Source organism: Ricinus communis, chromosome 2 (assembly GCF_019578655.1).
Source record: "Ricinus communis isolate WT05 ecotype wild-type chromosome 2, ASM1957865v1, whole genome shotgun sequence".
In the NCBI taxonomy this organism is placed as follows: Eukaryota; Viridiplantae; Streptophyta; class Magnoliopsida; order Malpighiales; family Euphorbiaceae; genus Ricinus; species Ricinus communis.
Window position 1 is genome coordinate 1,198,068 of NC_063257.1, and position 273,871 is coordinate 1,471,938.

Sequence of the window (273,871 nt, forward strand, 5' to 3'; positions counted from 1 at the left end):
AAGAACATCCAATAACATTCTGCCACGTATAAATCAACACCAGAGGATCGTTTGATCCTCCATCCTGGCAACTTTAAGCCAATCAGGACGGTCAACTTGACTCGGGTTTTAAGTCGCCGGTGGGGCCGTCCAGAACTCTTACTTTCTCCACGTAAACTACCGAAACTGTCACCAATAATATACCGCCACGTATTGCTTAAGAAATAGCAAGCCGTTCGATCATCCACGTAATCAATACCTAGCCAATCCAAACAATTTTAGCTCACTACTGGGAGATCTAAAACCCCTTTCGCTTAAAACCATCCTATATAGTCACAGATAACCATTACTAAGCCAAATCGAAACAATTCTCAACTGATAGAAGCTACTAGAAACTGCAATTACGATGAGGAAGTGGACGATCCCTTCCGCTTTGCTTCTGTTATGCCTTCTATCTCTCATTTCAGATCAAGGTAATTTTTCATTTATTTTCAATGAATCTTACGTGCAGCTTCTATTGTTTTTTAATTTATGCGAACACAATGTACGTATTCGCTTTATTTATGTAAATTTGTCATTTGGGATTGAGAAGTTTCTCAGTGTTATATGTGACATTTGAATCTATTTAGCATTTTGAGAACTCTTATAGATTTGATCCTCTTCTCTTATTTTAATTGTTTTATTCACTGAGGGATCTATGATTTTATTTCTAGGCCGGAACTTACACGCAAATGCCGAGGCCGATTCACAGAATCCTGTAGATCCTCCAAAGGTTGAAGAGAAACTCGGTGCTGTTCCTAATGGTTTATCTACTGATTCTGATGTTGTAAAGAGGTCCGTGTTTCTCTTTCTTCAGAAGTTAGTCAGTGTCTAGTGTTTGGATTTCTTAAAAATTTGTTTTGATTATTGATTTAGGGAGTCTGAGTCGATTTCGAAGAGATCACTCCGTAGTGATGCAGAGAAGTTTCAGTTCCAAGCTGAGGTGTCTCGGCTTATGGACATCATTATCAACTCTCTTTACAGCAACAAAGACATTTTCCTTAGGGAGTTGATTTCCAATGCATCTGATGTAAGCTTATGGACTCTTTTTTTAACATATACACACACACAAACAGTATTTACAAGAACATTTTGCCCCGTGCGTTAATTCATTTTGCAAACAAAAAAATGTTTTTCGAAATTTCAGGCACTTGATAAGATTAGGTTCCTTGCCCTCACCGATAAAGAGGTTCTCGGCGAAGGCGAGAACACCAAGCTTGACATTCAGGTAAAATACGTCGTACATATATATAGGAGTATCGATGTTTTGCTTTATTGTGGTTGATATTTTAGGAGTTATGTAATTTACGATATATTATTTCTTCATGTGGTAAATTCAGATTAAGCTGGACAAAGAAAAGAAAATTCTTTCAATTCGTGATAAAGGTATCGGTATGACAAAGGAAGATTTGATAAAGAACTTGGGAACAATAGCAAAGTCTGGAACTTCAGGTATATATACTGTGTATAGTTTTTATGGTGCAAAGTGAGACCAATTCGGATGACAACTGTGCCTTTTGTGGTCCAGCATTTGTGGAGAAAATGCAGACAAGTGGAGACCTCAATCTAATTGGACAGTTTGGTGTTGGATTCTACTCTGTATATCTGGTTGCTGACTATGTTGAAGTCATCAGCAAACACAACGATGACAAACAGTAAATATTTATTAAATAAAGCTTGTACAAGTAAACACTGCAAAATAAGCATTTTTAAGATAATTAATTTGGCTCACCATTGGTCCATTTAGGCATGTTTGGGAATCGAAGGCTGATGGGGCATTTGCAATTTCCGAGGATACTTGGAATGAACCATTGGGACGCGGAACAGAGATTAGGCTTCATCTTAGAGATGAAGCAGGAGAATATTTGGAGGAGAGCAAATTAAAAGTAAGTATCTTTAACATAATTGCATTTTTCTCTTTTCTTCTTTCTCTCTTAGACAGGTCTCGGTGAATTGTATGTTTTAGATCAGGTTAGATCGGCATGTCATAATAATGATTCTTTGCAGGAGCTGGTGAAAAAATATTCTGAATTCATCAATTTCCCCATATATTTATGGGCAAGTAAAGAAATTGATGTGGAAGTTCCTGCAGATGAAGATGAGTCAAGTGATGAAGAGGAAAAAGGTAGGTATCATTGCGGTGAATTGCTTACCATTGATTACGCCATTGCTATGTTGAATTTTATAATGTCTAATATCTTTTGGTTCCTTTTGTTAATCCTATTGTCACTAACAGCTGAGAGCAGCTCCAGTGATGAAGAAGAGGAAACTGAGAAAGGTGAAGATGAGGATACAGAGGAAAAACCAAAGACTAAAAAGGTGAAGGAAACTATCAATGAGTGGGAACTTTTGAATGATGTTAAAGCTATATGGCTGCGAAATCCAAAGGATGTGACAGATGAAGAGTACACAAAATTCTATCATTCTCTAGCAAAGGTAATTCTGCCATGTTCTGGTGGCTCTACCACAATCAGGAATGTCATTGAAAGAAAATTTGCTAAAATTGTAATGTACGGTCGTCAACATTAATACTTCTGGTTTTGCAATGCAGGATTTCGGTGATGAAAAGCCTCTGGCTTGGAGTCACTTTACAGCAGAAGGCGATGTTGAATTTAAGGCTGTTTTGTTTGTGCCTCCAAAGGCTCCTCACGATCTTTATGAGAGTTATTACAACGCTAATAAATCCAACTTGAAGTTGTATGTCAGACGTGTATTTATCTCGGATGAATTTGATGAGCTTTTGCCCAAATATCTGAACTTTTTGAAGGTAAATATGCTTAAATATTATTTTAATTAGCTTGTTAAACCACTAATACTGATTCTCATAATGGTGGCATTCTGAGCAGGGTCTTGTTGATTCCGACACTTTACCGCTCAATGTTTCACGAGAAATGCTTCAACAGCACAGCAGCTTGAAAACAATTAAAAAGAAATTAATCCGGAAGGCCCTTGATATGATCCGAAAAATTGCCGATGAAGATCCTGATGAGATGAAGGAGGACAAGAAAGGTATCACTGTGATATGTGACAACTTTACTGCAGCCTGGACGTGCTGTTTTTGTTATTTTTATTTGATCAACACTATATTGATGTTGAGCCTGGAGTGACTGACAAGAGTATCTTACTGCTTGCAGATGTTGAGGATTCAGGCGATGATGAAAAGAAAGGTCAATATGCAAAATTCTGGAATGAGTTTGGCAAGTCTATCAAACTTGGTATCATTGAAGATGCAACTAACAGAAATCGCTTGGCAAAACTTCTCAGATTTGAGAGGTAACATTCTTATTTTGTACGTGCTTTGTCATATCCTTATATGTCTTATGGTTCCATGGTAGTAACTTCTGGTACTTGAATTCCCTCGTACAGTACAAAATCCGATGGCAAATTGACTTCACTCGATCAGTACATCTCAAGAATGAAGTCGGGGCAAAAGGATATTTTCTACATTACTGGACCAAACAAGGAACAATTGGAAAAATCTCCATTCCTAGAAAGGCTTAAGAAGAAAGGCTATGAGGTACGATTGGTGTATGTTCTTAAGGAGCTATTTGTTCCACCTTTTGTTTCTTATTTCTTGCTTCCTGAAACCAGATATCCTCTCTCTGTTACTGATTAACCTTTTTTTTCTGGTTTGATGTTGCCGCAGGTCATTTTCTTCACAGATCCAGTTGATGAATACCTGATGCAATATTTAATGGATTATGAAAGCAAAAAATTCCAGAATGTGTCCAAGGAGGGCTTAAAACTCGGGAAAGACTCAAAGGACAAGGAACTTAAGGAATCATTCAAGGAACTTACCAAGTGGTGGAAGGGTGCCCTTGCCAGTGAGAATGTGGATGATGTGAAAATCAGCAATCGTTTGGATAATACTCCTTGTGTGGTTGTTACATCTAAGTACGGATGGAGTGCAAACATGGAGAGAATAATGTCATCTCAGACTTTGTCAGATGCCAGCAAGCAAGCATACATGCGTGGCAAGAGGGTACTGGAGATCAACCCCAGACACCCCATTATCAAGGAGCTCCGAGAGAGAGTGGTCAAGGACCCTGAGGTACAGTTTGTAGGATTTTGCTTCACCATGTGTTGCTGTATCCTGTCATGTTTTTTTCTATTTGTGGATTTATCATCTTAATAGAACTTAGATTCATCTATATTTTAATAGTATATTTCCATTTTAATATCATTATTGCTTTTGATGGGTGTGATTTTTTACCTCCTAAACACCATTGATTGGATTGTGTTTAGCCTATAGGTCAGCCACTTAATTGCTAGGTTCTAGCTGTAAGGTTATTAGAAGTGCTATGGATTTGACAATTGGAGGCTGGGCTGGTGGACTTGAGGAAAATTGAGTTGTTAGTCTTGACTGGAATTAGCGGAGTAATAGTTCTGCATATTAGAAAACCCACCTATATTGTGTTGTTTTGATATGCAAGTAGTCTGATACATTTTAGATTGCTACTCTGATACATGTTTGCAATGATGAGCTTTATCTGCATTTCTGCAAGCTATCTACGCCTGCATGAAATTAAGGTTTTTGAGAGTTGTTAATTTGTATTGTGTCTTCTTCTTCAGGACGATAGTGTAAAGGAAACAGCACAGCTCATTTACCAAACAGCACTTATGGAGAGTGGCTTCATGCTGAATGATCCTAAGGATTTTGCCTCCCGTATCTATAACTCGGTGAAATCTAGCCTAGACATCAGTCCAGAAGCAACTGTTGAGGAGGAAGATGATGTTGAAGAAACTGAAGCTGAAACCGAAACTGAAAACAAGGGCGACACTGAAGCGTCCAAACCTGATGCAGATACAGATGCCAAGGACGAGTTATAGATTGCCCCTGTCATGGGCTAGACTTCCATCCTTTGAATCAGTCCTTTTTTTTTCCTGTAGTCCACTCGCTTGAGAAAAGTTGAAAACCGTGCAATGTGCATTTTTCAATTTGTCATACTTGGAAAACTCTAGCTCGTAGTTCTAATGTAATCATACAATCAGGAATTTTGCTTTTTAGCATCTAGTTGACGACGAATGTATTTTCCCCCACGCAAGTGTTAATTTTCTTTTTGTTTCTCCCATTTCTTCATCCATGTCAATGGTAGGTTCGAAGCATTTGCAGATGCTTTGCCGTTGGCACACATCTCCATATCCACTTAAACTTGCTTTAATTTTCTCACTGCATGTAAAGCTGGTTTAAATACCGTCAACCCCGTCTTTATGTTCTTTATGTCTAACATTCTAATTGCCTCTTCTGTTCTTTTATATTACACTAAATCCTATTTATATTTTGATAAAACCAATCACTATTCTTCTTTATCTAAATCAATACAATCAAAAGGCTAAATTAGTAAAAATAATAAAATTGAGACTATTATCAAATCTTAAAAAAAAAATCATCATAAAATTTTAGTTCTAGCGTAAATTAATTTTAATATTCAACAAAAATTATTAATTAATTTTTTTATTTACTTTAATTTTTGGCACAATTTGATATAAAGAGATTTAAACATACTATTTGAAAAAATTAATTTAGCAATCTATATAATATATATATATATATATATATATTAATTTCTAAGATCTAAATTTTTTTGACATATATGCTTAATTTTGACACGTAAAATTTTTATTTTGACATGTGTACTATTTTTGACACATAAGATTTAAATTTATATGTAATTTTGTAATTTTTTCTATTAATTTATTGATTAATAAGTTACATTCCTAATTAAACACTCACTGTAATTCTAAGAAATAACATATTACTAGTAAATTAGTTTTTAATTAGATAATGATTAATTTTCTAATTAGATAATGATTATTCTAAGAGATAGCATATTAATTATATTTTAATATTTATTAACTAACAAATTAGTTTCTAATTAGATAATGATTCTAATTATAAAAAATAATTTTTAAACATATTATATTCACTAATAAATATATTTCTAATTGTTTAATAATTTATAATTTTAAAAAATAGTAATATCAATTATATTGATAGTATTAATTTATATAATATTAGAGTTAATAAATAAATATTTTAAAATTAATTTACAGATGGTATTAATTTAAAGATAATATTAATAAATAAATATTATATTAATGCAATAATATACATAAGATTTTAGAAAAATTAAATACATTTAAAAATAGTTAGTTTAAGATATAAAAAATTAATATAATAATAAATATATGACCAATTTATGTATTAAAATAAAAATTAGTGGATAAATAGTTTAGTTCTATAAAGAATCATTCAAATATATTGAGATCAATGAATATTACCTGATCAAACTTCAAGCCAGACCGAGCTTAGTCTGTTCAAAATCTTCAAGTTTAGATTCGGTCCTAACTTGGTCCAGCTATACAAATTTAAATTTTTTATTAAGTTTAACTCGTCATATAAAATTTAAGTCATTTTATTTCATAACTTTTAAGTCTAGCCGAATTTATAGGACATCCTTTGAAAAATGATATTTCTAATTTTGTTCAAAAATAATAAAATTTTCATAAGTTTGAACTTGACGGCCTAAAGTTAAATTATGTGTTTAAGTTTGGAAATTTTGGGACAAGCTTGGAGGATCCAAACCCATGTTCAAAGTCTAATTGTCACCTACAATTGCCAAAGTGATGGAATTTCCGATACTTTCTATTTTCTATCTTAATAAAGTGGGGCTTATATGCACATATCAACAAAAATTAATGATCGTTTGGGTTGGGCTTCTTGTAGCTCAAGGTCTTGGACATTTAGTTATTTAATTTTGTTATTTATGTTATGAGATTGCTAAAATGGGAAAAAGAAACTCTAAAAGTTGTAATATCTATTGAGTTTAATACAATTTAATAATATTTGAGAATCGTAGTATGAAAACCACACTAGTAAGGACCCTCTGGTCTCTAGTATCCAAGCATTGGGAGGTCATATTGAAGATATTTACGGAGAAGCGAACTCAGCAACGGACCGGTTGGCTTCATTTGCTGGAAATTTTCCATTTGGGTATCATGAGTTGACATCAGTTCCTGATGATCTGGGTAACTTGGTTCAGCAGGATGTGTTGGATGGTTCCTATTAGTGATTGAGGTTTTGTTCCTCCCTTTGTCTTCAAAAGCAAAAACAAAAAAACAAATAAATTAAAGTTGATATTCTTTGTATGATGAGATCTTTTTCTTCACGGACTGAAAATTGTAGGAATAAATAATAGAACCACTTTTAATTGTGACTTCTGAGCAAAGTGGCATATTTGATTCCTCTAATATATTTCAATTTAGTTACCGTTGACACTTGTTAGATTAATTATAATTTTGTTTTCTTTCTGCAAACTTATGACTTTTGTATATTTTCAATTAGTTACTATCGATTATTAATTTATTTTTTTGTTTATGTATTCGATACACTACGTATGGAAAATTACAAATTCAAGGATTCAACGTGAATTTAAATAATTTGCAGCTCAACATAAGGAAGTTTAATTTCTAAATTTGATTGATATTTCTTGCTAAAAACCTACTCTCTGTTGGCGGTGGACAACTCAATTGGACCATAAAAACATGCATCTTTATGGCCAATTTGTATTCATTGTCATCAGGGACCCAATTCTAATTCTTCTTTCTTGCCCCTGAAACTTGGATTTGGGACCATCCAACTTTCCTTATACATGATAAAAGCTGTACATTCCATTGAAATGGTACCATCCTGTTAAATCTTGAAGTTGAAGGAATTGGTTCGAGTTATGCGATTAATCTTCTTTCATAAATTATGTGGTTGGAAAATCCAAAAACTATAGAGTTCGAAATGAAAATATTTTCATCAAATATTATATTTTAATAGCAAAAAAGAAGAAGAATATAATTGTTAAAATGCAAGCTTTTTGAGCTTGGAAATAAATAATATTTTAGAAAAAAAAAATTAAAACAATACGATACAAGAAGTACATTAATAAAATAAATTAAAAGATTATTTCAATAGAACTAAAATGAATTCTAGAACAAGAAGCCTTAAACATCCAGCATTTCACATGGAATTGCACAAAGTTTGTCATTCCGACCCCCTGTTTGATAATTGATACGTTACCTATAAGCTGATTAATTAAAGTTAAAAGTTGGAAATAAAATTCTCTTTCTCACGTAACCACTTCTTGACAATTGTGTTCCATGATGCCAACTTGTTCCATTTTATTTATGAAAGGACTCAATTTTCGTATTGGTTATAGTTAATTGCTTGCCTGGTGTATGAGTCCTTTGAGAAGAAAATTGATGAGAAGAGATGCACCAATGACACAGAATGAAACCTAAGGTATGAAAAGAAATGATGGGCACCTCGCATGCCTAAATCTCATAGACAACATCCTAATCTTCATCATAACACTTCTTCTTGCAGCCAACATCGGTCATGCCTTATGATAACTCTACCAATCTTGCAATTCCAGCAAAGTTGGGTTCTTTTAGCACCCATCCACCAACCACATTTACTTAAGATTCACAATAAAGCCACTACCTTTTTCTTTTTTCTTTCTTCTTTCTGGGAAAAAATTGTATTAAATCAGTTATAATAATGATTTTTCCAATCTTGAAGAATATATCTCTCGCTTTCTATTTCATTTTGGGTTGAGATTACAACAAATCCTTGAAACTCTAAAAGCAAATTTGAAAAGAAAAAAAAAAGTCAGAAGGTACACAGATTTTTTTATGCTTCCTGAAATATAAACTCTTTTTCAATTTCCTATATACATGCGTGCGGCCTGGAAAATTGGCTTTACAATCTGGAATTTTAATAAGCTACTGCTGCCAGCCTTTCCTCCGAGTGCAAAACAACTCCAAAGTCTACCCTTAAGTTGAATGTTCATTTTGAGGAAGAGCTTCCTATGAATGTAGGAAATATAGGAATAGAAAGGAAACTGTAGAAGCCATCAATGTAAAATGCCAAGCATAAGAAGATGAAGCAATAGTTTTGGGTGAGCGTCCGGTGAAAAAGTTTGGCAACCATGAAATGTTATCTCCAGTTTGGTCATCTCCTGATCCATTTCCAGACCCATTTTCTGTGCTTGTACTTGTAACAGTAGTAGTCTGAGATGGGTCTCTAGGAGTTGCAGATTTTTGACTGCACAGATAAACAAAATGTTTTAGCAATTTCAATTAAATATGTTAGACCATGCAAATGCAAAGAATAAACTGTTGTACTCGAGCATTTTAACTAAAAGTAGCACTGTGTCATACTCTTCCTTTTAACTTTAAATGTTCCAATTTATTATCTAACTATGTGCACCAACCTAACAAAGCTAGCATTTTGTTTCTGTATGCCAAATTATTCTTTAGCTTGACGCATACAAAAGTAAAACAGGGTCGGGGAATATTAAAAAAGAAGCGAACATTTACAGGTTCACACACGACTCCCATGGCAGTAACTGGTAACAATAATACAGTACCATATGACATTATTTTTAGATCAAAATAAAATGGGCGGTCGAATAAAGGGAATAATAAATATACGGAAGATGCATATAATTCTTACCTTGCTAATGAAGGGCAGAATGTTATCACATAATCAGCTCCTGTGCATGTAAATGTGCTAGTAGGATCATCATAGGCATAGCTATATGATCTCGGACAAGCGGCTTTAAACATTTGTGAATAAATAGACGGCTTGCATGTGTCCGGTGTAGCGTACGCGCCGCTGCAACAGTATTCTGGCGTCCCAAAAGCCTCACAAGCACTCTTGCAGGCCTCACCCGACCCGACCCGTAGCTCATTCGGGCATTGCTGATTCAAATCTGTAACGCACCCGGTTGACAAGCAAGTACCCGACCCACCGTTGGGTTCAACAATCATTGGTAAGTTGTACCCATCAACTAAACTAACATCATAAAAATCCTGGGTGCCCGACCTGATTGTAAATTCTGCTAAAGTGGCTGGTGGCTTGGCATTTTGACCATTGCATGCAATTAAATTAGAGCCACAATCACCGGTTAGGCAAGTTCCCTGACCTGTAACTGGGTCAAACGTGCAACCGGTTCTACCCCAGAACCGACCCGACCAATTCGGGGGTGATTGAAAGGATTGAGAGCCACCTGATGGAAGCTCAAACCCGGTGCTTTCTAATGCAGGGCTGCCTGCATTGGCAAGAATACCAGGCCATACTGTGTAGCCACATCTGTTTATTAGTGTAAATGTAGCACCCGATACTCCTGCAATAACAAGATACACTTATGTAAGCCACTTTAATTATACATATATTACCTTTTACCAAATCTACAAAATGCAATGAAAGGAAATATATAAACTACCTCTGCAGAATGCAATCAAAGTGATCAGGGTGATATAGAGAGCAGAAGTGGAGAAGAAAGAATCCATTTTTTTAAAAAGAAATTAAAGTAAAACAAAAATGATTATCAATATGGGTTCTGTGCGATGAAAGATTTGGAGCTGAAGTCTTCCGCTAATGAAAGAAAGAGTGCATTGGCTTTAAAGACGGATTCTTGGATTGACAGATAGCGGTGAGAAAAAAGAGATGAAAGAAAGATAATGATGCTGTGTCCATAAAAGTAGAGATATTAATAATATTTGGAGGGATAAGAAAGCGGAAATAGTGAGAGGGAAATTGATGGGAAAGAAACTTGTGTTTCCTGGTCTGTACCTCTATATATATAGAGTATCTAATGGTGGTCTGGTGTGGGGGTGGAAGTTGGAGAGAAACAACTAATCTTGTACTAAAGAACAGACAGAGAAGTCAGGGTGCCACGTCGCCTGTAGTGGTCAAATTAGGGAAGGAGGTGTTACCACTACCCAATATAAATTTTATTCAACAATTCGTCAATCTTTCCAAGAATTGTTAATTAAACTGAACGTGTATCGGCCACTTCAAAATTTGTAGTTCGGGAACGAACTTCTTTTCAAGGTTAAGAGAAGATTTTGGATATAGACAAGCAATCATATGATTTTAACCAAAGATAAAAGCGATAGAACTTGAACATAATGAGAACTGAATTAACTTTGCTTAAACAAATTTAAAAAAAAAAAAAGAATTAATTTGACCTATTTGCATAGGAATAGTTGATGTCTTGACATTAAAATTTAAACAACACAAATAAATTTAATATGCTTTTTTTTTTTTGTATGATCTTACTTTATGAACGTGTTAAAGTTGTGTGGGCTACATCCTATATAATTGTTTTCCTATTTTATTTTTTCATGCACTCATCAATTGTTTATCTACTAATTAGATTGTATTTTTTTTTATGTTAATGTTGAATATGACTTGTAAATTTTATTATTTACTTTATTTTAATAAAATTAAATGGTTAGAATTTCTAATATAAATACATTTCAAGTAGTAATTTATTAAATAGTAAAATCTCATAATCTTGCTTTTGAATTTAATAATTAAAACTATAATAACATGATATATCTTATTATCTAAATCACAAGAAGATCTCAATTAATTCCCATCATGTAATTTACTAGATGTATTTTGAGTTGCAAGAGGTAATGCAACGACATGGGCAACTTAATTCGATGATCGGCTAATGAAAGCAAACTTAAAACTCTACAGCTCAATAGACAACCTCAATAACAATTTCCATGTAACGAAATATAAATTAAAAAAAAAAAAAAAAAGAATTTGATTTAGTTATATTCGAATGTGGCAAATACATACATTCATAATTATGTATTTTTGCTGGTTTTCTTTCTCCCCCTTGGAAATGATTCAAATGTAAACGTCAAGAAACCAGAAATCCATATATTCTTAGAACATTCTCCGTCAATAATGTGATTTTGTATGTTTATTTTGAAATCTAAAATCTTATATATGAGAGAGATATCAGAAGACTTATATGCCCATTATTGCAATTTAATAATAATGATTGATTAATGTGTTTATATAAACTGCTTTCTTGACAGACCAAAAGAAGCATTAAGATTCCTTACAAAAACAATAGCCTTTAATTGAGAAACTGATCGAATTCATATATTGAGAAGGACTTTGCAATGCCTTGTCAAAAGCATCTTAAAATCTGATTTGCAGCAAATTTATTCCACCTACCTAACGTGTTTGAAGAAATAAAAGTTCAGGAATCTCTCATCAATCTTTCTTTTGTTTGTTTGTTATAATAATGAATGTGGCCATCCTCCACCATTTCCAATTCATTGGTCTTTACATTTATTTTTTCTCTAGTGGAATTGGATTCCTTATACAAATCTCATTTATGAATGAAATTATTTTCAGGATTCAAAGTACACATGGTTCACATGACAAATTTTGTATGTCTCTCCATTCAACGATCATAACATTTTCAATGATTTCGTTGCACTTAGATTTTGCATGTGTTTCAAAAAGAAGAAGAAGAAAGTCTTTACCTTTTAAATTGGATTATACCGTAAAAGAATTTTGCAGGAAGGTTTAATATTTACGATTGATGAGATTTTATTATGGTATCCACTGACAAAACTTTACAATATTCTGTCTAGTTATGTGGATAGCATACACAAGAATTCCACCCAATTATCTTAGAAAAGATTTGCATAATAATAGTTAGTAGAGTTTTGTTAGGTATGGCTTATATACCAGTTTAAGGAACAGATGTTGGAGCGGAGCGGAGTGAGCAAGTGGAGAGCAACGCAACGAGCGAACAAAGCAAATACAGCCGCTCATCGCTTCCAAGTACATGATATTTTTATTATTATACCAAGAGTTATATATTATATATTTTATATTTATAATCTAAAAGTGTGTATAATTATCTAATAATAATAGATACAGCCGCTCATCGCTCTTGAGGACGTAGGCACATTGTCGAATCTCGTTAAATTCTTGTGTTCTTAATTTTTTTACTTATTTGTTCATATTTTTGTAATTATTAGTATTATTTCTCAACAAGTTTCATGCTTAGGGATAAAAAGATAATGGTCCGCTATTATTTTTCCCCTTTTATTTTGGATGAGTAAAAAATAAAGATAGATTTTGCCTTTTGTTTTCATCCTTTTCTTTAAACGTCTTCTTTTCATTTTTCTCCCAGAATGGAAAAAAAGTTCTGTAATCTCTCTTTATTTTCCTTTCCTTTCAAAAGACACAATTACTTTTCCATTCCTGTTTTTCTGTTTCTTCTTATTTTCTCTTACTCCAAATACAACATTTTAACACATGAGCTGAAAGTAAAAATTGGGATGTTTATGAATGATGAGCAAATGTTGGCAAGAACATATGGCTCCAAGATCTATGGAAAACATACGAGAGTCCAATAGTTAATGATTAGGATGCTTAGACATGTCATGTGGGTTATTGGCGATTTGGGTTGGTCAGTCTTTTTATCGAATGGAAGAATGCATGGAAAATTGACACTTGCATGGATCATTGAGACTTGGATCGTGGGGCGGTGGGGGCATATAATATTGCTTCCATATGCTAGGCTTTCCACGTGTTTGCCCAACGACGTATCACCGACCATCAGACACGGGCTCCGTTGGCAGCGCCGGCAGCTACCGCTAGCAGCGAAGATGCCACTAAATGAATGTGCAGACTAGAGACGTGGCCTTTGCCGACGATACTTCAACAACTGATCATCATGAATCTGAATATTCTTAAATTTCCATTATTTTCGTCCCTTTCTGAAATAATAATGCTTAATAGCTAATTAATTATTTATCTCGGTGCACATCATATTGATTACAATTCAAACAAAAAGCGAGTTCCTTTGATACAAATGTGAGAAATTAACTCAAAATATTTTTATTAATTTAAAATTTTATTGTAATTGATAGAGTGAAATTATTTTTAAAAATAATCCGAAACATCAAAATTCACAAAGCATCATAATTAGGATGCTGATTTTGAACATCCTAAAAGGTATAATAAAAGTGGAATATATTGTTACACTTAAGTTAGCTCAGTGTTCCAAATTTGATAGATCAACTGTTGCTGTATCTTTTCTTATATAAAAAAGAAAGAGTAACTGTTGGTGAATTGGGTACATGAATGAATAATAATAATAATAATAATAATAATAAAGACATGTTAAAGAGAATGGGAGTAATATTATCGAAAAAGAAAAAGAAAAAGAAAAAGAAAAAAGTATGTGAGCAGCTAAATATAGAGCGGTGAAAACACTATAAATTCAGAAAGGTTATTGGGCCGAGATCGGCCGCCCAAACATGGGGCCATTTTGGAGCTTTTCTAATTTTTGGAAAAGAAAAATAAAAGAGAAAAGTAAATATAGTGTCCAGATTGGGAATCGTCTTTGCTTTTGAAATTAGTAAAAGGAAGAAAGATGCGATGCTTTTGATGCTCATCCACCTCACTCTGTACGTGCTGCCGTGGAAGGCACTTGATTGTGGGACCACCATTCTCTCTTCATCTCGTTTGTTTATTAAGATTTTAAACCTACACAGCAAAGTCAGGATGGCCGAGTGGTCTAAGGCGCCAGACTCAAGTTCTGGTCCTCGTGAGAGGGCGTGGGTTCAAATCCCACTTCTGACAAACGATTGTTTTTCTACTTTTTTTCTTTATTTTAACATTTTCTTTATCTAGATTTCTCTCTCTCTCTCTCTCTCTCTCTCTCTCTCTCTCTCTCTCTCTCTATTTTTTTTTTCCCAAACAACTTCAATTCTTCTGAATAACAACTTCTGAAAATTACTCTCCCCTACCATTTGGACTTATGTAAACTCTTTTATTTTCTTATATATATACCTACTTTTTGGAAATAAATAATTTGGAATATTAAAAAAGCTACAAATTCTCCAAAACAAACCAATTTAATCAATAAGAATTGAAAATATATACTATATTTGTTTTGAAACAATAAAAAAAATCATTTTTTCAATAATTAATTAACAAGATTAATAAATGCGTTAAAAAACTTAAACTTTGTTTGACATTGAGGTTTTAAAAGTGCTCTTTCAACTTTAATTTTTTATTTTATATTATTTTTAAATTTTAAAAATTATTTTTATAAAAGATAAATGAATTGATGTTTTTCTAAAATAAATGTTTGAGAAAAACAGTTTATAAGAAAATAAAAAAAAGTTGAAATCTGTTTTTTGAATTGAACACCGATCAGAAATCCTAAATACAGCCATAATAAATTGCTAAAATAAAACTTGATAAATTGGAGAATTAATATATAAAGAAATATTCAATTCAAAATAAATTTAATCCAAACCCAATATTCCATCGGTTCAATTTTAATACAATAAATTATTGAAAATAATTTATTAATATTAAGATTTTTATTTATATTTAGTGTATATTCCTACCTATACACTGAACCGACATATGATTAATACATATTTACTAGTTTAAAACATGAAATATCTGTTAATTATCTAATATTAATATATATAAAATATTTATACATATATACATTATATTTTTTATTAGTTTTGATACATGCATGAATCTCTCTCATTCATATGCGAAACTTAGGCACTACTTTGCAAAGACAATAATATGATTAGTCAAACATTATAGTAAAAGCAAGAAGGAAAAAGACTAGTCAATCAATATAATAATAACATGTGGTCGTGGATTGTTAATATATTAGCACAATTTTTGAAGGTGCTCAAATAAATGTTAGTTGGTAAGAGGATAAGATTGCAAGAGAATATTACATTGTCTGCGGCTGGTGGTTATTGAAAATTTTAGTGATTGACCATGCAATGCTACACGTATATCAGTAGATGATGACATGCAAAAGTGCAACATCTACGTTGCATACCTTCAAAAAGGAATGTCCATCAAATCTTCAGGTTTTGGTCATGTGTGTTTTTAAAAAGAAAAAAAGAATTTCCATCTGAAAGCATTATTTTCAGGATCATTTCTCCTGTACATGTTTAAAACGGCAGTACATTTTCTACAAAATCAGCCTTTACACAGTCAAATAGAATACTGATCATACATCCCAAGAAAGAAAGGAAAGAAAATTCTGATCAATGTATATCTGAGTAAACATGACTAGGTGAGGTGGAGGCCATTTCATTCCCCACCACATGCAATTAGCTCTTAATTTATTAATTAACCTTCAGCAGTGGCAGTGACCACTGTAGCCTTTTAACTTTGTGTGTCGACATTGGAAGAATAATCAGGACAATTTGCACATAACTTCTAGGCTCTTGATTTTCGTCAAGGATATGAGCCCACTAGATTTTTCCCACTTTAGCTTTTAACTAGTAGCAGTTGGGACAAAATAGATTAGATCATGTAGATAACGTTGATCAAATTGATCGAAAACTTTATCTACATTTCTACAGATTGCTAGCTAGCACATGGGCTCGCGATAAACCAAATTGGTTATCAAAAAGATGATGCACTTTGACGCAATATTTGTATCAATCTAGATAATGCCGCTAACAACGTGCAAGAATTCTTGAAAGCAAGAAATAATTTATGGGGTCAACATTTACCCAGAACAAATTGACAATCCCTAGTTCCATCCACTTTATCTTTATAGGTAATGGTCGTTTTTTGTTTCAAACACTTGAGTATGGCTGATTGCTCTTTGACATGTTATCTGCCGTGTAAAGTATACCATATGGATAACTGCTACTGTAATTTATGTTTTCTTTTCAACATGCTTTTTCCCTTTGTAATTAACTTTGCTTAATTTCTTTACAAAAGATTTGCGTCACATATATATATATATATCCATTTCAAGACTTCCTAAAAGTATTCTCCTTTGGCTAAAAAGGTTTCCTCCACTTGTATACATTTTCAGTTATCCGAAAGATCATCACAGCTTTCCTTCTTCCCCCTTGTTCATCTTCATCTTCACTGCTCTGCGCTTTGCTTTATCAAAATTCATGTACATGCATGTGTCTTACAAATTGGAAGCAAAGAAACACAACTTTCAGTGTTAATTCAACATCTGAGAGCTTCCCATGCATGGTATATACAAATTGAAGTGGACGATAGGGACAACCGACATGCTTTAGCTCAGATGCTAACTTTATATTCCATAAAGATATATTGACTTAATTAAATTAACCATGCATGGAGGTCGAAAAGGAGAATTTATCAAATAGGTGTAAATATGACATCAAAAGTGAAGTTGGAAGGGTTTTTTTTTATTTTACGTTTATACATTTCATTCTATCCTTTTCATTATCCCTCACAATACTAAAACAGGCATTACTAACTTCCAAGCTAAGTTTTTGCCCCTCTGTATATATAAAATTGAGAAAAAAGATTGGGTCACTAAAGTGAAGGCAGTAGCACCAGCATGCATGGACTTCTTTGAACCGTCAGGGAAAATTTGCTCACATGCTTGCTATTTTTACCTGTCGCCTGTTTCTAATTAACTAAAATAACCTCTTATGATTTTTCTAAGCGGTGGAAACTTATTTTTCTATCATCAGAATTAAAATTAATATAATATAATGATTTCATTAATGTACTTAATTTTGAAAATCGAATAAGAAAATCAAAAGCAAAACAAAAGAAAATTGATATCAATTGAGAATCAGCCATATATCCCTAAACATCTCCCTGAATGAAATTAAAAATAAAAGAGCTGTGGTAGCATTAATTAAGCCCACGATACAGAATTATCATTAAATATCTATTTTTAGAATATTTTATTTTAATCCTTAAATACTAATTAAACATATGTTTATTACTTCGAGTTAATTCCTTTTGAAAGAAATGAATTATCTACTAAAACCCATTAAAGGGGCATACTGTAGTAATTATAGTAATAAGATAGATTTTTTTAAACTAGGATCAGGATTTTAAAAAATTTGCAGTTGATAAATAATGATATTATTATTATGTTTTTGTCAGCAATGTTATTATTTGTCTTATTATATTATATTTTAAAATGTTAAATTATATATTATAAATTTCTTAAAGAAAAAGAGAAGAATAATTACTCCAGTTTAAGCTACAGCCATTTTTGACTTAATCAAATTGAAGCTATTTTTATCTTATCAAAGCGATCCAAGCGGAAAGAGAAAGAAAGGCCCCCAAGCAAAATATAGTGGCAAGTTGCCTATTGTCTAAAAGAGTGTCAGGACCCAACAGTAAGGGCCTGCCCCATATTTCCTAAATCACGAACCAGAATCCTGGTGATATTTCTTTTGCCTCCTTAAAAGGTACCACAATGCACATGCATTCGCAAAAATAAACTTATAATTAAGGCATCAAAGAATATAATAAATCCAGTTCTTATAAGGATAATATCATTGCTGAATTCATATACAAACCAAAACAATGCAATAAGGTAATTAACTTTTCCGACGAGTCGGATTTCAAATCTTGACTTTCTTGTGAAAGTGTTGATATTCTCTTCACTATTGCAGATTGATTGAAATAATACAAATATTATATTTCTTCTTTGTTTAGGGGAATTGTGATATTATAAAATTTGGCATTGTAGTTAAGGTTTATTACTACTTACCCTAACGCATTTAAATTTTGTGTTGTTGGTCTAACTACAAAGCCCATATAAAAGTAGTCTAATATATTCTTTTACAATAAAAGTTGCGATTTTTTGAAATATAAAACATATTTCTGTGCACTGTTGAAGAATAAGCTACTTATAATTTCTTTTATTATTTATTTTTCTATATAATTCTTCTTCTTCTTTCTTTTTATTTTTTCCGTATGATATTGATAAGACTCCACTAATTGATGCTTTCCAAACTAAATAGTCAGGATAAATGGATAATTAAGTTTGACAAAGGTCTGATACAATTTGCGTAAAGTGTTGCATTATTTGAAGAAGTGAAGTCGTAAAAGCTGAAGGTTCATGCAATAACCACACACACACACAAAAAAAAAAGGTGTTTGATATAAAAAGGGTGGGGTGAGTCAAAAATGGAGGGATGAGTCATAAGTCTCGTGGTTACTCAGTTTGAGCCTGTGAAAAACGACATGTCTAGTCAAGCCTTTATTTATGTACATTATTCTGTCTTATTTGTCATGTGAATTGAAACAAAAATGTTATTCCCTTTTTTACATATGCATCCACATAAGCACATGGTTCTCTCCTCAAGGTTTGACAATAGTATTTAATTTCTCTTCATAATTGGCATTTCTACTCTGCGAGATTTGAATTTGAATGACTAGGGCAATTCATCTGGAACAGGTGAAGTAGTGAAGCAAGGAAAAAACTTGAAATAGTAGATTGCATGGTGCCCTTTCACCTGGGGACCATATATATACACATATTAGTTATATATTCTCACTGCAAAATTGGGTGTTGAGGTAGTGGCCATGCTTCTCAAGCTTGCAGCATTGCACGTTCCTCTTGTTTCAAGGACAAATGCGCAGAGAAACTCCAAATGGGCGTCAATTGAAAGTTTCCATGTGCGGCTGAGGTGGATAATAATCTTGGCTGATGTTTACGTGTTATGGGTATTATTTCCATCTTATAGCTACGCAAAAATCAATTATTACCGGCAACAGAGATATGATATCTATCTAAAAATTATGCGGGAAAAAACAGCGTAATATGTGGCTAAGCTGATGGTATTGTGTCCTTATCACAGAACAGTAATGTGCATGTGCAGTAGCTAGCATCAGCTAACATGGGATGTTCCTAACAAAATGTCAATTAAAAGAAGAAAAGAAATTTGGGGATCTTGATATGGTTTTGAAGCATGCCTTGATTAATTTCTTCTTTTGATCGAAGGCTGTAGGTATGAGATGTAATACGTATATATTATCAAATAAAATATATGCTAAATTTGTCAACTATAAACATCTCAATCGATACCAAACTCCTGTTGGATTTTCATACTCACGGGGTTAGGTTTTTGTTAGTGTAGCTGCCTTTCTTGTGGGGACTCTTTGAAGGGATAAGTCTTCAAGACCAAAATGGGTATGCGTATGCCCAGCAATGCCACTAGGATTTGTCATTTAAGTAGAATCTACAATTTGCCGCCTTTCGGGTTGAAAAACAAGTTCCCTTTCATTCAAGGAAAACCCCTTTCATCACAACCATCGGGGCAACAGGTTATGAGAAATGAGTAATTTTTCTAAAATGATTCTGCCGTTTAAATTTCAAGTTGTAATAAAGAAATTCTGATAAAGTCAATTTTAGAGAGAGAATGATAAACTATATGAGGGGATCGGAATATGCCATGGAACAAGAGTGAGAAATGAGATGTGGATTGCACCTGTATATGTTTAATCATACACTTATAATTGCTATATGTTGGGAGATAACAAGTCATTAGGAGCATCACTGTCCACACCCCCATAATACTCTTAGAATTGTTTTTATTATCCAACACATCAATCTTTTAATATTTTATTTTAAGAATTAATTATTTTACATATTTGCTCCTTTATTTTATATGAATATGCAGAATGCCGAGTGGCAGTATGACATCAAACACATGCAAAGAGACAAAACATTAAGAGATTGAAAATAAGTAGAGAACTTCATTTTATTGGCACCAAATGCGGTGGTTACATAATATAAATTCGAAACCAACAAATGAATCCCCATCCCCTCCCTTTTTACTAACACTAATTAAAAAGAATTAGTATCTAATCTCTATAACATTTATATATCGAAATAAAAATATTATAAAATTCGTAGCTTAGTAGGCTGTCTTCATGCATTTTGCACCACGATCCCCGCTACTACCACTCTTTTGTATGTTTTCGGTATATATCCGTAAAGCAAAAAAAGAAAAACGGAAAGAAAATTTAATTGGAAAAAGCAGTTGGTGTGGTGGCTTGCAACTGACTGGTGAGCTTTTTCTATCATGACTCACTACCACGTAACTGGGGCCCGACGTCTTGGGTCACATGGCCCATCCATGAAACAAAGAGCATACTAACAAAATAGACTTGTAGGGTCTACCGGCGAAACGACACTCCCCCTTTGGGCCAAATATTAGATGGACGTTTTCCCATTTAACGTTTGCCAGGCCTACCGTTCCCCAACCCGTTACACCGTATCTAATGTTTCTAGCTACAAAGGAAATAGTGGCTCAGAAGAAGTGCCTCAACTGCCAAATAGCTACTGTAATGCTGACTATACCGGTAATGCTACGTGATTCGAACACGTGGGCAATGGACGGTGATGACCCACTTTGATCCAATGCACCTTCATACACCATAGCGCTGTTGATCAGAGAATTGCCTGTGCCTGTATTTGATGCTTCTGTGTTCTTCCCTTGTGATGCCTTTTGGCTGCAAAACCAATACCTAGCCGTTAGCTTCTGTAATACATTAAAAGCATTGTCTATTACCAAAAATACAATAAACGTGTCTCATAGTGATTGGCTTTAAAATAAGCTGCCGGAAGCTTCAAAAGATGTGCATTTATATAGGGATTCGGGAATGGTGAATAGGCTTCTGTGCCTTTGTCTCAGATACAATCCCCCTGCTTTGCCGACCGCATGTGCCGTAAACTCTGTAGCCTATGTGCCATCGTTATTATTATAATATTAAACCAACTGGCATTCTGAAATGACTGTAATGGCCCTGTGGGAATAGTTTCAGAAACGGTGACGCTAGCACCAGGCCAAGTCCCTACTAAAGAATTGGCTAAAACGATGTCGGCGTAGTGAAGAAGTGACTTTGTGATCACGAATCACGCCACATTTTACTACGCCTCGTAAACGTAAGCATCAGGCTCTGACACCAACTAATCAGATATATTATGCTTTGTCTGGCAGCAACGGTAAAAACTTTATTTGGTCCTATTATTATTATCAATATTATGGAACAAAATTAACCCAACGTTCATTTCTACCGGCTTTCTCTTTTGGTCATTTTCTAACGGACAAAATTATCCATTAACGTTAAAAAGTAAAAAAGTAAAAAAAAGAAAAAGATATTACCTGGTGTTTGGGGTTGGGCAGAAGGTGATAGTGTAGTCCGCGGATGCACAAGTGAAAGTACTCGTCTTATCATCATAAGCGTAGCTGTAAGCACGTGGACACGCGTTCTTAAAGATCTCAGAGTAAGACGACGGTTTACAAGTATCAGGTGTGGCAAACGCGCCATTGCAACAGTATTGCGGTTGCCTGAAAGCTTCACAGGCGCTTTTGCAGGCAACACCCGCACCCTCAGTACTAGTAACCTTAAGTTCTGAAGGACACGCGCCGTTCAAATCCACAACACAGCCAGTGCTTGAGCAGTTCTGACCAGAACCGCCTTGAGGCACTACAAGCAAAGGAAGGTTATAACCGTCCACAAGACTAACATCAAAGTAATCCATGCCACCATAACCGTCGAGCTTGAATTCCGCCAGCGTGGCAGGAGGAGCAGCGCCACTTCCAGAACATTCTAGCTTACCGGAGCCGCAATCACCTGTTAAGCAAGAGAATTTTCCGGCGGCGTCTTGCGTGCAATATGTGCGGCCCCACATACGGCCTCCCCATGATGCAGGTGCTGTAATGGTCTTTGTTTCGCCTTTTTGAAGGGCGAAACCGGTAGTTGAAAGCGCCGGGGCGTCAGCGTTTGAGAGAATGCCGGGCCATACTGTGTAGTCACATTTATTTGTTATCGTAAAGGACGTTGAAACAACTCCTATAACAAAAAAAGAAGAGATAAGCAGTTAGTTAAGTTAATTTGGCGCTCAACAATATATACAATTATAGTGCACAGTTAATTGCAGGATTAATTGTCAGTAGTACCTGAAATGAAAGAAGAAGCAATAAAGAGAGAGCATAGAGGGATCAATAATGTTAATTGAGTCATTGAAGAAGAAGAAGAAGAAGAAGAAGAAGAAGAAGAATAGTGTTGAGGATTGTTGAAGCTAATTAACAAAGCTCAAGCTTTTGTTATTTATCTTCTTTTACTTGGTATCGTGCAAGTGAAAATGGGGAGGGAGGGTGTGAGATTTTGGAAAGCAGGGGACGGAGTGGTATTTATAGAGGGCAAAGTGAGAAGGCGCTATTCGCTTGTTAAGGGGCCCACAGAAATATTGCTCATTGCCATTTACTTCCCTTTTTTTGGTTAATATTTAGTGAAAGAAAAACTGCCGTTTAGGATCAGAGTTAATTTCCTATGTTTTGAGAAGTAGTAATAAATTGGAAGTGTGTCGACCTTTCTTGTATAGTTGTTCAAATCAAAACATATAACTGATTAATTTTCCTAATTTCTTTGCGCAATTAGATCTTTTAAAAGAGTTATACTTAATTAGTGATTTTTTGCATTGAGGTGCACGAATTTCATATTTAATTTAAGAATAAATCAAATATATGGAAACCTTTTGGTGCAAAATGAAGATTTCTATCATTCTGGGGAAAGTTTGACCACCCAAGTAATATTACAAAATCCTCTATCCAGCTGGCCACTATTCATCCTTTTTAGATATATGATAGTTGCTTTATTATTTGTAATATCTTTTAAGAAATTGATTTATATTATGTAATTTAATACGAATATTGACCCTTTTTTTATTATTATTAATGTAAACACATGAATCTTTATATAATCCCAACTCACTATTATTTTATGAAAAAAGAAAGGTATTCGGATAATGGTTGAATAGTACCAAATAAATCATTTTCATATTGCTAAAGAGGAAGCAAGGAATTTTATATAACGAACTCTTCCAAATTATAAATGAAATTTCTAAAGTGTAAGTAGCTATTCGAATGGATGCTTAAATGCCGAGTTGATGTCGTGGCTGAGGTTCTCAATTAATAACATGAAATGTTGCTCGCGGACCCCTCAGCAGATCTCATAGATTCAGTTGGTATAAATCATAAATTGGGTAACAATGATAGCAACATAACATAAAGCTTGAATACCTCCTCATCAACAGCAGAGGTTTTCCTCCATAGCCATTCCTCGACAATCCTTTTTCGTAATGCTGTTATTAGTGGCATTTTAACTAACAGCCTTCCCCATTGAGCTACAGCCTATTGGAATGACGATTCAAATTGTTTCTGATTTGACTTTCGTCAGTAATAAAAGGTTATTCAGTGACTCATCTAATTATTCTTGTCTTACTTATTACGGGTACGATTTTGAACGATTTTATGTATATTGAAGACAAAAATAGGATACAGATAAACCCATACATATTTGTTAGTGCAAATGCTCAAAGAAGCTATCTTTCTTTGTGTTCGGGACTTGATGTTTATCATGAAATCTTAATCAAGATTCCTTAATAATACTCTATGAAGATTAATTATGATGAGCATTTGTATATGGAAAATGATTAGCATGTGTCGTAATGTATAATCCGTTTGTAATTATAAATAAAATAAAAAAAAAAAAAGAACTACAGCAATGTGAATGAAAGATGAATGACTGCAAAACAAAATGAAAAATGAAAAATAATGATAATGGAATGTTCAAAGAACCCCTTCTGTCTGCCATTAATTATAGAAAGATAAAAGGAAATTCTAGTGGGAGCAATAACTTTCCCAATTGACCACAAAATAAAAAATGTTTATAACAATATAAACATTCACAATGAACATAGAAATTTGTAATAATTTAGTGCATTTTTCTAGTACAAATTATAAAATAAAGTTGATTCTCTAATGAAGATTAGATAAAACAAATAATATTTTTAACTTGAGAGTTTGAAATTGCTCAAACAAGAAGCTTGTTCGGGACCGGACCTACAGAACCTCAAATGGGGACAAAAACAAGGTCAGGTCAAGTGCGGCTTGCAGTTTTTGCTTAATATTTTTCACTTAAATATTTATGTAATGGAAGAGTCATCTTTGGTTAACTTTTGCGTATATAGCCCACGTTTTTCTTTCAAATCCTACAAGGTCAAAACCTTGTAATGAAAATTCTTCGAGTCAGATGACCAATCCATAAATTTTTAGTAACTCATTAATTGGCCTGACAAATGCAATTTTCTGTATATTAATTCCTTCAAGGCTGGACAGTTTAAAAGTTGTCTTCAACTTCCAACTGTTTCAACATTCTCATGTTTTTGTTGAACCGCCTGTAGTTTGGTATCTATCGCTGCATCTTTCTTTCAAAGGGTTAGGAGTAATTAACTGTTGTTCCCAGAATTTGGTCTTACCAAAAAGCAACTGCTCGTTCATTAATTCTTGAAAATATCTTATAGAATCCATTCGATGTTGAAAATATCTCCAGCATGTTTACACATCCACAAGTTTCATACTAAACCATGCTAAAAAAGTACAAGTTGGTTTTGAAGATTTTATTTCATGTTAGAAATTAAGCCACCAGCTTAGACCAGACAGACCGGTTTAATTGGTGTACATGTTAGCAACCTTAGCACGCTAACTCTAAACAGATTCATACATGGTGGTGGTCAGCTAGGTAAGGCTGCACTCAATTGGCCTAGTAAAATTGATATTTAAAGCTACTGAATGGCGGCAGTTAGACCCGTCAAACCGAAAGGTAAAATCAGTCCAATTAAAGATGATTCGAGTCTGACTAGGTTAGTTGTTTTTTGTAAAATCTCAGTTGATTAATTGGGTGGGTCAGATAACAAGTTTAAGAACTTATTACGTTTGTTATAGACAGCCAATTAAGTGACTGAGATGTACAAGGGAGATAGAGATATATATACATTTATTTAGTAATTTTTCCAATACTCTCTACATCCAAATCCAAAAGGGTGTTTCTCTTTTCTTGACAAAGTAGTTTCTTCCCGTAATCGATTAACATTAGCTTCTACCCATGAGCAAAAGTTCCTGTAAGCGCATGAATCTATTACTCTGTTTAAATTAAGGCTGTTCTTCTGTCATTTTCACTTCCAGATTTTCGAAGACATGAATATCTTATGGAAAGCAAAGACTAGAAGGCGTCTGTCAATTGTCACTCACTTTCAAACTAGCCCTTAGGAAGAGACCAGGAATCAGTAAAATCCTACCAGGAGACAGGAAATGGCATTCAATATAAAACTAAAGGAGTCTGTTGAACACCAACTGTGCAGTCGGCTGCAAACTCAGTAGTCAAAAATTGCAGGGGTTTATCCTCCAACAGAAATTAAGACGTCAATGTACTAAAACAAACCACTGAGATTTGAAAGCCTCCGGTGTTAATTATGAGTTTGATGTTTAAACACTTCATTCAATGAACCCAAACAAATAAAACGCGTATAGAAGAAAGTCTATTTATGTGATATTACTGGTAGTTAAGTGCCAGCCGCTATTGTAGTAGCATTTACAATTTGTACTGTTGATAGTTCATCAGGAAAAGGAAATGGATAAAAGGAGATAAAAGATTTTAAATTTAAGAAGTACCAGAAACCTGAAATAATTGAAACCGTTCTGAAGTTTGGTGAAAAAGGAAAAGCTGAAGCTAAAAAAAGAAATGAAAATCCTTTAGGATAAGGCAAGCAAACAAGTAAATACGCAGTGGGTAGCACAGTTAATTCAATCCTACCATCTTAATTTCTCAGCTTATGACTTTGTCCCCACCAAAGAAGCAGCGATTAAATGTGTAGTTGTATTACTACCAAAATTCTATTCTTCTTTCTAATTCTATCTAATTAAACGTTACCAATTCTCCCGTGTTTGAATTGGAAACAGTTAGGAGGCAAGAAATATCCGCAAAGCTCTAAATATTAATAGCTCTGACTCAGTTTTGGGACCAGAATACGATATTGCCTTGAGCAATGGCGCTTTTATTCATAATCAAGAAAAAGTATTCACAGCTGGCAGACTAAAATACAGTCTTACTTTGGGTGAATCATTGATGAGCAAATTGTGATTCAGCTTCAATAAGTAAAGCTATTTTGTTCGATCGCCAAATGAATGAGTGGAAGGCCTAAATTCCCAGCTTATGGGAGGGAATGATTGGAAGCAAAATTTTCTTTGTGAACAAACAAGTTGATCGCTGAAAATGTTGAAATTTAGATGCTAAAATTCAAGAGACGAGTTTCAAACTTAGAAGCAAGGCAATAATGCGATTGTTTGCATTTAAGAGTGACAGGAAGGGAAGGAAGCTGCTGATGCGTTAAGCAACAAAGAATGGTGCCGCCCGGGACATGCCAAAACAAATATCAGCTACCTATTCTTTCTTTCTTTCTCTTTTTAAATAAGATTTGATTCACACCATAAATTATGTCTGGAAGCATCAATCAGGAGCAACTATTGTGAAATCATATTTATCACTACATGTCTAAACGCAATCAAAAGAGATGCCCATCATTAACTTTATAGCATTCCGTCAAGGGAAGTGATAACAATATTTAAGCAATCTTGATTAATTGACATCAGCTGATGCAAAAAGGAAGCCTAATTGGGAGACTTGAAACATCATTATTGAGAAGCAAGATGCATTATTCAGCAGCCTGTTTTGTAAGCATCTGTCATGACAAATATGTTACTATCTTACACCTTCTATTTGCCTCATCTAAACAATCTCCAATATCACAACTTGCATCATAAAAAAATAAATAAATTAAGATAACTAAACAAACAAAAGGTTCTGAGCCACAAGCATCCATAAGAAATGAGGATATTATACGTAACAATCTCTATAAAGAACCTATGAAGCTGAACCATCTTACTCAAAGACATTAATGGTTACTGCCTGAAGCATAACCAGAAAGGCTCCTGCAAGCCACTGATCTGCCGATGTATGCCCTCTTTCAATATTTCAATAGTTAACCATCAGAATTGATCTTAACCCTCCCATATAACATTCACCAATGCAAAGAAAAGCCTAAACCTAAAAGACTTTCAGATTTGTCATCAAGCCTCGATATGGAAAATTGGATAGCGCCTTAACCGTGCTCTTTTGTAGACCTATTTCTACTCGTTTGACAAGCACCGATAGTACTGGATCAATGACCCAAAAGGAGCTGACAGAAAAGAAATATGTCATCCCGCTCCATGGTGCTGGTCATAGCCCTAAAGACAAACAATGTTCGCCACGGTACAAATTGGCAAAGCCCGAGCCTAAACTGAAGCTACTACATAACCTGACATACTTTTCTTATCTCGTATCACCATCAAGGATGGACCATCTAAGAAATTTATTCCATATATTTATAATTTTAAATAAAAATTAATAATGTTACAAAGTGTTCTAAATAGATTCAGTTGGCATCTGCTTGGCAAGGGCATGAAGAAAGCGTAAGAGGGGTTTTGTGGCAGCCATTACGGCTGTGTCTGCCTCTTGTTTATTTTCCTCGATGACATTCTTGCCTTCTTGAACTGCATGCACTCTTCGCACAAGTTTGCGTAGTTCCTATTCAAAAAATGCCATGCATACAATTACATGCAATGTTTAAGCTAGTCATGAAAATGAGTTCTATCTTGCAAAAGAAGCAGAGGCAACTGAAGTGCAGATTCAACAGTGCTACCTGTTTCCTTTTCCTCTTTCCTTTATTTAATTTTCACTTTCATGTCTTTAATTTTGTTGAACAAAGAGTTCTACTTAATCACCTAGAAATTAAAGTCTTCCACGAAATTAAGGAATTCTTTAGACTCTTAACTTGTAATGACACAAGGGAATTCTACTTCTTTTCTTTTATCTTTTGCACTCCAAACAATATATTTCATCAAATGGTTTTCATTGGTATAAACTTCAAAGGTAAAAGATAAAAATTTACTGACCTGACGATCAAAATCAATAGAGCTAATGGCATAAACTTCATTTGTAATCTGTATATCCTTGTTAATCAGGCCATCAAGCCATCTCGTTGCTAAATCGGCATACTCGCATGAACCCTGAACTTAATGCTCAAAAAGTAAGATGTGATGTGTCACCATGGTCAATAATATCTCATTTTAATTGTGCGAACTAAATTTAAGAGTTCTCAATCAAATCCTTTCTACATGTCAATAACATTAAGTTCTAATTGAAGAATCTGTCCTACACTCTCTAGTCTGTCCATATAGAAAGAAAGTGAACGCAGTAATCAGAGCAAGAGCATATAGTGAAATAATATGTTTTGGCAAATGCAAGGGCTGCAAACAAGGTCAATGCTAATTCTGCAGCCTAAGTATAAGGGGAAAGAATTAAATTGCATAGGGAACTGAGAAGGAAGACTAGACTATGCAGTATGTTCTAGCCAGATGGAAAAATTCGATTATAAAAACCTAAGCCACAGAAAGTAACTACAAGCTATCAAACAAGTCTTCACTAAGAAAAAGATAATAAAAATTATTAATCACTAACATACCTCCTCTTCCTCATCATAATCAGTTTCTTCAGAATCTTCATCTGCTTCCTCAATAATCGCTGTCTCTAAATCAGAGACAGCCTGCACCCTACTCCAGTCTCCATCTTTTGTTGAATGAATCAAAGCATCCATTAGTTCCGGTTTTACCTCACGCAATAGTTTCCCTATTAACACATTAGCAAGAATATCAGAAAAATACACACGAGAAACGTTACAATGAACCCTCAGATGAAACTCAAACAATTAACAATATGCAAGCTATACAATTAGTAAAAAGAAATCTATCTTGTTAAAATTTACGAATAAGAAGTCTAAAAGCAAGATCAAATAGAAGAAAACGACTTGAATTGAATACCGATATAATTAAATTGCCTCCGCTTTCCCTCTCGAACATCAGGTCCTAGTCTCTGCGACATAAAGGCAAACACCTTAACCTCAAATTTCTAACAAACCAAGCAGCAGAAATAACCGAAAAAGAAAACTACAATATAAAATCGTATTACAATGAAAGCACCTTAACTAGTATTAAAGCATCGTACACTTCTCGCTCAAGTGAAGCCATTCTAAAATCACATGCAAACACGCAACAAGAAAACAGATTTAGAAAAAAATGATATGAAACCTAAAGCAAACCGATATTGAAGGTATATCAGTTCCTAATTCGCTAAAAAAAATGTAGTGTTGTTGTTACCTGAGAATGCGTTTGATTTGCGGGCCGGAGAAGGAAGCCAGCTCCATGCCCCAACGAACAGCGCGCCTAGCTTCTCGCTTCTTCTGGTTGCGGCTCCTCTTTTCATCGGAATCCGAATCGCTATTGCTGTTTGAGCCTCCTTCTTTGCGATCGGACGGTGTTGTTGCATCGGGTAATCTCAAACCACGTGATCGAAAATGAACGCTACGATTGGAGGAGCGTGGAGTGTTAAAAACAAGAGAATGATAAGTAGTACTAGTGGTGGTAGATAATAGTAAGGATGGAGAAAGGAGATGAAGAAATGTAGTAGTGCGAGAACAGCAGTGGTGCTGCAACAGCGGCCACTGTCTTAATGGCCGTATTAGTCTAGCCATTGCCAAATTTGCCGCCCTCGTTCGATGCAGGAAACCAAAATCCAGTAATTTGAGATAAGCTGGTCTGGGCCATTATCAGCTTGTTATAGAGCCCAGTTTAAGAAGGTCCCGAAAGCCAGGCCCATGAAAAGTCAAGCCCCAATAGGATCGCTGCGGTGAATTCTTTTAATTGACAAAGAAAAAAACAAAATGGAAAACTTGTTTTAGCAAAATGCTCAGTACTCTTTCATCTGATATTGTAGTACGGCATGACAACATGAATTAAGAAACAGATTTTGAGTCCAAATCTCGTTAAAGCTAATTATAACAAAACGTGTTGCAAATACTCTTGACAAAGAGTGTGATTTTGTTTTGGTAGTTAATGCACCAGTGACGAGTCGTGATTTCTGTTTACAGGAGACACTTGCATTTGCTCCATGGCGAGAAAGAAAGGAAATGGTAAAAAAGAATTATAAAAGTACAAGAAAAAAATGCAAAACGTTTACAATTTTACATATCTACGTTGTCCAGAAGGAAATCAGTAAGTAATAGAATGTTCATTCCTCAGCAGCTGATGCATAATGGCTGCTGAAAGAAAAAAAATTAATAGACTTCAACGTTCCATTGCTCACTCTTCTTCAGTTGTCTCTTGTATTCAATCCAATCGATACCTGGGAAAGGAGAGAGTAATTAATTAGGGGAGTGATAATTTTTTTCATTATTTAATTCTAGGATTTAATTTAATTTTTATTTCAAAAGAAATTATATGATTCTTCTTCATACATGATATGAAAATTGAGTTGTTGTAATATGTATCTTACCATCTCTAGCTGCTAGATTCACCATAATATCATCAATACCCTTCTCCATTCCCTTTAGCCCACACATGTAGACGTAAGTGTTATCCTTTTTGAGTAATTCCCATAACTCTTCTGCATATTGTGCCATTCTTGTCTGGATGTACATTTTATCACCCTTATCATTTGTTTGCTCTCTGCTCACAGCGTAATCAACCCTGAAGTTCTCTGGGGCCTTTTCCTTCATCTTCTGAAACTCATCTGGGTAGAGCAGTGAGCTACTGGTCGGGACACCCAGGAAGAGCCAAGCCAACCCATTAAACTGCATTGAATTAACGTTGAATCAATTATCGCATCTGTCTTGATTAATTTTGCGATATGTTGGTACTTCAATTTGTAACTAACCTTGTAGTCTTCGTGCTTTTCAAAGAACATCTTCCACAAGAATGAGCGGAATGGAGCAATTCCAGTTCCAGTTGCAAGCTGAATTAAGGAAATGATCAGATAAGGTGGGAAAAGGATTAGAAGTTTGGTTGTGTCATAAGATGATCCTTTCCTACCATAATGATTGTGGCATTTGGATCCTTTGGCATAAGCATTTCTTTTCCTACAGGTCCTGTCATCGTAACTGCAGCACCAGGTTTTAAGTCGCCTGAAATGCAGAAGTATTCCAGTGGTCAAATGATTTTTTTTTTTTTTTTTTAAATCTGTCCTGTTTACTAAATTCTGCAACTACAAGTTTGTAATTGCTCTCTGTCTGCATAGGTTCTATGGAACTCCTAATTTTCAACATGTCTATTTTTCTTTTATTTAGAAAGCAGACTATTGGAACTATCTGGCTGAAGTAAAGTAAATGGCGAACTGTGAAATTATTTATTACTTCCTAGATGGTTTCAAATTTCAACAACAATAACTGATTCAAGAACTATACAGTAACAGTAACCATAGATAATATGTATTTTAGGTCCTTACACAAGAAATTTGAGCAGACTCCTTTCACTATTTCTCCTTGCTCATTAGTGTAGACAAGCCTTTTGACACACAATGAAACCTACAAGAGTAGATACCCAATCCATTTAGCCGCCAGAATATAAATAAAGAAAGACACCAGAAGAACAGATTGGCTAATTTACCACAGCGATAGTTCCTAAAAAATAAAAAGTGAAACAGAAACAGTGAACGATTAATTACAGTTTTAGAGTCCCCAAAATCTCCAAGAGCACTACTGGCAATAGAATATAATCTGAGCTTGTAGGGCTTCCCATTCTTGTCAATACCATCAGGAATGATACCAACGGATTGCCCCTCTCTGTATGGTATTTCCCCTGCCATATTCAAATTCCAGATGATCAATGCCCATATCAAATAAAATCCATCAAGAAATTACTAAATGGCAAAGAGGTTTCACCCTCAGTGCTGAAAACCATGTGCCAGGTCTCTCCAGGAGCATGATCGCCAGTAATTTTGGTGTTAAGAAGACATGTTCCAACATATGGATTCTTGGGCTTGAACTTGTTGACAGTTACACCTTCGTCATTTTTCTTTGACTCCTTTACCACTTTAGCAGGTGCTTCTGTAGTCACTTGAGCTTTGACAGTTAATGTTCTCCCACTAAAAGAGACATTTCTGGAGTACAAAAAACCCTAGAGAGAACACAACTCATGGCTTATAGAGTTATAGGGATCATGACATAAACGAAATAGATACTTAGCAATAAAACATAGCATTGTAACTTGATGTTGAAACTAGTCAAACCTTGTTAAAGCTGATTCTTTCTGGGGTAGTTGAGATTCTGGCGGGAAGGGATGACGATGATTTGGTGGTTGGAAGCGAAACTGCGGCATTTACAGTGGCAGCCATCGTCAAGTTTCAGAAAGAAGAGAGAGAGGTGAAAGTAGGAAAGAGAATCAAGGACCGAGGGATGAAAGGAGAGGGGAAAAGAAAATAAGAGGACAAAATGTGCGAGAGCCTGAGAGGATTACAGAGCGAGTGGATGAGAATTGGAGGGAAAAATTCTGTGGCAGTTTGGTGGTTTTAGAGAGTTTATTTAGATTCTATGAAGATAATTCTATATGTATCCCAAATCAATTTCCTTGCTTTCCACTCATTAACACTGTCTATCTATTCTTATTTTTATTTTTTTTGTTCTGAATTAATTTCTTATTTCTTTCCCCTTCTTATATTCTCTTTTCTTTGGCAAAGAGAGAATGTAAGAAAAGTTAGGCCTACAAAGAGCATAGGCCCAGAACAAGTACAAAGAAGCCCAATTAAACCAGCTCCTGTAGGCCAGAAATGGGCCTAATAAATACATCCTCCCAATTACGACTTGGGTCTCCAATCCATATGAAATAAATAACAGACTGAGAAAAGAAAATATTTGGTTGTAAAATGAATCTTGTGGTTTTCCATATCAGCTCTGTACTGTACTGCACTTCCTCTCACCTCATAAAAGCCCTTTCGCATTCCTGAGGTCTGAGGCTATCAAATTTTTGAATTTCTTGTGGAGAGGAGACCATTCTTTTCAGATATTATTTGCTGATTAAATGTGCCGATCTGATTACAGGTCCAAATCTATGTATTTCTGCTTATCCACGTTGCATGTGTCATTAATTGTCACATTGAAATCTGCTTCACTTATAGAGAACATTTAGGATAAGAACAAATTCTCACATCCAAAGAAATCTGATAGTACAATTATTAGAAAAGCTCTATCCACGTTTATCAGAAAAGGAGTACTCATTCCATCAATAGAAGAAAACGACTACACCGAACACACAGAGGCCTTAATAAGCTTTGGAACAGAAAATTGATCTTATGAAGAATTGAATTAGGGAATTTAGAACTAATATAATTAAAAACAGGCTTTTAAAAATACGCCTGTTTTCATAATACAAAAGTTAGATAACCAATCTTGTCTATTTACAAGAATGCAGTAATTCTCCCCCAATTTATCAGATTTTGGGGCACTCGATACTTGTATCCTACCATGTCTTCTTCTAAAACCCCATTCAATTAATTAATCCTAAAGATCTTTAGCTCCTAATAATAATAATTAACTATCAATTCCAATAGCTTTCTTTTACCAGCATTGATCAGTTTCCCATCTCCGCCTAGGAAACCCAGAGAATCCAGAACCCGAAGCAGAAGCCGCCATTGCCGACGTTATAAACGCCGAACTCAATTGCCTCCCTCGCCAGAATAAACTCCGGTCATAATCAGCTCGTTTCTCTGGATCGGACAAAGTTTCATAAGCTTCGTGTACTTTTATAAACTCATTCGCCTTATTCTCCTTTTGTCCATTATCAGTCGCAGCATCAGGATGCAGAACCCTCGCTAATCTCCTATAAGCAGCCTTTATTTCTTGACACGTGGCTCCCATCTGAATCCCAAGGACTTCGTAGAGTGACCCCGCCGATGAAATGTGCGGTGCCGCTGCTGTTCTATCAGCTGTTGTGGCGCAATTTGCGGATACACGGAGCTGCCGAAAACTCACACGAGAGGGCGGAGAACGGTGGCTATCGGTCGGAAACTTTGGTCCTATGAAAGGAGAGGCGGAGGAGGAACTTAGAGATGCAAGAGACAACGTGGTGGCCATTGTTAATTTGTTGTAGATTCGTGTAGCTGTGTCGTGGCGTGTTTTGTTAGATGGGTTGGGCGTTGGGTGAGTTGTTTATTTATAGGAAAAATATAGGGAGGTGGACGCGAGACTTCTTAACTATGGTTAGTTAGGATTGGTTAACGAGTCTTATTATTATAGTCTTATCCGTTTGGATTGGGTAGTGGCCTCGTAGGGGATGAATCACATGCTGACTCAGCGTGTATCAGACATCAGGGTGTATATAGAATCTCTTAACCTGACAACTAAGCAATAACTGACTTCTTTTAATTTGATAAACAAGGAATCTTTTTGGATGTTTGTTTATCGGCCACAAGCGTTGTCTACGTGTGTCGACGGTGCATGTAACGCAAGAATTTGTTTCTTTAATCTATTTATAAATTAAAGTCCTCTAATCTCTTTTTTGTAAATTAATAACTGTTAATAGGGTGAGTAAAATCTTGAAAATAACCAAACCCATTATTCAGTTTGGTTGGTATGTCCTTCTTTAAATTTGAAATTATGCAGTTTAATTTTTTAAAAATTTGATATTAGTTTGATTTGGTTTAATTTTAAGTTAAAATAAATTTTACTTGGCTGGGACAGCTTTTCTATTTCAAATGATATTAATGTATTATATTTATCTTTTCAGAGCAGATTTTATATAATTTGAGTTGTTTAATCGATATTTTCAATTAAACATCTTTGTTAGTTTAGTTCAGTTTAATCTCATTATAATCTGATTTCATAATTAGAAGATTTTCTATTGCTTTAATATATCTGATTCTTAATCAAGTGGATTGAATGTTTTCCCCCAAATTTAAGACCATGTTTGATTAGAAAGATGAAAAAAATTGAATTTAAAAATAGTTTGATTTAAAATAAGAAGAAAATGTTCCTAGATTATAAAAGTTTAAATTCTCCTTGTTATACTCTTATAGCCTAAAATTTTCACATGTCTAGTATAGTTTTTTAAAATTTATAAATCGATAATTTTGAGATTTTGACAAACAAAATATACATCCTAATGTCATGGATTACGAAAGCTTTCTATTTTAATTTTTTTTTTGTTGGTTCAACTTTCAAACAGTCAAACTACATTGACTATTAACTTGAATTAAATTTTCCTCCATCCATTATAAAAGAGTATATTTAAAAATAGAAAATGTTGATCTCAATAATGATAGAATATAAATCAGGAAAAAGTAATAAATTCTTTAAACTATTTATATTAATTTTTGAAAGCAGTTATTATTTAATACGATAAGCTAATATTCCTTTTAGATGTAAAAAAAGAAGAAGAGAAATTCAAAGTAATATGATGTTTGAGCACAATTCTCTTTGGAGTATCATGTACTCTTGCTTTGTTATTTTCTTAATTCCAAAAAGGAAAAAAAAGAACCTATGGTTTAGGAGTTTTAAGTTATGAATTACTTTATTAGATTCCAATGAAGAAAAATTAAATCAAATCTTACTAAGAAATTAAAAATTAGGAGAAGAATGGCAAAAGGCATGCCACCTCAAGCTGATTGTACTCTCTTAATGGGCCATGTTCAGATTTGATATTAGTAAATGTGAAAGCGTAGAGGTTTAAAATGGCGAAGAAGCATGCAATCAGAATTTAGAATGTGAGAAGCTGTAGAATTTGTGGGAAAGAGAAAGACGCCAATTGAAGGAAGAAGATTCTAAGCTCTAAATCACTGCTCAATTCATAAAAATCGATAAATAAATAAGTAAAGGATATGCATATACCTTTTTTTTAATTGAATAAACTAAATAATAAGCTTTTTTCACTCAATTAATGCTGAGTTTTGAAAAATGGTTTAGAGGATGGCAACGGCATTCTTCTTTTCCGTTTTCCTTTATTTTTTTATTTTATAAATACTCATAAATGTTTGAATGTAACGGTGGAGAAAGATTTTTTTTTTTTTTTTTTTTGAGCAATTATATGATAAAATGAGATAATTTTGATACTCAATGTGGAAGGGATGATTGTGGACCCAAAAATAAGTATTTTAGAATTGAAAGGAGTAGACTGAAGGGCAGCTAGCTGTATACAAACGTGTGGCCCTCAAATTTAATTGACGACTTTTTTAGGTCTCATTTAGATTCGATTTAGGACGAGGAGGATCATGATGTTGTCAAATTTTTGTAACCTCATCCCTGTGGAATGCGATAAGCTCGGTTTCTGATCTATATAATAGATTCATAAACATAAATTATCTCTTTTTATATTTTGTATATATAATTCAAGTTAATACATAATTTTGTAATTGTTTTATATTAATATATTAATGAATTATTTTTAATTACAATGTCGATTTAATATTTTAATTATATAAAAATGCTAACTCATATACAAAAAATCTATAGCATATTATATTTTAATATATATTTATTTTCGAATATAAATTTTATATTTAATATATAATACATAATTAATTATTATTATTTATATATATATAAAATCGTAGACAAAAGAATTTGGGGCTTTTTTATTTTATAGGCCCCATATTTCGTTGGCCAACTCTATATAGCAAAGACAAACCGCATAATGAGATTCTAAATTTGTTGATATTTTGAATGATTAAAAAAATGACGAAATACTTGGACCTTTTCTGTTACCGACACCGTCACCGTCGCCCTGCATCCATTCTATTTATTTATTTATTTTAGTGAACGCGTCCTTTTTATTTTTAGTTGTCACTCGTTACATTGTTATTTACTGCTTTCTTTATTACTTATAACAATAAAACCCATGCGATTAAGTTTCCTTTTCTTTCTTTTTTATTAAAGAAAAAACTTCTAAAAAGACGTTTTATATTTCTGTTAACCTCTTTTATAGCTGCACACAAAAGGAAAATATAATCTGCAATTTGCCGTTTGTTAATTATATTTTCTGAAAATCTAAATAGAACACTTCAAGCACACTTTTAAATTGATGAATCTTTCATAGAAGATTCTGCAAACTCTATAGATTTTAGTTAAATTTATCATATAATAAGTTAATTATGAACTTTAACAAATTTCTAAAATTATGTATTTTTAAAATACTAACTTTTATTAGAAAATGGAAAAACTTAAAATCCACTATTTTTAGTGAATAGTGGAATGCATAATGGTTTCTTATTCAGATTTACTTTAATGAATTTATAAACTTTATTTGCAATTTAATGTATTAAAATATATAAAATTTACTGATTTTACACTGCCTATTAAAGTCCAAAATGAAGCGACCATGTGAGCGTTACAACTTGCGACTGATTTCACGGTTTTCCGCGAGGACCAACGACGGGTCTTTCCATCTGTTAAGATGACACGTGTGGATCTCTGGTGAAATGGACGGTGGGGTTCTTTAATGAAAGTTAGCAACGAAACAAACCGTCAACCATTTTCTTTTTCTTTTTTTCATTTTTTCTTTGCAGGTGAATAATCCACCGTATTTTTATCTGACATTTACTCTTTAGCCACCAATAGTGGCCAGTAAATGTTGGACTCAATTAGGGGTCTTATTGAGGTAAATATCAATTCAAGGTCATTGAGAATCATCCGAAAATTACTCATAGATTTAGTCTATGAAATGTATATATCAAGTTTAAAACAATTCCAAGTTAGACTCATCTTTTCCTTATTTATAATTCAAAAAAGAAAAACCATTTGAAACAAATATATACTTTAACTTGATATTAATTCAAGTTTGAGTTTTAGTTAATATTATGTTCAAATAAGGCTGCGTTGAATTTATATCATTTTAAGAAAATAAAATTATTTTATAAAAAGTAAAATTTAAATTTGTAATTTCATTAGAATATATATAAACTCTATCTATTAAATTAAATATAGAAATGTACGTTAATTTAATTTTTTATAAATAATAAAACCTTTTAGTTTTAACATAAATTTGTAATTAATATTAATATTAATATTTATAATTTGATTATTTTTTTATTATATGAATTTGATTTCAAATAATTATAAAACTATTTGATTAATTTAGATATAAGAAATAGAAATAAATTTATTATTTAAACCCAATTAAGATTTAACTCAACTGGAATAAGCTGGAGTTCATTAAGTTGGTTCGAGAGTGGCTTAAGTTCCAATTCTTCAAAGCTTCCCATATCGGGGCTTCAATTTTATTTATTTTCAAGATCCTACTCGGAATTTGCAATCGTGGCACCTTGATGGCTACCACTTTCTTGTTGTTGGGTGAGTATCCTTATTCTCAATCCTGTTATCATTTGTAGCTTATTAGACTGGTTGCCTTTGATTCATGATCTCCTTCTGTAACATAATTAGTCAATGTTAAGAAACTAACATAAACATGGTTGATGCCGTTTCTCATTTTACGTTTGAGGTATGCTTTTCCTTTTGCTGTAGCTCTATGTGAAAATGCTAATATCCGAAGACTATTATTCAATTTCTTTTTCTTTAAGTGTTTGATGAGGAATAGTTAAGGTGAAGAAACGACAACGTTTACAGACAAGGTAAATTAGAACGGGAGGGATATTGGATGAGGATAAGCAAAGTCCCACATTGGAAGTAAGCAAAAAGAGAAGGACGACGTGCTTGCTATAAAACAGACGAAGAAATGGGGTTAAAGGTATGATCCTTCATGGCAGTATAACGGGATATGATGAGTGGTCAATGCTCGCTAATTGCTATGCGAGATGGGTGTCCGCCCCTTGCCAGTTACGACAATATGGGCACTCTCATCTGTACCATCTGATCCCCGTTCTGAAGGAATCCTTTATTAATCTAGTGCCAAATTTTCCACATTTATATGCTAACCTAATTCTCTACTTCGCTTTTATTTGTTACCTCTATATTTTTAGAACTTTAAAGTTTGAAATTAGTATAATTTACTCTTTTGTTTGAAATAATTATTCTTTTTATACAAAAGTTTTAAATTATAATTTATGAGTTAGAAGATATTCATATATTTAATACATCTAACTAAGGAAAATCTCTATTAGCATTAATATTATAATTTCCGTTTCATCTCTGCTATCCGAACAAAATTGAAATTATTTTGCTTCCATAAACAAAATAAGTTAAAAGAGATTTCCTCCCCTCCTCTTCCCTTCCATTACACAATTATATTGCCACGCATAGCAATTAAATAGCTAATTTGAGCAAATTTCACCACTAATAAGAAAGTGAGTTGAAAGCTCAATGTAGAATAACTTGACCTTGAAGCAATAGAAGGGAAATGGAAAACTGAGATTGGTGCTGCATATAAACATATATCTCACTATATCACTGATGTAATACAAAAAAATATCAAAATACACATGGGTCAGTCAATAATAGGGAATTTAACGAATGAATATACATGAAAAAATAATTCAGAAGAGAAACCCAAACTCCTACAACTTAAAATGGGATTAGATCAAAGATTGAGATTATGTGAAATTCAAGCCATCCATAACATCTAACATGTTTTGAGGTTCCACGTTTTGTCTTGTACCAATCCCCCTAACTGGAGAGCTTCCGGTGCTCTTGCTGAATGCCCAAATTTTCTCTCTTTTCCTTGCTATGGAAAATTCTTGACTCTTGCTTATCCCTGGAACCAATCTTCTCCTACACACCTTGTTTAATAAATCTCTATCTTCTTGAGAAAGTTGAATGCTGTAGGCTGCAGTGTCGTGATTGAGGGAGAATAGCCGCTGCATCTTGGCGTGGAAAATCTTCCCCTTTCGAGTTGGAGATCGGAAAGGCATAGTTTTCAGACCATGATCTCTATGTCTAACTAAGTTTATCAACCGGTGAAGCCATGTTACCAATTCAAGGATGTAATTGTCAGTTTTCTGCTTATCGGCATGATAAAGTGTCTGAAGGCGGATCAGGTTATTCTGTGTGGTTGAATTCTTGCCAAATTCATTTCTATCAGGAAGAACAAAAACCATAAGATTCATTGCCCCAGTAAGATGCACAATATGCAACAAATGCGTCAACACACATTTAAAGAAAAAGAGACTTTAACTGACCCAGTATTTGCCCACTCTCCGACCCATCCAAAACCTTGATGTGCTCTGTAGTCGGTTCCATCAAAAATCAAAGAAGATATTAGGAATGAAAAGACAATATTGGCATACTTTTCAAAGGAGAAAATGGGAAGAAACTACAGAGCTGTGAGAAAGAAAAATTTAACCAAAGCACTGATTGAACTTACTTGGTCGTGTTAGTGGCAACTGGTACCAGCCAATGCAGAGTCTTTTCCATTTCAGCTTTCACCTGAACTACTGTGAGCTGCAGAGAAACATAGTAGGAAGCAATAAATAAACATATGCGCAGCATAAGAAAGAAGAAACAATTATCATTGAGCTCCTTGGCAAAGAAAGCAAGGAAGGAGCTTATGTTTATCATAACCAGCAGCATGATGCCCTTTCAGACACACCTCTTCTTTGTTGTCAACCATCTGTAGTTGGGAACGCAGAGCTTTCTTAACATAGGTTGGTAAGCCACGATATAGATTGTCCCTTGTATTAGGAGGAAGAGAGGTGGGCCGAGACGCCTAATAACATAAATTTTCAGTTAAAAGTATCCCATGGACAAACCATTCCAACTAGTATACATGTGACTTCTGCGGAGGAAAATAAAACAGCAAACTCACAATGTTATCGATTTGGTGTATAACATTAGCATAGTGCAGTGCAAGACCAGCTGCACCTAGCCTCTGAGAATTCTTGCCAGGCCTCTCATTAGCCAAGCCAACACCTGCCATTAGTTGACAACCCTGTAAGTATATATCATGTGGATCACATTTAACCAACTAGAAGAATGCTGTATACCTTCTGATACATAACCAAATTCCAAACATCAGGGTATAATAGACAAGCAAATCCCAAAGATGTATAAACATGCATTTAAGTATCATGTTCACTAGAAGTACATCATAAGAGACTGAAATCATACCACTGTTTCCAAATGCGTCTACTATAATTTGGTGCAAGTAGGTAACAATATCGACAAACTTCTCCATGACCTGTAGTGCACAAGGTGAAGTTAAAAATTTAATTTGATTGTTTGACTTGCAGCAGTGGAGTCTACTGTCTTCAATGGAATTCAAGAGCAATTAATGTTAACTGTTACTCCATGATCGACATTAGTTTCCATCTTAAACTGTAAACCAGTGAAGGCAGTGACATCCATGGCATGTGAAAGAAGTAAGAAAACTAGCAATAAAATTCATGACTAGACACATCAAACAAATCTAGAAAAATTGATGCAAGTGAATTGACAATGCATCGCCACAATGAAGTATCAAGAAATCAAAGTGTAAATTTTCAGCTGACAGAACTTGTGACATAGATCATAATCATGTACCTCCGCCGAACTTTTAGACCATAGTGATTTCTTTTTCAAGCTCCTTACAAGCTTTCTTTGTTGTCTTAGCTCACTTTGTAAAATCGAGAGACTCTCTCCTACAATTATGAAGAAAATGACTGATTAATAACAAATATATAAATGTATATAATTGACATGAGTGTCTTAGAAATGAAGGGAAGAAAAAAGGTTGGTCCATGCCTAACCTTTTCTCGGGAGCTGTAAGGACTCCACTTCTTCTAGCTTTTGCTGATAATCTTGTTCAAATCTGTCCAGAGCATTCAACTCATGATATAGTTCCTGCACAAGAACAAAGGTTCTTATAGTAGAACACAAAATGTAAAAGTAAAAACATTTTAAGAAGCAAAATATCGTTCAACATACTTCAACTATAGAATGAATGCGATCAAAATGTCTTAGCTTCGAAGATTAGAAAAACAACATATTCTTAGAAAGATGATGAACATGAGTTGAAGGGTCTCGCAACACTCAATGAAGCTTCTTCTTAGAGTTAGATACTTAAAAAATCTTTATAGATAATTTTCAACAGTTTTATGCAGCATTCCTAGAATGTGACAATTTTCAATCACCAGTTCAATATGTGGCAGCATCCTTCAAGAGAAATGCAGCACAAACACTGCTAAAATTGCAAACTTCTGGTGGAATATGGAAATAAACTTACAGAAGTATGCTGGGCTAAAGTAGTCAGCTCCTGCATTATCATTTCTGACTCTTCTCTAGGTTGTTTATCAGTAGAATATTCTGAATCTAATCTGAAGTAACACAACCATGCCAAGAGACATGATTTCTTTGTTAGGAAAATTAAACACATAGCCAGGAAATATTGCATTAAAGTTGTACCTTACTTTGAAAAATATCGACCAAGATTGTGCCACTGTGGGTCTTTGCATAGATCTCCAAATCGAATTACTTCTCGTGCAAATACGTCTAATTCCTCTCTACAAGAAGATTAAAGATCATAACATATGTTATATCAAATTCCAATTATGCTAGACATAAAAGACAAGAAAACTAATTCTAACAAGCAAAGGTGAACTAATTTGAGTGGCAGCAACCTTTTGTCAGAAGCTGCAATACATAGCAACTCTGTCATATCTGTGGAAACCAACTGTTGTACCCCTTCTGAATGCAATATCTCCTTTCTCAAGAACTGGACATTTTCTTCCGAAAGTGATTGAAACAAGTTTGCACCTTTGGCTATTGTATTTGCCACTTCAAATGCCAATATGGATATTCTGTTCCCTCTAGAAGCCATGCCAGAGACAAAGCCACTTCGGGCATTCAGATTCGACATGCTGCTTCCAAGAGTGTCTAAAACTTCAACTGCTTTCTCCAGACTCACTGCACCAGCTTTTCCTATAAAAGAACTCTTTTGGCTATCCTACAAAAGGAAAAAGACAAGGTAAATCAACAAATGCCAGAGCCAGTTTAGGAAAAGAATTAAAAATCCATATATCACATGCTAGTAGAGTTTCTTCCAGTATCCAGTTTGAGCTCATAGGTTCTAACACTAAAGCTGCCCATGTACTCTCAAGAGACTGTCAAATTATCCCAACCAAAAATCGATGGACATAATTATCAAAATCATAAATTCTAGTGTGGGTTCTGACATGAAAACTTTTCTCTCAAGTTTTCAGCTGTAGAATTCAGTGTTGGTAAAACAAAAGCAGTTCTTTACTTTTTTAGTCTTACAGAATATGTTTTCAAACATTATAAAGTCCAGTGATATATTTTACAGGCCTCATTGCAAGCCGTAGATAAAGAGAGAACCAATTCTTGCCCTTCCATATCCCTACCAAAATGGCACAAGGTATCATATATTTTTAAATTATACTGAGGAACAGCTTGGCAACACACCCAATCCGTGCACCTGCTATCCAATCATGCTGAGCCTCTCATGCAGTAAAGCTTAGCACAAGCTGCATCTACTCATTATTAGTGAAATGAAATGTAATTACTTTGCATGGTCCCCAGAGTAACGATGACCGCAAAGAAAACAGAACTCAAGATAATAATCCACTATGTGCTGGTTAGCGGGCTGTTTGGTAGAAGAGATTTCACGCAGCAGCTTCAACACCGATCAGGAACATAATAAATTCAATGAACCATCAGACACTTTTTCTATTATGTCCCAGCAACAACTCGCATGTGCAAACATGATTTGTTTCATTATTCTGCTATACAGCACTGTTGCCTTTTCTTCCCTTCCCACCTCTTCCCCTCCCACAAAAATTAAAACGCAACACGTAGTATTAGGCAAATCCACGAATTCAGTTTCTCTAAAAATCCAAATTTTTTTTTCCTGAACTGAATAATAGAGAGCTAATCCGGGCAAGTCAGAGTCAATCTTTTTGTCTGCTCTCCTAATGTAAAGTCTAAGCATTTGAACAATCATAACCAGCAAAGAATCATACAATCGAAAAAAGAAAGAAAGAAGCCAAACGTACCTTAACAGCCCCTACCCTAGCAGGCGTTGATGGCTTAAGTTCTCTTGAGAAGTTCAATAGTAGCTCGCCAGAATTATACCTGCTCCGGGTTGTCCTTTTGCCAAAGTCGTCATCTTTATTGGTATTATATAAATGAGAATTTTTCTCTTTCAGCTTGCTAAAACTTTTCACTGACTTCAGTTTCCCAGAAAATCCTGATTTATTATTCTCTCCATCTCCAACTTTAGCATGTCTTGGTTTTGTTCCTCCAGAACAAACCCCTCCCATCTTTCTTGCAAATATGCCTTTTTTATTTTAATCTTCAAAGAATTTCCTAAATCAAGATAGCAGCTATACAAAATGATAAACTTGCGTCCAACATCAAGAACCCAAAATACAAAAAGAAAAGATAAATAAGAATGATTGGATGCTTACCTGATTACAGAAAATTAAGAAAACAAGAAACCCAACAAAAAGATTCAAAGGTCAGAGTAGTTACAGTGAGCAGAAAAATGCAGAGAGAATATGATAAAATTTTATTTTACTGTGTTTCTTGATTGCCTGTGAACGAGGAAGTGTACGCGCTTGTATTTGGCAGCAATGTAAATCTCGTGGAGAATGGAATTTTTGACCAAGAAAATATTTAATTGATTGATTGAATATGGAGAAATGCCAAACGAAGAAGGCAACCGAAAGGATTGACTTTTCTAATTATTTTAAATGAAGAAGACGAAAACCTTTTTTATGCAAGTGTAAAGAAATGAATGGAGGGACACATCTACAATTAGTCACCTCATCATCCCGCCCACTTTGTCTGAGTTTGGTGGTTATGTCCGACTCTAGTCTTACTATTCTCCCCTGACTCTCTTCAATATAGAATTTCCATTTTACCCTTTTGCCCTCCGTTTTAGTTTTCTCTTTTAATTTATATTATTTTAAAATAATGTTTGTCCAGTCATATTCTATATAGAAATAGTTTCCATTATAGTAATAAAAATTATAATTTTAATTTAAATTAATTATAAATAAAAATAAATTTTTATTATAATAAATTATAAATTTTTAAATTTTATTCTAAAAATATTTCTTTATATAATATATATATATATATATAATTTTAAAAAATATATTTTTTTTAGGTTGTACTTTATCTTATTACACTATTGTTTTATAATATAATAAAATGTTATAAATTTTATTTTAAATTTTTATTATTTAATTAATAAAATTAAATATTAAGTTTAAAAAAAACTAGTGTCAAAATCTTTATTAGTTTATAATTTTAATTGATCCTAAAAAATTTATATTTTATATTAAATGTATCAAATTCTGAATAGATCTTTTCAAAATAAAATTATTGACTTATAAGAACTTACAATTTTTCATACACGCATTTAGTTGTTTGACTTTAATTTGGAGAAGCTACGGATTACATTAGCTCATATATTCAATATATAAAAAGAATATTGAAAAAGAGGTGCTATGGTCATTATTTTGTGACGTGGATAATGTAAAATGAAATCATTTCTAGTGTGTATTTATATCTGGAATATAATATATAATTTGAAATTATTAAACCGTTTGTGGGTTATACTTTAATATTAAAACAAAAATGAGAAATGAACTGCTACGTAATATATTTGCATATAAAAATAAAGATAGCACATTTAGATAGGAATATTACATCTCATTCCTAATAAGAGACCATTTCAGAGTCTTATTGCGTTACTATCAACTTGACTGAGTTGTACAGTATTATAGAAAATAATAATGAATTCCATATGAAATTGTTAATTATATTATTAAATTTAATTTAAAAAAATAAAAAAAATAAAATTCAATTTTATGAATTTAAAAATATTTTTATAATGAAAGTAATAAGGCAACTCCTTACAGCTATACAAGACGCCAACAGTTTAGACAGGATTGGTTCAGAAATGCTCATATCATTCGTAATTATAAGAGACCATTTCAAAGTTATATTGTGTTGCGATCAACTTAGAATTGAGAGTTTCACAGGCATTAATTAATAATATCAGTAACTTTCGTGGGTTTCTCTTTCCCTTTCTTTGAGTTTTGAATACTATTCTTTCTGTAAACAACTTATACTCACTAATTAATAGTTTCTTCTTCGAATCAGTCGACACTTGCCCGGAGGATCAACAATTACCATTTTGTGATCTCACGACTTGAATGACAGTCTACCTCTCTCTTTTGATGACTGAAATATTTATTTAAAATAAAATAAAAAACTAATTTATAAATTTATCTAATTATATTTATGTATAATTAATTATGATTAAATTAAATTTTAACTAAATAAATAAATTTTTAAATGTCTGTTAATATATTTTATTATACTAAGATATTTTTTCAATTTTATTGTCTTTTTTATTTTTTTAAATGAAATAAATCTTTTAATAGATTTTAACTAAATCCAGCGTAAGTATTTTTTATCAACCGAAAATTATATTGTAATTGAAATAAAGTATATCATCTTTTATTAATTTGTTTAATTATATTCTAATAATCGTATAAAATATAGTATTATAAAAGTATCTCTAATAGTATATTTTATTTTAAAAAGTATAATTTTAATAGTAAAAAGCATTTTAAAAAAATATTTATATATATAGGGTAAAACATTTTACTTGATCCAATAGATTTTTTATATTTTATTCTATATCTTATTTTTATTTATACAAGTATTAATAGTTTTAATTAATTTTTAATTTTTTAAACTTTTATTAATAAAAAAATAAAAATCATAAATATCAATTAAATCAAAGGTATAAATATTTATAATGTTTTTACTAAATATAGAGTAGATGGTGAAGTTTGATTTTTTATATATTATTTATGATATGGCTCTTTAAAATAAAAAATTTAACATATATAAAAGAGTATTAAAATAAATTATTGTGTCAAAAATAAATATATATATCAAAATAAAAATTTTATGTGTCAGAAATTAAGCACACATATCAAACAGATTTTAAAGTATTATATATTAGTTACTAAAAAATTACTTATATAATTTACTACAACCATTTCTTCATTAAATATCGTTAAATAATATAGACTGCAAATTCAATGATCAAGATGGTTTTCTACCACGAATTGATAAATCAAATAAAGACTAAGTAACAATCTATATCTATATATATATAAGCCAGAAAGTACATGTCTTTTCTTTTAATCTTTTCCATTCTGCCCAATAAACACATTTAGCTGTGCCACAAAAGAAAGACACGGCTGTCCAATTAGTCTTTTTAAAATCGTATGTTTGTAATTATAATTGGCATGTCTCTTCTTTTCTCGGAAGATAAATTTCATTAAAAATGGGCTAAGTTTGTGAGAGGTGAAAGATAATAGTCTAGAAAAGGCTATGCAAGCGTGCATTTGAACTTGGCTCAGTAATTGAAAACTTCCCTAATCAGAAAAAAGTTGCAGAGACATTTAAGCTTTTTGCTCCACCTCCACCGGTTGAAGTGTGTGGCTGCGACGCTCCGCTACGAACAGGGACCCCAAGTACGGCTGGAGGAAACTAGATAAAATGCTTCCAAAAGTAACTCACTAATATTGTGCCAAAAAGAAGGCTGCACTCTTGAAGCTTTACCAACCGTGAATGAACCTCATCGCCTTCAGCAACTGAGATTTGGACTGACTAAAAGGCGGACCAGCTTTGAGCCAAATCGAAGTATGACGAACTGAGAAACTCCTCTTGAAGTCTCGATCAAAACCCTCCATAAAAGCTCAAACTCTTCCACTAAAAGCACCTTACAATAGGAGGAAGACCAGCAGACATCAGCCGCACAAACAAGGGACAAACCCCGTCTGCAAAAACAAAGCATCCACCAACACAACACAAAAATTGTAGAAGAGCTTCTGATATACTTACTATGTTTTATTTTGATTTATTTGTTTAGCTTGTTTTTCATTTTTTTAAAAGTATTTTAAGGAGAATATTTGTCCAATGAGTAGAAGAAAATCGAATACGCACACAAGCATGAGAAGAGAAATCACACCCCCGTGTCAATTTAGGATTTGGGTTTGAAAGAAGACATAAAGTTGTCAAACTCACATGGGGAGGCACACCACCGTATGAGTCATATTGGAAGAGGCTTTACAGTAGTAGTAGCTTGGCAGATCCACACGGTCAGGATACCCCACCGTATGGCCGCCGTGTAGATCCTTTCCTAAGATGCAGAATATGACAGAAACTTGGAGAAGTCACACAGCTAAGTGATATCATCGTGTGATCCAAAAGCAAATTGAAGTTATGAAAAGTTGGCCCTCGTCTCACGTTGTGTGGGTGTCCGTTTGGTCCCTATGTGGCACTAGTTTTACTTTAGTATTTAAGAATTTTGTAATTTATTTTTAAGGGATTCCGACTTTTATGTTACTCTTAGATAGAGAATACTTTAGCAATTTATTTTCTATCAAGTTTTAAAATTTTTATTTATTTTTTTCTTCCGTGTGATTATGGACTTAAACAAAATGTTAGATGATCTATTATCCTTTCTTACATTTGAAAACACTTGAAGCCTTTAGTGCTGAATTTTTACAGATGCCTTAGAGACTTAAAACCAAACAAAGAAGTAGAAAAAGATAGAAACTGGCTGGAGTCATATTTTCATTACTGCAACTTAGGTTTATATTTATACTGTCACAAATAAGATAATTAATCAATTTATTTTTGTTATGGTGAAATTTCTTATACATAAATAGACAGATTTCATCAACCAGAAATTATAATCCATATAAAAGAAAGATAATATCACTTGTTAATAGATATTTTTACAAATCAATGATGGGACAACAAAGTCTTTTTCTCTTTTTTGCTTTGATTTTAAGAGATAAATTTAAGTACTATAAGTTGACATGTAAGCGAATATTATGTTCTGATGCTTATTATGTCTAATTATCTAAGCGAGTCGTATAATTAAGTTATTAAACCTAAATTAAACTTGAGAGAATAATGAAGTTTATACTCTTAAATGATAAATTTCTTGTCTTGAATTTGTATGAAAATTTTATTAGATTCTTGGGTTCCTTCGTTGCCGAATTTAAGATTTCTTCCTTAAAGTTTCGGGAAATTTTTTTTTTTTAATATGTATGTTTAATTTTTAACACATAGGATTTTTATTTTAATATGTATACTTATTTTGACACATAAAATTCAAATTTATACATAATTTTGTGACTTTTTCTATTAATTTATGATTAATAAGTTACATTCCTAATTAAACATTAATTCTAATTATAAGAAATAACATATTAATAATTAATTAGATTCCTAATTAGATAATAATTAATTTTATAATTAAATAATAATTATTCTAATAAATATATTAATTATATTTTAATAATATATTAACTAATAAATTAATTTTTCAATTAATTAATGATTGAATTGCTGCTATTTTAATAATATATTTTAATTTCAACAAGGGACTCCACTCTACACTTTAACTATCTCTTCACTGATATTGAATAGCTGCTATTTGTAAATTTCCTATCGGTCCTTATTTCCCAACTCAGACAGAATGGTCTGGCAGATTTCTGTTATGGGATAATCATTACCTGTTATCAGCTTGATGATAACCACCGGAATAAGGTCCTTGCCTAGCACTCCCAAAGGCATATGAAAAGCTGCCTGGAAGAAGAATTCCATCTAAAAATCAAAATCCTCCTCTGAAAAAGCATCCGAAACGGACTTCCTACTAGCTAGGTACTTTTCTCTAAACATATCAAGGACAACCCGTTACTTGTGGGTGTTCTTTTCAGCCGCGCCAGAGCATATGAGCAATACTAGCCCATTCTGTGTTTGTTGCAAAAGTATTTTTTTCTTCTAATCTTTCAGTTTTTTTTCTTTAGATTTTGTTTTTACCATTCTTGAAAATGCAACTATTTTAATAGTAAAGAGTTCTGATCCTATTTTCTCTGTTCATACAGCGCAGGTATATTTTGTAGGAGTGTCTAAAGGCGTTAAAAGAAGAAAAACTGTCTGTCAGTATAAAGTCTCTAGTCTCTTTAACTTTGGCTTATGCTGTAAACTTTGTACATAAATCCTCTAATAGAGTGAAAGATCCTAATTTTTTCTCTAATTTATGCTGTAACCCTCTAATTTTTTCTTTGTATATAAATCCTCCAATAGAGTCAAAGATCGAATAGCAAAAACCTTTATTTTGAATTGCTCGCAATCTCAGTACAAGTAATTATTGCAATCAAAATCATTTCTGGATTTTGACAGAGCCTTTTACAACCAAAGGCTGTTACAAAACCTTGATTTTTCCAATTTTGTAGATAGAGAATCTTTGATATTTAGACAAAAAGAGTTGTTCAAAGTAAATTTGAGAATTAATTATATCAAACCATAACTGGAAATAGGAAAATACCCATCCAAAAACCCATCCACATAGTAGCAACAACATTACTAAATTTTATTTATAATATTTCTCTGCTTGCATCAGTAAAAACATACTGAAAGAAAAACAGGAGAAATTCATAAAAGCAAATCCAAAGCAGTCCAGACCAAAGTAAATCTTAAAAACTCAAGAAAGCTGGCCACAATCAGCAATCTGAACAGGCTTGGAGGTCCTTCCAGAAGAAGATCCAACTTTCTCAATAGCTTTCACAATATCCATCCCTTCCACGACTCTCCCGAACACAACATGCTTTCCATCAAGCCACTCCGTCTTAGCCGTACATATAAAAAACTGCGATCCATTAGTCCCTGGCCCCGCATTAGCCATCGACAAAATCCCTGGCCCTGTGTGCTTCTTAATAAAATTCTCATCTGCGAACTTAGCTCCATAGATCGACTCTCCACCTGTTCCGTTCCCGGCGGTGAAATCACCACCCTGGCACATGAATCCAGGTATCACTCTATGAAAACTCGATCCCTTGTAGTGTAAAGGCTTCCCGCTGCGTCCGACTCCTTTTTCTCCGGTGCACAGAGCTCTGAAATTCTCCGCCGTTCGCGGTGTTGTGTCTGCGAACAGCTCCATCACGATGCGGCCCGCCGGAGCACCGCCGACAGTCATGTCAAAGAAGACCTTAGGGTTTGCTGCCATTTTAAAAATTTGTGTGACGAGGAGAAGAGACTTTAGGTTTCGTTTTATAGCACCGCGGCTTGTGGATATCTTTAGGGTTATGATCGTGGCCGTTGATACTAGACGCGTGTCAGGATCTTAGATGGTGCAGAAAGAGAGTTGATTTTGTCCGCGTATGGTTGACGCTAGTATCTTTGGGATTCCACGTGGCCAGAGGAGACAAGTAACAAGTGAAGAGGTACCGATTTATATCCATCTTCGTACGTGGCCATTAAACATCACAAGCAGAAAATGGGCTCTTACTGGGGCTGTAGTTGTTTTGGGCTATGGTATGGCTGGGCTGGACTGGATATTCCCGCCAAAAGACATAAGAGTACATATGGTGGGATTGGAAAAAGTACAAAGATTGGGCCGAAAGACAATGTATTAGTCTATGCAAATAAATCGTGAGTGATTACTAATATTAAAAGTAGGTAAAAGGTCAGATAACCGTTTAAATTACAATTAAATTCCTAAATTTTAAAATAGCTTACATCTTTAAAATTAGCTCTATTTATTATTTTCACACGTTAAAAGAAATTTGTTTTCTTTATATAGAAAAAGTCTTAATATCTTTTTAATAAATAAAAAAATAAAATGGTAATTCTTTTCTCTACTTTGATAATAGAAAATTACACATCCTTATTTGTTAAAGATAATTAACTCTAAAAATATAATTGTTGTATTCTTTATATTTTAAGAATGTAATTAATTTTATTTAAAATTTAATATCTCGACCTTTTGGTATATTCTACGGTTTGCTTTGATCATCACAGAGCAACATTTGAAGCCGGCAGCATCTAACAGCTACTTAATAGTTAATTAAATAGTCAAAAAAGAAAAAAAAAAAAAAAAAAAACTAACCAACAGCTACGTCCTACTTGTATCTAATGGCCGGCTCTGTTTTCCTCTCCGCTGTGAATGTCAAAGTAATCAACATACCTACGGAATAGCCGTGAACAAAATCTCTCCTCCGTAATCTATGGAAACTTTTCGACGTTGTTCTCCTTATTCAGTAAGAAACCTGTCTCCGCATATACTATCTTTCTGTGTTTTTAGTGTTTTTCCTTTGACTACTGCATGTAGTCAGTTCTTGTATGCCTTAAAACCCAGAAGGTGTATTGTTTAATGCCAAGACCTTGGCAAAATGACTGCACATTTCTTGTTTTGTCAAAACTTCGTACTCTGAAATGTAACCGAACCGAAGGATAAATATATGACTGGTGATACAAGCTTTATCAAAATATTCTGCTATAAAGAATGATGAGGTGAATTATATCAGTGTCAAGACAATACATTTCCTTCTAAGTTTTGCTGTTTGTGTCTTCTGATTCAGTTTCAATTTCAAGACTCGAGTTAAGTGAGGATGAAATATTTTTATTTGTTCGTTGTTTCGAAAGGTAAACATATGATAATTGGCAAACCTTTGTGACTAAATTGATAGAGTCTTATCTGGTTAAAGCTTTCTCAACTGATAACTTTCCAAGTAGCTGTCCAGGTTTACATTGATTGACCTAAACAAAGAAAGGAAAGATAAATAAATAAGTTTGATAATCTCGTGCTTTCCGTAGATATCATTTTGATGCAACTCAACTGATCAGATAATTGAATGGACTTCTTCGATTTTTCATTTTTAACTTATCTCTTTTTAATTTCTCATTTTAATCACTAATTTCTTTCTGTTCCTGCTGTCATATTGGACAGGAAATGTTTCAGATGATGGTTAGTTGCTATTTGAGTTGATTGGAAATTTTAGATCATCACAGAGCGACTTAAACATGGCAGGAGACTACAGGTTTGGGATGGATCAAAAGGATATTATAAAGTTCTTGATCACCACTGTGGATAGTTTTATACAGGATCGGTTAATTAATAGAGAACAAAGGATCCAGCACAAAGAACAGTGTGCTGAGAGATTAGTAGCTGAAGATGGGAGCTGTGGCAAGGACATGGAGATTCGATACTCAGATCAAGCAGTATTAGCAAATTTAGATTGGGGTATTGAAGCCCTTGAAGAAGCTATTAACACTGCCAATATGGAAACGAAGCTGGCACGGCTAGATTATGCGGAGAAGATGCTGCAAGTGTGTGCCATGCTGAACTCTGACCAGAGGACAGCAGGAGTCCCCAATTTCTACCTCTCTGCCTGGGCTCACCTTAACCTTTCATATCTGTGGAAATTGCGTAACAATGTCCATAATTCAGTTTCTCATGTTCTTGAGATGTTTGTTATTGATCCATTCTTCTCAAGGATTGATTTTGCACCCGAACTGTGGAAAGATCTATTTCTGCCGCATATGAGCTCAATTGTTGGCTGGTATTCTGAAGCAAGGCACAGGCTGATGGTGGAAGTGATTCCAGATTCTTATGATTTTTCATTTACGGCTGACATGGATCAATTCTTCAATGAGTCTCTGGTATTCTCTATGAAGCCAGAGCAAGTGGAAAAGTTGCAAAAGCTGGAGCAGCTTTATGGAGAATCACTGGGTGAGAACACACGGCTCTTTGCTAAATACTATGAGGATTGCATGAATTCTGATTCTATCACAAGCAAGAAGATAGCTCCAATGTTGCCAATAGCAGAGCCACCGATGACTCCTCTGCATGAAGTTAGCCGCTCAATTCCTGATTATGTGAAATTTGGTCCCATCCTGCCTAAGAGTGCTGGTTTTTCTCCAGTCGTCCGATCTAAATATGGTGCAAGAGAAGCGGGCAGGTTAGTCTACTTCCTGCACTAAATTTAGAAGTGGTATTATTTTGAGTGGGAAATGTATATACATCGTGTTGTTATCTGGTATCATTGTCGATATTTAATCTTTTTTTTTTCAAGCGATCTAACATATGTTCGTTATTCTGGATCTGGCTTTTAGCAGATTAAGCGCGAGTCCAAGTCTTTCACATAATCTGGAAGAGTCTACTGTTTGGGATACTCAGGTAAAGCTGCAAACTTTATACAGTATGTGAAGTCGTTAGTGGCATATACTAATTACATGTTCTGGGAATTTCAAAAAAATAAAAACTGTCTTCTTGGCTAATATATCAGGAGTCCATACTTAACGAGAATGAAGATCATTCTGATCCTGATAATGGTAATTTGGATTCTGAAGATAAAAGCCATAAGTTGGTAACTCTTAGAAGCACGAAAATGATTGAGATTAAGGAAATGGGCACAATAAAGCCATCTAAATCAAGCAGTCGGTCACACTCTCCCACAATCTTCTCTTCTATGGATTCCCCAAGTACTTTTTGGCCAAAGGTTTCTGCTAATTCAGATGCGCATTCTAAGACAGAATCCACATCCCTATCGCGGCATCTGTCCAGCCAAGTCATGGATTCTACTAATGCCCCCTCTTTGCCTGTTTCTCCAAGCATCATCAATGATTACAGCATTAGCTCACGAGACTCGGATGGTGAAGTGACAGTATGCCCTAGATTTTGAGATCCTCTTTATCTCTTCACAATTGCGATTGAAAGTTGCGTTATTCAATTTAAACTGATGATTGGTTTATGATTCAGGATCTGCACAGAAGTGTCAGGAATAAGTATGTTCGAACAAGGAGTATCAGTTATGATAATGTGAACAGCCAAGAATTAGAGAACAGGTAGCCAAAGATTGTTGATTCTGTCTAAATATAACTTCGGATGCTTTTTACAGTACTAGTGCTCTTTTTTCCCCAATGGCTAGAATATCTCAAACAAAGCTATGTTTTCAATACTTAGTAAGTTTAAGTTTCTTTGGGTTATGCAGCTCTCTTAATGAAAGTGATGAAGGAAGTCAGGGCTGCATTTCTTCGTGCATTTCTGATAAGTCGACTCCTCGTTCAAGACCACCAAAAGATTTTGTTTGCCCTATTACAGGCCAGCTTTTTATTGATCCTGTTACTCTTGAAACTGGTCAAACATATGAAAGAAAAGCCATTCAAGAATGGCTAAAAAGAGGAAATACAACGTGCCCTATTACTCGACAACCTCTCTCGGCAAACTCATTACCCAAAACAAACTATGTATTGAAGAGACTCATAACATCTTGGAAAGAGCAGTATCCTGATCTTGCTCAGGAATTTTCATACTCTGAAACACCAAGGAACTCATTCAACTCATCCGCCATAAAAGAAAGTACATTGGTGTCCATTCCTTCAAGATTTGATTTTCTGAGTCAAAACTGTGCGGGTAATTATATACACCAGAGGAGCAAAAGATTTGTGCGATCAACAGTATCTACATCACCAACCAGTGTAATATCCCAAGCCACAATTGACACAATAATCAATGGATTAAAACCATATATTTCATGCCTTTGCACTTCGGAAAACTTACAAGAATGTGAAGCAGCAGTTTTAGCAATAGCAAAACTATGGAAGGACTCAAAGGGTGATCCTGGGTTACATTCATATTTGTTCAAACCAACAATCATAAATGGGTATGTGGAAATATTGTCAAGTTCGCTAAACAGGGAAGTTCTCAGAACTTCAATTTACATTCTTTCTGAGCTATTATTTTCAGATGAAAGTGTCGGAGAGATTCTGACTAGTGTAGATTCTGATTTTGACTGCCTGGCTGCATTGCTTAAGAATGGGTTAGCTGAGGCTGCTGTTCTCATTTACCAACTGAGGCCAACATTCGCTCAGCTTTCAGCTCACAACTTTATACCCTCCCTCGTTCATTTAATCCAGATGAAAAATGAAGATTCGGATGATCTTCAGTTAGTAATAGAGCCAAAGGATGCTGCCATTGCATTGCTTGAGCAGATACTAACAGGAGGGAATGAAAACAGCCAGTCCATTAATGCTTTTAGTGTTATTTCTGCAAATGGAATTCCAGCACTGCTCAAGTGTTTGGACAGGATGGACGGAAGAAAGTCTATAATTTCAATACTACTATGTTGTGTGCTTGCAGATAAAAGTTGCCGAGACTTTATAGCAAGTAGAATTGAACTATGTCCTGTTCTTGAAATATTTCATTCTGGAAACGATTGTGTAAGAGGTGTATGCATAGATCTTCTCTCGGAGCTAGTTCAGCTAAACAGGTACCTGTCCATTTCAGAGATTAAGTATATCTTCTGCAATTATCTTCAATCTGGAATTTTCTTTTTTATATTGCAATCCTTCTTAGTGAGAAATTACTCTACAGATTTAAGGAGAAAACATATAAAGATTGAAACTGAAATTATATACTATCAATTGATTCTATTATTTTTTTTCATAGTTCTATCAATACTGAATATTCCATTTTTCTTGTGGTTTACAGGAGGACATTCTGCAACCAGATCTTGAAGATAATTAAAGAAGAAGGATCATTTAGTACCATGCATACGTTTCTTGTGTATCTTCAAATGGCTCCCATGGAACAGCAACCTACCATTGCTACTCTTCTTCTTCAGCTTGATCTCTTGGTTTGCCTTGATTCCTTGACATCATTCGTAGCAACTAACTTTCACAAACAAACCTCTTTATGTACAGCAGTTGGTCATTTGCGCATCAATTTATATGATTTGAATTATTTCAGGTTGAGCCACGGAAAATGAGCATTTACAGGGAAGAAGCTGTAGAAACACTTATTGAAGCACTTCATAAAAAGGAATTTTCTAATTCACAAATGATGGCTCTTGATGCTTTAGTATCTCTTTCCGGACGTCTTACATCATCTGGAAGGTATTATTTGGAAGCCTGGCTACTCAAGATTGCAGGGTATGATCAACCTTACAATGCTTTAATGAAGGCAGAAGGACTGAAGAAGGGAGAAAATGATTTGGCAGAAACAATGGTTTGCCTTTATATCATTTTACAACTGACTCAGCTTGGTGATATCCAATTTTTTATGCAATAATTTAAACATTTTCTTGTGCAGGAAGATGAAGAGAAAGCTGCAAGTTCTTGGGAGACAAAGGTAGCTTTTGTACTTTGCAATCATGAGAAGGGTTCTATTTTTAAAGGTTTGGAGGAATGCTTCAAGAGCAATTCTATAGAGATGGCAAAGTCTTGCCTTGTCATCTCCACATGGCTCGTATACATGCTTTCGGTTCTTCCTGATATTGGTGTAAGAGAGGTTGCTCGCAAATACTTGCTTGACGAATTTATAAATGTCCTCCAATCATCAAGAAACATAGAAGAGAAGATTTTAGCAGCCCTGGCTTTAAAAACTTTTGTTATCGACGGAGGTAAGATGAGTGAAAAAAAAAAAGATTGTTTTGAATACACATATAATCGATCCCTAACCCAAGATTACAAATTTGAAGCTGCGCTTGAGGAGCTGGAAAAGTATGCCAAATGCATCTATACAACCTTAAGAAAGTTTAAGAGAACTTCACCTGTGATCGCGGATGTACTGAAATCTTTGATGAACTTGGCCTCTGTCAATGCAGTAAGTGAGAATAATTCCTCTTCTCTTCTTATTTTCTATTTGTAAACGAATCTATTCTTTATATTTCTATGTTTTAGACAGAATTGTGGAATTGTACCGAAGTAGTCGAGTTGGAATCATCTTCAAATGGGGAAGTCCTGTCTTTACTTCATCTTAGAGGTCGGGTTATAAGCAGCCATTCTGATGGAACTATAAAGGTTTCGATCTATGCTTCTCATATCTAATACTATAATGCAATTAGCTCTTGCATAATATTGTTCACACATGGCATTCGTAGGTTAACGACCAAGTCAATTGTAATATCTCACTTACAGGTGTGGGATGCTGGGAAAAGGGTTCTTAGGTTAATTCAAGAAGTTCGTGAGCACACAAAAGCTGTCACATGCATTTGTGTTCCATCTTTCGGTGACAAATTGTACAGTGGCTCATTGGATAAAACGATTCGGGTAAGTTATCTCAAGATGCATGACAGTCAAACCTTTTCTCAAGAAATACATTATACATGTATACCTATGTAACTCGTATTTGCATTCCTGCTATTTAATACCTACTACAGTATCTTATATCAAATGTTAAATAGGAGTGAGCACAAGTGAACTGTAACTGAATAACTGAATCAAATCCGTTGATTAATTTAGTTCTTGGTTTGACTACTTTTTGACTGAGATTATAATAATATTATTAAAATATCATATTTTTTTATATTACTTAATTTACAGTATAAATTATTTTTAGCGGTATTCATATAACACAATGAGTATATTTTTTAAATAAAAACATCCAAAATATATAGTAGTAGTAGTGTGCACTGCCGACTATTTCAATGGACCACTGAAAGTTAGAGTCGTCCTTAAACCGTCACTGACTATTTAAGGCACTTGACAATATTATTGTTTTATTTACTTATTTATAGGTTTGGGTAATCAAGCCTGAAGAAATCCATTGTGTGCAAGTTCACGATGTGAAAGAGGCAGTATTTGGGTTAACAGCTAATGCTAAAGTTGCATGCTTTACTTCTCAAGGAACAGGAGTTAAGGCAAGTGCCCCGGTTTACTGCATTGAGCATCTGAAATTGAAATATGAAATCCTTGATTCAACAAGTTTTCTTATAGGAATTATATCATGTCATGGCAGATCTATAATTGGTCTGGAATCCCGAAGCATGTAACTTTCAACAAAAATGTGAAGTCCCTGGCTATGACTGGAGATAAATTATTTTGTGGTTGCTCTGGTTACAGTATTCAGGTAGACATTGTCTTGTGCATGATAGAAGTAGTTAATTTGAGGCAGCTATTGAATTTTGATTCTGAGCCACCTTACTTAAAATTGTTTTACCATTGGGAAAAAAAATGTTAGGAGGTGGATCTGCGGAAATTGACATCAACCACATTCTATTCTGGCACAAGAAAATTGTTGGGTAAACAAAATATATATTCCTTGCATATTAATGATGATCTTCTCTTTGCTGGTGGTTCAGCAGTTGATGGAGCAGCAGGAAAGGTAAAAAGTAGAACCATTGTTCTCATCTTTTTAAGTTACAAAAATTGTTGCAGAGCTAATATTGAATTCATCAATATATTATAGGTTTTTTCTCACTCCAAGAAGGCAGTAAAGGGTTCATTTTCAACTGGGTTAGACATCTCGCATATTGTTGGCAACAATGAGTTCATATTCACAGCAACAAAATGTGGGGTCATTGAGGTTTGGTTAAAAGAAAGTGTCACAAAAGTTGCCTCCATTAAAGTGAACGGCGGAGGGCATGCCAAAATCACATCGGTGGCATTAGATGTGGATGGAGGAATGCTGTATGTTGGCTCTTCTAATGGCAAGATCCAGGTTAAACAAATTTACAACTAGATCTATATGTAACTTACATGTATTTGTCATTTATCAATAATTTTTCTATGTGTTCTGATTACAGGCCTGGGCTATGGATTAGAGAATTTCTGCCAGAAGCATTTATGTTTCTTTTGCAAACAAAAAACCATTTGTATCAATCGTTTTGCTATAATTTTATGCATTTCTTTTTTTGTACATTTAACACGCACAAATTCAAGATTCGAACTTATATTATAGATAAAAGGATAGACAAAATTCATCGGTTAACTGTTCTTCGATTTCTTAACCAAATTACTATGTAACTAATTCTAATTAACCTGTATTGTTTTTGCTTTCATGTCTTCCTCTTTAATATTCTCATCCTCAAGCACATCACCAAACCACTTAGAATGTACCTCCATAAGAATCACTGACCAAACTATTTAGAAAGTACCTCCATAAGGGACACAGAGACTCGTAGCACGATAAACAAAACGATAGAATTTAGCTACAAAAGAGTCGCACTTTAATAAATCAATAGCTTTACCAACTATCAACTTTAGGATTTTTAAGTCCAAATTTGAACGGACTGTAATTATCATCTTGAATCTATACATTTATTTATTCACTGTGCACTGTATCTGTATGTTAGAGCCGAATAGAAAATATTCCAATTAGAAAACAATTCCATAAGCAACTCATTTTTTTAAGAGATCTACAATTCCATTTACCACTAATGTTACCAGTTTGATTTCAAATCACTGTCAATCCCCATTTCGAACTATTCATGAAGATTCAAATGCCAATAGCAATAAAAATTTAACTGAACTTGGATAAAAACAGAACTTCATGTAAACCTGAAAACATAATTTTAAATGGTTGAAGACAAATTCTGAAAGTATAACCACAAGACACTCGGAATGAAAAGGACTATGAAAATGTGAACAAGAATTTTCAAGGATCTGACCAGCTCGAAAGGATCATAATCATAGTCAAAATCAAGATGGTGAGCGAGAATTCAGTATGAGTAGGAGGTTGTTATTCCTGTCATGAAAATCATCGGGAAATTTCAAGTTCATCATCACTATGCTCGCTGGACCAAAAGATTTTTTCTTTTCAAAGCAATTAATGAAAAAAAAGCAGAAACAAAATTAACAAAAGAAAATCATCAGATGATTGGATCACTCATCAATTCGACACTTTGAGGTGCCTCAGACGACCGTCGTGAGAAATTTAAATCCAATTTCATCACTTGATTTCTCAAAAAGTTTTTGTGTTTTTTTCCCAAAACACACATTAACAGTATAACCTCAAGTAATCCCAAAACCTTGAACAGGAGAGGAATATGATTGTTGAAACACAGAGAATATAAATACGAATAATAGAGAACAGCGGCAAACATTAAGCTAAAAGCTTGTTCAAGTTATACTACACCGCCCAGAACGACGATTATATATAGTAGCGCTTTAAGTTTTCTCCTAGGGTTTTTATCCTTTCGAACTTACAATTATGCCCCTGCCTTTCAAACGGTGACGTTCAGGTTTATTTTTATTGGTTAATATTTCTTAGCAACATTTACATTTAGTCCCCAAGGTAAAAGGTTTATTTGAAATTAACACCAAAAAACTTATTTCTTAGTAACATTTACAATTAGCCCACACAGAAGCCATCGACCACAGCCAAAAAAAAGTATTATGAAAAAGGTTTTAGAGAGAAAATTTATAAAGATAATGCAAATAATTACAATGTATGAGGTTTGACCTTAAAAATATATGGTTTCTTTAGGAATTAACATGCATCATCTTTCTAAACTTCTGAAATATAATCAAGAATTGAAATTTTTTTGGCCTTTGAGTTTTAACTATTTTTTTAATTTTCGTAATAGTACGTTTGAATATAGTTCTTTTCTTTTAAAAAATTTTAAATTTTTTTAGTTTTTGTTTAAAAATAATATATTAATTAAAAGTTAAACTTTTGAAATTCTTTATAAATTTAAGACTTCTTAATTTCTCTACCCCTATAGTATAGAATTTTTAAAATATTTTATTGCCATCTATTCTTTACAAGTAAAATTAAAAAAATTTATTATTTTTATTTATTTTATAAAATTTGAACTAGAAAATTTTCGTTCTAAAAAATAAATACATTCTCTATTTAAACTAAACAATAAATATTAAATATTAGATTCATATATTTTATTATTAAATAATGTTTGAATTCTTCCTCTCGCTTTCTAAATATACTTGATCTCCTATTTCTAAATAACATATTATGACACTCTTTAAATTTAGTTTAATATAATATTTTTTTATTCCGCCGAATTCTATTAACCAAGGCAATATAATAAAACTAGATGAATAAACTAATACGATATATAGTCTTGGATTTGTTAATACTTATTATCCCAATACATCAAAATTTGTTATACTTCATATATTCAACTAACTGCTATTCATAATAACATTTTTTCTTTTGGTGAAATCCAATAACAATTATGTTCAAGTTACACTTTTGCAAAATATTGAATCGTATGCCAAAATAGTTATTTATTTTATAAGAAGCTGTTCTTTTATTTATTTTTTAAATAGAAGAAATTGTTCTTAAATCATATGTTTTGGTTTAATAATAATAATTCTCCGTCTTCCTCGAGTAGTTTATGGCTGAGTACTGCTACAATTTCAGACTTTAAAAAGAGAAATTACCAGCTCTGGCCCTCTTCTAAAAAGAATATCTATTAGCTACCCAATTCATCGGCTGTTTCACAAATTTCCCAATCCACATCCAAAAATTTTACGCAAGAACGATGTCGTTTGACGGATTTCCTCCTTTCATCTCCGCTCAGCTGCAGTACCTCCTCAACCACTATACCCACGCGATCAAGGTGTTAATCTCACAACCCTATCTATCAATTTCAATAGATTTCATTTCAGCTCTCTAATTTCGGTCCACCTCATCTGATTTTAATTAGTTTGGTCGATAATCTCAATATAATTTAATGCGTTTAGTCCGGAGTTTCACATTGGTTCTTCAATTGTAGGAATCCTAGGGTTTATTTAATATGCTTTGCAGGTTGAGCAGGTGTGGTCAGGTAGCAAGTACTACCCTGGAAGTCTCGATCGGTTCACATTGCTCATTCCTTACTGCCTGGACTATCTCAAATGTTTGTATCATTTCAATCTTGTGCTTTGACTGCTCTTGCATTTCGCTTCTTCTTTTAGTCTTCGTTTGTTGATTTTTTTTTTGGATCATTTACGGTAGGGGATATTATATACAATGTCGAGTTTCCATTAGCTGCCCCTGATGTTATATTTGGACCTGAAGATGAAAACTTTCATCCATTTCATCTAGTCGTCGGCGAGGTAGCAGATTCAAGGTTAGTCAATAACAGTTTGACTGATTGGAATAACAAAGATCCAACACGGTTGTTGGCTCTTATTGAGGAATTAAGGTATCGAATTTGAATTTCTATTAAATTGCTCTAAACTTGAAAATACATGGTTGTGGCTGGTCATTGAGATTTTATTTTGTTTACTCTTAAGGGATAATTACATGTCCTATCAGAAGAAGCGCGTCGGTGAAGTTGATGACGATCGATTGAAGTTTGAAATTAGCACTATTTTATCTAGGGAGGTAATATTCTTGCTAAATGATAATGTTTTCGATAGCAGATATCTCCAATCATCTATGGAGTCTATGTCTTATTGAAACTCCAATCATTGTGCTGCAGGGGATCGAAATGCATATGAGTTCAGGTTTTGAAAAGGTATTCTTTGAGATGCAGATATTTATATTTCATTTACTTGTATTTACAAGCCAATGAGTAGTTTATTTGAATACTTAGGTTGGTTTTAACTATGGTTTTGGTTTTGTGCCTTTGAATTGTAGTGTAGCCAGAGGAGGTCAAATTTGCAGTGCCTTTAATGGACATGAATATAAATAAAATGGTATTTGCATGTCCCTGGAGACATCCGCAAAAGATATACTTACAGGTTGCATGTCCCTTCTCTACCCTTCATCTTACAGTTTCCATCTCCTCCTACTTACCTTTTCCTTCTAGTCTTAGTCTTTTGTTTTTGTTTCCTTTTTCTTTAACCTTTTCCAAATGTTTTCTCGATGGATGCAGGTTATATATCCTGTCGGTAGAAAGTATGTGTCTGCTCCTTCAGCACCTCGTCTGAAATTAATGTCCACAACTGAATTGAAAGCTCTATTTTCTATCGATGACGTTAAACTTCCTCCATGGTTGGATGGAATGTAAGCCACATGTTGGTCTACCTTTAAGTTTTGGCCATCCTAATATGAAATTCTTTATATCCAAGGATATGCATGACTTGTAGTGATAATAACATACATTATGTTATTTCATCTGAAAAAGGTGCATGGCTGAATATCTTCCCAATCTAGAAGAACTCCTTCAGAGACAGGTCTGCTTGTTTCTTGCATATGGTGATTAACTTTAGTTGATATATTATGCATTAAGTGTTGGTGCCAATTGAAGTTTCCATTTGTTTTAAGGTCTCAGAGGCAGTTTCATTAATTGATGTGAGAAGGTGCTTTATTGAGGCATTAGCCCCATTGTTTGGAAGGCCGCTAGAAGCTGATCCAGTACCTCCTTGCAACCTACATATAAAGTCAATCACTTATGTCATTAAAGTTGGCTTCTATTCATCATTGCTGTTTTCTTGTCAGGTTTTTTGCAGAAAAGCTACATTTCTTGCTGCCTCTGGACCTTTTACATTCCTGGTACTATGCAATTTCCCTGCATCTTATATTTTGTGCTAATAGGAAGTTATAAAATATTAAAAAGTTTTACCTTATTATTAAAAGTGATGATTGTGGTTTCATTTATTTGAAATGAGGTAAAATTTTCAGTAATGAAGTTGGCTGTATGTTTCTCATGATGTAAGCTTCTTATAAAGTTGTTGAGTAAATTTTACCAATGTTCATTTATCTTAGTTACTCGAAATATTAACGAGCTATAGGATGTATGATATGAACATGCAAAGTGAGCTTACCTTTAATACTATTTAAAGTGGGATGGTACTGGATGAATTCTATGATGGTATATATCGTCCTTGGTTATGGATAGTGGAAAAGCTTTAAGTGATGAAGGGAGGTTTTCTAATTGAAGAGTATTAGGCAAAACAAACTATGAAGTCAAGTCTCTTTGTACACAGTTGCTTTTTTTTTTTTTTGGCTGCATTGTTTGTAGCGATTGGATTTCTCTTGAGTGTTCCTAAGATTTTGAATTCCTCAAACTTGCAGGTGCATCTTTACCTTTCAACTCAGTTTCCGAAACAACAGCCATCTCTGATGCTTCAAAGTACTCAGGTGCTGATGCATCTTAATTCTCATCTATAAAATGCAGGACACTGCTCAAGAATATCAGTATCACTTGTTGCTATTGGAAATTGAATGGTTCAAATTGCATCAGATGTAATCACCATTTTATTTGCCCATATGCATTATAACTTTTCTTTTGACCGAAAAGGGTCTGATACATTGCACAAATTTGGAATTGCGTCCTTAGTTAAGCGTTTGGATGTTGATGTATTATGTGTTTGTTACAAACTATTGGTATTGTTTTACTACTTATATCTTATGGGGCAGCATCAAGAGAAGTTTTCGTTTTTGTGGTTCACAAGTTAGTTATCTTGGCATTCCATTATATGGTTTTATCTAAAGTTATTTATTTTAGACCTTTAAAAATGAGTATAGAAAAATGATTGTGCTTGGGATCTCCATGATAAGGTATCTTGTTATTCTTTTTGTTGGTTGAATATTGTGTCAGGACTGCTGGTGATTTACATACTCTGGTGTATTATCAATGGCAAAATTGACCTTGAAGTCCTAGCATGTTCCATCTTATCGCATCATTTCAGAAAAGAGTCCGATTTAAATTTGTTAACTGATTGGTTTTATTTATTTGTTTTATAGCATTTCAATACTCATGGCACACCAGTCAAGTCATCTCTTCTAGCTGATTATCCATGGAGTCCAAGATGGGAAATATCACAAATGGCAGAGCGTATCTTGTAAGTTCACTATATCCTTAGTGTACAATCATTTTGCATTTTCTGCCTTTTGTTTAGGCATCCTGGTTTTTAATCAGATTTTTTTGAATGCTTTTGTCTGCGGGAATATTAGTGACTTTTTGGTGGACGAATCCCTGAACTTCAAAAGGCACTGCAACGAACCCCAAGTACAACACTAGAGCAGAGCTCTGAGAGGCCGTCATTGTGACTTGCACATTTCCACCATGCAAGTTGTGTAATCCTAGCTCACTGAAACATTTTGTTGGTAGTGTAGTCGTCATGTGTTGTAATTAGTTTAATGCCTGTTTACCTTGTTATTCATCCAAAAAACATTATCGTGTTTGATATGTTTCTTGGGTACTATACAGAAATGATGGAAACTATCAAAATGGAAAACAGGGCCGATAGTAGCTCTACCATTTTCAATCGAGTGTGCTAATTCTTTAAGGTTCTCCTCGTGTGTGGAAAAGAAAAGGGCTGGATGAGGGCTTATTATATACAGTTAAGTGGTGCATATGGCAATTTGAAGGTTGCTATAATTTGTACCAGAAGATCTTTCAGGTTCTCCTCATGTGTGGAAAGAAAAGGGCAGTATGAGGGCTCATTATATGTACAGGTTAAGTGGCGCAAAATGGCAACTCGATATGAAGGTGGCCGTAGTTTGTTGTTCATCAACTTCCAACACCAGGAGGTCTTGACGAGAGGGTAGGTTGGGATTATCCTTCTACGTGCATTATGCAAATTTCCCCGCAATGACTTAGTATTGAAAAGGATTGATTATGGATGGATGGTCTATGATGGACCACAAACACAAGTATTCCCCAGAAACAATCTATCTATGGTTGAAAAATGATGAAGGATGGGTTAGGTAGGGCTACCACATTCCTTCAAGAAGTGGGCATTTGGTTTTTCAGTCCCTTTCAGGCTAAGATCAACCATCCATCCATCCCACTCCCATACTAACACCCGTAACCCATCTAAATTCCAATTCATTTCCCGGGCGGGGCATCTCTCGGGAACGACCCGAATCCGGTTCGGAGGTACGATCCGGCGTCTCCATCTTTGGCACGTGCAGATCCACCATGACGTAAAAACATAACGACTACTCTACCACTGCATAATTAAAGAAACAAACACCGACATGCCCGAGTAGATGTAGATCTCAGCACAGAGATCCCATCCCATAACGCACAGAGCCACAGGCGTGGCGAATATTGTGGGTCCCATCGTCTTAACGTGCGCACCCCCTTAACACAGTTAGTTGGTGTATGTATCTACTCTCTCTCTCATGATATGCGGCTGTGGTACATATGACATTAACATAAGATACTTCAAAATATCCCGCCCTTCTATTTTTACCATCTTAGCCTCCGATTTTCCCTCCTTTCTCTCTCTTCATATACCCTGTCTTTTCTCCTTCTCTTTCTCATTTTTTGCCCCAGCAACCAAAATTCAAAGCCAAACAGTACCTTATTTTCTAAATCTTAAAAAAAAAAAAAAATCAGAAAATGAGAGAGATCTTGCACGTTCAAGGAGGCCAATGTGGAAACCAAATTGGCTCCAAATTCTGGGAAGTTATTTGCGACGAGCATGGTGTTGATCCTACCGGACGCTATAACGGAGACGGTTCTTCCGATCTCCAACTCGAGAGAATCAATGTGTATTACAATGAAGCTTCCGGTGGGCGTTATGTACCTAGGGCTGTTCTTATGGATCTTGAACCTGGCACTATGGATAGTATCAGATCCGGTCCTTACGGACAGATCTTTAGGCCTGATAACTTCGTGTTTGGCCAATCTGGTGCTGGTAATAATTGGGCTAAAGGTCATTACACTGAGGGAGCCGAGTTGATTGATGCTGTTCTTGATGTTGTTCGTAAAGAGGCTGAGAATTGTGATTGCTTGCAAGGTCTGATTTCGCTTTTCATTTCCCTTTCCTATTTTCTGTGAGATCTGAATTGAATAGTTAAAGAATTTGCAAACAGCATATTCATTTGATTATTTCTTTTGCAATTTTTACTGTTTAAAGGTTTTTGGTTTCTATTTTATCCAATTTATGCTTTTCTTTTTCTCTCTAGACTCATATGTTGATTATGGAATCTGCTTCTTTTAGCATTTGCCTTTTCTCTGCAATTATTGCTGTGTTGATATTGTTTTTTCTTATGTCGTAGTTATGGAAAGAGTCTGCCTCTTTTTTTCAGCTACTTCACTTTTTCCATTGTTGAAGTTTTGGTAAAAAGTTTTGGTGTCATTTTCATATGCTTCTTTTTTGAGGTTTTTCTTTTTGTTATTTTATCTTTTACCGGTTAATCCGCCAATACGACTAACCAATCATCTTTAATTTTTCTTTTAGTGTTATAGCGATGACTCTTTAAACATGAATGGTCTGCGTGTCTTTATTATATTATATATTATTTTATGTATTACAGGCCGGACTATTTCGGTGCTCAATTAATTATGTTTCGTTGTTGCTATGCCATGATAACTCTTAGCTGTATAAGTAGGCCCCAGTTTTTGTCTGGTGTGGAAGCCATAAGGGACCCAATATTTCAGATACTCTTATGATAAAGATAAGATATAAGCAGATCTAATGTAATAGTATCCAGTTTTTAATATCATATCATCACTGTTATGATGGGCCTGATTGGCCCAACACTATAACCGCACCGACATGTTCTCTTTTTACATTAGCATGCTGTCAGGGAAAAGTTTATGCAAAAAGGTCGCAATACTATTATTTACTCAAATCATTCACTTATAATTATGGCATCGACAGGAAATTTAGTGTAGTTCAAAGTGAAAATAAAGAATTAGCATGGAAATGAGTGTCAGTTTCTCTTTTTCTCTAATATTCAGTCATGAAAAGAATATTGTGGCTTGCTAATCAAAATAAAGAAATAAATAGTGGCTTGGCTTGATTTCAAAATGTGTCTCTGGATTTATGATTGCAGCTTCTGGATCTGCACCTGAATTAGAGTAACCATTAGTATGATCTTTGATACTAAATGCATGACTTGACAGTCACTGTAGTTATGATTGACACCTAACAGAGTGGCCAAAGACATACTTGCTCACCGGGTCACAGATTAATTTTGCACAAGTTTCGTTTGCCTTGGGATTTTTCTTGGGAATATGCGACCGCTTCTTATTTTGATTATACTGATTAACCTTTTTTGAGTATGGAGAGAGATCCTTCAATTTGAAGTCCCCAGGAATCCTCAAATATCTGGCAGTTTGGTGAAGTCTTAAGTATTTTGTTTTTACTTCGGGATCAGTATATAGAACTCATTTGTTTCAATATATTTTGACCAGGCTTTCAGGTATGCCACTCGCTTGGAGGAGGAACAGGTTCCGGTATGGGTACTCTACTTATTTCGAAGATCAGAGAGGAATACCCAGACAGGATGATGCTTACATTCTCTGTTTTCCCCTCACCGAAGGTTTCAGACACAGTTGTAGAACCTTACAATGCCACTCTCTCTGTGCATCAGTTGGTAGAGAATGCTGATGAATGTATGGTACTTGACAATGAAGCGCTTTATGACATATGCTTCAGGACTCTGAAGCTCAGCACTCCAAGCTGTGAGTTGTAAATTGTTTCTATATAAATATCATAAGATGAAATGCATGGATATTAATCTTGGCCTTTTTGTAATTGAATTGTGCAGTTGGTGACCTGAACCACTTGATCTCTGCTACTATGAGTGGTGTAACATGCTGCCTGAGGTTCCCTGGACAGCTCAATTCAGATCTTCGCAAGCTGGCTGTAAACCTGATACCTTTTCCACGTCTCCACTTCTTTATGGTAGGGTTTGCACCACTCACTTCTCGTGGATCCCAGCAGTACATTTCCCTCACTGTTCCAGAGCTTACTCAGCAAATGTGGGATGCCAAGAACATGATGTGTGCTGCTGACCCTCGCCATGGCCGCTACTTGACTGCCTCAGCTATGTTTAGGGGAAAGATGAGCACCAAGGAGGTTGATGAACAGATGATCAATGTGCAGAATAAGAATTCATCGTACTTCGTGGAGTGGATTCCAAACAATGTGAAGTCTAGTGTGTGTGATATTCCTCCGAAGGGTTTGAGAATGGCATCAACTTTTGTGGGGAACTCTACATCCATCCAGGAAATGTTCAGGCGGGTGAGTGAGCAGTTCACAGCCATGTTTCGTCGCAAGGCTTTCTTGCACTGGTATACTGGGGAAGGCATGGATGAGATGGAGTTCACTGAAGCAGAGAGCAACATGAACGATTTGGTGGCAGAGTACCAGCAATACCAGGATGCAACTGCTGAGGAGGATGTTGAATATGAGGAGGGCGATGAGGAGAATTATGAGGGTTAAGAAACTAACGGCAGGTTCTCAAGAGTCGGAATGAGGTTTGATGAGTCGCCCTATCCTGCTCTTATATCTACTACTTACGTGGCTGTCAGTGTCTTATTTACTGTTTCGAGCTTGTGTTTCCTAAGGTGATATTTGTTGGTTTTTTCAGTCAAGCATTTGAATAATTGAATTTCATGTTTGATTCTATATGCTTAGAAAAAAGGGGGTTGAATATTTTGTTGCTTTTTCCTTGGCACTTTTTTGAAAGTGTTAGAGAATTACTCGCGAGTTGGGGATGTGTAATGTGAATTGAATGCAAATTACATGGATGTTAAATACCCTACCAATGAAGTTCTTCTGTATAATTATTGCGTTTTCTTATCCATAGTGTTGATTGCTTCATTTCTTTCAATGTAATGCTTATTAGGCTTTAACATGTAAGGTGCTGGTGGGTTTCTTCAAGAATGATGACATTTTTGTTGCCCAGGCGAGGAACTATGAGAATTCAATTTAGTTCTAATTTAGCCCTAAATAGTTATATGAAATATTAATTAGTTTTAATGTTTAAGAGGAAATAAATCAATACTTGGTAATTATTTTCCGGAGTATTAATCTCCATTTATAAATAAGAAAACTTTTTATAGAACAGGGAAACAGTTTCCGGATGGTCAAGATCCTCTCTCACTCCATGGAAGATTACAGCCACGTGCTATGAGTTCTTTGCGGAAACTGTTTTATGGAGCAGGGCAGCGAGCAACTGGAGAATGGGCATATTACCTGGTTTTTGGCATTGGCGACTAACTTTCGTTCTTTTTGGCAGAGTGACAGCTCAGATTGTGACCCTTGATGACTCAGTCTCCGCACCGCAAGTCAGTTATTAAGCAAACACTTCTCTCATAATGAGCTGGGCCTTAGTCCACTGTAAAAATTTTAAATTAACAAGAAAACAGTGTGTGTGTATATATAGGGAGAAGGTGCATTTTTGCTGTTAACGTTTGGTGCGAAGTGCACATTTGCCACTTAACTATATTTGGAAGCATTTTAAGCATAAGATTTGGCAAAAACAACTATTTAAGTCCCTCTTTTAATTATCAACTTAACAGAAACTCAATCTGTTAGTCAAATGGCGATGTGGAATAAAAAGAAATGTATTACAAATAAAATAAATTCTCTCTTTTTCCAGCTTTATCCTATGTCCTTTTTCCTTCCATTATCACTGTGTATTATTTTCTCCTCTCTGTTTTCTTCACCATTAATATCTCAAAACTCAAGTGAACTCTTTCTCCAAAGTGAGTTAGCATCGTCGATGACAGCTTGAATTATTTTTGCAGTAGACAATGATGGCTTAAGCTCTCATCACGATATTCAGCATTCATCTCACTATTAGAATAAGTAAGAAGTAGGGGTGAGGATCTAACAGAATGCACACTGTTACTCCTTGCATTCCCATAAACCTTATTGCTACTTTTTGCTTCTGAGTTTACAGGATTGAAGCATGGATTCTTCTATGCTTGTACGAATTACTTTTGGGACTTTTCTGAATGTTCCCTTTCTATGTCTCTTTTTGCATTTTTAAGTTTATTTTTGGTTCTTCTATTTAATTAATTAATTAATACTATAATGCTTTACTAATAATTCTCAGATTTTATTCTTAATGAAAAAAATATGTGAAGTATATATAGTATTGCAAGTGCTTGACCTCTAGGAATGCCAGTTTTCAAGTCCAATTCAATGTTATTCAGGACTGTGTAGAGGAAAAAAATTAGCTAACTAAATAATCATATATATTAAGTTAGCATATAATTAAAGTTTTTTAACATAAAATATTTTTGGACAGAGGATTACAGTTAGATAGCTTCCAAATAGAAAATAAAAACCAAAAATATACTTTATAATTATATATATTAATAGCTGAAGGAAAGTATGACAGAATATGATGGGAATCCAAGTTCAAAGTTTAAAGAGAACATCCATCTTCTTACTTCAATCTTTGAACGATCCGAATTTGTGGATTAAATTGGTAATTTCTAGTTTTCTTCTAATTCACCTTATCATAGTATTTTTGCTATTGGAGAGTTAATTGATAAAACCTACAATTCCCATCAGAATAGTATGGTAAAACTGAAAGCTCATATCCATGCTAGACAATTCTGCTGCACGAAATTTATTAGGAGGTGATTTTTATGATGAAGCTGATTTCAAGATTGGCTTTGAGTTGGGGTTTGCAGTGTACTATTTTTACTAAATGGATCCAAAATCCAGCTGTCATTTTGACCATCATACTTGAGCACTGCATCCTGTATAGTTATTCCATAGAGTTACTTAACTGAAGGATATCACAGAGCGAGTCCACCATTATATGATTTCTTTCTTTATTCATGTTGCTAGCATAATTGCATTCCCTGGTCTGGAAGGGTTAATGATTTTTACTTTTATAAAAATAGATAATAAGGAGACAAGTTATAAATTGACTAAAGAATCTTTAAACACAAATGTGTACAATTAGTTTCCTTAAAAAATAAAAAACACTTGCAAGTGACTAACAAAAAATTTTGGAGCCAAAAAACAGAACATTTCAAGAAATAGAGAGAGAAAAAATAAATAAATAAATATTTATATAATATATAAGAAACGTTCGCACTTGAGACCTATAGGCTAAAAAGAGAGAAAAATGGTGAGAAAGATGGATAGAGAGAGAGCTATAGAAGAGTGAGTAAAGAAGATCGTTGGAGAAGAAACATAATGGTTTGTTAGTTAATGAGCAATGAGTTCCTCTTTGTCCATATCAGTATTTACACGCCGTTTTCTTCAATCAAAAAGAGGGGGCAATATAACAGAAAAACCATATTCTCCAAGTTAAATGTCTCTAAGATTAGTTAGGGGGCATATTTGTACCTTGAGGCTAACTTCAAGGGCGAAAATGTACCTTCTTTCTCTATATATATGTTTTTAGTCTTCCCTATAATATAAAGCATCATCGGCATTAGATATTGCCTCCTCCTGCTTTCCTTTTCAATTCTTTTTTTTTGTTTTTTTGGCCACAATTGCATCACGTATCCCTTTTCCGATATGATACGTGGACCCATTCTATCATATTTATTTAATGGCCTTAAATGTCTGTCAAAGTAATAACCATAATAAATGAAAATAAGAATACCAATTGTTTGTGAGAAAGCAGAAGTAAAAAAGAAAATAGACAGTTAGCTATCTGAGCCAATAAATACATTTCTGGACTGTTATGAAAAGAAAAATATATGGAAAAATTGATTTCATCAAAATAATATTTAGGAGAATAAATGGGAAAGCTCTTAATTACAATTTGATAGAAACTCAACTAGGGCCTAGAAGATATATATATATATATATATATATATATATATACGTGACAAAAAGCTAAAAAATAAAGAAAAATAAATGATAAACTATGATCTATGGGATTGGGAGAGACGTAACTTAATACAAGCAGAGCTAGAATGTTTATCCCTACAAATTAGCATTCTTCTCTGTCTAGCTTTAGCTGCCATGGCTTTAGTAAAACTCTTATTCATATCATCAACTGTTTGCTGGGCAAATTCCATCATCCAAAAAGACTCTCCAGGTCCACTACATGCATTGAGATCAGGAACACTACTTGGGTTCACCGTCTCAATGTTCATGCCCAATCCACTTCTTGATTGAAATAAGGGCACATTCTTGCCATATGGGTAGTACGACGGATAGCTCTCACTCGTTTCTACTTTATTTGCAGTCCTTTCTATGATGAACGGTTTCTGATCAATCACAACCTGTACACCGTCGTCATCTGCAGTGGTAGCCGGTGTAACCTCCAGAGTCAGTCCAGCGCTTGCCTTCACTTTCGTTTGAGGCTTTTCTCTTCCAATATTGTCAATGCCAAGACTTAGCTGCAAAATTGTTAACATTTGTAAAGAAAATAGTTAGTAAAGACCTCATCCCCTCAAAAAGAAACAGAAGCTAAAAAAGATAATGAAAACAAAATAGTAAAATTCATTCATAAGAGAAAATTAGGAGAATAATAAAATAATAACCTCCTGTTTCCTTGTTTGCAGCCACAAATTCCTTTCTTTCATCTGCTGGTAATAGCGCTTGGTCTGCTCTATCTCCTGATAGATTTTCACAATTAGCATTACTGTATTCTTTTCTTTCGGCAAAAGGATTAAAGAGAGGAAGAGAAAAAATATGGCAGGCATGGAAAAACAGGAAAGTGACAATTTGTTGAAATAAGAAAAAAATTCTCACCTTTATCAGCAATTCATTGCTTTGAGTATACTCTTGTATAATCTCCAGCAACTCCTCTTTCGTCTGCAAATATAAATCAATTCACAGATCGGTAAAAAGAAACTGTGAAATCTAATAACTGTAAAAAAAATTAAAAATCAACCCCAATTGTCAAAACGCCAAAACACTTAAAACCCATCAAAGAAAATCCACAGAACAGAAACAACCACGTAAGTGAACAGATAATTCTGGAGATTAATGAAGTAAAAACAGAAAGTCCACGGGAGCGTACCTTCTTAACAGAGAGTTTTCTTTTTAGACGCTTAGGCTTGTCATCAGATTCACTAGGACAGAAAGCGAGGGGCGTTGCAGGGCTCGAAGCCTCGCCTTTAACGGCGGGTTTCTTGGGCTCAATTTCTCGAACTACTGGTAGTGGTGGTGGTGGTGGTGGGGACGTATTGAGTGTCGGTGTTGGTGATGGTGAAGATAAAGAAACGCGGCGCTGACTGAAGTAGTCATCGGTAGATCTCTTCCTTTTAGTACCCCAAGAAGGGAATAATGAAAGTTTATGCTCAGCTTCGATCAGATGAGGAAGCTCAAGCAAGATTGCAGCCACTTCCATCTCATCCTTACTCTCAACAGGACTGCTACTTCTCTCTTTCATTCTTCTTTTCCCCCTTACTATATTAAATTACGCTTTTCTTATAAATTGTATTTTGCTCCGAATTTCTACATAGATAGATGTAGTAATGGACAGAGGTTTGGAAAATCTCCCGGTTGAGAAAGGAGAATCCAAAAAAGGAGGAGTCTTGGGTCTTTTATGGAGAAAATAATACGAGAGAAGTGGCAGAGGAGGCAAAGATAGAGAGAGGGCGGAGGGATTGTGTCGTGTGTTGTTGCTTGGGGACGGGTTCTTGTTTGCCTATAATGGAAAAATAAAAGAAATCCAAAGTGCGGGGTGTGGTTCTGACACGTGTCGTTAAAAGGAAGATCGAAGTTGGTCTTCTTAGGGTTTTATGCAAGTCCCTCCCCCTTTTTTTTCTTTTTCCTTTTCAGTTAGGTAAAAGGAAAATAGAAATTCAGTGGATGAAGGAAAGAGTACATTTAAATGGTTGACTAAAACGGCGTAACTTTGGAAGTTCCTTTTTCTTTTTTCTCTCATTTTTATATTTTTATTAATGACAAGCTTAACAAGCTCTGAGAACTGATTTTATTAAATTAGAATGTAATTTTACAAGCATGGATAGGATATTAATCTATTTAAAAATAATAAATTTAAATTTGATTAAAACAAATGCATCTGAATTCGTTTTAAATTCACTAAAATATTATTTTTGTTATTTAAATTCGAATAAAATTATCTATATATTATTTATGTCTTATTAGAATGTGTTTAAATTTTATAATTATTAAACAGATTTTTAGGTATTTAAATGAATAGCCAGAACTATATCCGTTAACAATAATTAAATTATAAATTATATTAATAAAAATTAATGCAAACAAAAAGCTACAAAATATAAATTAACTAAATTTAAATATTCAATATATTAAATATAATATAAATTTACTAAAATTTTAAATAATTAAAATAAAATAAATGTTAATTTAATCGAGTTCAGATAACAAGTATTTGAAAATTTAAATTTGAACTTGACTCAAATTCGATACGATAGTAAAATTATATTTTAAATTTATTTATTATTATATAGATTTTTCCATTTTATTAGAATTCGGTCGGATCGAAATTTAAAATATCCGTCAATTGGACATCCCTAAATACAAGTGTGTTTTAATAATTATTTATTATTGATTGTTAATTATATTAACTAACTAAATTAAGTAAATTTTGTAATTTTATATAAATATATTTTCTTCACTCTAATATAGGTAATATTTTAAATATATATATATATACTTCATATTACGTATCGTTTTAAAAAATCGATAAAGTAAAAGTTAAATAGAAAAAAGAAAATAATAAAATAAGAAATAAAACTTATAATAGTTTAAAATATTATTAAAAAAGACTATGTTGATCACATTCACTATTGTATGAAGCAACTTGTAAACTCTATTTATAATGTAACTATTTAATTATGAAAAATAAATTGTGTAGATGAGGAGTTGGGTTCATTAATTTGTTAAACAACAGAAAAATTGTTTAGTTTTTGCTATTCTTCTTTTTCTGTCTAACTCTTTCCCTCGAGTCATTTTCTTAGAAAACAAACACTTTTGCCTCTCCGTACTACTTTATTTTATACATAGAAGCTGATAATTCCATCGTTTATTTAATAAATTAAGTGGAAGATTTAAATAATCAATGAGAATAAGGAGAAGCATAGGGTCTGGTCCAAATCAAGAAAGGGGCATTGCTAAGCAGATGCAATCAGAATTGACAATAAGCCAATCACTTGATTACTGAGGTACAACATTAGTAAATATGGAATATTAACAAATTGTTGGCTTTTTATTGGACAAATAGAAAAAGAAATCGGAAATTGACTTCAGGTTAGTTTTTGGGCTTTCTATTAGAGAGTGTCCCATTCCCAAATTAGTGCCCATTTTAAGTTTGGCATTTTGATTGACGAATGACATTGTGGAATCTCAACCAGCAAACTTCCATTTTCTTTCCTATTTTAAGAATAGTCATTCCGAGTCTCATTTCTCAGCGTTTAATTTGCTTGAAATAATGCATATCTAAATATTTAATTTAATTTTTAATTTAACTCATAAATATATAAATTTTATTTTTATAATTTTTAATTTAATTATAATAAACACTTGAATTTTATTTAATGATAGCATTAAACTATCTATATATAATATATGTAAATGTATCAAATAAAAATATTTAATTATTTAATAATAATAATAATAATATAAATATTTTTAATCTTTTTTTTAATTTTTTCTATTTTAAGATTTTATTAGTACGAGATTATAAAATTTTCAATAAATAAATAAAAAAAATTATAACATTATATATAAACTTAAATTTTTACTGTCAATAATAAATATACATATTAAAATAAAAATTATACGTAACACATGCCACTTTTTATTAAATAAAATATATATTATTATTTTTTATTTATATATATTAAAATATTAATTAAATATAATATTTTATACTAATTAATTTTATTTATATTTAAATATTTATTATCTGTAAATTTAATATTTATTTTGATTCATTTATTATTTATCATTGTTAAATATTAGTGTGAGTGCTGAACGGCGTCAATTTTTATCCATAGCTGACCGAAGGTGACCACCAAAGCACCAAAACGGTCAATAATATTATCCGACAGTTCCCTTCCAGCGGTATTTATAGTTGTTAAGAAAAGATTACTATTTATAGCAGAGAAGAAGGAAACAATGTTATAAAGAAGAGGAATTTTTTGCTACACATTTAATCTACATAAATACCTGTTTTTCGTAGTCTGGATTATATAATACTCACAATATTGTGTAATGATTTATTTAATTTTTAAAGTTTGAGCTGAAAAAGAAATACCACATGTTTGAATTTGTGTCTCTTTAACCCCTTAAAAATTCGTTATTTAAACAAGTCATCAATGATTATCATAGATTATTAGATTACAAAGAAAGAGATTTAGCAGTACGACACCGTTTAAGCTCGACAGGCTCAACAGAGATTACCCAGAAACGTCCCAACTCGAAACTCCAGACATTATACCGTTTCGATATTTTGAAGTTGGGAACCAGAGAGGAGCGCGAGGGTTTTTACAGTAGACTTGCTCTCTCTCTCTTTCTCCCAAAAAGAAAAAAAAATCAAACCTTTTCTTCAATTTCTTTACGTCCCAAAACAAAAATGCCGTCTGAAGACGCAAAGCCTGGGAAGACGAAGAAAGAAGAAGAAGACGAGAAGAGCTTAAGTTCCATTGTGAAAGCCCGCAAAAAGAACCCAACAAATGCAGCTATTAAAGATCCCAAAGTCAAGAAAGCTGATGATGATGATGATGATTTTGACATTCCCATTAGTAAGAGTAGAAACTCTTCAGCTTCTCGTCCCAACACACCTAAAGTTAAGAAGGAAGACAAGGATTCTGATGCTGATGATGATAAGCCCATTTCAATGAAAAAATCTGCTGCCAAGTCTGATAATAAGGTCGCAATTCTGTCCGTTTTTCACTTTTCATTATGTTATTGCGCTGTATTGAAGTCATAACTTTTTTTTAATTTGTTTTTGTTTGGTTTGGTTTGTTATAATTACAAAGTAATAAGAGAATTAAAATATAGCTCAAGCGTGCCTAATAATTAGGTTGGACTCAGTTCAGTTAATGGTCTTTTGAATAATGGATGACATATAGTTTATCTTCTTTTGATATTTCTTTTTAATTTCTTGTGTTTAATTTTTTCATTATACAATGTATGCCTAAATCAAAGCTAATTAAAGATGCTAATTGATACTAATATATTTTTGTCTAATTTACATTAGTAACAAGCTTACTAGAATTTACTTTATTCATCGAAAGATGTGGTTTTATTTTAATTTAGTTGGATTGATTTAAAGGAATTGAACAAGAAAAAGAAGAAAAAAGAGGAAGAGAAGGGTTCTGTGGTTATGGAGCAAAATGGCAAGAAGAAGGAGAAGAAGGTTTATGATTTGCCTGGCCAGAAGCGAGACCCTCCTGAAGAGGTAACATGTGCTGTGTTGATTTGCCTTACATATGTTAATTGTCTGCTTCTTAATTAAGAATTTGGTGCTTTTATGTGATTGTAGAGAGACCCACTTAGGATTTTTTATGAAACATTATACAAGCAACTTCCCAACAGCGAAATGGCGCAAATCTGGTGAGATGTTTTTCCTTGTGCTTGTTTTTCTTCCATAATTTTGTCTATGGAAATCAAAACAAGAAGCTTTCTTAGTTAAGGATGGAGGTTGTTTTATGATTCTTCTGTTACCATGTTTGCACAAAATTTGGATTCCATATGTGTTAATGCTGCTGCTTCTGAATAAAATAAAATTGCATCCGGCCCACCATCATTTAAATGGATGATGTTCTTCTATTAGAGATTGATATATGAGAGCTTAGGGAACAAACAGAGAATGTTAAGGCCACCAATGAGATCTAGTGGGTAGGTAGTATTCCTTGTTGTGCAGATAATGTGACAGTCACAAATGCTTCACCTTGTATATACATATCATGAGTTACATACTAGAGACTGCAAAATCACTTCAATGGATTTCCATCACAAATAGATTATTTAAATATCTATAAAGACAATAGAAGAAGTACAATATAATGTGCATGCATGTATAAGTTCAGTTACCAATCACATCATGAATTTATGGGGATATCTCATAACTTTTATATGCAGACCTTTTTTTTGTCTTAGCATTGTCCTAATTTCAGTGTGTAATATTGTGGTATTGCTGATGTTATTTTAATATCTTATGAAGCTTTTTTGGCTTCTTGGAATTGAAGGCAGTGTATTTCGGACAGATTTTAGCATATTGAAATTCTATACAATTGAATGGCCAATTGTCCTGTGACCATGGTACTTCCTTGCTGGCTTTCATTTAAAGAATGGGTGCCACTTTCTCTAATGAAAATGCCGTACCCTGTATATATAAGCCACTTTGACCTTATATTGTACAGTTATGCCAGATCTATTTGTGTGCAGCCTCATGTTCCAATATTATAGTAGATTGTAGGTTTATAATTTAGTTCAAACTTTACAACTTTTTCGCATATTTTAGTTGCTTTTCACTTTTGTTTTATGTGTATAAATCTTTTCTCCTACTGCAAAATAATGAAAGTGTTTGGTTTAATATCCATTGGCTGATGATCAGACCTACACTCCCACAATGCAGTCAATTAAGGGTTTACACTGATGTTTTCTTTCTAATACCCTTGAACTTGAAAAGGTGTTATGCGGTGGGGTTCGATTTGTAGATAAGGGGGGATGGTTATTTTGATGTCTGCAAATATTCTCTGTCAATGCCAATGTGTCACTAAATTGAAATCTTACTAAACGACATGTATTCTATTTCATCAATCTTCATGTTGGACATTGATGGTTGAAAAATGTTTGTGCATTCCCCTGAATCTGACAGTTTAAAATTACATTTGTCAATGTAAATTATAGATTTGTTTTCTCTCTCCAACAACTGTAGTTTTAGAAAGAGAAAAATTGCAATCCATCAAGTCATGGTTACCATTGGTGTTGGAGAAAACAATGTCAGGTGAACTATTCCAGAAAGCATTTGAATTGCTTTCACAACATCACCATGGGTGTTCAACTAGGCCATTATGATTTGACCTATACCTCTATGGCACTGGGAATTTTATTGTCTGGCTATACTTGCAGGCACCATCTGTTTGAACTTTGATTTATCTGGCTGATCTTGTATATTTTTTCTCCTTTAATGTGTGTTCGACTCGCCATCCATTGCCTGTATATTGAGGTCACAGGCAACATATTGTTTTCTGATATTCACCGGCTATATTGGTTATAATGGAGAGTTGCACCTAAATGTATTTCAGGATGATGGAATCTGGTTTGCTCTCCAAAGAAGAGGCGAAGAAGGTTTATGAGAAGAAACAAAAGAAGAAGAATCAGCAGAAGCTGAGTTCTCCCGTCAAAGCAATTACTACTGCCACAAAGAGGGCTCAATCTCCAACCACTAAGAAAAAGACACCATTGGCCCCTGTATCATCGGTTAAAAAGAAGACGACCGACTCCAATGCTGAAACAAAGCAGTCTAGGAAACGCAAGATTGCTGGTGGAAGCACTGATGAAGATTCTGATGACGATTTCATAGTCAATAGAAGCACAAAGAAACAGAGAGCATCTTAGACAAACCGACATTCCTTATTGGCTTAATTCTCTTGGGAGCTGTTTACAGTTTCACTAATCCGCCAAATTCTTACCCAATTCTAATGTGTATCAGTACTTCTCACGATTTTCGAAACATTAGAGAGCTGCCATTCTTAATTCTTATATTTGATGTCCTTGTATTCTTCTTATCTATGAGAAAGAAGAGTTCTGCTATACAGCTCTCTTGATTGTGACGGCATATGCCTTGCCTTGCATTTTAAGAGTCTTTTATCATATAAGAGATGAATGTAAAAGCCTTGACCCTACTTCTGCTTTTAGCATATTCTCCACTCTCATCTCAGGGATGACCAAAGCATGCAGAGCAAATAAAATAAATACGGAAAGAAGAAAATACAATAATAAAATAAAGAGAAAAATTACCAAAAACGATTCATTAATAAAAATTACTTCTCTATTTTTTAATTAACATTGCACATGTTAATTTACATCCATTGGCTACTCTACATCCATATAATCTTTTTTCTTTTTTATAAGATAGCAATCGAAAATTCACCGAGGCATATTTAGTAATATTTGTTAATTTTATAAATCTTTTAAAAGTGATAGAATTGTCCGTGCTTTAATCAATATTTAGTGCAAACGAATCCTTTCCCAACTTTATAAATTAAAAATATATATATCAGACTTCTTATAAACTGAATTCCAATTGTAACAAAAACATAATAATAATAAGGAAATCCAATTCCTAATAACTAACGGCTAACTGGTTCTTTTTTCCAAATTAAAGAGGGAATGAGGAGATCAAGTTAGAATGAATTTTCTATGGCAATCCAAATCAATTTCAGATTGAGTTTACTCTTTATATATATATAGACACGAGTTTCTTAGAAGAATAGTTTATATGTTTTTTTATTTTATTTTTCTATGCAAAGAAAGGCAAGGAGCGAACCCGAAAAAGTAAAAAAGAAAACACAATTAGGAGGCTACAGGGAAGCGAACGATGGACAAAAGATCGGACAGTAGCACCTCATTGCCTGATCACTCCTCCTTCTGTGACAAAGAATTGGAAGTTGCAAGCATCTTAGTTGAATTAGCACAGCTCGTTAAACAAGAGATTTCTATGTCAGCCATTAATCAGGTATCGCCTTCTCTTCATGCAATGCCTCTTCTTGATTGTAATAATTTAAGATTTTTATTTATTTTTCATTCTTTCAGGAAAAGAAAGACTTAGAAAAAAGAGTCGACACTTTAAGTACCGTAAATATCCTCGAACTGAATCTACATTATTATTATTATTTCTTCAACCTTTTTCTTATTTTTGGGTTTGCATTTTCCTGATATTTAAATATTTGTCGTAAATGATAGTCATCGAATGAAGTGGAAAGGTGTCACGAGGAATTGGTAGAACACAACCTGAAGGTGAAAAGAAAAAGAACGAAGCCAGGTTTGCTTTTTTTTTTTTTTTTTTTTTAAATCCATATTAAATAGTATATATATATTTTTTTTCTATAAAAGCTAAATTGAAACTTTTACTGAAAAGTTAATATATATATATATATATATATATATATATGTGCGCTGATTCCAACTGTTAAAACTTTTATATTTATTTTATTAATTTTATTGATTTGATATTAAATTAGTCTCATTCATATATAAAATAATTTTATTTTTATTTTAATATTAGTTATAAAATCTTGAAAAATAATTTTTTTTTAGATTAAGGAATCTTTCATTAAACTTTTATTGTTTTCTAAGATAAGTAAAGAACAAAAAGATTTAGAGAACAAACTATTGTAATACTTTGACAAAATGTTCGTTTAATATTAGTTATATATTAAAAATATATTATTCATATAGCAATCATTTAAAAAAAAAAAAACTAAATTTGTATTTATTTTTAATTTTTTATATTTGATATTTGATATCAAAGTTATAATAACAGTTTAACGTTTAATTTGAATAATTTTTTTTTTTCCAGTTGAAGCTCCTGGGCGTCGAAAATACTAATAAAAAAAGATTAGGCAAAGGTATGCCTATTGTAAACATGATTAAGACTTTAATTTGCTAATATTTTGTTTATTGATTAATTTAGTTTAAATACGTGCATTTATTGCAGGATTTATCAGCAAGCAAATATGTGCGGCATCCATCTTCCTTAGGCTTACTGTCGGACACTTCTCCTTTTTTTTTTTTTTTTTCTTTTTCAATTTTATAACTCATTATATCTATTTAATTCTTTCATTATTTTGGCTTGGAACTTGTAATCGAATTCATAAATATGTTTGACATATATTTCAAATACCATCTTATGTTAGAAAGCATAAATTCAGTTTTTTTTTTTTTTTTTTTATATCAGCAGAAATAGAATTTCATTTATTTTCTCATAGAAAAATGTGCAAAAAAACCTCTGAATATATAAATTGTGCCAAAGTAAATAAAATAATATTACTTCAAAGTAAAAAATAGAAATATAACTTTTATACCATACAATAAGCGCAAAAACGACTATAGTATATATATCTATTATGATTTTTTAAAAATATTTTGATCGAAATGTGCATATTTATTATGAAGAAATAAGTTTGTTTAGTTTTAATAAGCAAATTAATATATACTAGTGCATGAATGTTCCGTTGCTAGTAAATCGTAAAGGCTATTTTCTTGTTTTTTTTTTCCGTTGAACTAAACATAGCAAGCTAATTTGCCAAATGGATATTTAAATTTTAATCATCGGTTTATCTAAATATTTTAGTTTTATATAAATATTAAAAATTTATCTAGTTTTATATAAATTTAATTTAATTTAAATTATATTATTTATAATTTAAATAATTACGACGGTCGTATAACATTCAAATAAATAACTATTTTTTATAAATATATAAAAAATTTATTAACTTTGCATTCGATTTTAAGTAAAAGGGTCAAACTTGCATTGATATTGAACGACACGAACCATTTCTGAGTTTTATGTTATGTATATATAAAAAAGATTCCAATAGAAATTTTTAAAAAAGAAAATATATCTATAAGGAATGTGCTATTTGGGCTATAGTTGAGCCGCAGATTTGAGCAATTTGGCCTTTCAATTGCAATTCGCAATACTGCAACTCTTTTAACTTCCTTTTTAATTTCTCATTCAGTATAATACCAGATTTTCCCACCTCCAAAGCGGCACCAGAATCTTCCATCTAGATTATATTTTAAGGGGTGGAATATGTTCCTCCTGTTTTATGTACGCATTTTCAAAAAGAAAAGAAAAACAAAAATATATCGGCATCAATCCAGCTCAAGGAGCATAACTCCAAAAGATAGATCGGTTGGGGATAGAATCAAAACCCGAGAATTTATGCCGAAATGAACACCTCAATCAACTCATTGCTTCTACATAAACCCTCTTCTTACAGGAGAAATGCCTAGTGCAAAATAGAGCAACAAAGCTGTTTAGTTAGAAAGAGAAAGATGGGTTGGTTATGGCCAGAGAGAAGGGGTCCAGCATGGAAGCAAGGATGGGCAGAGCATACTATAGCCTCCATCTCACCACCTCCTTTTCCTTTGCTTGCCATTTTCTTGATAATTTTTCTCCTCCTCTTTGTTTCATCCTATTTTAACTATAAGTATCAGATGCAGCATACTTTTATCCACTTCAAGTTGTTTCTCTTGTTCTTGCCTGTTCTACTGATCTTTATTGCTAAGCTTGTATCGAAAACTGAGAGGCCCTTTTTCCCTGCTACAAAAGCAGTATATGGCACGGTTCGTCCAAACTGGGACTTGCCTTGGGGTGTGGCAGTGCTGCTGGTGGTGCTTCTGGTGATGGTCTCTTACCAGTCATCTCTGCGGTCGGTCTGGTCTCCGCTTGTATGGAGGTCTGATTAATGATTACATGTATATAGCCAATTCTGTCGGTGTTTAAAATTTAGCCACCTTCTTTGATAGGATATATATGTAGTATTTACTCTTGATGTTAACTCTTGATGATTATGTTATGAGGAATTTTAGAGTTACAATAACAGATCACCAAAGTAGCAATAGCTACACTGCAGCAGTAATATTCTGAACTATGTAATTTAGGATAGTTACAAGCAGTGCGCAAGATAACGGCTATACAAGTTAAAAAGTCTGTATTGCAGATTCTTCCCATGACATTGCTTCAGCAGCAAAAAGAAATTCTACACAAGGACAATCCCCACAACCACTAATAATTTTAAAAGAAAGAACACTCTCCCAAGCAGTGGCAATACTGATAAAAGAAAGAACAGAGCCAATACTGAAGCTACATAAACAATTACAACCTACAAGAATCTACCCTGATAAAACTGATATAAAAAAAGATGTGGTAGCGTCATGTCACAGGAGTAGATGAAATCTTCAATTTGGGTACTTTGAAAGAGGCAGAGAACAATTTTGGAGTCTCTAAAATGGTGATGGTTTCAACTTCTTTCCTTTTGGAACCTCTGCTGCCCTAATCATTATCAAAGAGGCAAAGTACAAAATAAGCACACTGATGAAAGATAATGTTTTATCTTAAATATGCACATACGTAGCAATCACAACAATGATCCACATATCCACTCTTTAATTCTTACAAGTCATCAGTTTTATTCCTTTTCATGTTGTGATGGTTTCCATGCTACATTGCATAAAATGACTCACAGTTCCAGTCATGCAAATTCAACAAAATTCTTATTACCTTATCAGCATCCTTCAGCGGAGGAGCAGCCTTTGCCGGACACAATTCTTTCTTCACAACAACATTACTTCTGCTCCTGCCATTGCTTTTGACCACCCGACTGGAAGCTTTAGCTCCTGTGTTGCAATGTTTTAGTGAAGGTGTAACTTGAGCACTTCTGGACTTTTTCAACAATTCCAACTCCTGCAAGAGTCTAGAATTTTCTTCCTTCCACTTATCTCTGTCAACCTCCATCTCAGTCAATTTAGCTTTCAGTTTGCTGAAAATTTCATCCTTCTCATTATTAGAGGACTGAAGCAGCTCCACACTGGCTAGAACTTTTGCAATCTTTGCATTTGCCTGGTCAACCTCAGATTGTTTGGTTTTTAATTTATCACTGAGACTGCTCTCTAAAACATTATACTGATTCCAAACAAAACTTTTCTCTTTTAGAAGTGCAGATATCTCAGAGTTCTTTTCAGACGAAAGCTTCTCATATTCAGACTTCAATCTTTTTACTTCGTTATCCAACCTTTTAGAACCACTAGATCTTAGATTACTATCTTCGACGCCTTCCTTACATTTGTCACTTTCCTTGGGATTTTCCTGAAAAGAAAGAAAAGAAATGATAATAATAGCTTTTGAAAAGAAAATCCCTGAGAAACTTCAGAAAATGTAACGAAACATACTTCTAGAATTTGAGAAAGGTAGTTGAAGCAAGATCTAAAATCCGCCAATTCATCTTCTGTTTGCTCTGCAATTTGGAAAAGTTAAACTGTGAAAGATTGTATAGTAATAATTGTTTCAAAACCACATGCATAAGGACGCACCAATAACTTATCTTAATGGAAATGCATAAACTTTCAACAGTAAAAAGTAGTGAGGATTCATCAAGTGACATTCCTATTTTTTTTCCTATACAAACTTCAGTTGCTTTGCCTGTGATTTCTAATAAATCATTGAAAAGAAAACTTAAATCTCAAATCTTGCAACAAAAGTAAGCTTATTTCTATGAGTAGTAGCATGAATTATGCCGGAATAGAATAAAAAATGCGCGAGTATTGAAAAAAAGAAACAGAAAAGAAAACTGACCTAATTTCAATTTATAAAGAGAAGCCTCTCTGTGCTTCAATCCTAACATCAGATTGGATTTGGCAGCCTGAAGCAAGCAATTTAGGTCTTTCTCCATCAAGGCATCATTCATCTAAAAAAAGAATCAAACCAAAACTCGAACCTTAAAGATCCCCAATTCAAGAATTCTAAAAACCGTAACTTGTTACAAAGTCTATAAAGAAAAAAATTATAAAAAAAATTGGGGAGTACCTGAGAGATGTGATCTTCGCAGAGACGAACGTCGGAGGCCCATCGTTCGTGTTGCGATTTGATGCGATCTTCTAGAAATTTTCTTTCTTCCAAGAGTGTTTTAAGCTGTTCTTGCTGGTTCTTGAGTATTTGAACCAGGTTGTTGAATAAATTATCGACTTGAGAGCTTTTTCCAGCACCCATCTTGCGATACGAAAAATAATAACAAAATTGACGTTGCAGAACAGAAAATTTGAAAATCGTGAGTTGTGATTGAAGGAGAAGATGAAGGTTTCCAACGGTCGATTCTTCGAGTATTTCAAATTTATTGAAAGAACAACTGTTGGGCGGCGGCCTCAAAAAATATTCGGTCTTCTGCTTGAATCGTGTCATTTATGGGCCAATTTTGCTTTTAATTAAAAGTCTTATCTTGTGGGCTTTTTGTTAAAGGAGGCTGGGATGTTCTCTTTTTGCTAATTCAGCTTTGTTTGAATGTGATATTAATATAAGCATTTTAGCAAAATTTGTTAGAAAATATGAGATAAGCACGTAGTTTTTCTTTTATTTATTTTTTAAAGTCCATACAGGTAGTTAAAAGAGAAGAAGTAAATTAAAATGATGATATCCATATAAAAACCCAATATGAAAATGAAAATCCTAATAAATTTCCAACCTCTTTGATTATATTTAGTTAAAATAAATTTCATAAAATTTATTTACAAAAAATTACAGCAATTGAAAGGAAAGTCATTTACTTTTAATAAAATAAATAAAATTTATAAATATATTTTTTATTACTAAATTAATATATTATATACACATAATATATTGTTGAAGAACAAAAACAAGAACCAACAGTCCAGCGGTTAACAGAACAAGACCAACAGCTAAGGACCGAAAGTCAAGGCCTCAGGTCTTGTCATCATAGGCCTAAAAGCGGAGAATAGGAGCAACCTAGGAAGAAAGGTCGCTTCTACTATTCTCAGAATGGAAAGAAGAACGTTGACATAGAGCTTAGGGTCCAACATGCTAGCAATAAGACCGTTACACCCAAACTGTATATATTAAGGACTTCTCCATACATAGAATCTCATAATACAACTTCAAATTACAGTCTTTCACATGGTATCAGAGCAGGTTTGATCCTGTCATTATCTACCCAACTACAATCACAAAAAATCCTTTTCATCATGTCTCACAGTGACCTTACAAAAATTAACCAACACTGTGTTAAAAGGAAACCAAAACTACTTCGAATGGTCGAGGGCAGTTTATATCAGCTTGAGTGGTAGAAAAAAGTTAGGGTTCATTACAGGAACTCGAAGCAAGCCACAACTAATCAACCATAATCAACAAATAAAAGAAGAAATTGAGGCAATAGAAGAGTGGCAAATGACTGACCATACGGTCATGTCACTACTCACCAATACGATGGAGCCTCAGATAGCCAGGCTTTGCATGTTGCTGGCATCATCACAGACTATCTGGGATAAAATGAAAAATCTGTATGGGCATGAGCAGAATTATGCTCATATTTTTAATTTGAAACAGGAATTGGCACAGATTAGACAAGAAACTCAGACAAGCACGAGTTACGCCACTCAGGTTTTGACTCGGTGGGAAGAACTCCAAAGTTACCTCCCACCAACCACAGACCCAGAAGAGGCAAGAAAGAGAGCAAAATATGACTTAGTGTATACTTACCGGGGGGGGGGGGCTCGATTCGAGCTATGAAGCTCTGAGATAGCAGATACTGTTGTCAAGCAATCTTGCCCAAATCGACGCCGTCACAACTACCATCCAGCAGAAGGAAACTAGACACGCAACTATAGGGACTGCAAACAGTTTAGAAAACACAGAAAAGGCCTACATCTCCAACCTCTCGCATCCTCGTGAGACGGCTCGAGCGCGAGGAGCACTTGCCAACGTCGAGAGGTGCAACCATTGCAGAAAGCAGGGGCATACTCAGGAGCGCTGCTGGCATCTCCATCTGCATTTGCGGCCGAATCTTAACAGGAACGAGAGAGGAAGAAGTAGGAAACGAGAGAAGGAAGAGAGAAATAGGTTTGGCGGCCTGGGCGTCCTTAACGCATCTAACCCTAGGGGTTATGATAAGGGGTCCGAACCGGGTCGGGAGGTAAGCAACGGATCATACACCTTTAACTTCATCCGACCTGGTTCCAATATCCTGACCTGACCCGGTTCCAACGACCCGATTCGGCCCATGTTCAGCGACCCGACTCGACCCGACTCCAGCGACCCAATCCGACCCGATTCCATCAACTGGGCTTACCCGAATCCAATAGAAAAATTACAAATTTCTCAACTCATTTCTCAGCTTCAATCAATTATTCAGCCCCAGCAATTCTGTGGGTCAGGTTTGGTATCTCAAAATTATGCAAATTCATTAAATATCTCACCAAATTGGATAATTGACTCTGGGGCAACGGATCACATGACATGGGATGCTATAAAATTGCGAAATTTTATCCCCACTAATTCCCGCCATGGGACCGTTGCCAATGGCAATCAAGCTAAAATTTCTGGTTTTGGCTCCCTCAAATTATTGCATAATAATATTCACGATATTCTTCTCTTATTGGACTTTAAATCTACCTTATTATCAGTCGGTAAGATCACTAGAACTCTAAATTGCAATGTTATTTTCTCACCATATGTAGTATTATTTCAGGATCGAACCACAGGGAAGACGATTGGTGAATGTGGCTTTGAGAATAGCCTTTATTACCTTACAGACTTCCCCAACCAGTGTTTAGTCTCGACCAACCTTGTCAGTCTAGAAATTTTGATCCATCGGCGGTTTGGGCATTCGTCTGATAGAGTCTTAAACCAACTTTTTTGTCTAAACATGAATACTAGTTGTTGTGAAATTTGCAAATTTGCTAAGCATACTAGATTACCTTTTCCTGTATCTTCTACTAAATCTGACAATATGTTTGATTTAATTCATTCTGATGTTTGGGGACCTGCCCCCGTCACCTCCTACAATCACTTTCGATATTTTATCACTTTTATTAATGACTACTCCCGCACCACTTGGGTCTATTTGTTAAAAGGCAAAAATGAAGTTTTTACCTGCTTCCAAAACTTTTTTCACTTTATTCAACATCAGTACAATGCCAAAATTAAAATTTTTCGCTCAGATAATGACACTGAATACATAAATAAAAATTTCTCTGATTTTTTCTCCACCAATGGAATTTTATATCAAACCACCTGCATTTATACTCCCGAACAAAATGGAGTTTCTTGAAGTCACAAGATCAATTCTCTTTCAAAATAATGTCCTTTATGTTTTTTAGTCGGATGCCCTCCTGACTGCTGCCTACCTCATTAATCGATTACTTAGCCCCAAGCTCAAAAACCTCAGTTCTCTGGAAATTCTCAAAGGCAGAAAAATAGAGTTAGGACATATTCGAGTCTTTAGGTGCACAGCCTTTGTCCACATTAGACGTCATCACAAACTTGATAAGAGTTCTGTGAAAACTGTGTTTTTAGGGTATTCCTCTGAAAAAAAATGGGTATAAATGCTACGACCTTTCCACTCACAAGACCTATATCTCTCGGGATGTGTCATTTGATGAAACCACCCCTTATTTCACAAATGATTCTACCCCCACTCATGGATCCTCTACTTTATTATTTCCATATAACTTTACCTTTTTTGACAGCCCATCCCAGACTACTCCATCAGACAGGGAGCAGCTTCCAGAGGCAACTACCGAGGCCACCTCTTCAGGGGGAGACAGTGTCATCCCCGAGGCTACTTCTTCAGAGAGAGGCAATGAGCCATAGATCGAAGAAATTGCCCTGCGAAGATCATCTCGGCTCATTCGACCTCCTGTCAGGCTAAGAGACTATGTGTCCCATAAGGTGTCGTATCCCATTCAACACTTCATTAGTTATAATACTGTATCAAATTCTTATAAGACCTATCTAGGCAATCTCACCACCCATATTGAGCCCTCCTCCTTTTATGAAGCTAACACCAATCCTAATTGGTGCAAGGCTATGGAGGAAGAACTTCAGGCTCTAGAAAAAAATAACACCTGGAATTTAGTCTCTCTGCCACAAAATAAAAAAACCCGTTGGATGTAAATGGGTGTATAAAATCAAATATAAGCATGATGGAACGATTAAGAGATATAAGGCTAGGCTAGTAGCAAAAGGGTTCACTCAAATATATAGGGTGGATTATCAGGAAACTTTTGCTCCAATAGCTAAAATGAGCATTGTTCGTATTTTACTATATGTTGCTATTAACTCATGATGGAGCCTATTTCAAATGGATGTTAAAAACGCATTCCTCCAAGGGTTCCTAGAAGAAGAAGTCTATATGATATTTCCTCCAGGTCACAAACTTACAACCGATCATTCCCTAGTATGTAAGCTAAAAAAGGCTATCTATGGATTGAAACAGTTCCCAAGAGCATGTATGCCAAGCTAAGCCATTTTCTCTTAAAAGTTAATTTCAATAAATGTGCCTCTGATTCCTCTACGTTTGTAAAACACACTCAAACATACACTGTCATTATTCTTGTGTACATTGATGATATTATCATAACAGGTAACAATAATAAAGAGATTGAAGAAGTTAAACAAAAACTAAAAAGAGAATTTGATATCAAAGACCTCGGTCAGCTGTCTTACTTCCTTGGACTAGAAATAGCCAAATCTCATAAAGGTCTATTCCTATCCCAAAGAAAATATGTCCTTGATTTATTAAAAGAAACAGAAAAAATAAGAGTTAAACCTATACACACACCAATAGAGACTAAAACCAAATTTAACCTAGAAGATGGTGATCCTTTAGATGATATAGGGCATTATCAGCATCTAGTAGGAAAACTAATTTACCTAATTGTCATTAGACTTGATATCACCTATGCGTTAAGTATGGTAAGCCAGTTTATGCATGCTCCCCGTACCAGTCATTTGGACGCTATCAGTAGAATTCTTAGGTATCTCAAGGGCACCCCAGGTCAAGGTATTTTGATGAAAAATAATAATGCTAATGATATAGTTGGTTTTTCTTATGCAGATTGGGCCGAAAGCTGTGACATAAAATCAACTTCTGGATTCTGCACCTTCGTAGGGGGAACCCAGTAACGTGGAAAAGCAAAAAACAGACCGTAACTGCAAGATCCAGTGCAGAGGCAGAATATGGATCAAGCAAGTACTTGCAGACATGAGAATAGAATGCAAAGGCCCAATGAAAATGTATTGCGATAATCAAGCAGCAAGACACATTGCTTCAAATCCTGTCTTTCACGAACGAACCAAACACATTGAAGTTGACTGCCACTTCATAAGAAAAAAAGTCCAATTTGGTGAGATTAAAACTCCATTCATCCGAAGTCACGAACAATTGGCAGACATTTTTATAAAGGCCCTGAACAAAACTCATCATCAAAATCCTCTTAGCAAGATGGGATCGGTCAACTTGTTTGAACCCATCTTGAGGGAGAGTGTTGAAGAACAAAAACAAGAACCAACAATCCAACAGTTAACAGAACAAGACCAACAACTAAAGACCGAAGGTCAAGGCCTCAAGTCTTGTCATCATAGGCCTAAAGGCTGAGAATAGGAGCAACATTTCTTCCTTAAGGTCACTTCTACTATTCTCAGAATGGAAAAAAAAATGTTGACATAGAGCTTAGGGTCCAACAGAATAGCAATAAGACTGTTACACCCAAACTGTATATATTAAAGACTTCTTCATACATAGAATCTCAAAATACAAGCTTGTAAATTCATTATAGATTAATAACAACTTCAAATTACAATCTTTCACATATATCTCTTTTAATTTTATTATTTTATTAAATTTTATTTTTATATTTTTTCAATATAATTTTATTTTTTTATTATAATTTATTTCAAATATAATATTTACTCCATTTAAAGTGAATTTTTTTACTTATTATACTTTATTAAGTACAATATTACCTCATTATTTAACAGGTAACATATAAATTCATTTGGAAATGATTTGTATTTAAAATCATTTGTAAATTATGAATTCTTGATTTCAACCAAATGTACTAACAAGTAAAGACATACATACAAGTGTTTCATAATTAGGTTCTCTTATTTCCAGAGCAGAAAAGTACATGTCAGCCAGCCACCACCAACAACTCATTTACTATCTCTTTCCCGTTAGTAGCTCCAAAAAAACCACCATCATTATTGAGGTTAGGAAGAGAATCATATATATTTAGTTACATATTTTCTTCTTAGAAACCCCCGAAGACACGACTTTTGGAGCTCCCATCACATGCGAGGCAAGCTGGCCTTATAAAAAATGGGTCCTTACCCGATCAAGCAGCCTTTCCAATGTTGACAAGTTTGCAGCTCCAAATGAAATCTATCAGGTGTCAACCAAAGAAGATCCTCCACTAATGAAGACAGACACAAACATGTTACGATTCCAAAAAGGGAAATATCGCTACCATTGCAGTTTAAGACAGTGGTAATCTTGTTTTTGCCTGCTTTATGGTTTGACAAAACACTCCAAATCCACTTTCGGATATTTCAAGGATATCGATTTCTTTTTTTTTCTTTTTGGCTTATCACTTATCAGTCAATAATGCACGATAACTGGCAATAGCCAGTAATATTGTCCAGCTACCGTCACATATAAAGTGCTGGACATGAATGAAGTATGTTCCTTATATTGGTTGATGCTCACGAAGATAGTGGTGCAGGCCTCTTCGTGCATGCTCTCGGCGCTTCCTAGGTATCCTTTCTTTAATATGGTTCTGTAAAATCTCCAAGTTTGTTTATATTACTGCCAAATTACTGCTATACCTCTTTATGTGTGTTTATGTGCTTTTCTATATGAGGCTTGATTAGAAAATTTGCTTTACTAATTATTACGATTACTATTATATTCTAAAATGCTCATCAAAATGCGTTTTTTTTTCTTTACTACAGTGGCTGCAATCTTGATGCGGTGTTAGTTGACTTGACTATGAAGAGAATTGCGTGCTCTTAAAGTTTAAAGTTTTTTGTTGTTGATCTACTGCAGATTACTGTGCTGTAATTCTTCGTTTGATAAAGGGTTTCAAGAATGGCTCTGATTGCTGCAATGGATGTTTCACATAATGGAAGAGTTAAATGCATGGAGACAACAGGATCAATATTTGAAATTGATGATTCTGATGTTTTTAAGTTAATGGAAAGGCCTACACCTGTCAATGTAGAGAGGAATAAATCCTTTGATGAAAGGTCATTAAATAGCGAATTCTCAATTACTTTATCACCTCGTTTCAATCACAGAAACCATCAGGAGTTTGGATCTCCGACAGAAAGATCTGGTTTTAGTACACCACGGTCAGGTGGTCATTTTGAGCCAAACCCCATGGTTGCTGAAGCCTGGGAATCATTGAGGCGCTCCTTGGTTTACCATCGCGGCCAACCTGTTGGAACTATTGCTGCATTGGATCATTCTGTTGAAGAACTCAACTATAATCAGGTGAAATATTGTTTACCATTCTATTAAAAAGAATGTTAAAAAAAGCTTTGTTTGTATCTGGTGCAAAAATGACATTGAGTTTCTTTATATATTGTTCTTTTCAGTGATTTAGCAATACTAATCTTCCTGTACCTGGCAGGTGTTAGAGATTTTGTGCCAAGTGCCTTGGCCTTTTTGATGAATGGGGAGTATGAAGTAGTTAAGAATTTTATCTTGAAAACTATACAACTTCAGTCTTGGGAGAAAAGAATAGACCAATTCAAGCTAGGAGAAGGAGTGATGCCAGCAAGCTTTAAAGTGCTCCATAAACCTGAGAAGAATATTGAGACTCTTATAGCAGACTTTGGTGAGAGTGCAATCCGAAGAGTTGCTCCTGTTGATTTTTGGTGGATTATATTGCTTCGTGCATATACAAAATCAACAGGGGATTCTTCCTTGGCTGAGACGCCTGATTGCCAAAGGGGTATGCGCCTTATACTCAATTTGTATCTATCAGAAGGCTTTGACACATTCCCAACTCTGCTCTGTGTTGATGGATGCTGTATGATTGACCGCAGAATGGTTTGTTTCCTCAATTTGTTCCTCAATTTTGAGTATAAGCATGCTTTCTCTGGTTTTTGCATGTAGCATGAAGTTACCATATGTTGATGCCATCTCCTAGTTTTTCCAAGTTGCATATCAGACAATTTCCCCTTGAAACATTAAAAATTCTTATTCAACTAATTAAATTAATCTCTCAATCAGGGTGTATATGGATATCCTATTGAGATACAAGCACTCTTCTTTATGGCTTTAAGGTGTGCTTTGATTTTACTTAAGCATGATGATGAGGGGAAGGAACTTATTGATAGAGTAGTTGCGCGCCTCCGTGCTTTAAGCTATCACATGCGCAGTTATTTCTGGCTGGACCTGAAGCAGCTTAATGATATATATCGATATAAAACAGAAGAGTAGTCTCATACTGCAGTTAACAAGTTCAATGTCATGCCCGACTCTCTTCCAGATTGGGTGTTCGATTTCGTGCCAACTCGTGGTGGCTACTTCATTGGAAATGTGAGTCCAGCAAGAATGGACTTCAGATGGTTCTGTTTGGGTAATTGTTGCAATATTGTCATCTCTAGCAACCCCAGAGCAAGCTGCAGCAATAATGGATCTCATTGAATCTCGCTGGGGAGAATTGGTTGGAGAAATGCCACTGAAGATCTGTTATCCAGCAATAGAAAGTCATGAATGGCGGGTTGTGACTGGCTGCGATCCCAAGGATACCAGGTGGAGTTACCACAATGGAGGATCTTGGCCAGGTTGGCTACTCATCGTCTCTTTTGACATCTAATACTAATATTGTAGATTTAGCCAGTACTGCTCTGAATGGCAACTGACATATCGGATATAGTTCTCTACTTGTGATGAAATGAATGATTATATCTGTATATTTTCAAGGGATTTAATTGGGTTCTGTTTCTACTCAGTGCTTCTATGGCTCCTTACAGCAGCCTGTATCAAAACCGGTCGTCCACAGATTGCGAGGCGTGCCATTGAACTTGCTGAAACTCGGTTATCAAGAGACCACTGGCCCGAATATTATGATGGGAAGGTTGGCCGGTTTGTTGGAAAGCAAGCTCGCAAGTACCAGACATGGTCTATTGCCGGGTACTTAGTGGCCAAGATGATGCTGGAAGATCCATCTCATCTTGGTATTATATCACTTGAGGAAGATAAGCAAATGAAAGCCTTAGTGAAAAGATCAGCTTCATGGACTTGTTGACATTGAATACAACATTGTCTTCTATAAGCTTCAAACACTCTTTTAATTCTCAAACAAACAATACAAGTGCTTGACATTCTTTAAAACATGGACACAAAAAGGAGGATACTTCAGTTTCTCATTAGACAAGCAGCTTTGAATTCTCAATGGCATGTGATAAATTCCACAATGGTACAAATTTAAAACCAAGAAAGAATTATACCAATTCAATTTAACTCAACTGGTAATGAACTAGAGTTATCTTTGTTGAGTTAATTAATTAATTAAAAACTAATTATCAGATAATGCCAAAAATAAGCGCACAAATAGAAAGGTGGGCTTGGCACCATCGTATATCTAATGACGTTAGTTGAACAGCCATACCCATTATGCAACAGCCCATCATCCAACTTCATCTGCTTCTTACCAAACATAAAAGCTCTTCTCACCGACACGTGTTCCCAACTTAACATTAACAGACTTTTTAATAAGCTCAAGCAACAAAGTCTTTATGTTCCCATCTTCCACCTGTGTACATCCTCCCTACACAGCACAGCGCACATCATCACGGATCTGATTTCTGCATTTCTCTATTCTTAAACTTGTCACTTCTCTCTGTGCAAAGAAGAGAGAAATATAGTGAACAGATAAGGAGAGTAACGAAAGTAAAGATGAAAGGGACAAAGAGGCCGATCCACGCTGTTGCAACATGGGTACGAAGGCAACCACCAAAGGCCAAAGCTATTTTAGCAGTGGTGTCTGGTATGGCTGCTTTAGTTTTTCTTAGGATGGTTGTTCATGATCACGATAACCTTTTTGTTGCTGCTGAGGCTGTTCATGCCGTTGGTATCTCTGTCTTAATTTATAAGCTCATGAAGGAGAAGACTTGTGCCGGTAATTGTTATTATTATAATTATTATTACCATTATTTAGTGACCATCCTTTTGTTTTAAGCTTACAATTGTTTGATTGAATAGGCTTTTGGGTTTTCTTTTTCCTACTACTTTTTGCGGACAGTTTTACGTGCAATGCATTTCAAATTTTATTGTTTCTGACATGAGAATTTTGGCAACTCTATACCTTTGTGCGATTCTCCAGTTTCTGAAAAGTGGAGGTTCTATCTGTGTTACCTAAAAGACTATAGAAGTGTTTGATTAGATTTAAATATGCATGCTATCCTCGGTAGGGCACTCCAAATTTAGTTTGTTGGAATTATAGTAATGATACAATGTGAAATGGAGGAAGGAGTATTTATTATTCTTCCATTTCATATAAGAACTAAAATAACTAATTAAGCTGATGTTATGCAGTCAAATATGATGGTAGAACAGCAAAGGCTCTTACCAAAGAAAGCAAGCTCAATTTTATAGAGCAATTGCCCTTTGGATTCTGCTATTTCTCCTCTAATTGTCATTATTCTCAACATGAATCATGATGTGTGTAACTTATGAGGAGAGCTTCATAAAAGTAAGATTTTGGTTTTCCTAATAAAACATTTATCTGTAATATCAGTTTCTAACCTAGTTTTGCTGTAAATGTTGTGAATCAACTTATCTATGATAGGTTCTCTTGGGTTCATTACAATTACGTCTTTGCAGGGTTATCACTGAAATCACAGGAGCTGACAGCTATCTTTTTAGCTGCTAGACTCTACTGCAGCTTTGTCATGGAATATGACATACACACACTACTTGATTCGGCCACACTGCTGACAACCCTATGGGTTATTTATACTATCCGCTTCAAATTAAGATCCAGTTACATGGATGACAAAGACAACTTTGCAATATACTATGTCGTGAGTCTTTTTGCTTTTATTTCATTTTTATCTTTACCACTGGTTGACTTAATCTTTGATTGATATTTTCACTGTGAAAAGCATACTCTGTTGTAGATTTGTCCCTATCTCTGCTTATTTTGACTTTATTTTTCCAGATGTAATTTTATAAAGTTATGCATGTGCTCCTTGTGGGGTGGATATAGGATATTCCAGTGCAGAGTTGTTTGACTGTTTAGGAGTTCAGGAACATACTGAAATGTGGAAGTTAACTCCTTTTTCAGATTATAGAGTAGTTGACATGTATTTTCCCACAGATAGAAGGCATTTTAATTCATCTAATTGTTAGCAAGAGCTTTTTTGTTTTTCAAACTGCATATATAACAATTTGTTACAGTGACACCTTATTTTTGAGCTAAATATAAGGTAGTTATAAGATTTTTTTTTTTTTAGAAATTCATGTTGTACCATATTTTCTGAGCTACTGCAGGTTAAACATACTCATTTAGGTGATGTGTGAGTTAGCTTTTATGACTTAATTGTGCTTCTGGTCCCTTCAGTGATCCTAAATTCAAGCCTTCTGGATATGGTATCACTAACATGATATGTATATCAATGGTTTGAATTTGTATTATCATCAATTTTGACGCTGGGCATTACTGTTAACATGAATGATTAATTTGATTTTGACATAATAATCAATTTGGAGGATTTCTATTTATACTGTTGTATTTTAGACGTACCAAGAAGAAGTGCTGATTATGATGTGGTTTGGTCTTTACTTTTTTCTTTTTTAATCTTGTTTTTATTTGTCATCAATTGATTTCTGATTGTATTTGTTTTCTCATGCCAATGCAGTTGATACCTTGTGCTGTGCTATCTTTGATTATTCATCCAACAACGCAGCATCATATATTTAATAGGATTTGCTGGGCTTTCTGTGTTTATCTTGAAGCTGTTTCAGTGTTGCCTCAGCTTCGTGTCATGCAGAACACAAAGGTATGGTGGAATGTCACATTTGCATATGTGTTACCTCTTTCGCTGTACAATGTTAAGATTAAAGATTTTGACAGTTATACAGACTTTCTTTGTAACCCACTTCTTGAATGCTTTTTTATTTGTTTTGTATAACATTTAGATTTAATATTGGATAAAACACTTGTGTTGATATTTCAATTGTCTGATTTCAGATTGTTGAACCCTTCACGGCACATTATGTATTTGCACTTGGAGTTGCAAGGTTCTTGAGTTGTGCACATTGGGTGCTTCAGGTTATATACGCCAGCTTATAACTCCTTAAACTCCCTTGGGCATATGGTTGGATATGTTATGATGAAATTCTATGTTATGTTTAACTCTGTCTACTAGTTCTCCTTATCCTGCCATTCACTTTTAACACTTGCTGGTATAGCACATGTCAACCAGTGCTAAATGATGAACTTGTAAAGTATAGTTGCATGTTACTACCAAAATAATTGGTTAACAACTGCGTGGTTTTTTTATTTCCCTCATATTTCAGTTAGTAAGATGTATGGATGACTATGGATGTGTGTGCTTGTATCATGACAACTTTTAATGAGGGTTCGTCTTTAGACACATGTGAACCAGTGTTCTCTTGATGAAACATGAAAGATGTGTGCGCTTATGCACATATTGATTGCTTTCTTACTATCAATGTGCATTTTTTTTCTTCATACAGGTACTGGATACTCGGGGACGCCTTCTGACTGCACTGGGCTATGGATTATGGCCTCCTATGGTCCTCCTTTCAGAAATTGTACAGACATTCATTCTTGCTGATTTTTGCTACTACTATGTCAAGAGGTGGGGCAACGGAGCACTTAATTTACTAGATGCTAACGTAGTGTATATATCCATAATCTCCAAATAATATGTTTGGTTTGTTTACAGTCTCGTAGGTGGACAGCTTGTTCTACGTCTCCCCTCAGGAGTAGTGTAAGCCAATTTAATGTGTAGAACAGTAAAGTGCATCCACAGACTGGCTAAATGTAGGGCAGTGCAGCTTCTTGCTTCTCAAGCCATATGGAGCACCTGGGTTAGCTTGTATACTCACATTCTTCTTTCCAGCCAATTGGAGATTATTGTAGTATGTGGACCGTAAAGTTGGAAGTGCATTGGATTTTGATATTATCATAACTTAATAATTTAACAGAAGTAACTTACCATAATCAGAGTAACACTGTAGGGGCACTAGCATGATTCTGCTTATATAGATGTTCATGGATTCAGATTGTCCTTTCTCATCAAGCTATTTGCTTCTATGACATCTCTGTACTTGAAAGCTGCTGATCCTCTTTTCTCTCGCTATATATTATCAAGAAGTTGATGGTTTTCTTTAGAAAAGTAGAAACCACGCTTGAACAATCCTTTATATTATAAGGTCGTAGTGAAAGAGCATATTTATCAGGTGGTCCTTGGACTGCTGTGGAAAAGCTTTGTTGGATCTGCCACCCCGAAAGCTTCTGTCAATTTGTTATGGATGCTTATAGTCAAACTGAACCAATTTCCATTGTTAGCTCTCTCATCTCTACACTGATGTGTTTGTTTATATGGCTTCATTTTAAATCAATATGGCAACCTCATCTTCAGCGTACAAGCAAAACAAAGAACCAAAGAACTTTCCTTTCTTCAGTTTGCGCGGTGTTGTCCTTTTAGGGGAATTCCATTCGATAATATTTCACACAGAAACACTATCAAAGTTTTGCATACCGATTGGCTGATGGAGCTCTTTCAACCCTTGTTGAGCAAAAGCTATAAAAATTCATTTTAATTTCTCGACTCAATCTTAGCAGTATATTTTACACTTAGCTTGCACACTCGTGATTTTGATTTTATCCTAGTTTTCATCACAGCTGTTAGTTTTGGTTTTCTTTTTCAAGTAAATTCTGATTCTCTGAAGTCAATTTCGGAAGTGGATAAGAGTTAGGAGTTTGGTGTGGTCGGCCAAATGGGACATGGGGCAGCTAAAAGGAATCAGAATCGGAATTAGGTGAGCGGCATTTAGCAGAGATGATAATATTTTATCAGAAATATCTGTGCTTTAGTTGGCACTGCATATGTTCAGTAGGCCTATACACCTTCACGCTTTATAGCTTTAATATTTGGTGTATATTGTGCAAGTCTCAGCCTTCCACAACCGATTCATTCGGCTAGAGTTCGAATTATTATGCTCATGAGAGTCATATAATAAAAGTTACTATAGCATCTTATTCTTTATTTGCGTAAATTATTTCTGATTCAATCAAAAGTTGAATCCACGGAATTTAGAAGAAGAAGTTAAGAGGAGAGAGAATCTTAGAGATAGAGGGAATAAATTTCTTCATTCAACAACTTGAATATCCTTGTGCAAGGAAGTAGCCATTACACTCATTTGGCAGTATTAGCCAGCTCACATTGCCATATAACAAGCATAACAAATAAAGTAGCTATTTATTCCAAAAACGACATTTCTACGATCCAAAACGGCATTGCACTTAATTTTAGTCGTAACAATTTTTCTAAACAATAATCACCTAATTTTATGAGTCGGTATGGGAGTTCAAACTTTAAACTTTATCAAGTCTAAAAAGTAAAAGATATATTATAGCTTGACATTTCTTTTATCTTAACTTGTATCATTTTACATATAAATAGTAGAGTACATTAACCAATTCAAATTATGTTTATTACGAATTGAACTTTATGAAAGAATTGCAGGAACCTATCAAATCTATCCATTCAATTCAATTCAAAATGATGAATTTATAGGACAACGTAGTCGATCAAATCAAATTTACAATCTTTTGATTGAATTCTATAGAAAGGGACAAAATGAATAAATGGCCTCCTTAAGAGTTATTATGATATCTTCTTTAGATTACTGCGAATTCAATGTTGTATAATAATTGGTGCAGTTGCATCGACGGAAACATTACACCTTTCTATCGTCCTATATATTTCATAATTAAGCTTTACAATGAAGATTAGCCAATTTTAATTGCTCTACTACTGACCTTATCCAAGTTTGATTATTGGATTAACTTCTTTTTTTCAAAAAGAAAAAAACAAAAGAAAAGTTTATACGAGCTATGGCACCTTTGCGGGTATAAATAATAAGAAGACATGCATCTTCAAAACACTAATTGTGAATTGAAATTTAAACTCGAAATTTCTATTATTTAAAAAGAAATACTTTTATAATTTGAATTAAATTTAAAATTATCTGTTTTTTCTTCTTTTGAAATAATATTAAAATCTTTCTTTAATTTGGTCGCGTTCGTAATTCGATGAAAATGCCGCTAAGATGATGTTAATTATTGAGTAGGTGCGGTGGAGATATTATTTGGATAAGTGATGATGTCAAGTTTCGTCCATTTCATTATGGGAGTCCAGCTATACTATGCATCTTTTGTACTTGTTTCGTAGAAATGCACATTTCTAATTCATCACGGAACAAGGAATTAATTACTAACTCCAGCCCTGAACTGCTCAACTCTGTCGAGTGGCTTGTTGGTAATCCGCTAATCACCACAGTCGTGAGAATTACAGATATTTAAAAAGAATTGAGCCTCATTATTTACCATTCACTAATATTAATCAAATGTATCACATTTATGCTAAATATTAAAAATCCATTCTAATAAGTAGATAAAAACTGGCCCAGTTTTTCATATTAATAAAGTGATTCACTTATTAGATCGAATTGGAAATATAGTATTTAATTCTTAAATAAAATATAAAGTAATTTGAAATTTTCAAACAAACCAGAAATTACCTAGAGTAACAATCCACCAGATTTTATCATTATTCATGTTAAACCACTAATCTAACATAATTTTTCATATGAAGACAATTTTTGTATGATGAATGTTAGGCAGTGACTTCATATCTACCAAATTCACATATCACAAGCTGTCATCTATATCTTGACCATCCAGCTGGCCAAGTCACTTCTCATGAGGTTTTCAGTAGTGAATTGACCAAAGCCATGGCATATTCATCTTCTTCTTTTTCTTCAGTGGGATCTTTTGTTATGTCCAATCTCCATTGGTTCAGTTAAATCATTTCTCATTTAAAAATATTACAAGCTTACAACGTGGATTTGTCATTGCTAATTCTATAGGCGTTTATATAAACAAGAGTACATGCAAAAGGAACATGTTTTATCAATACAACTTTTTTTTTGACAGTAAGATTACTCCAACAATGAGCATTCTCTTATGCATATATATATATATTCATTAACTTTCAAGTTGATGATTAACCCTACCATTTTAGTTGTATTATTTATGATAACGACAGATATGTGTCCCATTTCCGCGTATTGGAAATGGAAAAAAGAAAGAGGACTAACTAACAAAAGTGGCTTATATATATGCCCTTTCCTAGTACAGTCCAGATGATTCCAAAGGCTACTGCTCTCCACCAAAGATGCATAGCAGAAATTCCTGACAACTCAACCCTAATAATGCCACTTCTGCTTTTCCACACACTATTAAAAATCAGAATGTCCACCTACTTCTCCAATGCTTGCTATAAATACCCCACCCTTTCTCCCATTTCATGTACCAAAAGTTAATTTAGCTGTTTCCTTAATTTGCTTTTCCTTTAGTGTTTGGTTTATTAGGAATGGCCATCTCCAAGCTTCTGATTGCTTCTCTTCTTGTTTCTCTTCTTCTTGTTCTCTCTTTTGCCGAGGCTGATGATCATCCAAGTGTAAACTAATTAACTTGATTAAGCTTAGCTTCTAATTATCATGTGCTCCTTATATTATACATATACTGACTTCGAACGATATATATGTTGTGTAGGGCGTGAACTCAAATTTAGCAGCAAGTTCATATTCTCCCCCTAAAAAAATTGGTAATATAACTTGACATAATATCATCTGGTCTACTACTGTTTTATTAGACTGATAAATTATATTTTGTTTTCAGATTGTGGCAGCGCTTGCACGGCCAGGTGCCAGTTATCATCGAGGCCACGCCTATGCAAGAGGGCATGTGGGACTTGCTGTGCACGTTGCAGCTGTGTTCCTCCTGGTACTGCCGGTAACTATGATGCCTGTCCCTGCTACGCCAGCTTGACCACCCATGGTGGCAGACGGAAGTGCCCCTGAAATTAAACTTAAGAAATCAAACTATTAATTAAATTTCTCATATTTGTATGTCTGATGCAAACTACGGTGGGTGAGAGTGGTAAAATAAAAGGAGAGATACATATATACATGTATAACTTGTTTATTTGCTTCATTTAATTTGAAGATGTAAGTACTGTTTTCACTTATTAGTTCTGATTTATGTGCCTTTTCTATCTGGAATAAAGATTGAACATCACTACTACCTACCAATAGCTCTGTCCCAATTGCTGATATTAATTGTTTATGTAGTAATTTATTTTTCTATATATAATGAATTTTCTATCTTAAAATACAATATTAATTCGTATAAGATTATTGTTATATATATGTAAAATAATGGATTTTATAAAAGCTAAAGAAAAAGAAAGCCTAATAATAATTGAGAGGACCACTTGAAGGACAGTATATAATAAAGGTGTGGAAATTCCATATTCTTATGCGCTAGCCTAACAAATTTGGAGCAAAGTTGGAGGTCATGCATTACTAATTTGGTTCAAGCCCATGCTTCTAAAGACCCATTTCTTATGAACACTACAGGGCCCAAAGCAATAGTAGCACGCTTGGTTCAAGAATCTTGTCGTTCCCTTTGTTACCTTTGCAATCGTAAACACGGACACCCCCATGCTTCTAAATGTGTTCTGTAATGTCAAATGAATTGTTCTCGGACTCCAAAATTAAGAAACCAAAGAATAAATTTGTTCCTAGAGTGGTTTATTAATTCTCGTTCCTTAAAAAAGCAAATTTAGTACACAGAAAAAGAATCTCTTTTTACGCTACTCAAGTTATTCTTTTTTCTGAGAAATGTAGAAAAGACTCGTTAATTTATTGACACGAAGTATATAAATTTCTAAAAGAATAAGAAATTAATATTGTTTTCTGGATAATTTTTAAAATTTAAAAATAAAATAAGAATTGAGGTTGATGAACATCTCAAGCATATTTCTAGCATCAATTTGGCAGTAACACTGCCACTACATTCTGTTTGTAACTATGGAGATAAAGTTAAAATAAATGATATAATTCAAACATGTGGGAGATATATATATCTTTGATGTTGGCATTTTCCTAGTGGAAAGCTAAAGTTATCCTCGTATTCTCTTGACAAATCTTGACATTCACATGCCACAATCGTTCCCTTCTCTTCCACGTATAAATCATGAATATTGTCCTCTTCCCTCTATTAACTGTCTCTCACTTTCAGTTTTCACATATAAATACAGTAACATATAAACTCATAATAAATTTTATCTGAATTCTTAGTTATTATCTAAATACAGTCCATCATGGCGCCCATCTCCAAGCCATTGATTGCCTCTCTTTTCATCTCTCTTTTGGTTCTCCACCTAGTTGAAGCTGACCAGATGGTAAAGTTTCTTTTCTTTTCTTTATCTTCTCATTATCATTGTGTTCATCTGTTTTTCTTTGCCTGATGGTGTCGCGTTCTGTAGCAGGAGAAGGCGAGTCTAGCAGCAACTAGTCAAAAGAAAATAGGTACTGTCTGTATATATAACTCATAGCGAATATGGGGACAATAACTGATAAATAATCTAATTTTACTGATAAATGGCCATTGATTGATGTCATATTTATAGACTGTGCTAGCGCCTGCAAGACAAGGTGCCGCTTAGCGTCAAGGCAAAGGATGTGCCATAGGGCATGTGGGACGTGCTGTGCACGCTGCAACTGTGTACCTCCGGGAACTTCCGGTAACCATGAATCCTGCCGCTGCTACGCCAGCTTGCTTACTCACGGTGGTCGACTCAAGTGTCCTTGAACAGACTCTGAATCAAGTGTCTCTTTGTCCATTAGTCTATATATAGATGCCTGTGGTGTGTGTATAAATGAGATATTGATATGAATGTCGACTCAACTTTATATTTATATTTTAGTTATGAATTTTTAATTTATATTATATGATGATCTCATGCAATGCAAAATAATATTATTTGTAATGTTAAGCTTTTACTTTATTTGGTAAATGTTGCTATCACCAATGTCGAGAAACGAGTAATTACTCAAAACTTGCAAAATCCATTTTTAACAGATGTGCGTCTTCTGCTTAATATCGGATGCTTTAAGTAATCGCTAAAGTAATTTCCAAGTTGCAGCAAATTAATACGTTACCTGGTTAATTTTGTTCGTCGGGGATTGCCAGTCGCCTCAATAAAATTAGGCTGCGGAGTAATATAATGTGTATAAGAATATCACTTAAATAAATATATGCTTTTATAAAATTAAGATAGTTTCATAAAATGTAATTTTAATTCATGTGTTTAATTTCCACTTATAAATCAGCATGCTTCTATAAGCTTAATAAAGTTTGTCGTGTGTTTATGTGATTAGTAAACGTACGGTGGATGTTGAAACGGAAATTTATACTTCTAAGGCAACATTAAAGCATTATATGCAACTCCCATCTCCATTGTTCTAAATGTTAATTTATTGTCTGATTTTGACCTTTCTATTGCTTTTTCAGGAAGATTAATTAAGAATTTAAGAGGAACTAAATAAAGTGGTGCAAAAAGCATGAAGCATCGAGCAAAACCGCAAATCATGAGTGAAAGGAGGAAGATTTTATAAAATTTACGATGCAAGAGCGTTTTTAACGCATATTTTTACATCAAATTTTTAATTATAAAAAGTTATTGTGTAAAATAATATTTTAGTTTTTAAATTTAAAATAAAGAATTAATTTAATTTTCTAAATACAAAGAGAGAGAGAGAGAGAGAGAGAGAGAGAAACCCTTAAAGTTACAACTACCACATTCACTTTTACAAGATTTCACCTGACCTTTTTCTAAGTTCCTCTCCCATTGGCTATAAATAACACTTCATTTCAACTTCACCCTGCATACCAGCTTGTGTACATAAAAAGGCAAGTCTTCAAGCGATGGCCATCTTCAAGACTCTACTGTTTGTCATTCTTCCTTTAGCCTTTGTTCTCCATCTTGTTCAATCCAATCCAGTGGTAAATTCTCCATATATATATCAACTTTTTCTCTAGACTAATTATTAATCTGCATCAATTATAAATTAACACGAATCTTTTCTTTTTGAAAAACAAATTAAAAAATTTATCTCAGCTCATCAAAGACGTCGTAGAAATTCCTCCTCTCCAGAAAATAGGTACACATCTTACTCTTGAGGTTTGCTAAATGGAAAAATAAAATAAAATTGAAAGAGAAGCTGAGTGTTAATTAAGTGTCAACCCCAATAACATCATTTTGTTGCTGTAGATTGTGATGCAGCTTGTGCTGCGAGGTGTCAATTGTCATCGAGGCCACACCTGTGCAAGAGGGCATGCGGTACCTGCTGTGTCCGATGTGACTGTGTTCCACCGGGAACTTCCGGCAACTACGACGTATGTCCCTGCTACGCCAACATGACAACCCACGGAGGCAGACATAAGTGCCCCTGAACAACAGACTTGTTTATTTGACATTCGACGATAAAAAATAAAATTATGGAAATGAATTAAATGCTATTATTGTAAAGATTCTTTTTTTTTTGTCTTTCTGAAATTGTTATTGGAGTTCAGAGTTGATGAATAAATTTGTGCGTTTCAATTTCATGTTTGTGTTCTGAGAATACAATGTTCAATTGCCTTAATTTTGGATACTCACATTCAGATATACGTTGCTTTCATGTTGCTCAAGTTATTGGGCTTCTCAGGATAATATAAATATGCCTGAATATATTAATCAACTAATAGATAATACTTTCATGGCCCATTTGTCTGGGATGGAGTTGGCCCGGGAGGAATTATGTAAATTGCCTTGATAATATCTTTTTATATAATATATATAAAAAAGATACTAATTACATTTAACTTTGAACGGAAATTGTCCCATATTAACCTCTGTTTAATCGGATAGATAGGAACAGCATTCGATCAATTGAAATGCCAAATAAAATGCTTTGTATATATACTTTTTTTAAAATAGACTTCATTAGATACCTTGTTCTACTATTAAAGGATTCTGCAATTCTCGTGCACATCACATCGCTAGCTGCTTTAAAGAAAAAAAAAAAAAAAAAAGCATGGGTGTGTCCTCAAGACGCATCACCACTATAGAAGTAGCGTTTTGAGGACAAACTGGCTCATTACTGAAGGCCCCAATGGGCATCAAAAGATAACAAAGCAGACCAAGGAGGGTTGAAATCCCAATTACAAGGGACATGATGGTTTGTGCTTTTTTTTTTTTTTTTTCCATGGATGGTTTGTGCTAAAATCATGGATAATATGAATCTTGACATATGTCCAACTTAAACTATTAAACGGATATGTTTTTAATTAGAAAAAGAAAAGGTATAGAATGCATAAGTTACTAAAATCATAATTACACAATGTGCAAGACTAATAATTCAGGGACAACGCCTTTCATTTTGGCTGATAAAATTCCAGAGGTTATTAAAGATTTGTGAAAAGAAAGTCTAGTGATCATTATTAGCGCGTTAGGCCCCTTCCCCTATCGAAGACAATACTAAGATCCAATAACTACCTATAAGCCCACTTGCTAATCTCTGCCACCCAAGTCGCTTCTAATCAACACCTTCAATAATGCGTCGTTTTATCGGGAGCGTGAGCGGAAACCAGAGGGTGTTTCTCGTTATTTGGACGAATCAGCATGAAAGAAACCGAAGTCACGCATGATGCATGACCGCTTCAACACCAACTCGCAGAATATCGAATCATCATCAATTAATCGCCATCACTCATCCAAATAATCGCCGTCTCTCCTCCACTACCTCGTGACTGCCAACGTTTTCTAGAATTAGCGTCGCAGATTTCAGTGTTTTCAGAGAAATAAAAATATATTTTGTACCCACTCTCTAGCGCGTGAATCCCAGTTTTTTATTCACTATGGGCCCGTGTGATTCAAAACCATACATCTGCGAGTGAAGAAGAAACAACTGTTTAAAAAGAATTAGAAAGAGAAAAAGAAAAATGAAAGCAGAAATTCGTAGAAAGGTCCAGAGTATATATATATATTTCTTCTGTTGCAGAGAAAGCAGTGAGCGCAGAAGAAGAAGAAGAAGAAGAAAAAGAGCAGTCTGTCTATTACTTGTAGAGATGGATTTACTTGCCACGTGTCTGGATCTGGGAACATGGAGAACTAATAACCGTCTGACAATTAATCAAACGGTGAGAAGAGGGTGAGGTTTGTTAAAAAGAAAATATCTGATGAGAAATCGACACGTTGGCAGAAATGATCTGATGTGGACGACAGGTGAAAATGGGGTTGTCTGATGAATCGGACGGTTTGGACGAGTAGTGATTGGACTTGAGGAAAGAGCGTGAAAAGAAAAAGGGACTGTATAAATATCAGGAGAGAGAAGCCGTTTTGTGAAGCATTCAAAGATGATTTTTTTTCTCACAGTTGAAAGAGCTTTGGATTTTCCGTCTTTTCGGAGTTTGTGAGCTTTTCTTAAAACAGAGAGCTAGAGAGTTGTAAATTGTGAAGCTAATTTTTTTTTACTTCCTGTTTTTTGTTGTTTTTTAAATGATGTTAGTTTTGAAGTTTGTTACTCTGCATATTGTTACTTCTTCTCCATTTCATTTTCGATTTTAGTTTTCAATTCTCACTCTGCGCACTACTTGAGTGGTGGGTTTTAGTCGTTCATTTTTTCTAAGATAAAATTTCTGAGATAATTCTTCTGTGCGCTGTTTATGGAGAGGGTGATGGATTAAGATCCGAGGAAAAAGAAAAGAGAGAAGTTAAGAAACAGAGTGGAAATTGAATTTTTCTTGGCGATTAGGTTGATTTCTTTTCAGTTATAAAGAGTTTGTAGGATCTGTTATTATTTGACAAGGTGTTTCACGGGGGTAACAGAGAGAGAGAGATAGAGATAGAGAGAAGAGAAGAGAGCTTTTACTTTTAACTTCGAGAGTGTTTGGAGAGAGTTTTCTTGCGTGCATTTTTATCTTCTCTCTCTATTTTTCTGTGTATGTACACGAAGAACCTGATTCTCTAAACACGAGGAACGAATTACTTTTCTACTCTTTTCTTCTTTTTCTTTCTTTTTCTTTGGATTGCTTTTTTGTCTCTTTTCTATCTCTGATTCATCTTCATCTCTTACTGGAGAGAAGAGAACAGAAGAAGAAAGATGCCTGAATTTGCTTTCCGAACTCTCTGAATCCACTCCCACCAGAGAAAGAGAGAGAGAAATAGAGAAATATCTGCCATATAAACTGCATTGATTTTTCTCTTTCTTTGGAACAAAATAAAACAAATAAAAAAAATAACCCAAACGCCACTTTTTCGGTTTTCTCTTAGCCTTACATTTCGCGAATAATAACTAAAACCAAAATAATAAAACTCTTATCTCTCTTTCTCTGTAACTCACTCTTAATTGTTCTCGTTCGGTTAAAAACCGGTTTCTACCTATGACTTGCTTCCACTGAAGAAGAAGCAGCTCAATACTTGGTGAGAAAGAGAGAGGAAAGATCTGGGTTTGGCTTATTGGGATCAGTTCTGGGCCAGAGTATCCGTTTTAAACAGGCGGATATAGTTAGTTTTTGTGATGATATTAAGATGATAGAAGCGGACAAGAGTCGAGACGTGAGGCGTGGAGCGAGTCGGTTCTTGAGACATATTAAGCAATCTGGTGAATTTTCATTTTACTTCAACTCTCCTCTTCTTCTTTTTTTTATTTTTTCAATTTTTTTCTCCTTTTAATTTACTTCTGGTCCCCGAAAATTCAAAAATGTTTTTAAGGTAACAAAACTAAAAGAAACAAACACCCCATCTCGCTTACTTGTCGTTTTCTATTTATTCTTATTCTTTTTTCTTTTGTTAGTGATAAGAGTATAGCAGATAATGCGTGTCTCTCAGTTCACCTCCTTTTCTCTGTTTTTGTTTCTTCTGTTGTTTTTGTTTATTACTTGTATTATTTTTGTTTATTATTTTTATTTTTAAACGGTGTTAATGACTTTGTTTCTTCTTCAGAGAAATCCAGTAAAGAGAGAATTAAGAAATTGAGTGCTGTCAATAGAATAACTCTGAGTAACGAGGAAAACTATGAGATGGGTTGTGATATAGTGGAAAGAGAAGAGACCCCTTCTACAAGTGGCAGTGCTATTGCTAAGAGATTCAAGCTACCCAGAAAGGTAAGGTTCTTATCTCAATCAGATTCTTTAACTAATTTTTTTTATTATTATTATTTGTTAACTTTCTTTCATTTTTTCTCTGTTTAAACTGGAACTTTTGCAGCAAATTTTTGATGACTGCAATGGTGTTGATCGTGTTTCTGTTCCGCGCAAGCTACGGTCAGGTGTGTGGTTTTGTCATTTAGAAGGAAAGAACATTTCTCGCTGTTTAAGGAGGCAAAGGGAAAAATGTGGATGTTTTTTTTTCTCGTGTGGTTAATTATTGGGAGGTTTTTGTTTTTTTCCCTCAAATCAAGGTTTAATGAAGTGGTGGGTCTTCCCAAGAAGTTTCGCGTTTTTTTTTTTTTGGTTCTCAGCTTTGTCAGATTTCGGATTAGAACTGAAGCAAAAAACTGAAGCTTTGTTACTTTTTTTTTTCTTCTTTTTATGGACGCACGATTCTATCTCTTCTCTCTCTTTTCTATTAATTCCTTTTTACTATGTTCATGATGGGACTTTCATGTTGTATTGATTTTTTTAAAATTATTATTATATTCTGTAATTTTTATAGTTATTTCTATTCTCAAGTATACTTTTACAAGTCGGATACTTCAGCTTTCCATGTATCAGCAAAAGGTTTTGATTTTTGGTTTTAATTTAAAAGAAAAGTAAAGAAAGAAAGAAAAGATTTTACCTCAGAATTTCTGTTGACGTTGAACGTTTGATTCGCAGCCATGAAGAAACGCAATCGAGAATCTATATCTCCTCCATCTTTTCCAGATTCAAAGAAGTTGAACCATTCTACTGGGGTTGTCGAATCATCCAAAAGGATTGGCGCAAAGAAATTTAAAACGAACTTGGTTAGTCAGTTGTGTCTATCTGCTAATCTCGTCTCTTATTCCTTTTGGATTGAGCACTTTAAAATCTTTATAGGGCTAAAGATATATTTGCTTTTGCAGAAACAAAACTGGTCCATGAAGCATAGTATTAGTGGACCAATAACCAAAGACGAAGAAGAAGTGGTGGAGACCTTGTATGCTTTGGCAGGAATGTTCCCCGACAATGAACTAGATACTAAGACTAAATTGGATAGTGCTTCTTTGGATGCAAGTCCTTCAGCTTTGCCGGAGGCTAGTGAAAATCATCCACCCAAAGAAGGTATAAAGAAGACTTGAATGTACTTCGCCCGTTGTCAAATTAGTTACATGGACATTAGCTAACTTGGATAATTTATCAGATTCTGTAGGTATAAAAGAAGACTTAAATGTACTTTGCCCGTTGAGAGCTAACGAAGCTGTTAATCCTGTGTCGGATGTAGAAAAATCACATGAAGATATTGTAAAATTTCATTTTTTGATTGGACCAAGCATTTGTGAACTATCTGATTTTCCCAGTTCTGAAGCAGTCCAAGGAGAATTGGACAGTTCTGTGGCTCAGGTGAATCTGCCCAAGATGTTTGTTAAACATGAGGAGCAAAAGTCACCAAGCAATGCAGTCAAGTATTGCTTTCCATCTGGGTCACACCAGGACATGGGGTATGTGCTACTTTTTCCTTGATTTTTTTGCTTCATTATGTTGAACTCGTGCAATTTCTGTTACTCTCCTTTTCCTGCTCTGGTGGATTTAATTCTTCATTTCTTCCTAATCATGTAGCAAATTAAAGCAGACTGTAAAACTGGAGATTTCGCAGCTTGACAGGAAGTCTGATACTGCATTGGAGCTGGTAAGCATATTCCAGTCTAAATCAGACATACACTTGAGTGAAATATGCTGGTTTTAATCTTTCCTTTGGTTCTTGCATTTTCAGACTACAACAATTGGAACTCAATTGGACCAGCAGCATTTGATTAATGAATCCAAGAGCAACTGTAAGAACTTTGATTGCTTGAAAGTTTCACTCTTATGGTCTTTGGAATTGGAATAGATTATCATTACAATTTTTCACTAAACTGCCAATGGCTTAATAGCTGATTCTTTCTTTTGAAAATCCAGCATCATGGCCAGGATTGTCTTCAACAGTGTCAAGTACTTTTTGTCGTGATTCTCTATCGCAGTAATTTCTTGCATTCTTCTGATTTTTACATTTGTATTCTTCACTTGCCCAAAGATATATTATTGCCTTGCAATACCCATTAATTTCGTGTCAAAAAGTCTAAGTCAATGCATGTTTTTCTCATGTGATTTTTGCCGTCTCAGATCATTTGCTGCTAAAATACCTGCTTGGCTTAATACCACTACCAGCCACGGTCCAGTCCTAAGTGATTCGTCCACTGGAAAGGTGAGGACTAGTAATTTAATTATTATTTCTCTCGCTTGTTCTTCAACTACTTTCTTCCATGTTTACTTCTTTTCAAGCATCTAACTTAATGGGTGGTGGATCATGAATAATACAGCTTTCTAAAGTTCCAACTGATAGAAGGTCGTGGAAGAGGTGTGCAGCTCATGTTTACATAAGCCGTCTCATTCGGGTACTAGAAGTCCCTGAAAGCAAAGAAAGCTTGCAACTCCCTTCAAATCAACTGAGACCACATGAAATATTAAAGCAAGGTGTACTCATGACAATAAATGACTTCAACAGCAATGATTTAAATGGAGTTGCATCTGCTAGCAGCTTAATTAACAAAATCAAGAAGAATCCAAGTGATGCTAAAAGTGGTAATCTTCAACACCTAAGGCTACGTCAAGATCATTCACAGCCTGCTCTGTCATGTGGTGTATACACTTCTCAGAAGCAGGTGAGTTCAGTATTCCATTTCCGGATATTTATTCCCATTTGATTAGGTCTGATAAGTTTTTCTTTCTTGTAGGGTTGCAATTTCTTGTCTCTGTCAGCGGGTGGTGGTGGTATAGAAACTAGTTTGAGTGGAGCTGGACATGGTTCCGAACCATCGGCACAGCTGCAGGTTCCTTATAATGCCCAACATCCCACGATCATGCCATTCTCCATGTCCCAAGCGCAATATGCCCCTGCTTACCCTGATCAGTTTTCAGCAGCAGCAGCCCAACAGGTTTTATTCTTTACTATTAGATTTGAATTTGTGTTTATTTGAAGAGGTAGCATCCAAGCCTATTAAACAGATCATTGAGACTGTTTATTAATCACCCCAAGGTTAAGAGTCTACTGATAAATAATGCCTCAAATGGATGATGGGATGCGTTGGAAATACAGGATTTTCGTGTTGGGACCAGAGACAATACGTCATTTTACATAAGAGCATGACAAGGAAATAGCTAAAAGTCTCTTTAACGTGCAGCTAGCCCATTGCTGACTTGTCATGAAGTCCAAAATTTGCATCAAGTTCAACTGCCATTTGTAACATGTCTAATGATTGGGTTGGTATGGAAGTTGCTCATTTTTTGTCCTAATACTTGATTGTAGGCCCAACTTCAGTTACCTCCCCATTTCAGCAGCCCATACTGTGGTCCTCATGCCAATCCCAAAGCCTTGACAAAGCAGCAACAACAACAACAACGTTTTTGGGCGGCCCAGTTGGCAGCTCAGTTCAGGAATAATGGGACTTCCTCAACCGTGACTCAGTTTCCAAGCTGGCAAAATGGAAGGCAAGATTCAAATACGCTTATGCCATTTTTCTCATCATCGCCTTCAACTTTAGAAGTACTAGGCCACAAGTATCCTCAGGTCTCTCAGCAGCAGCAGCAGCAGTTCATGGCCATCACGCTACCACATGCAAGGATGAAAAGGCAGGATCACCATCTTTCTTCTGTTTATGAAGACTCTGGGGTCGGATTTCGAGCTGGTGGTGGTGCACTGCCTTTGCAGTTGCTCTGCAATGAGCGACTATGAGAAAGCAATAGGTCAGAGGCTGTACTGGAATCATATGGATGGACAATAACATCGTCTAATTCTTGTATTAGTTCTTGTGACTTGGTGATCCATTTTGGCACGACTGGAAGGCGAATAAGCAAGGAATATATATGATTGATGGGATAAAATAGCAGAGGGAGGCAGAGCAGGCTTGAAAGACAAGAAAGTTATTAGCACCTGGAAATAAATCTGATCAGCTGCTAAGGATGGTTGGCTGAGAACAATCTGCAGCATCCTCTTCTTATAAGCACAGTTCAAGTGACAATCTCACCAATTAACAAAGAGAGTTTATTAGAATAGAAAGGACTTTGTTTATTCCGGTGCCCCCGCTTCAGTATATAAACCTTTGCCTCTTGAGCCTATTTTCTTAATCTTTTTTGCTTTATATGTAAAGTTATTCTCTACTTGCACTGGACAGGATTAGCACTTGGAAACTGCTTGTTGCCCTCTTAAAAAAGCAGAGAGAAAAGAACAAAGATATAAGCTTTTATTATTAATTACTCTTTTACAAGCATTTACCACATGATTCAATTCCAAAGATAGAGGCATTTCATTAGACACATTTGTTGCCTCCAGTATAGGAGACAACATATGGCCCCAGTTTATCAAGCAAACTAATAAACTAATTGATGACGTGCACCCATATATCCAGCTTTTACCAACAGTTCCTATCAAGCAAACTAATGAACTCCCCAATTATTTGTATATCAATCCTGAGAAAGCACACCCTCTAGCCTACTTGAACAGAGGTTTTTTCTACTTGATTTCCCAAGTTGGTTTAAAACAAATTCAGATTTCATAGAAAATAATTAATTGGCCACATTGTCACAAACACCGAAAGAAATGTACAAAGATGTGAAATTCCTTTCAAAATCTTCAAATATTACAAGAGAAGAACTGGCTGTGACAAATGAGCAAACAAATTCCAAAAATAATAATTAAAAGAAAAAAGAGTAGGGGTAAAAAAAGTACAGAAAAAATAACGTCCGTAAACACTGCTCAATGCAGAAGTTTACTCAAGCTTCTCCAACTCTCCCATCCTTTCTATGATGGCCTGCAAATTAACAAATCACAACTATAAAATTCAAAGAAGAAAAATGTAAATCAATAAGAACTAAATCCAGGACCAAACATGAGCACCCACAATTTTCAAATTTAACAACATGGTCAATATGTTAACAACCAAATGTTCCAAGACTATAAGAATCTACAGAAAAATGCTCACCTTCTTGCTCGTTTCTTGGAGTTCCCCAGCAAGAATGAATTCATCAAGAATCAGATAAACCTATAGGTAAACAAGATACATCAGAATGAAAAATAATAATTTCATATTTCCTTATTCTGTTCAGAGCAAGAAAAATACAATTATAAATTTTTAAAAGTGCAAACACAAGCAACAGGACTAAATGCCAGACAAATACGATAAAGGATGGAACTCAGCATCTACTATAACTCTTACAACAAAAGCAAGAAACACTAAGTTTAGCAGTTACTACTAATACTCATGCATGCACGTTTTCTTATCAGTGTATATAGACGCATAGTGTTTTAATTATGGCCAGTTCTCATGAGCCTGAACATTACTAATTGACACAAAAACTTAGAAATAAGGCAAGGGCTACATGATTCACAAGAATAACACAAAAACAACAAAATTTAAAATAGAATTCCAAAACAGAAAATGACAAACCTTATGAAAATTGAATACCAAATCAAGCTCACACACATTGCTGAAGAAATGATCCAATATTTCCACAAATAGATGGATGCACTCTAGATATGCCAATTCATTATCTGTTATATCAACACAGAGAGAGAAAAATAATCCAGCATACCGCCTGTAGATGACCTTGTGTGTTCGGAACTGCATGTTAAAACAATGACATAATATAGTTCAAGCCAAAGAAACAACTCAAAATAACAATGATACCACCGATTGTCTAGTCAATTATGCAATTGGGGTAAAACTTGAACCTTTATTTGCAATCTAAAGTAAACTTCAAGAATGAGATGCAATAATAGGTAGGGCAAAGAATGCGAATGATCAAAATTCAAGAAATTCGGTAATTTAAAACCAAAATCCAAGCATATGTACTAAATTGCATCAAGTGTCTAGAGAAATAACATAAACAAATGGCCAAGTAATTTATCAAAATCCACTTAATCAAGTAAGAAAAAAATCAACAATTTTACCTCTAAAAACCATACATTTTGTCAACATTGAACAAGGTTGGAAAACGAAAATCACAAACCTCAACGAAATTAGTGAACTTGGGATCTCTGTTGACCACTAATCGATGAACCTGTCAAGGTTATTAAGAAATAAGACAGAAACGAATTAAAGCAAAACCCTAGAGAAATTCAAGGAACAAAAAAGGAGCAGGTAATGAAGAAAAAAAAGAAAACCTCGTATTCGACTTTGTGCTTCTCGGAATCCTCGAGAGGAACATAGTATTTGGCGAGACGAGTCTTGCCTTGCCTGTTTTGCAATAGTATGAACCGGATCTGCCAACAATTAAATTAAGAAGAAAAAAAAAAGTATCTTCATTAACATTCTCATTTGTTTCAATTAGAGAACAGGAGCAATACTAAGTACACCTTCATTAACAGCACAGATAAAAACAGTACCATTCTTGTTTCCACGATCAAAATGAGGATTAATCGAAGATCTGATACCAATTGTGTACTGCTAGCGTGAATCTAGGCTACAAGGATGAATTTTGTACAATTTCTTGTTCTTTCTTTTTTTTGGGTCAAAGTTCTTTGGTAAGGTGGTGAAGGTTGAATTTTCGAATGGGAAAAAGGAGAGTGGAATCTACTGTGTAATGATGTATACGAATCAAAAGTGTACAATGACTCTAAATCGCTAGGCACCGTTGATGTATTATCCTTTTTTCTTTTTTCTTTGGTTATGTGATGAATCTACGTTTGGACATACGGTTCCTGTACGTAGGTGTTGTGGCGGGCCTTATGTTGGCCCTTTATTTTATTTTATTTCTTTTATGACTTCTTTTTTTCTTTTAACTTTTCCCATTTTGTCAAATTTTTATTTCTCAGTTGCTAAAATATGTTCACGCTAAAATGGAACTACAATTTTTCTTTTCCTTTTTCAACTATAGCTTTTTTTAATTATTTAAATTTCCGAATTATTAAATTTGCTCTTGCTTAATTTATTAAGAAAAAATAGAATTTATATTGTGGATGCCATATCACTTGAAACACTTAAAAGTCACCAATCGTCTAAATTGTGTTTTAAATGTAAGAGTTGTTAGTTTCAATTTGACATACATGAAAATGTGAAAAAATAAAATAAATAATGGAAAAGTTTTCCTTCTCCCCACCAAGAAAAGCATTTATATCCTGCAAAAGGAAGAGGGAGAGAGAGAGAGAGAGAGAGAGAGAGAGAGAGAGAGAGGGGCATTCTTACGAACTAAACCACTTCATTTGAGAGAGGATGAAATGCATTATCAAAATCAATAACCATGTATAATCTTTGTTGCTTTAAACAAGACAGAAAATTGCACCATATTTAGACTAAGAAAAATAATGTTACAACATTGTACAATAATGGCTATTCCATTAAAACTCAGCAACTGAACTCCCAAACCATAATTCTTCTTCTTCTTATTTCAACTCAACGGAAAGTTTTACTACAACAGAAACCAAATTGACTAGAGCACTTTGATCAAAGACTAATTACATAAAAGAATAAGTTGCATTCTTGGAAATTGGCTCATTCACTAAGCTAAAAGTCATGATCATATTTTGAATTCGTGGCAGCCAAGAGAGCAGCTCCAATCCCTGACCCATCTTTTGAATGTTCTATGACTATATTCTTTGAACTTTCTAACCCAAGAAGCTCTGTGACAGCATCCTGCAAGTATCTTCTGTACTGAGGGTAGTGCTCATACAGCCCACCATCCATAGCCACCACTGTTCTCTTTCCAGATATAAGACCTTTCGAATCCTCCTCCATCTTCTGTAGAATCCCAACAATTCCTGCACCGGCTAAACGTCCTCCTCTCTTTACAATGGCATCACAAACCTCTATGACGATCTTCCTCGCACTTAAGCTGGACTCGGCCTAAAACCAAAGTTCTTTGGAAGTTAAGAGAATATCTCAAGTTATATTAATCATTTTCTTCCGTATGCATAATGATATGCATCAGGATGTACTGAGTAATAGCAGGGAAAAAGCCTCATAATGCCAGTTATCTCAAATTCATATTCATTATCGATGCTAAATCTTAAAGAGTAATGTAAGAATATATTTTTACCCCAACAACATCATAGAGGACTGATCCAACGGAATGAAGATCATCAGAGTTGTCCTGCTGCATTGCACATAGATCTGGGGTACTGTGATACAATTGAAATGTACTTCAGCAAGAAGCAGGAGAAAGAAAAATCAACAGAAGGGATTGATACACTTTCAGAAGATTATATCAATATGTTTAATAAATTTCTTATTCCTTGATACATTCAACAACAGAGATACCTGTGAAAGCAGAATCAGGAGTTCCATCGACATTGTATTTACTATTTAGTACTAACTAATTTAAACAAAGAGAGAGCTTATGGTCGTGGTCTTGATACAACAGCATAACAGCATGCTGATAACAAGGCAACTAGACACCAAAGCTGTTGGTTCAAATTTGCTGAATAATGTGATTAGAGAAAAAATTCAAAAAGGCAGTTACCGCAGTGCAAATGGTATGGATAATTTTTCTGGCACAGATTGGCCGAATAGAGCACCTTCTTCCGCTATCTTCAGTAATGCTCGCCTTGCAATTTCTCCTAGATACATTCCAGAGATTGTCTTCTCAAATATCTGTTTGATGACATAATAGCAAATCATAAATAGTTTGTTTGCAGTGCTAGAATAATTAAATATATATGAAATTATACATTGACAATAGCACAGCAGCAGCAACCAAAATTTACCTGCTCACCCGGATTGATACTTGCGGCATCCATATCTCTATCAAACACAGTCAAAGGAATACCATTTGAAAATGCTCCCCATTCAGTATTAACAATCTGAAGCAAGAGCATATCATCAAATTCAGGATCTAAACCAAATTTCAAAACCAGTCTATAACCTAAAATGAGCAAGCTACAATGCGATTGGAAAAAGATGAGGGTGGAAGCCATTATGTGAAGTTTTTCACTCTTTCATACCGTTCTTCCAGAAGATGATTTTTGCCCCTGTAGTTTTGGAATAGCATCAGTACGTTCTACATAACAAGCATTAGTTCCAGTGCCCAAAATTACTGCAACCATAACATCATCATCCCAGTATCTTGCTCCTGCTAAAGTTCCAACAGTATCATTAACCTATTTTCAATCAATTTGCAACAAATTGGTTACTTTATCAACTCAGAAACTTCACGGAGGAGAATATATATACTAGAATGGGAACAACAAACCAGAGCAGACACCCTCATGTCTAGACTTTGCCTCTCCATAGCTTCATTTAGACAAGCAACAACATCTCGCCCTGCCTGAATAAATTATCAAGTTCACCACCATAAACCTTAAAGGACTATGGAATGTACCAGTCAATTTGCATTGCAAGTGCCAAATATTGTATTAGATGTACAGAAAGAAGTTGGCAAAATATACAAACCGTTCCAGAGACTGCAAAACCCTTGGTCCATTTCATCAGAATGCCAGAATCGATTGAAGTTTGCTTCACAGGGAAAGAAAATGTGAATCCAATCTCTCTTTTCCTGCCATGTGGCAGGTGAAATTTCCCACCTTCTTTTTTTGCAAAATTTGCGAGTCCAGATGCAATAAAATCAAAAAGTTGCTGCATTGAATATTAATACAACTTTAAAAAATTTAATTAACTTAAAGCAAACACTTTTAACAGAATTAAAAAAAAAAATCAAGATTGTACCAAAATCATAAAACATACATACATCATTGGTACCAAACATGAGCTCTTGAGGAATAGATACTTGCTCAAATTCAGTAGCAATCACGCGCTCTTCCTTCCCTCCTAATTGCACTCTCAGCACTCGGAAATTTGTGCCCCCAAGATCCAACGCATAAAACAATCCTTTCTCATTCCTTTCAAAAGTAAATAAATAAGTAAATAAAAGCTCTAATAATTAAATTACAGAAAGCATGACTTTGTTCAAATTAATGCTCACAAAAATTTTGAGCTACCTAACGAGCAACTATAGTCTATACAAATAACGCATGTAGAAATGTGGTTGTTTCTGTTTGATCTTTGCTTACATATACATGCGAAGAAAAATACAAGGCTGTAACTTTCATAGTGGTTACTGATATAAAAGTTTTTGAAATCTGAAATAATAATTTAAGAAGTACCCGCTAGGCAAGTGATCTACATAGCTTAATATCATCTTCAGATCACTACCACCATCAGCAGCAAGTCCAGCGCGCATATCAGCGGACATGGAATCCGCCACGTGGCGAAGAACTGGCAATGGAGTTGCACACTCTTTTTGTAACTTTGTCAAGATTGGAGCTACTGAAACTACAGCGTTAGATCGGACGGCCATCCTTATTGGAGGTATACCCCGGCGAGATCGCGAGACATAGAATGATCCAACGGCTGGGGAAGTGGCAGTGGCAACCGACATTATAGTAACAGACGGTGGGATCAAAAGAAGGGAAGAGAAAGAAAAATGTATGGTTGAGACCAAGGCTGATAAAACATAGTAAATAATAATGAAGCTCTTTTATTTCTTGACAGTAAGGTGGCAACAGTTAGGTTTCTAGATTTATTGTTAACAATTAACTAAACAGATTTAACTAAAACAATGAGAATTTCTTTTTCTTTTTTGGGGGGATGGCTAACAGATCAACTACCTAACCTTTTACCTTCCACTCCCAGTTCTATTTTCTTCTTTTATTGGTTTTAATTAATTAGTTTATTTGAGTTTTTTGGGTTTTCTTTTTTTATTTTTTCAAGGGAACAAAAGTTAGCGTTAGGACAAAGGAGAGGGGGCTTTTAGGGCGGACAAGACGATGTTTGACGCGACATCGGTACTCTGTTCATCTTTGGATTTCCCTGATCCGAATAAGATTTCAGATGTTTTTTGGTCTATCCTTTAAGATATTCTAATATGCGGCTCAGTGCACGGTATGCCTTCTATGATCCTTATCAAATGACTCTGTTTCTCCTTTTTTTTTTTTTTTTTCTCTTTCCTTTTCCTTTTACTTGTTTGTGTTACTACGAACTCAAGATGGCTCTGTTTTGTTCCTAACCTGGTGCAGTTATCCGTTAAAACGCTGATCTTTACTAGCTATAGTTGAAAAATGAAAAATAGTAGAAAAGGTTTATTGTTCAAAATCCATTTGCGCTGCTCCAACTAAATGTCTATTGAACGAGAGTAAGTTTCCGAGTCGCAAGACATATAAGTAGCATTGCCCAAACAAAGCCTATATTTGTCAAGGGTTGGTAGACAATTGGGAGTCCAGTTTGAGGACCATTAGCATGAAAAATGCACAATGGATGGCCCAGTAGGCAGTAGTCAGCCTTCGCTGGCTTGGTCCACTTCACCAGCCCAAATATGCGCGAAAATGAGCGTTCCTGTTTTCTTAGCCACATATTTTCCTGCATTTTAACTATCTCATCCCCAAACCGAATTACGGAATGCGTAAACAAAATGAGTTAATAAGTTTTAAAAATGTTACAACACTAACTCACGTTGGAACGTCTTCTTAGAATAAGACTGCAAGCTCAAGTCCAGTTTCATAAAAATTTAATAAATTAATTAAATTCAAATTGTCTTTGAAAAAGAAAAATAACTCATTAAACTTATAACCGGATTCAATTATAAATTAGTGATCTACTTCGTAAAGATTGCACCACTACGTAGAGGTCCCCGACCACGGGTGCTGGGATAGGAGGAAATGAAATTGAAAGAGTAGGGCCTTTAATTCGTTGGGTGCAGGTGAAGGGTCGCTCTCTTTTGGGAAATAAGCATTGGGCCGTCAGACCCATTTGAACAAAAATAAATTAAATTAAACTACATACTGATGCCAGTACCCACCAGCTTAACTTGAGGCTTCTCGTTCAAAAGAAGAACAGAATTCTAGTGAAGTGGACGCGAAGCAAGGAAGCTCTCTCTTTGTTAAACTCCCTAACAAAAATGGCACCTAGCTACTTGTACCCACCCTCACTCTAAACTCCAAATTATAAAAGAACATTCTTGTTGCCTTCTTCTTGTCTCACTGCCACATCGTTTCTAACCTTCCCAAGAACATGGAGATCAGTCATGAAGAGGGAGCTGTAATCATCAAGAAGGCAGAAATCGATACTCAAGCTCCATTCCGATCGGTTAAAGAGGCTGTTACATTGTTTGGAGAGAAAGTTTTGGCTGGGGAGCTCTCTGCCAACAAGTTCAAAGAGGTATATCATGCATTCTACGCCAGTTTAAGCTACTTTGTCTTTTCGTTCATCGCACACAGGTCTTACATTACTATCTCTCTTTCTCTCTGTATATTTATTATATATAAATATCACCTGACAGTCTTAGTAATTATATAGTGGCTCTTCGTTCTAATCTGTTGTCCCGATGTAGTACATATTTATAGCACTATGTGTTCTGTACGGTTTATCTCTTTCGCCTTCAACTTCTGTAGGTTAACAGAAGATTTATCTGTTGCCTTTGATCTTTCATATGAATTCCCCACTTGTACAATATTTCAGTGCTTTAGGTATCTGGACAAAGGCAGTAAGCCAAGCATCTTTCTTACTCAAGAAATCTTTATTCTAACAAATAGAATAAAATATTATATACATACCAACCATAAATAAATAAAAAAGAATAAATAGCAGTTTCCTCTTTTTACTCTCTACTCTACATATCTATAAGTTAAGGATTACTTTTCAAAGTATGTCCAACTTCTATTTGAACTCATAATCATCCATGTAATTACTTATAGGTGTTAATCCCAATTCACTATTAGAACCCCTTCATAACAGTTGAAGTTTGTATATACTTATTGTTTAGATGCACATTGGAGCAAATGTAAATGGGCACGGTGTTTCCAAGCTTGGAACTGTGACAGCTGAGCTAGAAGAGACAAAACAAAGCCTTGAAAAAGCTAAAGAGGAAAGTATGATGATGGCAACTTGCCTTTCTTCTCTTCAAGAAGAACTTGAAAGAACGAAGAGAGAGCTCCAACAATTAAAGCTACGTGAAACAGAAATGGAGTCTGAAATTGAAGATGTCAAGGTTGTTCAAGACTCGACAAAATGTGAAGTCAAAATCCAATCTAAAGAAGAAGAAGAAGAAGGGGAGATTGAATTTCAGAAGAAACGATATGTAACTTTTGCAAATCCTCCCTCACAAGCACAAGTTATGATTCCAGGTCTTGAAGCGCTTGAGAGACACCCTTCTCTTAGAAAGAAGAAGAAGAAGCCATTGATCCCTCTAATAGGAGGAATTTTTTCCAAGAGAAAAGGAAGTCAAAACTTCACTTCCTCGTGAATTCCAAAATAAGTTTACTAATTCGAAACTTACAAAACATCTTTCAAGCTCCAACAATAATAATCCATGAATTACCCACTCCCAAAATTTTCCTAGTCTTTGTTTTTTTTTTTTTTTTCTTTTGAGTTGATTGTATTATTCTGCATACAGTTATTATGGCATATACATTGAGGTAATATTACATTTGGGAGTATGATGTAACGTGAGGAAACCGAGTAATAAGATTTTATTATTATTATTATTATTATTAAGGCTCGAACACTGTGAAGGTATCTAGTACCAGTGGAAATAGAGATTTTAAGATGTTTTATTTTAACTTATTTATGAATTATTAATTTAAGATAATTGTATATGTGTATTTATATTCATATATCAAATCATCAAATAAACTATATATTTATTAATTTTGTATCAATCATCTGATATTAAAATTATATATTATTTATTTATTCACTAAATGTATATATCTATTAGGCAAGAATTAGGCGTAAAGCAACTCTACTAACTAATGAAAGGAGATTTTAATACAAAAATCATCTACAGAGTTAGGAGGTACTGGTAAAGTCCAAATGAGTGATACTATATAAAGTTTTGGCCTTAGTTTAAAAATGGAGAGTTTGGAGAAAACCTACAAACTTGAACGGAAAGGGGAAATGGGCCTTCCAGGCAGGACCTGTTTAGACAGTGGACTTGTATGGTATCAACTGACCCAATTAGTCTCAGCTGAGTCAGGAAAGGAAAATTTGGCAGGATCTTGTTAAAACAACCATCATGACAAGACTGATTAAAAATTCAAATGCTAGGTGGTTAACTCCAGACCTCATCATTGTTCCACTCCCTTAGATTAGAGAAGAAAGTACAGGACACAATTATACCTGTCTTATAAAATCATTAGCTCAAGCCCTCTACTCTTAATCATATCCTCTGAACTCTTCCTCAATCTCATCATCATGCTCTGCTTCTTACAATTTTACTCATTTCTATGCCTTTTTTTAGCCTTTCAATTTATTCTTTTGGCCACTTCTGTCTTTGGTTCCTACAAATTCCTTCATATATACATCAACAAACGAGCCAAGACTTAGATTTTGTGCTGTATGGACCACAAGCATAGAGACTGTATAGAAATTCCAAAGATAAATCACATTAATTGCTTGCTTTAGAATTGGTTAATCACAAGCTCGGCTTTTTTAGCTACGTCTAATCAAGAAAATGATCATGCTTGCCAATTAGTAACACCCTCATTATATTAACTGTAAATTTTGGCATTTCTTAATCAACGAAAGTTTAGAAAAAAGAATATCTTGCTTCTCAAGTTGATAAAAGATTATCTTTTGGACCTTGATCTAGTCCCTGACCAATATTCTTCATTGGCTGAGTTTATATTTTTCTAAAAAGTTTTGTACAGTGTACATCATTATTTACAAATAACAAACACCATTAGTTCATAAATCTGATAAAAGAAAAAAGAATAATAAATTTTTGAAATAATCATTTTTTGTTTGTTTGACAGGTCAGATGTATGCCCCACAAATATGCTTAACTGGGCATTGGTTAAATTTCTTATCGTGAAACAAAGGAAGCCCCTTTAATGATTCACTATCACTTTTATTCGTCCTCCTCTTTTTCTTCCTTTTTTTTTAACCATCTTTTAATGTCTGTCAATTATGAACTGGCTTGTTCGAATGAATCACAAGCAAACAAGACATGTTCGGTTCTTCGATGTAGATTTAAGTCATTTGACTCATTTCTGTGAGATGTGAGATAACAGTAATTTATTTCCAATTAAGTCGAAACCACAATGGATTCCTTTCATGGAGATGGTTAACTTAAACCACAAACCCTTTTAAACTTTTAAAGGTAATGGGGATAACAATTATGGGATCCCACCACAAAAGCTTGTTTGACTATTAATTGCAATATTCATGTTCATATTTATGGCAAACTTTTCATGGAAACGCTTATGTTATGATTTTATTTTAACAGTAATTTCTTTTTCCTTTCAATTGAGATGTCTTTTATTGGATTTTCTTTTGTGCAATGAAGCTTTTACTTAATCAGTTATTTGAATCCGTTGATCTATAATTTAGACGCGAATTAAATTTCGAATTAGAAATTACATGTTCTACCAAATCATTAACAAAGCTTAATCAATATGCTCTTCATGAATGATATAAGTAAGAATTATTTATTTCAAATGTGTGCATTATAATGCATATATACTGTTTTATAGTTTAATGTTAAATAATTAATGTGTATCTTAAATATTTAATAACGTGGCATTCATCAGTTGGCTTGATATAAATTGACTATTTAGATGCATATGATAAAAATACAGAATTAGTTAAATTATTTTCTTAAATTAATTAAGCGCAAGGGTCCACTAAAATGGTGCAAATACTAAAAGTGAGGAGCGACATGTGGGTTTTCTTAAACTACTTTTACTTGAAGCTAATCAAGAATGAAGAAACCCTAAACAATTAAGGTTTATGAGGACCAGTGAAGCCCATTCAAATGATTTGGGCACATGCAAATTGTACCTTTGAGTCTTCCAAAATAGAATAAAAATACAGTCTTTTTTATATATTCTCAGAACCTAAACGACATACATGAATCATAGCATTACACTTCCCGGTGGAGGGTATTTGTCAAGCCAAGAGAAAGAAAGAGAATCACAATGCACAGCCATCAAAGAGAAGACAGCTTTGTTATACAAATAAGAGGAAGTAACAATGAAGCCATATATCATCATCAAGCTAGCACTACTTCTGTATCTTCTTCTTCCAAGTTAAACTTCTCTGCAATGAAGCTTTTCAATCGCTTTCGTAAAATTCTTATGAGACTCTTGTTTTCTATCCCTAATTCTCATCATCATCATCATCATGGTTCTTCAGGAACATCAAAGCAAAGAAGCTGCGACAAATTTGATCCTCCAAAAACTTCATGCAGCTCTTATTACTCTTCCCAGTCACACTACAGTGAAGCTATTGCGGATTGCATTGAGTTCTTGAATAGGTCTTCTCAAGAAGGGATTTTAGATGGTAGAAAATCTGATGTCATGGTTTGATTCCCTTGGTTTTCTATTTATTTGTGCTACTTTGCTTTTCATTTTAAATCTTTTCAAAGCAAATACAAACAGTGGATATACACATGATATATCATTCAATGTTGGTGTTATTGGTTTGTCTAATTCTCTTCCTCCATCATCAATGTGCTACTTGTTGTACATTTACAATCCTGTGCTTGTACCCAAACTATTTTCTTCTTAATTATTTTCACTTTTCTTTAAATTCTTCCAAGTCTTTATTGTTCAATAAAAAGTGTGTTATTAATTAAAGTTAAAGTTTTAGGTTAAGATTTTATCTTATATAGAAACTAAAAATACTTTCTTCTTTATTTTTCACGTGAAAAATACAACAAGGGACATGAAAAATAGAGACACATCAATATCATGTAGATTATCTTTATTTATTTATAAGGAGACAAGATAATGTATAAGTAGAGAATTTGTTTTAAAAGTATTTTAATGTATATTTCGGTCTCAATCAAAGAAAACTAGGATACGAAAATTAAATTCTACAATAATCTTTTGCAATATGTTATGTATTTCTCCAAAATTTAAGCCAAGTTTGAATTAAGCTTAGATATTAATAAATATTTAAAATAAGATTAGGTTGAACTGAACCGCGCACAGTAGTTGTATTGATGAGTGATGTATAAATAGACAAATATACATAACTACAACGGACGAAAAACATACAAGAAGTGAGACAAGTATAGCATAACAAGTCCATATTGTCACTTGTCAGTTGTCACCCTCCTGCAAGCTGTGCCAGTTGAGGGACAAAGTTCAGCTTGTATCTTGAGTTCTTGACTGCGAGCTTTTCATGGAGACTTGACTAGCGGGTCAGCTATATCTGGTCTCGAGTTGAAAGATAACATACCTAAAATTCCCGCCTCCCACAAAGAGAAAATCAAATTGTAAATGCTTAGAACGAGAGTGTAAGTCATCACCACACTATGCTGGTGGATTCTTTTTTACTGGAAAAACCAATTTCATCGGATCAATATAGCGCAAGAATCTCTTTTTTTTTTTTTTTTTGCAGGCACTTGCGAAGAATTTATGACAGAGTAAAACAAATCTGATCTTATCGGAGTCCAATTTGTTGGGCATGGTGGCGTGGCGAGACCCTTGCTTTCATGCATATCGGCTCTCTTGAGAGTGTCTCGTACGTATGTACTTTAAATTTCTTCCCCGCCTCTGTGCTCGAGAAGAAGGCAATAAGTAATTTAGAACCCCTAAAAATCTTCACTTAGTAATGACACGTTGCTCGTAAGAATAACAAACAAAGAAAGATATCATCAGCATGATTTGGGTGTCCTTACTCGTGGAAGTAAAGAGCAAGGAATTTGTGTGAGAGCCTTTGAAACCAAGTGAGCTGATGTGAGATACTGATTTGGGGCTTGCTTTAAACGGTAAAGTGACTTGCTGCATTATATGGTCAAGGAACCACGGATCATGAAACCTGGTGGTGGTTGTGGAAAGGGTTTATCGATACTTAATTAATCTAAAAGCCGCATGTTTTATCGGCTAGTGTTTTAGCAACATTGAAACTGCTAATGATTTACATCTTCTTTGAAAGTTTCTACAGGTAAATGGCCTTATCGATACTTAAATAATGGACTTGGAAGTTCTTATTACCCAAGTCAATGAGCCCATATAAAAATGAGCAACCAAGTTCTTGAATTACATGCAAAAACCTAGCTTCAATCCCTTGCCGAACGCAAAAGCCCATTACAGTACATTCCAAACTAACTTTAATTTGTTTTCCTACACTCTTTTTCTAATTAAATGAGAAAAGGTAATTTTACACTTGGGGGGCGTAGAATACCTGCAAAAAATACCAGGCCTGACAATTTATAACGTATTGCATCAAGAAAAAATGGCTAATTTCAATTCGTCTCGATTAGTTAGTGTTAACATGCCCCTTTCATCCAACTTTAAAACACCATTTTTCCTTTATCATATATAGACTACTTTTTTTTAGTTATTAGTTTAATAATTAAATGTCTACATTTTTTTATTAAATAATATAAGTATTAACATTTATAAATAATTTTTATTTATTTGACTTTGGAATTGTCATTTATTCTTATGAATTTCCTTTGAATTCTAATGTAAATCCTTTCTATTTAAATCTAAAAAAAACTTTACATCAATTGATAAATATATTAATTTTTAAATTGTTGTGCATATACATTAATAAAGTTATTAAGGGAATTTTAATAAAATAGTTAAAAATAATAGAATACTAACTAAAAAAACTGAAATGCTTGATTTTGATGTAATTGAAAATAGTCTTTAAATTTTATTAGAGGAAGCATTAAATTTAGACACAGATATATTTATTAACTAAATTATATAGATAGACTAATGAAACTTGTTTAATAAATTAAATCTTAGAAATATACTTTCTGAATAAAAAATAAATTATAATTCCAAAAATCATATATATATATATATATATATATATATATATATATATGTAAATAATCATACATGTATCATATTTCATAAATAAATATAAAATAGAATTTAAAAATTAATAAATACAGAATTTTACAAATAAAATTAATATTTATTTATTTATTTTCCCTATATATAACCACACTAGCTATATACTGCATCTTAGTCAATTATACAGTAGCATTGTTAGGTTTTTCCCTCTTTTTTTGTCATTAGGATGCAAATGTTTGTTTGCATGTATTTGGACCTTTCTTTAGAGTTGTGTGTGGTACTAGTATCCACCCACCAGGAACTTCTGGTTAACCAAACCAGCCATTTCCCTCTCCATTTATGTAACTGAAACCACTGATAATATGTTTTTCTTTTCTTTCGCACTCATAATAATGTAAGGTGATGTTAGCTCCAATATAAACAAGTTATAAGGGAAAGGTTTATTCAATGGAAAAAGGGAGAGGAATAGGTATAGCTGCTAAGCTAAAGTTGTTATCACCAATAGGTTGCAAAGCAAACTGCCTGGATTAAGATGGATGGCCAATCATCAACCTCCCAAACGTGTGCAACTCTGGGAATCTCACTTCTCATCTTCTGCAGGTTAGTATTAGTTGGGCTGTCAACACGAAGTCTGTCATTGGATAATTAATTACGGACACTGGACCCCCTCTTTTAATTATTTGGGTATTTTTTTTCCCATTATATATATTTTGAGACGATCTCAACAGAGGTTTTATTTTATTATAAAATCAATTTATGAAACACCCAAGTACCCAATACCATGATCCTTTTTCTCTAAAAAAAATAATGTAGTCACTTTGTCCAAACACTCCAAACAATGAATGTGCATATGCTCATTGCACAACTCGAGCATGTGCCGTGTAAGCAATTATAATCTCTGTTTACTGTTTTTAGTAGATACTCATTACTAGTACTCTTAATTGGTCAAAGTCAAAAAAATAACTATCTTCCCTCCTCTCTCGTTTTTCTTTTCTGCGTACATAATTTTTTTTTTTAATCACTTTTCAGTGGTTTCAAGATGATTTTACGAGACAAACTACCTGTTAGTAATTTCAAGATGATTTAATAATAGGGATAATGCGACGATAGGTGTAAATTTCATCTTCAATTAGAGCTTAATCTTAAATTTCCGTTTCGCATTTATGACTAAAAAAGGATTTCACGTGGCCTTTCATGATTTTGGTCCACTGTTTTTTCGAAGCGCTCTGCTTGGTTGGAGTAACTCACGTGAAATTAAAAGGGAAAACAGTGTTCATAGTCTGTACGAGTCTATCCCCCATTTCTTATATAATTAAGCCCTATTCATTTTTTTAAGAGCTCATTTTGGCATTCATCGGCGACAATTCTTGTATAGTTATTTGTATACGATAAGTTTTTTCTTTTCTATATTTATCTCTTCATAAGAAATTCATTTTTCAATTAGAATAAAATATTATTGAAACAATAATTCCATACCGGTTATATGTACAGAGCCAATTAATATATTTTAAAAAATATGTCTTATTAAATGACAAGAGCATTCATTAACTTGTGTGTTTTATTTGAATAAAATATCTTTAAGAAATTAGAAATATAGTATCAACAATTGGTGCGACCTGACTCCATGAATAATTCATGTAAGCAGACCCACCAACAAATAAAGAGCATAGACGTGCTGTTTAGAAAGTGAAAGGTGAAACATTGAAGATGACATTTGAATGACCCTGTAATTTCTTTTTTCTTTCAACTCCTGCTTATTAATAACAAAAGTTGCAGTTGCTTTCTCTGATGGGCACTATAGTACTGCCCCCATCATCACATGATCAATCAATGACTCGACCGTCATAATTTGTTAAATTATCTAATCTAAGTTTTACCATAAGGTTTTAAATACAATTCTTAAGGACACACTTGCTAATTGAATTAATACAGCATTTAATAACCACACATTGCAGTTAGCTCAGCTGTTAGTCCAACGCAGAAATTTTAACAATTTTTTTTATTAATATACACAAGGAGAGGCCAAATCATCACAATTAAACGCTAACCGTTGATTTACCTCCTATCAAGATTCAAGCGCACTGTAAATCACGACAAAGCAAGGAAGGATAGCCCTTGGATTAAAAACAAATAACTCCTCAAGATTCGAGTAAATCCCAGCATACCCGGCTACTGAATCATACGAGCCAGCAGCTGCCAGCGCCTCTTCCTCAGCTGGCGGCGTATCATCTGCCACACGCTTCACTCTCCCAGCAATCACACGGCATACAAGCATAGCCCTCCGCCCATCCGTACAACCAAGCAGAGAATCGTGGGCTCTGCCGCTACTCGCCGTGGTGCGTACACCTTTGCACTCCTTGCCTTGAAACCCGTGCCTTATGATGGTGCATACACCGCAACAAGGAATCGAGCCACACAAGCTGGATGAGCCACGTGCGCCGAGCGAGCATGAAAGTGTCGTACAGTGAAATCTTAGTAGCTCATTACCGTCAGCTGCACACCTAGGATTTTTTTTGGTACTGTTAAGTGCACGTGTTTTCACTGCATCTCGACAGTCTTCGAACCGTTGGATTGTGCGCTGCGTGTTGTGGACTTTTAGTATACGTTCGATCTTACAGATCGGATTATCTTTCTTTAGCCAGCTTGATTTGAAGATGATCTCAACAATATTTCTACCTGAGTCCTCCGGGCCCAACTCCGATACTGCAACATTAAAAAGAAAAATTACAATAGAAAAACGATTGTATATTTATGGAAATATAAACTTATATACTTGTCGGTGGGGTCGCTGACCGTATCAATTTTAAAGTTACAGGTAACAACAGGCTGTGAGTGGTGACAGTGTGTTGCTATAATAAAATGCCACGTCATGGCATTAAATTTTGGTCATCGAACGACAGCTGTAATCCCGAACCAAAATGGTCCATCCGGCGTTATGATATAAGCCGTTCTCCTCTGTATGATTGATTTATCCATACAATAGGAGGGAAAAGTAAAAGTTTTTCTGATGTTCAGGTCTGTTTTCTAAAGCAAAATTCACGAAAAATAAAGTGATTTTTGTCTGTGCAAACTTAATGGGAAATAAAGTTACGTAAGGCATTTATTGCAGAGTCATTTTGGAGTTTAAATTTCAAATTTCATACTCTAAACTATGATATTTATATGCACTCGAACAGACCAAATTACACCTGAGGGTTTGATTTTTTTCTTTTTGTTGGCACGTAAAAGAAAATCTTTTTAGTTAATTAGATTCTTAACTCGTACTAACTTCTAAAATCACTCTAATGATATATTATAAAAAATTAAACTCGTGTGTTTAAACCACTTTGTCCCTACCACAAAGTGGTTCTGATGAAAAAGCTAAACTCGTGTGTTTGATAAATTGTTGATAAAACAGCGGGAAATACAATGGTAAAATTAGTAACAATAAGGCTAGCTCATAATCATTGGTTGGAATGGAAGAAGAAAAAGAAACAAGAAAGAAGAAACATTTACCGGCATGGCGAACTTTTTGATGAAGCTCCAAGCTTTCAGTCTTTGGGAATACCTCTCCACACTGGGCGCAGGTGCATATCGTAGTCCTTGGAGCTGGGTACCTGAATATTTTTAGCTCTTACAAATTTAGTCTTTCTTTATATATGTATAATCTATTTATCTGTATCTCTTTACTTCTTTTTTTTTTTTAAAAAAAAGATATGTACTATATAAGAAAGTGATAGAATACCTGCTAGGATCAACGATCATGTGACATTCATAACAGCCAGAAAGCTTCCTGAATTGCATGCCTCTTGAAGATGATACGTGCGAGGAGTAAGTTGCGCCGCCGTTGGATCTCCCTGAACCACCCAACGTCCGAGTTGATGATCCACCCGTAGCTTTTCGACTCAGTAGACCAGTTTCTTGACCCACTGTGCTACTTTCAGGTGAATTATCAGCTCTGTGAACAACCCTTGTGTTGCCATGTACAATGTCCCTGAAACTGCATATGGAACTACAAGAAGAACCTAGTTTTGAGTATCCAATATTATTAGAGTTCTTTGATGGATCGTGTACGCTTGATCCTTCGATCTGCTTGCAAGTTAGTAGGTTCTTGATTTGGTCCCATGAAGATGGTTGCTTTTGTTTTTGCTTTTGCTGCTTTCCCTTGCGCTTAGACGGTTGTTTCGCATGCTCTGTTTGCTCTGGTAAGAAAGTGAGTAGAGCCATGAAAAGCTAACGAAGAAGACACGAAGAAGGGAAGAAGCTTTCGACCAAACAAAGAAAAAAAAGAAAGAAGAAAGGAAGAAGCTCTCTCTATGTTACATGAGAGAGAGAGAATGAGGTTTTGAAAGAAAGAGTTTTGTGCGAAGGGGGAGGGATCCAAGAAGGGTAATAAGGAGGCGAAGAGAGTGTAGTGTCTAATAGTGGTGGGTCTGCTGTTGTTTATTATTCCATTAATTTCACTCTACTTTTGGATTTACCCTTGTCTTTGTTTTTTTCTTTTCTTTTCCTGGGTCAGTGTGTTTGTTCCTTCAATTACAAAGGGAGTTTAACTTTTCAAAACTAAACTTAACTAAACTAAACTTTATTTGATGATTTTGACTCTTTTTATGACTTGGGTCAATTGAACGACAGGGCTCGACCACGTGGTCTAGAATTATGACCATTTGAGTGCTGTAACCCACTGACGATGCTGAGTAACCGAGGATAAGATGGATATGTTTTAGGGCATAGACTTGTTTGTTTTGTTGGATGTCTATGTATATAGATGTGAACAAATAATACATGCTTGTGTTTTCATTTTCCTTTCTTTTTGTCATTTTCTTAAAGGACTATGACGCACTGTGCACAAAATAATGCATTTATTGACCTAGTTTAGGTCGTTAACTCAGTGGTCTAAAAGAGTGAACGAATAATTGAGTTTTGAGTGCTAACGTTTTCAGACGATTCCATTTGGATATTAGGAACCGTAAACAGCCAAAAAAATAAAATCTAAAATTGGCACAGAATGATCTTTCAAATGCAAAAACAAAGTTCTCCATTGAAGAAATACTTACATTCAACGGAATCTTATAATCGGTTTGATAAAATTAGGATAGAGATTAATATTTCATATATCATAAATGTTTAATGTGTGAACTTCATGAGCTGACCCTTATAATATGCCAATTGACTAGGATAATTGACTTTTTAGAAAATAGTAATATATATATTTTTGACGTATACTCAAATGCCCCATAAATTAATGAATATGTGATTCGTATATTAATTTGCTGTAATACACCTACAATCTGTAATTAATAACTTGAAATATAGAAGAGAATTTTTCTGTCCCAATAAATTCAGAGCTGCGAACCAGTTCCCTAAGCTTCGCACATGACATAGGGTGAATGATTCCATAGAAATAAATGATCGGTAGGGCAGTCTCTCTCCATCCTTCTCCCTCTCGGATCCATACATGTAATTTCAAAACTCAATCCATACAAGGCTTTGCTACAAGAAGAAAGAACTAGATTAACAAATAATATATGGATTCTTGGGGCCAGTTCCTATTTTGTGTATGAAATAATACATAGTGGGGAGTCGTGATTCCAAAAGGAAGGAAAAGGAAAAGCGCATGAGCCAAAAGACATCATATAAAACAAGGAGAAAGAATAGCAATTCTTATGCCAATTTGCTTCTTTCCATGTCTCCCGCTATTGATTTGCGTTGGACAAAAAGCAAAAAGCACCCCCCATTTTACTCTTCCAATATCCCCCTATAGCAATTTCTGTTTGGGGGTATTTGTAGCCACTAAATGCAGCTCTTATTATCTGTACGATTTATCGCAAACTTGCCCTTTGAACGACTGATCCACCATTGACCCTCAGTTGAGAATCCTTGCTCTATATCTCTGATGGCTTATTTTCAAATTCCGTCTATGCATTTATGATTTATTTTTTGTTATGAAAAAACAACTTACTAGCTAATTGAATTGGTGCGAATTGAAAATATCTTGATTTCATATTGTTTAGTTCACCATTTATCATATTAATATAAATTTATCAACTAATTTTTTATAAAATTAAAAAGATGACCAATCTTACAGCATAGTTCCCAGAAAATTAGGTCTCTAATAAATAAGAATAATAATAATTATTATTATTATAAAAAACATTAACTTATTAGTCATAACTAATAATTTTAATTGTGTTCTTAATAATTTGTATCATTTTACTTTCTTCTTCGAAAATCTAAAAAATAATAATAAATAAGTCAATAATTGTTCTTTGTTGGGTTATTAGGAAATATGATTTTTTTTTCTTAATTAAGTTTGAATTTCCTATTTGCTCATACTATATATTCACCTATTATACTAATCATGCGAAGGAAAGTAATACAGGTAATCATTAACATTTTATCATATGCAAAATGCAATAACCTACTAGAAAAAAAGGAAAAAAATATGGAACCACATACACACGCAAACATGTATTTATATATATGTGTGTTCCCCACATGTTATCAATGGTGGATCTCTTTTCATTTAGACGCCTGATGCTCTTCCGACAGAGAGATGGTTAGTTATGGGTACTTTGTTCACTAATGCAAATTATATGTGCCTGCATACCCATGTTCATAATCGTACATGAATCCAATAGAAAATAGAAAAAGCAAACACAGACAAAGGCATATATCTTAAGAGAGTTGTTACGAGTCAGACACAGATTTGGCCTGCCAACCATTCACTTAAGAGAAGGATAGTGAAAGCGGTGTCCCCTTGTCTTTCCCAACTTAACAGACCGCATCAATCTTCATCCGATCCGTATTATTATTATTTATAGAGTACCGTTAACTAAACTGACGCTAAATAATTCCCACACAAACAAATTAAGAAAGCCTGCACGTACGAACAAAAAGCTACTATTATATATCTTCCAAACCTAATCATTAAATAAATATTAGCTCCTTCTGGCAAAAAAGGAAAAACTCCTAACCCCCCCTACTATAATGAGAATCTTATGTAATCATTTTTATGAGAATAATTTCATATTATTGATGATCGATTACTTTCTCTTTTCTAATTAATACCCTGATTAAGCTATGTATTACTCTTTCTTTCAAATAAGTAAATAAATATATAAAATAATATTGATGGGTCACTTTAATCTTATGATTTCAATTTGATGAAAGTAAAAAAGAAAAGGAAGTTTACTAAAAAATCTATTCATTATTGGACTGTTCCAGTGAGAATTTCCCATTAAGTGGTATAGAGCACTTGTTGCAGCCTTTTCATTTAGATATTGATTATTCAAATTAATGGAGCAACTGGAAATCAGAAATCACGTTTCTGAATAATTAAAATGAAACATAGGCTATACCTGTATCATATTTCCTCAATGAGTTATATTTTTCCTTGGCCTACAGTAGATCCCACGTGCATCCCAATTTTAAGTCTTCTGCTATTAGTTGGATTATCACGTTCCTTGCAAGGAGATAGAGAATTTGACTGCAGGCACCGGGTTACCAGCTTCATGTTATTGGCCTATAATGCATGAAAGTTAGCAGCTACCATTACTAACCTGTCCCACTTCACTAAAATACTATATCTTATGCCTGATAATTTTATACGTTTATTTTAGAGAAATAATTTAATAAATAAAATTTACGTAATACTAATATTATATTGCGAAATTGTTCAATTATTGATTTTTTTTTACAAGTGTAAATTTCATGGGGGCCTATACTCATTCACTTGGTATAATATGAATGGGCCTCGCTCGTCGGCTCGAATTCGAATAGCAATAAGAAAGAGTACTTGAGGGCTGCTATTGAAGCCTGCATGCTAACTGGGCTCGTTTTTCAATTCGAATAATATTTGGGACCAAACGTCGTCGCTTACTAAACGCCTTAGCAGTTTAAACCCTCGAATTTAGGGTTTATGATTTTGAATGGAGAGTTTTTTTTTTTTAATTTTTTTTTTAAGACAAGGCAGCTAATGGAGAGTTCAAATATGTCAACTTAGATTCACTGCTGCAAATCCCTAGTTTTCTAGCAATAGAGTTAATTCTCTGTTGCAATCTTTAATCTTTGTCTTTTATTCCTTATTTTTATAGTTTTGGTTCAAAATAAGTGTCAACAAATGTCCCAAAATAACCTTCAGTCCGATTTAATGCCAAACCCTAGAGTAACATGGGAAGGTTGCAGCGTCTTGCTCGACATCAACGACGGCGACCGTCTCGTTTTCGCTCGTCTCACTCCAGGCTCGTATGTCCACCTCCTTTACTTTCTTTTCTTTAAATCAATAATTTGGATTAATTTACTCGTAGATAAACGTTTAATGAATTTTGCAAATCATGCAGGACTTTAAAAATTGGCAATAAAAATTATTCTTTGCGGCCGTTGATAGGCTGTACATTCGGTTCTTTGTTTCAAATTGATAACGGGCCGGAAGGTCCTTGTTTATCTCGATTTGTTCCCGCCACAGAAGGTTTGGCTTGACTTCATTTGGCTCCTCTACTAGCATATTTCCTGCTTAATTATGTGTTTGGGTGATTCAATATTGTTATTTTTGTTCTTCTTTTTAACAGGTAATAATGTGGAAGAAAAATGCGATTGTGAAATAATTGAGGAATCAAAAGATAACAGGGCCATACTCGATAATAATTTAGCTCAGACCCTAACTGGTGAAGACATAGATGAAATGCGGAGGTGAGGATTTTTTTTTTGGGAGCTTTTACTCTTCTATTTTTATATTAGTTTGACAAGTTATTGAAGTTAATACCTTCAGCTAACTATTTTATATTAGTCACTGGATTATAGTTGTTTATATGTAATGATTATGTTTATTCTTTAATCCCTTAAGATGTTTTTCTTGGGCATTGTAACCTCAATTGACGCAGACAGGGTGCAAAAGGTGATGAAATAATTGAAGCTCTCATTGCCAACAGCACAACATTTGAGAAGAAAACATCGTTCTCCCAAGTAAGTAATCATTGTTGTGGTCCGAAACATTCATTGCCAAGAGTTTATTTTGAAGACAAGCTGATGCCCAATTTTTGTGCAGGAGAAATATAGGATTAAGAAACAAAAGAAGTATGCACCTAGGGTACTTCTAAGGCGACCATTTACTCGAAGGTATCCCCTAATTCACTTTCTGTAATTGTTTTTTTTTTTTTTCGAAACATCTAGAGAGTATCATTTATATTAAATTTCCTAAATTATATTCAATTCCTGTTTCAGACTTTGCTCATAAGCTCTTGTGTAGCTTTCCCATGTTCGTTGATAATTTGTGTCTAAAATTTATCTCACGCATTCTTTCTGAAGAACATAGCATTTAGTGGATGCAATTAAAATACATGAAGGTAGAAACTTTGCATGATACATGTTCATTAGTTTTTGGTTTTCTAGCCAAATATTGTCTTGTTTTTTTCTCTTCCTTATCTGCCACAAAGTTCATGATTAGAGTGATTTCACATATTTGTATCTTCACCTCATACTCTGTACTTATTTCAGCATATGCGAGGCATACTTCAAGAAATATCCTGCTAGAATTGGGTAAGCTTATATTTTCACGCCTGACTTGTGTTCATTTTATTTTGGTTTATAAGATTTGAGCTGTTCTTTGTTGAAGTGCGATTGGCCTCATCTTTGAATTATCTTCATGTGTGAGATCAGTGAACTGAACTGCCCAAAGTTATAAACTGAACATGTTGTATTGCTCTGAATTCCCACATGGCGGCAGCCAGCAGGAAAGAATAGTATCTCACTGTCTTAACTTATTGTATCTGTATTTGGCCGTGGAAATGTCTTTGAGATGATTCTTTTGCCATGTAGGGAAAAGTGGAAATGACTATGATTTATTTTCCAATTTGGGAATCAATGACATTCAGTACATTGCTTCCAAAGACACACATTCATTCTGCTACATTAATGCATATAGCTTACTCTTATTTATTGGCCTGCAAAGTGTTAGTATTCAATGCTGCATGCTAATTATCTCCTGGAGTCCTGGTCATGCGATGTAGGACATATTGATCAACCATGTTGATTAGCTTACAATTTTCCTTTTGAAAGTTCAGTTTTCCAGCAATCTGAACGTTCCCATTAACCAATAGGTTATGGTTTGCCAGTACGGGAATAAATGCACATGGTGTGAAATAGTTATTTTTTATTCAAAATCTTGCTGAAGTAATGCCTATCTTGCTGCTGTTACAGATTCCTGAGAGTAGATGCATTGTCTCTGCTACTTTCAATGGCAAATGTTACTGCAAATTCTGATGTCCTTGTAGTGGATATGGTTGGTGGCCTCCTTACTGGTGCCATAGCTGAGCGTTTAGGAGGTTTGTCCAGAAACCCAATTCTGTTGCTTTAAGAGCTCTTTTAGAAGATAAATCCTGCGGTGATAATCGCAATAATGTTGAAATCAACAGTTTGAATATGGTTAAAAAATATATAGGGTTGTAGTTTTCTCATTAATGATATTTCAGTTATTTCTTTGATATGTTCTACACCTTGTCCACAATCATAATTGAAGTTCCTATAAGTGTAGATATTTAGTAGCAGTATGCTCTTGGCTTAATGCCATAGCTCGATGGTTGTTAATGCCGGGCAGTATTATTTGTTTAACAGGTACTGGGTATGTGTGCAATACATATCTTGGAGGTACGCCATATTCCACAGATATAGTGAGAATGTTCAACTTCAATAACGATGCTTGCAAAAGGTATATCTTTGTGGATACCGTATTCAAAAGCGAAGAAACTTGAAATACTTGTGGAAAGTAGATAATAAAACTGCTATAATCAAGAGAATTTTGTTTGTCTGTACATGAAAAGAAACAGTGATTGCATTTGATGAAATGCCATTCTGGTAACTGATATATCATGCCTTTCTGATTTAGTACTGGATTCAATGGGCTTACAGTGCTTTCTTGTTTTTCAATTTGATGTATACTTTTGATGGTTGTGTTATTTATAAAATATCTTTTCACTTCTCTTTTCTTTTGTTTTGTTTTCTTTTTTTTGGGTGGTGGTAAATGTAAATACAAATTTTCCATTTAACTGATATTTTCTGGTTCAGGATTGTTCGAGCTTCGCTGAATGACCTCAGCGGAACTTCTAAGCCAATGAGTTCACATGAAGATGGCCCTAGCGTGGAGGCAAATGTAATTTGGCATTTTCCGTTTTGCTAGCATGAGTCTTACCTTCCAGTCCCTCAAATTTTTGGAATGGCAATGTGTTCAGGATCAAAATTCATCAATCAGCATGGAGGAAATCCCCGAGTCATCTGAAAATCAGGTTGCAGATCTAGATCATGATGCTACTGCTTCTCCCATAAGCAAAATGAGCAAAGCCCCTAAAGCTGGAGAAAGGGCATCAGAAGAAGCGCTGAAATTGTGGAAGGAAAATGGTTTTTCAAGGTTGCTAGACATGAAGATTTGGTGTACTAATGATATGTACTTTGTCTTTCTTCTTCCAACAGTTTCTGTGCATAATCAGTAACTCTAGTTTCAAAATATGTGCAGCCTGATTATTGCAGCTCCAGATCTGGATGCTTGGAGCTTAGTCAAAGTTCTGCTACCTCTTCTGTCATATTCAGCCCCATTTGCTATTTTCCACCAGTATCTTCAGGTGGTATTCAAATTCATGATTAATCATTGGGGCATGCTTATGTATTCTTTTCTTGTTTCTGGGGCTATCAATTAAAAAGCTTTGTTTATTAATTTAATTAACAACTTCTGTTATTCTGTATTCTTTTTGAGAGGTTGTAGAATGTGCTCTGGGGCTGTTCAGTTACCAAACTAAACCATTTGCTCTGAGCAAACTGAAGTAAATATGTCGTCATGCTGCTAGGGATTTATGTGTAACGTTCAGCTGTGGTTTAAGCCAGCTTAAATCAGTTCAGTTTGAGTAGAAAATAAAAGAAACCCCAGAAAAAGATTTAAGTCAAATATAAAACAGTTTCTCAAGCATCTAATAGTTTTTTACTCCGTAGAGTGCTAGTACATTTTAGAGATAGGGGTTACACCACTACTATAGTGGCATAGCACAACACATGGGGATTTATTCTCCATCTGTTGTGGTGCAGGCTCGGATTACAAGGCAGGCCTAATGGTGTGAGCATCTCATAATCTATCAACTTCTTGTTTAACTATATTATATCTTGGAAAAAGAGTTTGTAGTTGCAATTCTATCTGTTACTTATTGCATATTGGGGGATTGTTAACTTAAAACCTTATCAATGCAGCCTCTTGCAACCTGCATGCACAATCTACAGCTTGGGAAAATGGCAATTGGTTTGCAAATTTCAGAACCTTGGCTACGTGAATATCAGGTTTGGGTCTACTAATTGCAAAGCTTTCTTTGGCCATTGTCTGGATCAACGTTGTTCTCCATATGGCAGATAGCTAAGATTGTCCTTGTGTGGTTGCGTTTCTATAGATTTTTCTAATTTAATTTTTCAACAAACGCAGGTTCTTCCTTCTAGAACTCATCCATGCATGCAAATGAGTGCCTTTGGAGGTTACATTCTAAGTGGGACAAAGATATGCAGCAGCTAATGGCAGCTTCAAAAGCAGAAATGGATAATACTGGGCCTTGCTCCATTCATGTGGCCTGTTCTTGGCAAGAGAAGCAATTGCAAACTAGCTGTTGACTAGCTTTTACATTTGTCAGTGTCTTTTGTTCTTAAGGCTCGGAACTGGGCCATCATTTCATAAACTTGCAAAGCTAGCATTATAATTTCTTTTTCTTTTTTCTGGCAGCTTTGCTTTCTAGTTTTCATGACTAGATATGTTGTGACAAGTTTTGGGTTCTCTTTGTGGCCATTACTTTCTTGTAGCAAGGGGGGAAAAGTGTAAGATTTAGCAAATTTATCTTTTTCCCTCATTTCTTCATTTTTTCAATTTTCCAAGTCTATTACTGCATTTGGTTTCCTTGAACCATGTATATCGACAATAGAAACCTTCTCTCTGAAATTTTCCGTACACACACTTCGGGTTAGCAATTAGGGGTAGCTTCCGATGGCTACTTTACCCACAGATGACTCTGAAAGATGGAAACCTTCTTTTGTTGGTGTGCTTTGTATATATTGTGTTAAAATGTGTTTTATTCAGTTGGGTTTCTTCTGTTCTTGCTTAGCTGGGTTTGGTGGGTTTTGTGGTTTTCTGCTCATCTTTTTTGTGACTGCCTATGGCTGGTTTAGTGTTTTGCGGTCACTATCGGAACCCTCTCCTGCGTATATCCCGTGGGGTTTATGTTTGATGGCAGTTGTAGATGTTATTGAGGAAAGGCAACTAGGTTTTTTGCAAAGGTTGATGCGATGGAAAAGGAGATCCATCCATCTATGGTTTTATCATTCGGTGTCTCTTCACTGCGGCGAAAGGGCTTTGCGGTCATCAGCTGTGTGTTTGTCTTGAGTGGCATGCATGTCCTGTCACGTTGGATCTCAAATCGGAATATGTTGTGCTGTAGATGGGGGATTGGCCCCATGTGTTCAGTCCGATTAACTCGCTCCGATTGGTGTGGCGGTGGCTGCCGTAAACCAACAGCGGAGGTTGTATGCATGGAAGAGGGCTCCAATGCTAAGCTTTCAATATTTCAGGGGATTTTTAGATAATTTCCTTAAACTCTAGGCTTTAGAATCGTGTTATTTCAGGACTTTAGCCCGTTTGTATAATGGGTATCGACATATCTGTTTACCCATTTAGGACTCTCAGGGCTGTAGGCCCATTAGTTCTTATGTTAATAACGCTGTGGTTTAAATTGCAGGGATAAGGGCCAATTTAGCCACTGAACTTTACATGAAAGGCCAGTTTGGCCCTTTTACCCCCTTTGGGTCACATTAGCCCATCTATGTATATAGATAGATCAGTTCATCTGATGCAAATCTTGAAACGTGAAATACACGCGCATTTTATAATTTATAAATAATATTTTTATAATATCATGAATTATCATTTTATTATAGTATTTAATAATTTTGAATTTTGTTAAACTACAACCAAATCATAAAAAAAAATTAATCTAGGAACTGCTGCCTCACCATCATTATTATTGATGCCTAGACCTGTTCATGGGCCTGGGTACCTGCTTGGCCCGTTCAGGCCCGCACTCTTTGGGCCTGGCTTGGACAACAATTTTTGAGTAGAAGTTTGGTCTGGCCTGAACTAACAAAAAGCCCGTAATTCTCGGACCAGGTTTGGGATTTATATAAAAGTCCAAATTCGGCCCGGCCCAATCCGATATCTAATTTAGTTAGTAAAAAAAAAAATGTCATATCTAGCACATGAATCTGTAACCTGCAACTTATAATTAAGTGCCAATACCACTTAGCTATATATTATTTTTGTTTATAGTTTTATTGTTATTAATAATATATTAATCAAAACAAAACCCTAAATCTAAATATAACTACAATTTGGACAGATTTAATGATTGGTCGGGCCAGGCCGGACTTTTCAAAAAATTTCGGGCTCAGACTTGGGCTCAGAGATATCAAAAAATTCTCGGGCCTGGGGGGTTCGGACTTGTCCAAAATCAAGTCAGGCCCGGCCCATAAACATGTCTATTGATGCCTACCTCACCAACTCCATTACTAATGGTTACCTCACCACCACCACCACTAATGTTATATGCTAAATTTATTAGTTTGTTTTCTTCTTGATAGGAATAGTTATTAATTAAAAAAATAAATGTATATAAAATAAAATTGAAAATCTATTTAATTTTTCATTATGGGTTGGGTTGGATTGAAAATTTTTAATTCGTAAGAAGTGGGTTGGATTAAATTCATATCAAATTTGCACTAAACTAATCGGGGATCATTGTTCTACACTCTACTAACGTTTTTTTTTTTCTGACCATAATTGTTTCGATGGTTTCGAAGAGAGATTCATTGTTTTGGCCCAGACTAGGCCTCGCTGGTACAAGCTACCACCATTATAGACCCTGACTTACTTTCAAGAGCTTGTAGCTTGAACTTTATGCCAAACTGTCACCGACAATCTTGAACGAAGGAGGCAAAGTCTTGTTAGAGCGCCACATCTCTGCATTGGTCCATTGCGCTTTAGACAAATGAGATTGGTACTTTTGGACTCCTCATGTTGAAGGCTACTTGTTGACGATCTACAATCAGGTTTCCAATGGTTTTGAGATATTACCATGAATATATTTTAACTTATTTAATTCATACAAAAATGGACAGCTAAACCTTTAAATATTTGCACAAATTTTAAATTTTAAATTTCTTCAATGGCGACTCTAAAAAGTTTAAAAAATAGAACAATTATATTGTTAAAGTTAATATCTTTTTAACTAATGATGATGATATTACTTCTTTTTTTTGTTGAAGTGAAAGAGAAAACTATAATTTTATAATTTTTATATATTAAAAGGCAAAAAATATGTGAGTCGGTAAGAATTAAAATAATTTATTTTAGCATCTAAAACTAATAGAATCTCATGCCATTATATAATGAGAGACAAAGTTAGCTTCAAGGATATAATTATTCCGTGTTTCAAACTATAGAAATATAATTGAGCTAATATTAAGTTTAGAGACTTAATTGCACTTTACTTGAAAGTTCAAGGCTTATATACACCTTTTACCTTTAATTTCTTACTTCATCAAATCTGAATCTTGAAATCAGGGTTACACAACAAGGGCTTCAAGTGTACTGCAAAAGCCCGATGGATGAGCTAAAGCCCAAAGTAGAAAGGAGAGAGAGAATCAACGAATCAATAGTATAAGTGCCCGCCTCTTTTACACAAACACAAATTCGTCTCTCTTTCTCTCTCTTCATAATTTTTCCCTCCACTCTCAAACCCTCACCTATGATCTGATGTCGAACTCTGGCGAGAATCAGAACCCTACACCTCAGCCGTCTCAGCTTAAGTTTGAGTTGCTTGATCAACCTCATTCTCATTTTCAATATCAATCGAGTAATCTGCATCTTCCTTGTAGTAACAATCACTTCAATTTCAATTGTAACCTTCCCTTGGGTCTCCAACTGCAAGCAGCTGATACTCCTTCTGCTTTTCGTAGACTCGCTGTAAGATTCTTTTTTTCTTTATTCATCACTTTTTTACCTTTTATGCTGTCTCTTTTGTGTTATTCGATGAATTTGATATTGTGAACTTTATAATTATATTTTCTTTTTTATCTTTTAGGATACGATCTTGTAAATTCACTTGAATACTGGATCACGTTTTCTATTGAATTTCTTGATAGTTTTTTTACAGCTCAATTACTATTTATATTCTTATATTTAAAATTCCACGTTCTAATATAGGTTCTCCCTTGCTTATGTATAAAAATCATCGTAGATTAGATATTGATCATCTTTTCTTTTTTTTTTGGACTTTTATTGCACTAAATCTTTGCAGTTGAAGCAAAATAATGAAAAAGACAATCAGGAAGCCAAGGTAACCATCCCGACGTGCAACAAAGTGGTTGCTGATCGTACACTTGATCCTCAGTGCGTCACTGGGGGTAAGCGTAACAGTAGATCAAAGGTTCCAAAAAATGTCAGATCAGGGAGTCAAAAATCAAATGCTGGTAATTGTCAATTGGTACTGTTTTATGTTATTGGATTTTGTAAATTGAGCCACCTTACTAGGTGTATCAAATTTCCTTTGTTAATTGATTTCACTCGCAGATCTTAATGGACTGAATCCAGCCACTGGCTGTCGATATGACAGTTCGTTAGGTATGTGTAATTTATTAGCTTATTTCCAGTTATCTTGTCATTCTATCTCATTTGTATGCAATAAGCTGACACATTCTGAAGTTCAAGTTTGTATCTGCTTTTTTGGTGGCTGTTGACATAATAAACAAAATGTTCAATTTGATTGTGTTACCAGGCCTATTGACTAAGAAATTTGTCAAGTTGATCCAGGAAGCCAAGGATGGCACACTTGATCTTAACCGAACTGCAGATGTGTTGGAGGTATAGAAAATCTATTACATATGCTGGTGTTTTAAGAAATTTGAATTGGATCCAATAAGGGTCAGTTTTTGGTGTTGTAACTTCTCACCTTTTATCTTATCTCTAAAAATCTAGTGGGAAATTACACAGACTACTTACTCAGTCATTCCATGGATAGGTGTAGCACTGATCATTTTGTCCTGTAAACCCTGCAGTAAATCAAAGTACTGAGTATTCTTGTTTTTTGTTATATACATTCTGTCCATTTTACAGGTCCAAAAGAGGAGGATATATGATATTACAAATGTTCTGGAAGGAATAGAATTGATAGAGAAGACTTCAAAAAACCATATACGTTGGAAGTAATTATATTGGACCTTTTCTCGAGTACGATTTTAGTTTCTTCTAATATATATATATGGTAACTAATTAGTGGTCCTATGAGCCAGGGGCTACGATGATTGTGGATCAAAGGAGTTGGAGGATCATGTTACCGAACTAAAGGTATTTATTCAGTTCATGGAAAGTTAATGTTAGTTTCTATAGTCCTTAGATTCCTAGTATAGACTATAATGGATTGATGCCGTTCTTGCATGATGAAGGCCTCAACTTCTTGCTAGGTTTATTTCTTATAAAACACTACTTTCATTCCTGCTGCTCAAGTATTTATGCAAAGTTCACCAGAATCAACTCTCAATTTATTTATCTTATGTTCCAAGTCAATAATCTGGCTACTGGTCTCTCATTTCCAATCTGACCGTAAAATGGAGTTCTTGCAGCAAGAAAAATTACTGAATGAAATTTTTGGGTACTTTATGCTAGAACATGGAAAATTGTAGTGTCCAAAGGCATAATGTCATAGTTGAGCCCTGAGTTTGAACTAGTTAACTAGTTCAAATATAACTTGATTAACTCTCAATTATCAACTCATTTCAAGAGGAAACCTTTTCTTAACTTAGTGCAAATAAATAGCTGACATTGGGACTTTTATATCATGAATTAACTTATAGAGAAAGAGGCCTTATCTGGAGCAGATTGTGTTTAAGCACTAATTAACTAAAATCTTGCGACACAGACTGAAGTTGAAAGTTTACATGCTGAAGATCACAGGCTCGATGAATCTATAAGGTCAGTTACTTGGTTCAGTAGGTTCATAGAATCTTTCTGCATACTCAACTTCTTTGGTTATCGAGTTGTCATTATGTTCATTTTTCAGGGAAAAACAAGAGCTTTTGAGGGCCCTGGAGGAAGATGAAAATAAAAAGAGGTACTTGATGTTCATCCTTGTGGCTCTTGTAGATTCCAATGAGATTTGGTTTCTTTTCTTGATTGCTTGCATGCTTCGAATTGTAGATATCTCTTCATGACAGAGGAAGATATCACAAGCCTTGCTTGCTACCAGGTCCGCAAATCTCAGGGTTTCTTGAAATATGCATGTTTATTTATCATTTCCAAACTTACTGATACTCCCTCTTTATGTTGCCATTGCCACAGAATCGAACACTCCTTGCAATAAAAGCTCCTCAGGCTAGTTATCTTGAAGTTCCTGATCCCGATGAGGTACAAAGTGTTGTTGCATTAAGATGTTTCGAAATCTGTAACCATCTGATTTACTGTTTATCAACATAAGCAGGATATTGGTTCCCCTCAGTATAAAATGATTGTTAGAAGCACCACCGGACCAATTGATGTATACCTCCTAAGGTATTTTCTCACTAGCGCATGCACGTTTTGCATTGCCATTAGGTGTACTAGCTTTATCTCTTATGTAGTTGCATGAGATAAGCTTTGTCTACCAGCTTCACAGGCTTCAAGCCTATTTTTGCAGTTCTGGTTTCTGCAGGGTCTTTACTCTTTATCCTGGATATCCTTACATGTTATCCTGCATGGTCATTACTTGTCAATTAATCTCATACACACGTACGCATGTAAACACAAGTGATAATCAATTGTTTGTACTGTATATGGTACGATAAGCAGCTGTATTCATGATGTGTATAAATACAAACAACAATAGGACGACATAGCTGTCAAGCGAGTTAAACCACTTAGTTTATCTACTTGGAACTGCAGTCCACGGAGGGTGGAACTTGAAGGGCTATCTTTAGAGCACCAGCAAAACCAAAGCAAGAATCCTGAAGTTTACAGCTCAATGCATTCGGAATCATCTGGGGTTCAGAAGATAACTCCTTCAGACTGTGATGTAAGTATAAGTGGAAGCTTCAATTTTGACCTAGTAATGGTTATCTTCTCTTTTTTTCTTTTCTTTTGTCCTTGTTCTGTGTATCTTCCAACTCAATTGCACATGTTTTGTATAATTGGTTGGTGATGAGAAGTGAACTTTGACTAATTTGTTTGTAATCCATTGGCCATCTTATTGCAGATTGACGATGATTATTGGTTTCGATCAGATCCTGAAGTGAGCATTTCAGAACTGTGGGGGAGTTACAATTGTTCATAACAGAAAGGAAAATCCAGGTAATTGGTTGTTTAAGGTGTCCCGAAGGGTACTCATAACAGCCCCTTCAGAGTTAAAATTGTAAATTCAAAAGCTAGGTGGTCTTTCCTTTTTAACGAGTTTCACCTAGCTGCCATTTTTGTTTTTGTTTCTCTCTTATAAGGTAATGTATGAGCATAGATGGACTTAATTTATGACACTTTTTATCATAGGGTGACGTTAACGTATACCCTCCCTACTCTCTCCCTCCCGTTTTAGGCTGTCTCTAGCTATTTGAATTTCAGATTTGGACAACTGACTAATCAGTAATAACTACTAACAAACCCCCGTGATGCATTTTCATCCTACCAGCCAGCCATCAATGAGTCACCCTCAAGTTAGTCAATTAAACTTGGTGTGTTATTATTGAAAAAAGAAAATCTCATTAAGAACAAAACGGAAATCCAGATCATAACCCAAAAATACGTATACACAAATATTATAAAGTTGGGATACGGAAAATTTTTAGAGGTTATGGTGTTTCCATCTTCCTAAACCTATGCCCCAACATTTTTTTAATTCGTTGTAATACAATCAATATAAGTTCAGTTCAATTTAGAAAATTATCAACATGAATTGAAATCTACGTTAACATAGAAAAGTTATATTTATTTTAATCAATAATGAATTGATAATATTCTTATAAATTAAAACTAATATTATTTTTATATATTTCACGTAACGTGTTGCAAAATCTATTGCATTACATGCATGTCATATACAGGAACGCCAACAGATTATCCAACCACTTCCATGTGCATGTTAATAGCTATATTTTCTCTCCGACCTAATTTATAAGAATTGGTTAGTCACAGCTTAAACCGAAGTCTATTCTCATCAGCGTTGGTCCAACGGTTTAATTATTTTTAAATCAGAATTGGACATGAAAATTACTAATATTTCAATTAGTCTATGTTCTTCCTTTTATTTTTTTTCTTTTTTTCTTCCTCCTACTACTATACCTAACACCTCCTTTTATATCAGTCACCCTATCAAATTGCCAGCTATTGCTGGGTTCGTTATCATTGAATGACAGTAATCCACTTTTGCCAAAAAGTCTTATGGATGACATAATCACTTTATTTTTTACCCACTGAAAATTGTTGACAGACTTAAACCGCTAACACATATTATCAATGACATCATTTCTTTTCAATATTTGTGGCAATGATACAGATATGAATCTCTTAATATGCCATTCATTAATGTCGCAACTGTATCACTAACGGTCCTTCTCTCTCTTTTTCTTTCCTTTTTTTTTTTTCTTTTTTTGCGGGTTGGGGTGGGGTGGGGAGATCAAATTAACAGTCACTGCTCATGAAACCCATTGACAGAAAATCCATATTGAGTAATACTTCAAGGCTGGAGTGGACAGTAAACCACACATTTCTTTTGGGAAAAATATTTGAACTCAGCTTCCGACCAGTATGCAAAACAAGTTTTCATCTGTGCAGCACTTAATTCACCACGCCAAGTGGCCCCAAAGCGACCTTCCAACTTTATGTGCAATAACCCTTCCAACAACTTAAGAACAGTATCTTTACTTTTATCATTTCTAAAGTTGGATCAATTATCTCCTATCAACCCAAGACCCTTAACCTGACAATTCATGTTCAAAAAATAAAGCAACAAATGGAATAAGAAAACAGAAGACGACAAATTTACATCAACGTCAACACCAATGATCCAGGACCCATCACCATGCACCTAATGATTAACTGCTAGTTTTGTAAACTAAAATTGGGAAAAGATCGAAATTGGTCCTTTAACTCTTTGGTCCAGATCGGCTTTTCCTCAATCTGGCACGTGTAACCCGAATGGCCTCATCCATGTTAGTCTCTTTTGGGGGAGGATTTTCATTTTCATTTGTTGATGAAGGTGCTGCTTCGATTTGCATTACTTCTGCTTTGGTTGATGAAGGCTGACTGGAAGTTTCCGGACCAGCATCTACTTTTTGGACACTGGAAGCTCCTGCAGGAGCCTTAAGTGCATTTGAAGCTGCAGCAGGAGGCACAGGAGCTTCTCGCACTTCTTCTGCAACATCTGTATGGTGCTGACTGGAAGATGTACTGGAGGTGGGAGACGGAGGTTCTTCATTCTCTGGTTGAGCTACAGCTGGTTGGCGATTGGAAGTATTAGAAGATTGACGGTTTGTGGCAGTGGCAGGTTGTCGGGCCCTAACACCTTGTTGTGGCTGAGATTTCAACAGTCAGAGAAGTTGAAGAACTATCAAGTATTCATAATCTATTCCACTTTTCTAAACAGTTGCAAAATAAAACATGGAACAAAATAATTAATTAAATGACACTAGAGGAAATCATGCCATGAAAAATAATAATTCAAACACCTGATGCGATGATGTGAATATACCTCATGTATGTGGATTATATTCACAGTTTACATGCAGAATATATTTACATAAACTTATTTAACCAGGAAGGATTTAACTTAATGAGTTGAAATACAGTTAGCAGAAACTGTAGCCAAGTCACAGCCAAAGGGAACCAGTTAATCTCCCAAGCAGAATGGGATACGCGACAGTGAACCAAAGTTGCAAAATCACAAGGAGCAAAGAAACAAGGCAATTCCGTTTTTCCCTTATTAGTGATTAAGCTAACATACTTAGATTATATGACATCTGGAACAAATAATGATAGATATGCATGTCTAATAAAACCACCTGAGTAGGGCGAGGCCTTGGTGTCGACTGCGCCGCAACATACTGCAAAATCTCAAAAATTCTTGTCTGACCATAACTTGCAGCTCTTTGCCAGTATAAAACTGCCATATCGCCAGCCCTAGTTCTTAGTTCCAACAAGTTGCGATCAATTTCATTCTCATGCTTTGCTACATATGGTCTGAAGAAGGAATCATACACATAGGTAGTCCCCTGACACAAATGACAAATGAGGGGCAATCAGAATTGAAATCTTCCAGCTGCATAACATGCCATCTTATCCAACCACAACCAAACCCCCATCGCCCCCACTCCCCCCCCAACCCCAAATACATACCATAGTTTTAGGGTACCACAAGTATATAAAAAATGCCAGCTTAGCTTCACTGTACATTGGAACCCTTCAAAAAAGCAAGACAGGGAAACAGAATCAAAATGCAAATTTGACAATTTGGAAAGAAAATTGCATCTGCAGTCAAACTAAGATTCCACACCATGAAATAAAAGCATCTCCGACTCTTTCACAAACTGTCAATACAGCCACCAAAATCCTGCAATGCAACCCAGAAATATACAATAAGGGGCTGATCTAGCACGAAGTTGTTTAGACGCACGAAAGGAGCAAATGACTTCATATCGAACTCACCAATACTGGCACCAAAATCTAAGTTGTTCAATTTCTGGCTTATTCTTTTCAACAGTTTTATAGCACTCATAAGCAGGATAAGCATAGCCAAAGATCATCCTGCCAAAATAAAAACATATGTTCAATTTTGACAAAAAATATAGTTCTCTTAAATGCAAATGAGAGGAAGAATCAGGATAACATTATCATACACAAGTCCTCTTGTAAGAAATGATCCAATCATCTTGTATGCCTGACTCTCAAAAACTCACCCAGCTGAAACAAGGATAATGACACTATTAGATCCAAAGCATAATAGATTAGCAAATTGTAAAATGCAGAAAATAGTGTTCAAGGATATTATCAAATGCTTGTTTATAACTTTGTAATCTCAAAGCACACAGACAATGAAACTCAAAAATCTTCCTCTGTAATAAAAAATAACAACAACAATGATAGTAATCAATACCAACAACAGTTAATGCCTCCTCATATAATCAGCAAAAAATACAGATTCAGCTTAAAGTTATATGTTTTCTAGAAAGCAAAAAATCACACAACATGTCATAAAACGACAATTGAAACCGCTATACTTTCCTGATTCCATAAACAGGTCCAAGATAATTCCTAATAAATCACTCCATACACGAAATAATTAAACACACAAGCAAAAAATGTGAACAATCTTCAGAAAAACACAAGCATCTGAAATCACACTCCATTTTCGTATTTAATCAACAGAAACTGTCGCCAAATAATCAAAATACTAAATTAAAAACTCATAAAATTAGGTTAAATCATAGGCAAAAAAGAAAAATAAGAATGTCATTAACTATCTAATGACAGAAAAAATATACAAATATGTCAAACACTAAGCAACAATCCAATCAACATCACTAACGAAAAGATTAATAAAAGAGAATGAAACGACTGATATTAGTACCTATTGATTATTATTATTATAATTATCTCCGGAACAAAAATGGAGTTAAGAAAAAAAAAATCAAGAAATCGCCGATGAGTTAACAAAGATCCCCGGCGTACGAAAAACCGGTGACGCCGAAATGTAACGGCGAACCGTTGCGATGTAGGCGTCGAGATAGAGACTGAGCCGAAAAAACAAAGATAGAGAGAGTGAAGTGATAGCAATTAGCAAAGCAGCCTTTTGTGTCGTTTTTTCAAAATTACTCCTCTGTTTCTTTTTTCTATATTTCTTTTGCTTTGGATTTGTGCTATTAAACTTATATTGTGTTCTGTGTAATTTAGAAGGAGCTATTTTTATGTACCAGACCCACGAGGATTGTTATCTTTGCTAGGGATTATTTACCGTTTGATTAAAAACAGACGGCTCACGTGCTCCTCCATATTATCAGTTTTCGACAAGTGTAAAGTACAGCAGCTGTAGATGATCTCTTTCCAAGATTCAAACTTTTCCTTTGTCTCCAATCAATATTTGATAGGGGCAGACCGAAGTTCAATACACTTTGTTACTTCCGCAATATTTTTTTAATTATAAGATCTAATTCAAATTAGAATATATATTTGATTTTTATTAATTAAAAGTTTATCATTATTATCTTTAAATTGGATTGGATAAAATTAAACATTGAAAAATTATATTTTATATTTAAATCATATACTGTATGCATAACAAAAATAAAATCTTTTTGATATTAAATCTATTTAATGATTATAATTATCACTAAAGATGTTTATTATAGATTAGCCTATAGATAAAAAAGTTCATAAAACCAAAATTCTCCTCGTGAATATTTAAAAAATAACCTATTTTAAACCATAAACGAATCTTATAAAAATTAATAGAACTATTTAATACAACTAAACTTTTTTGTAGAAAATACAATTAAAAGTTAAAATATAAATATAAAAGATAAAACAAAATATTAAAGTCACCTCAAAAAAATTTATAGATCTAATCATTCACATTGTTGATTTATAATATTAAATCAAGTACTATAGGTTAGTAATAAATATTTTAACTAATTATTGGCAATTTTTACACTTTTTTCTTTTAAATTTTATTTGAAAAACTAATACATGCATAAAGCTGTAAGTCAAGAAAATATAGTAATAATTTACGAGAATGCTCATAATTCTAAATATATATTAACTAAATAAAAATATGTACCCTATTTTAAAATTAAATGACAATAATATTTTATTTTATTTTATTTGTAAAATCATAGATTTTTGAATTGGAATAGAGTCAAGTTAGTTTACTAGAAGTTTAAGGCTCTTATATTCAAGACAATTATTTTTATATTAAATGATTATTGTAGTATTTTTTAGATATAAATACTATTTTTATATTTTTATATAATTATATATGTATTTAATTTAAAAAATTACTAAATTATAATTTTATAAATAATATATCATCTAATAAGATATCATGAAATTTAAAAATATATTAATATTTTATTTAATAAAATCATCTTTTAATTTTAATTAAAATAAAAAATATATTTTCTAATAATTTATTATTGATCATAATATATTTAGCCAGATAAATATATAAAAGTATTTATTTTATTAATTTTTATATTTATATTAATATTTGTAATTAGAAAATAAGATATGTATGATAAAAAAATTAAAATATATTTATAGAAAAATATTATTTCTTAAGTTTAAAAACGCGAAATCATAGGTAACTTTTTAATATTTTATTCTAAAAAAAGATAAACGTTTGTTTTTAATAGCAAAATAGGAGGAAAGTTTTCTAACTTAATTAAAACCAATCATTTTGTGTGAGATCTCGTTTCTTAGTTACTTAATACATGAATATTTTAGGCATAAAAATATAAAGCTTGGCTAAATAAGTTTTTGGCAATTTTGTCAAACAATTAAATTTATTAAACAGGTCTCTGGCTTTATCAAATATTATTCTGGAAATAGACACTTCTATATTACGTGTAAAATGTTTTTCAGGATAATGAGTTCGTCACCAGTCGTTCATGTAACGAAATAAAAGCCACAGTGATTTGACCATTTAGCCATTAATAAGAAAGACTATACATTCAATATCTAGTCGGCATTGTCGTCAAATAAAAATAGCAGTTGAGTCACGAGCATGTGAGGTTATTAGTGCTGTTCATAAAGCGCAAAGAAGGATCAGGTGGCGATTATTGAGTAAAGCATCTGATCGCCGTGGATAAGGAAGCAAAGTATACAATGTTTAGTCCATGAAGCTGTGTTGAATTACAAGATGGGGTATGTAAGAATAACGTTAGCCTCCCTCAAAAGTATAAAAATACTATTACACGCCCATCAATTTTTTAATGTTTTTAAGTTATGTCCTATTCATGCTTCTTTGCTTTTGCTTTACTCTCACACATGGAAAATGCTAAAGAGAATGACGTATTACAGAATAATGTTTGCTATTTCTTAATTAGATCTGATGCATCAGCTTTATCTAAACATATGCATAAAGCATATTTAATCTTCTTATGTTATTTCTTTTCTTTATTGGCTACAAAAGGGGATTATCATTAAACTATTCAATCTTTTTGCCAATGCATGTAATTAAATACCACATTGCTCAAGGTACTTACTGGATAAGGTTTACGACATTTTTTAATGCAAGGGCGTTCGTTCCTCTAATTAATTTATCGTAATTTTATTAAATTTGCAAGCTAAAATGCTCAATAACTTTTTGTACTGTAATTATAAATTAAAATTTTTATTTCCAATAGTTTAGATAAAATTAGTCAATCGAGCAAATTAAGAAGCCGTAATATATATTATTGGCGAGCTTTGAAATGGAGAATCTCACTTTTCCACCTTTCTTCAGTGTGATTGGATAAAGCACATTATATTTTGTGTTGAGGGTCATCCACCAAGACCCTGTAGCACTCGGTGATAGATTGATCAGTCTTCAAAAATTTAATAGTGTCAAAGGAGTATATTATAACTTGAAACATATTCTAGGAACAGTATGATAAAATAGGGTACAATCATGTGCTCTACTATAATGCGGGCCTTCATTAGAATTTTCTTCAATCATGCACATTTATATGTTTATTTTAAATAATAAATCTTTTGTATATATCTATTTTAAATATTTTACCCTAATATCTTTAGAAAATGAAATAGATAACATTTAAGAAATAGTTACTATATGTGTAATAAAAACTATTGATAGTAAAATATAAATAAATCTTAACAACAATTCAATAATCGGTTAGAATTATAAATTAGTTAAGATGTAATTGGAATTTAAAAAGTCAAACAGAATATCGAGAATATAAATACAATACACAATAAAATAATTGAAAAGTTTTATAGATAAATTACCAAAGTGAAACTTTGGATAAAAAGATCACTAACAGTGTAGAAATTTTGGAGGAGTTATCAACCAACCATGTAGAATTGGAAGTAAAAACATCTTGGCTTTAATAACATCAGTATTACTTTTATTTGCTTACCCCACATAAACATAATGTCGATCTCTCTTTCTCTCTCTCGCAATCCATAAATGTAAACTGCTGTGTGTTGTTCACGTTAGACATTAAAATCATAGTTGGATACATTATTTGGACATATTGCTCGCATAAATCTGCAATGGATATGTTATTTGGAAGGTTAGATGGAGCGGTTGGAGTCTCGTTCGTATACATTATGCTAGCATTTGGTACTAAATGTTTCATAAAGAAGAAAAAGATCTTAAATGAAGCAAGGATTATGAAAAGCAGCTGAGATTGTGATTGGTTTATTTAGTGTTTATCTACTAGAAAGAAAAAAGTTGGTTAAACCAGGACCAACTTCATTTAGGAAACACCCACGACGTTTCTCCTCATTGATGTTGTAACTGTAACTGTACACTTGAGAACAAGGCAGTTTTTTGTGTCAATTACAAGCAACGACAAAAGGAGCAATCAAGAAAAGAAGAAATGTACCCCATTATTTGAGTAAAGGCTAAAGCAGAGCAACCGAAAAGCTTCAAGGGACCTTTAGCTGGAGAGGAAAGGGAAGCACATGTGGTAATGGGATGGGATGGGAAGGGTTCCCCAAAGCCTTGGATTCTGCGTTTTATCAAAAAGTCAAGTACTGGTCCAATAACACATCCATTTCATGGGGGGAATGGCCCAATGGCAATGGCATCACCACCCAGTTCAGCATATTGGTCGCACTCTCATGTGCCTCTTAATTATATCCGTTTGTTGGTGTGTCTCTCTCAACTCCTTACGGACCTTACCATACTTCAAACGCACACAGAGACACACAGTAACTAAAAGACTGTAACTGTATGAGCTTAGTTACCCACATCTACATTATTCAGCTAATAATATAGTGATCAAGTGCATGTCGTGTATTCTTCTTTAAAAAAGAAAAGCTACTTTTGAATTTAGCGTAACCAGATTGAAGTTGAACAATAATTAATATCATACTGTAAGCATGTCCATAATGCCTCTCCTCATTATTGCATGTTATCGAATTTAACACCGTTTGCCAAATTAATATGATCATGTAATTGACTTCTGCGGACTCTAGCTGTTGGGGAAGCAAGAGCTCTATTTAGCCTTTTTTTTATTTTCCGAAATTTTTATCTTTTTTCTTTTTCTATAGTTATTTTTGTAATCCATTTCTTTTAAAAAAATAAAATAAATCATTTTATTAGTGTAGATTTTTAAGAAAATAAAAGCAGTAAATTTAAAAAAAAAAATTAAAAATTAAAAACCTAAAGTATCCAGAATAAATGCCAAACTGGCCATAATTTATGCTTCATAGCAAGTTTAAGCACACCTTTTCTCTTTTTTCTCTTTGTGTTAATCACATTAAGCATCATCCTCTTTCATTATTTGGGAACACACATAACATTACAATAGTGAATATGCCTGTTGGTGGTGATTTTCCACATCTAAGTCTAGAAAAAAAAGAAAAAAGAAAAACTCTGACAATGACTCATTAGTTTGACTAAAAGATGCGGATGTCTATTTTTGTTATTATATGAATTTGGAACTATTATACAAACTTTAATTATCTTAAATGAATTTAACTGCAACCAATATTTTTCTCAGAATAACCCCATAATACTTATTTGTTAAATATCAGATAAACACAAGTAGAGTATGTTATAATTGAACCGTCAATCTAAATTTCAGTTTTATTAAAGTAGCTAGATTGAATAATGGAAACAAAATTTATGTTGTTAATGGTCAGCAAAAAGATGTCAACATTCTATTCAAAACAAATGGTGCCAATGGGCCTAATTAATAACTCTGGCTAACTCAAAGATAAGGGCCTAATATTGACATCATAGCACCATGGGCAACATATAGGACTTGGGCTTCCTGAAAGTAGCCACAGAAGTCCCGCCACGTGGTATGAGCATCTGATCGCAACCGTTTGGTGGTTGATGTGTGAAATTGCCCCACATATCCAAATCGCCATGGCTTCGATTTGTTGGCGGTCTTTCAGTTCAGCAGACTGGTAGCCACTCGAGAATTGGAGAGTAAGTAAAAGCAGAAATGCCTTTAGCACCTTCAATTCCTCGTCTTCATTCGCCATTTCTTTGCTGTCCGCTTAAAACATCTACTTTAACTGCATCCTGCAAGTCTTTAAGAAATCAGCGCTCATCATCATCTTATCCATGCATCAGAGCTATTGATCTTGATCAGAACACGGTTCTTTCTCCACTCATTTTTCTTTCTTATTTCTTTTTTAAATAAACAAAATTAGATGTGTACTGATAAAGGAATGTGTAATTAAAATTAGGTAGTGGCAATATCTGTTGGAGTTGTGAGCATTGCTATTGGAATAGGCATTCCAGTCTTCTACGAAACCCAAATCGATAATGCTGTAAGCTAGTTTCTTTATTTATTTAACATTCTTTTTTTTTTTTGTTTTTCTTCTCCTTCTGGCCTGCAACTGTACAATGGTTAAGCGCCTTTATGATTACATGCTGCAGGCAAAGCGAGAAAATACTCAGCCATGCTTCCCTTGCAATGGCTCCGGTGCTCGTAAGATACTCTAATCAATTGCATTCTTCTCCTTTTCTGGCCGAAATTAATTTATGCCTTTTGTCAACAATCTGCTTGTTTGCTGGTGTGCCTCTGTAGTCTATATCATTTTATATGGGATATGAAAAACCATAAATTTGGTGGGATAATCAATGTTTAGTTGTTTAGAGGCCATATGTTTCATTTTGCCTGGCCTTGTTTTCTTTCAATCATGCGGATAGCAACTGGCTTACACAAGTATATGTCAGTATGTGAAACACCTTAATGAAGGTGCTAACACAACTGTGTAGAGAATGTATTAAACTTCTTCCACTAGATGCCATTGGCTTCTGCTCTTCTTTTTTGATGTACTTGATTGAAATACTTGGATTATATACTTGCTCTTTGGTTTAAATGATTCATTTAGCGAGCAATGTTCAACACTTCTACGTTACTTTTTTTATCAATGAAAAGTGAAAACTGGAATCTTGTATTGTTCAGAGCTGATTCTGCAAATGCACTATCCATTTTGAGCAAAAGAGGCGGATAGTGGCTGCATATGCAACGCTAAGATCTTATATATAGAGCTCAAATTTCTTAGTAATGAAATTCAAAAAGACATGATTCTGGAATCATAACTCAAGTTTTCTGGTCCTTTGAATTTGATATGACCATGTTGAACGTCTGACTTCTATATTCTGTTTCTTACACATAGAATTGGTTTACTTCTTATCCAGAGAGATGCAGATTTTGTACGGGGACTGGCTCAGTGACAGTAGAGCTTGGTGGTGAAGAGAAAGAAGTCTCCAGGTGCATCAATTGTGATGGTGCGGGTTCTTTGACATGCACGACATGTCAAGGCACTGGAATACAACCGCGGTATCTTGATCGCAGGTATGAATCTGTGAATTATGTTTTCTTTTGGTTTTTGCAGACAAGTTGTAATTGGAAAAACGTGCTGGCGCTTTATAATTTTGATTAGTCATTATGATTGTAAAATTAGGAAAAGAGCATGCGGCCATGATAAATATGTACTGAACTTTTGCCCGATACTTGTCCTAAAAACGTCAATAGTATTAAGAACTTACTAGGCATTCGAAGCATGCACAGACTAAGCTGGAGCAGGGAAGTAATTGCGTTTTGCTCTTCATTCGATGTGTGATTAAGTTTCAAGTTGATATAGAGACAGATAATTGAAGGCTTGAAATTCTGAATTGAATTGCTAACACAAGTGTATGTTACTGCAAGCAGAGAATTCAAAGATGATGATTGAAGCTGTTCAGACGTAGAAGCAATGGTTTTGCATTCAATCCAAGGGAAATTCAATTCTCTAATGGGAACTAGAAGAGATCAGCACCTTTTTCCTATTCCATCTTTCTAATGTTATAACATTTGAATTACTCACATATAGCTTTCATATTTTCTATTGATACGTAATGTGGTTGTCAGATAACATGATTGGGTGGCATTTGACCTTTCCTTGTACTGTAAGCAATTTTTTTGTTTTACCACTTATTTTGCAAAATATATACGGATATGTTGAGTGAAGCCGAGTGTTAAAATATAAAAAAATTAAATAAATAAGACTAAAATTAAAAAATAATAATTTTAATTTTAAAGTGACCAAATAATTAAAATCAAAAGAATAAATACATATTTAACTTAATTAAATAACTATATTAATCATTAAAAATAGCACATATTAGTTTAGAAATATAATTGGATAATATTAAGAAAAGAAAGAGAAGGATTCTTAACATATCAAAGATTTTATTGGAAAATAATTCTATAATATCAAATTTGATCATGATATTTCCAACTATGTCATTTACCATGTATTTATCATATATATTTAATTTAATGTTAGTTGAATCTTTTGTACATATAAAACTTTTTAAATATAAAAGTGCAATTTTAATTGAAAAATATTTTCATATAAAGTAACAATGTGCTCAATACGCCAACATAATTTTGATACATAATGATGTGTAGTTTTCATAAATTTTAGATATTGTTAATATTAATTATGTAAATATATAAATATATAAATATATAAATACTCAGTTAATTTTCTAATTAATTAAATAATAACCATAATTCTAACAAATATAATATTAATTATATTTTTATTATTGATTTAGATTTAAGAAAATCTTAAATATTTAATTGAATTATGATATTATTATTTGTTAAACTTTTGCTATATTTGTTTAATGTATATAAGCTTCTTTCGGAAGAGGAAGTGCAATTTTAATTTTTTTTAAAAAGCAACTTTTTTTTTTTTTCATTCAATCTAATACTTTTATTATAAGAAATATTATAAGAAATTTTAGGAGATTTTTTCTCCCTACTAAACTTACCATAAGATTCTTCAAAAACTCTTAATTTTTTTAAATTAAAATCCTAATCTAATTATATAACTTAATGAACCTGCATAAAATCATTCAAGAGGACATGTACTCAAGCTCATCTTTAAGAGAATGAATCTTTTATGGAAGGATCAGAAAAAAATGGGTCCGGATTATAGAAGTCGTGCTGGAGTGGAGAGAAAACTGGCAGTTCTAGAAGCTACAACAAATACAATAAACAGTAATATATTTGATTCTAGCTAATTTCTTAAAACTCTTAAGAGAATCAAATAAAGAGCCGAATGAAGAAAATCTCTAACCAGCGTATATAAGAAAAAGAAATATGTAAATGTCTCATACTATCAGGGATTACACTCATTCCAATGGCGAGGAGAAGTGATTCGTCATAATAATAACGAGTTTCGATATCAACTCCTTAACATGGCGGGATTCAGGAACATCTTCCAACTCAGACTGGAAACAGTGATTATACCGCTTTTGGTTGAGAAAATATTGTTTATATTTAACAAACCATATTTCAAATGAACAAAAAGAACATAAGAAAAGAAAGAGAGGAAGAAAAACATTACGCTTGCCTAGCAGAGGTCATGAAGAAAGAAGCTAAAGGATTCTGTTGAGGAAGGACAAGAACTCGATGATCTCTCTCTGGTGTTCATGCTGATTAAGATAGCAGAAGAAAGAGAAAGAGGTTTCGATTGCACAATTGTAGGATGAACGCGCAGTTATTTAATTTGGAACACAAGGGTATTATTGTAAAACGTACTTTCAAAACAGTAAACGGTGCCGTATTTCTGCTGCACTACTCGGCCACCGAGAAAAAAATTTAGAAATCTCTCTGCATTAGATCGTTTCGGCTGGATTAAAAGCAAAACTTGACGTTTTTGTAGTAGTTTATACTTCATAGAGAAAGCTAGGGTTTAGCAGATAGATAGAGGGGGAAAGATGTTGTACATAATAGGTCTAGGATTAGGCAACGAGAAAGACATAACTTTAAGAGGTTTAGAAGCAGTTAAGAAGTGCGAGAAAGTTTACATGGAAGCTTACACTTCTCTTCTCTCTTTCGGCCTCTCTACCGACGGACTTTCTACTCTGGTAACTTTTCTATACCATTTTTCTCCTTTTTTTCTTTTCGTAATTTATTTATTTATTCTTTATTTGTTGATTTTTTGTTTTATGAATTTGATTTTCTTTTTAAGGAAAATCTCTACGGAAAACCAATCATAATTGCAGATAGAGAAATGGTAGAAGAGAAAGCTGATGAGATGTTATCAGCAGCTAGCTCATCTGATGTGGCATTCCTCGTTGTTGGTGATCCTTTTGGGTATTATGTCCTCTGTTCTCAATTTTACTCTGACGTTTGTCTATGTCTGCTGCTTTTTTTTTTTTTCTTTTTAAAGTTTAATTAATTTGATTTGGATGTTATGTAATGTAGAGCTACAACACATACTGATCTTGTTGTTCGAGCCAAGACATTAGGAATTGACGTGAAAGTAGTACATAATGCATCTGTAATGAATGCTGTCGGGATTTGTGGATTACAATTGTATCGCTATGGTGAGACGGTTTCAATTCCCTTTTTCACTGATAATTGGAGACCTGGTAGCTTTTATGAGAAGATTAAAACAAATCGTGATCTTGGATTGCATACTCTTTGCTTGTTAGGTGAGTTTTTCTTATTTGTTCAATTTGATTGTGTCACTTGCCTGTGCATCAATACTGACGTTAGCAGCAGCTTTGCATGTCTTACTAATTAGTATTTAGCTAAAACTTTAATAAGGCAAATTTATTTATCTAGTCTAGCCTTGGATATTTTGAAAATGTGATTTAGCTATAAGCAAGAATAAGAGCCTTGGAATTTCGGGAGTTAAATGCATTGGGTTATATCAATACTTGCAGTCCAATTGTGGAAAACACTGATTAGCTCTAGGTTGGTGCACCTCATACAAAACCTTTTGACTTATCAATAAAAATTGAAGAGAAACTATTCTTGTTCCTAGATGGTTGATAGGTTGTGTAGCAATTTCTTCTTAGAGATATCTGACAGAAAACTCTTATCAAATATCTTGCCAGATATACGAGTGAAGGAACCTTCATGGGAATCCTTGTCTAGGTACGTGTTCAAGAAACTAAAGAAGGCCTTTGAGTATTGGTTTGGGGATACCTTCATGTGGTTGCCTTTGCCTTGTGTGTGTGACTTTACATGGTTAATTATTGGTGGACTAATTCTTTTCTTTGTTATTTACCTGTTAAATTGTTTCAGAGGAAGGAAGAAGTATGAACCCCCTCGGTACATGACAATAAATACTGCCATTGAACAGCTCTTGGAGGTTGAGCAAAAACGTGGAGAATCTGGTAAGAGTCATTAGTGTTTTTCCTATCTCTAGTCTTTCATTTCGCAACAAGCATTTTCAAGCAACAAAAATTAGTTTGCTTTTGTGAAGCTATTTTATATTATTTCTTAAAAAGATTTCCTCAAATCTGATGCTGTAGTTATAAATTCCTTCCAGCTACTAGTTTAAGTGCCTTAAAATGTTGCCATATGCAAGTGGGCATTCAATTCTAGCTTATTACATGATCTTCCTAACCTCAAGTCGAGGCACATCCTAACTTACACTTTGTTTGCTGTTACCTAAGATATACCATAAAATTGTTCTTTGAATTTCTCATTTCTACTAACTTTGGTGTGATAGAGTTAGACCCTACTGAAAGTACTAAAAAGTTCTCCATTGTTCAATTGCAGTCCTCTATTGCTTTTGGCATTGGGTTCTGATATTTAATGTTCTCAACAGCTCTTAGTACGCTACTTTTTAAAGACTTGCAAAGATCTCAAACTGTCCCATGCTAATTATAGCAAGTTTGCAACCTATGACTTCTCCTGCAGCATATGATGAAGACACTAATTGCGTTGGATTTGCTCGGCTGGGAAGTGAGGATCAGATGATAGTCGCTGGAACAATGAGGCAATTGCTTACAGTTGATTTTGGAACACCATTGCATTGCCTTGTAATCGTTGGCAATACCCATCCCCTAGAAGAAGAAATGCTGGATGTTTACAAACTTGAAAAAGGGAGTCTAGACCACAAGGATGATGGAAGAGCGTGACTTTTTCCTTGATGAGTTAAATGTGCGAAGTTGGCAGGTAAATGTTCTTGGAATGAAAACCTTGCTTCATGTGATCCTTTTCAACTTTATGTTTAATTATTACAGTGTTTATGCTTTTGTAGCTTTTCTGGAGACACTGGACTCATGCTTCCAATGCATTTCTGTAGGTCCCTGCTGCCCTTTAAAGTTGTTAGAGAAGACTATTGTATTTTGGCTGTAAGCGGGTGGGAAGTAGATTTTATTCTTTCAAGCAAAGACCTTGTATACAATTTTATTTCTAAAAACAAGAATTTCATGCCTAATTTTGCATAAGAGCGAACTGTAATCTGTGTAAGCTTATCTATTGAAGCTGCTATACCGTGGAAGATGTGCTTTCTTTTAGCATTTTGCTGAGATTCTTTAAGAGTGACTTCAGTGAATGACTGAAGATCAGATGAGTTTGTATGTTTGTTTCAATACTTTTAATTAATTTACACTTCCAAAGGTCAAAGCTCAGAAGAAGCCTGTCTACAAACCTATCCTGCGCCGACTTTCAAAACTGAGAGCCCAAGTCCACCAAAATGCCCCCATAGTTTCACCTGTTAAGGGAAAAAGAATACTTGATGTAATTGCTACAGATGAAAATAGCGGTATCCTTTTCAAGTAGATTATATCTAAAAAACAAAAAAAAAACCCAGATCTGAAGAGTATTTTGTCCCTTGACCGGCTGAATTTGGTGCCCTTGTTAGCATTTAGACTTCTGTGCTTCACAGAAATACTAGTCAGGAGCGCATTGTCTCAGCCAGTAACTTGGATTGTCAGTAGGAAAGGAAGGCAATACTAGCACTGATTGCCATGAGGCTCACAGGTCAAATGACTTGAGAGATAGTCCATGTTCAGGTTGCTCAGCCACCTCCAGTTCATGTGAAGCATTCAACAATTCCTGGCGAGTTCTTTATCATAGACAATAACACATTTCAATTGCCTGCTTATAGTAGTAAAGAAGTACTAGCAATTAGCAAGTCACAGGTTTGTATATAAGCCTAGCTTCCTGGTATAACCAGACTAGAAAATATGGCTTGTTCATCATGAAAACATGATATAAAAGATTTGCTTGCAAACACTAAAGTTATCTTTTTACATCCTAGGGAAAAAGGCCAAACTTCTATAGCCTAAAAGAAAATGTTGGATCTACCACACTTCCCCTGCAACCAAGTCAAACGTAGCTGATCACCCTTCAAAGAGAGAAATGTCTCTCGGAAGTTAGGGTCCTCAAAGAGGTCTAAAGCTGCAAAGTAGAGTTGTTGGTCAACGTCTCCTATCTCATCTAGTGCTTTAATGCAATTAGCTATAGTAAATTTTTTATCCTTTTGTGTTAGTGAAACTTTTCTCCAACTTGAAGCAGCTACCATTTCTAACAAAGCTTCTGCCATAGCTTCATTTATTTCTTGATCCTTCTTGTTCTGCTCTGAAGAAGATTGTGTCTCTAACTGCCTTTTCCTTTTTCTCTCTGCTATATTCTTAATTATATTATCTGGCAACACAGGGTTTCCTTGCATTGGTCTAGACGAAGATGGATTTTCAGAATGAGAGGACCCAGCAACCATATGTGAAGTTAAGCCTGCAGAACCATTTCCAACAGTTTTTTCCAACCCTTCAAAGTGACTTGATTGTGCATACTTTCCATCAGCTGATGTATCTGTGAATATTGCGCATAGTTGCTCATATATAGGACAGTCCTTGACTTTGATTGCCTCGGGCCTAGGTTGCGCCTGTAAGTTCAGGCTGTCAGCATTCGCAATATGATAGTAACAAAAAAATGCAAATTGTAAGTTCCAGAGAAGAAAAGAAAAAAGAATAAAAGAAATAAACAAACCCCAACATCCTCCCATAGGTCAAATCCAATGCAGCAAGAATCCTCCATTGTAAACTCATTTTGAACAAAAGCCGACTTCAAATTATAATAGCGGGTCCTCAGTACATCCAAGTGTTTTCTCAATTGATTGTTATTGAAATTTAGATCTGTCTGCTTATTGAACTCATCCCGTATGTGATTCCAAGTTTTCTTGTCAAAGACATTATTTGGTCTGTTTCCAAGCTGTATATGCTTCACTACCAAGTCTGCAAATATCTTATCAAGGGATGCTGTCCACCTTTTCCTTGAACGTTCATGCTTAGGGTGATTTCCAGTTTCAATATCCATCTAGAAAACATATCAACAAGATGACTCAAATTCTTATAACAGAAAGTGGGTAAATACTTAACGATGCATCTATCCGGCCAATGGCAAAAAATATATTGGAAAACCAATGTATTCCATAGTGTTTGACATATAAGTACAAGAATTCTTGATTATAAGAATCAAACCTCGTTCATTTCAAAGTTAATTACATGTAAACAAACGATATATAAGAAAATTTTGGTGAAATGCTACTATTTTAAACAACAAAATCAGAAGATTCACGCGATTAAAACCCTAAATAGAGATGGTACTAGCAGAATTACTCTTAAGTGCTAATAATCCTGCACAAATCACCTATGTAATCGAAAATAAAAATTGAGGCTTTTCACCTACACAACGCAAAAATCGCTGCGTCCCTTAAAGTCGAATAGGTTAAAGTAACAATGATGATTAACGGCAACGACGGATGCTCGTACGTTAACCTGATCGGAGATTTCACCGCATATTACACGAGGACGGTCTCATAGCCTCCAAAACTCCGTTCTAATGGAACTAATGCACCATTAAGAAAAGGAATTTTGACTGGAATGGTTTTTGTTGCGAGAATTAACAAATTGAGTTTTGAGGGACTGTTGATCTAATTAATCAGGAGTGCTCTATGTGAAACGACGATGATGACATGTTAATAGTTTTCCCAAATTGGCGCCTTGGTATATTATTAACATTGTGGGTTTTTAATCTAAAAACGGCTGCGTTTTAATAAGGATTAGTCCAAGTAGAATCCTGATAATTCGACGGCGTTTCGTTGAACAGAATGTATGCAAACGCATAAGCAACTTGTATTTGGTCAAAAACAAAATCATCTTAAAATCTGTTACAAAGTATTGAAGTACATCAATCCTTAAATGAAAGTAAATATTTTAGGAAGAATATTGATGTAAGAGTTCAGATTTATGTAATACAATACAAAGTTGAGGATTGTTCATGCAGCAGTAAAGCTAGTCCAAGTGAGGCAATTAATCCATTCTGTGAATACATCATCTTTTTTTCATTCACGTTCCATGTCATTTTCCTAATGAAGACATGAAACTAATTAGGTATGCAAATAGCAATGAAAACATAATTATCCTCTTTTTTCTTTTTATTTGTCTTTTCTAATTATTATTTTTTAGTTTCATCAGTACCGTTATTTTCCTTTTAGTTTCTCCATAATGCTGATGAAATTCTTTAATATTTATAAATAAATTGAAATTGTTCACAAATTGTATAAATATTGTTATTATTCTAATTAAAAATAATATTCTAATTATAATTTATAAGTAATATTTAATATTATTATATAAATAATATTTATAAAAAAATTAATATTGACAAAAAAATTTAAAAATATTCTGTTAACTAATTTTTAGTATTATATAAATTAATTTTATAAATGTAATTAATATCACTATTTTTTAGAATTAAAAATTATTATGAATAACTTATTAGTAATATAATACTAAAAATATTATTTAAAATATTATATTTCTATAATTAGAATCGTTGTCTAATTAAAAATTAAATTATTATCTAATATAATATTAAGATTAATAATATTTTTTAAAATTAGAATTATTATTTAATTAGAAATGTAACTTATTAGATTAATAAAATGAATTATAAAATTATATATAAATTTAAATTTTTAAATATAACAAGTAAGTACACATAAAAAAAATATATACCAGTATTGTTCATCATACTCATAAATTATATAATATAATCGTATTTAATAAATTGATATATAATATAATAAAAAATAGTAAATAATTATACTAGTAAAATATTATAATAATAAAATAAAAATTAAAAGAATAATATACTCTTTTATAAGTTTTTATTTCTAATTTCTATAAAAATTTATATTGAAATAGAGTGTGATGTAAAATAATTTACTAATTTTTTTTTATAAAACCAATAATATAAATAGAAACATTAAAAAAAATAAAAAATACGCGTACTGTGGTGAGTTATTATCCTCAACCTATCACTTATCTGCCAACATGTTGGGTTCCACTTGCCAAATTCAATAGAAAAAAAGTGGGCCCAAATGATGAAAGGGACAGCATAACTTCAAAACTGGACCATCAACTTCACCGTGGAGTGGGTAGTCTCTAGCTGCTCAATTGAGTCACCTTGCTTAAAAACTTGACAAGTTCAAAAAACCATTTACCAATTACCAGTTGTCGGTACTAGTGCAGTTGAACGGCCCATATCAAGTGGGACCCACTATTGCCACGGCACGGTCAAACACTTGCACTCTGTTAGTTTGTTAGTAGGCCTCTCTCTGCTTGATGGAGTCAACATCCGTTCCCTCTCGCCAAATCTCGGCCCCAAATCATGATTCAGGGGACATACCCGTCATTTACCAAACAGAAACGGCTGAAACTTTAAAATAACCGGGAAAAGGGAAACCCGATTTGTCGGTGCAGAAAATAACCAGCTACCACATTACTAACAAGAAAGAATCAGATTCTCCGCCATCGGGCTTTCTCCCTTCCGGGTTGGCTCAGATCCGACTCCAAAACTAATAAACTATTCCTTAATTAGGATTTTTAGTTTCTAAAACAAGCATTTACCCGCTACTTTTTTCTTTCTTTTGTAAATTAACAAAAGTTTGCAGAGCTGCATCTCTAAACCACAGATTTCCAAATTTTTGAATCGATTTCTCCTCATAAATCTCTATCGCATTGCTAAATGCAAGCGATTAGACATTGTATTCAATCTCGGAGAAGTTATTTAAATTTTCTTGGGAGTTTATAATCACATTATCGTGATAGATCTAGACCTTATAGATTGTTCTTGATATATAAGGCTCGCATTTTCCGAAATGGGGGAGAAGTCGAGGTCAAGAGGTTTCTGTGGTTGGTTCATTGTGGCTGTAGTATTAGCAGTAGTTGTGGTTGCGGTGGTTTACACAGTTAAAAAGAAAACTCATAATTCCGGCGATGCTAGTCCTGTTCCAGGCCCTCCCGGCGCTGTGGAAAAGAAATACGCGGATGCTCTCAATATCGCGATGCAATTCTTCGACATCCAAAAATGTACTTTATTTTAGCTAAGTTTTATGTGCACATTGTTCTGTTTCTAAATTTCTTTTGCTAGTTTTTATTGGAAATGCTGGTTTAATTATTAGTAATTAATGCAGCTGGTAAGTTGGTGGATAATGGTATATCATGGAGAGGTGACTCGGCTCTTGATGATGGAAATGAAGCGAAAAGAGACCTATCAAAAGGAATGTATGATGCTGGAGATCATATGAAGTTTGGTTTTCCAATGGCTTTTACTGCAACAATATTGTCTTGGGCTATTCTTGAGTATGGTGATCAAATGGATGCCGTTAATCAGTTGGAACCTGCTCAAGATTCGCTTAAGTGGATCACTGATTACCTCATCAATGCTCATGCTTCAGAAAATGTGCTTTACGTTCAGGTCAGTTGGATTTCATTAAATTGTAGAGTCTATTTAATTTCTGCAATTATAATACATTAAGCCTGTGAAACATTGCAGGTTGGTGATCCCAAGGCTGACCATGGTTGTTGGGACAGGCCTGAGGATATGACCGAGAAGAGGCCTCTTATTCAGGTGAATGAAACTTCTCCAGGATCAGACGTTGCTGCTGAAACTGCGGCAGCTCTGGCTTCTTCATCTCTGGTGTTTAAGAAAAGTGATCCAGCTTATTCAAGCACCCTTCTTAAGCATGCTCGACAATTGTTTAGTTTTGCTGATAGGCATAGAGGTTCTTACAGTGAGAGCATCCCTGAAGTCCAGAACTTCTATAATTCAACTGGATACGGGGATGAGCTTCTATGGGCGGCCACCTGGCTTTACCATGCAACAAATGATAAATCTTACCTCCAATATGTCACCGGAACAAATGGAAAATCCTATGCAAATTGGGGAAGTCCAACCTGGTTTAGTTGGGACAATAAACTAGCAGGAACCCAGGTAAACTTCATTTTTCCAGGAGACTGAACTTACTGCCACGCTATATAGATTTTTCACAAACTCGCATTTAGTCTTCCTATGTCTCAAATACATTTACTTCATTCCCAGGCGCAGATGTTCTTTCTTTGCGCGTTCAGTTTTTGCTTTCCTTACGCATGGCAAAACTGAGATGTGTGATGTCTGCATCTTCCTGATCCTATTTATCTGGAGATTAGCTTATGTTAATATATTCTTTTCCTAAATAATTCGTTTTTATCTGCAGTTATTGCATGGCCATAAAATTATATGGACTGATTGTAAAATCAGGGAACTGCAGTTGGCTATGAGATATTTTTAACCTAAATGTTTGCATGTCAATGCATGTAGAAGAAAGTTTTTTTATTTTAAATACTATCTAGTTATCTGTCTCAGTTTTTTTTCTTTCGGTCGGTCTGTTCTTTTTTCAATTTTCAAGATAACTAAATGATAAAGAGAAATCTCTTTTCAACAAGTTCTTCATCATACAATGCTGAGATTCATGAAGTACGCAAACAGAAGGATTGAAAACTTCAGACATGCCAAAGCAGCTAGAAACATAATCTATTAGGTTTGGCTATAGATATGTTGCAAAATAAAACTGTATTGTTTACTTCTACTAAATTATTCTTTATCTAATTTGAATAAGCCTTTTTCCAGGCTGTTATTTGTTCTAAGGTAAATGATAGAAGTGCATGCTCGGCAGACCAATTCTTTGTGGTTGAAACTGTTGTCCCAGATTGAGATGCATAATAACATTGGGCAGATATCTGTATAATAGCTTGAATTTTGGTTGAAATTGTTGTCCCACATTGAGATGCATGACATCTGGGAAAGTATCTGCATAATAGCTCGGATTTTTCTTTAATTCTGCTAAAGGCATATATGGACAATTCGGTCTTCTCTTAGAAAATACTATTTCAACAGAGTTCTCAAGACTCAGACTATATTTAAATCTTGATCTTAGACTTCTTCTTTTAGTTTCGTCTCCACTCTTTGAGAGAAAAATTAATCTATTTTTAATGCAGGTTCTACTGTCCAGATTAACCTTCTTTGGTGAGAAAGACACCTCAAACTCAGGCCTTCAAATGTATAGGCAAACAGCTGAAGCTGTGATGTGCGGGCTTTTGCCTGATTCTCCAACAGCCACAAGCAGCAGAACTGATGGTAACGTATCTCCTTGGTAAATTAAGCTAGTAGCATGCAGATCAAGTTCCTGTTACAGTGTTACCTGTTATAGTCGTAAATGTTTTATTACCTTTTACATCTCATATCTGTGCTTGACACTTTGAAATGATTGGGCTGCTACTCCAGTCCTTCAACATGCTGTTCGTTTTGATTTACATTTTGGTCAACAGAAGCTGCTTTTTTTTTTTTTGGTGATTTATGGCACTCTACAATTGATATGAGAAAAAGATATATGGATAGCTGCTGTAATGTGAAATATCCTTGAGGATAATGAGTATCGTGAATCAATCTAGTAATTTATGCACTGGCGTGCTTTATAAAGAAATTGATTATTAATCATGTCTTGTATTCACCCTTAAGCAATGAAACAACTTTTGTTTCTGTCGAGATGTTTCAAAAGTTTAGAAGACTAGGAGAATGTAGACATTAGAGATTACCTTGATATTCTGCGCACTTTTAAAAGATGAAAAACATTTGAGATGATTACACATGCTAGCGAGTTTTTTTTTTTATCTTTACATAGTTGAATTTTTAAGCACTCTTGTCCTGATCTATGTAACATTGTCCGCTGCAATGATTCAGGTGGCCTTATATGGGTCAGTGAATGGAATGCTCTGCAACATCCTGTTGCTTCTGCATTCTTAGCTGCTCTTTATAGTGACTACATGCTTACTTCAAGGACTGCAAAGCTGTCTTGCGATGGAACTTCATTTAAACCATCTGATCTTCGGAAATTTGCCAAATCCCAGGTAAACTGGTCGTATTCTTCTGGCTATTCTAGCAAGTAATCAGAATTCACTGAAGTTCTTTATCTTGAAGCCTCATTCCTTCCAAACTGATAGTATTGTATAATCATTATCCAGGCTGATTATGTCTTGGGCAAGAATCCTATGAAAATGAGCTATCTTGTCGGATATGGTGACAAGTACCCACAATATGTGCACCATAGGGGAGCTTCAATCCCAGCTGATGCAACAACGGGCTGCAAGGATGGCTGGAAATGGCTTGATGCAGAGGAACCCAATCCCAATGTTGCTTACGGTGCATTTGTAGGTGGGCCCTTCTTAAACGAGTCATATGTTGATTCTCGGAACAACTCAATGCAAGGGGAACCAAGTACATATAACAGTGCAGTCATTGTTGGCCTGCTATCGAGCCTGGTCACCACGTCTTCAGCAGTTCAGTCCTTCGCCTAAAATTGTCCGGAGTATATCTCTAGTTACAATGTTGTTTGTACTATATGTAGCAGTAAGTGTTACTGGTTTCTATGCAGAATTTGCACCTTAAATAGTTTTACTTTACACTGTAATCCCCGTGTCTGAGTTTCTTGGTTCAGTTGCATGTAGAATCTTTTTTGCTTGTACCTAGTGGGATGCCCTAAAATACGAATCCTTCTTTTTTCACATAATTCTTTCCTTTCAAGTTTCAACATGTCATTGTTTCAGTTTGTTGCTGTCTACGTTGTTTATCAGTATCGTAACCCTTGATAATATTTACAGAGGCGACTTTAGCTCTATTGTAAACTTCTATTCTAATATCATATATTTATTAATGATGTGAAATATCTTTGGAGTCGCTCAATATCTTAGATTTTATTATTAAAACCAAGGCTTTTGGATTGAACAGTTATTTGGGAATTTCTTTAACACAAACACTTTAAATTTGAAATCATTGATCAGTAATAAACAATGGTCAAGAAAAATTGAAGAATGTCGTGGTCCTTTAATTAGAATAGTGGTTCGTTCAACTGTGTCATCATAATTGGCGTTTGTAGTGAGTAATTTTGATGGGACTATAGAAGAAACAACGAACTAAGCATCAAAGAATAATAAATAGTTGCTAGATTCTGTTTATAAAACCCAGAATCACGGGTAACAAACAAATGGTCGAATCACGGATAACAAACAAGTCCTTAATTAGCTCTCATCTCCATCGTTTTCAGATAAGAAGCAAGAATAAATTCTTTTGGTTAGCGGTACTCAGCAGAAAGACTTTGAATGACGTGAAATTAATTGTTGGCAGTCTCTTCCTCATAGAAGAAGTACAGGTTTTGAACCAACTCGGGTTAGCTGAGTTGAGATCATGCGGCTACAGTGAAGATGGATAGGGGGCATAGGTAGGTGCATGATTGACGGAGACCATCCGAGTTGAATATGGAGGGACATATATTCCACAGACAATATAAATACAATAACTCAGCACATGGCTCTTCTCAATCTCATGCTTATCAAGTTTCAAAAGAAGAAGAAGAAAAAAGAATTAAAAAAGGGTGGGATGCTTATCCAAAAGCTATCACATGGTAGAGAGGTCGGAGCATTATCAGTGCTGTAGAACTGGTGCAGTCAATTTGTGAATTGACTCGACGAAGAAACGGAACAGACCATTTTTTTAACGAATGACATAAAAATTATTAGTCAAAGTCTATAAAGTCCCAAATCTGCTTGGAGTGCAGATTGAACTTTAAAATAAAAGTTGGAGAGTTGCCGCTCAGCTCTCATTATGATGTTGATTGCAAATTAAAAGGCAATTGCAATGCAAAAGTAAGTCTTAATATAAAAAAAGAAGAAAAAAGTGAAAAAGAGAGATAACCTTTCAACAACGAGAAAAATGGCAAATGACATCCTCACGTGTGGGCACTAAACTTGGTACATTGCCCCTAGACCACCCTTATCAACAACAAACATCAACAGCTATCCACCCACCATAACATGAGCCGAACCTTAAAGGTACGTTAATTATGATTTATTCATGAAAAGGAGTTCTTCTCCTCTCTCTGCTATAACCGTCGCTTTCCCTTCGTTTGCACACGACTCACTTGTTTGTCTTTCCTTTGGCCTTTAAAGTCCTAGCTTCATCTTCTCTTGTCCTTCTCTGTTCTCACCATCTTTAAGTCCCGCAGTCCCTCCATCTCCGACCACTGTCTCACTCTGGTTACTCACTGATTCTTCTGTGAACCATATATATGCAACGCTCTGCTCTGCTCTTTGCAAATTGCGAGATATTAACTTTTCTATTATATATAGGACTAGAAGAAAGTAACAGCACATATGTATTACGATACTTTGTGCGCTACTCACGATGCTGAATTTACTCTCTTTTTATATTACACACACATTCACAATATAGAATGTCGTTATATATTTGAACTCAACAATATTCCACACCGCTTGAAACTGGTTTTTACAAGATCTTTTTTTTTTTTTTTTAGTTTTAAATATTATTTTTTAAAATACTTCAGATAAAAGTAATTTATAAAAAAAATGAAAAATATGTGAATATTCTCTTTCTTCTATTATTGATTATAGCATATATATATGTATATAAATTTTTGTCAAAAATGATGAGTGATATATGGACCAATTATAGAGAGAGAGTACTTGAGTAAAATGAGCAAAGAGAGTGTTCTAACATTCATCTATACGTATTAACACATAACTGCAATCCCCATTAAGCCTACAGATTTAGAATTTCTTTTTATTATTATTATTACAACACAGGTCAAAGAATTCGATGAATTCAAAGATAAAATTTATGTTGCATAGTCAAAGGACAAAGATCCCTACCCTTACATATAACCTGACAGAACAAAAAGAAATTTTGAAACCTTCAAGAGAAGTATGGTCTTCCTTGCATAATCATTTTTTTTTCCTGTAGCATTATAAATCAATTTCTATTATGAATTCAAAAAGAAAAACAACAGTCAAGTCCGAGATCACTTTTCATAATAAAAAAATATATATCCTCAAAATTAATTTATAAGGTTTAATATATTTTGTCAGTGCTGATACTGAGTGTAACAACAATCACTAGTCTGAAAACAATGATTAGGTGCATTCTTCAAATCAATGATTAGGTATAATCCCATCTATCCTTACACCCTCAAAACCCTAACAAAATGGATATGTTAGTATGATAAATATATAGAATGTTAGGTAATAATAATAATGAGAAGATGCGAAATGTTATGTTATTTCCATAAAATCATTGATGGTCCCTCTCATGGGGGTTCCGCTCCATACATCCTTATCAACATTCTTTTTAGTGAAAGCAATATGTAACAACCCATCCATTAAATTCAAGATACAACATTAATTGCAAATATACAGAATTACATTCATATTAGCCGTAATTAATCACCGACGCCGAGCACCGGTAACTAGTTACAAACTCACTATTTTTGGTTTATCCACGTCAGACTCTAATTAAGTGAAAAATAAAATAAAATTATCAAAGCAATATATGATCCACAGCTGGAATAAAAGAACTGTGGTGGCACTTTTCTTTTTCTTTTTTTTTTTTTGTGGGGGGGGGGGGGGGAAGCTCACATCTCTGTCTCTCTCTCTATATATATATGTATTAATTGTGTATTAATAAGTTGAGAAGATCAGCAAAAGGTTATGAATCTTTGGATCAAATAATTGAACATGTCAACGCGCAATATCTGTCTTTAGAGTATATCCCAGTTGTTGCTCCATCTCCCAACTTAGCTTTGGGGCTACCCCTGAATGCCTTGGTACATATTCCTGTTCCCAAAATTTACATACTTATCAAAAAAAAAAAAAAAAAAAATCTAGAATTCCACGTGCGCCAGGTTGTATATACAATATCAAAACTAATAATATAATTAGCATGTGCGCATTGTAGTTCTTCTTTCCTTTCTTACTCATTAGAGATCAATAAATGGTTGGCTATATAAAAAAGAGGGCAATATAAAACAGAAACTAGAGATGCATTAATGTTTTGAATGAGAATAATTTTTCGTAAAAGATGAGGTAATTGGGAAAATAAATAATCTTGTTTACGTACCTCGAGCTTGGACATGAGTTCATTGGCAGTTTGGGCAGACACAATAATGTGACGGGCAGCTGGGGTAACGAACCCTTCATCAACGGCTTTGTCTATGAACGATAGAAGTGAGTTATAGTATCCATCCACGTTCAGAAGCCCTACCTGAGGAATTCCCTTTTTAACTAATTTTCTTTTTATAGCAAATTTCAATTTTCTTTAGTTTTCTAATCCATCGCCCACTTAATTATCAAAATCCTGCACCGATTATCAATTAAATAAAAATAAATACCGGTTTGTCATGGATGCCAAGTTGTGCCCAAGTGATGACCTCCAACAATTCTTCCAAAGTTCCATATCCACCTGGTCGTTCAATTTCAATTTCTTGTCAGTTATATTGGGAGTGTAAAAAGATGTTGAATGATTGGCTTTTGGATTGAAAAAGAAAGCTAAGGTATCTTTTTTCTTTTTTCTATTTTTGTTTTAAAGAGAAAGCTAAAAGGGTTTTTTGGAAGACGAGGAAAAGTTAAAAGCTATATGCTTATGTAGTAAATAATACGAATTATTTTTTGTTGAATAATTGCATAAGAAGATGAGGAGCAGCAGTAAGCACCTGGTAAGGCAATAAACGCATCAGCTTGACGAGCCATTTCAGCCTTGCGTTGATGCATGCCTGATACAGCTCTTACTTCACCCACAGTCTCTCCAGTGATCTGTGATTCCATGCACAATTATTATAGATTTGAATTATGGGATTAAAGTCCCAAATATGCAATTATTATTAATCTTTATTACCTCTCTTGGCATAAGAGTCTTAGGTATTACTCTGCAACCATAAAAAGGAAAATAAATAAATAAATCAGAATTACAGATTTAATATTAGAAAAAGGAAGAAGGTAAAAGAGAGAGATGTTTACCCCAACACGTGGCGGCCACCGTCATAAACAGCTTGAGAGACCAGACCCATCAGACCAATGCTTCCTCCTCCATAAACCAAGTCAATGTTCTTCTCCACCTGCATCATTAATTTAAGTTTAAATTTTGTTTATAATGTAAACAATAAAGAGACGTGTTTGAATCGATAAAAATACTCTTTCGTTCATTAATAATTTAATTAACTCCGTGTCGCTACTAATTACTAACTCCAATTTCCAGTTAATTGTTAGTCTCACTCACGTTTCCTTCAATTGCACAATACTATATTTCTGATCCCCAACCCAAAGAAAGCAAAACAACAGAACAGAGTCCCTGCAAAGATCTCTGCTTTCTTCTGCCACGGACTTTAAAACTTGAATCTTGAAGAATATATCATAAAAACAAATCGAACTTTAAGAAACCAGACGAAAAGAAAAAGGTTTTTCTTTTTGTTCTCTTTCTTACAAGAACAGAACAGTCAGTGTTCTTAAGGAAAGATAGATTAACTTCGTTCTGGTTCACAAGGATAAAAAGAAGGCAGGATGCTAAGCAAACGGTCAATTAAAGCTTAATATGTAAAGAAAAGAAGAAGAAGAAAGAATACCAGTTGGTGGCCAAGTTGAATAGCAGCAAGCTGGTAACTAGGATTCTTGCCAGGGCTACTACCACAGAATACACAGACACGACTGAATCTTGATTTCATGGGAGGCTGAAGTTGCTGTTGCTGTTGGTTTTCCATAATAGGAAAGGCTTGAAGATTAAAGTGTTGTTATCGTTGAATTAAGATTAGTATATGGTATAACAGAGAGAGAGCTAAAGCTAAAAGGTTATAGGGTAATAGGGTAAGGAATTAGAGAATGTGGCTGGTTGGGAAGTCCTGAATCACTTGAAATCCCAAAGCCAAAAGTATGGGAATGAAAATTAGTGTTTTTTTTTTTTTTTTCTTTCTTTTTTGCTCTTCCTACGTTTTTCTTTTTGGGGTCTTCTAAAAGAAATTGGTGTCCCTGGTCCCCTTTTTATAATATCAATATCAATGCCCCCACATGCCACGTCATCACTCTTAATACATATATATATATATATATATTAAAATTAAAGCTCACCATACTGTATTAATTTTTTTTATTTTTTATTTTTCTAGTTTTAGATTCTTTGCTCTTTTTCATATTTCCAATTTCAGCTACTTTATTATTAATCCATCACTTTTTTATATTTATTTAATTGTTTACTTTCTTTGTTCATCTAAATCCATTCTTTCACTATGCATACTAAATTGATATAGAATTACACGTTGAGTTAGCATAAATACGAGGCTGGCACACAACTGCGCCTTAAAACAAATATCGCAGAAATTAAGAAAAAATAACTTTCTTTATTACTGATTAATGATATGTTTCCTAATCCTAAAAACTAACCCCAAATCATTAAGTATAGGACTAATCCTAAATTAAATCTAAACAAGCTAATATTAATAACCTGTTAAAATAAGTGTTCTTCAATTCCTCTTAAAATAAGTACTTATTAAAATATGACAGTGATGAATTTATCAGGAGAGAGCAATTGTGAGAGAATCAGGCCTCTTGTAATGCTAGATCAAGGCTTTTAATATGGTAACTCATCCATCTCAAGAACCTGTCACCTTCTATTTCATCAGATTTCAAAGGAGAAAAGCTATGGTAGGGCTTAAGGTCAAGTGAACCTCTTGAACCCAAAAAAGAAAAAACAAAAAAGGAAAAGAAATCTCTTGTGGTCCGTACGATTTGGACCTACGGATGGATGATTTAACATATTGTTTTCGTATAACAGCTGTACCGGTGGTTGCGATTGTCCTGCACATAGACTGGACCTTTTCTTTTTCTCTTCAAAATTTCCCCTTATTTGCAGTGATCATTCTAAGAATTAAAAGAAAAAAAAATAAAAGGGAAGCCATTATTATTTTCCATTAATGAAGAGCCAGAAAAGAATTCCCACTTGAGCAGCTGCTACACTGGCTAAAGATGCAACTATTATTATCAAGTGGGTACTAATTAATCTCAGGTATTAATAGTTAAAATAAAATTAAAAGTAATAAGTAGAGTTGTAAGCACATCGACCGTTCACTAATTATAAATCTTTATAGGCTAATAAATTAGTTGCCAGATAGAGATTTGAGGACCATGCCCTGGAAGATTCTTTCCTCCTCGAAGATGGGTGATTCATTTTTGATTTTGTATTATAATGTAACACTTGTTTTCTTTATTTCTTTTTCTCCTTTTAATAATTATGTGACAAATTGGGAATGCCATAGAGGATTCAACATGGTTTTATTTTTATTTTTATTTTTATATAATGAGTGATGATGTACGATTTGGCTGGGGTCAAGGGTTCATCTATGGCTTCCTATCATCTTCGTACCACTGATTGGGGGGTTTATATAGATTTTAATCTCACGTCTATTAGAACGGATCTAGCAATTTGCGTTATAAAGGACAATATATACATATAATATGTCTAATACATTGTCATTATTATTTTATATTATATGACTTATGTATAATATTTATTTTTTAAAAAAATTAACAAAATATATAAGCTTTTATAGTATTAGTTTTAATTGTTCTTTTCTGTTTTGTATCTTGAAATTGTTTTAATAACCCTTTTTTTCCAAAAAAAAGTATAATATAATTTAAATAAATAAAAGACTAATTACAATTTCGTTCAATAATTTCTTTTAGCGATAATAATAGGAAAAACTATGCTCAAAAGGGTGTAATTGACCTTAGAAAAATAAAATAAAAAATCTAAAACTGAACTTATATTTATGTATGAGTCCATTATATTAAGTTAATAATTTCATATAAAGCATTACGCTAAAAAATTAATACCAAGCCAAATAAATATTTATACAAATTTCTTTACTATATTCTAATTTAAACATCTAATTAATTTAATTTATAAAATACTAAATAATTAATTAATTTTGAGCCAATATATAAAATTACTAAGCAGTTTAAAAATGTGGGGACAAATTCAATTTATTAGACAAAAAACTTTAAAATGTGTGGGGGCAAATATAAATCATTAATAGCAAATAATCTTTTCAGCAACACATAAGTTAAGAGTAACTTCTGTGGACAGTGGGGGCAACGTCCCTGACCTTTGATGAGATAGTTGAATTCTAGATTATTAGTGCTTAATGATCAATGATAACTTCCATAACTGATACTACTTAACTCTACCTTCAATACTGCTTAATAATAATAATATCCCCCGTCCAGAATAGGGTTATGATATTTTCTTTTTGTAGAATAAGAGATCTTTTAAACTTGTAGTTTTGAATATTATATAGAGACCCATGAGTACAAATTGATTTTCCGTTTGCCACCTAAGCCTAGGTCCGGTGGCTGGATGATTAGGGTACACGAAGAGAATGAAATGTCTCAATTGTGAATATCAGTTTAAATAATGTTTACGAAATTTTTTAATATATTTTTTTTTAAAACTGTGATAAGCCAAAATTGCTTTTTATTTTTTGGAATTTTTGAAAGGTACTTTATATAATTATTTCAAAAAAAGAAAGAAAGCTGCTTTAAGTAAGAAATAGATTATTAAATTAAAATATCCAACGGCAGCTTGAAATGAGGTCTACAAAAAATGGGTTTAAATAATATGTGGGTATCTAAATTAATGTTAAAGATGCATCTAGTCATTACATTTTTATAATATTAATTTAATTATTTAGTGGGTTTCTGTCAAAGTTGATGGGAAGCACACGAAAACGTTACAAAGAAAGAAGCCGACCATTCACCTTTTGCTGCTGTGTGAAAAATCAAAATTAAGAAACCATGAATCGTGGAACAGAGATAATCTTGTTTAACTATTTCAATATAATTTGTTACCTCTTACTTTCATTTGTTTATGTTTTATTCACGAGGCATACTTTGACTATCAAGCTTACTCATTCAACATCTCTTAAAATAAGTCCCAAAATTTAATCTTCATTTCTTTACTTTAATTATATATTTCTATATTTTATACCATGTAACGCATCGGCATTTCTAAACCAAATTATAGTAAATAATTTAATAAAATTGTGAAAATAGTCGATTAACAGAATTATACATGCACATTTTTTATCCAAATTAATAAAATTTTGAAACTGAAACCAAACGGACCAAATAAATTAATCAGCCAATTGATGTCTTAGTTAATTAGCCGTTGGATTACATCAGCTTTAATTTTTAAATATATTTTGTGCTTAAAATCTAAACTTAAATATCATAATTTGCACAAAAAGATATAGATTATGTTAAACTTCAACATATATATGAAAGATAAAAGAAGTAAAATAAAAATCTTAACTAATGGTGGTCATTTCATTATCATAGTTCATAGTAATATTTTATTAGATTTATGTTTTCCCTATGTAGCATTCGGCCGGATCAATTAATGGTAGTTTAATAAAATGAAAACTGAAATCCAGTTGCATCATTTCAAATGATAACCTCTTTTTTTTTTTTTTTAATTATTTTCTTTTAAATTTGGATTTTAAAACATTAAACAACAAAACTATTCAACAAAAATGGATTAAGATATCGTTGACTAATAGAGGCAGCAGTATGAGTCAATGCATCTAAAAGCTTTGAATTAAATTAGTTAACATGAAAATCTATTATTCGTAGTAAATAAAAAAGAAAGAGAAAAACAGTTATTATTATTGAAATCAACAACTCTGGTTGGTTGTTGCCATGCACTTCCTATTTTCTTCTATAATTTAATTTCAGGTGCTACTCTTTTATTTTTAAAGATGATGGGTCCATCATACAGTAAGAACATTTTTATTTGTCTAATTTTAAACTTTCTTTTTCTTTTCATTTTAGTCCTTCCATTAATTACTCTCTCCCTTTCAGTAAAGTATTCAATCTCCTTGGCAATTGCAGCCACCAGCCGTGCATATATGATATAAACACCATCACACCCAGCTACCTGTCTCTACATATACAACATGTCACTCAACCAATTTTTAAATTTCAATCTAATCCACTTTGTGACTAGTAGTATTTCCTTATTTTTATTCACAATATAGATATATAATACTTGTAATGATAATAAATTAGCTATTTATATGCAGCTTTTGGTGCTTGATAAATGTGGTTTAGGAAACACCACATCTCCAAAAAGGGGCTTGATCTTTTGGAAGGTTGAACAAGGAAAAACCTAACCATTAATTCTTTAATTAAAATTAATGACATAATTCATTCGGATTGTTTTAATAGAAAGGAAGACCCAAATGACAATCTTTTTGGAATTTGTATGGTGTTTTATAATGAGCGTAAATAAGATTCATATAAACTTTGATGGGTTGGCAAGTCAGATTTTGGTGTTTTATATATAATAGCAAACTATAAAGAATGCATAAAATGTCAATCACCGAATTGTATGACCAGATATAAAGCGTGACCACGTGTCATCTAATAATTTTTTTTGTTTTCAATTTGTGGGTCGTGGGATGTAATAAATAATTCTACAATAAGGGGTTAGGGTTTGGGATCTTCTTCAACCTCTGTTAGCCCCTAAGTTGATGCTTATGTATTTTTTTCTTTAACAATGAAAACTGATATTTCATTATTTATAACGTCCTATAACAATATATAAAAGGTTATAAATCCAAATAAAACATTTAATAAAATAGCTAAAGCTATTTAATCGGCCACTCTAATAACAAAGTAATTTGATATCAGCCCTTACGGGTATGAACAGTAGCTTCCTACAAATTAATTTCTATAAGTGAGGTATCATCCTACACAATAACTGGGTGATCATTTGCTTAACTTCAAATTATTCTCTTCAGAAATTGCTGCTTAAGCTCTTCCACTCGAGTTTGCTGCAGGCTCCATCAAGTGATTTTTCTCATTAAGAAGAAAATAAAGATACTGCTTGTCAATATTCTACCATATACTATCAGAAAAATCAATAAAAAGAGTATCCCAATGAGTTCCTTCTAAATCACATTATTGTGGTCCAATGATGATCGTATCCCGAAGTTATGCCGCTGAATTTCCTTCCAAATTCAAGTATAAGATAGGCTGTTGCCTTTAGATTATCTTATTGATGGAATGAAGCAAAAGCTGGTGGGAATGTAAAATTGTAATCCATATTTAGAACTATTTTAATTTTTGGCCTAAAAACCCAGTCTTTAATAGAAAAGTAGACACTAATAAAATAGTCTGAACAGAGGCCATGAGGATTGCCTACACTTTTTTTGATTTAGTGTTTTGAATCATTATCAAATTCTTGGTGCCTTTTACAAGTTGCTGTAGACAAACTTTGTCCTCGTTTCAGACTTTGGACGAGACTGCGGCCATTCTCTTCTTTATGATTTTTGTTATAAATGAATGAATTATTTATCAATGTCTATACCTAATGAATTTTCTGTGTACCTGAAACAAGAAACATATCTAATCCTTGAAGTTAATAGATCAAAATATTTTAACAAAATCAACAAAATTTTGGTAAAGGCGTCCCACTATTTGAAGTTGGAACATAGACTAATTTATCTTATCAATTAAATATACAAGTGGTACATTGATCGAGCTAAATTTTGGAGTAGAGTGACCATCTGCAAACTAAAAATACAACAATTTAAAATCAACTTTGTTTGCACTAGGCAAAAGAAAAAAAAAACAATTTAGCTATATATTTTGATTTAAATGAGAATTGAAATCATCATGTTGAGATGTGCATTCTAACTTGGATAAAAATTGAAATTACCCTTATTATAAATTAAAAGAAATGATATTAATAACAAAACCTTTTTTTTTAATGTATTACAACTCAATATTTCTTCATTACAATCTTTCTGAAATAGGCTCTAAGATTTATTCATCGATTTTGTCTATAGGAAATAATGTACTTTGATAAGCAATGGAGTGTTGTTATTTAAAATTATTCAACATCAATAAGCAAATACCTTTCCTTTAGGCATAATTTAACAGAGATTACCAGAATGCAAGATGTGAAAAACTTTCAGCCTGTCCAACAGTTTAGTGTGTGCGAGTGAGAGAAAGAGTCCTGAATTAATCCCACTAGCCGACCAATCCAAGCTGTGAGCCTGTGAACACGTGAGGTTCATTAGATCCAACTAAATTCTTAAATTATGTGTCTTTTCGCGATCATGTTTTTGTTTATTTATCCATCGGAGTTGCACAGCCTATACCAGCAGAGATCACTGGTGTCTTAGAACCCAATCATTAGTAAACCAGGGGAAGATAAATTAACTTCCCGAGAATTTGATGACGAATTTCTGCCCTATAGTAGTTAAATTGAGATAAGATTCAGTTGTCCTATCATGATTTCCGCCTCAATTTTTAAAAAATGTAATATATATTATTTATATTACATTAAAATATTTTCTTTAAAAAATATATATTATTGAGTATTCAGTTTTATTAATTTTCAAAAATACTAACTAATACAAAATCTATATAGCATTTTATGAAAATATATAAACTGTAGATTTCTAAAATTATTTAAAAAAGAAACAATAACCCAACCCGACCCCAAGCTTAAGCCCTATTTATCCCACCGCAAGTGGAAATGAAAATCACAGAAGTCCGTCCATCTCATTCCCATTACTACCCCATTACCATCCCTAGATATTCCTCTGCTACAATAGGATTTATATTTTCTGGAAAAAAAAAAAATGAATAAGCTCGCCACTGCTTATTACGAAATTTCAGCTCCTGCCAATTACAACAAGAAACAACACAATTGAAAAATACAAATGGCAACAACTCGAAACCTTATCACTAATGAAATGAAAAATGGATGAAGCATTAAAAACTGTTGTACAGAAATCCAGGTATTTTACTATGACACGAAATAATCCTATCGGCGTCCATACCCAGGTGGTGGTGGTTGCTGTGGCCTCCTATTTGCTCCACCATGCGGTGGATACTGTGGCCTCCTATTTGCCCCACCATGTGGTGGCTGGGGTGGCGGCCTCCTATCTAGCCCACTGGCACCAGGTAATTGAGGGTTCCTACTTCCTCTCGTTTCTAGAACAGAATATCTATTGCCCCTTTGTTGACTCTGATCATATCCTCTGGGAAAGTTCAGATTAACTGGTGGGGGCAGCCCATTACCCCATTGTTGATGACTAGCATCTCTAGGTGGTTGATGGCTCTGGTAGCCATCGTAATCATCTTGATAAGCATAGGATTCAGACGTCCCTGCCATGGAACCATGCAGGTACCGTGGTCCATTCTGATGAAATTCTGGCTGGAGGTACACCTGTCTTGAATGCTGTCCATTTGATCGGTTCTCTCTTTCATACTGGGGCCGAGACCCACTGAAATGGGCATTACCCGGAGATGCATAGGATTGACCATAACCATGGTTGTTATTATATTGAGTAGGATTGAAAAATCTATTTTGACCTGCATGAGAATAATCCATTCTGGGTTGCCCCGTTCTATCTCGTCTTGGATCATGCGATCCATTTGCGTAAGAACTGTGCACTGGGACATGAGCAGTCGCTGCATAAGGTGGTATTGGAGCATGCAAATGATTGGCATACCCATTATGGTCAACCTTCATTTGCAAACTATTAACGACAAGTCGATGTGATGCCTCCCCAAGCTGACGACCAGAGATGGTTCCAGGGGGATTTCGCCTGAAAAGAAAAGCCATAGTTTCACTTCTCAACAAACATAAGTGCACATGCAAACAGATAGCTAATCTTTGTAGCATAAGTGCACATGCAAACAGATCGGTTGATAAAACAATAAACAGCTATTCATTGACATTCCAAGTCGCAGTCAAAATAAAGCATACCTATCACTTTCCCAAGGCTTCCGCCCAGAGTCTTCATGCCATAAAACAGGATCAGGCTTCAGATCTACAACATTCACGATCTACAAGAAAAGCAATAGCATATTAATCAATACAGTAGCCGTTGAGTTCGATATGCATCATCTGACAAGTTACATGAATTCAATATAGTAGCCAGAAAGCAGATCTGCCAATTATGTCTACCAGCAGAGGAATCAGAATGAGAAACAAGAAGACAAAACATGTATCACTAGTTGAAAAATATTCCTCAAACAAATCAAGTAAGTGCAATTTCACAGCTGATCTTTCATTCAGAAAAAACAACAGATTTCAACTAAGCCCACATTCCACATCACAAATTCAAGAAGTTTTGCCCAAGTGCGAAATTTAACCATATGCTGCAATTTTTTATGGGACTGTCTGAATCAGCTGCTTAATGATCATATATTGACTCAAGACTTAATTTAGATGTCTACATAATAGATCATTAACATATATTCCAAAGAGTATATATATATATATGAGGGGCAAAGAAGATGCAAGAAAAACAAAGATCCATATTTTGAAAGTTTTTTTCTTAAGAGCCAGGGCACGAGATACCAATTAATAGATGAAAATTCAAGAAACACAAGTTATATAGAAAGCTTTATTCATGCACAAAGCAAACAAACGAAAAATCAGATAAAGAAAGTACTCTTTGAGAAAACTTGAGCATCAGCAGCTATCACATACCTTCTTTGGGAATATAACACCAGCAGGTGGCCGAGTTACATGTTTATGTGGGTCCGGAAGTCTGTATATAGCACATCTGAATAGCCAAACATTAAACGATATAAAATTAACAATTATAGCATATCTTAGCACTTAAATACTTGCAAGAGCTCTAATAAATTTGAATAGCTCAGATACAAATCAAGTCTATAACCTTCAATTTATTAAGTATCTAGTCTATAATAAATGAATAAAAACAACACTTAGAAAACTCACATGACTCCATTGTCCAAAATGTCTTCCATGCCAGCAACTGGAGACCTGAATATAGGAGGGTGGGTATCTCCAGAACATGGAGATATATAACCATTCATCCCATCACTGCATGTAGCCCTAAATAGAATCAGAAAATAGATAAAATAAATTTGAAATTTGTAGCTCATCTGAAAACACCAAAGTAATACAAAAAACTTAGGGATCAAAGTTCATCAGCAAAGCTTGTAATAAGAATAACAATACTGTTTCAGACCCAATGCCTTATGACTTGCATTCAGAATGAAAGCACTAGTTTATGATATAATGTGTATGACTGTATGTGTGAAATTGATATGTGAAGCCCCTATAAAAGATAATTTCATAATATACTGAAATAAAATAGCATCTCAACATTGACAAGCAGCAAGGATTCATCACATGAACTTTGAAGCATCATTTAACTTCAACAGCCATTTGAAGCAATGAAAATGCCAAAATATTCTATGCTTGTTACATACCAAAAACTGGAAATTCATCTGTAAATGAAATGATTACCAAATTGGATTTTAATAAAACACAATGTTTAGCAAATACAAATAATAAAAATAAGAATATCAAATATGCTAAAAAGGATCGGTAACCAGCAACTCCAATCCATACTCGGAAAATAAATTTCTTGAAATGGAAATAAAGGAAGCTTAGAATCTCATAAATTTAGATCACAGTAAATGGAGTAAATCATATTGTAAGCATTGCAATACAAACCTCAACTCAGGATTAATACGTTCCTTAACTTCAACCCTTTCTCTGTCTGTTAATTGTTTACAGTTATTATCAAGTAAATATATACTCTCAGCAAGAGAGTGAGATGATAACACAAAAAGCATGTCAAACATCGCACTGTTTCTCCTTGCTTCCTCCTCCTGCAAAATATTGCCATATTCAGTTCACTTCCTGACATGAGCAGATAAAACCAACACAAACCCACATCTAAAGAGACAAGAGAGACAATGAGAGAAATAAAAAATAGCAGATCACACATCATACGATGACTTGAATCAATAGCTATACCGTTAGTGTGTGTTCAATCTTTTTGACCTCCGCAAGAAGACGAACTTCATCAATAAAGGGCAACTTTGCAATACCCTAGGGAGTAGGGAAAAACAGAAAATGCAAACAAAGTCACATGAATAAGAAATCATCTCTAGCACAATTGTCAGTGAGAATAAATGAATTCTGCAACAAAGTAACCTCACCTGCCATGCATAACGCTTCCCATTCATGTCCACTTCAAAATCTGAAGAAGTTCAAGAAGGCAACTTATTATACAAAAATACAGGGAAAACTAAAAAATCAATAACTCTCATCCAAAAAATGCATACCAGTAGGGTAAAAATCAATAATAGGTGAATTCGGATCACTCATCAATTTTCTATAATGCACAGGAAGAGCATGGGAACTGCAAAAAAAAAAAAAAAAAAAAAACCTACATTTAGTTTCTTCTTTAAGAGAGAGATAACACAAGAAAAGTAAACAGCTCGGGCACCTTGCAGCAGGAAAAACCCCAAGAAGCTGATTGAATGGCTTGAATGGAGAACCCAGTTCAAACTTAATGTCCAACTGACCCAGATGTTTGAGATCAGAAGCAAAGGGCGCATAATGATAGGGGTAAAACCTAAAACAAAGAATTCATTAATCCACCAACTAAAGATTCACATCAGAATGCACAATGTAGCAGAAATATAACAACCCGAACCACCAATGCTAGCAAGAGGGCTTTTTAAGTTGGGACTGTAAGAGACTGAAATATGAGGTCAGCTTTGGTGTCTGGAGTAGTAAAATTCATAAACAAAGAATATAATAAGGAATGAATGTGCTCACCACTGCCAAGAACAAACTCCTTCATAGTAATAGTGCATGACCCAACATAGTCCTTCAGTGTACCGCAGAACCTACAGAATAGATGGTCTAATAGATAAGTTTATCATTTAAAGACATTCAATATCAACAATAATACAAGTTCATCCAACTTACAACATCCCTTCGTATGTCTTCAAGTTCCTCAGGAGTTTTTCCAGAGAACTTCTCTTCATAATACCTTTCCTTCCATCCTGGATCTCCCAATCTAATCTGATAAAAGAACAAAGATATTTCCCAAATAACTGATTATAGCCCAAAAAGAGGGAGTCAAAAGAGGATATTTGGTGACAGACTAATGCATATTCATGTAAAGACATATAAAGGGAGAACAATTGACGGCAACATGAATGTTGCAGCGCAAAATTTATTTATCTCTATCCAATTTTCAGTATCATTAGGATGCACAATACATACAAAAATGACAAGGTACCAACAAAAAAGATAAAAGTCAAAATTAAATACACCAGCAAAAAGCAGAATTAACATAAGAACAAAAGCAATAATGCAGATGAATTTCTGCCGTGGAACATGCATATTGTGTCAATTTTCATAGGAAAAGAAATTTAGAGGAAATAAAAGAGCAAACAGAACTTCAAATGGACATGTAAACCTCACTAGTTCTCGTCTTAAGAAATTTGAGAGCATAATAGAGAAAATAAAGACAAATTTAGCATTTCAGATAGATAAACAACACAATTCTAGCAAGTAAAGACCTTGTCTTCCTCCGGATTTTTAGAGTTAAAAGCATCAGACTTCTCACGAAGTATCTCCTTAAGCTTAGCTTTCAATTCGTCTTTGTTTTCATGTACCTAAAATGAGGGGAAAAAGTAGCATCAGAATAACTGAAATTGTAAGCCAAGTTAACATGTACAATAAATTAATCCTTAACTCCTCGCCAGTAAGGCTCATACCAAATCAAAGGCTAGCCCATAGAATATGAGTCCTAAAGAATGGCTGAAGGAGTCAGAATTACATTAAAGTGCCTCCTGAAGCAGGAAAACATACTTCTATTTCCAGACTATTCTCTGCTTCAACAATGGCAGCACCAACACTAGCTGATGAAGACAAACGCGCCACTTTATGGGCCTGAACAGAAGATCCTTTACCATCGAGTGCAGAAAAATGTGCGCTTCTAACATCAAGGTCTGCAGCCTCTAAACTGTGCTGAAATGGTGAAGGTGAAGGAGCTGAGGCAAGACGAGAACCATGAAATCGAGCAACTGGAACCAAAGACTCTGGTTGAACTTGTGGCTGTGCATCATCTCCCCTTCTTGACCTTGACTGTGCCTTTTCTCGCTTGATCCTTTCTGACTGCCGCTGCAATACATAAACAGAACAGAATTATTAGTTAGAAGTACTAGAGAGTGCAGCACAACGACTCCGAGAAATATTATATAGAACAAGGCTGTCAACTTTAAATATTATGTTTCACTGCTTAAATAGATAATTATTTACTCCTACAGAGAAAAAAATAATGCTACTGTTTCTCTTTGTAGGTCACAGAGAATGTGAAAGCACCGCTCTTTGTAGAGCACAGAGAATGTGGAAGTTCTCAATTAAATGTAGCACAGGTTATCAAATCTTAGGACAGTTACTGAGAGAAAAATTGCATGTGCCCTAGATGTTTCTCACAAGACCAATGCAACATTTAAACTGTTACCCCTCTCCCTCCCCTCTTTTGAAATGATAAGTGGATCAGTGCCTATTTAGGTCAAACCAGCTTCTGAAAAAGGTATCAAATCCTAGCTTAAGTAGGTAGTAGCACACAACTTCTCTTTTACTGGAAGAACCTCTTTAACCAAGAACAACTTTTGAGGTGTCTCTTTGACCGGAAAAAAAGAAATTCACAACCAGATATTTGTATCATAGAGCGATACCAAACAGGTCCATAATGAACATCCAAAATGTTAGAAGAAATGAAGAACAAACAAAATTAACCTGGTGCAAGCGCGCTCTTTTCTGGAATATTTTATCCTCATAGGACCCCACTGCTTGAATAAAATGCTCCACCTTGCTCAAATTTGGCTGAGAAAAGAAATAACAAAAAACAATATCAGAAGTCAGAAAAATCTTCCAAAAACCATAACAATTAGGTAATTAGGATCCTTTCTATGTAGTTACTAAAATAATATGAAAACATACAAACCTTGCATCCATCAGTCAGATACCCGCCCATTGCCGTAAATTCCTTCTTATATACTGCTAAAAGCAAGTTGATTGCACCCTGCAAAGAGATCCAAGAGTTCAAACAAGATTCTTTTACTCACTTGCTATCAAAGAAAAAGTTCCATATGTACTCCTATAATCAATTAACTAAAGCAAAGAGGAGCCTTGGAAAAGAGAAAACCAAATAGTACCTAGCAAGAAAAAACTCAGATGATTCTGAAAGTGCAGTGCCAAAAAACAATGCAGTTTCATGCTCAAACTTGTCAATAAATATTAAGTACAATGTCTTCAATTGAGTTACATTAGATGGCTACAGAATATTAACCATGCATCGGGATTTCAGAAACACTAGTTTTTTACTCTTCTTAGTTGGTGATAGCTAACTTACATGGCAGGAGCCCACGGTCAAATCCTACCAAAGACCAACAGAGTATCAAGCATGCAATAGGAACACCAATCCCTCCCTTCCTACCCACCCATCCAAAAAGAAAAGGGAAGAGCTCAGATAAGGAACTGCCGTCTTTTAATCTGGCTATATGAATAATGATGTCGATAGAAGATCTGACACTATTGTTGTCTTTTACGGGCATAGATATCAGTGTTTAATGCCATGCACTTTGAATCATTCAAAAGTATAAGGATACAATATATGAAGTCACATTCAAAGTGATCAACAGCATTAATGTGAAAAAGAAAATTTGATTTACAAGCATTTGCAAATTTTTTTATAACATCAAAACATACATCAATTATGATAGCATACTTATGTCTGCTTAAATCTACAAGTCAACAGAGATTTGCCCAATAGCAATTAATTAAATCCCCAGATATTAGCAAAGTTCAGATCTGAACACAATAACAAAAGAATGATTAAATTTTAGATCAAACTACTAAATTTCCTTCAATACCAAAATATTTATTTTTCTCCAAGATTAATTACAACAATTCTTCAACTTATGTGAATAGTACATACTCATCACCTCATCAATATATATTTTTTCAAAATAAAAGTATGTTAACAAACCTCGCGAATCTCCAAAGTCGGCATATGTGGCAAAAAATCATTGCCAACAAAGAAACACATGAAAATAAAATCATCCACAATGCATTCAAAATCAATCTTGAATGGGGGATTTGGAATTCTCATCTCCAGTTCCAGATACTCTCTAAGAGTCCAAATATTGAGAAACTGCATCAAGAAAAAAGAAAGAGGGGGGGGGGGGGGGGGGGGGGTGGAAGAAGCTCCAACTATTAGATTCTTTTGTCATGCATATATTGATGTTCAAGCCAAACACAATCGGAAGAGAACCCACCTGGTAAGGTTTCTTTGCTACAGCTCCCTCATCACCTTTCTCATCAAATTCTCCAGCCTTCCTCTTAGCCTTTCCTTCACAATCTGCTGCTAAATGACCCATCTGACCGCATAAAAAGCATTTGTCTTGTTGACCAGGCGTGAAGACAATCTGAACAATATCAGTAAGACAGAACAGATGTATCAGTACCAGTGCTAATAAAGAGAATCATAATGTCCACTCATTTTGATGAACACAAAAGAATTAGTCAATTCATGTAGTTTAAAGATGTTAAGAGAACAAATACGTCTGAACATAGACAGCTACAAACCTCTCTAAGAATTGAAAAGTGGATTTCATGGGTAGCCAATGCCAACATAATCAAATCCGCATCCTATCAGTAGCACCAGGTTAAGGAACAAAACACATTAGTTTAGAAGAAACATGCCAAAAATAAAGGGAGAATATCAGAATGAAGGAAGAGGCATACCAAACCATACAGGCAATGGCGTGTATTTGGATCATAACCAGGAAGATTTCTCTGAAGACGAATGTATGACATAACCTTGTGTTCCCCTTCACCAGGAACATTTGCATCAGAAAGGATGACCTTCACAAAAGATAGATGTAGCAACAACTCAAAATTTATTCCATTACCAACACCAGCTAGTCTTTTAACTTAAAGAATCACATAATAAGCACAGCTAAAAACTGCACGAGAGCACATAGCATCATCTAAGAAAAAACAAAGGAAGACCATGTAATGAGTGATACCTTTACTTTTTTCCATCCAGGATCATTATTTAGTCTGAGATGAATGTAATACTGCAGTGCAATTGAGAGAACCGCCATAAATTCAGTTCCAGGCGTGATAATATTGGAATCAAAGACTTGTGATGACTCCTTGGGAGGCAGCTTTCTGCCCTCCCTCTCAAACTCCTGTCTAAGCCTTTCTTCTTCAGCTGCCTGTGAAAGCAAAGAGTGAAAATCAATAACCATTCACGCAATATCTGATTCCCCCTTTGGAGATTATAGACCAAAACAATGACGAAAAGACATGTAACAGAAAGCAGCCTGCATAATACATGATGGATGAAACCTACAGCTGCGATTAGCAAAATACATGGAAACAGTATAAGACCCTGTAATTGTTAAATTTACCACTACAGCAGTATAGGGACCCACACATTATCCATAAAAGCACATACCGCCTCTTCTCTATCTTTAGCAGCTCTAAAACGCCTGGATCTTTGCTGATTCATTTTAGCCCGAGGAGCAACGCCGTCTATCATTTTAATTTTTCAAATTATCAGTTCCAAAACAAAGAAAAAAAAAAAAGCTGAAATGCCATGTACAAATGCTTCTCCAGCAGACAGAAGTATGTGAAATTGAAATACATACCAATTGCCATGTATAGCAACTTTCGAGGTCTGACCATCACAAAAAGTCTATCAATATAGTCAAACATGCACTGGAATACCTCCTCGAATGAAGTTGGTGAAGGCTGCATAACACAGTTTACATCAATAAATTCCGTAGCTAAAAACATCAACGTCACTTTTAACAGAAATGCTAAAAGAAATAACAATGTGCACGACCACTAATATCATACCATAAGTCTAATTCAGCAATTAGACAAGTTAGCTTATAATAACTGATATTAAGTAAAAAAGAAACCGTAATTCAAATAAATCATACTCTGTCTTCGGGGTGAAAGCAAGGGTGAATAATCCCGTTCATATCAAGATATAAATTATCGTATTCGATGTTGTTAGGGTTAGGCCTACTCGCATCCACTGGAATCTTAACTCCATCGATGACCACTGGTTCTTCTTCAATTGCATCCACCACTACTAATGGATATTTCTCGGCTAACCACCGGTAAAACGCCGGAACTCCCATTATTGATACTTCGCTCGAGCTCGCAGCCTCGCGGATCTATCTAATCTCGCTCAATTTTATTGAATCGAGCACAATACTTAAAGCGGGCAAGTAAACCCTAGCCCTACCTAGAGGGAATATGCGCAAGAGAAACTCAAATAAGGAGTTACGTTTGTGGTTATATTGGAATTAGGGATTTAGATGTTTAGTTAGGGAAACAACGAATTAGGGCTTGCAATAGATTTTGGGGACAAAAGTACCCCTAGATGTTTTGAGAAAGGATTTATTCGTGCTGGAAATGTGGGGGATGTTTATGTCTTTATGGGAGTTAAAAAGGTCACGAATCAATTAGGTTGGGATATCCAGTTAGGAATACTAGTAAAGAGCTGAAGATATTTTTGGCCCAGTGATTTCTGTTTCGGGTACAGTCTCCTAAGAGAGGAGGAGCGGTGACCGTGAGGGTCTCCCGTCGCGGACCAATTACTCGCTTATAGGATTTTTTAACATTATGTTAGAATAGCTGTTTTTAATTATTAAAAAAGAAGTGCCATCTTTGCAGCATTTCTAACAATGCTTTATGTTTCTCCTTATTAAATTAAAAAATAATTAACTTTTTATGTCTATTTATTTTAAAATATTATATATTCTAATATAATTTATTCTTTTATTAATAAAACTAAGTAAGAAAGAGTATAAAACTCCTAAAAAAAATGAGCTAAAAAAGTAAATGATAATATGTAGATCAGGATGCACCTGCAGAGATGATCTCGATTTTGTTGAACCATGTTTTCAATACTTTAAGAAAACTCTAAGAGTCATGTCTGCAGAAACTTCGTGTTCAGTCACGGAACCAAGGCCAGATGACCGAGATCCAGACGGTCCTTGAATTGGCATCCACAAAAAATAAAAAGAAAAACAGGATAAATCTCCTCTTCCTATGTATAAGGAAGCCTTAGAACTTCTTGCAAAATAAGGAAAAACTGTCCTTGACATCACCTTTGATGATATGAAGGTACTTTTGGTTTAAAAGGGAATTGTTTTTGGGCAGAAGCCTTCTACTACTTGCAGACAAGAGATTCATTCTGATTTACCAGCAGTTCAACCACCCCAGGCAATCCAAAGTTGTTTCATGTTCCAGCCTGAAGATTTCCCTCCCCTAGGAAAGTCCGAAAATAAAAGATCGGAGATCCTCCCCTCAAGGATTACTCCATCAGGATCCATAGAGCCTCTCACTCCACCAGAAGAAGTCCTAAATTGGCAGACCTCTAATTCCATAGTTCAGAATTCTTATCTAAAGAAGATAGATGGAAAATTGGATCAGGCTCTCCATTTGGCTAACAAGTTGGACCAGAAGTTGGACACTTTCTCTCAAGAAGTACTCCAATTATATTCTTCTCTAACCGCCAAATATCAAACCTTGGATAGAGAGCTTCGAGTTCCTCAACCGATTACACCAGCTTTCATCCAGAAGGAAAAAGAAATTACAAGGCTCAAAGGCAGATTGATCAAATTGAACATGACCTTAGAAAATATCAGTATTCTACAATATCTTCCTTTACATCAGCAGCCTCTACATCTTCTGCAATTGCCCTCTCATACTATTTTTCATTTCCTTTCCTCCCACAGCCAGAACAAGAAGGAACTCTTTACCAACCCTTTGGTACTTTCTCATATCTATACCCAAAGGCTCCATAACCCAACAAAAGAAAATATCACACCCTCCAGTTTCTAAAGAAAAAAAATTGCCAGACCAATCACTTATCAGCCCTTATGATTCTGATTCTTCCTCAAATACCTCTGAGATGGCTGATATCACAGAAATTCTCATGAATACCTCTACTACAGAACCCAATCCAGAAGTAGTGGAGCCTGAAGATAGCACAAAGGATGCACAGTCATATTTTGTTCCTACTGGAGCTTGATACCCAAGGTCAAAATCGACAACTGGCACGGGACCTTAGTTCACCTTTGATGATTTACCTCCATCAAAATGGAGAAATAAAGCTTCTGAATTTTTGGCATGGATTGATCTTCAAATGACTTTTGATGGTGCCATACTTAAAAAGGTTCTTGCTGAATTTGTTACGAGATTCACAGGCAGTTTAAGGGATTGGTTCCAGTCACAGCCTGAGTATACCAGATTCCAATTTATGACTCTACCAACTCCATCAGCTGCGGTCACAGTCCTCCATAATCAGTTTCTTGGAAGTTATGATCTCATTATACGACAATAAAAATATGAATACTTTGATCGAAAATGTTGTTCGTTGAAGATCAAGGATCTGAAAATACATTATTCTGCCATGTCCAAATTATATTATGTCATTGGAAGGCACGACGGCGATGATACATTGAAATATACTTTCATCACCTCATTACCAGACGAAATACAACTAGAAGTTAACAACATGATCGCCGCAACAAAAAAGCCGGTTACCTCCATTACTCTTTGAGAGATCTGGCAGTTCACTCTCTCCTCTATCAAGAGATTATGTGACCAGCAAGAATTGTTCAGAAGACTGTCTCAACGAGATTTGATTGTTCAAAAGGCCTGTAACAAAAGTTACCTTAAGATTAAATGCAAGGCCTCTAATTGTGTCTGTTCCAATCACAAAAATAAAATCAGACACCATTTCCAAAAATACCCTCACAGCAGAAGCAAAGAATTCAGAGGAAAAATGCCACATACAAAAAGATTCAGATACTTCCGGAAAAAGAGGAATTAAGACTACAAATCAGACAGATGCTACATCTGTCGAAAGAAAGGGCATTATGCTAAGGATTGCCCTCAAAATCCAGAAAAGTCAGCAAGGATGATACAGCAAGTCAGCATGTCTATGTCTCTACCAAATTCATTTGAAGAAAATATAGAGTCTTTCTTATCAGAACAAGACGATCTTACTCCAGAAAGTCTTTTTGGAATAGAAGAAGAATATTCAGACTCTACTGAGTCTTCAGAAGAGTCTTCTTCAGATTCTGATGAAATTTCAATTCTGATGATCAGTCTCTCCTCAAAAGAAGAGAAGGACATTCTGACAAATGTGATGCAATACCCTTTTTCTCCATTTCCAGTCCCTGAATTATCTCAACTTGCTACTAAGCTTCCTCCAGTCCCTTATGTTCCTATACAAGTCTTGCCTTCAAGGTATGCAAAACATGTTCGAGTTATAGCTTTCTTTGACATTGGAGCTCAAAGAAGCATGATAAACCTTGAAGTCCTCCCATCTGAATACTGAAAATCTCATACTCAGTTCTTCAGAGCAGCAAATGGCCAAACTTTCAAGACTACCCTTATCACAAAACAAAAAATCAGAATACAGTTCTTTCCTAATTGCGTGGTATGGACGCACATCATTGGCTCAGATCTCCCAAGCAAATACCTCTTAATAGGTTTTGATGTTTATCATCAAGCTCAAAGGCTTCAAATTCTTTCCAATGGAATAAAGTTCAAGAGGCAATTTCGTCCATACACAGATACCTCTAATCTGTTCACTATAGCAGACACAGAACCACAATTTCTGCAATACAAAGAAAAATTCCTTCCTTTATGTCCAGAATCCCATTCACATTTCCAACACCCTCTACCCTTGTGGAAAAGTCTCCAGTTCTATATCAGCCTTCCTTTCAAGCTCAATGAAGATATCAACCCAACAAAGGCCACCCATCTAGGAATGTCTCCTACAGATCTAGCCCTTGCCAGATCGGAATGCTTGACTCTACTACAACAAGGCATCATCGAACCCACAACCTCACAATGGGCCTGTCAAGCCTTTTATGTGGAAAAAAGATCTGAAAAGTTAAGGGGGAAAAAGAGACTTAATATTGATTACAAGCCTCTGAATCATTTTTTGCAAGACAACAAATTTCCTCTTCCTCGCATTTCGAACCTAAAAGTCCACATTCAAAAGGTCCAATTCTATTCAAAATTTGACCTCAAGGCTGGATTTTGGCAATTGGGTATCCATCCCTCAGAAAGATACAAAACAGCTTTTTGTATCCCAAACGCCAAATATCAATGGACAGTCATGCCTTTTGGGCTCAAAACAGCTCATTCTCAGTTCTAAAAAACAATGATAAAGATCTTTGGGCCTATCCTTTAATCCTCCCTTATCTACATTGATGACATTCTCTTATTCTCAGAGACAGCTGAGGAACATCACCAACTCCTGAAATAATTCCTTGCTATCATCCAAAAGTATGGAATCATGCTCTCAGAGAAAAAGAGTATTATTGGCCAGCAAGAGATAGAGTTCCTTGGCATGCATTTCAAAGACGGCCAATACACGTATGGTCCACACTTGACAAAAGAGCTTGATTATTTTCCATATGATAATCTCTCTGTAAAGCAAATACAACAATTTCTAGGGATACTCAACTATGTCAGGGAAGCCATACCACACCTATCCAGTTACACATGTCATCTTTCCAAAATGCTCAAAAAGGACCCTCCCCCTTGGGGAACAGAACAAACTACAGCTGTCAAGAGACTAAAAGAATTGGCTCACAATCCTCCCCCCCTCACCATTCCATCTACAGGAAATCTTATCTTACAGACTGACGCATCCGATCATGCATGGGGGCCATTCTTCTTGAAAATCTCAATAACAAGGAACAACTGTGTGGTTATGCATCAGGATAATTTTCTACATCAGAAGAGCATTACCATTCAACATTTAAAGAAATTCTGGCAGTCAAATACGGGATAAAAAAGTTTGAGTTTTTTCCAGATTGGTCAACACTTCTTGGTTCGAATGGATAATTCTTCATTTCTAAAAATTCTTGAGTCCAATCAAAAAACCTTACCAGAACCTCAATTATTGAGATTAAAATCATGGTTTAGCATATATGATTTTGAAGTTCAGCATATAAAAGGAACGAGAAATCTCATCCCAGATTTCTTATCCAGACTGTCAAAGCCACAACCAAAACACCAACTTATTGTCCTCCTCACCTCAACAGTTAATCTTCCTATAATCTTCATGGCCTCTTCGTCCTCAAAAAACCCTCTGCAACCTTCCTCACTACCAGACATTCCCTCAAATCTCACAGCCAAACAGGTCAACAATTTTGCCAAAAATATGATGTTTTATTATTTGGCAACCATCCAACAGACTTTCTCACTACCCATCCAACCCAATTTCTTTTATCCAGATTACCCACTTATGCCACCCAAAACATATGTCATTATTGGAGAATAATTGAAATGCCCTTACATCTTGCTCCTCCACCGATAACAAGAGATTTGAAGCTCACTCTACAACTAAGAAATGATTTAGGAAGGATCAATGTTTCTACACCACTTGTCTGCACTTACAATGGACATCTATGGACTGAACACTCCATTATTGAACAATCCACTTTACCTATACTACCGACCCCACTAGATGATCCAAGTCTGATCCCTAAACAGAAAGAGGCCATTATGCAAGATTCTCAATCTATGGACGATGATAGTAGTTCGTGAGCTGGCAATAAAGACTAACTTTCTCCTCAATAATTCAAAATGTAAAGATATAAAAGATGAGATTCCAATCTCATCTTTTTCATCTTATTAGGGGTATTATTTTTCTGCTTTTCTGCATGTGATATGTAATTGTATTATTAGAAGATAGGTCTTATCCTTTTGTAAGTGGAAAATCTTATCTTTTCTTCCTAGGAAGACATGTGTAAAAGATAAGATTCCCACCTTATCTTTTCTGTCTTGTTGTTTTTAGGCTCCTCTATATAAAGAGAAGTCGAGAGTAATGGAAGCAAGCAAGTTTTTCTTTCATCTATCAATATAATATTCTTCTCATAGCTTCCTAAATTCTTCATCTCTTCCTCTCGATCCATTGGCTATGAGCTATTTGCTTGCACGATCTGTTCTTCTATGATTCAAAATGACTAACTCGGCTATAATAATTCAAAAGAGCACAAAGACCTCTCATGGCAAAGGTGCCTCTATACGGTCTTAGCTTGAGGATTTATCCTGCCTTGAATTTACAGTATGAGAATCATTAGAATGAGCAGCTCTCGGCTACAATTGGTATCATATATATACAATACTTTTATTAAACTGTTTTTTAACTTTAAAATTAAATAATAATTTTATAAATATATTATATAGTTATATTAAATAGATAAGAATAGTAACATATTAAAATAAAATACTAAGCATAGTGTATTATTTAGGTTAATTATTTTAGGATTAATTATTTTTATATTTGTTAGTTATATCAAATTTATATATATTTTTTGAACCTAAAATTTTGTTCACATGTATGTTTAATTTATGTTTGATAATGTATATATATTAGATTATTTTTTATTGAATTTTTATTTTGACATGTATATTTCTTTTGACACTTAAAATTTACATTTATGTGTAACTTTATAATTTTTATTAGTTGATTGATTACATATTAATAATTAATTAGTTTTCTAATTGAATAATAGTTATTCTAAAAAATAGCATATTAATTATATTTAATATCATATTAATTAATAAATTAGTTTTCTAATTAGATAATTATTTTAATTATAAAAATAATATTTTAGATATTATATTCATCAATAAATTAATTTTAGTTATATAATAATTTATAATTCTAGAATATGGTAACATTAATTATATTAAATAATATTAATTTATATAATAATAAGATTAATTAATAAATACTTTTAAAGTAATTTTTATATTATTTTATATTTAATAAAAATTTAAAATTAAAATTAAATATTAAAATCTTATTAATTCTATAATGAAAATATTTATAACGATAGTAAGTCCCACTGTTTTCATTAGCTAATTTAAACATCGGTGTATTTGTCTTCTTTTAAACAATTGTGTCCTTCCGTTCCGTTTTATCCTCAGTTAACAGCACTTGATTTGGTCAAAGTGTGGATAAGCTATTTGTATTCCTAAAATACCTTTGACATCTTATAAGAAAGACAAAATCCCGTAAATACAAACAAAAATCAATTTTTTCCGCATCGTTATCGATTTTGACCTTAGAAAATAAAATAAAAAACTCTTTAAATAAAAACAACGGTTAATACACGGTGAATCAATTCTTCCACATTAATATAGGTGTATTTGAGATTATTATTATTAAGTATTGTAAAAGTAGGATTGAATTTTTTTAATCAATATATTAATTTGTTAAATTTTGCTTCAAATTCATTTTTAGAAAAACATGAATTTATTTATTTTTTCTAAATATAATATTTAAGTTCAAAATATAATATAAAATAAAATTTGAAATTGAAAAAAAAAACTTTTATATAATTAAATCTAAATTTGAAAATCTAAATTGGACTTAGACATAATTTTAGAAGGGAAGTTAAATAAAGGTAAGCAGCACATTTTTTCATATTTATTGTTTTCGAGCTATTAACACAAATTTCATTCTAAATAGACTTGTTTATAGGTTTGGATATTCATTTGGCCCATTTAAATCTATTTGAAAACTTCTGAGTTCCAACATATATTTTTATTTTAAATCTGCTCAAATCTACACCCGTAAAAAATTAATTATTTTTAGCAGATCTGTGAATATTATATTTTTGCGATTTGCTCCATAAATTAGATTTAGTTCGAAAATTATAAAACAAAATATTTTAAATTTTTTATAATGAACCGAGCTTAATGAAGAGTATAAGTAGATTCATATAGCTAAATCTCACACGGATTTAAATTTAAAAATTTCAAGCCGGATTTATTTAAATTTAAACAGGTCTAATCACCGGCATTATCTATATAATTTCTTCAAAACTCATTTCCAAATTTTTCTCGGCAACAACAAATTTTTTTCCCAAATTTTATTTTTATTTATTTTGAATCAAAAGAAGAACCTAGAGAGAATTTCTAAGAGCATGAAAAACAATTATGGTTTAGTGACTTTTTCAAGATATGAGATAGTAATTTGGGTTTATGAGTATCACTCGTTTTCATGCAAGATGCAAAGATTTACAGTAATTATTACAATTACATCTGTAATCATTTGAAGAAACATCGTTAAAGAAATGGAAATATCAGTCTTGAGTTGTTGTTCATGGCGTGGTGGAGAAGATGAGTGGGTAGATATTTAAGTTTATTGTTTTTATTGTTTATTAGTATTATATTAATGAACTAGAAAGTAAAAATTGATTTTAATTAGATTACAAATGACCGAAGCATTAAAGAGAAAAAGACCTTTTAACACGAATTTTATCTGTTTTTATTTGTGATTTTATTGCAGTAGCCAAGAAATATATATATATATATATTAATTTATAAGACCTGAATTTTATTTGATACGTATGTTTAATTTTAATGTGTGTATTATTTTTGACATATAAAATTCAAGTTTATGTATAATTATGTCATGTTTTATATTAATTTATTAATTAATAAGTTATATTTCTAATTAAATACTCATTCTAATCTTAAAAATAAGATATTATTAATAAATTAGTTTTCTAATCAGATAATGATTAGTTTTATAATTAAATAATATTTATTTCAAAAGATAGCATATTAATTATATTTTGATATTAATTAAATAATAATTCTAATTATAAAGAATGATATTTTTAAGTACTATATTCACTAATAAATTATTTTTCAGTTATATAATAAATTCTAATCTAAAAAAATAGTAATATCAATTATATTTATGTATTACTTTATATAAATTAGAGTTAATAAATAAATATTTTAAAAATAATTTATTGAATATTAATTTAAAGATAATATTAATAAATAAATATTTTATTAATATAATAATAAAGATAGATTATAAAAAAAAAGAAAGACATTTAAAAATTATAAGTTTGTTATTATTTTTAAAATTATTATAAATTAATATTAAATATTAAAAAATTAATTAAATTATATTTGTAAATTTAATTTTATAATCGAAATAATAATAACGGTCGTGTGACAGTTAGACGACTAGTTATTATTAAATTAGAAAATAGTAAAGGATAAAAAAATAAAATTAAATACTATTAAATTAATAAAAAATAGATATGTTAGACTTTTCAACAATAATTAACTGCTATTATTAAGAGAAGGATGTTAAAGTTTGTTATTGAAAATGTCGGATTTATCAATATTGTTTGACAAATAGTTTAAGGATGTAAAATATTTAACTTTTTATTTATACATATAAATCAATAATAGCACCTGCAGGGATACGGTCAAATCTGGCTATTTCATTCTCCTTGCAAGTTTAATGCTGTTTCTTTTCTTTTCAAAATTCAGTCGGTGAATATAATTGACTAAGGTGCCATTCACTATTTGACTCGTAGTCTAATAAAATTTAATTATTTTAAAATTAATAATTATAATATAATATAATAGACTGGTAGAAAATTATTAATTTTTAATAGTTTTTGATAACTTCAATCAAATTTAACTATAAAATTTAATTGTTATACAAAATTGACCATACTAGCTATTGATTTCCGATTGAACTAGCCTGCTCTTTTCGGTTTTGAAAACATTAGTTACTTCTTCTGCTAACTTCTTTCCCAGAGGATGAAAAGAAGCTTGGCCAGTTCCTGCTAAAATGAAAATTATTTAGAAATATTTCAGTAAATTACTTTATAATGTAACATATTTTTATTTTAGTCTCTTTATTTTACTTTTCTTTTTTGTCATTTTGATACCTTGTGAATATGATCGTCAACAAATAACGATTAAACTGCATAACGCCATTAGCAAGTGCTGATGTGGCAGTTGAAAAAACAATAACCATTGTGTATCACGTATTTTGCAATTTAACCATTATTTGTTAATGGTTATATTCACAAAGTATTAAAATAAAAAAGAAATCACAAACTCTAAAATAAAGATACATTAAATCACAAAGTATTTTAATGAAATTTTTCCAAATTATTTTGCAGGGAGCAATTACAAATAATTTTTGCCTATGAATGATATTCTTACTAAAAGGATATAGTCTATCTAATCCAGGTTGGCCTTTGTAATCAAAGTTCTTCTGATGGAAAATCAGAAATGTTGTGTAGCTGAATATTTTAGATTTTTAGTTGTCTAGCATGCACAGGCAACTAGATCTCTAATTTTTTTTTTATTTAATGATATGTTTAATTTAAATTCATAGAAAAATTTATTTTATTTAAGAAAAAAATACGAGAGAGGATATAAAATATAAATAGTAAAATTGAAAAAGAAATTTTAGTGTTATGAAATACATTGACTTACTAATGTAGAATTCAGTCGAAAATTATACCTATTTTATTAAAATTTAGTTTAACTATAATAAATTCCATACAAATTTAATTATGTAGAATATTAAATTAATTTTTACTCCATTTAAAACATATAAATTTTAAATTTACAAACTAAATCTTTATGGATTTCAACCAATATAAGAAATTTTATTATATTTTGATGTTTCTAGACTCTTAAATATTAAATACAATTATTAAAATTTCTCAATGATACATTATTATTATTATTATAGAAATAATCTCTAGATAATGATAGAATCTTTCAGTCCAAATTTGCACTATGTACACAAATAACATAATAACCTAATTTGAAATCTAATTTTCAATTTTTGCACTGTACACACAGATAACATAATAAACCTCATATATTTTATTTTGTTTTATTTTAATTTCAATTAAACTGAAAGAAAAAAAGATAAATAGCAGAACTATATATCTTCAGCAGTCAAAAATAACACAGCGTCAAATTAAGCCAACTCTCATGTCAACGTTTTCTTAACGATTTCTAATTAGGCGGCCGATTGTCACAGAATTTAACGCAGGAAAGTGGAAGCCAACACCACCACAATACATTCGTTAAGGCACACAAAAGCACAAGCGGTTACGAAGAAACTGGGAAGTTGCTTTCGCTTTCACTCTTAAATTTGGCCCATTCTTTCACACCCAAAAGACTTTGGTCCCCAGACGAAAATGCAGACCAGTAGCCAACTTCCGTCCACAAACTGGAAAGTGTAACCAATCGTGTGGACTGAATCTCTTTCTCTGCTCTTCTTCAAAATGTATTGCCCAAATTTAGACTACTTCCCCATGATAAACGGATCGCTCTTCATATTACACGCAGAAACCATTCCTCAGAATTTATACACCTCTAAACAATCATCATGTCTCTAACAATTAAACTACACATCACTCCTTACAATACCCTCAATCTGCTTACAAATACCAAAACAAAATTCACAAGTTACACCACTAGAATTAGACCAAAAGCCATTTATCACACCAATCCATTACTCCATTGCGTGTATAATAACCAACCCAGAATGCAAAGTTCTTCCTTTCCTTGTATCAAGAGCTCGTTGATTGACCCAGATGGTGGTTCCCTGGTAGATCTGGTGGTGCCAGAGAGCCAGAGAGAATTGAAAGCTAATGAGGCTGCATCAATGCCTAAGGTGAAGCTGACAAAGATTGATGTGGAGTGGGTTCATGTGATTTGTGAAGGATGGGCTAGTCCTCTAAAAGGATTTATGAGAGAAAATGAATATTTGCAGAGCTTGCACTTTAATTGTTTGAGAATGGAAGATGGGTCTCTGGTTAATATGTCACTACCAATTGTATTGGCAATTGATGATGAGACTAAGGAGAGAATTGGGTCGGAGAAGAATGTTGGGTTGGTTGCTCCTGATGGTGAATTAATTGCTACTCTTAGAAGGTGATTACTTATAAATCTATATTTCTTTTTATTTTATCAAAGTAATGATATTGGTAATAGAATATTAACACATTGTATCATCCTGCAAAAGTACTAATATAAAATTGTCTAATTCGACATGGAAGGGACATTAGGCAACCTCATTTTGTTAATTAAATTTTTATAAGGAGTCAAATGCAAATGTTTAGTCATACTTACGGGCGGCATCGGGGAATAGCATATGTTCATTTTTTTAAATGTGAAAAGTTTGAGACCATGCTAGGTAAGTACTTGGAAGCTAAAAGGTGGGTTTCTGAATGTGAAGTGAAACTAAGTAATGCAAGTGGAAGTTGATGCCGTTATGAACATTGAACACTAACTTGACTTGGGCATTAACTTAGCAGATGAATTTGATTTATGCATTTTAGTAAAAACTAGGCAGCTGGCTACTCTCCATTTTTGGTTCTGAGCAAATACCTTAGTTACTCTTGGACATTTAACAAACGTGGATGCCCTTTTACATAAGTTGGGGAATATTTGAACCATTTTCAGCCATAAAGGCTATCCAGGGTAAGGAACTGTCAGCTTGTGAAGAAACTGACTTTGGTTATGCAGTACCTAGATTAAGTGTAAACTGTTGTAGGATCCTAACAAAAAGTAATAGTAATGTTCTAGACATCACTCTTCACATTCCTACATTCTGGCTTGTTTTGCCAGAAGTTCATTGTTTTTCTTCGAGTAGTTTTCTATTATCACATGAACTTTTTCAGAATTAAATTGGTATAATTATTGTGCTCAGTATCTGCCATATGCGACTCTTTTCTTAGCCAAATGATATGCCCTAAATTTGCATTTTACTGCAGTATTGAGATATACAAGCATAACAAAGAGGAAAGAATAGCAAGAACGTGGGGTACAACAGCACCAGGATTGCCATATGTTGAGGAGTATATTACTCCAGCTGGAAATTGGCTCGTAGGTGGAAATTTGGAAGTACTAAAGCCTATCAAATATAATGACGGGCTTGATGACTACAGGCTCTCTCCCAAACAACTTCGGAAGGAATTTGATATGCGAGAAGCTGATGCAGTTTTTGCATTTCAGTTGAGGAACCCAGTGCATAATGGGCATGCCTTGTTGATGAATGATACACGCAGGCGGCTTTTGGAAATGGGATACAAGAATCCAATTTTACTGCTTCATCCTCTAGGAGGTTTCACCAAGGCTGACGATGTACCTTTGGATGTCCGGATGGAACAACATAGCAAGGTTATTTCCTCAATTTAGCATTTAATAATAATGGTTTGATTAGACACAACTAATTTATGTTTCAACAACCAAGGAAAAAAGTGATATTATGCTGTATATGGTTCATCTTTACAATTAATATGGGGCTATTTCCCATAGGATGAATTTTTATGGAATTCTTTTTAAACAGGTCCTAGAAGATGGTGTTCTTGACCCCAAGACTACCATCGTCGCTATATTTCCATCACCTATGCATTATGCAGGTCCAACTGAAGTGCAGTGGCATGCCAAGGCACGAATAAATGCTGGTGCCAATTTTTATATTGTAGGTCGTGATCCTGCTGGTATGGGCCACCCAACAGAGAAGAGGGATTTATATGATCCTGATCATGGAAAGAAGGTGCTAAGCATGGCTCCTGGCTTAGAGAAGTTAAATATTTTACCATTTAGGGTATGTATTATGAGTTTCTTGCCTCAACTGTTTTTCTCCTTTTACTGTTTCTTATGCTTTATCCTATTACAAAGACTAGGTCACTACTCTGATTCTGGCACATCAGCTACCTGCAATATGCTCTAGACTAGCACATGCACAAACATACATTACTAAATTTTCATTGTCAGTGGTTGAGCAGTTCCAGAATTTATGGAATTTAATAGATGCATGATGCATCCACATTTGTCTGCAAATTGTATATACTTTGGTTTCACACTAGGTAATTTATGTTTTCTACATATGTTCCTTTGCACTAGTAGCTTGTAAGTTGTAATGGGTGGTCAGTCATCACATGCTACAAGATAAATGACCTCTCTTGAGATTATGAATGTGACATTTTGTTTAAGGGAATGTTTTACAACATGGATTAAACTTGATTTGAACTTGTATAACTATTGTTAAGTTGGACTAGTTGGAAGTGGGTAAGAAATCAATCATTTTGAGGAAGTCGATGCTTTTATAGAAAACAATAGATTCCCAACCAATGCAGAGCAAGGGGATGCTCTTACAGCATGAGGCTGCAGGCTAGATCTAGTACTTGAGATACTGATTTTTGTACTTTGTTACATCTAACCTCACTTTGGTAGTTATTCTGTCATCTTTGTACTTGCTATTCTATTGTTTTCACTGTAGATGAGTCATGAAAGATCTTTCTTCATTCGGTTGTGTAGGTGGCAGCATATGACACTCTGGCAAAGAAGATGGCCTTTTTTGATCCATCTCGTGCTCAAGATTTCCTCTTTATATCTGGAACTAAGGTATGGACTGTATATGATTCCTCATTTATCTCAAGCTCTAAGTATCTGAAAGGAGATATCAAGGCGACATGTCCTTAAATAGTTCATTCTTGCTTAAATATCTTTGCTCTAAAATAGGGTGTGTAGGTCACTGAGTGTCATACATGGCTAAGGGTCATTTGCAATTCTATTACTGGCGAATGTAACCATTCATTTCGCTGTAGATTAATTACTGTCTTTAATCAGTAAGATGTTTTAAAGAACTGATAAGATATGATGATTTAAGGATTTCAACTTGTATTAACACTGACTAAGAATAATACAATGAATAAGTTGCTTTTGGTCATAGTAGTCCTTTTTGGCCCCATACGTCAAGATATGAAGGGAGACTTGTACAGGCCTCTAATGTTTTTTGTCTTCATAAAACAAAAACTAGGTAATGTAGCATTCATAAAAGAGGAACCCTTTCCTGAATTTTAGTCTTACCTTTTATTGCAGCATGGTTTAAAAAAGTTAGCATTCAGGTCTTCAAGAAATCTAAATGTAAATCTACAAACCTGCAAATTTTTCAGTGACATAGGCTGTTGAATGTCAAATTTTTTTAAGAAAAGTTATCTTACTCTTTATGATTTGACTCATGCTCATTGTTTTCGTGCAGATGCGAACTTATGCAAGAACTGGTGAGAACCCCCCAGATGGTTTCATGTGTCCTAGCGGTTGGGAAGTCCTGGTTAGATATTATCAAAGCTTGCAAGTAGAAGAGGCACAGAAGGCAACTGTTTTATCCGCTTAAACATGTGACTTATGCCCAGAATTTCAGGCAAATTCTTAGTTCAAACAAGAGAAGGAAGAACTTTAGGATTTAGCCGCACAGTATCTGAATTCGTTCTGGTGGCAACTAGTGAACAATTAGAGCTTCTTTTGAACATCGGGAGTTGGATTTTATTTTTTTCTCTTTTTCCCCTCAACTAGGTTATACCTGGCATGGATATGAGATGCTGAATTATTTGTTATTCATTTTAAAGTCAAATATTTATATGCAAGAATAACACTTTTGGGGATTTTCGTGCCAAGTATATACTCAGAGTGGGATATTCACTCGATCCATTTAAGCTTGAGATTCAGTTTCCTTCTTTTCCCCCGTTGTATCTCTTGGGATTTCTTGATGACATGGTTAGTCCCCTGTGTCAGAGCAGACTATAAAAATCACACCGGCAATTTCAAAAGGTATGATGACAGTGCCGCAGTTGTTTTCGATTATAATCTAAAATACTTGAGAGATGTAGCGATAGAAACATCTATAGTTATACTTTATGTTCCTACTTGGGCCGAATGCGGACCCTAAATCAGGCGTCTTTGGGCCTCAGCTAATCCCACAGCCGTTTTAATCGAGTAGTTGCAAGGCTGCTATGTTAAAGTTATGGGTTACGGATGAAACAAGAATAAATCGCACTACAGCAAGCCTCTCATCCATGTTGTCCAAAACCCAAAATTAGCTCAAAGCCGAAGCTGCTAAATTTTTCTTTTTTAACCGGATTGCCTATCAATCCATAACACAAACAAGCAAAGCTTTTGCTTATTAATTTCTTTCAATAAACTATTGAGTCAAAGAAGAAGATAATAAAAGGAGAAAACAGAATCGATGGTTGCTGACACTTGTTTGATCCCTAGCACAGGTGGGTTCACGGACCCCATTATTAAAGATAGTAAGTAGTTGAAACATCTCAATAAAATCAATTTGTACAGTTAGCTACTCCTGTGGTTCTGTTAGCAAAATTGAAGGTGCCTTTACAATCTATACACAATTCTGTCTCGTCTTGAGGTGTGTAGTTTCCGAAGCCACATACATATTTCATATTTCTTCCATCGCTTCATAACTCAATTCTCTTCAATCTTCTTCTTCATCATCACTTATTTAACGCGTTGGAATATAACAAAACCAAGCTAACCAGCTGGCCTGGACCCTTTGTAACTAGAATGTTGCCCCCTATAGCTCTACGTATTAATTGTATCATGCACACTACTACTTCAGTTAATTAGCGGTGTCTATGCACAGAGACCAATTGAATTTGACATGTAAATAGACAGTTCTCCTTCCACATTTCTTTATCTTGAACTGTACCATGTGCATGCTTTGAAACGGTTGAGGTACGTCCGTAAGTCCTTTGATACCGTTGGGTCCGGAATTAGCTGGCGCTGGGCCTTATACTTCTTGATTTTATAGAAAAAAATGTGAAGTATGTTTAAAAGATGATAATAAATCAATGAAAAATATGTGGTTTAAGAAAAAGTATAACAACGGAACTTGACGCGAAGGTTGTCTAGGGACATAGTGCAATAGCAATATTATGTCTGAATTTGTTCGGTTCCCATACTTATGTACCTAAGTTTTCATGATTGTTACTGAACCTTATACTACAATTCGTGCAGTCGGTTTCAAGCTTTTCTTCAACTTGTAGACATGTTTCATTGTTTCCTATTTAGTTCGGTCGATGAATCTTTCTCAAATCCAGTTCCCTGATACACACTTTCGAGGTTTTTCTATTTTGTACTAGAATGAGAGAAGTCCTAAAAATTACACTGGAAAACGTGGTGGGCTCTACGTTGGAGTTGAAGCTGAAGTAAAGCTAGCAGGTAGAGATGGCTACCCTTAGTAACTGCCTTACCTTATCTATGATTTGTCAAGAAAGAAGAAAAAGTTTGGCTCATAAAAGGTGATGCGGACTGTGCAGTTACAGTTTGTGATAAGAGATATGTTTTGGAGCAGCTAGTGAAGGGAGTTAACTAATTAAGGCAGTTGGGCTGACATCTCACAGTCCTTACTCTCTTGTCTTTTTACACAAGCATAGCTAACATATGGCTTTCATGTGCTTTAGCCTTTATCTAGCTTCAGCGTGGGATTCCACAAGTTGAAATGGCAGTTGAGTTCGCTCTCTAATCTATCATCTGCTCTCTTTTTTCTTTTTTCTTTTTTAATATTTAGAATTTTTATTTTTTTTCCTTAGATATAAATTAATGGTGCAATATGCTATCATAATTAGAGAAACAAATTAATAGAAGTACTGTCCAAGCACTACGTGATATTTGGTGTAGACCAACAAAAATGTGCTGGGAAGAGCTCATTTTCTACCCTAGAAATTGCCTATTGCTTCATCTTTTAGCCAATGATAGATATATATGTATATAGAAAAAAATCACTGATGCCTTTCGGTGAGTATAGTGGAACCCACATTCGAAAGAGGCCTTTGGTTGTTTTTAGCTTCCATTACTCATCAGCCAATCTGGATCACAGAACATGGTGTACTGTTCTCTACACATATATAGAGAGCCTCCTTTCAAAGACTGACTCCATGCCTTGCGTTGAGCAGAATTTGTGTGTATGAGGTGCAGCTGACTCAAATTCTAACGTATTTGATCATCCTGGTCAAGTCACGCAATTATGAATTACGTTACGACCCGTTTCATATAAGTCATTGGCCAAAAATAAAATCAGCTTCTTTACCATTTGCCCATTAATTATTGTGTGTTAGTTTACATTTGTGTATGCATAGATGGTATATGATTATAGAGGCATGTGAATGAAAGTCAACTATGACCGATTTATATAATAAGGACAGTAAATCATAAAAATAAAACGACGAGATTCATATTATTAGTTGCGGTTCAAATATAAATTAATTTTTTTATTAATAATTGTGTCTTATATTTTTATATATAAAATTTATTTATTTTTCTTGCTTAAACATAAATAGTATAATCTAATATTTTTTATTATTTGTTTTAAATTCGGTGAGTCGAGGAACCATATTTTTATAAGGAAGCACGCTGGAGACAATAATCAAGCAAAGAGGTATGGTATTGCCGTGGGAAATCAACGTACAGTGGCTGTACCAGTTATATCATACTGAAAGGAAAGGGGAAACAAAGAGAGTAGAGGACAGGCCGGACGCTACCGTATATTAAGCATTTAAGTAGGGAACCAATTTGGTAGAAAGACAACCTTCCAACATGGGGGAAAACTACCCTTTAAATTCTTAGCTTTTTGTAACTATTTTTCTCAAATTCTTTATTTTTTTCCATAAATAAAACTTCTCTACTTTTAAAAATTATTTTAAAAAAGAGTAAATTGGTAATTCTTTTAAAAATATATATTTAATAAAAAAGAAATTTATAAATAAATAAATATATTATTAAAACTTCATTTTCTTTTCTAAAAAAAAAAAACAGTCATGGACAATCTCCAAACACACTTTAATTTTGCGATTCTTTAGCTAGTCTATATAGCTACAAAAATATCTGTGGTTCTCATTTAATTAATTTTATTAATTGTTTTTTTTCTTGCTTCTCTCTGTATTAAATTCTGATTATGACTGTATAGCTATATGTTATTGCAGTTGGCCAGTGCTACTTAGAGGACCACTTCCCCTATGAGTCATTTTTTTTTTTTTTTTTTTTTTGTGCTGTGTCAATTAATGTGTTTATAGCAAAGAGATCTTCAAGAAAAAGTCTCTTGTCCACTTTCTTGCAAAATCCGTATCCTTGCATTATTATGGTGCTTTTTTTGGTTTTTCTGGGTTTCTTTTTTCTTAAAACAATCTTCCAATAGAAATTCTAATTTGTTAGGTATTTGTAAATTAAATAAGAATGAGATTTATTTCAATTAAATGTCTCTCTCAATATAGTCAAAGTAGTCATTAAAATTTTAATTAGGATCGCGACTTTACACGCTCGCGGGTATATATATATATATATATATATATATATATATATATATATATATATATATTATAATATCAGTTCATAGAATGAATAGCTCATAGGTTGAAAATAATACAATAACAGCCTAAGCTAAGTTGAAATGAAAATCTCTGGACCAAATGGTACCTTAACTTTGGGGTTGGTTGGAAAAAAATAAAATAAAAATGAGGTACCATATCAACCTGCAAAATGGGCATATGATCAAACATACAATGAAAAACGCCTGATTTATCAATATTTTATAATCCTAAAATATTTAAGTATAAGTGTATTAAATTGTTTATTATATTTTATTAGATATTTAATGATTTTAAAATATTGTTTTTCTATTTTATTTGAAGGGGAGTAAGATTTGACAAGAGAGCTATATTTGCTTATTTGGTTAGCTTTGCCTTTGTTATTTTAATGGAATGTTTATTGATATTGTTGAGTAATAAGATCTTTTTTTGCACCGTTGTTGATAATCTAGAATCAGGTAGCTCCTACATATATGCTTTAGACAATTATTCGCTTATTTTTTTTATAGTCAATTAAACTAAAAAGGACATAGGTGGAGTTTCAGGTATTTAATAAATAGAGCCATTTCAGGCTCCTTCTGCAAAATCTGTTGTTTTTTCCCTCTTTTAATTATAAACAAAATTGAATATTTAAAGCTGCTTGATAATTCTTTTTTAACAATAAGTTTGATAAGAATAATCTATAAAATTCTTGAAAATAAATCTATTAAATAAAAATAATATAAATTATATGTATACTTAATTTTTTGACATATTAAATAATATTAATTTAAAAATAATAATATCGGTTATATTAATATATTAATAAAATTTTTAAAAATTAATAACATTTAAAAATAGTTAATTTACTATTATTTTTAAAATTTTATAAATTAATATTAAATATCAATAATCTTATTAAACTTATAATCAAAATATAAACTATGTAGTTTTTTTAATGTCAAACCGCAATCCGTAATAGAATTACAGTAACCGGGGAATTGCTGCCGGTGGTGAGATTTACTTAGCAATCTGGAACAATTACAATGCCAAAAACGTGCAACTGTAGCCTTAATTGCGAAACCCGTCCCTAAGTCGTAGAGTAGTGACAAGCTTACAGCACCCAAAAGTGGGCTTCTTTTTGTAACCAATTTATTCGGAAATAATTTCAACCCTTTTCTTTTCTGATCAGCAATTTGGAATTTAGACTTATGCTTCTTTTCTTTTTTTTTTTTTGCTATCGTATGTCGAAACCCTTAACAGTATTTGATTTCATTTACTCAATCAAAGAACAAAAATACTGCGGTATACAGAGTCATGTTTGCTATAATATTTTTGGAAAATATATATATATATATTATATAGTCAAGCTTACGTAATTTAGTGATCGGTATTTTTCTTATAATACACATCTTCAGAACCCTTTTTTTTTTTAATTTAAAATTGAATATATATATTAATATATGATACCCTGCGCGCTCCATGCCATGACACAGTTGCCCACTTGCCCTTATCAATGGTTGATGTAATTAATTCACCTAAAGGAGATGTAGCAATCAAGAACTCTCTCTTGAACAGTTAATAAAAGAGAGTAAATGATGATTGGTATGAGTTGGTATATAGTAAGAAAAGAAAAAGAAGAAAAAAGAAAAAACTGCAGCAGCAGATGAACATGTGAATTGCTGCTCTTTATCTGTTACCAAATCCATGGAAATCAAGCTCAACAATTAAGGTGAAACGAAACCCATAGCATGCAAGTGGTGATAGGGTACAATATCCAGTAAACCGCCATTATTATTCTCATCTCACATTTATTTAAATAAACAAGAGAGCAGAGGGGGAAAGCATTTAGTTCTATTCACTGAATTAGATAAACTGGATTGAACTTCCTTCATCTTGGCTAATGCTTAAAATATACTACTCTAGTAATCATACGGTTGCAATGTGTTGGAAATTTCACCTTAATTAGCTTAATTATTTATTTTGTATTTTTACATACTTGGTGGGGGCATCAGTTATCAAAGAAAGAGTGAAAAGAATAGTGAACTGGAATTTACTGATATTGTTGGGAGTGTCAAAGCTGCAACAGCAAACTAGAAGAATGTGTCAAACTAACCCTAAAGAGGGGACAAAGCAAAATCTGTATCTTGGAAACTCGAAGGCATGCATGAAGAAAGTGGATCATGCCTGATTGACAGTTTTCTTGATCATGGCAGTTGATCCGCTGGCTAAGAGAAAGAAGTAGCTAACTAGTACAACAATGGATTATGGCAGGAATGTTTTTAACCATTTTACCTTTTTAACTGAGGCAAGAAAGACTTTTGTAAGGGAAGTAAAAGAATAAAGAAATGGAGGAAATGGGGAGGATGCTTCTCATAAAAAATGAAATATAAACAGACAAAAATTACTATGAGAAATGAAAACCAAAAGTATAAGAAAGAGAGAGAGGGACCATGTTGTCCTTAGGGAGGGCAACAAGGGGGTTTAAACCCAATGGGTTAGGCACCAAGCATGTCCTTAATCTCACACAAACCCCAAAAACACCTATGGTCTGTACTATGCCCCCACAGCCCCACATGACTCTGCTTCTCTCTCGAACTCTCTCCCCATAAATAGCCTACAATTCCCCTTCAACCTTTTCATACCCAACCATAACTGCTCTAACTTTTGTTTTTCTTTTCCTCTTCTCTTTCCTTGCTCTTCTCACAAAAACATAAAGAAGATGGCTATCAGGAAATCAAACAAATTGTCTCAAACAGCGGTCATCAAACAGATCCTCAAAAGGTGTTCAAGCTTAGGAAAGAAACAAGGGTATCATGATCAAGAAGGCCTCCCTTTAGACGTCCCAAAAGGCCATTTTGCTGTATATGTTGGTGAAAACAGAAGTAGATATATTGTACCTATCTCTTTCTTGACTAGACCTGAGTTTCAAAACTTGCTTCAACAAGCTGAAGAAGAGTTTGGGTTTGATCACGATATGGGTCTTACTATTCCTTGTGAAGAAGAAGTTTTTCTGTCTCTAACATCCATGCTCAGATAAAGAAATTAAGACAAACAGAAGAGAAGAGAAGAGGTTTAATTACATTGATCAGGTTTTAGGCTTATTAATTAAAGGCGTCTGTTTGGAGAAAATTAAATTGCTCTAGACGAAGCTGCTATACTTGCTTCTCTGGTTTAATTTTCTCTTTTTATTTACTTTTTTTGTAATTCTTTCTTTTGGGTTTTTTTTTTCTTTTTTGAAAAAAAAAAATTGACTCTGACCCAAAAGAGATTAACCCATGAAAAAGTATACTCTGGGTTTAATTTAGGCATGTAATTAAGTAAATGATGTAAAAAATTTCCTGGCAGTGGTGTGGGGTTTGTCACCAAACCAACTACCAAATGTACCCTGTGGGAGAACTAATATTATCAAAATCAGGGGCTGTTGCTCCCCTTTTTCAGTCGCTCTCTCTCTCACACACATTCTTGCTTAACTTAAAAGGATGTGTCTTTCCTAGTTCTTTTCTTATATTTCCAAAGATCATGGATTTCCCATTGTCAGTTTTTAACCGTTTCTTAAAACTGTTGAATTCTTGGCCCAACTGATATATATATATATATACAAACACAGAATGTTCTTTGTCAGAAGTGAAAAACCATTAAACATAATATTACTTCATTGCATCCTCGAATCTCGAATCTTGACCCTTTCTCGAAATAAAAGAAAGAAAGGTTCTTAATATTAAAATTGTACAGTTGGAGATTTCAGAATCGGATCATCTTCTACACATTTATCTTCCCACTAAACAATTGTTATACAGTGAACTATTGTGGATATTACTATATAAATAGTTTATTAGTTCTAGAAGCACTTTTTCTTGAGAAGTGGCTCAAATAATATAGTACCACCTTCAGTACACTTCATTCCCATTGTTTTTACTGCTCCATGACCACTTTTGGCGGAGGTGATTGAATAAGAATTCAAAACTTTTATCGACAGTTGAGATCATGCTAATTGCTTTCTCTTTTTCCCAGAAAAGATTTCTTATAATAAATAGTTTAATCAAAATGTGTTCTTAGAGGATTTACATTTCCTTTAAATAAATAAATAAATAAAAATCTTTCACAGAAAAAGAAATGTCAAGTTTAGTTTAATTTTTTTTTATAATGAGGAAGAATTTATTAATATATTATAGCATTATAATACGTTAGACATCTATAATCCAAAAGAATGGGTGGATCCTCTGGTTGCATGCCAACTTCTCAAGTTAATTAAAGAGCCGAAATGTTTTGCGGGAGGAATTTTGCTCCATCGTATATATATTTCTTAAGGAAAATTATTTAATAGTAATATAATAAGATTCAAAGTTAGCCCACGTGGTAGGGGCCCACTAACGAAATCTCGTAATATATAACCATCCAGTGGTTTGTCTGATAGGGTTAAGATTGCATAACCAATTTAAATAAAATGCTGTTGCACACTGATTAATCAATGCCATTTTTCTTTATCCTCTACAGTTCGATGTATAATCTCTATGGTGTTCGACTTTCTATATTCATTATTAAACAATACATTATTTTTAAGATTAATAGACAGCGATAAAAATAAATTAATTAAAATTGAAAGCTCAGAACTTCACTTAAACTCAATTGAATTTTAATTTTTCAAACTTGGAATGTATTTAGTGATATATTTGATACCTTCAATTCAATCCATTATTTATGAAGAAGTCTTCTATTATTTTAATTTTAAACTTATTACATAATTGCATTATTTTGTTTTCGAGGGGAAAGAATATTGCATTGGTTGAAATAGCATATTAAGCTTCTCTGTTACCACTCAGATTTATGTTGTTTTTTTTATTTAATAAAATATATATTTTTGGGACTGAATAAAAAAAATAAAATCTAAGTGGGAGCCGAAAAAATGACTTATAATATGTTAAATTACAATTGGTTGGCCAAGTAAATTTCATTGGTAATGTTAACATCATGATTTTTAGGGTTATGGATTGTAGGGGTCCGGGCTACCAGCAGGAAAAAGGACCGTACAAAAGGACACCAAATCCTACATGTCCATATTCACGGAGTACCTTACGAGTAATCAATATTACTTGGGCCGGATGAGGTTAGGCCGGTGCATATTTTGACTAGCAACCCTTCATCTTTCGAGTCGTCTGTCTATCTTTGAAGGGTATAGCGTCTTATATATATTAAGTATGCCCTCGGGTTGGTGCACTAATTAAGGGCTTTTACATGCTATTTGCGGTCTCTTGCTGTATTAGTGACATGGACAATACTGCAGGGGAGTGTCTTAATTCATGTAATTTTACATCAGAAATTTTTGAAATTATAGAAGTCATCCATATTTGTATATGATTTATTTACAGTTCAATCATAGCATCAGTTTAGGAGAGATACAAGGGTCCTTAAGAGTAGTAACATGGCTGTGATCCATCTTTTTTCAGAATGCTATATTCCCTAATTATTGCAAATACCCTAATGACTAAAATATATAAAAAAAATTGGAGTTTTTACTGTTCCAGCATTGACTTGTTGAAGATCTTATGTGCAAAATTTCCAAATGCTTAAAGAGAATGGATAATGTATATATTGGGTTAGATGCATGTGATCATATGCACTGTACATAAGAACAAGAGAGCGGACCACTGTAGTTTGATGGAATGACAAAGTTCACATGTATAATAGTCGAATGATCCATGAAATATGATGACCTTGTATAAGAAATGGTGTAAATTAATTTTTCTACCCAGTAAAAGGCATTAGCTAGATTCAAAAGATCAATGCCTTTCAGTACTTGTCTGGATTTTGTTTTTTCTGTTTCTTTATCCTTTCTATGTCTTTTCAATGTTTCTTCCTGTTCATTCATGCTTCTTCAGTTCATTTCAGTCATTTTCTGCTTCAAATCCATCTAACTAATTTTTTAAATAGTTATCAATGCTATATTATACTCATACAAATGAAAAGCCACAGATGGCATGTTCTGTTTCCCATGCCATCTCAAATCATTTATTTATAACTTTCTAGAGTGTTGTTTAATTTCATTAACTGTCATTAATTAATTAATTAATTTGCAAGGGATGGAAGAAAATGGAAGGAGCAACTAAAAATAAAGATGATAATAGTAACAATGTGAAGGAAATTTTTCAAAGGAATGACTGCATTATGAAATGGATATTTCGTCATTAAATTACTGGTCCAATAAGTTTAAAAGAGAAAAGGTGAATTTATTAGAAGAAAAAAATGTGCCTATAGAATTAAGTAATTCTTGAAAAAGCATTGTGAATAAGACATTAGCGGTTGAGAAGTTAAGAGATAGAGTTCTTCAATATATATATTAATTAATTAATGTTTTTTTTCTATTAAGGATTTATTAGATTTAGAATTATATTTAGGCAAATAATAGAGGGATATTCAGTCATGTGATTGCATCAAATCAAGTGGTTGTGATGTCAATTTGTGCTTAGCATAACTATAGTAGATAGGCATATATAATTGCAAAAGCAAGAGACTATACGATAGCAAATCATAATCAAAATGTTGGCTTAGAGCTAATCTCTCCTCTAATGATGGCAACAGAACCTCAAAACCCCATTAACCTCTTCTGCACTAAATGGAAAAAAGTATAGAAGCTATAGAACAAATTATTGGATTTAACTCTCTAGACACATCTTATTATTTTGTCTAAAAATACAATTAATCATTGCAATGGCATAGATAGATAAGCCACACTTTTATAGCATGTAGGAAAAATAAATAAATTAAAAACTAGGGTTTTATTCACTCATTAACTATATGGTACCACTATCAATCAGTAAAGAAATTAATATGCTAAAAATTTGCTAGTTTTCCTTCTCATGAAATGAGCAAGAAAGGCAAGAGAAAAAGATAAAGAAATTTTATATTTAATATGATTATTGTCCAATAATAGATATTAAAATTCTGCATGAACAATTACATCATTTGTTTGTTTGATAAAATGTAATGGGAGATGTTGTTGTATGATTTTGTCAATTTTTGTTGTTTTTGGTGAGTTAATTTCAATTGGAAAATTGAATTGGGTGATGGACGAAAATGAAACTATTTTTTTCTTTTTTTTTTTTCATGTTGGGAGGTGAGGAGTGATGTAGGGTATAGATGTTGGGTTTCAAAGCATATGCCTTGCGAAATTTTGTGTGTTTGAATCCTATCAAATGAAAAATCAATAAGTTTGTATGTTTTGGGGCCAACTCTGAACTATCAATTTTGTTTCCACATCTCATGTTATGCTTTTGAAACTTGCATATGTCTCACCACATAACTAATTTTCTCTTCAACCACAAATCTTTTCATCTCAAAAGGAAAATAGAAAATAAAAAGCTTCCTTTTTTCCGTTGATTTTTTTGGTACTGTGTTTTCTTAATTGTAAATATTTCGATATATAAAATAATGGGACAATTGGTATGTTTTTTTATTTTTTTTTTAAGAAAAAAATAATAACTTTATCATTCATTGAAAATAAAGAGTTTATCTAGATTAATGATCAAAATAAGAACAAGTATAATTAAAAAGTATTTAAATATATATATTAAAATATCACAATTAGTGCACTCTACTCCATAGTTATTTTTAACTATAAAAATTGATTCCTTGATCTTTCAATAGATCCTATTACTAAAACATCAATGAATAATTTATCGCTATTAATGTTTAGATCCACTAATACATCAATAAATGAAGACTTAAGTCCCATAAAATGTAATATTATGAATCTCAAAATTAAAAAACAAAATCCAATAAATCTAAATTCGAGAGATATCATTACTAGAGAAAACAAACAAGCTGAAAAAAAAAAAAACTATATTTACTGAATTAAAATAAATTAATATAAAATAAAAAGAAATCACTTCCAATGAATAATTTTATAAAGGGGAATTAACATCCCAAACAAGGGACTAGACAAAGAATTTATAGCCTTGGAAACAAATGGGCGACGAGATTCGCAGATCTGTTTAGGAAAGCAAAATAGATTTTGTAGTTATCAACCATTAAATCAAAAACTTCAACGAGCGGCGGGCGGGTTGTTGGCTGCATTAACAACCACCTGTGCATCAGATTCTAGGATCACTCTACTCCAATTGCGTAGGCTTAATTTGTTTAAATTACACACAAAGAATGAGAAAGAAAAAAGCAATATATATATATACACTTTGCACGCAGACATCAATCTGTGATTTCAGTATATAATAAATGGAAAATTATAACTTAAGGCCTAAAAGGGTGTGCTACCTTTTTCTAGCCCCGAGTTAATTCGTCTTTGAAGACCAAAAACCAGTCAAATTGAAGTCCAAGCAAGCAGCCAAGTTCAAAGTTCGCATTTTATAAAATATATTCATTGGAAGGTACCGACTCCCAGATTTCCACTGTCTATATGTTTACCATGTACACATAATATTTCCAAGATAAATTATGGCTCTCTTTGTAGGATTCCAAGTATGCTGATTTGACAAATAGTTTATCAGTTTAGAGATTAAAAGATAAATTTACGGGTTCTTTAATCCAGAGAGGGGAAATACTTTAAACTAATAAGAGAATATGACAAAGACAATGTTTGGTTAGCTGTGTATTATCCGCATAATTATCAACGGAACCCTAATAAAATCAATGTACGAATATAAAGCAGGCTGACAAATTTAGTACAGCTTAGGCGAAATTTCTAATTTTGTTGCAAATCTCCTCATCTAAAGTTGATATTGGAAGATCTAATTTCATTTTCGCCGAATGCCCAAACGAAGACCAATCAATAAAACAACCCAGCCTGAACAAATGGGCTTGTGTTGCTCAATTACCCGACCCAAAAACATAAAAATTAGAAAAGGAGAGTCCAGACTCCAGAGTGCATCAAAGCTCCCAGAATACTTAACAAAATTGTGACAAGTAATTGCTAATTGTGTTGGGAATACTGGTTTAAGTAAGAGGAAAACTTGATGCTTGGAACATAATTACAGGTAAGCACTGTATGCTTTTTTAAATTATAACTTTTAAAGAGATTGGATCTTCAGGAAAACCTGAACTTACATTTGACAGGCTTCATAACATTCATTCAAGTAGAATATAGTAATAGAGAGCCGATAATTGATGAGCCAATGGACAAGTTCACGAACTAGGGAAAATACCATAAGCATACTATTTGTTGTTCTATGACAAGTTCCTCGTCTTAATGTTTATACCCAACAAACGAAAAGCCCATATCACGAGAGAGTAAGATCTTAGAAAACAGCCACATATAGTTACATATTCAAATTTCAGAGTAACAGTGTCTTGTTCAATTACAAATATTACAGAAAATAAACGAGAAAAAGCGCCTAATTTACATATGAAAACATTTACAGCCATTAGTTACAAAAAAAAAGAAAAAAAAAAGAAACTTGGCGTTCAAAGCATCATTTTATAAGCAAACTCTTCCACGGGTCATTCTAGCACCAAAAGTGGTGGAGTCCAACTTGGGTGCTTGGGCTTATTACTAATGGATCTTTTTCATTATTAATGCCTGCGAGCGGCAAGCCTAATTGCCATTCTTTCCTTTCGCAGAAAAGAACCTGCTAAATCCTCTTGAATGTTTCTCTGGTGTTGCCATATGAGAAGAAGAAGATGAAGTTGACTTGGTCGACCTGTGTTTTGGCTGCTTTGAATTGAGAGGTGATCTCGAGAGATTTGATTCAGTATCAGATGGGCTACATGGCTGGTTGTACAAATCCATGGGTGATTCGGCGCCTGCTCTGTGATGGTTGGTTGAGACAATAGCATCCATCTCAGCCTGATCAAAGTCTTGCAAGTTCATGCCGCTTGTAGTTGGTTCATCTTCAGCAAATCCATCTCCCTTTCGACTCCTCTCACTGTATGCAGATCCCATCAGCTCTGTCTGAGGTCGCAAAGCTTTCAACTGCTTGCCCAGAAGAAATATGGTTTCTTGGCACTCCGCTAGCTTTTCTGCCGCAGCTGCTAGCTCTCTATCCTGTGATAATAGAAACACTTTCAAGTTCAGTCTTTCATGCCAAACAGTGCACCAAGAAAGCAGAAAATGCAAGTATAACACTTTCAACGTTCTACCCTCATAATTTAATCCTGGTCATGCAATTGCTTTCCTTGCAAAGTGGAGTAATAAACAAATACAGACAAATGCATCATAATCATGTTGGAATATGGAAAAAAAATTTGGGAAGGCATCTGCGAAAAAAAATTTTCAAATCAAACATTTGCAAGTTCTTCTACTGCTAACATGAAAAGTAAAGCCAGCTTGGTCAAAAGAAAACTTAAGAATGATTAAGGAAAAAGTTCTCACTTGATTGGCCTTGTTTTCAGCATCAGCTGCCGCAGAACAAACTGAACAGCTCTCTTTCCTGAAGGTTATATCAAATACACATAAGCTAAACACAAATTTAAATGCCGCATTAGGAAATTCCAGATGACCCCAAAGGGATGATACAGTTGCAATCACAGAAAAAAAAGGCATTGCCACCTAATTCCCCAAAGCAAAACAGATCAGGATTTCTACTGAACTGAGACAACCATTAATGATGTATTCATCAATAAAAATCAGAATTTTAACCCAGATAGTCAGAAAGTCAGAACCCGACATGACAAACCAATTTGGGAAGGATATGTGGCAATTGTGGATACAATGAAAGAAAACATTTTCTTCTCTTTGCTTAATAAATTATTCATTTTTCATAAAAAAAAAAATGTGCAGGAGATAAGAGAAAACAATAGTGAAACTTACGTTTGCAGTTGTTCTTCTAGCTCCTTGCTTCTGCTCAAAGCATCCCAATGACATTGCTTTTCATCTTGAAGCTCGTTTTCCAACGTTTCAGCTTTTGCTTGCAGAAGGTTCACCTCGGTTTCTAACTCCTCTGCCCGAGCTTCAAGTGACCTGTATGACTCTGCCATGCATTTCAGTTGTGTCTCAGCTAAGCTGTTTGATTTCTGCGCGGAAGCCAATTGCGATTTAGCTTCAGCTAGAAGCTGCTCAGTTTCATGCAATTGAGACTTTGTCATTTCCAGGTTCTCAGTGCACCTAGCAAGATCCAAGGCAACGTTGTTTTTCTCTGATTTCAATTCTTCAAATTCCTCCAGAGAGACTTTGCACAATGTGGTATTCGATCCATAGCCTGATACCAAACTCCCATCATCAGGGACCTCAGGATTAGATGTAGGACTAGAAATGTGTGCACAACTGTTTTGATAGCTTTCTCCAGATGAATCCCTCTGAAGAACCTTATTCTCTGGTAAGGCAACCTTATCAATGCAATCAGAGCTATTGATTTCTGCTTCTGAACCTTTATAACCCAGAACATTAAATCTGAGCTCACTGGCTTTAGCTAATACACATGAAAGATAAAAAATAAAATCAATTAAACTTGTGTTTCCATTTAGTACTTTATTAAAGGTGACTGAGAAGTGCTCAATTTTTTGGCTTAGATCACTGCCATCAGAAGATGTATCATGTACTGCCATTGCCTCTTTTCCAAGGAACAACACAAAATCATGAATACTAGAAACAGCAGTAGCCAATTCCTGGTTTACTGAGCGCACAGTGTCTGTAGCTGCATTAGTATCTTGGAACAAAGTGATTTCCTTATCTCCTGTTATGCTGGCATATTCAGGACATGTAGCATCAGTAGCACGCACATCCTCAGAAACAGAACTCACAGCACCATGTGTGTCCTGCACAATCCGTTGAACATCTTCTAAGATTTTCCCCATATCAGCATCCTGAGAGATCGATTCAAGCAACATAGAAATTCTAGATCGAAGCTTCACCAAGCGTGGCTGGTCTGCCTCAGATCCAGAATTTGCTGCAGACATAGAAGATACAAGATTTACTGACGAGTCCAAAATTCCCTGTTCTTCAGATAGGGTATCCTTGCCCAAAGAGACCTCTGCTGAAGTATCACCATTCGCAATTTCAGATGTCTTATTGTTTAGAGAATCTGAAATGGTGATGGCACCATTTGCATTTAAGCATGCCAATTTTTCCATCTCCAAGAAATCATCCATAAGCTCCAAGTGCTGTGTATTTTTGGTCTTATTTAACTTCTCACTGCTCTTTTCCTTCTTTAATTGAGAGAGTTCAGAAATTAGAGATGTTGCCCAAGAGTCGGCACAACTTCGGTCATCATCATTTCCATCTTCAGACATGGAGGTCAAGCTAGGTGGATTGCTCATATTCTGACTGGAGTAACCTTCAATAGGAACCTGAACCACAGAAGTTGGTGAACTTTTCTGCTGATTACTGACTTGTGCTTCTAAACTTTGAAGCCTACTTGCTGTTTTAGCACACAGATTCCTGGAAGCCTGCAGTTCACTGTTACGCTTTGCTAAAGCTTCTTTCAGCATCTTTGTTTCTTCTTCCATGGCCAGTAAACGCTCAGTGAGAAACTCATTCTCTTTGTGGAATTTTTGAGCATTATCAAGTGAAAATTCGGGCACAGCAGACAGATGTGGACTAGGAGGCTTAACAGGTGACCTTCTTAGTCGTGAATCTCCACAATCACGGCCTAAACTCTCCACCTCTAGTTTCATTTGTGCAAGTGCAGCTGGACCAGGCAACTTCTTCCGCACAAGACCACGTAATCTCTGGCACTCTGCTTCCAGCTTAGCTATTTTCTTGACACCTTCCATGTGCTGCTTGTTTGCCACTTCAGCAGATCTCATGCTCATATTCTTTTCCTCGTTACGAATTTCCAACTCTTTGGAAATTATGTGGAGTTCATACTTATGTGAGTTTATTTCCCTTTCACATGATTCAATATTGCTCTTCAAAAGCTCAATTTCAGCCTCAGCTTGAGATTTTCCTTCACTTATTTTGATTAGCATGTTGGAACGCTCCTGCAGTGATCTCGAAAGAGCAGCATTTTCAGCTGCAGATCGAAGGAGTTCTTGGTCTAAGTTAGCCATCTTTGCTTCAAGCTCCAGTTTAATTTTGTCACATTGTTTGATCTTCGTGAGAACCACATCTTGCAATTTTTGTTCATGTTCTTCCTTCAAATTCCTTATTTGCCGCATGCACTCTTTAAGAGCGCCATCTAGATGTGCAGCCCGATCTTCAGCAGTGAGTTTCGAAAGAGTGACAGACTCCAGATGATTCTTCAGTGCCAAAGCTTCTGCTTCAGCCTTTTCCCAACCTGCAACAATCGTGGTTCCAGTATGAAAGTAGTACATTTCAAGCACAACAGAAGAACCTCCATGTTCGCAAATGTTATAAGAAAGACGAGCATCATACCTGAAACAGCTTCCTCCGCAACTTTAGCATGCTGTTTTACCAGGTTTTCCTTCGTAGTCATCTCAGAATTAGCTGCAGAGAGCTTTTCATTCAGCTCATTAATTTGATCCTCCAGAGTCTGAACCTGTTGCTCATATGTCTTCACTTGATCCTCCAAACCAGTCAGATGGGTATATGATTCCACTGATATTTGAACATAATTGGGCTTCTTGTAGTTATCCTGTTTAAATTAAGAAGCCACAAAAACAAGTAAAGTTTAATGAATCAATGAAAGGCCAAACGAAACAGGCTTGTAAGAACAATTAGACCGGTCCGCCATGCGTGAGAACTTCAAGAAAAATACTGCTAATGGAAGGAGAGAGAATATATTTGCATTGCTTATCCACAGAGGCAAGGAAACAAAAAGGTGTAATTGTCATTCTTTACCATAATTAATTCATCTCTCACTTGTTATTGTTAACTCTAGGTACTTCACAATTACGTGATAATCTGGTAAAAAATTTCCTAAGATTACAGAGAAATATGCAGAAGTGCTGCAATTGCTAGACTTATCATAAGCCATCCTAATGAAGATGACAGCTATTTCACCCTATAGATATAATAAGAAGCGGGTTCAGAATCTAGTAATCAAGTAGAAGTTTGGTTACAGCGTTTCCCTAGATTGGTTAATCCCAAAACAAAGGATTTATATTTTGTTCCTATCACAACTAGAGAAAGAAACATATAATAGCACACAAATATAGTGTGATTACTTGCAAAATGTTAACATAATTCAGAAGCTCATTCAAAGTGCATTTGATCAATCCTGGACATGGTTGATAAGCACCAGTGTTAACCGATCAACAATGGGAGCATAATGAGGATGTAAAAACGGATTCAATGGAAATAAGCACGGCAGGAATAGCAGTGAATCTACCTTATCTGCCTGTGATCCACTTGAAGCCAAAGAACCGCCACCACCAGAATCTGTTGCAACAGCTGCTTTCTCAGTCTTGTCAGATGACTTTTTCTTCCAGGGCCAACTTCGGCGGTCCATTGCAGACTGTAAAAGCGGTGCAACTATAGATAAATAAAATATATCAGTAGAAAAGGATGCAATGTAAATAAGGGTTGCATGAATTAAACATCAAAGAGGAAGCATGAATTAGCAACATATACTTTAAAATTGTGAAATAAAAGAAAGAAAAAGAAGCGTGATACATATAAAGCTTTAAATTACTTGAGAAAATTTAACAACCAGGTGAAAGCATAGAACTCAAAATCTTAACCTAATTCCATATCAAAATTTCAATTCGCAATCAGTCTTCACTTTGCAAATGCGACGTGTATAAAATTAACGCACAGGATCCTGTAGTTGCCATTTGTAAGTGGTCACATCAAGTCAAGAAAATAAGTCTATAAAAGAATAAAAAGAATAAAAGAAGTTATTAGTGATCATATTAGCAGCTGTACATAACGAAAAATTTCCTTCTAACTCATTCAGTTCCTTGACAATCAAACAGAGTATTAGACGAAAAATAATGAACGCAAGTCCTGAATATGGGACAAAAAAAGTACAAAGAAAAAATCACATGCATTATCATAATTTGAAGTTCAGATATAAATCAGCAAATTACAATCGTTGAAATGTTAAGCGCCTGAGTGTAATGAATAAGACGCCATGGGTAAAGCTAAAGATCCAATCACAACTTTGATAAATATCAAGAAAGGATCTTATAATAGCAACATATTTGACAGTAGAAATTAAACACAAGCGGCTGTATAAACATTATCAAAGAAAATTATGAAAGAACAATCAAGCACAAATCATTCAGTAACTAAAACCCAAAAAGAAAAAAGAATAATCAACTTGTTTTTCAGCGAATTGAGGACAGAAACGATGAGTAGTACAGTAAAACGGAGTAGGAAAAATGTAGTGAGTGAAATTTGACACTCACAGTCTGACTTTACAGAAAAGTAGTTATCTCAACTCCGATATAGAAACGGAATGGCCATTGTAGCTGCTATGTTTCAGCTAGAATGGCCATGAAACTATACTCCATCCACTAAATAAAAACTAGAAACAAACAGAAGTTTTGAAAAGTGGAAAAAGAAGAGCTGTAGAAACTCCCTCACCGACACCAGGAGAAAAACAAATCTCCAGTTTGGTAAAAAAATATGAGAAAACGAGAAAAGCAACTGTAGCTTTCCTAAAGCTGAAAGAAACGGAACATTCACGCTAGCGTTTCCTGTTTCAATTTTTTTTTTTTTTTTTTACTCTTCTCTCACACACTACTCTCACCAACAAACCAAAGAGAATAGACTAATAGAGAAACTTCACGGTCAATGAACACACAAGAACAATCAACTCACCAATTAAAATGTACCTCCAAATAAGTTAAGCTTAGTAAGTCAGATTGAACTGTTTGTGAGATTAATTAATGGCGATCTAAAATTAGTGTATTTTTCTTCTCCTTTTTCTTCTTTTCTGTTAGTTCCAGATTGTGGATGGCGGTGTCAGAAGTGGTGGCGGATCGGTGGTGTAGTGGTGGTGATAGTGGAAATGGTGGTGGTACCAGGTGGGTGAGGAAGTGAAAAATATTCGGTTCTAGGTGTCACTTAAAAGGCAAGACGTTGGAAAAGCTCCAAAACTATCAGCTTTTTTTATTTATTTATTTTCTTTATCAGTAATTAAAAAATTTAAAAGAAAAATCAAGAAAACATATTATATGATTTTTTTAAGGCCCTGATGGTTATTGATTGATTGAAATGACGTGTTTACCCCTTAAAAAGCATTAAAATGGCGGCGAAATCCTCCTCCACGCACGCTTGTGCCAGAAGCAAAGAGAGGAGGTGAGCTGTATCCGATAATTTGGAAAATTCTGTTTTCATGTTTTATCTTTGTTTGTGTATATTACGACTTTGGACCACCGTCACAGCTCATTGCCACAAAGTGCTCTGTAGCCACACCCCCATGTGCTTCCACTACTTGTAGATTTCACATATCGTCGCATCTTAGCCGTTCCTCGGTACTACCTTTCCTTCCTTTGTTTACTCTATCACCGTTGATTTAGGATATAATTACCTATGCTCTAGTCTAGGGGAGACAGAGGTAATCTGTAAACGATTTGCCTAATACAATACAAATTACAATGACATAACGATAACTAATCCGTGCCTAATAACATTGTACAGTGTATTTTCAAAACTTAAATAATGATATTAGTCTTCCACTTTTGAGATTAGTGTATTAATGAGTTGTAAATTGCTAATTTAGAACGGGCAGTTCAAATTAATCAATTAAGAAGTTAAATGACGTATGGAAGTAACAATTGAGTTATGACCCAGTTGCCATTCCTACCGCTGCCAGCAGAACTAATTAATGTGTAATTTGCAATTAACAGAATATGAATTAATTTCATATAACTAGGTCCATGGTGGTAGGTGGAATTTTAAAAGAGATTTTGCGTCACTTTTTATTTTATTTTATTTTAATACATGTTCAACTATTTCTCATATATATACATTTATCTTCCACCTAAACGCCAACTGTGATTTTAAAAACAAAATTGAAATCAGATTTATATTTATCCATGCTTTTCTTTTCCTTTTTATTTAAGGTCCATGCACACATAACGGGGAGGGCCAAAAGCTCATGAACAAATTACATTAGCAATTCAAATATATTCATTATAACTCTACCTTGTTTTAGTTCATTGAAGCTCGGTTGATCATGACCACATATTAAGAAATAACTATTTTAAGTTGGTCATAAAACAAAAATTTCCGACACTTGAATCAGTTCTGATTATAATTTAAATACTAAATTGTAAATTAGACATATTTATTAGATAAATTATCTGCATAATATATCTTAATATATAACATGTTAAAATTGACGTATTTATACGAATAGTAATATAACATATAAAAATATTTATATAATGTACATTTATAAAATATATTATTAATTGAATGTGTGTGTTTATATTGCATATCATATGTTAATTTTTTTATTAAAGCAAACAAATGTGTCGCTAAGAAATTATACCAATCCGTTCAAACTTAATTTTTGTCATATTTATTTATAATGTAAAATCATTTAATTAAATTCTGAACTAACTCAATTATGTGTTATATTTTGTAGTAAAAATTGTGAGCCTAACCCATCAGTCCTTTCAAACACCAAAATGACTTCACTTTACTTCATATCAAATTCCTGAAAAACGTCATTTTCCATTTGGAATAAAAAATAAAAAAGCGCAAAAGTCGCATACTATAAGTATAAATATGGGCATATGTTGGAAGCAAATATTTCATGTTCTATTTCAACGACACTGGCTAGCTAACTGTGATGCGGTTTTCCAGGTGCTTGAAATGATTTTGACACTGACTTTTACTAAAATCAATTTTGCTTGGCTCAAAAAATAATATTAATATTTTAAATTGATTTCGATAGGGTTTAAATTTGGTCTTTTTCTTTTTTCCATTTTAGTGGAAATCTATGCTTGAATTCTCCATATAAGTAGGCCTTGATTTTGGGAAGTTGGTGAGTGGGGTTTTTCTGAGTCGTTTTCTACTAATTAAGGAGTGTTTTTCTATTGTTTCTGCCATTTAATGTACATGAAAGCTTGGGCTTCCATAAACACACCACCGATCTGTTCTGCACATTGTAAGGCAACAATAACAATCGGGCAGAATAGTTGAATTTTCTTTTTCAGACTTTTCCTTTTCAAACCCATACATTCTTTTCATTATTTCCATTTGCTGTTATCTCAGTGCTGCCATACGCCTAAGTCAAAACTCAACCTCATATATACACACACACACATACACACACACGTGTAATGCACCGAATTTTATTTATAAAACCCATGATATGGTTATATTTCTTAACTTGTTATATAATAATAATAATAATAATAATAAATATTTTTTAAAGCACACAATATTATTCTCTAAAGTAAATAGTATACAATTCTACAAAGAACTGTTATTCAGCAAAAAACCTTGGATTTTAAGGTTTTTTTTTTTCAGATATAAAGTCTTTTATTTATTATCAATTTTAATTGCTTATAATCAAATTTATGTCAATTTTAGTTGTTGGATGAAGATTTAGCACTTGAGTGACTGGACTTAAGAAAAAAAATATAACTTAAGGAAGATTTCTTTTATTATTATTATTGGTTGAATACTTTTAAAACCCATTCAAATATCAAACCACATAATATAAAGAAAACCAGGGATGAAATTCAATCTACTCCCTTTTTTTCTGGTTGTAGAAGTTAGGTCAACCAGTATAATAATTGTTAATTAATTGAGTTCAATACCAAACTACATTATAATAATACTAAATAATAGTAATAATAATAGCAAATTTCATTATTGCTGCTAATTAAGGTCAGTTCTCTAGAATCAAACTGAAAATTGTGCTTATCCTATATTGGTCGTGAAGATTAGGTTAATTGATCAACAAATTGTTTTAATGACCCATCAGAAAAATCATTTGTCTTTTATACTTAGGAAGGTAAAATGGTAGGGAAGACGTGAGAAAGGGGAAAAACATTAAATTCTTTTTCTTTTTCCTTTTCCTTTATTTGGTAAAAAATTAAAGGTAAAATTTTACTCCACTACATTGTATTTGAATGTATTTTTGCTCTAAGATATGTAGTATATTTTTTAGTATTTTAGAACTTTATGAATATAACTTTTAGTAAAGAATAATAAAATTATACGATAGCATTGACAAGATAATTGAAAAAACAGTAGTTATTGTGTGTTATATTAAAATTTTTAACGATATTATATTAGCAAAATACTGATATTACAATTAAAAAATGGTGGTTATTACGTTTTATGGTAGAATTTTTTAATAATATTATATAATTTGATCGTTATTTATTAATAGTTATAGTTATAAAATAACGTTAAACAAGTCACATATTTTAAATAAAAATATATTAAATTATAAAATAGTTTAATAATTTTTTTTTAAATTAAAAGATACAGTTCAGAAATAACTCTCTATAGATGAAAAAAAAAAAAGGAAATTTTCTTTTAAGAAAATAAACTAATAAATTTTTGTAAGAAAAGGTAAAGTGCATGGTACTGTAGCAAGCGAGGAAGCTAGCCCAAAGTATAAAGTTGGAGCTACAGGGTGGAGGAGATGGGCATGGAAAAACTACTATTAAAATTCCTAGGTTGCCCCAAAAGTCAAATCTGTACTAGTGACTGTGCCTTGATCTGACCATGCTACAGCGTCCGTCTGCGCGCTGCCATGCCAGACGAACAACACCACACCACATCGGACGCACCTCGTTTTTCTTTTCTTTCCCTTTTCCCATTTCTAACCTAATCCTCCACTTGTAATTATTTTCTTTATTCAACGATTGTGATTTTATATTTTTGCTATCAATCTGTCTTTTCCTCCTAGAGTGAACGGCTGTGATTCCATGAGCAGCTCTTGCTTCTTGGCTTCATTTAATGGAAACGTGTGACGTAGGACTTTGGATTGCTAATTAATTTAAGCTTCACACAAATGAGCTGGATAATAAATTCCTGAGAACCAATTGTAAGACACCAGATCAGCCTGATTAGACAACCCAACGAATTACAGCCGCGAGATATCATGGTCAGATTTTTCGTGTGGGACTCTTTGTATATTCGCACATACCGTAGCGCGTCTATTGGCTACTTCCTATACATTGTAAATAATAATAACCATTTATATTAGTACAACATAAAATGTGAATTTCTTTTCCGATTTTATCAGTAAATTCTAATCAAACTGTGGTGATTAATACTTTTATTTATAAAAATTCTTTTTAAATTTCTTTTCTCCATAATATAATTAGAAGGTAATTATCCCTTTTATATAACTCATTATTGAATTTCATAAAATAAAAAATTAATTCAATAAAAAATACAAAATAATATATTTCTGAATATTTTCTAAAGCTTTAGTAATTTAATTAGAGCTCCAGTAATATTTTAATTTCTTCATAATCTAATTAGTATCAATGATAAAGAAATAAAATTATCAACAATAGTTTTATTTTAACAGTACAATAATACTTTTGAATCGAAAAAGTAGATTCTAGAATATTTTATAAATTTTTAGATGTGTAAATTAATAATTAAAAATCTTAAGATTTAATGTTTATATAAATTACAAATAAAATACGTGTTTAAATTGTATTTGAGTTTACAATTAAAAAGAAAAGAAAATCAGATAAGTAGTAATTGGAAAACATAAAAAGAGAAAAGAGAAGGAAAATGAGGCGCGTCTGAAAAGATAGAAAGGGAGAGACAGGTAAGGCTGAGAGAGTGAGCAGAAGGTGTGAATAGTGAAGGTGCAGAAGGAGCGGAAGGGAACAGAATCCAAGGGCATGAAGTGAAAAGTCCCAAAAGGAGCAAGTAGTCCCCACATACCCACACGTTTATGTATTCCTGCTTCAGCCTTTTTTAACCGTGGTAGGGACCACCATCATTTACTATCGATTCATAAACGACCACGTTTCACTTAATCAAAAAAAGAAGAAGAAAAAAGACCCCAGATGCTTACAGAAACCGACAGCGTCGGCAGAGAGAAGACTTCGCCTCGAAACAGATTGCTATTTAATTACAACAGAAAAAAAAATTGCGCCTACCTGCCAAAGTCCCGATGCCGACAAATTATACAATCGAAGCCCTTTGAATACCCCCATTCTTCACAACCCAACGAAACCAATGCACTCTCTGTTTTCGCCCAATTACCAAAAATTTATTCACTTAACTTGTTTGGACTCAACAACTCTTGCAACACCTTTTATGTCCCTAGTAGTTAGTGTTGTAGTTTACTTAAACAATTGGCTACTGTACCAGATAGTAATAAAATGATGTTCTCCCATTCTTACTTCACTTGGCTTTTCTCTTTTTCAGCTCAATGAACACATGTTTGCCTTTTTAAGTAATGTTTTAACTTCTGGCGGTTCTTGAACAAGACTGAGGGGCAAGAAAACAGAATGGATACAAGATTAATGATACTGTTTATTAGACAAAGCTTATTTAACTAATTAATCTTTTAGCCTTCGTTCACAACAGTTTTGCTTCCCAGATGAAGCTCGTGAGACTGCCTAATACTTCATTTGGTAATAATTTTCAATGTTTTGTCTATCCCATTGATCCATCTAATTGGTTTATGCATAAAATCACTTTAGCTAACCCATCTGTAACGCAAGAGCCTTGCATTTCACGGATTAATTAGCTATGGTGTTATGAGTTCCCAAACTCATTAATCCATCAGAATATGATACAACATCAACTAAAATTCGCAGTATATATATATCCTTGGACTTACTGTGATTGGGCCATTAAAATAAAATTCTAACCATGTAAGCAAAGCTTTTATTTTTATTTTTTTCTAAATATCTTCCCCATCCCACTATTTAAATTTTATTTTAATATTTTTTTCTTTCTATGTTATACTCCATCATTGAATAAATTACATATAAATTAGTAATAAAATTAAAATATATATCACTCTCATTACTTAAATTTAAAATAATTAAATAAATATTACTGATTTAATACTCAGATGTGATGTTTTCCTCGTATTAATTCACATATATGGAGGAATCTCTTCAAAGTACTGGGCATTGAAATATTTGGCTAAATAATCACATTTATCAGCCTATGTGAACTTGTATATAGTATGCAAATGTATCCCTGGAAAAAGGAATTTGGATCAAGTCTTGACCCTGAAATCACAAGCTAACAACTTTGATTTGGATATGCAAATTACCCACTAATAATCACTCTAGTTATCAGATAATAATTTGCCAACAGTTTTGAAGGTGTGGAAATAGACAGATTCATTTATCAAATCACCAAACTGAAGTTTTTCTCTCTTTTGTGTGTATATATGATCGACTCCTCAAGCCTATCATGGCCGTATGATTGTCTCCCTGTCTGACCCACCATTGCTCCTTTCTATTTAGGCACCATGTCATTTTCTCACAACAATACAACTATTGATGCTTATATAATAAAAAATAATCTTAAAAAAAAATATCTTCCTAATTAATCTTTTTTTTTTTTAAATAAATTAATACTAAATGTGTTCTCTTGCGTAATCCGACCTAGGTTGTCTGTTTATGAGTATTATTATTAATTAAAGGTTCAAAGTTAAATGGAACTATCATTAAGGGGATTGACAAAATTCAAAGCGTCAACATCAATTTATTATTGTCCACAATCAACATGCACTGTATACAAATGAAAATTTTGCAACTCAGTGATAAATATTAAAACGCCACGGTTTGATTAAGTTAGAAAAAAGAATAAAGATTCATGTCAATAAAATAAAAAAGATACTTCCCCATAGGCAATAGGATGTGTTTATCCATAATTATGTTAATATAGTTTAGTTTAGCCACATTAATCAATTAGCTGTCAATCAAGATTAATTAAGGATTCTATTATAGAATTAAGAATTAGAGGTACTTAATAAGGTTAAGATTAAGAAGATGCATGAAGGGTTCTGAAAAATACATATGGAAGAGCAGCTATAGGTAAAGAGAAAATCCATTTGCCAGCTAGAATGATAGCATGCATGTGTCTTCTAATAAAAACAGAGACACCATTTCTTCTGTTTTTGGTGATAATAAAATAATATGTCCTTTACTGACAGCAAGAGGGGAATTGGTCTGTTTGTGGCTATTATTATGAACATGTTCATACTAAAAAATCTTCACTCGTGTTCGGTGGACCTGTTACTCCTTTATATATTTGCCTAATTTTGTTTCCTCCAATACTCACTATGACTCATTCATAACAAATTAAGGCATCAAATTAATGATTTTATAAGACAAAATTTCTTAAAAAGAAAACATAAGTTTTTATTAGTTACTGCACTCTTCGTTTCAAAATAAAGGCCCTTTGAGATTGTTACGTAGGAATTGAGGATTCTATTAAATAGTCTCAATTGTGGTGAAAAATAACTTAACATTATTAAAATACTCTTTTATTAATTTACCCAAAATCACTATTATTATATTTTATAGAGTTGGAAAAGATTATTAATAATTTACTTGAATTTTTAAAATGATATTTTGATTTAAAATAAAAAATCTCATTTATTTTGAAATGAAGCAAGTAGTTGCGTAGTCTATAAATTTGATTGTTAATGTGAATTAGTACAAACATCCATGTACGTAAAAAGTCGTGCAGAGTGAAAATGGCAGCCATGGAAAGATGGGAAGCAATATTTGATTAGTTGTTCCACCTATGAGTTGCATCCACATGGATTTACAAAGTTTATTGATCTTACATGTCATGCGACGTACGTTTATACAAAATGTTATTTTGATACCTTTACAATCCTATAAAATTAGTATTTCTTGTTTACAATTCTAGTAAAATTAGTATTTTCTAATATCTATTATTATTTTTAAAAAATCAATTATGCCAATTAAAAATAGCTTGGTTAAATTTTTTTATTTAAATATATTCATTCAATACATATTAAATTAATGGAAATTTAATAAAAAATTGAATATATATTTCAAATAAAAATATCTAATAATTGAAAGAGGCCAAGAGAGGATATATTATTTTTATAAATATTTTTTTTCTTATTTAGTAATTTAGAACGTGCTAAGTAAAATTTTTATAGATAATAAAATGCTATTTCTTAAAATTTTTCTATAGCTGTAGATTTAAAGTTCGAATTTAAAATTTTAATTAAATTATAATTTCTTTTATTATTTATAAATATTTTATTTATAAATAAATATATTTATTAATAAATGATGCACTTTCGGTATGCTGTAATCAAGCTACTAGAGATTGTTTCAGTACAAGTAGATTCGATCTCGAAACTGCTAAAAAGTTTAAGATGGAGAAAAAGTATATATTTGATTAATATTTCGAAATTACTAGAAACTGATTGTTGCATAATATTAATGACAAACTTATAAATGAAATTATATAAAATTCTCTGCACAAATTTTGCTTGAATCATGAAGCCAATAATTATAGGCAGGCTAACCACATATTTGATATACGATTTTTATGATAAAATTTCCTATTGAGCTATCCTCATATTTAGCCTAAAAAATAACCTCAATACCATTTATATCAAAACTGCCATTCCATTTCATAACATAAAGTGGATTATATATATATATATGCCCCATTATACAAAAGAATGAGGATAATACAATTGGACCGACAAAACATTTTCACTTTACTTTGTATACTTCTCATATTGCGAGAGAGATACACTCGTGAAAGAGAGAAAAGGCATTAGGGCATGATGAAGCTTTGCTTCATATAGATCCGTCCCCATCGACGGTGTTGGTATAGTGTAGAAAGAATTGTAGTGGAGATAAAAATGGGTAATGATGGTGGCCTTCTAAGAATCCAAAAAGGACACTGCACGAAAATGATGCATTTACATTGCTATCTTTATTTAGTATGTGACTCTCTATCTACAACCTTTTGTCTGATGTGGGTATTTTATTTTATTTTTCTCTCTTTTCAAACCTTTTGCTTTTATTGAAATGAATTATTCAAGAAATGGTTCCTTTCTATATGAGGAGTCTTTGGTTTTGCATATTCATCCCATCTCACCACTACTAATGGCCTATCCAAAATGTTTTTGTAGGTAAAACAAGAAAACTGTGGGCAAAATATAAGTAAACTAATTAAACAAATTCGAGCATAAATTGTGGCCTCAATGCCAGGACTTCTCATGTTTGATTTTCCATATTCTGATTCTCAAGAACTTTAGATTTTGCTTTCCCATCCTTCTCATTTTGGGTATTCCTTGGATTGCATCGATGCACTTTCCCCTTCTATTCCTTCACTCCCTTCTTAATTCGCCTGCTGTCTTCTTTGTTCTTTTTGTAAATTTTTTATGCTCAAAAGGGCATTCCTTGTAATGCACATATGATTTACCTATGCAGTAAATTGAAAATAAAAATCCTTCGCTTTGATAGTACGAAAGAATTTTATAGATATAGAAGAAATTGGAACCTGAGAAAAAGCTGCACTTTTTCTTTTTTTAATTTTATTTCGTGGGACCTAACACTCAGCACAAGACAGCTTTAGGCCACCTCTTAATGTCTTTAGCCTTTTTAATGCCAAAGCAAAGAGGTTTTTTCCTTGGATTCGATTTTTCCCTTTGGTACTTCTCTAAGGCACCACTCCCCTACCCCCTCGGTTCACTTTTCCTTTTCGCTTCTCTCTGTAGGGATCATGATTTTTCATTTTCTTTTTCCACATTTTGGGCCTTGCTATGATCATGATCATGATCATCATATCTACTTCTTGTTTTCTTGTGTTGCTTGTCAACATTAAGTACTGCAATCTAGCCATTAACCCCCACCCCCACCCTAGCATCCATCATCCCCATTGCAAACAAGGTTTAGAAATAAGATATCATAATGGGGGATAGGGGTTAGGTTAGTGATTAACATTTTTATTAATGGTTTCACATCGAAATTAATTGCATACAATAGCAGTTGTTCAGTCTTCAATAATTAATTGCGTACTAAATTTCAAACTTGTCCTCTCAAATAAGGCAAGATTAAGCTTTTAGATAAAAAATATTCCGAATTTGATATATATTCAGCATTTTTATTAATTTTATTTTTTTAAAAAATCGACTATGAAATTACAGGCATAACAGCAATAATCATGTAATAGTATGGGAATAATGGGTCCAAAGCTAGAAGTATGGGGGATTCAAACGATGAAGTTATAGGGCTTGTGATTTGACAAAAGGGGAAGTTGAGGTAAGCTAAGAAGAAGCTCGTTATCGAGTAAGCAAAGGGCCCATTGATGACCTGAAGATAGAAAGGGGTTGAAGAGGCTTATTAGAAAGCATGTTCTTCCTCCCATCTCAAAAGGGAATTCTTTCCCTCTTTCTTTAGAGCCCCAAAGAAATACTGAAATTTTGCCAATAGAAAGTTTGTTTGTACTCTCTCACAGTCACACTTTAATTTTTTCTTTTCTAAAAAAGAAATATGGCAACTGGAACTGACACAAAGAAACAACAACATGACTGCTTCCTGACATTAACATTGGTGCTAAACTAGACACTGAGGCTTTGTAACATGCAATAACTGCTCCTCTTAAGACCAAAAATCACCATTGCTTTCTTTCTATTTTCTCATAAAAACATAGAAATCTTTACCCAATTAAGAGAAAAAGAAAATAAGAGACATTATGATTATAGAGTCAATAACACTGTAATCATTCTTTATTTTAGTGTGGACATTTTATATTATCTTTTTCTTTCTTTCTTTTTTTCTGTATATTTTATATTACTGTTATATATCCTTTGCTTTAATTGATCTTTCTAATTATGACAAATCATCATTTAATTGAAATCATATTCCCCCTTTTGAGGTAATTAAGCCAAACTAATCCAAGTTTTTCAGAGTCCGGACAAGCTATAAAGTAACAACAAATAAAAAGAAATAAAAGCAATTCCATTATCAAATTATTGAAAAGAATCAAATAATTACTCTTACTAATCTACATACTTAAATTGAAGATCTGGTAAAATAAAATGAAGCCTAATGATAAAAAGCAGAATTCTTCTTCAAGTCATATGAAATAATGTAAAAAAATTATCGATAACTTGTATCTTTTCCTTTCTATAAAATAATTGAAATATTGAACAAGTAAAGTAGATCAATCCTAGAAAGATGCCTGGGAAAGAAAGCAGGGCAAATTCATATACAACTTGGTAAGAAGCCATAACAAAGATTCGTCCAAGTTGGTTTTTGTGAGCAAGTGACTGCGGTTTCCTATCCTCACCTACTTTGCGTTTTTGATATGCATGTATGAAAATAATCAGAGTTAAGATAAAAAAGAAAAAAGAAAAAGAAGAAGATAAAGAAGGCAAACAAAGGTAATCCAATCCATCATCAGTTGATGTCACACATGATATCTATTCTATACAATACTGCAATAGTGGTCCATAGCAAAATATTATTAGAGCTTCTGCATACATAATCCAAATTCGTCCTGTTCAAAGTTGTCCGAAAGAGTAAAGAAGCACGCCTCAGTACTCAGAAAGTTGTAACGTTGTGGTGTTTGTTGTTTTGTATGTGGAGGTTAGAGTAGCAGTTAGTGTGTTTGTCATGCATGGATGGTCCATGCAAAAATCTTGGATACCCACATGCCACTAACTATATACCAGACTACTATTTACCTCCCTTTGGATGTTTACTTAAAAACTTTCAATTCTTACTTATAGTCGGTTACCCACTTTTGGACATGAAATATATCGACGCTCCAGTATTTTCAATTCATTTTCTGGTTTGTTGTGTTAGGGACCTGCATGGAAAGACTTCAATGTCAATTCGAAACCAGTAAAAATTGATTAATACAGAAAACCAAAAAATTGTAGATCTAACCAAATTTGTGAAGTAAGTAGGTGGAGAGGGTGGCTCTGAATTCAGTGTCAAAAAGAAAGCACAAGTCCCCACTTTTGGTAGTGAGCTGCGAGCAACTATTTTAGTTTTTGAGTAATTCCAATTTTTCCATCTAATATTCACAAGGGGCAACACGTGACCTTTATTTCTCAGTGGGCTTATTAGATCTCTAAACAACCGGCAATGCGATTAATACTGTCCTCCAATGTATATGGTCCATTCTTGCTTTACAAATAAAGAATTAAATACACCATCTTAAATATCTTATACATTTTTAACAAAATTCATGCGACAAAACCTTATACTTCATCACGACATAGTTCATGTCAATAATTGTGTATGGATCCATCATATCACTCTCATATGAAGCAGTGGCCCTGTTTTACCACGCTGAGAATAGGTTTATGCACAACAAGCGAAGGCATTATTGAACGAAAGAGACGATTGAAAGAACAGTGAGCCATAAACAAAAATATATTTGGGCCTTCCAGAATATGTAAAAGGGTATAATTGTGCATAAGGATGAAGAGGCCTAATTTTGAAATACCATTTGATAAGGAAGCCATTAGGGCCCAGTATTAACAGACTTTATGTATTGGGTTGAGTCCTTTTAGCTTTAGATTTAAAGGCCATATATATTGAGCCAGTTATCAAATGAAAAGCCTGTAACCAATCCTCGGCCATACTTTCACTCTGTCTGTACAATTACTACTAATATTCTATTCATCATTATATTTTACAAAATAAAAATAGTTTGTTTTGAACTTGAGCATCAACACTTTTAGCTATCCTTATTCTTTGCGTTGAACACATTAGAAGCCATTGTCCAAGATAATCACTGATTGATATCATCCAAAATGGACTTGTACTGTGGCCTGAATTCAATCTCCTTCTATTTCTTCTATCTTCAAGCCCATCTTTCAATTTTTCATCTTTAGCATTGAATGCTTAACAATATGTTCTATTCTATTATATCCTTAAACTATTATTTCCGTAAATATCAATAATTGAATGTTTTTCCTTAATAATAAAGCATATAATGTGATTGAATGTCTATTCTCAATAAGATTTTTCAAGCGCATCTTCAACAATCTATTAACTAAGCTTTCAATTTCTCATTGAACCGATGCAATTTTGAGAAACAAGCTCCCTTTTCTCACTCGTTATTCATTCTAGCTCATGCTTCATATAGGTTCCTTGATACATCATGTTCTCCATATTAAGTAAAAAGAAGGTCTGTAATGTTAACAAAAATAAATAATCCATATACCTAATAATAGCACAACATATTTAAGAACCCAATACCCCAAAAGAAAATTAAATAAATTCAGGGATCTAAAGATAAGTTTTTTCCGTCTAAATTTATCTTTATCATTGTCACATGTCATCTAAAGAAGTTAAATTTACAACCACTCAATTATCACTTATCAGTTGAGAAATCAGCCACGTCAAACCTTCCAACCAATTCAATTGAAATGAAACCAAATCCTATCATAATCTGATCTTCTTAATCATTGTACATTACACTTAAAAAAAAAAAAAAAAAAAAAAAAACCTAAATCCTTTTGGTCCACCTTCCACCATAATACACCCAAAAAAAGCTATCAGATCTGATTCAATTTGCAATATTTGTTTTAACATGATAATAATGCCACTACTTCTGGCTCTAATGCTTGAGTTACAAATTCTGTGTCCTTCCTCTGAAAGATATTGGACGGCTGTAGACCCAAAAATTAAAACTACTGTGTGATTAAGACATCCATTTTCATAAGCAGTGGAGAATTTGAAATCAAGGACTTCACATGACAATGCATTTTTGTGCGTTACAAATACGTGTTGTCATTTTCAACAAATATTTATGCTTTTTGCTTGTGGTGTACCGAAGTCGATGTTGTCGTGGTCTTTGAGTTAGGGTTAGGGTTAGGGTTAGGGTTACGGCACGCAGTCTCGCCGGCAAATATATGCTCACCACCATTCACATATTTGGTAATCTTCAATACGCAATTACCATTTATATATAGAAATAAACTTCCCTATTTATGCATTTATTTTTTTTTCTTTTTTGATACATGATAGATCCACTAATTTATTTAGTAAAGGGGGTAATTAATTACTATTTCTCCTCTAGTTTTATGACTTTCTAAAACTATATTAAAATATCATCCGGTTTTGCAATAATATTTAAAGTATATTTCTGAAATATTTTATGGTTAATCAATAAAAGAAGAAGAAGAAGAAGAAGAAGAAGAAGATCAAGTTGAAGTGTTAAAGACTTTGCATTCATATTTATTTGGAAATGGGCAGTTATGCTTCTCCTTTAGGTAATATTATTATAGATTATTTTTCTTAAGGTCGGAAAAAATAATTGAAAATGATTGGCTAGAAATATCATATACAACTCAAGGCAATAATATGCTTATGACATTTCTTTAACAAGAATATAAAAAATTCATAATTTAGTTTGTGGTAAAAGCTTGGATTCAGTAGTTAGACCACGGTGGGGTGGTAAAATTTTTTTCTAACTTAATTAAAGTTGAAATTTAAATTTTAAATATTTAACTATATTAAAACTTTTAAAAAAAATACTTTACTATCCGTAAAGGTCTTGTCAAACATACTCTAAATTAAATATAGATATATAAAAAAATTTAAATTTAGTAAGATTTTTATAGCAATAATAATTAAAAAAAAAGATAATTTAATATATTCCAAAAAGCATATATTAATATAATAAAATAATCACCTCATAAAATATATATGGTGCATTTTATAGTTTCTCTATTTATCTTTACAACATTAACATATAATGTTTTCATTCAAATCAATGATAAATGTTGATAAAATATTATTCATTTTGTTAAATTATATTTGCAAAAAATATATGTATTCTATTAAATAACTTTATAATTCAACATAACATGAAATTGCCAGTGCATGCATATTCTGGGAAAAGAAAATAGCACTTTTGACCAAATGACTGGCGCAATCAAACCCACCTTGAGGTAGTGGGTTTTGATCAATTGAAAACTGACAGCTGCTTATTTATTTATTCATTGCTTCTTTCACTTATGGGTTTTACTTGGAAGAGGAGCCAAGGTACTGGGTTCTGTGCAGTGGCCCATTGAGAAAAGTGGCATTAGGTCAAAGGTCAACCAGAATAGACATTTGTTTATAATAAATTCGGGTAGTTAATTGTTTAAGTTGTAAAACAGCCTAATACAGTGATTATGAATTATTTATTTAAATACCCACCTTCTTCTAAAATGGAATCATTGTTCCATCAGCTCATTTTGGTTCGCAGAAATTGTACAAAAATTTTAAAATAAAAAAGAAACCTATTATAAAGTCAAATCTCCCATTATTTTTAAGTTGGCTATGATTGGTAGATTTAAGTACGACTTCCATGTTAAAGGGTCCAACAAAAAGTTGTTGCATGCCAGCAGATTTTTTTGTATTAAGTCTCTTTCTTTTGTTCATTTCATTTTTTTGCTAAAAAGGATAGTAGATAATTGCCTCCGAAGTAGGAAAATTTGTGAAAAATTACATACTTAATTTGATAGTACCATGTATCCCAATTTAGATAAAAAATTAAAATTAAATTAATTTCCTTTATTGTAAGTAAAAAGTAATACAAAATTAAAAATAAGGAAAATTGAATGTATTCGAGAAATGTGTAATTTAGAGAGTAGCATTATTAAACTTCCTAAATTTGAAGCCATAAAAATTATAGGATGAATTAGTTAATAGATTAAAGTAGAAGCAACAAACACACTATGATAGTTGAGTTAAATGATTTCAGAAAAAGAAAAAAAAAAAGGCTCAATTATTCAAATCTTTGAAAGGGTTAAAAGGACAAATTGAATAAGATACGAAGCAGAGCAAATGGGGCAATTTTTCTTTCACGTGGTTTGATGCCATTATGACTCCCATCAGCCCACAACGGCTACCATGATTAATAGCTTAATTAGTATAATATATATATCCATATTATCTTCACATTCAAATAACAACAAATAATAGTAATAATGATCATCACTAGAACTATAGCATGCTGAATTAATTGATTTCTCTACAAATTGTTTCATTGATTAATAAATAACAGAATTTACAAAAAGTGATTATGTAAACTTAATTAATAATCACTTTATTTTTCTTTTTTTGCCTTCATCAGCCTTCCGTTTCACTTTTCAAGTGTTTCATACTCTCCGAGTCGAACCCGGGACGACTCGGTGGATAACTCTGCCACCTCTTCTTGCCATCTCCATGTATCGATTCCTCCGGAGTTTTGTAATACACACTCACTCATCTCCGTAACTCACAAGCCAATCAAACCAATAATAACTATTGAAAATTTCCCAGAAAAGAAAAAAATAAAAAAGAAGAAGAAACCCCTAAACCCACCAACTTACCTCTTTGTACAATGGTAAGTTAAAAACCAATTCCCATGGACCAGAACAACTCAGCGGAGTGTCTTTTTTTTTTATTATTATTTTGTTGCCCTTGTCAACCCCGCGGAGAGCTTTTCTTAACTCGGACTGAGTCAATCCCGGGTCAGAATCCGAGTATTTTCGTCCTTTCTTTCTTTCTTTATTTTCAAGAAGTTGATATGTTCATTACCAAATTGTTTTATCAGCCAACCCATTAAGCAACGGTCTTGATTCGGTCCAAAAATCGAGTTTACTACTTCTAACACCAACATGGCAATATCTTTGAAAATCTTCAAGATTGAAGAGCCGAGTTGAATTTCCTGACTCGGATCTTGAAATGTAATTAATCACTTCCTCAAACACTGTTTCATCGCAAGGAATCGCTAGAGGACCTTGGTTACTGAATCCATACTCTTCTTCTGCTTGCATTAACAGCTTCTTGAAAACAGGATGATTTAAGTACGTAGCGCGCACCACAAATCTCCTGCAACTACTTCCTACACACACTGCAACATGTCCAGCAGGAACATCTGATGGTATACGATTAGCTGAAATGCGAGCCTTGTTTCTCCATCGTCTCAGCATTTGGCGTAGCCTAACGATATGGCGAATCTTGCTGCATTTTCCCATCATCACTGACATTTTCTTGAAAAGGGAAACAAGAAAAAAAGATTGCAACCCTTTTCAGTCGATAGTGTGCTTTGGTGTTATTCCCTTTGTTGAGAGGAATGAAAGATTGGGGGGTTTGGGACAAGCGGAGGGAGGCGGGCTTTATAGAGGAATGAGATAGCAAATAAGGCTTGGCGTTTGATGATAATTACAGGGTTAGTGTCTGCTGTTGTTGGAGCATTTTAAAATAGGAATGCATTTTGTCATTTAACGGGAATTACAATGGATAATATTTGTATCATAATAATGAAGCAACAGAAACATATGATATGATTTATAATGTGGATAAATCTAACAATCAAATCCAATATTTATTGAAGGAATAGATATTTTCATATCTTCAAAACAAGATTTTGCTTTCAGTACATTGCATTTTGCTAATGATTTCAAAAACTTTGTCATGTGATGTTAGAATTTTAAAAGTAGCATGAAACATTTGATGATGAGAAATCTGCTTCTGATTTTATTTCTTCGTGAAATGTTTTTAATTGTTATGAAGACAGCAACAGAAATAAATAATATGGTTTTTTCTTATCATATTTCAGCAGTTTTTAATTGGTATAAATAAATCAGAATTCTGCTTGGGAAATTTTATATGTACGCTTGGATTTAAATACTGACAAAAAAATTGATGTTATGAGCATGCATGAATTTATTACAACAAGAATTATAGATTAATGCACATATATTACACCATTGATTAACTATTTAAAGTTCTATTATAAGGCATTGGTTGGTGACAAAAGTTATGATAAATTTTTTTCTAAGCAGCTTCCCAAAATATGTAGAAGTAAATTTATACGATTTTTCATACAATGTCGTTATTACTGAAAAAAAAAAATAATATTTAAATGATATAATAATGAGTATCTATTTTCTTATGGCATGCGAATCAGGGTGCATTGATTCAATTCATTTCAAAACGATGGGTGCATATATAGTGAGTAATCTTGGTGCGGTAGACAGGCTAATAACATGCAGTTCACACAAAAATAAACAATCGATAAGTCGTAAGTAAAATTTAATTAAGCATAATCAATGTCATTAAGAAGACCAATGTACTTAAACCACGGAAGCCGCCAAAGACAAGACAGAGGTTTGAAAGAAAGATAAAAATAAAAGCTAAGGCAGAAGAAAAGGGAAAGAGTTCTTTTTCTGGGCTGTCCGTGCGGCATACTTTTAGCGCACGAAGTGGAAAAATGAGATTGGAAACCCACCACATGCAAAGTTGGAACTTCTTACATTACATTTACAGATGGCTCAGCTTAATGCCATTTTGAGATGCTCTTTTTCTTTCTCTTTCTCAAGAAAAAGGAAAAAAAAAAAAACTTGTTTTGCAAATATTTCAACATATAACTTATTATTTATTCTTCAAACTCTGACCATAACCCATGTGCAAGGATACCCTATTTCGCACTTTTGTTTTGCTTCTCGAAAGCTAGCTGCCAAAATACCTCCTCCTGATAATCCCTATATTGCCCATATTTCAGCATCCCCCCCAATCAACCTTCACTTGTATTCTTTTTTATATCTTATTAATCTCTCATATATTATGACGTTTGGCGCTTCTAAGCGGCCATCAGGAGCAATCATTCCCATTATTATTTCTCATTCATATGTTCTGTTATATCCATGTTGTTGTGTTATTTACCATCAATTTATACATCAAATTAAATAAACTTCATAGTTAAATGAACGTATTGATGGATAAAATTAAATCTAAATTAGTTTCTGGTTGATATGAAGTTAATCATATAAAATACATATACTAAATGGCTACAATATGCCATGAATAGATATGAACATAGTAATCAAGGTTTAAATAATAATTTTCTTTTCATTGGCTAGTCATTTCATTTATATATAATAAAGAAAATGGCAATCCTTAATTGAATGGTCAAGATGAAGCCAATAAAGGATTAATGGGTCCACGAGCATGTTATGAGAGGGTTAGATCCATCCGCCCGAAACGTCACCCATAGCCAGACCAGATACCCCACTTGTTAGGATTTAAGGATCACACCATTTATTTTCCATATTTCATTGTTTTATATCTAAGTGCATGCCTCCCGAACATGATTAACCATTATTATTACCAAACAACAATAAAATTGCATTAGTTTTTGCTACAAATATTTATAGACATACATAGATTATGCTAAGGTATTGTTCTATTTTCATGACTTGTTTTCTTCTTCATTTAATATTTTCCCTCTTTGTTTTTTTTTCCGGACAAAAATGTGGGAAGATATGAGGAATATTTGCAGGATTCAGGGAATGGCAATTTAGAAATTATATTGCAAGACCAAGGCCATTTCTTTCTCTTTCCGACGGGTGGCCTTCGTCTATTGGAGCTCGATAGCGCAAATTTCCGATTCTCAAGGGCTATAAGGACCCAGTAGTCCGCGTGGCGCTAACATGTAATAATAGATTTCATGCTAGCACGGTGGTCGAGGAATACCGTTAGCACACGTCACTGTCAGGTGGCTGACATGGCACCGTCCTTATGCCTTGGAAGACATGAGTTGGAGGGGGTCATAAATTGGGACCCGCCAGAACCTATCCTACGTCCAATAGGGAAATAAGAGGATATTTTCATGACGCAAAATGGTCAAATTGGCTCAGTACTTTTGGAAAAGTGCGTCTAGGTTCGTAGCCGCTTAGTTGTACTGGGCTGTGTCACGAGCCTCACGGACCCACGGCTCGTCGTTTCCCTATTGTACGGGCAGTTACTCCTTTTTCTTTTTTTAATTTTTTATTATCATTAATTAAATCAAAAGTGAAATTTTTGTCTCTCACCTCACATTTTGAAAATGTGAAATTCGAATTCTATGGAATGCATTGTTGAATTGGTTTAATTGTTAAAACTGAGGCTCTAAGACTAAGAACAAATCTAACTGATAAGAACAAATCTAACTGATTGTAAGAGTTAGATTATTAAGCTATGCTTTCTTGTAATTGAAAAACTAGTCAAATTTTACTAGGTAAAGAAAAACTTAGCTAATTCTATTTGTAATTTATAATGACAATATATGCATTTCTAAGAAAGAATGTTGATATATGCTAAAGGGAAGAAACTTGGCTAATTATAAAGGATGAAACTGGTCAAGAACTTATAAATAAATAATATTTTATTGTCAACCAAATTGAATCTTGCAGTCTCAAGTTAAAGAATGGACGTCATTGATGTTAAAGATTCTTGGCAGACTTGACATTATAATAAAGTAAATAGAAATAGTTAATTAATTAATTAAAAGATTTATAAAGTTAGAGAAGCGTGAAATGTAAATAATTTTAATTTTTTTGGAAGGTGGAAAGGGGACGTGTGTTTGCCATAATTTAGTTACAACAGAAAACTTTTGTTAGCAGTTTATACAAATTTTTATTGTTTGTTTGTGGGAATCTCTTTTAACCCCTTTCTATCCACTAATCCCTTGCTTTATCTTTATGTTAATAAGCTTGATTTAAATACATTTCTATAATAATAATAATTATAATTACATAGCTGGCACATGCCATGTCCAGGTAATATGCAATTCTCTAACTAAAGTCTCAATTCTTTTATAAATTGGGTTTGCGAATGTTAATTTTACCAACTTTTGGCGTATTGGGGACAACCTTAGGAGGATGGCACGCAGTGGGTATATTTCTTTTGCTGTTTGCTTGATGATCTTGCCATGGTTAAGTACAGACCAGTGAAGATAATGCAAACGTGACGTTGTCTTTAAGTTGAAACTGAAGACAAAAATTTTACAGGTTAATAATGCGACAAAGTATGGATGTGGTGGTGGATTCATATATCGTGTATGTTAGAGATAAAATCAAAGCTCCACCCCAAGTATATATAACCTTCCTATGATACATTAGTTTTGTCAGAAGATTATGTCTCCGAATGCCCATTTAAGTTATTAATATATGAATAATTTGATTAGTTTAGGCAGAGTTTTCAGTGATATTAATGACAATTGACAAGGAACTCAGTCTTAATCTATTTGTTGGTCTCGTGTATGGTAGTCTCCTTCCAAAACATGCAAGTACATAAGTTGGGACTCATACAGTTTTTGTACAGCTGTATTTTGTTCTAGCATAAATGGCCAATTGATTCTTCATGTCTTGTCTATCTCAAATTCAATTACCAAAAAATATAAATTAGTTTGCCTTTGGAGCGCAATTAGCTCCTTTTAATTTGGCCGTATTTATAATTTTTTTTTTCCTTTTTCTTTTGGTAGAATGATAATCTTTCTTAATCTAAGAATTCTAATTTGGAGCTTATTTGCATTTGTGGTTACTAGTGATATTAAAACTGTTATATCTGTTCAAGCTGCAGTTAATAGAAATTATATCTTCATACACACATAGTTGTTCAAATATGCACTTCCTGTCGTTTTCATTACAGCTAAATTAAAGTCTAAATCGAACTAGCAGGAAGAACATTATTTCCTTACGGTATAATATATAGAGCAGTCTCTTATAGATATTCAAATTAATTCACCTAATTTTTCAATGATATAAGTATTATCCACTTGTTAATTTTATTTGTCTAAAAAGTACATCGATAATAATATAAATATATGCTTCCAAAGAAGTATAACTTAATCCAGGTAATAAACCAACTCAGCAGATGGACTGTCTAAATTGATGAAAATTATAGGTTTATTAGGGGAATCAGTAGATCAAGAAAAAAGTGAGGCTTCTGACGTGGATCATCGAATTTTTTCTAATTCGATATGTATCAACTTTTAAGTATTGGTCAATATTAAACTGTATTTAATATGAAAGGTATGGAACTCCAATCTCTTTATTTAAATGATTCAATATTAAAAAAGAAAAAGAAAAAGCTAAGACTGAACAGTCTTAATAGTAATGCAACTTAAGTATATAGAAATATTTATAGTTGTGGTTTATTCTCTTTAAGAAAATAAATTGATATATGAAATCTTCAAACATATATGTTCATCTAAACACTCTAAATTCATTCTTTTTCTATTGGTTCGTAATTTTATTCATTTAATTTTTTAGTGGTAAAGTAAGCAATATATTAAAAGAACGAGCAAAGAATTGAGTTTAATTTCAATCAATGTAAAAATGACTAGAATTAACTATCTAATCGGTTAAATTTTAATTTTTATAGTTAATGAGTGATTATACATTATTTACAATATAGTGAAGAACATAACAAAATTTTGTCTGTGGATGGAAATAGAGCCGACAAAGCATGTTGCGGTCTTTCTCCTCGAGACAGATAACATGCGCATGCAAATGAAGATCTGACTCTTCCATAACAAAAATAAGCTACCTACGACATCATAGCATGTTAACCATAATCCAATACCATTCAAATCCTACCTCTATCAAACTCTCATGCTCATATTTATCCTCCACCAAAACCGACCTTATCAACTATACCCGCCTACTTTTATCTTCACTCATTCTGCCTAGCCTCCTTTTATCAAATCCCCACTTTTCTTTTTTCATTATTATTACTCCATCTATATATCTTGTGTAAAAATTATACAAATTTATTTAAAAACTAGTCCGAGAGATTTTTTTGAGCTAACAATTAAGTAGTAAAGTTATTTACAAAGAGTATTGAAGAATGTGAGATATCGGGTATATAAAATAATAGAAAAGATTTTAAAATACAAAATAACAAACCTATTAACTTGATCTCCGTCATACGAAAGATTAGATCCAAATTAAAATCGTTTTGTTAATGATTTATTCACACTTTTATCATTTCTTATATTTAGGCCTATGAATTTTTACATATCGCAATATATCGTAATTGTTTGATTATTGTTGCAAGCTCCATCCCTAGTTACCTAATAATTAAACAAAGGAAGAGTTTAAAATTGTATATTGAATAGATATTTTATTAGGTGAGCTCATCATTAGCCCAAGTAGTGACCCATTGCGTTAAAAGTCACTCTGGTGTGCTAGCAAAAGGAGAGGACAGTACAGATAGAAGTGCATTAGCAAGTACTATATATGGAACCAAACCCGTAACTGTCCAACAAAAGAATCCAATCTTACGTAACTAAGCTCACCTCTTTTAAGTTGATTTCAATTATCCTCTTCATATATTTATTTATTTCCCTTCTTGCTCCAGCTTTTCATGTACCAGAAATTGGAGGGTGCAGATTCTTAAACTTCCAAAACCATTTCTTGATTGGTAGATACAGAGCCCGCAGTTTCTTGCACAGAATAGATATTATTAGATTTAGATAAAATGAAAAATAGATTGAGGATTTCACATGGGGTATGTTGAATTTAGGGAAAGGATATAGGACAAGCAGGTCAAATGTTAATTCTTCTTTTATCTAACCATTTTATGACAACATTTGCGAGATTTGTTTGTGCTGTATCAGTAATCTTCATTTCGGTTGTAACAAAATAAAATAAGATGTTTTTTTTTCTCTTAATGTCTTTATTATATGGCATATTTTGTTAATAAAAAGAAGGTGACAATAGATAGCATCCTCACCACTCAGACCCCTCCCTCTTATGTCCTTTATTGATTGGTCATTCCCAATAAAATCCGTACAGACAAAGAGAGCCCATTAGAGGCAGCAGTCATGCCTCCAAACTTTCTCATTCACCACCATATCTTCTCCTGAGAGCCGAAGAAACACAAACCAATAAAGCTGGCCTAGTTATGAATTTCATTCTACTTTATCAAGGTTCAATTCTTTTATGCCAGACTGTGAATGAAATATTTTATTTCCTATACACCAATTAAATCATCTACTGTGAGTATAAATTTAATTCTACTAAACCAAAGAATATGTCAAATAAATACTGTAATTATGTATTTGCAATTATTATTCAACAAAAAAACAAATTGATGACCGAAAGATTATATAAATAAAAAGGCAAAAAGGCTGCAATAGAAAACAGATATAGTGCTAGCTGTCTTGGCATCTAAATTAATCTTCTTTAAAGGCACAAGAAAGACATCTCTGTGTCTCTCTTTCTCAATGATGAGCGGAATGAATAGAAGTAATAATAAGTAGTAGTAATTAGGGATTATTGATCCATTGACGTGCAATGGGAACACAATGATAAGGATATAAATTTAATAAGGACCGAGCTTATAGCATGCTATTGTATAGTAATGGACAAGCCTGCTTGTTGGTTAGGATATTCAAGTCAAATTACTCTTAACCGTTAATCATTCCATAACAGCTTTAGTTCCCTTCTTCTTTCTTTTTTAATTACAATGAATGATTGATAATGATTGACGTTGCTTTCTTGATGATTTTGTCAAGCATGTAATATACTTTTGTTAATTTTTTCTTTTGAATGGAAATCTTGAAGATATATACATACACATAGGGTGCATTTGTTAATTTGTTTACATATATAGATCTTAGAACTGGTATTTATAGTTTGAACTGAATTATCATAAAATCAAATGGACCCATGAGGCTTGACTTTTATATCTCAGCATATCAAGCTTAATATAACAATTACTTAATCCAACGATTTAGTTTATTTATGCCATTATATATGTAAGGTTGCTTCAAATGTTTGTCATATCATTATATATATTCTTTAAAGGACAAGTATACCATATACATTGTTGCTTCATTATATTTCTTTTAGATATTTTTTTTGCAAGATGGTAATTAAAATGTTATTGGATTAACAACTTAATGATTGAAAGTTCGACTCATAGAGCAAGCATCATTCCCTTATGCATTCCAAATATAGAGATTTTTAAAACTAAAGGAACTAATTCGACCCTCGAAACTATAATAATATATATAAAGAAAACCTGTATATGTATTGCGGAAGTAGAGTGGGATGAATTTTCAAATTAATCATAAATAAGATTAGAAACTGAAAAGTATTATTTTTCATAGCTTAAATCTCTTATATGCGAAGAGAAAATGTTGAGAAACTTCACTTTGTGCATTCGTTGAGTTCTTCATTTTGAACGATGTACAATTTTCTATTATTTTGTTAGAGAACAAGTGCTAATGACATATAATAAGAGGTAGAACATTAAAAGAAAAAGAAAATAATAGAATCTTTGGAAACCATATATATTCAGCATGGAAATTAGAGAAAATGTGGGTCAAAATAAGTAGACGTGAACCAAACAAATATTCGAAGAAATTAACTTAACCAGCATGTCCTTTTCATACAGCCTCAGAATTAAACGATCACATATAATAAGAGGTAGAACATTAATGAGTTTCTATCCAAATAAATAAATAAAAATAAAAATAGAGGCTCTTTTAGTTTTCTTATATAAACTCTTGGTAAGAGGGTAACCAGCATGTTACTGGAGCGGATTATGCGGAAATTTTTTGTCACGATACTGTCTGTTTTGTAGTGATTATAAATATGGAAAGTAGCACATGGGAGCTGGACGCAAGTGAGAATCATTCACCTACCTGAATAACCCCATCTTCTCCCATTCACTATCTTATATTAACATATACAAATGCAATACATTTAATGAAAGTATGCATTTTATATTCCTTAAAACCATTTAAAATAAATCTACAAGAGGGACCCATAATCGGAATATGGGGGTGTTGAATGAAAGAAACCTCATACCTTGTAGTGATGCTAGAAATGATATTGGTTCCACCTGTTTAGATCTGTTTCTTTTCTAGTTTGTTTTTCATATGTGTTTTGCCAATCATAAGTACATGGGTGCAAATGGAATGTACTTTCTTTTCCATACACCAAAATCTTCATTAAAATGATTGACAAGCAAACCCTAGAGAGGGCTGTACACTGATAGATGCCTTCATATTTACCATATATATATATATATATATATATATATATATATATATATATATATATATATATATATATATTTTTTTTCTTTTATGATTACTAAATTAGATTGACAAAATCTCACGTCCAGAAGCCTGTCTAAGTTGTTGACATCTGTCCAATAATTTAGCTGTTGCGTTTACAGAGTGTTGGCAATCCAAGATAATGGAGAATCACCCAAAGGTTCACTTTTCAGTACCGTCCAAATTTGGTTGATCACGACCATTCGGCACCAAGCTTGGCCGGTTACCTTCTTTATAAATTCATCTCAAACTAACTCTACCTTTCTTCCTTCGAACTGTAAACGATCACATTATCACTTGAAAAGAAAAAAAGAACAGAAAAAGGCTATGCAATTTGGTTCAGATTTGTCACATTCCCTTTTGAATGATTTTGTGGGAGCCCAAAAATGAATCCTCGAGACATTATATATCATCTATTTTTCCCTAATCTATGGTGATGGTGAGCCAAGAATTTCTTTTGAAAAAAAAAAGTTTAATCAATGATCAAATAATTTTCCTTACTCAGTTAAAATTAAAATTCATTAGTTTCTTATAATTGAATATGTGTTAAAACTTAAGACAAATGAAAGTGCTCTAACTTAACATATTTAAGTTAATTGGTTAAAAATATTTATCCGACTCATTAAACCATTTAAATTGAGCTATATCGAATTGTTGATTATATTTGCTACACGTTGATATTTATGTACAGAATTTTAGTAATACTGAACATCATGGCACATTTTTATCAAAAAAAAAGAGAGAGTATTGCACCATTTTGTAATCAAAGGCCAAAGGCCCATAAGGATATTACTGAACTACTTTTTGTCTAGTATTGACGTATCCCACTGCCAATTTGATGAAATTAGATTTAAGGTTTCTCTTTGAACTTGGATTTTGTTTCTCTTTTGAACTGGGTCCAACATATTTTGAGCCTATAATGCCCTTTTGTACTTGTTCATCAATGCAACAAATTTAATGGTTAAAAAACATAATAATGAATTTCTTCTCTCCTTTTCTTTTATTTTTTACTGTCTAGTGATCTGTCCATTTAATTAGGAAAGGAGTGGCGTTAATATTCGATAAAGGGCTAAAGACGCTACCTTAAAGACATCAGCCATGCCTACGAAATACAAAGGGCCTTACATGCACATATCTGCTTTGTGATGAAATTACATTTGTAATGTCGAGAAATACGAAGCAAACATCGAAACTGCCAGTAGTCTAATTAGATGCTTATACTGAATGAGCTTAATTAACTACCAATATAACCATGGTAACAATGCAAATCTGGGAATATGGACTAAACGCAATGCCTCAAAATTTGATACTAGAAACGTACACAAGCAAGATATATGTTACATAATTTCTTGAACTGTATGTCAGAGAGTTGGAGTAACGGGGAGAATAATGTGTAGAAAAGAATCTGGAACCCACATCAGCCTTCAATGGTCCTTATGCATTTCTAAGCTTCTTTGACTTCTTAATCTCATGGTCACCGTTTACAGAATATGTATCCCCACCAGCAGTGCCTTCCTCTTGCACTTCAATTTCCCCATCAAGCTGTGTCCTTTTCTTGTTACCACTAGAAGATGAAACTTAATTAGTCAATATTTCCCCAGCTTATAATTTGCAAATGCAATAGGGGGTAGCAGATTTAGATGCAAAACCTGTCAGTTGTAGTATTTTTCATATCTCCCTCTAACCAACTAATGCTTCCAGTGTGAGTTGGAACCAATGATCCAGAAATATGCAGTGTTTCCTCATCCAAACTGAAAAATTAACAAATGCATGTGATCAAAATATTCAAGATCTTTGTCAAGCAAAATCAACCACATAAAATAAAAGAAAACCAGAACCCAAGTCAGAGAAAAACCTTCGAGAAATTAAATGTGTATGCTTATGTAGTCAATGTAAATTGTATAGCATAGACTGCAAATCCAGTTTGGTGGTAGCTAAGATAACAGAATTTATAGAACTTAAGCTGTCGCATTCAGCATATGCAAATACTGTATAATGAATTAATTCCTCGCTCATCCCCGAGTTAAATCACGGACAATTCAGAGAAGCCGATATTTCTGACTGTTATTACTTTCTAAGTTTGTACTAAGGTATTAACAGGGAGATGACCTCTATTAAGCTCTCAAGGCGTGTGTGTGAATGACTTATTCTAGTTTCCACAGTATAACTATCTAAGCTTGATGTTTAGATGCAGCCATTTTACTCCTTTGTGGGACCAAAAAAGTTCGTCTTTCAGAGAATTGTTCCAGTATGTGGCTATCCTTAAATGCCAGAGATTGAATAATACTTGAGAGAAAAAAAAACATATATTTCAAGAAGCCATGCCATAATACAGTAAAGTGCACAACAAAATAATAAGTCACCTCTTGACTACAAAGCGTATCATAGTCCCAACCTTTATCACATGTTGCTTGTGAGGTCTGCTAACATATAAAGCCTCGCCATGTTTCTATAATAAAAAATGCATATTAAGATCATCTTTTCTCCAGCTGAATTCTTATAAAGAAAAAGAATGTAAGACCTTCTAAGCACAAATGAGCATAAAGGTACCTACCCTTTTATATCTAAATTCATCACGGATGTCTTCATCTGTTATAATGGCAGATGAAAAACCAAGAACAATGACATGAATGGATTCTCGTGTGACTTTCACCACCTTCCCTTCTGGAAATAAGAAAAATAGTTGTTAAGAACATAGTATCTAAGCCATAATGCTGCTGATATCTGCAGCAACACCAAACAAACTGCTATCTCAATCATTGACTCATTGTTTATACGCATTAAAGCACCGAAAAACAAAAAAAAGTTTATCCAGAGTTATTTCTCTTTTCAGAAAATGTTATGTTGGATAGTCAGAAAGGAACAGCAGTTAAGAATGCAAAATTATTTCATTATTGAATCCTGTCTAACATAAGCAATGGAAACTACTGAACATTGAAAAAACAGCCAAATTACCTAAAAGCATATCTGGCTTCGGAGAGAAAACTAACATTGTTGCTTGTAGTCTCACACCAAAATACGGGTGAACTCCACAGAGAATTCTTGCTTGTTTATCTGGAGCATTAAAAGCATAAGCCAGTACGACACCATCAAAATTTTCATTGAACCTGTAGGAAACGCATATTAAGCAGGAGAAACAACATAATGTATGAATTATTGAAATCCCAGTAGTGCACAGACATCAAGTAAAACGACAGCTAAACAAAAGATCAAGGTCATTGAGCTTCTGCACTCAAGCTAAGTCAGATGCGCAACATCTAAAGACTCATTGTTTGGCATTGGAAATACAAATAACGGCCGCGAGCAAAAATCAAAAGAGAAAAGACACAAAATTGTAGCTTTTCATTGATCTTTCACATAATTATGCTTCAAGTTTCGGCTTTCTGACAGAACTGATGAATGAATCAACTGAGTTCTGCTTCTTAAACTCAATTCTCTGTTTACATGAAATATTGAAGCCAATAATCTGTCATCCGGGTCTTAACCGAACAACCTAAAAGAAGAGAAATAAGGAAATAGAAGAAGAAAGCAAAGGTAAAGAAACGAACTTGAAAAGCAAGGAGCTGAGTTCACGGAGAATCGCTTGAGAAACATTCTTGCTTTGTGATGGGTGCACATACACTACCAAATTAGCCTCCGATATACTCAATCCTTCCATCTACACAAAAATTCAAGAAAAGTTTACAACCTTAGTACTTTGAGAACAGGGTCGTGTCTCTCTACCACTAGTAGAAGCGGCAAAAGAAACCTCAAAAATCGTTGTAGGGTTTTATTTCAGTTGAATTCTGCTAAACCCGCAACCATTGCAGACAGACAACTCTGATACTCTTGTGCTTGGGCCTGTGGGCTTCAGATTTATCAGATTGCAATGGCAGCTGCCCATTAAACGAAATAATTGGGCTTAAAAGGCCAATTAATGAGTCGGAGAGAGTGAAGATAATTATTAGCAATAAAAATAAAAGGGTCAAGTTGCAGCAGCAGCAACTTCCAACATAAACATCTCGAGATGCATGCATCTGCACGTGCGGAAGCAACTGTTCTGGGCAATCAACTCAAGGGATTCGTTAGGATTTAGAATGGGCAAATTAATAAGTCTGTGCCGCCGCACCCTTTTCTTCTTCTACTTTTTGAATAATTTGTAACAGCGGCTCGGCCTCTTTCCAATTCCAGCAATAATACTGTTGAAGTTGCGTGTGAATCCAGTTTTCCCGTTGGAGGATGTGATCACAGAATTACTCACTCAGGCGTTGATAACTAAGGTGGCTCACTGCCATTTTCTTTTTTCTCTTACTTTATTCAATTGCTTTGCGATAATTTCCAAGTTGACTCGTCTTTCTTGTTAGAATGGATGAAAATGATGGAAATTGATATTTAATGCAATTAATTATTGATTACTTGCTCCTGAATTTCCTTGTACTCTCCTCTCTTTTTCAAGTAATTGAACTGATGGATCTCGTCGTTTAAATGCCAACTATTTTATTTTAGGAATTTTTTTACGTATATACACAAAATATGTTGTAAAATTTTATTCTTTAAATTTTATTTTCTATTTATACAGTTCTTTTAATTAAATTATAATATTTTATTAGTATTTTGCTAGTAATATTTTTCTTTATAAAATTATGACATTATTATATTCATTATTCTTTTTTATTCATTTTATAAACACAATATTTTTTTATTGTTTTGGCATTCTCAAATGACTTTTTATTTTATTTTTATATATTGTTTATTTATATATTATTTTATAGAACATGTTTCTTTATTATAATCAAAACACACTATCTACTATTAAAAAACATAAAATATTTTTTCATTCATAGATATTAAACATAAAAAAATTAAAACAATAAATTTATCTTATTTTGATAATTATATAAATTAGTCATTCATATGTGCATTGCACTATCGTTATTATTATTTTGATTATAAAATTAAATTGATCGATACAATCTAATTAAATTTTCAACATTTAATATTATTTTATAAAATTTTAAAAAATAATAACAAAGTAATTATATGTAAGTATCCTTAATTTTTAAAAATTTTAAAATTTTATTAATGCAATAATATAAATATTATTTATTAATTAATTTTAATATTATAAGTTAACATATTAATATAATTAATATTATTATTTTTTAAAATAAAAAATTTATTATATAATTAAAAATTAATTTATTATTGAATATAATTTAAGATGTTATTTTTATATTATAATTATTATCTAATTATAAAACTAATTTATTAGTTAATATAATATTAAAATATAATTAATATGTTATTTTTATGATAAATTTAATAGTTTTATCTTATTATAAAACTATTTATTAGTTAATATAATACTATAATAAAATTAATGTGTTACTATTTCTTATGATAGAATTAGTATTATTAACTGATTAAAAAATTATTTATTAGTTAATATAATATCAAAATATAATTAATATCCTATCTCTTAGGACTAGAGTTCGTGTTTAATTATAAATGTAATTTATTAATTAATAAATTTATAAAAGAAATATAGAATTATTAAGCTCATGTGTCAAAAATAGTACACATATCAAAAGAAATTGATAGTTCATAAATTAATATATATAGATTAAATAGTTTTTTTGATATTCTTATATATTATTTTAATCTCTTTTTCTAATAAAATTTTATAAAATAAAAATTATATAAATAAAAGGAATTCACAAAAAATAGTAAAAACAAAATAACAAAAATATTATAAAAATATTATTTTAAAAGAAAACTGAATATAAATTGGTTACATATTATACTAATTATTTCTTTTAACAGTTTATACTAATTACTTTTAATGTCTTAAAAAATATAATTTTAAAATATTAAGTAATAATTAGTATAATATAAAAAATGCATGCAATATAAATTGTAATTACCCTTAAATAGAAAAAAATCTAATGAGTTTAAATTTAGGTATGCAGGTATATTAATACTTTTAATAGAATGCTTTGCTATTCGTAAGGGTCCTATCCAATATATTTCAGATTAATTTTAAATATATGTATGTATATAACAAAAAAGATTTATTCACTCATTTGCATGATAAATCTTTTTATCGACTATTGATTATTGGTGTTTTGCTTGGCTATATATAATAAGATGATTATAGAAAAGAAGAAGAAGAAGAAGAAAGAGTCGAGGTTCTACAAACCACTGAATTCAAACTAAAAAAATTGAGGGTTGAGATTAAATTAGGTAATGAATGGTTGGGTACGTGAAAGTTGGAAGTGGAGGAGAGGAGTAAAAATTTGAAGCATTGGAAATGGATGTGCATAGCGTTCAACGGGAATTTTTAATTGGAAGCGAGAGAGTGGAAAGGCATTAGCACTAAAAACAAAAGACAGTAGAATTACTATTCACCCTCTAAATCTAAATTCAAAGGCATGGAATCAATTGTCACATCTATTTTGTACCAAACGCACTTCTATTAGCCATAAATTAATTAAAAGTTGGCATTAGGGCAGCTGATGGCATATCATCCCGAATATCTTTTATCATCCCAAACTCTACAGTCAAACAATGACTAGAGTGAGGTAACATGCGAGAGAGAAGGCTTTTTGTTTTTGGTTTTCACTCCTCCTCCTTTACTGATAATCTTTAAGGAAAAAAGAAGGGCTGAAAGCAAAATACTGTACTCATTGGTTGGACAATGCAAGATCGGCCCACACCAATTCCACAAAAACCAAAGAGAATGTGACAATAAAATAGAGAAGACAAAATGGAATTCACTCTCAATTTCTCATCAGAAGATTCTGAAGCAATTGTCTCCTTACATCCCTACACTTTACTCTGCTTCTATGTTCCCCTCATACCACGCCCCTTCTCTTCTTTCATTCTCAAATCTCGATTATCACCTGTGGACCCCTCCCATCCCCATATATTCTTCTACACCTTTTTCTTTGTATTTACTCCCATAAATTTTCTACAGAACATAATCAAAAGAGTTGTGCTTTTATTATATACTTTGTGTTTTTACCATTTCTATTCATAATAATCTCAATCATTGTTTGTTGTTTAAAGTTTATACATCTATCTGGCCCCTTTCATAGGGGGAGAGAGAGATTGCCTTTAATAATCATATATGTACAGGTACTAATTTTTCTCTCTTTTAAAGTAGCTTCATTATTAAATCCTTAATTAGTTTCATAATGGCAACTTGCATTTTTTGTCTTCAATTTTATTTCTAGGGTGTAATGGTACCATCTTTTGTCTCTTTTTTTCAAAGGGCATTATCATTATGCTTTGCCCATGTTCAATTATGAGTAGCAAAACTTAACAATATTAATGGCTTCACAAATAATGTGCTAGGCTCTAACCACATTTCATGTAAGATCAATAAACTATACATCATTCTTTTTAAATTAGTCTTAGTTTAAGATAAAATAGATATAACAAAATCAACTCTTAATGTACATAATAAATTGGTCGTAGTTCTCATCATAAATATAATGAAAGTGTACGAACACTTTCGTAATATGAATATAATCAAGTTACTCCTTAACGGCCATATAAAAACTATAATGTCTATGTATTGAATTAGTATCATATAACTAATATGCATGTGTGAAATCCATTTAGGACCTGCCAAAAGAAAAAATAATGAAAAAAAAAAAAAAGCAAATGTATTTTCATCTTACATTCAGATGGACCATATTAATATTTGATGGGTCCATGGGAATTTTATCCTCGTGTCGTGGACTCCCTGATTTGATCATTTGGGTTGAACACTCCCCTGCACCTTAACAATGATAAGGCTTTATCTTTATGCAGGAGTGATGTCACTTAAAAGGAAGTGGGTAGGACCACTTTGATAGCTAGAGTTTTTATTTGGTTGATGGTAGCTAGTGCAGAATGTGGGAGATTTTGATGATTTACTTAACCTTAATCACTAGTCAAACCTGGGTTAAGGTTTAACTTAAAACACAGTGGGGCTCACTGTACTGTCTAAGCATCTCTATGCTCGACACTTGGAATACAATGAGTGGTGTTTGGTTAAAAGAATTGGTAACATCGATCTAGGAATTAACCGGGATAAGCCGAGCAGCAGAGAATACGGCGAGTTAAGTTCCAAAGCTGTGGAGGGGAGGTGGAATAGAGTGCAGAGAGAGATAGAAATTCTATAGTATAGAGAGTCCAAAACATATTCTTCTACGCGTGCCGCTCGATTTCAGCGTCACTCCTGGACCGTCCGATCACATTCCTCATCCATATAAATCGGTGCGCAAGTCAAGCTGTTCTCATTGCGTCACGTGCTAATCCAACTCTCATAAATTTAGCGACCTTTTTTGAAAGAAATAGAGAGAAAAAAAGAACAAGAATAAGGTTTTCGTACGAAACAAAATGCGAAGTGAATGTCTAAATGTCCAATTTTAAGGCATTAGAGAACAAATTTCATTAACAGTATTGAAGTACATATTGAACAAAATAATGCTAAGATACGTCTACTTAAGAGAGTAAAATGGTAACCTTTTCATTTGCAAGTTGACCCAATTTCATAGATGATTCTTTTTATTTTTTTCTAAAAGAAGAATGGCAGAGGGACTGCTGGTAAATTTAGAATGAGAATTTCCTCATAAATAATGGACTAATTCAAAGCTTGATTTTATCGAACATACTTCTTCAATTTAAGAAACCATTATCATAATGAAATACACATTCCACGCACAGTTGATCTTGGGTTAAATTATTGAAACTCCCGATATAAAATTGTGAATGGTAGTTAGCGGAATTTAAGCTTAGAAAACATAAGGAAAAAAAATACTTCATAATAAGATACTTTCCAAATAAAAATAAAAATAAAAAGGAATGTGGGTTTGGTTCTGGTTATGACACAGTGGGTAGTGGGATTGACCAGATTGAGATTGTAAGCAGTGGAGACGAAGAAGGCTGCAAAAAGAGTGAAGGTGCTGTCGTGAACACATCACTAAACGACAGTTGAATTGAGTCTTTCTCAAGTTTAATCAGCCGATGCGGCCCACTCTTCAAACCCTACTGTTCCTTCTCTCTCTCTCTCTCTCTCTCTCTCGGGATGTATATTATACCCCTACTCACACTCACTCCCTGCCTTCCCCTTTTAACGTGCCAATCTCTCTCTTTTATTTATATATTATATAAATAAGGAATCATGTTTGATATCTTAATAAAATAAATAAATTAATAAAAGGGCGATGCTATGAAAGCGTGATGCCTTTTCAATGCCATGCGTATTCAACCATGCAACAGTGGCTAACACATCATTTCTTACTACTATCATGTTCATAGCATTAGCATGACCATGACCATGACCATGACCATGAGCCTTCTATTTTGGACATTTCCCCTCCTCTCCTTTTTCTTTTATAATCCCATTTAATTTATTTCCTCTTTTTTAGTGCACTATTACCTCATACCCTCTCTTTATTTTTCTCTGTTACTTTCAATTTCCTACTCTTATATTATATTGCCAATTGTTCTTAGAAAGTCAATATATACGAACAACTTTTGTCAATCGAGTTCTTTCCATTTTAAAATTTGTAATTAATTTTTATTTACACTAAATATACATAATACCCCTATAAATATATCTTTTAATTTTAGTAATTATAATTACACTTATATATTAATTGTTTATCTATTTAATACACATAAAATATACTTTTAAAAATAGATAAAAGAATCTTAGAATGGACGATGATAAGTGATCCGAATGATTATGTGGACCCAACGAAAGAAATCGGAGGGTGGCGGCCATCGCTACATTATGGAGATCGGGTTGATGTAGTAGAACCTACCACAATAAATCATCCAACTAAAATGCGAAAACCAGAAACGGCGCCGTGATGTGACGATTGTTTTAGCATTTGACACGTATACTTATACAAGCACAGCGTGCGCCTCCCCGCACCGATTTGTCGTGAAACGCACGCGTGACGAACGGTCAAATGATATCAGAAGCAAAAGCACGAAAACTAGTTTTTTTTTTTTGGTTTGGTTTGGTTTTGTTTTTGAAATAAAAGAAAAAGAAAACAATAATTTGGAATAAAAACAAAAATTGCTATAATAGAGAGCAGGTGAAATCGGAAGCTAAAAAGCAAAAAGCCCGACATCAAGAAATCAAAAAAAGCCAATTGAAATTTGCTCTTTTTATTTTTCGTAAAAAAAAAAAAGAAAAAGAAAAGCTAAAGAGCTGTAGAGCGAGAAATCTCCCGCAAAAAAGCAAATCCTCGTAATCCACGTGCTAGAATGCGCCACCTTGACATTCTTTTCTCTTTTCCTACACCTCTTCCTCTTCCTCCTCTCTCTAATGTATCTCTCTCCCTCCTTTTTTTAAAAAACAAAATATAGCTCTTAACAATACACGCTCACTCCCTCTTTTCTGTACTGTTTCCGTGTTCTAATAGTCCAAAGAGCTCTCTCCTTTTCTTGTTATTGTTTATTTTATTTTATTTCTTTCAAAAAGTTTCTTTTTTTCTTTATATTTTATTTTAACACAGTTTAAAGCTGCAACGAAATCGCCATATACAGAAAGAGTGTGCGCAGGATAAGACCTCACACACTCTTTCTACTTTCAAGCAAAATATTGCTCTTTTATAGACATACTATGGCTATAATCCTTTCAGACCGAAGGAGATAGCGTTATATATATATGCATATTTTTATTTTAATATTTTTTGGTTAGTTGTTTGATGATGATGATGATGATATGTTGAAGGGTTTTCATTGAAAAGTCGGTTTCTTTTATAAGAACAAGCACACTTGATAATAACCCAGGAAGAGAGAGAGAGAGAGAGAGAGAGAGAGAGACCCACTCCCATGCTTTGGTTCGCGTGCTTTGTTGCAAAATGATGGATGGGGTTATGGTTATGGTTATGGTTATTGTTTTGTCAAAAGGCCCACCTTAAAAAGATATCCTGAGTCTCCTTTTTGCAGGTTTTTTGTTCCTTGATTTTGGACTCTCCCTGGGGGTTTAGAAAACTTTCTCTTTTGTGTCCCAATTAGATTGATCTTTTTGGTCACCTTCAGATTCCCTCTTCTTTTATCTTACATGGATTGATTACTCAGTTCTCTTTTTATTGGCCTGCAGTTCTGCTGGGTTTCTTTCTTGGGTTGGGATGTGATCATGGGGTTTTCTTATGAACTCTTCTGGTTGAAGTAGAAAGTAAGAGGAAGTGTGTTTTTACATTTTCAAAAGAGAAGATGGCTTCTGTTGAAGAGAAAATCAAAGCAGGAAGCTTTGTTAGTAGTGGAGCACAAACTAATCTGCTTGAGGAAATGAAGTTGTTAAAAGAAATTCAGGACCATTCCGGTTTGTTAAATTTCAGTAAAAGAGCCCTTTTGTTTATTTCTTTTTAGTTGTTTAAAAGTATGTCCCTTTTTTGATGTTGCTCTTTGGTTGAAATGATCTGGTGAAAAAGGTTCAGTTCTTTTTTTTTTTTTTCACATGTGCTCCTAACTTGGTGCTTCTAAAAGGGCAGTTGAAATGTTTGTCTTATGTTATAAGAGTTTGTCTTGCTTGATTTCAGGGACTCGCAAGACCATAAACTCGGAGCTGTGGTACGCTTGTGCAGGTCCACTTGTTTCCTTGCCTCAAGTTGGAAGTCTTGTGTATTATTTCCCTCAAGGACACAGTGAACAGGTTTGCATTTATATCACTTTTGAACTCTTTGGCCTTTTTTTTTTTATTGTTGATAAAGATTGGAACTTTGCTAGTGCATTACGGTTTGGTGAAGTCCAAACATAAGCAGAAGCCTCAAGATGAATTTAATCTAGTGGAAGAAGGCCATTCTGCTTTCAACTCTTGACCTTTTCTGAGGTTTTTATTATTGGTTTTGTTCTATGGTACTTGAGACCCTTTATGTCAAGCTAGATCTGCTCCTGTAGTACTACTGGGACATCCCTTGTCAATACTCTTCGTAAAAATATTGAGACTGCAAAGAATTGGACTTCCTGCAATGTGGTGTCAGAATTGTACAATAATTATGCAACTTAAGTACCCCTTTTGTAATGATGATACCTTATTTTGAATCTGAATGTAGAAATTTATGATAAATGGAACTTTTCTTTTTGCTTGCTCAAGTTCTTCGATAGTTTGCCAAAGGCTGATTTCCCACAGTAGGTGTTGGAAATTGATTGTTTACCCGTAAGACTGACAGTATGCTTGTTGCCAAGGCTATTTCTTCTGAAGATGCTTGTTGCTAAGGCTGTTTCTTCTGAAGACAGTAGAAAGTAAACTGCATGATTTGGTGTCATATCCATATCAATGGTCTAAGAAGTTGCATAAGCAGTGCAATGACCCATAGATCTTATGTATTAATCTGATTTGTAGATATTTTGACCTCTATATCCTTTAGATTAATGTGAACAACTTGTTCTTACTTTCCTGTGCTATAACAACTGTGGGATCTAGAATTATGCTATTTAATGCTCTGCACTGTTCAGTTTCTCTTCTTAACTTGTCAGATCACAGGCTTGTATTGTTCTAAATCGACCAATTGCTATATATGCATTGCTTTTCCCCCATTCTGTTCAGCTATCTGGAAAGAAGCCATGATATAGTGGGAACCTCTGGGAAACAGACTATAGGAAGATCGATTTCTGACAGCTTCTCTGCTGGCTTGTTGCTGATTATTAAACCATAATTCATAAATGTAATGACTTCTTATTTGAATGGATAGGTGGCAGTGTCCACTAAAAGGACAGCAACTTCGCAAATTCCTAACTACCCAAATCTCGCTTCTCAGTTGCTGTGCCAAGTTCACAATGTTACCCTGCATGTATGTCAATTCCTCAACTTAATTGGCTTCTTCATGTGTGCATGTTACTGTTGTGTCTTGTTAAAGGATTTGGTATTTGCTTTCTGTATATTATAGGCTGACAGAGATACTGATGAGATCTATGCTCAGATGAGCCTTCAACCAGTAAATTCTGTAAGTTTCACTACTAAGTGATCTAACTTTTTCCATTCAGCTTCACTTTCCACATTGTGCCAAAATGTTAAGAAAAATAAACGATTGGCACCAAGTAGACACTCTCATTAATATGTATTCCTTGGTGTAGGAAAAGGATGTCTTTCCCATACCTGATTTTGGGTTAAAGCCCAGCAAGCATCCAAGTGAATTTTTCTGCAAAACCTTGACAGCAAGTGATACAAGCACACATGGTGGGTTCTCAGTGCCACGGCGGGCAGCGGAAAAGCTCTTTCCTCCGTTGGTGAGTCTTGATCTGAGTTATCTTTTTCTGCAGCGGTGAATAAGGGGCTATTAAATGAGATTTATGATTTAATTTACACTCAGGATTACACAATGCAACCACCAACTCAAGAGCTTGTTGTCAGAGACTTGCATGATAATACATGGACATTTCGTCATATATATCGCGGTGAGGAAACTTTTGATCCCGTTCCTGCTTTTGTAGTTAGTTGTCAAAGACATGGTCAGAAATATGAGAATTTGTTCAATGTCTAATTTTTCCAGGGATATTTTCCTTAGTCAAATTGTTAAACCATTACGTATGGCATAATCCTTTTTTTTTCTTTTTATTCTACTGCATTTGCTAGACTTCTGTCTTTATATACAGGGCAACCAAAGCGGCACCTTCTTACAACTGGCTGGAGTCTATTTGTCGGGTCAAAAAGGCTTAAAGCAGGTGATTCTGTTCTATTTATCAGGTAACTTCTCATGCTGTAACTTCTAATGTTGTTGTCTTGGGAGGTGAGAGGGAGAGTAGTAAATGAAAAGTCACAGTTATTGGTGGGTGTGAGTACACTTGCTGCTGGTGCATTATTATTTTTTTAAAATGAATACAATATAACCAACTCTAGTTACATATTTTGGATTCAATTCATTTTAATTTTACAGAGATGAAAAATCACAGTTATTGGTGGGTGTGAGGCGTGCAAATCGTCAACAAACTACACTACCATCATTAGTTCTTTCTGCAGACAGCATGCATATTGGTGTTCTTGCAGCTGCAGCGCATGCTGCTGCCAATCGGAGTCCATTCACCATTTTTTATAACCCAAGGTTTATTTAATATGCATTATCATGTACAATTGTCCTCTCACCCCTTGTGTTTCTGACTATATTGATAACACTATCCTCTTCACCATTTATAGGGCTTGCCCATCAGAGTTTGTTATTCCTTTAGCTAAATATCGAAAAGCTGTATTTGGTACCCAAGTTTCAGTTGGTATGAGGTTTGGGATGATGTTTGAAACAGAGGAGTCAGGCAAACGCAGGTAATTTTCTGAGTTATTGCAATCTTTCACACTCTTCTTAGACAAAAATGGTGGAAAAATATTTGATGGTGACCCAAGTAACAATAAACCCCAACTGCAGCCTATTCATCTTTTACTCGTCTATGCACATAGTAACAACAAAGCTCCTTTTGGATGCCTTTTTCCTGATAAAGGCCTGTACATCTAAATAACCATTAGATATGCATGGTTAGTTCACTTAGATATTTGCTGGGCTATATTTGTAGGCACACTTTGATATGGATTGTGATCTTTCTGTAGGTATATGGGCACAATAGTTGGTATTAGCGACTTAGATCCACTGAGATGGCCTGGCTCCAAATGGCGAAATCTTCAGGTAGAGATTGCTTGTAGTATTCTTATATTGCAATGATTCATATAATAGAAAGTATGGTTTATCTATTCAGCAATTAAGTTTCTTATGTATGTTCTATCAACAGGTAGAGTGGGACGAGCCAGGATGTTCTGATAAGCAGAACAGAGTGAGTTCATGGGAAATTGAAACTCCTGAAAACCTATTCATTTTCCCTTCTCTGACTTCAGGTCTTAAACGACCTCTGCATTCAGGATATTTAGGTAGGCTCTCTTAATACTATTTTGCTAATAAGAAAACCTGTTCGATATTTAATTCTGCATTTATTTTGTCAGGAGGAGAAACAGAATGGGGGAACTTGATTAAAAGACCACTTATCTGGCTTCCTGAAACGGCAAATGGGAATTTTGCATATCCTTCAATTCCAAACTTGTGTTCTGACCGACTGTTTAAGATGCTAATGAAACCCCAAGGTGTTAACTACCCTGGAATTTGCGAGTCTTCCTTACAAGAAGTCTCTGCTGCTAAGGGTGCTTCTCTAGATGATATTAAGGCCATGCAAGGAACAATGAAACATATGCCTCAGCTTAACCAATCTGTAGTCACATCAGTAGAAAACCAAAATCAGTCTCAGTTCTGCCCCAACCAATCTGACACCGTTAACTCACCTTCATCAAAGATAAATGCAACTGGGAATATATATCCTCCTTCCAACATTGAAAATCAAATACCAGCTGGAAATATCATAGAAAAGTTAAAATCAGAACCCGAGCTTTCTACAGATCAGTTAAGCCAGGTAACCTCAATAGTAGAATGCAATGAGGAGAAACCATCCTCAAGTTTTACAAATCCACAGAACTCTGGGAATCAGCTAGAATTTCAAAATCAAAACCAGAGTCACTTGCATGCACAAACCAATCTCTGGCTTGTACAGTCAAGTTTGGAACCTTCTATCCTGCACCCCCAGCAAATTCATGTGCCCCAAGCTGATGCTAATACCTTCAATTGCTCACTTCCTTTCCTAGACAGTGATGAATGGATGTCGAACCCTTCTTGCCTATCTTTTCCTGGGATGTATGGTTCTTCAGGACCGGTATCAATGTTTGGATTCCAAGAACCATCAGCCATACTCCCTGAAGCAGGAAATCCCTCTGTACCTTTGATGAATCAGGATTTGTGGGATCAGCAGCTCAACAATTTAAGGTTTTTATCCCCAGCAAGCCAAAATCCTTTAGCTCAGCAAGACCCCTGTAGCCTTAATTCAACTGTAGCAAAAGCTTTGTCAGACGAGAGTAACGATCAGAGTGGAATTTATGGTTCTCTTAATATTGATGTTGGTAATGGGGGAAGTGCAGTGATTGATCCTTCTGTTTCAAATGCCATTTTGGATGAGTTCTGCACAGCCAAGGATGCTGATTTCCAAAATCCATCAGATTGTTTGGTGGGTAAAGAGGTCTTCAGCACAAGCCAGGATGTTCAGTCTCAGATTACCTCAGTTAGCCTAGCAGATTCTCAAGCTTTCTCGCAGCAAGACTTCCCAGACAGCTCAGGCGGTACATCTTCTAGCAATGTGGATTTTGACAAGGGCAATTATATGCAGAATAACTCATGGCAGCAAGTTGCTCCCCGAGTGCGAACATACACAAAGGTATGTTATTTGTAGCATGCTTAAAAGGCTTTCTTTTCTATTTTTCTTGCAGAGAAAAGGAAAAATTGTAGGAATCTTAGTCAACCTGGACTTTGATCGGGTGGTTAGTGGGAGGTGAAACCACAGTTTAATATGATGCACATTAGCAATCAATATTAATTACGAGTTCACCAATGCCCATTCATGTCCATTTTACTGAATGGAGTAATTCCTTAACAGGTTGCTGCTGTTGAGGTTTAGCTGTTAATGATGAGAATCTTATTAATAATTTAAAAAAAAAAGTGTTTTTGGTTTGGAATCTTGAGTTCATACTAACAAGTGATAGACATATTCTCTTTCCTTGGTTTTAAGCTGTCTGCATGTTTCCCAGGTGCAAAAATCTGACTCTTTAAGGTTTTTTAATTAACTTAATGTGACAAAATGTTTTATGGATGATAGGTTCAAAAGGCTGGCTCTGTTGGGAGGTCAATTGACGTTTCCGGTTTTAAAAACTACGAAGAGCTATGTTCAGCAATTGAATGCATGTTTGGACTTGAGGGGCTGCTTAATAATCCAAGGGAGTCAGGGTGGAAGCTGGTGTATGTGGACTATGAGAATGATGTTCTACTTATTGGAGATGATCCTTGGGAGTAAGTCTTATCATTTGCTTTGATTCTGCTACTTAAGTGTCATAGCTGGGGCCAATTTCTTATGTCTATTTTATGTATTGGTTTTGTGTAGGGAATTTGTTGGCTGTGTCCGCTGCATAAGAATCCTGTCACCTTCTGAAGTTCAGCAAATGAGTGAGGAGGGAATGAAGCTTCTTAACAACGTTAATATGCAGGGCCTTGCTGCCTCCATTGCGGATGGCAGCCATGCCTGAGATTAACTCTGATTAGATGGTGGGTTTCTTTTTAATACGGTGGAGACATCTGCCTTACAAAGCTGTCGTCTGATTAGCTCTCTGCCTACTTTACTATTGATATCACTGTGATGACGAGTGCTAGAGGCACTAATCATTTGGCCTTCACTTTGTTAGAATGTCTTTAGATGTATGGATATGAATGTATTAATATAAAATAGCATTTCATGTCATAACTAATTTATGAATAGTTTGTGGTATATCCCTCTCCGCAAAGCTGCTTTCCAAGTCTTCTTGTTTGTAAGGAATGAAAGCCAGAAACAGTGAGGCTGATTCTGCCTTTTTGCCTATAATGGACTACTAATATCATGATCAATTGATGCACGTTTTCTTTTCTTTTTTGTTTTTTTTAAAAAGGCTTCACATTGAATTAGTCACGGATTAATATTTAGCCTAGGGGAAATTTCCTTATGCCAAAGGCTGGTAGATTCATGTTAAAACTATTTGGTTTTTGTCAAAGATGATTTGCTCTGACATTATTTTTCAGATGTTCATAATCTGGCGTAGGAAAATCTTGAAAATAGTCCTTGTTACGATTTTGCCCTACTCTTCCAAGCATGTGCTCTTTCAATGACGTGAATCACTTGAAAAAGGGTGAACATAAGGTAGGTCGTTAAATAGCATAGAAATGTGAAAAGGAACAATCTGTATGGTCAGGCCACATCAACTTGCTAATACAAAACCACATTACAAACTTTAATTTCGTAAATAGCGAGGATACACATTGACTGATGGCTAGGTGCTTTCAGACAAGGTAATGCAAAAAAAAGAAGTTATTCAGTTCGTCGAGTTGTTAGATTCGGGGAACCTTACAGTGTTGCCATGTAGTAGGCGTCGAAATTACAGTTTAATCCTTCAAAATTACGTTCTTTTCGAATTCATTCATGCAACAAACCTCCATCCCCATTTGACCTCAACAATGAAAGCCGACTGCTATATTGAATAGGACAGCATTTCACCTAGATTTTGTAGATAAGTCACAGACAATGTTTGAAAGAGTTGGACGGTGATCAATTGAATAGGATGCACCGAAAAAAAGGCCAGACGAACAGTAGCTGACTTTGTAGTTCTGCGGAATTCCCACTTTACAGTGCAAGACTCCCAATGATTATTAGGTAACTATTTTCGTGCATG

General features: G+C 33.8%; 40 protein-coding genes, 1 long non-coding RNA gene, 4 other non-coding genes and 1 pseudogene across 69 annotated transcripts; 25 read left to right on the forward strand and 21 right to left on the reverse strand.

Moving 5' to 3' along the window:
- Positions 1–292: 292 nt before the first annotated feature.
- Positions 293–5,058, forward strand: LOC8274677 (endoplasmin homolog). The gene is made up of 15 exons (XM_002510504.4): positions 293–452; positions 693–813; positions 895–1,048; positions 1,166–1,246; positions 1,359–1,470; positions 1,547–1,673; positions 1,766–1,904; positions 2,026–2,143; positions 2,255–2,454; positions 2,570–2,785; positions 2,865–3,027; positions 3,153–3,291; positions 3,385–3,535; positions 3,665–4,069; positions 4,591–5,058. The coding sequence occupies exons 1-15, from the start codon at positions 386–388 to the stop codon at positions 4,846–4,848; spliced, it is 2,451 nt and encodes an 816-aa protein (XP_002510550.1). The 5' UTR covers positions 293–385; the 3' UTR covers positions 4,849–5,058.
- Positions 5,059–8,581: 3,523 nt separating this feature from the next.
- Positions 8,582–10,851, reverse strand: LOC8270002 (thaumatin-like protein 1). Its single transcript, XM_002510503.4, has 3 exons — positions 10,296–10,851; positions 9,524–10,196; positions 8,582–9,112 (listed from the first exon to the last, which is right to left on the reverse strand). Exons 1-3 carry the CDS (start codon positions 10,360–10,362, stop codon positions 8,875–8,877), a joined length of 978 nt encoding a protein of 325 aa, XP_002510549.2. The 5' UTR covers positions 10,363–10,851; the 3' UTR covers positions 8,582–8,874.
- A 3,547-nt stretch (positions 10,852–14,398) lies between these two features.
- On the forward strand, positions 14,399–14,482 carry TRNAL-CAA. Its single transcript has one exon. It is a non-coding gene; the product is annotated as a tRNA-Leu (tRNA).
- Positions 14,483–20,366: 5,884 nt separating this feature from the next.
- On the reverse strand, positions 20,367–22,816 carry LOC8274675 (thaumatin-like protein 1b). The gene is made up of 3 exons (XM_002510502.4): positions 22,597–22,816; positions 21,799–22,489; positions 20,367–21,145 (listed from the first exon to the last, which is right to left on the reverse strand). The coding sequence occupies exons 1-3, from the start codon at positions 22,658–22,660 to the stop codon at positions 20,944–20,946; spliced, it is 957 nt and encodes a 318-aa protein (XP_002510548.1). The 5' UTR covers positions 22,661–22,816; the 3' UTR covers positions 20,367–20,943.
- A 4,475-nt stretch (positions 22,817–27,291) lies between these two features.
- Positions 27,292–30,183, reverse strand: LOC8274674. 3 transcript variants are annotated; one of them, XM_015717274.3, is made up of 6 exons: positions 29,731–30,183; positions 29,560–29,602; positions 29,395–29,473; positions 29,040–29,203; positions 28,471–28,584; positions 27,292–28,102 (listed from the first exon to the last, which is right to left on the reverse strand). In XM_015717274.3, exons 1-6 carry the CDS (start codon positions 30,102–30,104, stop codon positions 27,941–27,943), a joined length of 936 nt encoding a protein of 311 aa, XP_015572760.1. In that variant the 5' UTR covers positions 30,105–30,183; the 3' UTR covers positions 27,292–27,940. The 3 variants fall into 3 exon arrangements, with proteins under 3 accessions (XP_015572760.1, XP_025013657.1, XP_002510547.1); XM_025157889.2 differs by having other exon boundaries at positions 29,395–29,446; positions 29,731–30,182; XM_002510501.4 differs by having other exon boundaries at positions 29,395–29,446; positions 29,554–29,602; positions 29,731–30,174.
- Positions 30,184–30,540: 357 nt separating this feature from the next.
- Positions 30,541–32,963, reverse strand: LOC8274673 (ferredoxin--NADP reductase, leaf isozyme, chloroplastic). The gene is made up of 8 exons (XM_002510500.4): positions 32,636–32,963; positions 32,289–32,523; positions 32,072–32,205; positions 31,853–31,931; positions 31,441–31,532; positions 31,286–31,363; positions 30,905–31,202; positions 30,541–30,754 (listed from the first exon to the last, which is right to left on the reverse strand). Exons 1-8 carry the CDS (start codon positions 32,738–32,740, stop codon positions 30,687–30,689), a joined length of 1,089 nt encoding a protein of 362 aa, XP_002510546.2. The 5' UTR covers positions 32,741–32,963; the 3' UTR covers positions 30,541–30,686.
- Positions 32,964–33,707: 744 nt separating this feature from the next.
- Positions 33,708–34,544, reverse strand: LOC8274672 (chaperone protein dnaJ 11, chloroplastic). The gene has a single exon (XM_002510499.4). The coding sequence runs from the start codon at positions 34,473–34,475 to the stop codon at positions 33,960–33,962; it is 516 nt and encodes a 171-aa protein (XP_002510545.1). The 5' UTR covers positions 34,476–34,544; the 3' UTR covers positions 33,708–33,959.
- A 4,007-nt stretch (positions 34,545–38,551) lies between these two features.
- Positions 38,552–39,251, forward strand: LOC125369204. The gene is made up of 2 exons (XR_007214842.1): positions 38,552–38,684; positions 38,912–39,251. It is a non-coding gene; the product is annotated as an uncharacterized LOC125369204 (long non-coding RNA).
- Positions 39,104–39,208, forward strand: LOC112535375. Its single transcript, XR_003079532.1, has one exon. It is a non-coding gene; the product is annotated as a small nucleolar RNA Z279/snoR105/snoR108 (small nucleolar RNA).
- A 450-nt stretch (positions 39,252–39,701) lies between the features above and the next one.
- Positions 39,702–45,052, reverse strand: LOC8274671 (protein PSK SIMULATOR 2). 3 transcript variants are annotated; one of them, XM_025157728.2, is made up of 13 exons: positions 44,797–45,052; positions 44,273–44,585; positions 42,881–43,206; positions 42,671–42,763; positions 42,487–42,577; positions 42,011–42,104; positions 41,805–41,902; positions 41,394–41,463; positions 41,092–41,195; positions 40,876–40,992; positions 40,651–40,727; positions 40,466–40,510; positions 39,702–40,361 (listed from the first exon to the last, which is right to left on the reverse strand). In XM_025157728.2, exons 2-13 carry the CDS (start codon positions 44,537–44,539, stop codon positions 39,881–39,883), a joined length of 1,863 nt encoding a protein of 620 aa, XP_025013496.2. In that variant the 5' UTR covers positions 44,540–44,585; positions 44,797–45,052; the 3' UTR covers positions 39,702–39,880. The 3 variants fall into 3 exon arrangements, with proteins under 3 accessions (XP_025013496.2, XP_015572436.2, XP_015572431.2); XM_015716950.3 differs by having other exon boundaries at positions 44,687–45,052; XM_015716945.3 differs by having other exon boundaries at positions 44,273–44,602; positions 44,687–45,052.
- A 5,621-nt stretch (positions 45,053–50,673) lies between these two features.
- On the reverse strand, positions 50,674–51,358 carry LOC8274670 (peptidyl-prolyl cis-trans isomerase). The gene has a single exon (XM_002510497.4). It carries the CDS (start codon positions 51,328–51,330, stop codon positions 50,809–50,811), a length of 522 nt encoding a protein of 173 aa, XP_002510543.1. The 5' UTR covers positions 51,331–51,358; the 3' UTR covers positions 50,674–50,808.
- Positions 51,359–51,497: 139 nt separating this feature from the next.
- On the forward strand, positions 51,498–59,814 carry LOC8274669 (putative E3 ubiquitin-protein ligase LIN-1). 3 transcript variants are annotated; one of them, XM_048370981.1, is made up of 17 exons: positions 51,498–52,363; positions 53,053–54,064; positions 54,222–54,282; positions 54,392–54,769; positions 54,865–54,950; positions 55,097–56,374; positions 56,596–56,740; positions 56,854–57,111; positions 57,196–57,505; positions 57,584–57,708; positions 57,786–57,905; positions 58,023–58,154; positions 58,622–58,744; positions 58,843–58,953; positions 59,065–59,208; positions 59,293–59,544; positions 59,630–59,814. In XM_048370981.1, exons 2-17 carry the CDS (start codon positions 53,127–53,129, stop codon positions 59,645–59,647), a joined length of 4,479 nt encoding a protein of 1,492 aa, XP_048226938.1. In that variant the 5' UTR covers positions 51,498–52,363; positions 53,053–53,126; the 3' UTR covers positions 59,648–59,814. The 3 variants fall into 3 exon arrangements, 2 of the variants coding, with proteins under 2 accessions (XP_048226938.1, XP_048226937.1); XM_048370980.1 differs by lacking the exon at positions 59,630–59,814 and having other exon boundaries at positions 59,293–59,620; XR_007214789.1 differs by lacking the exons at positions 58,622–58,744; positions 58,843–58,953; positions 59,065–59,208; positions 59,293–59,544; positions 59,630–59,814 and having other exon boundaries at positions 57,790–57,905; positions 58,023–58,128.
- A 730-nt stretch (positions 59,815–60,544) lies between these two features.
- On the reverse strand, positions 60,545–60,616 carry LOC112535388. Its single transcript, XR_003079543.1, has one exon. It is a non-coding gene; the product is annotated as a small nucleolar RNA Z105 (small nucleolar RNA).
- Positions 60,617–60,689: 73 nt separating this feature from the next.
- Positions 60,690–60,785, reverse strand: LOC112535376. The gene has a single exon (XR_003079533.1). It is a non-coding gene; the product is annotated as a small nucleolar RNA Z161/Z228 (small nucleolar RNA).
- A 1,291-nt stretch (positions 60,786–62,076) lies between these two features.
- On the forward strand, positions 62,077–65,987 carry LOC8274668 (BRISC and BRCA1-A complex member 2). Of its 2 annotated transcripts, none has more exons than XM_015719097.3 (13): positions 62,077–62,407; positions 62,596–62,686; positions 62,785–62,899; positions 63,066–63,156; positions 63,254–63,289; positions 63,417–63,515; positions 63,650–63,780; positions 63,902–63,950; positions 64,042–64,131; positions 64,216–64,269; positions 64,792–64,857; positions 65,464–65,561; positions 65,674–65,987. In XM_015719097.3, exons 1-13 carry the CDS (start codon positions 62,330–62,332, stop codon positions 65,738–65,740), a joined length of 1,065 nt encoding a protein of 354 aa, XP_015574583.1. In that variant the 5' UTR covers positions 62,077–62,329; the 3' UTR covers positions 65,741–65,987. The 2 variants fall into 2 exon arrangements, with proteins under 2 accessions (XP_015574583.1, XP_015574579.1); XM_015719093.3 differs by having other exon boundaries at positions 62,087–62,407; positions 62,785–62,974.
- An 833-nt stretch (positions 65,988–66,820) lies between these two features.
- On the forward strand, positions 66,821–70,265 carry LOC8274667 (tubulin beta chain). The gene is made up of 3 exons (XM_002510494.4): positions 66,821–67,469; positions 68,873–69,142; positions 69,229–70,265. The coding sequence occupies exons 1-3, from the start codon at positions 67,070–67,072 to the stop codon at positions 69,903–69,905; spliced, it is 1,347 nt and encodes a 448-aa protein (XP_002510540.3). The 5' UTR covers positions 66,821–67,069; the 3' UTR covers positions 69,906–70,265.
- Positions 70,266–73,123: 2,858 nt separating this feature from the next.
- LOC8274666 lies at positions 73,124–75,095 on the reverse strand. Its single transcript, XM_002510493.4, has 4 exons — positions 74,413–75,095; positions 74,142–74,204; positions 73,931–74,005; positions 73,124–73,786 (listed from the first exon to the last, which is right to left on the reverse strand). The coding sequence occupies exons 1-4, from the start codon at positions 74,782–74,784 to the stop codon at positions 73,307–73,309; spliced, it is 990 nt and encodes a 329-aa protein (XP_002510539.1). The 5' UTR covers positions 74,785–75,095; the 3' UTR covers positions 73,124–73,306.
- A 2,692-nt stretch (positions 75,096–77,787) lies between these two features.
- Positions 77,788–81,250, forward strand: LOC8274665 (neurofilament heavy polypeptide). The gene is made up of 4 exons (XM_015719112.3): positions 77,788–78,255; positions 78,661–78,786; positions 78,871–78,941; positions 80,639–81,250. Exons 1-4 carry the CDS (start codon positions 77,959–77,961, stop codon positions 80,949–80,951), a joined length of 807 nt encoding a protein of 268 aa, XP_015574598.1. The 5' UTR covers positions 77,788–77,958; the 3' UTR covers positions 80,952–81,250.
- Positions 81,251–84,200: 2,950 nt separating this feature from the next.
- On the forward strand, positions 84,201–84,946 carry LOC8274663. The gene has a single exon (XM_002510490.4). The coding sequence runs from the start codon at positions 84,399–84,401 to the stop codon at positions 84,810–84,812; it is 414 nt and encodes a 137-aa protein (XP_002510536.1). The 5' UTR covers positions 84,201–84,398; the 3' UTR covers positions 84,813–84,946.
- A 92-nt stretch (positions 84,947–85,038) lies between these two features.
- On the reverse strand, positions 85,039–87,287 carry LOC8274662 (centromere protein F). The gene is made up of 5 exons (XM_002510489.3): positions 86,929–87,287; positions 86,698–86,809; positions 86,295–86,359; positions 85,627–86,211; positions 85,039–85,398 (listed from the first exon to the last, which is right to left on the reverse strand). The coding sequence occupies exons 1-5, from the start codon at positions 87,109–87,111 to the stop codon at positions 85,279–85,281; spliced, it is 1,065 nt and encodes a 354-aa protein (XP_002510535.1). The 5' UTR covers positions 87,112–87,287; the 3' UTR covers positions 85,039–85,278.
- Positions 87,288–93,097: 5,810 nt separating this feature from the next.
- On the forward strand, positions 93,098–96,506 carry LOC8274661 (annotated as a pseudogene).
- A 165-nt stretch (positions 96,507–96,671) lies between these two features.
- Positions 96,672–100,228, forward strand: LOC8274660 (ER lumen protein-retaining receptor erd-2.2). The gene is made up of 6 exons (XM_048371164.1): positions 96,672–97,043; positions 97,748–97,947; positions 98,785–98,925; positions 99,117–99,197; positions 99,626–99,750; positions 99,838–100,228. The coding sequence occupies exons 1-6, from the start codon at positions 96,821–96,823 to the stop codon at positions 99,884–99,886; spliced, it is 819 nt and encodes a 272-aa protein (XP_048227121.1). The 5' UTR covers positions 96,672–96,820; the 3' UTR covers positions 99,887–100,228.
- Positions 100,229–103,414: 3,186 nt separating this feature from the next.
- On the forward strand, positions 103,415–104,275 carry LOC8274659 (gibberellin-regulated protein 1). The gene is made up of 3 exons (XM_002510486.4): positions 103,415–103,641; positions 103,737–103,788; positions 103,863–104,275. Exons 1-3 carry the CDS (start codon positions 103,555–103,557, stop codon positions 104,042–104,044), a joined length of 321 nt encoding a protein of 106 aa, XP_002510532.2. The 5' UTR covers positions 103,415–103,554; the 3' UTR covers positions 104,045–104,275.
- A 980-nt stretch (positions 104,276–105,255) lies between these two features.
- LOC8274658 (gibberellin-regulated protein 1) lies at positions 105,256–105,977 on the forward strand. 2 transcript variants are annotated; one of them, XM_015718576.3, is made up of 3 exons: positions 105,256–105,429; positions 105,517–105,556; positions 105,658–105,977. In XM_015718576.3, exons 1-3 carry the CDS (start codon positions 105,349–105,351, stop codon positions 105,837–105,839), a joined length of 303 nt encoding a protein of 100 aa, XP_015574062.1. In that variant the 5' UTR covers positions 105,256–105,348; the 3' UTR covers positions 105,840–105,977. The 2 variants fall into 2 exon arrangements, with proteins under 2 accessions (XP_015574062.1, XP_002510531.1); XM_002510485.4 differs by having other exon boundaries at positions 105,274–105,429; positions 105,514–105,556.
- A 138-nt stretch (positions 105,978–106,115) lies between these two features.
- On the forward strand, positions 106,116–107,634 carry LOC8274657 (gibberellin-regulated protein 11). Its single transcript, XM_015718771.3, has 3 exons — positions 106,116–107,033; positions 107,149–107,191; positions 107,302–107,634. Exons 1-3 carry the CDS (start codon positions 106,956–106,958, stop codon positions 107,481–107,483), a joined length of 303 nt encoding a protein of 100 aa, XP_015574257.1. The 5' UTR covers positions 106,116–106,955; the 3' UTR covers positions 107,484–107,634.
- Positions 107,635–109,506: 1,872 nt separating this feature from the next.
- Positions 109,507–115,478, forward strand: LOC8274655. Of its 3 annotated transcripts, none has more exons than XM_015719709.3 (13): positions 109,507–110,674; positions 111,016–111,176; positions 111,280–111,340; positions 111,888–112,015; positions 112,115–112,313; positions 112,393–112,690; positions 112,809–112,878; positions 112,963–113,023; positions 113,148–113,208; positions 113,352–113,433; positions 113,549–113,890; positions 113,963–114,163; positions 114,535–115,478. In XM_015719709.3, the coding sequence occupies exons 1-13, from the start codon at positions 110,602–110,604 to the stop codon at positions 114,958–114,960; spliced, it is 2,163 nt and encodes a 720-aa protein (XP_015575195.1). In that variant the 5' UTR covers positions 109,507–110,601; the 3' UTR covers positions 114,961–115,478. The 3 variants fall into 3 exon arrangements, with proteins under 3 accessions (XP_015575195.1, XP_048226976.1, XP_025012541.2); XM_048371019.1 differs by lacking the exon at positions 109,507–110,674 and adding an exon at positions 110,879–110,900; XM_025156773.2 differs by lacking the exons at positions 109,507–110,674; positions 111,016–111,176; positions 111,280–111,340 and adding an exon at positions 111,355–111,791.
- A 347-nt stretch (positions 115,479–115,825) lies between these two features.
- LOC8274654 (AP-2 complex subunit sigma) lies at positions 115,826–117,805 on the reverse strand. Its single transcript, XM_002510481.4, has 6 exons — positions 117,610–117,805; positions 117,388–117,486; positions 117,234–117,284; positions 116,672–116,845; positions 116,207–116,266; positions 115,826–116,035 (listed from the first exon to the last, which is right to left on the reverse strand). The coding sequence occupies exons 1-6, from the start codon at positions 117,610–117,612 to the stop codon at positions 115,994–115,996; spliced, it is 429 nt and encodes a 142-aa protein (XP_002510527.1). The 5' UTR covers positions 117,613–117,805; the 3' UTR covers positions 115,826–115,993.
- A 770-nt stretch (positions 117,806–118,575) lies between these two features.
- Positions 118,576–122,245, reverse strand: LOC8274653 (hexokinase-2, chloroplastic). Of its 2 annotated transcripts, none has more exons than XM_025157787.2 (9): positions 121,321–122,245; positions 120,906–121,056; positions 120,611–120,793; positions 120,392–120,485; positions 120,163–120,290; positions 119,926–120,021; positions 119,682–119,812; positions 119,259–119,340; positions 118,576–119,065 (listed from the first exon to the last, which is right to left on the reverse strand). In XM_025157787.2, exons 1-9 carry the CDS (start codon positions 121,593–121,595, stop codon positions 118,727–118,729), a joined length of 1,479 nt encoding a protein of 492 aa, XP_025013555.1. In that variant the 5' UTR covers positions 121,596–122,245; the 3' UTR covers positions 118,576–118,726. The 2 variants fall into 2 exon arrangements, with proteins under 2 accessions (XP_025013555.1, XP_002510526.1); XM_002510480.4 differs by having other exon boundaries at positions 120,163–120,318; positions 120,411–120,485; positions 121,321–122,230.
- A 785-nt stretch (positions 122,246–123,030) lies between these two features.
- Positions 123,031–124,698, forward strand: LOC8274652 (WEB family protein At1g75720). Its single transcript, XM_002510479.4, has 2 exons — positions 123,031–123,370; positions 123,975–124,698. Exons 1-2 carry the CDS (start codon positions 123,224–123,226, stop codon positions 124,452–124,454), a joined length of 627 nt encoding a protein of 208 aa, XP_002510525.2. The 5' UTR covers positions 123,031–123,223; the 3' UTR covers positions 124,455–124,698.
- A 2,350-nt stretch (positions 124,699–127,048) lies between these two features.
- LOC8274651 lies at positions 127,049–127,566 on the forward strand. Its single transcript, XM_002510478.3, has one exon. The coding sequence runs from the start codon at positions 127,129–127,131 to the stop codon at positions 127,516–127,518; it is 390 nt and encodes a 129-aa protein (XP_002510524.1). The 5' UTR covers positions 127,049–127,128; the 3' UTR covers positions 127,519–127,566.
- A 4,387-nt stretch (positions 127,567–131,953) lies between these two features.
- LOC8274650 lies at positions 131,954–134,339 on the reverse strand. The gene is made up of 3 exons (XM_002510477.4): positions 133,694–134,339; positions 133,465–133,565; positions 131,954–132,672 (listed from the first exon to the last, which is right to left on the reverse strand). Exons 1-3 carry the CDS (start codon positions 134,173–134,175, stop codon positions 132,035–132,037), a joined length of 1,221 nt encoding a protein of 406 aa, XP_002510523.1. The 5' UTR covers positions 134,176–134,339; the 3' UTR covers positions 131,954–132,034.
- Positions 134,340–137,731: 3,392 nt separating this feature from the next.
- LOC8274649 (tRNA (adenine(58)-N(1))-methyltransferase non-catalytic subunit trm6) lies at positions 137,732–142,834 on the forward strand. The gene is made up of 13 exons (XM_015721594.3): positions 137,732–138,195; positions 138,291–138,418; positions 138,519–138,639; positions 138,831–138,912; positions 138,995–139,065; positions 139,444–139,485; positions 140,146–140,270; positions 140,560–140,653; positions 141,010–141,094; positions 141,174–141,349; positions 141,455–141,560; positions 142,177–142,263; positions 142,403–142,834. The coding sequence occupies exons 1-13, from the start codon at positions 138,071–138,073 to the stop codon at positions 142,487–142,489; spliced, it is 1,329 nt and encodes a 442-aa protein (XP_015577080.2). The 5' UTR covers positions 137,732–138,070; the 3' UTR covers positions 142,490–142,834.
- Positions 142,835–145,582: 2,748 nt separating this feature from the next.
- Positions 145,583–149,553, forward strand: LOC8274648 (transcription factor E2FC). Its single transcript, XM_002510475.4, has 13 exons — positions 145,583–145,981; positions 146,316–146,487; positions 146,588–146,638; positions 146,793–146,878; positions 147,131–147,219; positions 147,307–147,361; positions 147,933–147,985; positions 148,074–148,124; positions 148,211–148,259; positions 148,352–148,417; positions 148,491–148,561; positions 148,931–149,060; positions 149,241–149,553. Exons 1-13 carry the CDS (start codon positions 145,772–145,774, stop codon positions 149,316–149,318), a joined length of 1,161 nt encoding a protein of 386 aa, XP_002510521.1. The 5' UTR covers positions 145,583–145,771; the 3' UTR covers positions 149,319–149,553.
- A 1,326-nt stretch (positions 149,554–150,879) lies between these two features.
- Positions 150,880–153,884, reverse strand: LOC8274647 (putative HVA22-like protein g). The gene is made up of 7 exons (XM_048371090.1): positions 153,600–153,884; positions 152,869–152,932; positions 152,678–152,776; positions 152,526–152,582; positions 152,369–152,432; positions 152,035–152,244; positions 150,880–151,548 (listed from the first exon to the last, which is right to left on the reverse strand). The coding sequence occupies exons 2-7, from the start codon at positions 152,898–152,900 to the stop codon at positions 151,120–151,122; spliced, it is 891 nt and encodes a 296-aa protein (XP_048227047.1). The 5' UTR covers positions 152,901–152,932; positions 153,600–153,884; the 3' UTR covers positions 150,880–151,119.
- A 5,178-nt stretch (positions 153,885–159,062) lies between these two features.
- LOC8274646 (protein SPA, chloroplastic) lies at positions 159,063–161,166 on the forward strand. Its single transcript, XM_002510473.4, has 5 exons — positions 159,063–159,303; positions 159,395–159,478; positions 159,588–159,639; positions 160,356–160,512; positions 160,870–161,166. The coding sequence occupies exons 1-5, from the start codon at positions 159,148–159,150 to the stop codon at positions 160,889–160,891; spliced, it is 471 nt and encodes a 156-aa protein (XP_002510519.1). The 5' UTR covers positions 159,063–159,147; the 3' UTR covers positions 160,892–161,166.
- A 1,612-nt stretch (positions 161,167–162,778) lies between these two features.
- Positions 162,779–165,473, forward strand: LOC8274645 (probable diphthine methyl ester synthase). 2 transcript variants are annotated; one of them, XM_015721515.3, is made up of 7 exons: positions 162,779–163,079; positions 163,184–163,308; positions 163,420–163,649; positions 164,058–164,097; positions 164,248–164,339; positions 164,869–165,126; positions 165,257–165,473. In XM_015721515.3, exons 1-6 carry the CDS (start codon positions 162,930–162,932, stop codon positions 165,087–165,089), a joined length of 858 nt encoding a protein of 285 aa, XP_015577001.2. In that variant the 5' UTR covers positions 162,779–162,929; the 3' UTR covers positions 165,090–165,126; positions 165,257–165,473. The 2 variants fall into 2 exon arrangements, with proteins under 2 accessions (XP_015577001.2, XP_002510518.2); XM_002510472.4 differs by having other exon boundaries at positions 162,781–163,079; positions 165,212–165,473.
- Positions 165,474–166,000: 527 nt separating this feature from the next.
- On the reverse strand, positions 166,001–167,940 carry LOC8274644 (L10-interacting MYB domain-containing protein). 2 transcript variants are annotated; one of them, XM_015721510.3, is made up of 3 exons: positions 167,644–167,940; positions 166,945–167,271; positions 166,001–166,840 (listed from the first exon to the last, which is right to left on the reverse strand). In XM_015721510.3, the coding sequence occupies exons 2-3, from the start codon at positions 167,269–167,271 to the stop codon at positions 166,241–166,243; spliced, it is 927 nt and encodes a 308-aa protein (XP_015576996.1). In that variant the 5' UTR covers positions 167,644–167,940; the 3' UTR covers positions 166,001–166,240. The 2 variants fall into 2 exon arrangements, with proteins under 2 accessions (XP_015576996.1, XP_015576992.1); XM_015721506.3 differs by having other exon boundaries at positions 167,640–167,940.
- A 1,508-nt stretch (positions 167,941–169,448) lies between these two features.
- Positions 169,449–173,840, forward strand: LOC8274643 (endoglucanase 10). The gene is made up of 6 exons (XM_002510470.4): positions 169,449–170,330; positions 170,435–170,718; positions 170,797–171,234; positions 172,278–172,416; positions 173,020–173,186; positions 173,301–173,840. Exons 1-6 carry the CDS (start codon positions 170,120–170,122, stop codon positions 173,631–173,633), a joined length of 1,572 nt encoding a protein of 523 aa, XP_002510516.2. The 5' UTR covers positions 169,449–170,119; the 3' UTR covers positions 173,634–173,840.
- A 2,652-nt stretch (positions 173,841–176,492) lies between these two features.
- Positions 176,493–179,136, reverse strand: LOC8274642 (cytokinin riboside 5'-monophosphate phosphoribohydrolase LOG1). 2 transcript variants are annotated; one of them, XM_015718107.3, is made up of 7 exons: positions 178,742–179,136; positions 178,140–178,237; positions 178,018–178,048; positions 177,836–177,935; positions 177,515–177,585; positions 177,244–177,335; positions 176,493–176,960 (listed from the first exon to the last, which is right to left on the reverse strand). In XM_015718107.3, the coding sequence occupies exons 1-7, from the start codon at positions 178,874–178,876 to the stop codon at positions 176,933–176,935; spliced, it is 555 nt and encodes a 184-aa protein (XP_015573593.1). In that variant the 5' UTR covers positions 178,877–179,136; the 3' UTR covers positions 176,493–176,932. The 2 variants fall into 2 exon arrangements, with proteins under 2 accessions (XP_015573593.1, XP_002510515.1); XM_002510469.4 differs by having other exon boundaries at positions 177,244–177,387; positions 178,742–179,134.
- Positions 179,137–185,819: 6,683 nt separating this feature from the next.
- LOC8274641 (5'-3' exoribonuclease 3) lies at positions 185,820–195,636 on the reverse strand. Of its 4 annotated transcripts, none has more exons than XM_015720273.3 (23): positions 194,991–195,635; positions 194,694–194,796; positions 194,501–194,577; positions 194,067–194,258; positions 193,783–193,902; positions 193,624–193,686; positions 193,314–193,463; positions 193,025–193,189; positions 191,981–192,058; positions 191,773–191,859; positions 190,840–191,151; positions 190,548–190,643; positions 189,949–190,044; positions 189,796–189,866; positions 189,461–189,589; positions 189,297–189,373; positions 189,171–189,211; positions 188,986–189,060; positions 188,680–188,837; positions 187,936–188,052; positions 187,681–187,756; positions 186,952–187,031; positions 185,820–186,790 (listed from the first exon to the last, which is right to left on the reverse strand). In XM_015720273.3, exons 1-23 carry the CDS (start codon positions 195,192–195,194, stop codon positions 186,004–186,006), a joined length of 3,354 nt encoding a protein of 1,117 aa, XP_015575759.1. In that variant the 5' UTR covers positions 195,195–195,635; the 3' UTR covers positions 185,820–186,003. The 4 variants fall into 4 exon arrangements, with proteins under 4 accessions (XP_015575759.1, XP_002510514.1, XP_048226766.1 ...); XM_002510468.4 differs by having other exon boundaries at positions 187,936–188,040; positions 194,991–195,634; XM_048370809.1 differs by having other exon boundaries at positions 187,936–188,040; positions 189,297–189,589; positions 194,991–195,636.
- Positions 195,637–205,933: 10,297 nt separating this feature from the next.
- Positions 205,934–210,395, forward strand: LOC8274640 (ATP sulfurylase 2). The gene is made up of 5 exons (XM_002510467.4): positions 205,934–206,820; positions 207,663–208,068; positions 208,238–208,498; positions 209,212–209,298; positions 209,936–210,395. Exons 1-5 carry the CDS (start codon positions 206,273–206,275, stop codon positions 210,068–210,070), a joined length of 1,437 nt encoding a protein of 478 aa, XP_002510513.2. The 5' UTR covers positions 205,934–206,272; the 3' UTR covers positions 210,071–210,395.
- Positions 210,396–216,505: 6,110 nt separating this feature from the next.
- LOC107261168 (auxin-responsive protein SAUR50-like) lies at positions 216,506–217,471 on the forward strand. The gene has a single exon (XM_015718483.3). The coding sequence runs from the start codon at positions 216,754–216,756 to the stop codon at positions 217,069–217,071; it is 318 nt and encodes a 105-aa protein (XP_015573969.1). The 5' UTR covers positions 216,506–216,753; the 3' UTR covers positions 217,072–217,471.
- Positions 217,472–223,277: 5,806 nt separating this feature from the next.
- Positions 223,278–229,946, reverse strand: LOC8274639 (filament-like plant protein 4). Of its 7 annotated transcripts, none has more exons than XM_015719744.3 (6): positions 229,659–229,946; positions 228,209–228,334; positions 227,293–227,512; positions 224,791–227,194; positions 224,353–224,410; positions 223,278–224,025 (listed from the first exon to the last, which is right to left on the reverse strand). In XM_015719744.3, exons 2-6 carry the CDS (start codon positions 228,326–228,328, stop codon positions 223,576–223,578), a joined length of 3,252 nt encoding a protein of 1,083 aa, XP_015575230.2. In that variant the 5' UTR covers positions 228,329–228,334; positions 229,659–229,946; the 3' UTR covers positions 223,278–223,575. The 7 variants fall into 7 exon arrangements, with proteins under 7 accessions (XP_015575230.2, XP_015575225.2, XP_015575217.2 ...); XM_015719739.3 differs by having other exon boundaries at positions 228,209–228,351; XM_015719731.3 differs by having other exon boundaries at positions 229,645–229,946.
- Positions 229,947–245,752: 15,806 nt separating this feature from the next.
- LOC8274638 (auxin-induced protein 6B) lies at positions 245,753–246,892 on the reverse strand. The gene has a single exon (XM_002510465.4). The coding sequence runs from the start codon at positions 246,767–246,769 to the stop codon at positions 246,314–246,316; it is 456 nt and encodes a 151-aa protein (XP_002510511.2). The 5' UTR covers positions 246,770–246,892; the 3' UTR covers positions 245,753–246,313.
- Positions 246,893–256,893: 10,001 nt separating this feature from the next.
- LOC8274637 (probable DNA-directed RNA polymerase I subunit RPA43) lies at positions 256,894–260,002 on the reverse strand. 2 transcript variants are annotated; one of them, XM_048371460.1, is made up of 7 exons: positions 259,364–260,002; positions 259,164–259,273; positions 258,571–258,722; positions 258,170–258,279; positions 257,979–258,064; positions 257,265–257,366; positions 256,894–257,179 (listed from the first exon to the last, which is right to left on the reverse strand). In XM_048371460.1, the coding sequence occupies exons 2-7, from the start codon at positions 259,271–259,273 to the stop codon at positions 257,050–257,052; spliced, it is 690 nt and encodes a 229-aa protein (XP_048227417.1). In that variant the 5' UTR covers positions 259,364–260,002; the 3' UTR covers positions 256,894–257,049. The 2 variants fall into 2 exon arrangements, with proteins under 2 accessions (XP_048227417.1, XP_025012887.1); XM_025157119.2 differs by having other exon boundaries at positions 259,164–259,999.
- Positions 260,003–265,650: 5,648 nt separating this feature from the next.
- LOC8274635 (auxin response factor 5) lies at positions 265,651–273,061 on the forward strand. Its single transcript, XM_002510462.4, has 14 exons — positions 265,651–266,926; positions 267,144–267,256; positions 268,296–268,394; positions 268,491–268,547; positions 268,678–268,830; positions 268,914–268,998; positions 269,197–269,287; positions 269,478–269,642; positions 269,735–269,857; positions 270,137–270,212; positions 270,316–270,451; positions 270,524–271,836; positions 272,275–272,465; positions 272,557–273,061. The coding sequence occupies exons 1-14, from the start codon at positions 266,818–266,820 to the stop codon at positions 272,696–272,698; spliced, it is 2,853 nt and encodes a 950-aa protein (XP_002510508.1). The 5' UTR covers positions 265,651–266,817; the 3' UTR covers positions 272,699–273,061.
- Positions 273,062–273,871: the final 810 nt, after the last annotated feature.

What these genes read in the sequence shown, in the direction of transcription:
- LOC8274674 (XM_015717274.3), bottom strand. Translation starts at nt 30,104, where the DNA reads ATGGCTAGACTAATACGGCCATTAAGACAGTGGCCGCTGTTGCAGCAC. An exon ending in CAAATCAAACGCATTCTCAG is followed by an intron (nt 29,603 to 29,730) that starts GTAACAACAACA and finishes ATGTGATTTTAG; the next exon opens with AATGGCTTCACTTGAGCGAG. An exon ending in CTATTGATTTTGATCGTCAG is followed by an intron (nt 28,103 to 28,470) that starts GTCAGTAAATTT and finishes TTTTTTGAATAG; the next exon opens with GAACTACGCAAACTTGTGCG.
- LOC8274667 (XM_002510494.4), top strand. Translation starts at nt 67,070, where the DNA reads ATGAGAGAGATCTTGCACGTTCAAGGAGGCCAATGTGGAAACCAAATT. An exon ending in GAATTGTGATTGCTTGCAAG is followed by an intron (nt 67,470 to 68,872) that starts GTCTGATTTCGC and finishes TATTTTGACCAG; the next exon opens with GCTTTCAGGTATGCCACTCG. An exon ending in GAAGCTCAGCACTCCAAGCT is followed by an intron (nt 69,143 to 69,228) that starts GTGAGTTGTAAA and finishes TGAATTGTGCAG; the next exon opens with TTGGTGACCTGAACCACTTG.
- LOC8274639 (XM_015719744.3), bottom strand. Translation starts at nt 228,328, where the DNA reads ATGGACCGCCGAAGTTGGCCCTGGAAGAAAAAGTCATCTGACAAGACT. An exon ending in GTGGATCACAGGCAGATAAG is followed by an intron (nt 227,513 to 228,208) that starts GTAGATTCACTG and finishes TAATTTAAACAG; the next exon opens with GATAACTACAAGAAGCCCAA. An exon ending in CTGAAAACAAGGCCAATCAA is followed by an intron (nt 224,026 to 224,352) that starts GTGAGAACTTTT and finishes CTATTATCACAG; the next exon opens with GATAGAGAGCTAGCAGCTGC.
- LOC8274671 (XM_025157728.2), bottom strand. Translation starts at nt 44,539, where the DNA reads ATGGGAGGGGTTTGTTCTGGAGGAACAAAACCAAGACATGCTAAAGTT. An exon ending in CTTGGTCGATATTTTTCAAA is followed by an intron (nt 42,578 to 42,670) that starts GTAAGGTACAAC and finishes GTGTTACTTCAG; the next exon opens with ATTAGATTCAGAATATTCTA. An exon ending in GGTCTAAAAGTTCGGCGGAG is followed by an intron (nt 41,464 to 41,804) that starts GTACATGATTAT and finishes TGTGCACTACAG; the next exon opens with GTCATGGAGAAGTTTGTCGA.
- LOC8274644 (XM_015721510.3), bottom strand. Translation starts at nt 167,271, where the DNA reads ATGGATATTGAAACTGGAAATCACCCTAAGCATGAACGTTCAAGGAAA. An exon ending in ACCTATGGGAGGATGTTGGG is followed by an intron (nt 166,841 to 166,944) that starts GTTTGTTTATTT and finishes CTGAACTTACAG; the next exon opens with GCGCAACCTAGGCCCGAGGC.
- LOC8274672 (XM_002510499.4), bottom strand. Translation starts at nt 34,475, where the DNA reads ATGGCCACCACGTTGTCTCTTGCATCTCTAAGTTCCTCCTCCGCCTCT.
- LOC8274673 (XM_002510500.4), bottom strand. Translation starts at nt 32,740, where the DNA reads ATGGCTGCCACTGTAAATGCCGCAGTTTCGCTTCCAACCACCAAATCA. An exon ending in CATGGTTTTCAGCACTGAGG is followed by an intron (nt 32,206 to 32,288) that starts GTGAAACCTCTT and finishes TGAATATGGCAG; the next exon opens with GGGAAATACCATACAGAGAG. An exon ending in GAATCTAGCAGCTAGAGATG is followed by an intron (nt 30,755 to 30,904) that starts GTAAGATACATA and finishes CTCCTTTCCCAG; the next exon opens with GTATCGATTGGATTGAATAC.
- LOC8274648 (XM_002510475.4), top strand. Translation starts at nt 145,772, where the DNA reads ATGTCGAACTCTGGCGAGAATCAGAACCCTACACCTCAGCCGTCTCAG. An exon ending in AAGTTCCTGATCCCGATGAG is followed by an intron (nt 148,418 to 148,490) that starts GTACAAAGTGTT and finishes CAACATAAGCAG; the next exon opens with GATATTGGTTCCCCTCAGTA. An exon ending in TAACTCCTTCAGACTGTGAT is followed by an intron (nt 149,061 to 149,240) that starts GTAAGTATAAGT and finishes ATCTTATTGCAG; the next exon opens with ATTGACGATGATTATTGGTT.
- LOC8274647 (XM_048371090.1), bottom strand. Translation starts at nt 152,900, where the DNA reads ATGATTGGATCATTTCTTACAAGAGGACTTGT. An exon ending in TTTCTTACAAGAGGACTTGT is followed by an intron (nt 152,777 to 152,868) that starts GTATGATAATGT and finishes TTATTTTGGCAG; the next exon opens with GATGATCTTTGGCTATGCTT. An exon ending in GGAGATGCTTTTATTTCATG is followed by an intron (nt 152,433 to 152,525) that starts GTGTGGAATCTT and finishes GCTTTTTTGAAG; the next exon opens with GGTTCCAATGTACAGTGAAG.
- LOC8274650 (XM_002510477.4), bottom strand. Translation starts at nt 134,175, where the DNA reads ATGGCTCTACTCACTTTCTTACCAGAGCAAACAGAGCATGCGAAACAA. An exon ending in ATGATCGTTGATCCTAGCAG is followed by an intron (nt 133,566 to 133,693) that starts GTATTCTATCAC and finishes AAAAATATTCAG; the next exon opens with GTACCCAGCTCCAAGGACTA. An exon ending in TCAAAAAGTTCGCCATGCCG is followed by an intron (nt 132,673 to 133,464) that starts GTAAATGTTTCT and finishes TTAATGTTGCAG; the next exon opens with TATCGGAGTTGGGCCCGGAG.
- LOC8274670 (XM_002510497.4), bottom strand. Translation starts at nt 51,330, where the DNA reads ATGGCAGCAAACCCTAAGGTCTTCTTTGACATGACTGTCGGCGGTGCT.
- LOC8274660 (XM_048371164.1), top strand. Translation starts at nt 96,821, where the DNA reads ATGAAAGGGACAAAGAGGCCGATCCACGCTGTTGCAACATGGGTACGA. An exon ending in GTGTCATGCAGAACACAAAG is followed by an intron (nt 98,926 to 99,116) that starts GTATGGTGGAAT and finishes GTCTGATTTCAG; the next exon opens with ATTGTTGAACCCTTCACGGC. An exon ending in GTGCACATTGGGTGCTTCAG is followed by an intron (nt 99,198 to 99,625) that starts GTTATATACGCC and finishes TTCTTCATACAG; the next exon opens with GTACTGGATACTCGGGGACG.
- LOC8274659 (XM_002510486.4), top strand. Translation starts at nt 103,555, where the DNA reads ATGGCCATCTCCAAGCTTCTGATTGCTTCTCTTCTTGTTTCTCTTCTT. An exon ending in AGGCTGATGATCATCCAAGT is followed by an intron (nt 103,642 to 103,736) that starts GTAAACTAATTA and finishes TATGTTGTGTAG; the next exon opens with GGCGTGAACTCAAATTTAGC. An exon ending in TTCTCCCCCTAAAAAAATTG is followed by an intron (nt 103,789 to 103,862) that starts GTAATATAACTT and finishes TTTTGTTTTCAG; the next exon opens with ATTGTGGCAGCGCTTGCACG.
- LOC8274641 (XM_048370808.1), bottom strand. Translation starts at nt 195,194, where the DNA reads ATGGGAGTTCCGGCGTTTTACCGGTGGTTAGCCGAGAAATATCCATTA. An exon ending in GTTGCTATACATGGCAATTG is followed by an intron (nt 194,578 to 194,693) that starts GTATGTATTTCA and finishes TTAAAATGATAG; the next exon opens with ACGGCGTTGCTCCTCGGGCT. An exon ending in TATTGATTTTTACCCTACTG is followed by an intron (nt 189,212 to 189,296) that starts GTATGCATTTTT and finishes GAACTTCTTCAG; the next exon opens with ATTTTGAAGTGGACATGAAT.
- LOC8274675 (XM_002510502.4), bottom strand. Translation starts at nt 22,660, where the DNA reads ATGACTCAATTAACATTATTGATCCCTCTATGCTCTCTCTTTATTGCT. An exon ending in TGCTTCTTCTTTCATTTCAG is followed by an intron (nt 22,490 to 22,596) that starts GTACTACTGACA and finishes TTTTTGTTATAG; the next exon opens with GAGTTGTTTCAACGTCCTTT. An exon ending in TGCCCAACCCCAAACACCAG is followed by an intron (nt 21,146 to 21,798) that starts GTAATATCTTTT and finishes TTGGTTTTGCAG; the next exon opens with CCAAAAGGCATCACAAGGGA.
- LOC8274655 (XM_015719709.3), top strand. Translation starts at nt 110,602, where the DNA reads ATGATAGAAGCGGACAAGAGTCGAGACGTGAGGCGTGGAGCGAGTCGG. An exon ending in AAATCATCCACCCAAAGAAG is followed by an intron (nt 112,314 to 112,392) that starts GTATAAAGAAGA and finishes ATAATTTATCAG; the next exon opens with ATTCTGTAGGTATAAAAGAA. An exon ending in CAGCAGCAGCAGCCCAACAG is followed by an intron (nt 114,164 to 114,534) that starts GTTTTATTCTTT and finishes ACTTGATTGTAG; the next exon opens with GCCCAACTTCAGTTACCTCC.
- LOC8274645 (XM_015721515.3), top strand. Translation starts at nt 162,930, where the DNA reads ATGTTGTACATAATAGGTCTAGGATTAGGCAACGAGAAAGACATAACT. An exon ending in GCATACTCTTTGCTTGTTAG is followed by an intron (nt 163,650 to 164,057) that starts GTGAGTTTTTCT and finishes ATATCTTGCCAG; the next exon opens with ATATACGAGTGAAGGAACCT. An exon ending in GCAAAAACGTGGAGAATCTG is followed by an intron (nt 164,340 to 164,868) that starts GTAAGAGTCATT and finishes CTTCTCCTGCAG; the next exon opens with CATATGATGAAGACACTAAT.
- LOC8274638 (XM_002510465.4), bottom strand. Translation starts at nt 246,769, where the DNA reads ATGTCAGTGATGATGGGAAAATGCAGCAAGATTCGCCATATCGTTAGG.
- LOC8274642 (XM_002510469.4), bottom strand. Translation starts at nt 178,876, where the DNA reads ATGGAAAACCAACAGCAACAGCAACTTCAGCCTCCCATGAAATCAAGA. An exon ending in TTCAACTTGGCCACCAACTG is followed by an intron (nt 178,238 to 178,741) that starts GTATTCTTTCTT and finishes TTAATGATGCAG; the next exon opens with GTGGAGAAGAACATTGACTT. An exon ending in TGCGTTTATTGCCTTACCAG is followed by an intron (nt 177,586 to 177,835) that starts GTGCTTACTGCT and finishes TTGAACGACCAG; the next exon opens with GTGGATATGGAACTTTGGAA.
- LOC8274635 (XM_002510462.4), top strand. Translation starts at nt 266,818, where the DNA reads ATGGCTTCTGTTGAAGAGAAAATCAAAGCAGGAAGCTTTGTTAGTAGT. An exon ending in AAAAGCTCTTTCCTCCGTTG is followed by an intron (nt 268,831 to 268,913) that starts GTGAGTCTTGAT and finishes ATTTACACTCAG; the next exon opens with GATTACACAATGCAACCACC. An exon ending in CCAAATGGCGAAATCTTCAG is followed by an intron (nt 270,213 to 270,315) that starts GTAGAGATTGCT and finishes TTCTATCAACAG; the next exon opens with GTAGAGTGGGACGAGCCAGG.
- LOC8274649 (XM_015721594.3), top strand. Translation starts at nt 138,071, where the DNA reads ATGTCCCAAAATAACCTTCAGTCCGATTTAATGCCAAACCCTAGAGTA. An exon ending in AGAAAACATCGTTCTCCCAA is followed by an intron (nt 138,913 to 138,994) that starts GTAAGTAATCAT and finishes ATTTTTGTGCAG; the next exon opens with GAGAAATATAGGATTAAGAA. An exon ending in TTTTCCACCAGTATCTTCAG is followed by an intron (nt 141,561 to 142,176) that starts GTGGTATTCAAA and finishes TTATCAATGCAG; the next exon opens with CCTCTTGCAACCTGCATGCA.
- LOC107261168 (XM_015718483.3), top strand. Translation starts at nt 216,754, where the DNA reads ATGGCTATCAGGAAATCAAACAAATTGTCTCAAACAGCGGTCATCAAA.
- LOC8270002 (XM_002510503.4), bottom strand. Translation starts at nt 10,362, where the DNA reads ATGGATTCTTTCTTCTCCACTTCTGCTCTCTATATCACCCTGATCACT. An exon ending in TTTGATTGCATTCTGCAGAG is followed by an intron (nt 10,197 to 10,295) that starts GTAGTTTATATA and finishes TTGTTATTGCAG; the next exon opens with GAGTATCGGGTGCTACATTT. An exon ending in TTCTGCCCTTCATTAGCAAG is followed by an intron (nt 9,113 to 9,523) that starts GTAAGAATTATA and finishes TTATCTGTGCAG; the next exon opens with TCAAAAATCTGCAACTCCTA.
- LOC8274654 (XM_002510481.4), bottom strand. An exon ending in AGCACAAAGTCGAATACGAG is followed by an intron (nt 117,285 to 117,387) that starts GTTTTCTTTTTT and finishes TAACCTTGACAG; the next exon opens with GTTCATCGATTAGTGGTCAA. An exon ending in TCCAAGAAACGAGCAAGAAG is followed by an intron (nt 116,036 to 116,206) that starts GTGAGCATTTTT and finishes GTTAATTTGCAG; the next exon opens with GCCATCATAGAAAGGATGGG.
- LOC8274646 (XM_002510473.4), top strand. Translation starts at nt 159,148, where the DNA reads ATGCCTTTAGCACCTTCAATTCCTCGTCTTCATTCGCCATTTCTTTGC. An exon ending in AAACCCAAATCGATAATGCT is followed by an intron (nt 159,479 to 159,587) that starts GTAAGCTAGTTT and finishes TACATGCTGCAG; the next exon opens with GCAAAGCGAGAAAATACTCA. An exon ending in TTGCAATGGCTCCGGTGCTC is followed by an intron (nt 159,640 to 160,355) that starts GTAAGATACTCT and finishes CTTCTTATCCAG; the next exon opens with AGAGATGCAGATTTTGTACG.
- LOC8274643 (XM_002510470.4), top strand. Translation starts at nt 170,120, where the DNA reads ATGGGGGAGAAGTCGAGGTCAAGAGGTTTCTGTGGTTGGTTCATTGTG. An exon ending in AAAATGTGCTTTACGTTCAG is followed by an intron (nt 170,719 to 170,796) that starts GTCAGTTGGATT and finishes GAAACATTGCAG; the next exon opens with GTTGGTGATCCCAAGGCTGA. An exon ending in ATAAACTAGCAGGAACCCAG is followed by an intron (nt 171,235 to 172,277) that starts GTAAACTTCATT and finishes TTTTTAATGCAG; the next exon opens with GTTCTACTGTCCAGATTAAC.
- LOC8274651 (XM_002510478.3), top strand. Translation starts at nt 127,129, where the DNA reads ATGCACAGCCATCAAAGAGAAGACAGCTTTGTTATACAAATAAGAGGA.
- LOC8274640 (XM_002510467.4), top strand. Translation starts at nt 206,273, where the DNA reads ATGTCTCTAACAATTAAACTACACATCACTCCTTACAATACCCTCAAT. An exon ending in TTAATTGCTACTCTTAGAAG is followed by an intron (nt 206,821 to 207,662) that starts GTGATTACTTAT and finishes ATTTTACTGCAG; the next exon opens with TATTGAGATATACAAGCATA. An exon ending in GGATGGAACAACATAGCAAG is followed by an intron (nt 208,069 to 208,237) that starts GTTATTTCCTCA and finishes CTTTTTAAACAG; the next exon opens with GTCCTAGAAGATGGTGTTCT.
- LOC8274653 (XM_002510480.4), bottom strand. Translation starts at nt 121,595, where the DNA reads ATGTCGGTTGCCACTGCCACTTCCCCAGCCGTTGGATCATTCTATGTC. An exon ending in GTAGATCACTTGCCTAGCGG is followed by an intron (nt 121,057 to 121,320) that starts GTACTTCTTAAA and finishes TACTTTTGAAAG; the next exon opens with GAATGAGAAAGGATTGTTTT. An exon ending in GTTTTGCAGTCTCTGGAACG is followed by an intron (nt 120,486 to 120,610) that starts GTTTGTATATTT and finishes TAATTTATTCAG; the next exon opens with GCAGGGCGAGATGTTGTTGC.
- LOC8274663 (XM_002510490.4), top strand. Translation starts at nt 84,399, where the DNA reads ATGGGTTGGTTATGGCCAGAGAGAAGGGGTCCAGCATGGAAGCAAGGA.
- LOC8274637 (XM_048371460.1), bottom strand. Translation starts at nt 259,273, where the DNA reads ATGGAAGGATTGAGTATATCGGAGGCTAATTTGGTAGTGTATGTGCAC. An exon ending in GAAGCCAGATATGCTTTTAG is followed by an intron (nt 258,280 to 258,570) that starts GTAATTTGGCTG and finishes TCTTATTTCCAG; the next exon opens with AAGGGAAGGTGGTGAAAGTC. An exon ending in AAAAATACTACAACTGACAG is followed by an intron (nt 257,180 to 257,264) that starts GTTTTGCATCTA and finishes TTCATCTTCTAG; the next exon opens with TGGTAACAAGAAAAGGACAC.
- LOC8274665 (XM_015719112.3), top strand. Translation starts at nt 77,959, where the DNA reads ATGCCGTCTGAAGACGCAAAGCCTGGGAAGACGAAGAAAGAAGAAGAA. An exon ending in AGCGAGACCCTCCTGAAGAG is followed by an intron (nt 78,787 to 78,870) that starts GTAACATGTGCT and finishes ATGTGATTGTAG; the next exon opens with AGAGACCCACTTAGGATTTT. An exon ending in AGCGAAATGGCGCAAATCTG is followed by an intron (nt 78,942 to 80,638) that starts GTGAGATGTTTT and finishes AATGTATTTCAG; the next exon opens with GATGATGGAATCTGGTTTGC.
- LOC8274652 (XM_002510479.4), top strand. Translation starts at nt 123,224, where the DNA reads ATGGAGATCAGTCATGAAGAGGGAGCTGTAATCATCAAGAAGGCAGAA. An exon ending in CTGCCAACAAGTTCAAAGAG is followed by an intron (nt 123,371 to 123,974) that starts GTATATCATGCA and finishes CTTATTGTTTAG; the next exon opens with ATGCACATTGGAGCAAATGT.
- LOC8274662 (XM_002510489.3), bottom strand. Translation starts at nt 87,111, where the DNA reads ATGGGTGCTGGAAAAAGCTCTCAAGTCGATAATTTATTCAACAACCTG. An exon ending in GCGAAGATCACATCTCTCAG is followed by an intron (nt 86,810 to 86,928) that starts GTACTCCCCAAT and finishes TTCTTTTTTTAG; the next exon opens with ATGAATGATGCCTTGATGGA. An exon ending in TCTTTATAAATTGAAATTAG is followed by an intron (nt 86,360 to 86,697) that starts GTCAGTTTTCTT and finishes TCCAAATTGCAG; the next exon opens with AGCAAACAGAAGATGAATTG.
- LOC8274669 (XM_048370980.1), top strand. Translation starts at nt 53,127, where the DNA reads ATGGCAGGAGACTACAGGTTTGGGATGGATCAAAAGGATATTATAAAG. An exon ending in ACTCGGATGGTGAAGTGACA is followed by an intron (nt 54,770 to 54,864) that starts GTATGCCCTAGA and finishes TTTATGATTCAG; the next exon opens with GATCTGCACAGAAGTGTCAG. An exon ending in ACTTGGCCTCTGTCAATGCA is followed by an intron (nt 57,709 to 57,785) that starts GTAAGTGAGAAT and finishes TCTATGTTTTAG; the next exon opens with ACAGAATTGTGGAATTGTAC.
- LOC8274668 (XM_015719093.3), top strand. Translation starts at nt 62,330, where the DNA reads ATGTCGTTTGACGGATTTCCTCCTTTCATCTCCGCTCAGCTGCAGTAC. An exon ending in ACTATACCCACGCGATCAAG is followed by an intron (nt 62,408 to 62,595) that starts GTGTTAATCTCA and finishes TATGCTTTGCAG; the next exon opens with GTTGAGCAGGTGTGGTCAGG. An exon ending in CCTCCATGGTTGGATGGAAT is followed by an intron (nt 63,781 to 63,901) that starts GTAAGCCACATG and finishes CATCTGAAAAAG; the next exon opens with GTGCATGGCTGAATATCTTC.
- LOC8274666 (XM_002510493.4), bottom strand. Translation starts at nt 74,784, where the DNA reads ATGAAAGAGAGAAGTAGCAGTCCTGTTGAGAGTAAGGATGAGATGGAA. An exon ending in GAAAACTCTCTGTTAAGAAG is followed by an intron (nt 74,205 to 74,412) that starts GTACGCTCCCGT and finishes TTATATTTGCAG; the next exon opens with ACGAAAGAGGAGTTGCTGGA. An exon ending in GCAATGAATTGCTGATAAAG is followed by an intron (nt 74,006 to 74,141) that starts GTGAGAATTTTT and finishes AAAATCTATCAG; the next exon opens with GAGATAGAGCAGACCAAGCG.
- LOC8274677 (XM_002510504.4), top strand. Translation starts at nt 386, where the DNA reads ATGAGGAAGTGGACGATCCCTTCCGCTTTGCTTCTGTTATGCCTTCTA. An exon ending in ACACCAAGCTTGACATTCAG is followed by an intron (nt 1,247 to 1,358) that starts GTAAAATACGTC and finishes TGGTAAATTCAG; the next exon opens with ATTAAGCTGGACAAAGAAAA. An exon ending in AGCAAAGTCTGGAACTTCAG is followed by an intron (nt 1,471 to 1,546) that starts GTATATATACTG and finishes TTTGTGGTCCAG; the next exon opens with CATTTGTGGAGAAAATGCAG.
- LOC8274657 (XM_015718771.3), top strand. Translation starts at nt 106,956, where the DNA reads ATGGCCATCTTCAAGACTCTACTGTTTGTCATTCTTCCTTTAGCCTTT. An exon ending in TTGTTCAATCCAATCCAGTG is followed by an intron (nt 107,034 to 107,148) that starts GTAAATTCTCCA and finishes AATTTATCTCAG; the next exon opens with CTCATCAAAGACGTCGTAGA. An exon ending in TCCTCCTCTCCAGAAAATAG is followed by an intron (nt 107,192 to 107,301) that starts GTACACATCTTA and finishes TTGTTGCTGTAG; the next exon opens with ATTGTGATGCAGCTTGTGCT.
- LOC8274658 (XM_002510485.4), top strand. Translation starts at nt 105,349, where the DNA reads ATGGCGCCCATCTCCAAGCCATTGATTGCCTCTCTTTTCATCTCTCTT. An exon ending in TAGTTGAAGCTGACCAGATG is followed by an intron (nt 105,430 to 105,513) that starts GTAAAGTTTCTT and finishes CGCGTTCTGTAG; the next exon opens with CAGGAGAAGGCGAGTCTAGC. An exon ending in AACTAGTCAAAAGAAAATAG is followed by an intron (nt 105,557 to 105,657) that starts GTACTGTCTGTA and finishes TCATATTTATAG; the next exon opens with ACTGTGCTAGCGCCTGCAAG.